Below are 288,358 nucleotides of genomic sequence, written 5' to 3'. Positions count from 1 at the left end.
CTTTTGGAAAGGGAAGCATTTTAATGGACGATAAGTGAGGAAATTTGTTATCCGTGGCTGATTTATTTTTTTAATACATTCTACAACACATTTGACATCATCATTATCAAAAATATATTGTTATTATTGGGTAATTATAGCAAAAGATCATTTAAGCCCACAAAATAGTAAATAAAACTACTCCAAGATCTTACAAATCGATATTATGACAGCTAACAATTTTAAATCAATCAACGACTGGATCAGCATCCTTAGTTTTCCGTTTATTTTTCTTTTTTTAATAGTGGCCAGGCATATTTTTTACATCTCTATAGATAGAAGTCTCCTATGCATACACTTAGGTAAATTTAATAAGTATACTTCTATAATTCAGAACATACATATTCCAATTCGATTTTCCCTTATATTTTAAATTTATATGGATAAAATATTCTCGATTTATTTGATACCATAAATAAGTTTTTATTTATTTTTTTATGTATTATAATATGCCTACTCGTACTTATATACCTACATTGTACATACTTACATATTACATCCCAAAAAAGAAAAAGAAATATATTGAAAGAAACTAACCCCATAAAGTCTATGAATTTTTGAGTATACACGAGCCTCCTTCATTCTATACATACAATATTCGTATGGTTATATTTTTTTCTTTCACCAATGAAAAATAGATCTGTTCACATACAAAATGGATATTATATTTATATGTACATAATTTATTCAATTTTAAACATGACTCTTTCAAAATAAGAGTATTTTATAAGAAAAAGATTATATTTATTATTTTACTTTGAGAATCAGAGCCATTTTATATACATGAAGACTCTGAACAATACTGACTCAAAAGGCATCAAGGACATATTATGTTGATTGTGAGAGGAAAATACATCCAGAGCCAGTTTTAGCGGGATTTTATCACAAAGTTTTGTGTTTGGTACGCTTTGGTATTGGATAATTGTGAAAGGTAGTGTTGTGTAGATTCTTGTTTAGAACAGAAGACTGCAGTTCCAAATATTTTTATTCATTAAATTTTTTTAACGTTCCTGTTAGTGGTCAGATGGAGTTCCACTACTGATTAAGTATAAGTAAACATTTCATGTACAAGAACAGCCACTAATGCACTTTCTATCCAATCAAAACTTGACCTAATCCCAAATTTTAAACACTAGGGGGAAGTTAAATTTCTATTGAAAAATTCAAACTACTCCGTGGCATCATTTTCTTGTAATATAAACTTTGCTTATTTAAAGTTTGGATTTATTACATTTCAAAAAAATTTCAGTCATAATAATCTTTTATAATCCTATGGAGTTCTGCTGTGATACTAGCGTCGTACTTCTGCAAACAAGTCGTGATTTAAAAATACATGATGAATAAATATAAATATACGAATTAAAATATTTTCCCTGCACAACTGCTATTTTAATTGTAGAATCTGATCATCTTTATAGCATAAATTAATTTTGTTTACCAAATCATATAACAAGCAGCTTATATCAACCATTTCCTTAATTCAATGGTACCATATATCTTGCTCCTGCCTTCTTCTCGCACTCTTACACAAATCATATCTCTATGTACGAGGGTCGTTTGAAATCCGAGAGATAGCCCAACTCGTATGTATTAAGGTTATGTTTAGTTAGTAGCATTGCTTGGAAGAACACACACCAACTTTCAGCCAGATCCGTTAATTTCTTTCTGTTTGGCATTTAGAACGAGGCCTACAGTAAAGACCAGGCCATGAAACAAGAGCCCTGTATTGTATTAAATCCATCCCTGGACTAAGGGGTGGGAGGATGCAATAAATAAGCAATATTATTATAGCAAGTCTGTTGTAGGGAGAGAGATGAATTTCCAAACCAATTTTGAGAATTTTTCACAATTGGTAAAAACTATTAAAAACTTCATCTACAATGTCGAGAACTTGCAGTAGCATTTAATTATGATTTTATCAGTGTGTGTGTTTGTTTGTTTTTTAATTAGACTACACATGATATGATTCTCATAAGAAAATAAAATATAGTAATGCATCAAAGCTAGGTACTTAAATGAATTAAAGAATGCACCTTTGTAAAAAAAAATTATGTCAACTTTCATAACTGAATAACATTCTAAATAACTCATTTTATGTTTATAACAATATTTATCTTAAAATGTAAGGGGAATGCTCTTTTAAATTCATACATAATTATCAATAAAATTAAATTATAATTAAGTTATTGTTAGCCATATTTGTAATATAACCTATCGGACGGAACTTTTTATAAGAAGTATTTTATTCACGCAACCTTTTATTTGTAATACTAAATGGACTGTCAAATTGTGGGCTCAGAGGAAAGGTTCAAGTTTCAACAAATTTTATTCCGACTAAAAAGAAATTTTTAGACCCCATTAATCAGATTTTAGAGCTAAATTATCCATAAATTATCTCATATCTTAAAGTTAAAACAAAAATAATATTAGACTTTTTGCTTTAAAGCAATGTGTTGATGAAAAGATATAAATAATTTTTATAATTGGCTAGCATTTAAGTCATACTTAGGCTAGAAGGAGTTATGAGACTTAGGATTGAGTGATATCTTATATCTCTTTTACTATTCAATGTTTACAATGATCTGTCGATGAGTTAAACCTCCAACAATATTTAAACACAATACAAGTTTGTTCAACTTATTATATATATAAAAAACTATTATTATGTAAGCTTTCCGATCGATTACTGACAAAGCCATGGGTTATTTTATTTCATAGTATATATATTTATCTATCAGTGTGTAGCGTTATAATTCTGAATTTATTATACCAGATTATAGTACATTGTACACACATGTATAACTGAAATAGTCGGAATAATACTCATTAATATTGAATTTTTATAATCTATTTTTATTTTAATAATGAATTATAAAATGAAGAACTCTGTATTTCAAATATAGGTCAGACAGAGACAAAGTATTGAAATTATTGTTCAAAATCCAATTATTTTTTCCTTAATTTCATTCTTATTTCTAATTTAATAAAGCTTTTCATCATGGAGTCATCAATTTTTGCGTCAATGTCATCAAGGATCTTTTCGTAACTCAACGTAAGCCCCAAATCATTATAATGCTTAATTACATCCTCAGCATAGTCCAGCCACACACAATTATGACATCCTGACATACAACAAGTTGTTGGCGCCTCAGGAAGAGAGTTTAGAGTCTTGGAAAGAGAGAAACATCGACTTACAATACAAGAATAAGTCCTCAGTATCATTTTAATATTACGGTGTAGGAAGAAAGACGTCGCTTCTTAGAGAGAAATAGAGGATTTTCATTATGATAAATTGTTCATGTGGACTTTTCTTTGGAAGTTATACGGCTACGACACTAAACATTAGAGGAAGAACAATGATTATCGAAATTTGAATGAAGAAAGTTATGTGAAATATTTCCTAAGCATATGTTTTAAGTAAATACTTTCATTATTTGTTTGCATAACTGTTGTGACGTCATTCCCTATTGATGAGCCAATCACAGTATGACATTAATATTAATATATATAATATACAAAATCCTTCCTTTTTCTATGGAGTATTTCACGTGACGTCAGTAATAACAAACAGCGCCACCAAACTGGAGAAGATGTCCTCACTTTATATGTTACATTTAGGATATAAGTTTTATAACATCCAGTTTATTCTTTTGTGAATAGAGAATTTATGAATGAGAATTAACATTTTTGGAAAATACTAGAGATATTTGTAGACGTATGTAGAAAATATTGAGGACGATTCAAATATTTGTTTCCTTTTGGAAAAGAAGGAAGTTCTTTTTATAAAGATCCAAGATTGAAATAATATTTGGTATATATTAATTAATATTTCTACGATTTTAGAAATAATTTTATCTTTTATAATGTTGTCCACAAACTAAAATGTTTCAACTATCATTTTACACAATTTCATGGATATACAACTGAATAATACTGGATATCCAACTGTGGTTGGATAGTTATGGATAAAAAATATGAATAATTAAGTTTCAAATTTTTTCAAAATATATTTCAAAAATCCAAAGCTATTCACCAAAAATTAAATTTTTTTGGAAAAAAAACGAATATTTAATTTTTTGCTCTGCTGTATAATTTACCTAATGACCATTTTTAGTTAAAAACTATGGGGGGGGGGGCTACAGGCTCTCTAGCCCACCCTCTGCTAACCATCTATGCGATATTGTGACCCGAATAATCATACTATAGAATTAAAGAAGTGGAAAAAAGGAAGCCCTTGTTTTTGTCGAAATATTCAAGTTACTTCGTACTTTTCGAGTACATTTAGAAAATATTGGTATCACTGAAATCAGGAGAAGGGGCACTATCAAATACCCTTAACTATAGCCTTCAAATCTGTAGGGGTTTTTTTTAATCGTTTGATATACTAAATATTGATATTTGTAATCAAAATCCTGGACCATAGAAAACACAACAAATTAATATTTGCTGTTATTATTTAGAAGATAACGTAATCATTAATAATTTCGAAAGAGTGAGAATTAAAAATAGAAAAACGAGAGTTAATGTTTTCAAAAGAAAATAAAAAAATTGTCTTTATTGGCAAATCAATAGTGGAGAACACAGAATAGTCATATGGTTAAAATTCTTCCTATTGTTATTCGTATGGTTTCATATCCCTTGCATCTGCAGTGCAGCATTAGGAATTTTCTCCAGTTGTCATATACATTTTTGTCTCGTATTTTAACGTATCTTCTACACTGGCTACAATAATAATAATGTTAATATAAATCAATATTTTCATACTGTTTACAGAGATTGGGGCTGAACATATTAAATGAAGACAGGCTTTTACTCAACTCTGAAAAAAACACATATTAAATTTAATATTAATATGTATGTAAATGTGTATTAAATTACAACGTTTATTAATATGTATGCAGTATATATATCAAAACTAGGCCGACTAATATAAAGGTGCATATATGAAAGGATTTGAAACGTTGATAAGGTTATATATGAAAGGATTTGAAACGTTGATAAGGTTATATATGAAAGGATTTGAAACGTTGATAAGGTTATATATGTATGTATAAATATACAGGGAAGGACTCAAAAATTAGAATCCACCCTCTAGTCTTGCCATCTTGGTTTAAAACTCCATTGCCAATGAACAACTATTTGTTTACCAAAGACGGTGCCCTGGCACACACTTCTAAGAAGGTGCAGCATTTCTGCAGCGAGAACATGGCTCCCTTCTGTCCACCAGACTGCAATCCTTAGTCCTCACCCCACGTGAACTCCCTGAACTTCGCTGTTTGGTGCGTCTTAAAGGAGAAGATTTCTCACCCGAATGTCGATGCCCTAAAGGCTGTGATCACAGAGGAGGGGAGCAAATTGTCCTGGGACTTCATTAATGCCAGTTGTGCTACTCTTTGCGCCCGTATTGAAGCCATCATTCAGAATAGAGGTGGATATTTAATAAAACGTTTAAAAAATTGTAGAATTACTAACTTTTGTTTCAAAAGTTTGTCAATTAAAATTGCACAAAATAAAAATATGTAGAAGTGAAAACGGCTTTTAAAATTTTCTAATTTTTGAGTCATCACCCTGTATATATATATATGAAGATTATACTAATGTGCAGCCAAAATGTATGTAAGACGCATGTATTTTTTTTACTTTTCATCACAAAGTGATTGATAAACTGGAAGAATCGACATCTTTCTCTCACACATGAATGACTAAAGTCCATACAATATTAATGATTATAATTTATAATAATATGTATTTTGATATATTCCAAGGAAGACGTAAAAGTCCATTCGAAGAAGAAAATAGATTAAACCGAAATGAAACAACAAATATAACCTTGATAAACTAATAGGGCATGGGTGCTGGTTACTATATTAGTTTGTAAGTAAGGTAACAGAGAGTGGCGCCGTATTGCGACAAAATAATACAATTCCCCGAATGATTATTATCATTCATACATAGATGAGACACCAGCGACCTCAATCAATCTATATTTATATTAGCCCAGGCTACAAAAAGTCACACCGCCTTGCAAAGAATATATATTTTTTAGTTTGTTCATGCCCTATTATTTTTTTATATACTTTATTCAGTAAAGCATTTGATGTTGTACTGAGTCATACGTACATATTCATTTGAGAAAAACAAAATTGTATAATACAATATTAACAAATAAAATAAGATATTATTTAAAAGTAAGTAATAGTTTATGCTGTAGTAAAGTCTAATAGTTATGTGTGGGAAATTATAATACTATAATAGTTTGCTCCTTATTTTTTGGGTATATTAAATTCAAAAATAACAATATCATTATTTCATAATAATTTTTGAGTATTACATTAATTTAAAAAGGAACTAAAATAATAGTATGACGTATGAAGATTTGAAGATGAAAAAAGGAGCTTATAGATTTCTTTAATAGACTGTATTACTATTAGACTTAAAAGAAAATGACTAGAAGGGAACTATTAATTCTAATTAAGGGCTAAATGAATAACTTCGGGATCGACTCCGCGAACGACTTCGAGATCGGCTTGGAGAACTACTTCTTGACCATGAGGAGCGTGACCTGGAGCTTGAAGAACTATAATCATAGTAACTGCTATCATCGTCATCATCAGAGGATGAGCTGTAATTGGGTCTTGTGTATGGAATAGGGCGTTTCCTCGCACTGAAAGACACAATTAAATTAATATATCAAATAGTTCATTATGAATAAGAGTCATTTTTCAGTAGAAATGTGAAAATTCTCTAAATCTCCGCGAGAATTAATATTTAAAAAAGTATAAGCTGGTAACCTATAAGGTGTTAGTGTTCTCGTTATTGGTTTTACACTCGCAGAGATTTCAATAATTTTAACATGCCTATCACATTTGACATCACATACAACATTAGATAGTATGTGTCAATATCGGAATGTCCCGATAGACAATGTATTTCTCAGGACTCTTCAAACTTCAACAATTCTCACTCACAAAATAAATAGGTTCTGTAACTTCAAACGTTTATTATTTGTAGGTACTGTTGGATCAGTCTACAAGGACTAAAAAGTCTGCAGTCCAATCAGTCAGGTCCTTATAATCAATTTCAGCCCTAAAACCGACCCTTATGGGTATTTTATGGAAACTAAAACAGCTGAAATTACGTTGATACTACTAACGACTTCATTTGAGTCTCAGAAGTTGCATCATAATTCATAACCTCTTCCAAAGAGACCAAATACCTTAAGTTAAAAGTAGGATGTGTGTGACTAGAACGTATTATTATACGTTCTGGCTATAATCCATTATTTTATTATTTCTTACATTCTTAAATCCTAGCAAGGAGTGAAGAAAATAAAAAAATAACTAGGACCAATAAAAAAAAAAGACTGATTAGGAAATCAATGTACAAGGACCCATTCAACACTATTGATCGTAGGCAATATTCCCCGAAAAATATTGCAAGAATTACAAATTCATTTTAGACTCCAAAATCGTTTATGATAATAACAGAGCCTCTTTGATACTTGGGGTTTGAAGATTTTATGTAAATAATAAAAGAATATTCTGTTCAAAATTGATTTGTTCTGAGTACTTTTGATGTAAGAATTTACATAACTATGAAGATTAAATATCAAATCACCTCGTAATGCGGCGTTTTTCTAGAAAAGAAGGTGATCCATTTCTTATGGGAATAGATCTTGAACGACTCCGACTTGAGGAAGATCGACTCCTACTTCGACTACGTGAATAAGAAAGACTTCGACTATAACTTCTGCTCTCTTTAGATCTATAGGAATATAAATATAAAATAATTATTACAAAACAATTAAATTTTCTTGGGAAAAGTACCGAGATCTTGTTCTTCGCATGGAAGTGTCTTCTTTCCCGCTGTTGCTACTACTTGCACCATTATTAATATTTATACTGTTAGTAGAAGCATTGTTGTTGGATTGAGGCAAGACCTTTGAAATTGATGATGTTTTTTTAGGGGATGAGGAAGAAGAGATAGGAGACATCTCATGTGTTGAGTTTAATTTGGGAAGAAATTTCGGAAATTTTAACTTCTTTTTTTCTTCAATCATCTCATCTTGGTTAAAAGCAGTTGATCTAATTTTCTTGTTGGAATTGATTTCAAAGGCTAATACTTTTGAATTGGATTTGAGAATGCTAGGATCACTATTTCGGGAGGAATTATATTCATCATCGTCATCGATGATGGTGGGCAAGTCCTCTATTTTAGAAATAACGATACTTTTATTCTCCTTGCTCTTAAACTCATTCGGGGGAGCTTCATTAGTTTTGGAGCAAGAGGAGGTGGAGCCTTTTGTCTTGGAACTATTCGAGTTCTTTCTCTTCTTTTTCTTTTTTGTTTTCCGTGTTCTGAAAGAAGAAAAAACATTGAATGACAATCAGCTATAATTAATATAAAGTATGCAGTAGTACCTGGATCTGCCTCTGGATCTGGAACGAGTTCGAGACCTTTTCCTTCCACTCCGCTTTTTTCTTTTTGGCATTTTTCTATCCTATAATAAAAGGAAATCAGACAGATTAGTATATATTCTTATTTGTTCAAGGGGTTGTTCAATCTTTCAAAATGTTTTATTTTCCTTTTTGGATTTTGGCTTTTCAAATTTAAGGTGAAAAATATATGCATATTGCGCCTAGCAACATACAACAGGTATGTAAATATCAAATCAACTCAAACATCTAAATATATGGTCTGTCATCACAAAAGCAAACCATTTTATGTATTAATCTTTTGAAGGCTTAAAGTAGCCTGGTTCAAGAACTACAAGAGGGAAGGACTGAATACATCATTGAGTCAGCTGTTCACTGCAAGCCATTAAATTCATTGCTCATTATTATTAGTGATGTTAAAAAAGGAAACAATGACAAACAAATGATTTAATTTGAAGGCTGCAGTCTACAGCTGTCTCTATTCCTTTCTTTTAGTTGACCTTTTCTAGTCACACTTAAAGAAAAAAAAAGATATACTATAGTTGCAAGACCATATAAGAGTAAAAATAAATCTCTTAAATCAAATAATGGCTCCAAACTACTCGTATATTTAATACCCTTTCATATAAAAATCCACCCCTTAAATTTGAGTTTAAATCCCCTAGTTAACCAAAATATGTCCATGAAGAATTGGTTTGTTTATAATTACAGAGGCATCCGCCGGGGGTGGGCTGGAGGGACTTCCCTACCTTCCCTCCAAATTAAGACTTTTTTGTTTTTTCCCAAAAATGTACTATTTCAATTTTTTCCCAAATAATTTAATTTTCTGTGAATACTTATGCATTTTTGACACTTTTTCAAAAATAAAAAAAGGTAATTTTTCGATTTAAAACAAAACAAAAACCTAAGACCAAGCCCCCCAAAAAAAAAATAAATATATATATATATAAAGCCCCTGATATATGAAGTAAAAAAAGTAATGTAATTTTTTTTAAAGATTGTTTTGTGTTGACGGGGTCCAAATATGTAATAAAAAACAAACATTGAAAATGTACCATCACCACCATACAAAAAAAAAATAATAACACTGTGCCGTTACCCAAATTATATTAAGAATCAAGCCAAACTTATATTTTTAACCTTAAAAATACTAATATCTCGAAAAATAAAAGCCACAATCCCAAATCCTTAATTCTATAATAATGTATTGATTGTATTATTTTTAATTTTTTTTCATGCAATTCGACTAAACTTATATAATACGTTGAATAATTATAAGGTATATATGTAATATATACTTTTTTTTTTTTTTGTTAATAAAAAAAATGTGAAGAAATATTCGTCTTGAGATTGAAGAATATCAAAAAAAAAATTTAAAAATCATATCAGAATGTTAAGACGAGGATTATAAAAATTTAATTTCGCCCATTTCTTTTGAATAAGTAAATAAATATTCAAGTCACTTGTATATAAAATAAATAGTTTATCTATTTATTTTTTCCCTTGGACCAACCACATACTAAGTGTTCCTCAATTTAAAGAATTTTAATACTTACGAACAAGCGATTTCAACAAGTCCTGTTTGCAGTGTAATGATTGTAAGATTGAAAAATATAAAAATATTTGCAAATCTTTTTCGGGAATAAAGAAATGTTTCAAAAAATAAGAAAAAAAAAATAGAAAAGAAATATAATGAGTAAGGATTACAATTTGGTGATTATTATGCATTAATTATATTATATATGCACAATTAATGTTTTAAGTTGTACAAAAATGGGGCCATTTTTTTTTTTTTAATTCGCAATGAATAAACAACAAAAACAATATTTATTCCTAACACCAAAGTATTTATTCGTAAGAAGGGTGATATTTATGATTATCTAGTTTGTGAGTCTGGATTGAGAAATGATACTTCAAAATATACATTCTAAAAATTTGCAATACCTAAAATCTTAGCATAAGTTACATTGGTTTTTTTTGGGGTTTTTTTTTTTTTTTGGGAGCGGAGCTCAATTGATGGATATTTTATATAAACAATTGTTGAGCTTTTTATTTAATTGGGTACTATGTATCAAAGCCAAAAAGGTTATAAAAATTATAATTAGAGAGTTATCCACTCTCAACAATCGAAGAGGACGTGTACATAGAGGAATAATTAATAGTCTTACAATTTATCTTCTTTTTAAAAAAAAAATAATAAAGTAAAATCGCCAAGAGAATAGAGTCTTGGTATATATTTACCTTGGATGATCCCTCAAGAGATGAATTATCATCATCGTTTTCACGATCTTCCTCCTCATTATCATATTTCCTCTTTTTACTGAAAGCAATTAGAATAAAGACTCGTTATAACAAAGGAAACATACAGAAGAGACAAGAATGAAACCTTTTTCCCCGATGACCATTGTCATTGGAATAGTCAGAGTACTCTGATGAGTAATGTTTCCTTGATGATTTACGTTTTTTCTTTTTACTGGAGCTTCGTTTCTTACGATCACGGCGACGTCTGGAAGAATCTCTTCTACTTTTTTTCTTCCCATAAATCCTTCTATAATAGGGATCAATGATTTCCTTACGAGGGAGTTTGTCAGCCAGTAGGGATTTCCTAAAAATATGACCAATATATTTATACAAGTATATTTATGTAAGCATATCTATTGATCGAAATCTTCAAAATCTCACAAGAAATTACGAACCGTTTATCAAGGATAAAAGGAAGTGTTTGAGTTTCTTTGTCCACTTTAGTGGATATAAGAATACCCGAGTTAAGGGCAACAGCAGATTGGAGCAAAGGATTTAAAAGGGATAAAAGTCCTTTTTGTGAATGATTTGGTGTTGAGTAGCTGTTGAAAAGGAATTTAAGTAAAGCTCCATTGCAGAGTCGATCAATCAAATCTCTCTCAAGGAGACTCATGATGGATTAATTTATAAGTATAAAAATATATATATGCTACAAATTGGAATGAAATCAAATGTTTGGAAGACATGGATTCTTAAACTTTGTGGAAGCACAAGGATGATGAGATCACATTTTGTGGATAGTGTTTTAAGGAGACAAGAGACTCATTTCTGAACTGGAGTTGTTCAGAAGTGAATGAGACTCACGACTACTCTATGACATAGAGCTTCTTTTGAAGCTTTTACACACTCGAAAAACACTGAAAAGTATGGTTCGTATTGATTTTTTTAACTATAAATATAGAAAGGCAAGAAGAAAGAAGTAGAGAAATACAAATATCCTTCTTTCTCTCTAGTTAACATTGGGGCTTTCACTATTCTGTCAGCTTTCTCCTACTTCAAAGTACCATTCTGGGTTGTAAACTCATTTTCTTAATATTATTATTAGTTATTATATTAAAGATAACTTGGAAATGGCAACATAAACACAGAAAATAACTCATGCTCAAAAAATCTTACCTCGTCTCTGCTTTCAATAGCTGAAGTGCAGCTTGGGTTGATAGTAGACTATTGGGTAAATGACGATGCAGTTGTGATTGGAGATTAGGGAGGGATGAGAAAAGATGATTTGCAGGAGTTGGAAGTGGTGCAGTTGTTAAAGGGGTTTGTCGTTGCAAAAGCATCCGAAAATTAGAGACTTTGGCCTCGATCTCATACGCAGACATCCTTAAATATATAAAATGTATGTTGCCTTAAGTAGACGAATAAAGGAACTGGAGGCTTTATCCCATCAATAAAAACAAAAAACAGGGATTTATATTCCATATATTTATTTATGTACATATATATGGGTTTATTTTAATTCACATGGATATGGCTTCCTACTCTCTCTACCTTCCCTCCTTACCCTTTAGTTTCGAGCATGTTTTCAAGTTCCAAACATTTTAAAGCTATTTTTTGTCTTCTTTCCCGATTAGAGAGTTGAATTTGTGTAGCAAGGGAGAGATGAGACGAAGAGAGCCCTTCAAGAACGGATGACGTTAAAGAATTCATGTTTTCCCAATCCCACGTGATGAATTGACAACAACAACAATCAATTCCCTTCTTTCAAGTCATGAAAGGCCCCATTATAGTATTAGTGAAGGAAGCAAAATGGCTGTTCTTCATTATGGTTCATTGTCGTATTTAACTAAATATTAACTATTAGTAGTGGTTTATCACTTGATCGAAAGTCCTTGAGGAACAACGGCCTAAAAACGACTACTACACCATCACATTAACGTCTTATATATTATTTTGATAACATTGAATTATCACTTGAGTTGTAGTAAATGGAATATTTCTCTCTAGTTCCAGGGAAAAGAAAAAGGGTACCAAAAGGAAGAGAGGGGAAAGAAGGGGAGAAGACAGAGAGAGGGAGAGAAAGTCTGTCATTGGAGGGGGAAAAGGACTTGAGTGGTAGTGTGCGCACGCGGAACGTTATGAAGGAACAAGGAACAATGTAAAAACAAATAACCCGAATGCTTTCCATACACCTTCTTGCCCTCTCAATTCCTTATATGTATTCATAACATAATAAACATCCACTAAATAGATGTTTAACCATTAGTAGTAGTAGTAGTAGTAGTCCATTGGTTTGACTTCTAATCTTATTCATACATGGAAGATTCAGGATGAACAAAAAAAACTTGCTGTTTTAGGTAAATAAAAACTCATAGAAAGAATTATGTAAAAAATAAATTAGTGAAATAATACGTAGCATTTGCTTTTCTTATTTTATATAAATAGATTGCGTGATTCTCACTGATTACGTCACTTTTTATTGTATAGCATAGGTATTCCCTCTCTTTAATTCAAGCCTTGATCTTAAATGTATCTTTTAATATTCTCTTCAAACAGAGAAAGGCTCAAAATTAACTGGTGGTTGGGAAATTACGTCACAGTTTTAATAACTGATATGTTCATAGCTCAACAAGAGATCCTTAAAGTTGAGTAGACCTGTGGCCGGTTATTTTGCCTCTTGGATATTTTGCTCCATGACATATTCGCCGTCTCTTTATGTTCGAACTTTACATTTTGTCTTTACTGTTGTATCAGCTCAGTTATAAATCCAAAGAAGAAGAAAAATGGAAAATGGGTGGGAAATAAAGAAAGAATATTGTTCATAGGGGCAAGAGAGTAACAAATCTATGAATATTAGTTGATATAATCTTAGAAATACAAGAACCTCCTTCCATAGAAAGAAAGGAATATTTCAACAAAGTAAATAAATGTTCCTGACAAAATTAAATATAACTGAGTAGATCAACGATCGAGACACTTACAAGAGTAGAGCAATCGACAGCTGAATAAAAATATAATTTGTTTTTTTATGTCAATGAGAGAATGGCATGTGCTTTGTATATTATTCATACAATACAAAACTCTGTAATGAAATTTCTGGATCCTTTGTTTTGAAGCAATCAATAAATGCTCTGTGCATCCAAACGATGATTATATTTGTATTTCCATTCATAACCTAACGACAGAAGGAAAGAGCATAACAAAAGATAAAAACTTTTTTATTAAAAAATGCCATGGAGAAAAAACTTTGTGGGAAATAATGGTAGGAAGAAAATCGATAAATTTTTCGTTCGTTTGAATGTCAATTGTTGCAACACATTCATACATAACAACATTCAAATAATCAGAGGCCGTCCGATTCATTATATTTTTTTTTTTTTTTTTGGCAGGTGGGCATGTTTTTTTTAACTATGAATTTTTTTAAATTGTCATCTAAAAATCCTGGTATTACAGTTCGGATCATTCAAATTTACTCATCGTTAAACACGATTAGAAGGAAAAAACCCCAAAACATTGCACCGAAAATAATTTTTTTTTATGAAGTGTTATGAAAATATTGTTTCACAAGTTTTATTTTTCAATCAACATTATTAATCCCTTTAAAGGGATTGTCATCTAAAAATCCTGGTATTACAGTTCGGATCAGTTTACTCGCTAAATGATTGAATTGCATCTAATTTTTTATGAAGGGAATGAACAAATTGTCTTTTTCCCTTTAAATTTTATTGGGTCTAAATATCTATGTAACATCTTTGATAATGAAAATTGTGTGCAGTTTTAGCTACCCATTTTTTTTTTTTTTTTTTTTTTGGGAAGGGGGGAGTTGGCAAACTGAAAAGTGAATTTTCTTTTCTACCATATATAATTATTTACCAAACCGAATTGAACATTTGGGTGTACTCATTAAAGACGGAGAGTAATCTTGAGGACTTGTTGAGGAGTTCTAATTATAAGTCCTCGTCTGATCTGCTTGTAGCTGATCTAATACAACGGCATGGCAACTAAACTGCTCTCTTCTGAAGTATTATTCCAATGGTCAGAGTTAATATGTTGAATTACAGTGTTTTTTGGTTTTTATATGTGCCCAAGATACACCCGATTAGTATTACTGAACATTAAATGACCAAATTTTATCAACTACGTGTTATTCATGTGCGATAAATCCTGAATATTCATAAATTAGTACATAATTCTATTGAGTGAGATGGTATCATTAAACATGAATAAGAATAACGAGTATAAATATATTTCAAATTTACCAATACATTTTTGAAACTGGATATTTTTTTCATAATGTACATATTTCCCAACCAATCACATACATACGAGATAATGTCTAATTAAATTGCTGTTTCTATCCAAGTACGAATGTTATAGCAAGGTGCAGATAGTTATAAGCGATTTATAGATTATTTTTATAATTAAATTAATAATTTATACTCCTTTATCCTTATCATGACAATGCAATCTATTTAATGTCAAATTAAAAAAAACAGGTTATTTCATTGTCTACGTATATTACTTTAATGTCCATTCAAATTCCATTTAAAGGTTAAATTAATGTATATTTTCTTGAAAGGTTATTTTGTTAGTTTCCAAAATTACAATGTACATATATGTGCAATGCATACATTATAGATATAAGATATAGACTGATATTTCACGCAAAATATTCAATATCTGCATGGTATTGGTATCGGAGAAAATTCTTAGTAATTTCTATATTTGCTCCGGGGAGGGAGGAGGGAATTTTTGAAGCCAGCGTACTCGCACTTAGCTGAAAGAATGAATGGATATGTTATGAATAAACGTATAATTTTTAGAAAAGGAAAAACAGTTAATGCGTGTGCTCTTTCTTTCTTCCTCATAATTTGATAGGTCGTCCTGGTTGTAAACAAGAAGGAAATAAACAAAGACATTGGCAATAATTACTCCGATGTCGATCTTCAATTATACTCAAAGTTCAACAAAGACTTACAACTATAACTCTAAAATAAATCAAGGTTTCTCTTCGTCTTTTATGAGTACACACAAATGTGTTCAATCCGGTTCTTTGAAAAAGAAAAGACACTTCAAAAACTCCCAAAAAAAGGGTCAAGCTAAAAAATCCTAATGATTAGCAGATTGGTTTTTTTTTAAAAGAGAAGGTGTCATTTTGACATCCCACACTTGTGCTCTCAAACTCCACCAATAGGAATCCCATGGATTACTTCTTTTAGGGTGAGTTAAAGAGGAAAGACTCTAGCAAATTCACACAACAGCATCGACTCCTTGAAGGCATCCATCATCAAGTACTGGAACAAAGTCTCCCCTGCGGAGGTCTGCAAATCCTTTAGGCCTCGTATCGAGCGAATGATTGTCAAAACTAGCAAACAGATTCAATGATTATTTTCTTTTATATTATAAGAACTGTTAAATAAAATTTCAGACTTCTAATTGCTTCCATAATTGATCAGGATGAAGTTAAGGTAGTCAGGATTTACGTGAACGACCCTGTAAACACGTATTTTGCGGTAGAAAGAAATATATTATATATTCATTCGTTAGAATCGATGGATTATAACGTGTGGTTATTATAAAGAAGCCAAGTAACATACATCAAGGTAACTAGAAATACAAGGTATGCCAATTACGCATATTTGGACTGATGTGTGTCTTCCACCACGCGTTTTCCTTTGTCGATGGAGTGTGACGTCATAGTCGATATATTATTAAATTCATTGATTGAATTCGCGCATAATTATGAATTATAATTAAAGCTAAAATGCTTTTCAGTTTTTAAAACTAAATATACGTTAAAAGTAAAATACTATACTGAGAAATTATCTATATTTCAAAAACTTGAAAAAATTCATAAATTACTTCAAAACTTGCAATAAAAATACATTAGAGTAGGACAAAAATTTGATAGTTGATTTTTAACAAGTTCACAGACAAAATGAGGTTTTTTTTATCCTAGGTAATTTATTTTTTTATAAGACCCTTTAATTTATTAATATATTTTAGTCGAATAAATCTTGGAGTACGTATAAATTTTTTGATAACTTCATGAGGTTCTTATGGGTATTTACTCTTAATAATTTTTATCAGTCTATCCAAACAAATGGCTTAGTATTATATAGTTGCCATGGAATTGATTAAATTTGTCTTCTATTTTCTTTGAAAATTTTATAAATTCTGTAGATGGTTGAATTATTGATCCTCTTGATAGAGTTTGTAGCCATGGACTAGGCGGAACTTTCAGATATGAATCACGGATTCCTTATGTTGGGAATTTGGGGAAGAGATTTTAGGCCACATACCCCACAACTCCTTTTTTTATGGACAATCATAGTCGAAGAAAATAGGTTGCTTCCAAGGTCTTTTCAATCTACGAATGAATATAACCTGAATTCGAGACATATAATGAGAGTATTATTATTTATCTGCGAAAAATAAAATATTGTATCGAAATAGTATCGATATAAATTTTCATGATAGCTGAAAAAATCATCAGACTTTTTTGAATGAATACACAATTGAATTTATAACTAATTATGGTAAAAATAATTTATTTTTAAATGGTCGTAGTACCAGCAAATATATTGTATTACTTGACTATAATTTTTATTGATTAATTGTTACTGAGCGTGATTGAAGCAAATGTTTAAAAAAACAAAAACTAGTACACAATTATGCATTGTAACTTATAGTTAAGTCATGGATTACTTCAGTAATTCATGGTTAAATATACACGACAGCAAAATGCATAAACACCCATTAATTCATCAACTTAGCTCTATTTGTGTCCCGATTTGAAGAGATCCACCTACAATTTGCCACGATATGAAATAATGTTTTAAGTAAACATATTAAAATAATGTTCAGACATACGACTTTATTAACTCGTTTTATCGAAGGCCTTCACTACTATACATAGATCTAACTGATTGAAATATCATATATATGCAAAGGGGTATACCAAATAAATCATTATAAATGTAAAAGCAAGAAACTGTTTCTTCGCGTTTCCAATATATTCGATGAAATGATAACTGTTTTGTTGGTTATGTAAATGTACAGGGGTTGATGATTGAATCACACTGATACACAATGAATCCCTGGAGTTATAAAATGAACTTCCTATTCGTTGGCATCCTCATGGATAAATAAGCTGAACGTAGCTCGCAGCATGATCACATATTAAAAAATTCATAAGGTAATCCTTATTATTTGAAGAATCTTACGGAGGAGAGCAGCTTAGATGTCATGGTGTTAATCTATATCCCCCACAAACAGATAAGCAGAAGGAGTAAATCCTACTCCGTATAAACAAAGTCATGCCCCAAAACTTGTAGACCCATTACTAAATTAGGAAAAACGTGATTTTTATCAAATCTTGAATAGACAACCCGAGACCAATTTGTGATATGTTTAAATACTATATTTCTTACTTAATATGTCCTTCTTCAGAAGATATAACACAGTCTCGGCACGCAGACTGACAGCTCTTGACAATGAAGGCAGTGTCCAAAGCGTAGCAAGCTTTCATGATGGCAGCTCGGAGCGAATCTAAATTTGGATGAGAGATGTGACAGACATTTTAAAGCAAGACAACTCAAACTGCAAAGTCATGGGTCGAGGTTAGGGCTGGAAGCAGGCCAGAAGTCAGCCATATTGTTACTGCAAAAGTTTTGGTTCTTTTGGGACGTTGGGGGGTATAATTGACTTGTTGGTGTTGTGGGCAGTCTGGATGGATATGCCTTCTAGGCACTGGCACTAATGAGATTGCACATGCATTGCTTATTTTGTCGTTGCTCCGACATTTCTACACTTAGAGACATAGAATAAAAACAAAACTTCTTTAATTTTGTTTTAGCTGTGGCTTAGTTGTGTAATGAAACCTCTCAATTAAAAATAACGGGGATAAAATTGTAATTAAATACTACTGCATGTTTTGAGTTCCCACTCTATGTATAGCAAGGAAAAATGCATCAACTCCAGATCTTAGATCCAATAAAGACTTACAATTATAACTCCAAAATAAATCCTCAGTGTTACTTTCCCTCTCTCACACGCCTAATTACTTTATAATTATCTCTTCCCTCCTGATGATAATGATAACAGCCTTGTAAAATAAAACAACACTGCTCTGTTTGTCAACTACAAAGAATATCCTGCACTAGAAAAAATGCTTTTTATTTACAATTATAATTCTATATACACAAATAAATTCATATGTTTGCTATTTGTTTAGACATACCGTTCTAAATCTTACAGAAGACGCAAAAGACGTCTTCTAAACACAAATTTTTCCACAATGACGTGATCATTAATCTATATCCACGCCTTAAAATATCAATACTTTAATCAAGCCTCAACAACTAATCTTAATTTGCATGAAAGATATTAAACTTTGATATTTGTGAAAATGATGTCTTTTAGAGGGTACTCTACTATTTTTGTTTGATGGGACGATTTTCACTCTCATATTAAGGATTCTATGCAACCCATACTATTTTTATGAAAACTTTTTATCATGTACCTATTAAAAAAATGACATTTAAATAATAGATACCTGATAATATGTATGAGTGTTGCATGACAGTGGACCTAAATTTGTTCGTTTTCGAATCGTGGACCGATTTTTTTGGGCTCAACCGCCCTATGGAACATACTTTCTCTCCTCAATCGTTATACGATTTGAACTTACATACTTATATGAAACGCTATCAATATATGAACGCATCAATAAAATGCAAGTTTATTATAACAAGGTTAGTCAGCAACGACTTACTAGTATAACGGATGACGTCAATAGAACCTCAAATACAGGAATATAGCGATAAAGAATAATTGAGAAACTAAATATAGCATTAATAAATAGGGAATCAATAGAAAAACACTAATTTAAACTGCTACATTTTGCTGCCTAACCTTGTTCTAATAATATTGATAAAATTGATCTCTGTACCAAATTTTTCTATGATGCTGGTTCAAAAATTATTTCTTTAAGGGAGTGAATTAGTTGTGTCCAACACAAATTATTAGGGCCTCAAGCCGAAATCCAACAATAATACGTATACATTTTAGAAATTATTATGATCATTGGATTCCAATTTTTTTTTCGAGGACCCATTTAAAATGAGAAAGAAGCATTTGAATTATTTTATAGTAGAAATGTGAATTACCGTGTGTCGAGTATGGAGGTCTCAAACGAAGAAATTCACCATATTTTACTTTTCTATACTATTTGGAAGGGAAAATTTGGTCGAAAGCGACCAAGAAAATTTGTGATGTTTAAGGGGCCAATACACTTACGGTTTGTGTTACACAACAGTGGTTAGAGCGATTTCGTTCTGGTGTAGGTGAGGTGAATGATGCCCAACACACTGACAAGCCTGTTGTCGAAAACGACGATAAAATTATGGAAAATATCGAGATAGGCCGTCATGTTAGCATTTTTAGCATCGCCTAGGAGGTGAACATCGATCATAAAACCGTTTTTAATCATTTGCAGAAGAAAGAATACAAAAAGAATTGGTGAATAGGAGAGGAATCGTGTTTTATGAAGACAGCGTCAGGCGGCAAACATCTTGGATGACGTGCCAGAAGCTCCGAGAGCTTGTATGGGAAGTTCTTATGCATTCAACCTACACTCCGAACCTAGCACCAAGTGACTACCACATGGCAGTCCTCTCTATGGCCAACACGCTTGGGGCTAAAAATTTGGCCAAAATAGAAGGCTGTGAAAATTGGTTGTCCATATATTTTGCCAGTATAGACAAGTACATTATGAAGTTGGATTCTCGTTGGCAACAAGTTACAAAACAGAATATGGCATACTTATTTTAAATCGGATGATTATAACTCTTCATATAAAGCTTTGAAAAAAAGCAAGAACTACAAATTACTTTTCCTCCAACCTAATATAATGTTGTGACTTTAAATAAGGCTTAGTAATGATTGTGTTTAGCTAAACCTCAGTCAGGTAGTGGAATAGAGGCTAAAGTACTCAAAGTACTCCTTAGCTCATCACACCATAATAATAATAAAAATTATAACTGTTCTTTCATTCTTGAGAGAAGAAGATATACATAAGTACTGAGTAACTAAGTCTGATTGTGCTCATAAAAACGGAGAGTAACACTAAGAAATTTTTCTAGAGGATTATCTATAAATCAAAGTTTGCCTTATCGCCGACACTTAATAATTCCGGATAATACTACCACTAGTATAATAAACAATAGGCCATGTATTATGTACATACAGTCATTGAACATAATGGTGATTGTTTAGTACATACAAAGGACTAAGTGATTTTGTACTTAATATGAAAGCAAGAATTAATAGAATAACTGCATCACCTGTCTGTATGACTACATATTTCATGAATATCTTTTTCATTAATCCATATATATTTTATGGGTTACTCCTCTGCACCGGAATAAATTTTATAGATACATACATCAAATTTATCTGCATCGTTTAACAATAGGGGGGAAAAACATACAGGTAATTAAATAGGATCAAAAATGGTTATGATCCCTTATTTTTGAACTGGAATAACTCTCCTTGAAGATTGGTAGCAAAAATATTGGAGGTTGTCGTCGTATTGAACACAACACCCGTTATTGGAGATGATGAGCTTCCACCCACGAGGCGACTACAAAAGCTACTCGTCATACGTAGATCGAAGACATACACTCCTGAAATATATGAAAAATTATGGAGTAATATATGTACATAAAATCCCTTCCAGACTTACCTCCATCTTCTCCTCCCACGATCAAGTATTTAGAACAAGGGCTCATATCGATACTTGAAGCTATTCTTCCACCTCTATCTGAACCAGGCCAATCACATCTTTGAACACATGATCTGTAAAAGAGACTTAATGTAATAGTCCATCCTACATACATTTAACTAGAGATGTGAAAAAGTCATTCCCTGCCTGTGTACAAACTACGTCTGAGATGACGTCATAAAAGTATGATAACTCTGAAAGGGCTCATATCAACTATTATGATGCAGAATCTTAAAAAATGAAGATAATAAACAAGCTGATAGTGCTTTAGCCTATTGGAGCACCTCGCTGCAATAATAAAGTAGGAAGTCATTCCACATACAGGGGTCGATCATGAAATCTGAAGCCTTTTTGGGTCACCCTGGAACCAAATGTTATGTGTCTAATTAATAAACAAGGACAAATCAGCAACTGTGACATCTGTAACACCAATGGGCAGATGCTGCGTTAAATCCAGGAAACCAAGAAAAAACTGGAGGATGAAGGCTGAGGGCAAATATGTCGAGTAACCCTATAGACACAAAACCTTCATTGTTTTTTATATGAAATAAAAATGTCAAACATTATGGATTTTATGCTAGTTTTTTTTTTTTAAATACAAGAGAGGGTGCTGATTTCATCTTCGAGCCCTGAAAATTGTCTAGTTCTTAGCAATCTTTTAAAACAAAAAAAAAATGATTCCGACATTTATTTAACTCATATATAATATTATGTACTCATATAAAACTATTTACCAGATGCCCTTTATTAAAATTAAGAAAGAATAGTAAAAAATATAGAGTACGTTTACCAACTGAGATTCTTTTGAAGAGACCGATACTTGCGAGTAATGCATGTTTTTCACATCTCTATTAATATGTGTTAAAAAGGTGATTCAGTTTTATATTTTAAGTACTCATAATTTTTGATACATGCGCACTTACTCCACACTTCGAATATCCCATATTTTAACCCCATCACCTAATGTGTAGGTTCCAAAGAGATTATGATCCTCATTCTCACCGATTTCTTCCTCCATTTTATAAAGGGCTCCTTCGGAACGTGCAATGGAAAGAATGGGTCGTGAGTGAGCTCTTGGAATATTCAGGCATACCTTTCCATAGTTTAAATCAAATACCTTTAAGGATTTGTCAGAGCAAGAAATGAGGGCTATATGAGAGAAACAGGAATTAGATGCGTAAAAATCCAGGACGTTTTTTGCGTTTGGAAAAACAAATGTATCTATTTGAGTGATTTTAATGTCTTCTTTATAATCAGAGTCAATACCCTCCAGCGAATGAACGTATAGAGCATTCCCTGCTCCAGATAGAATGAATTGGTCTAAATAATAAAATGAGCTTTTGTTCACTTCCTCCTTTCCGAATCGAAGTTTGTCATATTTGACTCGATGACCCGATAATTTATTCCTATATATACTAAGCTTAGAACTAAGACCGGAAGTATCATAGCCGTGATCTCCCCCGATAGTGACTTTATTTACTCTGGCTTTCCAATCCCAAAGCCTCACTGTTTTGTCAGTACCACAAGTTAAAACAGAATATCCTCTGGAATGGGAGAAATCAATGGAGTTGACAGGTCCAGTGTGTCCTACAAGATGAACACCTTCCTTTCCATTAACATTGAGGATTTGAGCAGATTTCTCTGAGCCATAGGATCCAATGTATTTTCCATTTGGAGAAAATTTGAGTCTAGAAAGGACACCATCACCAGTCCATATTTTATTAGACTGAGATAGAATCTCTGGGAGTTCAGAAGCTTCTTTATTTGCAAGTGAGGAGGAAGATCGACTCCCCGATGAAAGAAAGGTAATGACTGTTTTTTCATTCTTACAAAATTTGGATGATCCATTTAGAGCACTACTCCGCATGGACCATCGTGCTCGCTCCCTAAAGATTCATATGAATATATGCTATAAATCATACCTCTTGAACTTACATTAAATTGTCTTTTGGGCTGTTTCCAAGGGGTTCAGGTAATATGGAAGAGGGGAATGCAGGTGAAGAAGACGTTGAGGAGGGAAATATTTTGGCTAAACTCTTTTCGTATTGTCTATAACTATTTGTAAAGGGCTGGAACATTTTTCGCTTTTTGTTACTTTGATTTCCATAGCCTGAGGATCGGATTTTCTGTTTAGACATATCAAATACCCTACCTAAATTCGGAACAGACTTGCTCAACATTCCTGGAAAGTAAATAATTGAATGTATTTAACGGAATATTGGGACTCAATTACCCATTCGTTTCTTTCTGATTCGATTATACTTGTTAAAAAAACTTCCTTCTAGAATGGAGTCCTTTGCTACAAAGGAGAGCTCTCCACTCAAAATTCGAAGCGTTTCATCCTCGTCTTCCTCATATTCAGAATCTAGGGAATATTAAAATTACTTAAACTGTCATATTTCAGAATTGATATGACATTACTTTCACGTCTCCTTTTGAGTACTTCGAGCTCAATATTTAAACTCCATGTCTTTCCATCTGTCGCTGTTTGTACAACAATGCCCACTGTGTTACGAGCTTTGTAAAATGAGGAAGAATGACGATTGATACAGAGTCCATTGGCCATGGAGTCTAAAATATTCATATTTCCTTCATCAGGAGTAAATAGTTGATGAAAAGGAATGATAGAGATGAGTTCCCGTGTTCTTACATTCATGGAAACGATACCAACGCTTGTTCCAATGATAAGACATGGAGGTTTCTCATTATTATTTTGAGTCTCTTCATTCCTGAAATGAAAACAAAAGAAATTGAATATCAAGAGGCTGGAAAAATGAGTGTCAGCTCCATGGTATAGAATGAAAATAATCGTTATAATTTGGAAATTTTATGTAGCAGTTAGTTATTTGAAGGGTTCACTTAAAAATGATTTTATTAAGTCAGTGGAAGTGTTCTTACATTTTCCCTCCGTAAAACGTCATATCCAAGATTTCACATCCAACATCCACAAATGACGAAGAAAAGTAAGGAACATTATTTTTAAATCCAGTTGTTTGACAATTTCCATTCTAAAATAATGTAAAATTAGGAAATAAGCGCATATTTAGAACAAAATATATAATCAATTTTGTACTATATTATTGATCCAATTAAAAACATAATATGTATTAAATTCCAATAACTTAAAGATATAATTAAATTGTATCATTTCTTTCCTGATTCAAGTCACGATGAAAAAACTCTTGCTCCAATTGAAAGGTCTCAGCCAAATGTACAGTTCCGATGACGCGGGTGAAGAAATCCGATTTTGATGAAGAAAGTAAATGGTGAAAGAACAATGTTCCTTGAGAATTTCCGATGACGATTATATGGTTTTGAACAGTGAGGGAAGTTAAAGGATATCGACCTAACTGAGAGGATAGTTCGAAGTCGCAAATTAAGAGTGCATCACCGACTCTCCAGAGCTAATAAAAAATATAAGAATGTTTTTTGTTATAAAAATAATTTAGTAGCGAAGTATTGAACATTCTAAAAAAAATATATATACATGAATTTGATATTGAACAATCTTGAAATCATTTTAGTAGTAGATCAGATTTAAAATGAAAAATTAGCATGTTCTAAGTAAGGGATTCTCAAAATTCCAGGGCGTACCCGTAAAAAAAACTACAACATTGAGGAGACAAAGTGTGTGTAAGATTGAGGAATTGTCTTCGACTAATAATTTGTTTTTATCATGTTTAGTTATTGCACAAGTTGTTATTTTTATTATATCAAGCAATCTTTCCTCCGAAAATAAATAAAAAAATGCCCATAATAGTTGGTAAATAAAATGAGCACTTAGTAGAGTTCAAATTTCCACCTATCGTCATTTTATAAATAAAGTTTCACTTCTTCTTCGTTTTAAAGTCAAATTGTGCAATATTGAATTTAATGAAATTTAATATCTATTGCATTCATGCTTTAATATGTGTTATATAATTATATGTATTTTGTGCCATAAAGAGATTATTTCAAATCTGTATCTTAATTTTTTCAAAAGTGACTGTCGATTCTGCGTTTTTGTGTGACTTTGACCTTTAATTTTGATCCTGGATCTTTTTTGTTATATGAAGTATCTTTATTAAATCTACATAATGACACCAATTTGAGCTTTGTCCCTGAATATGTTCCAAAGTTAATGTTGATTATGAATTTTTAACATTATGTACTACCTTCCCTTCACATTACTCTCTCAAAATTTAGTAGCATCTTGCTGTGACTATGTATACTTTTCGTACGAAGATAAAAAGATTACCTGAAACTTTTGTCTTAATCCTGATGACCAACAGACAAGCAAACAGAGGAACCAAATGGACTGTCTCCAATGGTAGTTAGTTCAATGACCTGAAGAGCCATGGAGGAAGAATCATCTTCTTCTCCGAAGAGAAGAACTGGACTATCGACAGAAGCTACAACGTCCAGAATGACAGGTGGCTTGCCAAAGAGAGAGAAGAGGTCCTTGCGGTCTTCACCACAAAGTTACCAGCCTCCGTGATGACCCTGGGTGTCATCTTCAGCACCGGTGAGGTGATGCCTCCTTTCTTCTTCAATCCCAAGGAAAGGGTTAACGCGATAAGGTACTGCGAAGTCATGGAGGAGTTCGTCATCCCCTGGATGAAGGATACGGCCACTGGGAGGGAGTTCATATTCCAACAAGACTCAGCGCCCGCACACATCGCCATGAGGACCACTAACCTCTTCAACTCCCACGATATCACTTTCTGGGATCGCAACACCTGGCCCTCCAACTCACCCGACCTCAATCCATGTGATTACTACTGGTAGGGGAAGTTGGAGAGGGCAAGGTCAGCCACAAGAGCATCGCGGCCCTGAAGGGTTCCATTACAAGGGAGTGGAATGCTGTCGATTCCACGGAAGTCATCAGGGTATGCAAATCCTTTAGGGGCAGGATGGAGAAGATGGTGGCTGCTGAGGGAGGACATGTTGAATAAATTTATTGTTTAATATTATGTCTAACTTTTTCATATTAACAAATACACTCCAAATTCCATTTTTATCAAGCAGGTTGAATTTTAAGATAGTTCCAATTTATCGTGGACACCCTGTACACTGTATATTTTTATGCCAACCCGGTGTTCAATTTATAACCTTTGTATTTTTTAAGTTATTAATATTATTAGGTTTATTTTAATCATTCCTTATATATAATTCCATAATATATTATTAATCTCATTTCAACTCCCCAACACTATGGGGCAATACATACTTATAAAAAGTTAAAGTAGTGTTTTTTTAAGCTTATTGAGCTTTGATGAGCCCCCTCCACGGCGTTTCTTTGTTTACAAAGAAATATACAATGTATTTTTTTGTTAGCTATCGAGGTTTCTGCTTTTTTTTATCATTATCACAATTCGGAACGTTATTTGGTTGAATTATAATTAGTTCTTGTTAAGTTGTCAACAGTCATTGAATAATAATTTAATAGTTCGGAAGAATTAGTTAACTATCAACTGATATTGGGTATTTTTTCTGTTTCTTTTCAGACAAATAAATGTATGATACAAAAATTATATTTGTTAATTTTTCTCCTTTTTCAATCCACCTAAAAAGAACCTTTACTTTTCAGTCCGCCAACTCCAAAAAAATCGGACAAACTAAAAAATGCTGATGATTAGGACCACTGGATATGATGTTCAAAAGATGGCTGACGTCATATCTATGTTTTTAAACATATTTCAATTTGAATATAGAAAAAACTTCTAACTACCAATGGAAACCGCCTATTTGGTTCATTTGTTTGTCTTTCTCAATGATCGCAAACCAAATGGTACGTTTTATAAAATTATTCTAGTTTTTGAGGTAATGTATCGTCAAAATATGTAGCTTATTACAAAATATTGATCAGAGATTGTGTTTCTTCCTGTACCTATAAGTTATGGAAAGGATATTTTTTCTTTCTGTAGGGGATTGCGTGTTATAATATACCTATGTATGATTAAATATTTTTACGTTTCTTACAAAAAAAAATGGATATCATACACTTAATACCACTATAATGAGGGTCCTAATCGATTTTACAGAGTTTGATAGTTCTTAAATGTCAGTTGTCATCATTTTCCTTTTTTTCAAAAATAAAAAAGTTTTGAAAGTAAAATAATACATTTATGCTTAACAACAAGTCAACTAACAACAAATTTGAAGCTGAACCCCTGATTATAGTTGTGCTTCCATATTAAAAATCTGCATACATTTTAAAGGAACCTTTTAGAATTTCCAGGCATTTTTAATTATTTTGATTGTTTCTCCACATTCAGTACACAGTGTCTTTTACACTATACTGACTATGATTTTTGATTTTGATTTTTTTCTTTTTTAAATACTATCAGTAACATAAGTAAAAATACTTTATAGGGATTACATTGTTGTGAATATGTCTCGTACAAGTCTTTAACTCTATTTTTAAGATTTGTAGTGAGTTTCACATTAATAAAATGCTCTTCTTTTCATTTTTCAAACGAGATATTGTAAAGAAATTGTAATTGTGAGGCCATCACAAGAAATCAACTCCTAAAAAAATATGTGAAAAAGGGAAAAAGAGGTGTTTATATTTCCAGCTATTATTATTTAATAAGAAAAGAAAAGACTATTCTTGTGACATGAAATTTCACCACTTTTAGACAGAAATTCGAAAAACGGCAACCTTATAATCTTTAGTTTAATTTGAGTGCATTTTTTAAAAGTATAATGCTTCAGATGAGCCACAATGTCCTCTTAAAAATGGCACAGCATGAAATTATATTATAGGGAGGAATACAAATTGATGTTGGCAAGATTAGGTTCTTAACTGGTTCATCCAAAACGAAGTTACTGTCTGATTTGTTATGTCTTAAATCCTTCGACGCCATTATTATTATATTGATATAATTATAAATAATATATTTTCGTCATAAACTCTGCGATTTGTTCTTCATCTATTAACAATATCTCTGATATCCAAACTTTGGAGCATGGGGACGTCACATTTCGTGATGTGGATGTAGAAGAAGAATGTAGAATAGAAAAAATGGTTGTTCCTGTTCTTTAGGGACATGGGATCCATTAGGAAACAAAACTCCTTGTTTTAATTGCTTTGATTATTAATGTGTTTCTTTTCGGCGAGATCAATACCTAGAAATGTCTTCTATACCTCCATTGAGTCATGAAGCCTATGTATTTTTACATTTTGGTACCCTAAATAGGGAAGATGAAATGATCAAATTCCAAATTAGTGGACGGAGAGTTTGTCTGGCAACTTTTTCTTTCCTCATGGCTATGGGGAAATTTAGAGTTGGGGAACTTTACAGTCCTTATTTGAAAAATGGGTTCACATAACAACATCAAAAAAAAATTCTAATTTTTTTCACTTAAAATTCTTATCAATGTAAAAGAACAAAGATTGGGGGTTTTAATCGATCTTTATCGAAGATTTGATATTTTTTTTAATCAGGATTTTTGAATTTTTTGGCCTTAAATTACATGTATATTTAATTTAACACCTTGATAATTTAATAAAAACAAACATTATTCAAAAATTCAGTTTCAAATATTAATTCTTTTTTTTAAATATTTGAAATATAAAATCTTATTTCCATATCAAATGAAATTTTAGATAATCAATATAAAAGTGAACTATTACAGTGGAAAAAATAAGATATTTTTTTCTAATTACATAACATTCGCCTTGTAAAATATTAACACAGTCCTTCATATCTTAAACAAATAAGTAATATTGAACTCAATGATAGGTTTGCTTTCGATTCATCATATTTGTGTACATACGTACACATTAGGGTGGGTCTTTTTGTGTACTTTTTTTTCTCTCTCTTTTTTTTATTTGATTACTCTCTCAATCGGTCTAATAGAGATATATATTCATGTGCCTAAAATTGTAACATTTGTGCGACACTCAGTGGAGGCCCTTAGATCAAATTGTAAATTTATATTGATTTTAGACTAGCTGACATTTCATTCAGTATGTAAGTGATGTCATCTTTGCTCTGTCCAATGCAGGTATCGAGAAAGATCGTATTTTACCCGCATATTTTTTGTGTATTATGAAGTTATTGATGTTTATCAATACATGAACGTTGCCTACAAATGCTTAGTTTATGCATAATTTGCTTACCGAAATATTAAAAGGTTGTGCAAGTGATCTGTACCGCGAAAAAGATTTTTTTTTAAACGCAATTTTCTCTCCAACCAGTTATCAGATTTAAAAAAATAAAAGCACATTATAAAAACTTGATAGATTTTGATTAATTTTATTTAATAACTCACTTCCAGCCTCTATATAGCCTTACAGTCTCTATACGAGGCCCAAAGCTGGAGCAAGCCTCCATCATTTGGTCCTTGCAAACAAATGTCTCACTGAGTCCCATATTTTGCGCAATTGTTATGTTGTCGCAGCCGACGAGGATTCCAAGGAGGGCTCTATGCCTTTTCAAAATATTTGGGACAAAAAATTCGTTAAATGATTCCATTCTTTTTCAAATGGTTCAAGTTTGGATAAGCTATCTATCAAACAAAAATCATCTGCCTAAGTGCACACGATTAGCCCAAGAGATTGCACCAAAGTGGTGCCGTAGATCAGGGTTTCCCAAATTGGGGATTGCAAAACACAGATGTAGGGTCGTTTAAAAAATACAATAATTCATTTATTTTATTAAAAAAAATTTTTTTTTTTGTATAATAATCCGTCACTAGCTGATAAACTATCCGATTTTTTCAGCAAAAGAGTGAGAGGTAAGAGGCCAAAAACAAGTACTTACCGGTGGTCATACAAGAATCCCAGCCAAAGCTCAAAGTGTATCATATAAGGTGCTACATTTAATTGCCCAAGCTAAAAAGCCATACACAATTGGCGAAACATTAATTAAACCTGCTCCTATGGCTATGAGTCGGGCCATGCATGCACCTGCAAACGCATAGTGCGTGGCTTTGAACAACATTACAAACCACCTCCTGTGCCGTTGGGGGTCGCTGGTATCTGGTACTATTATATTGGGGGTTTGCAGGCTGAAAACTGTTGAAACCCCTGCCGTAGATAACTTGCACGCCCAGTATAAAAGTACTTTCAGAGTGTTTAAAAAACACAAAAGATGTTTTTATGCTCAGAGACAAGGTTGATACTGTAACTATATGTTCTAAGAAAAATAGGAAATATCTAATTTTACTGCTAATTCTTCACTATAGGACGAAACATTAAGAAGTGAGAGCCCCCAATTAAATACTGAATAGAGTTAAAAAGTAGGGTGCCTGTGAAGTTTTATTATGTAGGGAGCAAATTGGAGAGGTTTGACAAATAAAACATTGATTTCTGAAGACCACCCTAACACAAATATTGTCCAAAGAGAAATAAGCTAGTTCATGGTTATAACTTCAATTACTATCAAGGTCTTCTAAGTAATTATTCGTCAATTCATCATATCAGAATGATGATTTGTTAACTACTTAAGGCTAAACAAACACTATTATTAGCTCATTATATGAGCTAATAAATAAAATAAAACGATTGTAAAATCAACATATCTACTATGTAAATGTAAAACTCCCTAAATTTGAAAGGAAAAAAAAATGAAATAAATACTTGCTAAGAGTTATAGAAAAATATAATCATATATGAGCACAAAACTTTTTTTAGTTGTAACCTGAACAGTGTTTGCTTTATTTTGGAAGTCTTTTAACAGTAGTATATAATATTTGAGGAGAGAACATTTAATGATACTTACAGGGTTCGGAAGAAAACCTGGACTGAATGACTGATTTTAGAAAAATGTCAATAATTTTATTTTTTTACAAAATTTGAGACACGACCTTTTTGCACATGTTCACTCAATATGGCCCCCGAAGTAGCAATCACATCCTCCACACAGAGGCGAAAAGCCTTGCAGGAGTTGCTGATGAACTTCTTGGACAAGTTGTTCCACTCCTTCATAATGGCGGCCTTCAGGGAGTCCACGCTCAGGTGAGATGTCCGGTTAATCTCTCTTCCCAAGGTGCATCACACAACAAAGTCCAACGGGTTCAAATCCAACGAAGCACTTCTGGCATTCGGACGATGTGTTTGAGGGTGCACCATCTTGGGTCCACAAATATTTGACCTCTGGGCAGGTGGTATTGAGCCATGGTAGTATAGTGAACCTCAGCACCTTGTAGTAGGCGTCCTGCCCAATTTTCTCCCCAACCTAAATAAAGAGGGGAGGCATCTTCTTTCCGCCGGACGCCAAGAGCATTGTTTGGGCTGGATGTTCTGTATGGAACACACCGTAGACCTTCTCTGGTGATACATCAGGCCAACGGTCGTTCCGATGGTTGTAAAACTGGTCCACGGTGAAAATCTTCTCGTCAGAGAAATTTTTTATTGTGGCTCCATTTGCATTGATCCAAGCACTAACTTTCTTGCAGTAACCTTTCCTCCAGAGTGTGGAGTGGAGTCCTTGTGTAAGAGGATACCCCAACAGTTCTCCTGATTGTCCCTCGTACACAACAAACACGTTAGAGAGGCGACTCATTGATTTTGTGGGGTCTTCATTGATCTTCTTCTTCAGGTCCCTCAGAAACTCAGAATCCCTTTTTAAGCTTTTAATGTCCCCCACTTCCTTCTTTCCTTGAGAGGTATTTTCCATCTTTTTTCATCTAGGCCACCTTCAAAATGAGGCTCCTGGAACACTTCACATTGTCCATAATCTATGCCACCTCAATTTCGGCATCAGAAGGTCTGTGATCCTTTGGCTTTTTGCTTCTTGTTCACTCATGATGAAAGGTTTGAGAAATGTTTATTATTGTTAACTTATGCAGAATATGCAGAGGAAAATCAAAAAACCTCAGTATTTTAATTACATAATTAGCATTTCTTAACTGTCCGCGTTTTGCTTCCGAACCCTGTATATTAACCAAGAGTATGTGTGTGTGAATCACGGAGATTAAAACTGATGATTTGGGTTAGAGTTAAGCATAGATAAATATGATGTTATTATGGACGAGGGGCCGACCTTTTATAGTTGCTACCTATATATATAAAGGGGTTTTCAATAGGGACGCTCACAATTTACGTTGATAGGTTTCAAAAATGACGTCATATTTGTTATTGTTTCTTTGACAGGTGTGCTCAGAAATAATTGTAGTTTCATCATGGAGCAGTACACACTCGAACAACGCTTGCAAATTATTAAAATTAATTACAAAAATGGTGAGTCTTTGATCCAAACTTTAAGAGCGTTAACGCCAATTTATGGTCAACGTAATCGACCTGCAAAATCAACAATTCAACCTTCAGTGAAAAAATTTGAGTCCATCTACACGCTACATAATGTTCCTGTGCCGGTGAGACAAAGAAATGCACGAGGTGTAAAAAATATTGCTGCCACAAGCGCATCAATTCAAGATGACCCAAATTTGTCTCTTACGCGCCGTTCTCAATCGTTGGGCATCTCTGTGACATCGTTGCGAAAAGATCTTGGCCTACACCCGTATAAGATCAAGTTGACACAAGAACTGAAGCCGCTTGACCACTTCAAACGTCGGGAATTCGTAAAAAGGGCTGAAGGAAAATTCGAAAATGATCCTGATTTTCAACGTAAAATCATCTTCAGCGGTGAGGCACATTTTTGGCTCAATGGCTTTGTTAACAAGCAAAATATGCGCAATTGGGTCGGAAACACCCCACATGTGATTCATGAGGCGCCATTACATACCCAAAAAATTACTGTTTCGTGATGAATAGAGGCCTGTGATAATTGGTTGCTCTTGCTTTTTCTACCAAAAGTTTTATCTCTAGGCATATATAAAAAATAAAAACCATTGCCCTTTTTGCAATGTTTAACATTGAGTTGCTTTCAAAACTTATTTTTTGTTCCCCTTACTTGTAAGTGAATTAGCATAGCAGGGAATTAAAAGAGTTAAAAGATATAAAACTATTTTTATTTTTTTGAGAGGGGAGTAGCATATAATTTTGACCTTTGATCTTGAAAATAAGTCATATTTAAGTCATGGAAGAACCCCCCTGTACATTTATTCTAACAGACAGTCGTAATTGTCCATTGGATGATATATAGGGGCTTATAGAAGACCATCTTGGGTTTACAAAGAAAGAAAATAGAAATATAGAAATGTAAGAGGTTGAAAAAAGGATTGTTCGTGCCGAAATAGTAATCGAATTAACCTGTGGGTAAAAATATTTATTTTTTTAATTTACCAGCATTAGATATTAATATTATAAATACATTGGGAGTATGAGATAAGAAAACTCCTCCACATGTTATGAATAAATAAACTTAGTTATTTTTTCTAATTCAATTGTAATTATCTTTTACTTATTTATAAGTAAATTTTCTTTACTATATATTAAAACAGTTTCTGATCTTAATCTTTTCAATAGATCAAAACAAGTCACACAAAATGACGTGATTTTGAATGGAAAGTATTTTGTTACTTAAAACAGAGCTTTGATTCCTAATAGATATTTGAAAAATAATAATAATTTAAAAAGAAAATCAATCAAGTCATATCATGCAATCACTTTTAATGAAAAATAGTAATAGTTTTGTTCTTAATCAAAATAAATAAGTAAGCATAAATAGGGACTCAGGAGCTTAATAAGTTATTTGTGTCTCTAAACAACTGTTTAAGTCAGGCTTTTTCAAACTGTAGACAAAAAGACAACTCCAAGGAGAGGGATACAAAAATATTTTTACCACCTTATTTAGAAAAATAAATAGCTGAAGAATGATTTATTAAAAAGATAAACCCAAAAATGATCAAAAACTCTCTATTATTTTAATAAAAAAAAGATTTTGAGTTTCAGGAAAAGGTTGCAATTCAAAAAGTTTTAGGAATACTGATTTATACTTCATTTAATAACTAGAAATATAATAATTATGTGGCAAAAAATAAACTATTGCAATTTTATGTTAGAACAACAAAATATTTTGATAAAATGTCAAAAATGTAATTTCTGTATATTTTTGCAAACCTTTTATCTTCTCCATTTGGAATTATTTTTTTAAGCCTTGGTATGACAGAATTGACCTCTTTTTAGATTTGGGATATTTAAAAAAACTGTCTACATATATTGGAAAACATGTATCATTTCTATATATTTGCCACATAATTGCAAGGACACTTGAAATTGAAGTTTGCAATATTTGTTTATATTGTTTCTGGCCAATTTATTAGACGAACCTTATTTTCTTTCATATTTTGACTTATCAGGGGCGTCTTCAGGATTACATTTTTGTGGGAGCTTGTTTTTTTTTGTTTTTGTTTTAAATTAAAAAATCTATGGCTTTTCACAGAAAATAAAAACTTTTGGAAAAAAATCAAAAAATCCATAGCTATTAATATAAATTAATTTTTTTTTTGGAAAAAATTGAAAAACTATTATTAAATTAATTATATATTTAAATATAAAATATTTAATTTTTCTAGTAAAAAGCAAGATTCCTTCATTTAGCCCTCCTCCTGCGGACGCCCTTGCTTATTTGTTATTATTATTTCTCTTTATGCAGCATTTGTTTATTTTTTGCCAGACGGCCAAATTGTATGTTTAGGTTGACCCTGTTAACATAAAGACAATAGTTATCTATTCCCAACTCCCTGCCATGAGTAATATTTACCAGATAATAATTTAACAAAATATCTGAGTGTTAAAACAAGAACTGTACATAAAAAGAAAAATATAAAAACAGCTACTAATAAGTTCATTCAGATTTGAAATTCTTTCCCAAAACTCTGAAAGACATGTTAGGAATCTATAAATAGAAAACCAAGAGATATCAAAACAATTAACAGTGTTGGAACAACTTAATGTTGAAGCACTACCTTTAAGATTCTCCGAAAAATAAAATGGACAGATAACACTGTAATAAAATTCAGGTCTTGGGACGCCCACCGACGGAAACTCACATATTCTTATTTAAGTCGTTGACACGAAAGTGGTCATTAAAACCATAAACGGACATAGGTTTGACCTTTAAATCTTTTTTTTTTAATGACGTTTTTACAACATAATTATGTTTGATTTCGAAACATTGTCCAAAGAAATCTTACATTGCCTATTGAGCAAATATTCAAACAATCAAAATGGACCATTTTTACGGGAAATTATTTTCAATTCTAATTTAATGTTAATTCTTTAGTTTTAGCATTAATATAAATCAATAGATACAAATATTACCTTTCAAATTCGAGTAAGATTCATCATTTCTTAATTTTTGTATGATTTGACGCATAGTCTTAGGAATTTTAATTTAATAAATTATTCTATATGGTGTCATGTTTTTAACTGGGGTTTTTTTTTCATCAACATCTTTCGTATCGAAATATGGCTTTAAAACGAAATTGTACAGTAAAAACGTAATTTTTTAAAAGTTGTTCTAAAGGCCAAACGTATGTCAGGGAAAGTTTCAATGGTTCTTTTAGTTTTTCAAGGTTTAAAAATAATAGTAAGTAGATGTTTCAGTACACAAGCAAAAATGCTATTGCATATTTGAATTATTCATCAGGTCAATTCTTATCAATTCCGTGTATTTGCAGTTTTGCTAATACTTCGTGTTATTTGTAATAATTTCAAGTATTTTAAACCTTCCTGCAATTGTAATGAGTGATTTAAGATCTATATTCCCCTAGAATAGGCTAAACATCAAGTGTCCCTCTCAAAAAGTTTTATCCTAATCAGGTTTGAGGTTCTCAAATCGAGACTGAGACCAGATGACAACTTGAGGAATTACAATGCTTGAAATTGTGTCAAATCCTTAAATAAAATCACAAATCTATTTCCTCTCATTCTTTGGGTCCAAGGTCATATTTTCCATAATAATAAGTTAGTAGTGCACAAATTACTTGCTCAGTCTGTCTTATTCAAAAATGATCCAATATATTTAAGTAATTGATTGGAATTACGATTGTAATTTTAATTTATAGGTATGAAAAAAACAGGCCTGTCAAATTAAGTGACTACGCTCTGCTTAATTTGAAAAACTAACTGTATAGGCGCTTTATGCTCACAAATCATCTGATCACGAAGCAATTAGCTCATTATTACTGTGTGACTGAAAAATGTATACAATAAAAATTTTGTATTATTTATTCTAGAGTTTCATGTCATGAATACAAATTTTATGTTCTTAATACAATTTTTTTTAAGATTTTTGACCTTTTGATACATCCCCCCCTTTTTTTTTTAGAAAGACGATTAGTGACGGTTGAAAAATAAACTTGATCAAAGTCACTCATTCTTGAGAAAAATCTACCATTAGGCTAAAAATTTTGGGCACTATGCTAAGTAAATCTTCACTCAAATAAAAAAGGGAAATAGTATAAATTTATTTACAAAAAATAATTGTCAAATTTTATTTTAACTAATAATGGGATATATATTATTTATTTGGCCATATATTTCATTTTGAATCGTATCATATTTTGCTGAGATTTTTGTATGAAGTTTTGTTGTGAACATTTATTAATCTTATTATGTATAATAAATAAGTAACGAACCAAAATAACATAATAAAGTGAAAAATCTCCTTTTCATTGGAGAGTCATAAGTGATAGGAAATCATGAAATGGACGAACCTTTAAATTATTTTCAGAAGTCAAGAGGACCAATATACATTCAGAGGAGTCCTTGTTACTCCTATTTGGAACAAAGGATATGTGGGTCACGGAGTAGTCTTCTAGAGAACCCTTTTGATGCACACCCAGAATTTTAAAATTATTCCTAAACCACTCGAGTCGTAGTCTCAGGAGTAGAACCCCTCCTTTTGTCGTGCCCACAGCAATCCATTTTTTATTCAACCCAATGGAAAGAGCTGTAACGGGTCCCATATCCTCTCCTAAAAGAGTTGGTAGCCCTATATCCGCACTTCCATCCTGTGATCGACTCACAGGATATCCAATGATTCTATCATTGGACACGGTCACTAAAAGTCCGTTCTCTACCTCTGAGTAGGGAGACACATCCGCAAAATGAATGACTGCGTTTTCTTCTAGTACTTTAGTTCTTGAGGGAGAAGATGACTCATTGATAAAGGTTCCATCGGAGAAAAGAAACTCACCAGGACTGAGTGTGAGGATGGGGATCGTGTTTTTAGAGGCTAGAAGGCGTTTGTGTTTCTTTAAAATGCAGTCCATAGTTAAAGACACAGATTTGTATCAGAATCGTCTTGTGACTCTGGATTAACTAGCAAGCACATGCAAAGGAAGAGTTTCACGTCTGAGTTTTTCCCTCTACTTTTTAAAAATAATATCTAATGTGCTAATATGAAATATTTTTCCGTCAAATAACAACAACGTCAGGAGAAGGAGGAAGGAAAAGGAAGGAAGGAAAGAAGAAAAGAGAAAGGTCAGAGGAGTACATAACGCATTGGACCAAGAGTCCTGATATTTTACTTACATAACATAGACATGTTTTATCGATTTAATAGTTACCTTCCAAATATGGTAAATAACGAAAACAAAACAAAGATCCAATCATCCTTTACAACCACCATGATCAAACAGAGGGGGTAGAAATAAGAAGAGAAATAAAATATTATTTACTTTAAGTCGTCTAATAATTCACTTAGAATAATATTCTCTCAATTTTTATTTTTATTCCCTTCCCTTCGATACAAAAGTAAATGAATTTTGTTTTGTATTACCTTATATTTTTTCCAAGGGGAATTTCTCGTCTGATAAAGTATTCAGATCATACATAATTTCCCTTTTGTGCATATATGAATCCCCATGACGTCATATCAACGTTACACATTTAACAATTATGATGACATGCGCCTTGTACTAGTAAATACCGGGTAGGCGAGAGTACGCAGTATTGCTCATAAATATTAGGCCTCGCCGAATAGATCAACTTTGCTCTACCGATTCCCTTTATTAATGTAAAAGATAACTTCCCAACAAATCCCACCTATTTCATGAGTACACTCACATTATAGTTACTCAATAATTAGATGTTCTCTTCTCAAAACTGAAATAATAATGATAACTGCTCGATAAGAGGAAAAAACTATCATGACGTATTAAAAACATTACTCATTTAATAATTATATACAACTTTATACTAATATGTACTTGCGGGAGTACCCATGATTGATCATAAATCAGGGGCGTTTACGGGATTATATTTTGGGAGAGGCTAGGTTTTTGGATTTTTTAGCTTCACAGCTGTTTATGAAAAATTAAATTTTTTTGAAGAAAATTTTTCAAAGATTATATTTCAAATATTAAACTTTTAGAAAAAAAACTTCAAATATTAATTTTTTTGGAGAAAAATTTCAAAAATTTATAGCTATTCATAGAAAATAGAAATAATGATTTAATTGTTATTTAATAAAATATAGCTAAATTTTCATTTGTATTATATGTTACTTACCTAAATAAGAATCCTAATTTATTTTATTAATCAACAGAAAATATGTATATAATATAAAATACGAGTATAAATATAGAAGATATATTTAATAATGTGTATTTAATATCCAAGTAAGTAGCTTTGGCCTTATGTTGTATTCATATTAATTAACTATAGTTAGTGTAATTTCCCACAAGCTTGTAGCTTCTTAATCAGTTTTGTGTTGTCTTACTATTTCCTTAACACGTTTCTTCTTATGTAATGTACAATGTATATATATATATAGATAATTTTGAGTAGTACATAATATGTTTATAGAGATATAAACTTTTTATAAAACTATTACAACTTCCCAGGTAGTTTTCATGTTTTCATATATTCAAAAGGGGAACATATGTAGTTTTAATTAACCGGCAAAATACATATGGAATTAATTTTATATAGGATATTGAGTATTTCCTCTCTTAAAACCTCTGCAATCAAGTGCATTTTGCTGTTAAAATAAGCATAGATTCAAATAATATAAAACTCAGGTAGTCTCAAAATAAAATAAAAATAAACGTATTCATCCTGACAATTTGAGGAATGTTTGGGAAAAGAGCTGCTTAGCTGTCATGACGTTTCATTAAATTACGAGCAGCTATGAGCAAGGTACTACCTTCTTAACTCAAAAATTAACAATGATGTTTCTTCTTTTTCCTCATTACAGCTGATATATTAGAACGATGTCGATCCTCAATTCCACCTCGAGTCTAACAAGAACTTACTTTTATAACTCTGCTTTATAACACATTCTCAGAGTTACTTTTTGTCTTCCACATACTACTGATTACTTAATACTTATTGTTTGCTCTTCAACAATAATGATGACAATTTAAGTAAATAAAAAATTCATTTCGGGTAGTAATTACAACAAGAGTGCGATCTTCTAATTTCATATTTGTTTAACCTCTGAAAATAGGCCTCAAAAATCAGTTTTATATTTTGAAATCAAAGAATCCGGGTTTTTTTTTAATTAACATATCTGGATAGATAAGACACTCAAGGATTATATCTTCAGTAAAATTGATAAAAAAAATAGAAAATAACAGGAAAATGTTGAATTTCCTTTCCTTTATCCCCCAATATTCTGCACATATAATAAACAAACGTTTTTTAAGACCACTATTACTACAGGAAACTGAAGACAATGGTACTGATTTACTTCAAACTATAGTAGATCAATGGAATTTGTAGTGAGCATCCATAAAAATATTTATTCTACTTTAAGACTTGATTGATTTAATTTAAGAACTGATAAATATTAGTGGTCAGTTGTAATAACAAACATCACATTTTATATCTAGGACTACATAAAATAACATTTCTAATACAAACCACTCCTTTTTCGTTCCAGTATTTCTATAATAGATGGTGACTCCCTTTTTTTCCAATCCACAATGTAGATTCTGGTAATACACCTTTGCTTCAAAGTAGCTAGTACTAAAAGCTACAATAACAGTATCGTATCTGAAGTGAAATTTGTTTCTGAACGCCCCTACGGAATATGGAAGTAATAATCTCGAATTTCATATTATTCAATTGTTCTTCAAATTATTCATACTCTTGTTAATTTGGGTGATTTTTTATTTTTGTAATGAAACTAATGCAGAGTAGTCAGACCACAGGATGGTTGATCAAGACCTTGCATCAGATAACTTCTAGCAAGAACCAGGTGAATGTGTATATTCCCTCCCACCCCCAAGTAGGCGCATCTTCCATGACATACGTCCATGAAGACTCAATCGATACTGGACCGTGACATTTTCATCAACATCTAAATGAGGACCTTAGTTATGGTCCGGAGCTGTTGTTGTTATAGTTTTCTTGAAAGTTTGGGGGACATCTTAGCTTCTTGCCACACCATCTGTCGATTTTCATAGTGTGAGGCATCTTGGGCTTGTTTATTACTCACGGGACGGGGTCCACACGAACATCATACTGCCCCTTCCTTCACTACGTCATACAAAAGACACTGACGCAGGTTTTCACTGAGCTTCTCCTTCTTCTTGATTATGATGACCATAGATTGAGCATGACTTGAAGATTTTACTTCTATTTATGCAGATGATATTTTTATCGTTGCTTAAAATTTGGACCACAAAAAAGGTATGTATATGTATTGGGAGGTCATTAAATAACTTTAGGAATGGAATATAAATTTTGTTAAGCTATTTAATGACGTATTACACTTGCTTATAATTGCTTTGATTTACGATATATTGCATATCAAATATTCATCAAAAGGCTAATTTCTTCATCTTTAAGGGCTCAAAACTCAGAGTCACAGATCCAAAATTTTATTCATAAGCAGGTCTACTGTCAATAATACCGCATGTCCACTTATTAAACAATATTGACAATTTCCACAAAATTTCTAGGCTCTCTCTACAAGAATGGTGAGTACTTATGTATTTTAGAGTCAAATGAAAGGGTTTACTTATAATTTTTATATGCAATACATACCAGTAGATAGTCTTCTAAGTTTTTGAAATAAAATTTTGTATAGTGATTTTATGATCAATCAAAAAACATATATTTATAAACATACAATCATAATACAAATGGTTGATTCTTAAAACTAAAGACCCCTTGTCAAACATTTTTTAGAAGAAAATATATTTTCATTGTAATTAAGTTCAAACATTCAAATTACATACTATGCCTTTTTTTCAGTTGATTGACAGTTTTAAAAAATGAAGTTTTATTCATTTAAAGGAAAAAATTCCAATGGCTTTTTTTTCAAGGTCCATCACCATGCAAATACCTACTCACATATGTAAAAAATATTATATAAACATTTTTCTTTTAAAGTATTAATTGTATACTTTGCTTATAAAAGGAAAATTAGTTGTTTTATCAAAAGAGTAATCTACTGAAATTGTGTTATACTCTAAGAAGAAAAAGGCTTTTAAATAAACTAGAAACTATGTTCAAAGTGTTAACAAGGGTTAGGCTTAAAATACCCTCAAAGTACTTTAATTAAACAGTCATTTTCCCTCGTTATTGCCAGCTTTGATCAATAACAAGTCGATCAGCTAGCAAAAGATATAGCACCACCCCTTTATGGGGTTGAGACCTGAGCAACGCTCTTACCTCATTTTTCTGATAAGTAAATAGTCAAATAGTAACTCATTTTGGTATCAATCTTTAGCCCATGCATGTTTGACCAGGGACAAAGTCAATCAACATAAATTAACAAGGCAACCCAAATAGAATTCGGGAGAAAGTCCAACTATAAGATTCCATCCTTTATCAATCAGAAAATCCCGACCCAACATGCAAAGAAACTATCCAAGTATGGTTCAGGTCAGAGGCTAGAATATATTAATTAATTAACCTTTACTAACACATAGTTGTGGCCATAAATTGAATAAAAATTGAACGTAAGCAATTTAAAATAAGAAAAGTCAAGTTATACTTTAGTATAACTTGATATTCAGTGTAAACTAATATTTGGGTAAAAAGTCAGCTAGAATATTCAACAGAACTGATATGGTTGTAAAAACTTCCTTTGTAGAATCAACACTGAATAAACCAAACTTTGGCATTTTGGTATTTTTTTGTTTGTTTCTCTTTAAATAACTTTTATTGAGAGGTTTAAAGGAGATAGCTATATTGTACAAAAAGATTCAAAACTTAATTAAAAAGCAATTTAATGTTATAATTGGGGATGATTCATTTATTAAATAATTAGTTATTGGCGATTTTGCAAGGATATTAAAAATTATGATTATTCTAAAAATAAATCAGGTTATAACTGGAAGGCTGACTAATAATGAACCAGTTTGCAGGCAAGATCTGAGGGTAATGATTATATTTGTATGTGCGAGATATGCTGTTTTTTCTCGCAAAATTCCTAACATGGTAGGTAGCTCCTGGGACTATATAAAAATATTTCCACTGAAGTCAATATTTCCAAATTTTATAGTTATTTAAAAAGAAACTTTGAAGCATTCGTTCTAATAAACTCAATGGTAGAACTATTTCCAAAAAAAAGTGATCCTGGTTACTCGAGTTACTTTGTAAAAGGACAAACAGAATTATGGTCTCAATCTCGAACATAAAGGATATGAAAAAATTTACGGCCCAATTTCAAGTTTCATCAGGTTGCATTTATTTTAACACTCTCGGTGAGGATTGAGGTAAAATGTTTAATTCAACAGTTCACGCTTTTGCAAGTTGTCCGTCTCGTCTCTCAAAATTGTAAGAGAGTTTGTCTCCCCTTTATTGCTATTTGAACTCCCTTCGAAAAGCCGAAATGTAAAAAATCGAGTAATAGAACATGCTATTACAAGCTGCAAAAGCTTGATTGCAAAAAAAATAATAATAATAACCATTGAAGAGCCCATCAAAACAGAAAATCTTAGAGCAACAACGATTGCTGTTGCCGCAAGATATTCATCCTTTTTTATAAAAGTTCCTAATATTGGTTTAACTTCATGGACTTACGCTGGAGATCTAATAAGATATTATCCTTCTTGTTCAGATGTAAGTTTAAGGTTCCTTCGTCCATTGATTCGAAATTTTGGAAAGTTTAAAAATAAATAGATTTTAAATAATGAGTTTGTTGTTGCTTTATAAATTAGTTTTTAGTTGCTTAAATTAATTTTCACAATTTTATTCATTTAGTGCATTTGAAGCCATCTTTTTTAAATGATTTCAAAAAGTTTGGTACCGTTAGTATATTTTATTCAAATAGTTTTATTAATATGTCTCAAATATTACAAAAAAAATTATGGGGATAACTTTTTTTACTAGAGACCTAATTGTAAACTAAAATGTTTATTAATATCCGAAATGCATGTAATCTCTCTAGAATGAATAAAGTTTTTAAAAAAAATAAAAAAATCCTAGAACAAATAATTATATAAATTGCTGCCTTCTGATTGTTGAAGAAATCTGAGATCAACATTAGTAGTACGTACGTTGATGTATTCGATTCCCAAAATCTTCAGATATCATGTAGATTGAAAGAATGTTTTTTGAGCGTAGAAATCCAAAACTGATCTCATTTTCTCTCTCAGTCCTCTCAAATCTGGGATTATAGTAATTTGGAAATATTATCGCTCAGAGTCATTTTTATCCTTAAAACAATCTCCTAATTAAAAGTAAGATAAATAAAACTTATGTAAAAGGGTTTTTTAGGATTGTAAAAGTGTTTTTATTGATTTAGTATCTCGTTCGGAACTCGGCATATTTCCATTTTTAGACCAAAAAATGACACTTTTCCTTAGATCCTAATAACTTATTCATCATCCATAGTGATAAGGAACTTCATATCTCATATTATAGAAAAATATTGAATGTTCAATTTAAAAAAAGACTTATTTGAAAAATAAGCATCTCCAAGGATCTTTGTTCGGTTTTGTATTTTTTAAGCGATCCCATTTTTAATAAGTAGCAAATAAACATCTTTATCTTAATATTGTGTACAATTTCAAGGTCAGTGGCATGACTTCATGCTCCATTATTAATAATAAAAATTAACATCATAATACTGCGTTTTCGTACTTCCCATCGAAGAAGTTCACTCTACTCCCTTATGGAGCCTGTTAACTTTCTTCAATGAATTTTCATCCCGTCATCGCACGTGGAATATGGAATCCGAACATCACTTGAGATGGATGATCAAATTTGAAATATCTTTCTTCGATTCTTTCTATCTTCCTTCGGTCCTAACTCTTGGAGAACAAAGAAGTCCAATTTTTCAACTCTGAATTATTGAAGAATTATCTTTGCAACTGTCAAATTTAAGGCACATCTAAATATCAAATTTATCTCAGTTAGAATGTTTCAATGATTTAAATGCATTGTTTTTTATATATTTGACCTTATGTTAATAACTTCATATTGTTGTAGTACCTAATTGTAATTAACATATTTATATTTTATATTTCACATCCAGAGCCTTTTATCTTAATCTGAAAGTGAATGGATCCCGTCATAGTTTCAAACCTTGAATATATTCATAATTATTAGATATACAGGGTCCAAGGAAAGTTCTATTAAATGTTTAGTAAGTAAAAATGATATAAGTAATTACATAATTTGCTTATACTTATAGACATAGAACGACGCAAGTTCAAAAAACATGTGACATAAATTTCATTCGAAAAGGTCACCCTTATCCTTTATCAAACCCCGAAGTCTCTCTGGAAAGGACTTGCATGCTGAACACACCATGCCTAAGGCGATGGAATCCCAGGCAGCCACCAGTTTTGACTTCAGGTCGTCCAAAATTCTTGCTGGGGGGCACACAGGCTCTGCTCTCAAGAATGGACTGTCTTGTCCCAGAAGGCACTCAGTTTGGCCTCACACAACTGCTACATCTCTTTGGATGTGTGGGAGGGAGCACTATTCTATTGGAATGTATATGGCTCATTCTGGAAGTGATGTTGGTCGCAGGGAACAAGACCTTCCTCGAAGATGGTGCTAATGTACTTCTTGGTGTTGATCTTCATCCTGGGCGGCACAAACATTTATTGGGACTTCCCTGTCTCAGTCAAGGCTTCCCAAACCATCAAAGACTGGGGTTTCTGCACTCTGTTGACTCTATGGTCACCCAGTTCACCTTTTTTTTGGCCAGAATCCCATCATTTTGGGGATTAAAAGTCTGTTCTACAGTGAAAATCTTCTCATCACTCAACACAATGTTGGGAGCCGTGCCAGTCCTCAGCTTTTGAAGAATGGAATTGCTTCTCTGAAAACTTTTAGCCTTGACCATGCTTAGCAAGTGTTGTTTCCTCTTCAATTTGTAGGGATACATCCCAAGGTCATCTCGGATAAGGTTTCTCATTGTTGTTCCATCCATGTTGAAATCTTTGTAAGTTTCCTCCAGAATTTTCTTGCAATCCTTCCATTGACGACAACAAGCTTTTTGACGTTGGTCTCCCTTACCTAGGTCTGTCCTTGATAGATTGAGTCTCTTCGTAACTCTCAATGGTTCTCTTGATGAGCATGGGGTTGACCCACAGCCTCTTCAGGTTCTTCAAGGTGGTAGGTCGAAATTTGCCCTCCAGGCACTCTTTGATTATAGTCTCTCTCTCTTGACTTCCATTGTGATTAACAAAACTGTTATTTTATTCAAAAAAGGTTTTTTTAATCTAGTTTTGACGCAACTAGAGTTTAAACATAATAGCCTGCAACCTGACATATATCATATAAAGTTAATTTAACAGGACTTTCCCTGGACCTTGTATAGTAATTAAAAAAACTCAATATTCTGGATGACATATATAATTTCAGGGGGTCAAACTTTCTGTAACTTATGGGGTAAAATCTTCCATGGCAGGCTGTGGGCCTATAGTACCAGCATGAAAATAGGATCACTTAAAAATTACAAAAATTGAACAAAAATGTTCTTTCTGCAGTAAAATATATATTCGATTATTGCCTTCAATTCATTTGTACAACATTCGTGTTCTCCAGTGTTATCAACCTACAAACTGTTTTTGGAGCTTATTCGCTTTTCTTACGTAGAAAGGTTTGATTTATCCTGTCCAGCTTACTTTCTTCAAAAAAAGAGTTCATCCACCCAATTCTTGAAAATCATTCAAATAAGTTTCCAAACAGGTAACCCTTCGTTCATGGTGAAACTTTATGTCTTTCTGATCTTAATGTACGGATCTGAGATCTGGAATCCTTCCAAAAACTACTTGATTAAGTTTTTTAAATAGGTACAGATGAGGTTTGCGTCTATTCTTCCTTCATTGCAAGATAACGACAACTATCCATGCAAAAAAGACTTGGCCACGAAACAAGACTTTCTAATCACAATACCATCTACCTCCAAAATCAAATATATACATTTTCAAGCATAGTCTTTGGAATTATATACCTCTTTGCTTTTGACAAGGAAGCAAGGCTGACCTCAAGCAATTCTTAGTTAATTATTTTTTTCTGTGTGACCTATTTATATATATTATTTATATTTTATAAATACTAAATTTAAGTTGGCCGTTATAGGCTTTGAACATTGTTGCTGGTGGTAAAGACGTATATGTATATGCATACCACATTGTGTCCTGGAAAGTTTGAATTCCCATATTTCACAAATTTATCAATGATATGTATACCTATATAATATGATTCTTTTAGTTTCTTTAGTAAGAAAATATTTTCTTACAATATTTATTTCGACTCTCTTTGACAGGCATGAATTTTCAAGGTGACATGTTAAAAGAACATTATCGCAAAATATATGTGTACAAATTATTTTTATTATTTATGTCTTTTTCTGGATAGATTTTTGAAGGTTACACTTACAAATGTACCAAAGGTGTTGTTGATATATATGAAATGTATACAGAATAAAGGAAAAGAAAAAGAACCAAACTGAAGGTTTCTTTGAACAGTGCTAGCAAATATGCATTGCTATTATCAGTTCCAAGTTTGATTGGGTATAAATCAAAATTTATTATTAATAATAATAAGTACTATTCAATGAAAAGTAATAATTGGAAATTGTGAATTTAATGATGCCTTAAAATACCAATTCTTTATATATATATTTTTTAATTAAAATATTTAATTGTCAGATTATGTATAATAAATTTACGGTTGAAAAAGCTCCCAAGAAGTATTGAGATATATTTGTGACTTTTTTCCTCTGTCCAACTAGGAGAATTGTTGGTTGTCATACTCCAAAATTAATCTTCATTTTACAAACAAACAAGTAAGCAGCTCAAGAATACCTAAAGTATCCCAAAGGAAAAATACCAGGAAGGAGATCAATCCACTCTTTTCCAAAACTAATCAACTTCAGTCTGTTGAATCTACTCCAGGATCCTTCCGAAAAACAGAACACAATGCTAAAGAAATATGACAAAACACCCAGATATCCTTTGCTGAGAAAAGAGTCTTTCAACACCAATACTCTAGTAAAGAAAAGAACCAAAACAGAGTTAACGGAACAAGATAATTCCACCTACCTTTAGAGTGAGCTAGACCCATAATCAGAAGCTGAATCAAACAGTCTCCAGATCTTGGGACTCTGTATCCATTCAAGCATCTCTTTCTTATCTTAAAATAAATAGAATCTAGAGTCATTAGGATGAGATTGGCTTACATTGATCAAAAACTCATACTTGATTGTTATTTCTTAGATGCAGTTCTACGATATGAATTACACACTCAACAAATGAGTACTCTATAGAAGGATAGATAGACGTACAAACTTTGCATAATAAACATCGATTATCTTTGACTATGAATAGTTAATAGTTGATATTACTCTGAATCGAGTTCATTTCTTCAAATCTTTCAAGAAATGATAATCTTGATTAATAAATACTATAACCAGAAGACTCATATTGTTTGTTTGTTTTTTACATTATGTGAATTAATAAAATGATTGGTCAAAGTTGGAAAAGAATATAAAAATCAACTTCCGAAAATAGATTGTTGACTTTGAAATACGATGTATCCAAATTTCCACACTTCAGGATATGTATATCTCACGTTGTTATACTTATTGATTCCCACAACCTTTCATACAGAAAGAAACCTGGGCGGAAATGACCAAAATCAGTTGGTAGTTAGTAAACAGGGCGAATTCTTCCCAAGATATTCAACTTATTCACAAGTGTTTATAGCTTAACTAGAGCTAATTATAATTCAACCAATCAACATAATGGGGAAAAAAGTACAAACATTGACAGCTGACAACCAAATACACTTTATATTTTTGTGTTAGCGAGGTAACACCGTTCCCACAGCTGCTCACACATACTTTAATGAAATGGCATTACAGCTAAGCTCCTCACCCCTAAACCGTGATGTATGTATATTTAAGGGTGATAATTTTGGTAAGAATAGAAAAGCGTGCGAGGAGAAGAGAAGAAATACTTATGGCATCATTGATTAAATAATATACATCTTCTTCTATCAATCAAGAACGTTATCATTCCCGCCTTTATTATTCAATTTTAATATAATATTAGATGGTGATAGTCGATAGAGAACTGAATAAAATGCCTAAAATAACGTCTCCTTCTGTCTGGATTTCTGAAAATGGAAGCCCAGGAATTTGGAAAATACTTACTGGATGAGAAACAGATGGTTTGTCGGATTTGTCGACATAAATGTGCCTTCAGTCCCCTGTCTAGAATTTTACGCAACGCATTCTCCTCATCTCATAACAAGAGCATGGATATTCATCTATAAAATCAAGTTAACGATGAATACATCAAGTCAGACTTTAACTCTGATCTCACAAAGATGCTTATTGCATGTATATAACCTTATCCATTGCTAATCATCTACGTTCAAAAAATTTATAGAGAAATACACGGGTAAACCTATCCCTTGCCAAGGAACCATCATTAAATTAATGGAGGATTTTGGTAATGATGTCATTTATAGAAATACATATAAAAATGTTTTGAGTCATCCACACCAAATGACGATCAAGCTATGAGAAAAAAATATTTACTAATTAGTTACTTTTTAGTAAGTATTCAATTTTTTTAAATCTAACCATAAAATATGGTTCTATTTTAGCTAAACATATCAAGAATTATGATACACAACTCATTCAATGGCAAAAAAAAAGTGCTTAAATGGTCACAACAACGGGAGTAGTAGCTTTGGATGGTTCGCAACTAGTTTGTCTGAGACTAGTTTCTTCACTTAAAGACTTGGGTATGATAATTAGGTTTTCCAATATTACATAGTCAATAAATATTACTTTTTTTATCACTTAAGGCTTAGCTATGGTTAATAGGCTCCAAGAAATGGTGTTCAGAAAACTCATAAAAGGCAAAAACAACTACTTAAATGGTCACAACAACGGGGGTAGTTACATTGGGTGTAGCATTATAATTAGCAATTGTAAACATATATTCGGGTAGCATCTACAAACTACGAATAATATTATAATTAAAGAAGGGCCCTATTATAATATTATTTTCAACTATACAGTCATCGTATGAAGTATCACTTATCAATAAAGCAAATAAATTTGCTTAAATAAAGGATGGTAAGCAAAATAAATAAAAAATATTTATAACGCTAGATGACACAACCACCTAGGGCCTTGTTCAAATAAATGATATAAAGAAAAGATATAGTGTATAGCATTTACATAGGTAGTACTTACTTAAATGTACAACTTTAGTTATACTTGTTTAAACTAGAAATACGATTGTTTTTTCTTCAGATGCTCATAGCTCCAAGAAGAATAAATTCAGAAAGTGTAAAAGTATCTCATTTGATAGCTGAAAGTCTGAACTATAATTTTAAAAAGCTTTCATTTAAAAAGTCATCTATATCGTTGTAAGGTCATCAGAATATTTCAAGGATATAGCAGCTCCTTTTTGAATTGATCTTATAGGAACAATTTATTCAATTACACAAGTTAACTTAGAATTATTTTCATCAGATATAATTTTCAATGTATCTTAGTGTATTTTTGACGCTGATGCCAAATCTGTCTTTGTATTTAAGTTTTTAAGATGAAAGAAAATTTTGTTTTTTATAAGTTTACTTATATATTTCTGGTAAAAAAATAAATTTGATAAGACCTACTTATATTGAAATGATATTTATTTAAATAAACAAGCTATCTATGAGTCTCAAAATTTGTATACATCTCCCCCTTGTATTGTTCTAAAATATAGCATTGTAAAAAAAAAAAAAAAATGTTATTACGTTTCCAGGTTTGCCATTTATGAACATGCTATGATTAATATAGCTAACAAAATTTGTTTTAAATGTACTTCTTATTTAAAAAAGAATATTAAAAAAAAATTATGATCATCCTGAGCATCGTAAGAAAAAACAAACGTTCGAATGAGCTAATAGTTCATGGATATATTTAATATTTAAACTGGTTTCAATAGAAATTTAGAAAAATCTGGTATCCTAAGTCTATATAAGTCCCAGGGACAAGCAGTGTCCAATTTGTCCCTTTAGTGTATCCCCAAAAAACCAGTCGTCTGCGTATAAAGATAGAGTCTAGAACTGGCTTGATGCTTACAAAGACTTTGAGTCCTGAATGTCGTTGAAAATACATTTCCTGCATTCCAACTTAGATTTATTTCCCCAAAACCTTGGTGCAGTGAGTGACGAACAAGAAGGGCAATTTTCCCAAGATATTCGCAAAATGGAGAATTGTTATCAAGGATTTTATATTTAAGATATATATTTATCATAAAATTACTTGAACTTGTTTCATAGCTTTAAATTAATTTTGACAAGCTTCATTTTTCGAAAAATCATACAAATATGTTTAATATACAAGATATTCAAAATCTTCATTTAATTATAATTTGAAACAACAAATGAGTTTATGATAAATTGATGTTAATATTTGGATTCTTACGCTTAAAAATCACATTATTAAGAAGAATATTGATATGAAACTTCATGTTATCAATTAATTTTGTAACTATGCTAATATTTTTTTTGTGGAATTGAAACTTTGCAGAGCATGTTTTTATAAATTATAAGATTAAATATATAATAAAACTTCAAGCCCTTCTATTGTAAAGTAGTTATTAATTATACTCTTTCTTGATGAATATTTTATACTTATTGTATAATTATTAATATGTATTCAGTATTCTAGGGCCCAAGTATAGAGTGCCCTCTGATGGACTAGTTTGATTCACGTTGTTTACACCTCACACTCAAATAGGTGGAGGTTGGGTTACACTAAATATTTTATTCCGTTAATATTTTAATTCTTTAATATACCTTTGTATGTAGGACTAAAACAATGAAATAAATGTATTGTATTTTATATTAGAGGACTTATCCAGGTATATTTACATATGCGGTGTAATATTTGTATATTTGGTAATTATTAGTGTAGTACCTCAATGACTACAATTACTGGGATAATTGCTTCGCAACCAAACAACAGCGAGGTACTATAGTATAAAAGTCGATGGTTTTTTGGCATAAATACTATACATGTGATGACTAGTAGGGAAGCACGTTTTTTGATACTGATTACTTTTTACTGAGAGTATTTGTGTGTATATCATGTAAAGAAAATAGAAACATGGACATAATTGTACATTAATAGTAATGCTGTATATTATACCAAAACTAAATACACAAAACCAATCCAAAAATAATAGTCATATCACAATTTAATTCTAAAGATCTACATCTTCAACAATGAGTTAATGATTTACGATTTGTCAGTTCTGTAAAAAACACTTGAGGCATTCACTTTTTTGACATGTAGATTCACTTTCATTTTACTTGAATCTGAAAAGTCCCTAATAATATCCGTGGACACATCAGGCCCACCGATATTTGTTTGTTTTTCGATTAATTTGAAGTCTCCTTCCTTTTTGAATGTAAAACGAACAGTCTGACCATCCATTCTGGTGGTAGTGGACTCTTCATTCAGCTTAAACTCTGCTTCATGGCTGCGAAAAATAGTGTCTGTTCGTATTTTCCACAAGCAACCTTCATCCTAGAAGACAATGTATTAAAAATTTACAGTCTCGATAAGTCGAAATACATGTGATTTTTCAAGTAGCAGTATGCACAATTTCATATTTAATTAAACATTATTAAAAAACAACATTTTGGCAAAAAGATGCATGAAATTTGACAAAGGAACAAAGGGAGTCAATTGTATATATAACTTACAACAGAAGATTCAAAAGGACATTTCTTCGATATCGTGACTACAGGAGAGGCTAGAAGAGCTAGAGACCGTAGTAGGTAAGGCACTCCTAATTCCTTCAAATAAGCTTCAAAATTATTAGAATGTCCATAAGTAAAAGTTCCTGTGAGAAGAGAGTCAGAGGGGCTCAGGAGTACAGTCGAAGTAGTGTTTGTGGTGTTGTTCATTTCTTCTGAAGCAACAGTTGGTGTTCCAGAAATGATTCCCTTGCTCAGAGTGATAGAGAGGATGAACCGAGTGAAAAGAGTGGACAAGGGTTTGAAAGTCATAATAAATATGAGCCAGCTAAAGAGCATTTTCCTTTTTACAACTGATGCTCGCTTTTAATTTTTCAGTTGAGAAGGATACGCGATTCGTCGTCTTTGTAAAGGAATATTATGTTAAAAAGAACAATGATTTTAGAATAGTATGACGAAGGGTTGTAGAAAGTAGGACAAATATTGTAAGCGTTTTGCTTTCTCATTGACATATGTTGGTGCTTCCTTCCTTGTTCAGTGATTGTCAACAGCAAGTACTTTCTTTTGAATCTGAAAAACAAAGGATATTATATATTGGTATTACCGTAATTTATTAATATAGAGTGTGGGTATGTTAATTATTAGCATATAAAACAAAGATATCATAGTAACTTTTTAAATAGGTTGAAATAGCTTTTGTTAGATAAGTACAATGGGATGTACTTACATATTAACGAAATATCTTACTGTAACAAATTTACCTTGTGAATAACTTTTTAGAGAAGGGATGAACAATTATTGAAATAATCATCTGAGTGTCCAATTGTTCTTTAGTTTCCTTGTTTGGCTCAATTATAACTTTCAAGTTTTTAAAAGATTCTGATAAGTGAAAAAAAAATGAGTCATTCTCTTACGCATTAGAAACTAATGGGAAAATGACTCAGTTTAATATTTCCTTTAATCAATTATAATTATTTTTCCTTTTCAATATTTTGAATAGAAACACGTGTCTAATAAATTTGTAAGAAAATGCCTTATTCATTCTAAGTACTTACTTGACGTAACATATATGTAAATTAGGGTGTCCCGTTAATGTATTTTTTTGATCTATGCAAACACATGGGCATCAAAATTTTTGTAATTTTACAAAAATTATGAAAATAGTAAAAACTTTTTTAAATCGTTTGGAGGGCTCTAATACTCTTATAAGTTTTGTAAAATTTACGTCTTCACAAATTTAAACCGTATCTCTAAATAATACAAAAATGAATTTTCAGAGTTGTTTTATGATTAAAACAATAATGGATATTTGGTAGAGCACAAAACCTCCGCATATGGTCATTTTTTGGTGTTACCTTGACCTTGGAATTTGTTCTTGTCCTCTCAAAATGTAATGCCCTCTTACTGTGACCATATATAATCTTAGCAAAAAGTTTGATCAAAATAAATCTGTAACTTTTATTATTATATTTTATTTTATTATTAAAATCAATGATACTAAAATTTTACGTCAAAAGCACAATAATCTCGGTATAGTCTATTGTTTACTTTTGGTGGTTTAAATATTCTACTTTTAGTGATTATTTCAGATTCCCTAGCTTTTATTATTCTTCGCAATGCCAACTCCGGAATGTGGTCACGCATACTGACAAGTAGGTTTTCTTTGAAATATGTTTTTGCTTGATTAGGAATCACACTGTTTTTCGATGGATTATGATTACTTGTTTAAAGTCTGAGTAAACGATTAGCAATAGTAAGCCATCTTAAGTTTGCCAATTTTCCAGATTTACAGTTTGCGAGCTCAGGAGTATAGGAACCAGATGAAATCGCTTGACATATTTTATACAGATCTTTTTTATCTGTACTTGATGGATCGACCACATTCTTCGGCAAGTTGAACAAATTACCAGTCACCGTAGAAAAAGGAACGAATGCTTCATTTTCACAGCCAGCCAATTGTTTTCCAATTGGTCCGCAATATTCTTTAGGCCACAATGTGCCACTATCGAAACTCAAAAATAAATGTCGAACGGGTAACTCATTGGCATGAAGCATACAAATGCACCATTGTAATGGTCTTTCTAAATATTGAATCACACCACCTTTCCCACCGGTGTTAGTTTCAGTTTCTTCACGCCCAACGTAAATTACGCTATCTAAATTCCAACCTTGTCCCTCTAATAAATTTGTGATCGAAATAAAAACGACCCTACTTGTAATACAACTTGTCATTGTGTGTCCCTAATAAAATGATTCAGGTTCTGACGAAGCTGAGATGTGATCTTCTATAACTTCTTTGCGATGATAACGGTCCCCTATTTTCCTATTTATCTGATCTTTTTCTTTTCGTCCATCAAAGTAATTACTTCTAATGACAACTCCTTAAAAAAAGCTTTTGAAGCTTCTATACGAGCTTTAGATACAGTTCTATGAATTTTGTTTTGATCAATAACCAAAGGTGAATTTTCTACGGAAACTAAGCCAAAATCAACCAAAACTGTAGAAGCAACAGCAGCAGCAGATTGCAGATTATTATTTAATAAAATAAAATACAATAATAAAATTTAAAGATCGATTTTGATCAAACTTGGTACTAAGATTATATTTGGTCATAGTAAGAGCCCATTAAATTTTGAGAAGTCAAAATCACATTAAAAAATGACAATAGGCTGAGGTTTTGTGCTCTACCAAATGTTCATTCTTGTTTTAATCGTAAAAATACTCTGAAAATTCATTTTTTTATTATTTTAGATATAAGGTTTAAATCTGAGAAGACGAAAATTTTTACAAGACTTTGAAGAGTGGTATAGAAAACGATGCACAATATTATTATTTTTGCCATTTTCATAGTCTGTGCAAAATTACACAAATTTTGATACTCTTTGTGTTTACATAGCTCAAAAAAATACATTAACGGCACACCCTAATGTTCATATATAATATGCCACATCTCCTGATTTTCCACCTCAATTACAATGTTCATCTGTGGTCCATTGCTTCTTTGATCTTTTAGTAGAGCACTTCTATAATTCTATTTAACCAACAAAATATTTAATATCTTCCAGATTGACTAAATATTGTTATAAATAATCCTAATATAATCCTTAAGAACCTTGGAAGTAATCTTACAGTAAGCCGTAAAAAAATTGTCAATAAATCAGTACATTTCCTCTCCCAATTTTGCCCAATGTTGCGTAGTAATTTCTTCATAAAATTATTTTTTTTCAATCGTCAAAGAAAATACTTTTATGTAGTTATCATTGAAAGTATCTTTTTGCAATAATTATTGCAAATTCTCAAATTTTTGTAAAAGCTTATGTAATAATCCGGGAAAATTAATTTTCAGAGGAAAAAGTTTATGTCAATATCAATTAGGTCTGCTAAGATAAATAAATATGGTAGTAAAAAAATATCAATAAATATTTCATATACTATCAAATATAGACATTTTTGGTTCTTGTTCATTTTGTAGTTAAAATTGAGTAAGTTTACAAAATAAAAGTTATAAATAAAATACTAAATGATTTTGATCTAATCCCAAATCATCAAGATCCGAAATTTACTCATTATTGACAATTTATGGCTGTAAGGAAACTCTTCCATTTATAACAAAGTATAGATTTGAAAATAAATATTGATGCGGTTTCATATTGATTAGAAATGAAGAATACATATATGTTATCTATCAACACAAAAGCAAGTAAGAATATTTTTTCTCAAAATGAGCATGGATTACCTTTTCAAATAATCATCTTCTATTTCAATTAAACAATAAGGATGATTCATTTCCGGAGGCGCCGCAAATTGCATTTAAAATTCGTACAAATTACCGAACAAAATTAATAAAAATATAATGATAGATTAGATTTTCACAAAACAAGCAAACACTCAAAGTCTATGACGTCACTATTGCTAAAATTTTCAATTTGATGTATTGTACCGACTGCTGGCCAAGACAGACAGATTTTGCCAAAACACACAACCATTCATACACTATGTCATCAATATCAAAAAGCGTGGCGGAAGTCAAACATCAGTCGTACATGCGTTATGGTAAAATCTTGTATTTCTATTAACCTTGCGATATACCAAATTGATCCTCTATATCTAAACTATAGAACATACATCTATTTTCCTAATCCATTTGAATATTATGTATATTATCTATTATTATATACCTATTAAATATTAGGTATTAGCTGCTTAAAAAAATGGTTATTTATTATTTTCTTAATATGTGCTGATTTAGCACATATCACAATTTGGTAGTTGTTATTTTCCTAATCCTAAAGTTAAAGTAATATGTACTGACTTTACTGCGATACAACAAAAGATACTTTCATCATCCACACATTAAGTAAAAGTGATTTGACATACTCATAAATTGACAGTTCATGCCACACGCTTCTCTTTTGTAAAATATAGATGTACACATTGATTTAACATAGTTAAACTTATGATTCTAATATGAACTTCCTTTCTTCCAAATTAATTCATGTTACGCTTTTCACTAGGCGTGTAGATAAATGCATTTACATAATATGTACATATAAATTGTTTATATAAAATAAGTACGATCAATGATCATTGAACATATTCTATTTCGTATGTCAAATTTTGATACATGTATTAAAATCAAATCTCTAAATAGGTTACCATGCCCTTCATTCTTGTAATGAAAATTGAAAACTATGGAGAGGATCGACCTTCGTTTTGCTTTATTGCTAAGTAAGATCATCTTAGGCAAGGTTAATAGAAATAAAATTTTAGGTCATTATGTAATCGGGGTTGCAAGAATTTTAAAATTTGATGTATCGTACTGACTAGAGTGCTGGGTACGAAAGATAGATTTTGACAAAATACGCAAAACACTCATACAATATGACGTCAATACTAAGAAGAATGGTGGAAGTCAAACATCAATCGTACACGCGTTATGATATAACCTAAGATTAATATACAAGGTTATACCATAACGCGTGTACGACTCATGTTTGACTTCCACCACACTTTTTAATATTGACGTCATAGTAGATAATTGGTTGCGTGTTTGGTCAAAATATGTCTTTCTTGCCAAGCAGTTGGTACAATACATCAGATTGAAAATTGTAACAAAAGGGACGTCATAGACTAGGATTGGTTGCGTGTTTTTTCAAAATCTGTGTGTCTTTCCAGCAGTCGGTACGATACATAATTGAAAATTTTAGCAAGTCTAATTACACAATGGTCTAACATTGTATCTCTATTAGCCTTGGTATGACCTTGTATTTCTATTAACCTTGATCTTAGGGACAAAATCATTCATACTTTTACATGAGCTGAATCCAGTGCCGTTTTCAATATGTGCGGAATCCTGACCTTTGACTACAGGAAGGGGGAGTATGCAGTAACAGCCATGGTGGTAATAGACATCCATGGCATTTTCATTCGTACAATTAACTATTTATAACCTTCTAAATCTTTAGTATATCTAAGTGCGGACTGATGCACTTGTCTAATATGGTACTGCTCTGTTTCCACACAAATTATTGCCATGTTATGAAACAACGTGGCTCAATGGACAACGCACTGGAGAGAAAATATTCTCTTGAACTCAATGTGCGTAGCTTCGCGTCTCGGTTGTTCCTACAGAAGGAAATATACTTAATGTATATGGACTTCAAGGTCAATTCCTAGGTTAAATGGAGAATTTTAATACTATATTTTTACTTATACGTAATCAGTGCAACTCCATCTGACCAATTAAAGGAACTCTAAAAAAATGGGATTATCTTATAGCATAAGTACCTAAGTATCATTGAACTGTGACTTCAGATTTGAGACAGACTTTTAGTTTAAAACTCGAGCTCAAAAACTCGAAAAATGACTTGTGAAAAAAAAACACTTGTTCAAATCTACCAAAGTCAAAACAAATTCCATAAATAAATTTACATAACTTGAAACATTTGTAAGTTATTAAGGTATGGTTATTTGTAAATAACATGCCTAAAGAAGGAATATATAAAGAAGAAATTAAATTTTCCGATTGGAAAAGGAAACACGGTTGATACGTGTGATCTTTATTCTTTTTTGTTCATTATTTAAAAAGTCGTGATTGTGTTAATATCTAATATCTAAAAAAAGAGGGATGATTCATGCTCTATATTATGTTGTTTTGTAGCTATATGTGAGACATTGTTTCACATTCAAATGTGAGATTCCTTATGTCGAAGAAATTCATTAAAAAGGAATAAATCCGTCAAATTAAGTTCATGAAATAATAGAGAACACATTTCTACATAATGTATTAAGTAACTGGGAGGAGGGAGTATAATTCCTATTTGCTTATTGTATCAATGAATCCTCACTTATGAAACAAATTTTATGAAATATTAACAATGAATTTCGTGAAAAACGACTTGAAACAATTAACTCCTAATATTTCTTAAGGACACATTACAATTAGCCGATAAAGAATGAAGGTCTAATTATAAACCTTCAATTGTACAAAGTAAATCAAAACGAAGAATAAAAAATCTAGAAATTTGATACTTGATTTAATGTAACTTTGAGATATTGTATCCTTCACATTCTAATAAGCTTTTTTGAGGACCAACTAATGTAAATATGTCTTGACCCTTAATTACAAAAAGGTTTTCATCTATGTACCTAACTATGTGGAAATACATATAAATCCCTAATAGTCTTTGATATAATCCTCTTGATTATATTTTATGACTCATTAACTTATTCATGATGATAGTGCAGTTAAAAATATATGAAATTGGAAGATTGTGCTTCATTTTTTAATTGCTCCTGAACATATTTTTTTATTTACCCAAAGCTGACATCATTATTCTCCTATTCTTGAAGAGAGAACAATAGGTATAAAATAATCACTCGTGCGTGAAAGAGTAATTTTGAGGGTTTTTTGACAAGTTATAAGTGGAGTCGGAGAAGAATTGAATATGGACGTCAGATTAATTCCTGTCTATATCATTGCTATATAAAGAGTGGGGTTTGGATTTATTTCATTCATTTCATAACTTCTCGCAACTAATTTACTGAAACGTCATGACAGCTAAACTGCTCTCCTGCAAAAAAAATCTTATAATTGACCAAGTTGATTTTCGCTTTCTTTTTTTAATATACTGGCATTTAATATTATTTGAATCTCTGTTGATAGTTATAAATAAAGGACTCAAGAGAAACTTAGTGATAGAAAATGATGTTTCTCCCATAATAAGTTTGCTGATCGGCTTAAAATTATCAGCTGTCATAATGTCTCTTTTAAAGGTCTTGAAGGGAATTTATGCTCTACCTTGTGGGCTTGATTTAATTATTTATGATAATTAGCCAATAGTTATTAATTACAATATATTTTTCATAATGGAAACGTGTGGCACAGTGTTTCTTCCAATTATCAATATGATAACAGCGAATATCTAATCGATTTCTTGGATTATTTAATGGAGGAAATAAATAAATCAGACGAAACGGATAATGCATTTTTCTTCAAGAACTAACTCCTCAGCTAGAAGAAGATACTGTCTTGTCTGAATAGCAAACGGATATTTATATTATGTCACCTAATAATATTATTTAAGTTTATAGTGTAAAACATCCCATAAATATTTAATATTTAAAAAGTAAATTCGGTTCTTTTTTTAACAATTAAATTTTTCATTGAATTCTTTAATAAAGATAATAAAATAAAATATTAACACGTATTTTATAAAAAATAACAATTTTAAATCATGGATTTTTTTTCTGTCCGCTCTTTCCTTTTAGTTTAACTAGAGTCGAGTAGTTTGTAATGAAAAAAAGAGCGCGAGAATAAGGTGAGAGCGAGACATATGGTAAATAGCATTAGCGCATGGAAAATATTGAACTTATATTTGAATTCATATATATTTAATTAATTATGTATTTTTAAAACATTTACACCAAAGATAGGCAATAATGCATACTTGAGAGGGATGAGTTAACACCACTTCCACCGATTAAATAATGAACACAATAGAAGAAAGAGCAAACGCAATAACTGTTTTTCCATTTCTAATTTTTAAAGCGAGTACAAACTAATTAACTCTAGTCATAACTATATAGATCGTTTTCTCATGACGTCACAATTTTGGTCTATTTAGGGGGCCTAAACAATTTTATAACACAAAAACCCTTTTTTTTTTTCATTAATATTAAGGGGAATAGTGAACTATTGGACGTTAAAATGGGACAAGGAAATAAAAGGATTTAAACCTTACTGTCTGTCATAATTGTATACATTTATTATCTAGTTCTATTAATTATGTGACCTTAAAAGGTGTTCAAAATATGTTATTACATCGTTGTAGAATCCTATTTTTGTGTTTTAGATAAATATCAACTATTATAATGTAAAGAGTAATGTATTTTTCTTTAACTTTTGTTTAACTATTTCACTTTTCTCGATCAAAAAAAAAATCTACAGCTCTAGACATTTTCAGTACATATTATTTTGATTCAATTCAAATATCACTGTTTATCATTGGCATCAAGTAGTATTTAATGTAAGTGAAACGTCTTCTTTTTTTTTATGTTTAAAACCAATGTTTAATCAAGATTTATTAAAAATTTGTCTATTTTATCTATTAAAAATTTAAATTTTGATATTTATACTACATCAAAAGGACACAGTTAAATATTATTTTGGAAAAATGTTCTACAGCAAATTGTCTCTGAATTAACTATTACATAATACATGAATGATGTATTATAAAAACAGTAATTATATATAATTGATGTTTATATTTATATTATTACTATCTAAATAATATTTTACAGTTGAATATCTTTGATTTTATCTTCTCTTTGAAACGCAATATGGAATAGTATAATTTTGGATATAAAGGATCTGCATTAGCAAATATCAAAATAAAATTCCTACAATCATAAAAATTTATTTGTATTAAAAACTTACATAATTACAAGTGAGGATCCGTCCGACACTAAACAAGGAAAAACACTAACTAAACATAATAATAATTCTGAGAATTGCATACACGGAGACGGCCAAAATATTTTTCACAACTCATCAAAAGTACCGGGCGAGCGACTTTATGCATGTATGACATACCTTTGGTTTCGAAGTACACACATATACGAAGGAAGGCAGCAATATCTTTTGTAAATTATGAAATAATATGTACCTAAAGGTACATATTTGAAGTAGTATATCTCTTGAAATAAGATTTATACAAGTAATTTAATGCCCACGGCTAGATTGTTTTGATTATATAATTAGACTAATTAGACATAGTAGAATTTTGAGCGGAACGCAAACTTAAACACATGTTCCATGGAACAGAACGCTAAACGGAATTGATTTTTTTTTATGAATGCAAAACGTTCTTGGAAAAAATTCAGGAAATCAAATTATATATTTTTTATACTTTTTAAATATTATTTAAAGGACAGATAAAGCAAAGACGAGTACTTGAGAGAAACTATTTTGTGGCAGTGGAACAGGAGGTACTTTTTGAAGGCTCTTGTTAACATGAATGTTTCAAGTAGTCTACTTTAACGAGAACATATGAACTTGACCAGTTCAATAATTCTTAATTATAGGGACGAGACTGATCATTTGGAGATGAATGTAGGTAACTGTGCCAATAAATAAAATTAAAAAATTCTGCTCTTGTGGTTTGCGAGGGCCGCGAGTATATATTTATTCCTGCTAATTATTGTTTTTAATAGTAATGTCGTTGGAAGTTATTTTCATTGAAGAGAGTTGAATAACTTTAGTAATTGAGAAATATGATTACTTCTCTCCAATGAAAGAGAGCTGTTGCTCTTTCAAAGTTGCATATGGCTAAGATTATTATGTATCTTCCGATATTTACATAGTAGTTCTTGTTTTTGGTTCTCTCTTATATGTATACAGTATGCGATAGCAAAACGCCACCTTTTAGCGTAGGATACGAAAAATAGATACTTTAAGAACAACATAGTGTTGAAGGAGTTGCTATATATTATTCAAAGGAAAAATAATTACAAAGTAATTTCTCGAAATGGCTTCTCTCTGCCTGAAGGTTGTGCACACCTTGACGACGTGGCCCTCGTATACTGCTGCCCGCTGTTTCTTGGCGGTAATCTTTAGTACGTCAAAGCAGGGATGTGGGAGGGCAGAGGCCCTACTTTTGACATAGTCCCAGATACAATAGTTGAGATGATTCATGTCAGGCGAGGAGGGAGGCCACAAATCGTGTTACAGAAATCAGAAAAATGATCTTGTAGCCATTGCTGTGTAGTCCTGGTCTTGTGTCCTTAGGTGGAGTCCTGCTGGAACAAATAGTTTCCCTCTAGGTAGTTGGACTTCACCAAGGGGAAGACCGCCTCCTTGAGAACGTCCTAGAACTCTTTGGCCCCCATTCTCAGGCCTTACGGTAGCTTTCTCTTTCTGCCTGATGCCAGGATTCCCAGCATCATGGCTGAGGCTGGGATCTTAGTCTGGTTGATCGATGGAATCTCATCGACCGTGTAGGTGAGGTAGTCGTCGTTTTGTGATTTTTTCGACTAGTTCACTGTCCAGTTTTTCTTTTCTTGTTGCTGTGCTGGGCGTAAATCAAATCAGCTATACTTTGCCGCTTGGTCTCGATCTCGATAATGAATGAACAGATAGTAAGTTGACGAAATACCCCGCCCTAGCTCATTTGAACGCAAAAAAATTCATTGAATTATTGAGTTATAAAATCTTGAAACCTAGTTCTCAAAGTGGAAGTCGAGATTTGCTGTCGTAGAATGTATATGGTACTATATAATGATTGGAACTAGAAACGGAAATAATAGCTAAACACGAAACGCTGGACGAAAAAAAATGAACGGACAAAGGTATTATTTCAATTGTTCGTTGATTTATATTTAGAACAAAAACTAATTGTGAAGAGAATTAATTATATAGCAAAGTAAAAATATAATATATTCTTATAATATTGCATCATAATGGAAACATGACTATTTTGTGCGAGATATATGCAATGTTCTTAATACATCATATATCTTATTTGGCTAAATAAACCATCGACATTTATAGGAAACATTCCAAAGGACTGACAGCCCTAAGGACCTTTAGGATCGGTCTTAAGACTGGAGTCGATCAAATAAATATAACCGACATAGCAATACAATTCCTCAAACTCGAATTTCACTTAAGTCTCATTAAACTGCAACTCTTGATTTGGTGAAATTTTTGAGCGGAAAATGAACCCCGTTCATACTCTCAGGTCACTTTTGTCTCCTAGGGTGTCATAAATTACTCTTTAACTAGCTATGCAACCTTAATGAGATCATAAGTGGAACTCTGAGAAGGGAAGAAAAAGTTACGTACGTCACGAGGAAAAATAACACAATAATTATTATAATATTTTTGATAATGATGAAAAAGGATGTAAAATATGTAAAAAAAAAAAATCATTTGTCTTTGTTATGATTCAATATAATATAGGTATGTAATGATTCTTTTCAAAGTCTTGAGGGCTTTGAAGTGAAGATATATTGGATACCTAATTAATTACATTGATAGTAACTCTCAATTCTATGTACGTAGAGGAAATTTGCCAAGCAATTAAAGTAATGATTTGTCATAAAATGAAGAATGGAATTTACTGGATAGTCATATTTTTGGCCCTCTAATTTAATACAAAAATTTTAACGTCTGTTTCCGATTGTTTCTATTTATTAACAACAACAACAACAGGAAATGAATATAAACAAAGGAATAAAAAATTGGATGTTCAGGAAAGGTACGGAACATGTAACAATATATAACACACGCAAATATATTCTATATACCACATGTAGAATATATCAATTTATATTATGAAGTCTTTAAATAAACCAAGTAGCGAACGAAGACCACATGATCAATATTTGTACGGGTAGTAATTTTAGCGACACTATTTTTGTCGGCTAGATAGTAGTGATGTGTCGTTCACAAACGTAACGGCTCTATGAGAAGGCTCTTTGAAGTGAACGACGGGAGCTGGGTCCCCACCAATCAGGAGCCGGGTCATCCAAAATGATGGATTACTTTCCTTTTTATTAAAAAAATTTTCGTCAGGATAAAATTTGAAGCAAATTTTTTTTCTTGAGATTTTTTTTTCCAAAAAGGAGTTCATTTGGGCAAAAATGTTTGAAATTTTTTCTAAAAAAAACAAAAAAATGTGAAGAGCCATTTCTTTAAAGAGAGATGGAATTCCTATCACTACTACTTAGGAAACATCACTACATTTATTGTATCACCCAACCTTTCGTACGAAAATAAACTGGGGGTGGAAGGCCGTAAATATATTAGAATTGAGATTTGTTATATAGCTTGTTTTGGCGTCCTTAATTTTAAAGAAAGTGATGTTAATTAGATTAGTAAGTAGATAGAGAAAGTATGTTAGTTGAGTCGGAGATGGAATGGAAAGCTGGTAAATATTTTAGGAAATACATCTAAAGTAAACTCATATTATCAACATAGATGAAAATAATATAAAAAAGTAACAGAAAAAGAACGTGGTCGACCTGATAATTTGAAGAATGCTTGAGTGAAGAGCAGATTAGTTCTCATTTTTTTTCCCATTAAATTATCTGTGAGATGAAGGAAATAAATACAAGTCTCACTCCGTATCAAGCAAGGACATAGACAGGAATGACTCCGTTTTCGATCCCTCAATTCTAATCTTAGTCCAACTAAGAATTAAACTTATAACTCTAAAGAAAATCCTCGGCATTACTTTCTGTCTTTCATGGACACACACTTTACTTATATGTTCTCTCCTCACGAATGAAAGACTAATGCCAACAGCTAAATGGGTTGGACACAACAACTAAAATCGCTCCCTAAATACGTTTAGGATTTCCCAGCCTAACCATAAATCTACTCCACCTAACAGGAGCGTTTTACCACTTCCTGTTCAACTTTGAGTCATAGATAGAGCTGAGAACTAGTACTTCCGACTTGGACTCGAGTTGCACTTAATTCTAATAAGTCTACGACTTCTGAATTGAAATATTCAAACTTGAATAGGACTTGAGGACTAAGACTCACAATCATTCTTTATTTCAAATCATTGATGACTAAATTTAAGCATTACCGTATATTGGAACTGGAGTAGCTCTTATTAAACTGTAACTTTAGATTGGAATTGATCTTAAAGTGAAAATAAAGGCGACTTTACTTACCTTGGACACTTAAAAATGAATCGTAAACATATCTGGGCGTAGCTTTCATCCAGTACGATCAATCAAAACTAAGTGTGAATCTTCATAGCAACTCGTTGCAAATTCAAAATAGTTACAGATACTTTTTGTTTGTTTCTATATTATATCAAGGTATCAAATATTACATAATATGACTTCAATTTGGTGTGGTAATACGTCATATCCATATGAACTATATAGAGAAGGATATCTAAGCCAGAGATAAATTAATATTTACATCCAACTCTCTAAATTGCAGGAGCAATTATGAAACATCTGACATTTTTGTTGGATTTTTTTCCTGTTTCGCGACCAAACATCGTTTTAAGTGATCAAAAGACATAAATAAATTCAATTACCGACAATGTACAAGGATTCCTTGAACCAAACAAATTTTGGATTAAAATGTAGTTGAAAACTTTCATGGTATGTTTTGTTATGTAATGATTTCATTAAAGTCAAGCATCTTAAAAATAATACTTTATTAAAATAGAACCAACACCAAATTTAAGGTTCTGAATTTAATTTAGCAATTGGAACATGCGATAATGATCTTTCATGAGCCATTTGTATGATGCTGTTACCTTCATTAATTATTTTTTTCCACTCAAATTGATAAATTGAAATACAGCCTGGGCGGCGTAGTCTTTATAATTATCGATCTTTTGGGAGGTCATATAAGGAGGGCTTATGCTATACCCAAAACCAAAAAAACCGTTTTTGCAAATTTGTGCAGTTTTTTCAAAATTGCAATTTCGTTTGTTGCAATAGAAATTCTAATAGAATATGGGATTAGTAAAGGGAATAAAGTTTGTACAAATTTGCCAAATAAAAATTAACAGAAATATCTGTCATTTTCTGAATAATTCTTTTATTTTTTCTCTTTTTTTTTCCATTAATTCATCAAACGTCAATTTTCAGTTTTTTTAAGAAAAAATGCCACACCAGACGTTGCTTTTAACTTAAAAAAAACAAACAAAAACACTGCAACAGCTCTAGGGAAGTATTTTCAATTTCCGGAACTTTTAATAACATAATTTGTGCAATATTTGAAAAAATGAACCAGTTATCGAATGTTATTTTTTCGACGACATTATTCTTCATAACTTTTGTGTTTTTTGCAATTAAGGAAAAAAATATTGGTAGGTATGTGTTTCTTTTAGAATTCCAATAAATGCTATTAACTATTTTTTTGCAAGATTAGTCAAAAAAAAAGTTTTGTGCAATTTTCTTTGCGAATTTCGATTTGGGAATTTTTTGAAGTAAACAAAAAATGTACTTCTCTCATCTAGAACATTTTGTAGATGCATATATGTTATTTCAAGTATATAACGCATTGTTTATATATATATATTCAGAATAAAATAAGAAAGGTAAGAAGAGGCAATAATAGGAGTTTCTTCTTTTTTCTTTTTTGTAGGGTGGGGGAGGGATTGCGATGATGAGACCATAGAGATATAATTTATAAAATATAAAGCACTTACTCATTAAAATGACGATGACAATTTATTGAAGCGTTCACCTGATGAACGGTAAATAAATAGTAGGATCAAATTATTCAGTTATTATGTCAACATTAGCCTTTCAGTAATATTTCTTAAAATCTAAATGAATTAATAATTAGTGATAAAATAACCTTCTAATTTTTACAGAAAGAGTTTGGTATTAGGTAAGTTTATCGTAGTAAATATCATTGGAACTTGATACATTCTTATTTTTTTGTTCGTTTTTATTTTTATTTAATGCCTGCTTGCATTGCATTCAATTGTACTTCAAAAATACCGGCTTTTTCTAGATCCCTAGAGCATGATCTTGCACTTACATTGTGGATGAAATGTGAACTTAACCACAAATATGTGAAAATAAGATTTTTTCCATAAGTATTTTCATAACTTTATAAAGCAATCATATGTTTTGGCATCCTTGTTAGTTGTTACTTAATTTAATATTCCCTATATGTTATAACAATCTATTTTCAGATGTCCTAAATATCCAGTGCTTCTAAAGCGTTCGTCAAGATTGGAAACAAACCAAATGGTCAAGGATATGTCTTAAGCACTTCAAAGACTCTGACCCCCATTTTTGACTTTCCAATGCACTTTAAAAAAGTGGAGTCCCATTGACGAATCTTAAAGCGAAGAATTTATGAAGAAGAAAGTACTAAAAAATGAATTCTAATGATATGATTGAAAAAAGTTGACAAAATAGAGCAAAAATAGACATCCTGAAATCAAGATAGCAGTTATATTTGATTGTTGCCATATCTTATTCAGTTTAAGAATCAATCATTTGAAAAATATCAATAATAGGTTGAAAGACTTAATCGTATTATTATTTAATATTTTGTAGAATAAATGATACTTCATTGATTACATGTTTATTTGACTCAAATATTCTAAAGCCTTTTTTTATTAAATAAGTATTTACGAGAACAAACGAGAATATTAGGAATTTATAAGAAAAAATAAATTATGAAAATGTTTTTCATAATATGTTATAGGCTTCATGCAATTCTATGCGAATTTAAAAATCAATCGCGGAGATTCTTTTAACAGATCATACTCCTTCATAAGAATGAAAATTGAGATTGATGAATTATTATAACAATAACAATGAAATATTTTTCCTTTTCCCGATTTCATGTTTATACTTGCCATTTTGATTAGAGAAAAGAGGAAAATTTGAACTATATTGAGTAGCCTCATTATCCATTAGGCCCCTAGAATCACATTATTAAGTAAGACGAAACGACTATTTACTATATAATATATGAATGTTTTGATCCTTTTGTTGTTTGTATTCATCAGCTGTCTCTCCCTTCAATTTTTTCCTATATGGATGATACTTTGTAGATTATCTTACCTAACCGGATTGATATAGTGTGAAGAATCCAAGAGAAAAAAGAGTTATTCGGATCTTTTTCGACAACAATATATCAAATTATAATTATTAGTATGTAAAAGTATTTTCAGAATATATTTTTAATTTTTTCAATTAATTTAACCATTTTCAATGTGGTTTAAGCACTTGTTTTTGGCATTTTATGAGTTGTGTATCATAATTTTTGATAATTTTAGCTAAAGTAGACTCATATTTTGAATATTTTATGATTAGATTTTAAAAAAAAAGAATACTTACTGTTAGATGTTACAGTAAACAGGGTTCCATTTCTTAATTTGGTAAGGATGGCTCTAAACATCTTAACTTCACAATTTACAACGGGGGTATTTCTATAAATGACATCGTTACCAACATCCTCCATTAATTAATGATGATTCCTCGGGAAGGGAAGAATTTACCCGTGTATTTCTCCATAAATTTTTTGAACGTAGGATGATTAGCAATGGATAAGGTTATATTACATGCAATACGTATCTTTAGCAATGGATAAGGTTATATTACATGCAATAAGCATCTTTGTAAGATCAAAGTTAAAGTCTGACTTGATGTATTCATCGTTAACTAGATTTTATAGATGAATATCCATGCTCTTGTTATGAGATGAGGATAATGCATGGCGTGAAATTCTAGACAGGGGACTAAAGGCACATTTATGTCGACAAATCCGACAAGCCATCTGTTTCTCATCCGGTAAGTATTTCCAAATTCCTGGGCCTCCATTTTCAGAAATCCAGACAGAAGGAGACGTTATTTTAGGCATTCTATTCAGTTCTCCATCGACTATCAGCATCTAATATTATATTAATATTGAATAATAAAGGCGGGAATGATAACGTTCTTGATAGAAGAAGATGTATATTATTTAATCAATGACGCCATAAGTATTTCTTCCTTCTCCTTGCACGCTTTTGTATTCTTACCAAAATTATCAACCTTACTTATATATACAAAAAGAAACTTATCTATATACTTCCACCTACCTCTTCATCCGTTTTTTTCTGCTAGCAACAGTTTTGTTTCTTCATGGATGAACACTTATGAGAATTCAATCAGTTCAATAATAATAAAGGGAGTTTGCATTAACCAGCTAATTCGTCTTGGATTGCTGCAATTCAAATTAACACTTATGTAATTTAATCGGTTCAATAAAGTCAAATAGTGACATGTGACAGTTATAACTAATTTGACGTATTTCTTTGGTATTGTTTTGAAGTAGCCATAGCCCATAAGCATTGGGTATTACGCAGGATACTAATTTATTTGGAGGTAAAGTAATTTTAAAGTTGTTTTGTAGTTGGTGCATGTATTAAGCGATCTTCACTTTAGGCAAGTTAGAAGTAGGTTAGTTTATTGACATGGGGTTGAACAGGGTTTAATTTACAAAGGTTATTATAATAAACTTTTTATGAGTGATTAAGAAAAAACATCATCAAAAAATCAAAAACTGTGTTAATCATAAATTTGGTTTTAGCTAAATATTGAGATAATTGTTACTTAGAAATCTTTGATTATATAACGTTTACTGTTCTTGATTATTTGATTTACCGAACTTTAGCAATTTGTATCTTGGTATTTTCACATTTAATGTGGTTCACGTTTTAGTACAAATTAGTTGGGTCATCTTCAAAGCAGGCAATTTTTAAATCATTTTAGAGACAACCCCCTCCCCCATGAATCCATGGAGGGTAGGCTCATACTAAGTCTTATACATACAAAAAGAAACATATAGCTCTTCCTCCTCCGTTTTTGCTGCCTAGCAACAGTTTTTGTTTTCTTCTAGGTCTATCTACTATTAAAAATAAGAAGTGAAGGGAAGATTGTTTAGCCAGTTAATTCATCTTGGATAAACACTTATGACAGTTTAATCTGTTCAATATTTTTTAGGTAGTAACATGAAGGGAGAATGAATGAACCAGTTAATTCGTCTTGGATTGCTACAATTCAAATAAACACTTATTGCAGCAATTCAAATGAACACTTATGAGCATTCTATTGAAGCATTGGATGTTATGCAGGATACTAATTTATTTGGAGGTAAAGTTGTTTTGTAGTTGGTGCGTGTATCAAGTGAGCTTCAATTTAGGCAAGTTATGAATAAGTTGTAGGATTTGGGTGCCACATCTCCTAGGATGAAAATCCATTCGCCCCTAATTTGTTTTCAAATACTTTTCGGCGACCTTTGATGTGTAGCACAGTGCTCTGTCCTGTATCCCTACCCAATTTCCAATGTCGCAGGTGGCGTTGAGGTCGTGAAACACCTTCTTGCCAATCTTAATTTTATATCCATTGGCCTTCAAGGTCTCTTTTATCCACGCCGGCGGAAAACCGTACCGTCTGAACCAACGACACCGAGCATCATGTCATTGGCTGGGTGTTTCGAACACCCGGTCAACTATACCTCTGAAGGGCCTTTTTTTTGGGGGGGAGGGTCTTGGGGATGTACCGAAGGCTGCAGGAGTTGCTGACTGTGTCGACTGTGAAAAATGTATATTTCGAAAAAATTAGGAATATTGGGTTTCTTTAATTTATTAAGGAGGATCTTCGATCGTTCCAGCCTCTTTGGTCTTTGTAAAGCTGTCAACCCCTGAACTTTTGTCACACCCCTGGACTTGAGGCCCAAATCTTTCTTAACGACGTACCAGACAGCCGTTTCGTGAACCCTGAGGTCCCTGACCATTTGCCAAATGTTGTCACAAAAGTTCGTGTCTATTTTTGCCTTTACACTACTCCTTATTAGGCTTTCTGTACGGACCGATTTTGGTCTTCCCGATCTGTCACGATCGACAAAGGATTCGGTTTCGTTGTAGATTTTCTTGGTGTTGTATAGAGTGGTCCTATTGGTCCCAAAGTTACGTGCAATTACGGAGGGATTGTCACTGGTTTTTCCATTTCTGTATTTTGGAACTTCTTTAATGGACCTACATAAACCGGTTTTTGTTATTTCGTCCTTTTTATGAAATTTTTGTAAAATTTAAACGTTATTCTCTGTATAAAAAGAGTACAAGGACTTATGAATTTAAAACTCCAAGCGATTTTCTCAAGTATGAAATGCTTGCCATATAAAAACAACTATTATATACAATTCTTCTATATAGATGAGGACTACAGTTTTTCCACAGCATACACGTTACTAAAAACTGTATAGATTATCTTCTCTGTTTTGACTTTGATATATTGTTCAACTGTTCAGTCAAATAATTCATATTTCTTTGAAAATTATCTAATTCGTGTTCAATAGTATTAAGAATTGTTATACACTTCCAGCTTCATGGGACATTTTAAATGTATAACTTATAATTCGACCGTAGTTCGTTCTGTCATAAGAGTTTGCTGTATAGTAATATGTTTCCAATACAATCCCGAGGGCATAAAAACTAATACTTTAAAGACTTCTCCTTTTCAATTAGGAAATGTTGAATTTTCCTTGATGGAGCTTCTCTAATCGGGCGAAACTTTAATTGACCACTTCTCTGTTAAAGAAGTTTTCATATGAATTTTGGACATACTTCTTATTTTAGTCTTCAACATTTAAAAAACTTCATTTAAAATACTTTTATTGAGCATGAAAAGTTCAGGGTATTTTTAGAGTTCTTATAGAAGGAGGAGGTAAGTTTTCTCTTAATAGCTAATAACCCGATTTACCACAAGTCATTTGTAGTTTTAATGCGTTTTTTATAGATATTTTTTACTTATAGTTTCAATTGTTTTTTTCATTGAAAATATAACAACAGTATATATTATAAGATTTGGTAATAAAGAAAGAATGTAGTAGGTAGAATAGAACAAATGATAATTATCTTTGAATTACATTAATAAAAGGAATAGAATTGTGACGCAAGAAGGTTGATTCAAAAGCAACATAAAGAAAATAATAAAAGTAATAAAAAAATGCAACACCAATGCACTGAATTTTTACAGGCGAGGTACCTCGATCCACTAATTTTTTTTTATGGTTTAGTAAATATCATCTGCCTGTTATATAATTTTGGAGGGAGAAAATTAATTACTTCTACATCTAAAATAGCCATTAGTGCGGGGAAAATATTAAATTTGAATTCATTTATATTTATTTTATTAGGCATTTTTGGAACAATTTATACTAACAATAGGCGAGAATGCTTACTTCAGAGAGAGAAATTTACACCACCACAACCTATGAAGTAATGAACAAAAAAGAAGAAAGAGGACACACAACAACCATTTTTCTTTTGCTAATTTTGTAAGGTAGACTTTTATTACAAACTTGTTAACTCCAATTATGACACTTTATAGGTCTTTTCTGCAACTCTTAATCACAATAGATTTGTATAGCAAGTAGCATTAGAAGTTGTGGAAGTCAATCAGCTTAATAAAAAAAAAAAGAAGCTCACTCCAAAGAAGGGAAGAAATCTGCTTCGAAAACAGATGGAAATAATACTATCCATGTTTTAATTGAAATAATAAAGGAAACATTAAATCACACGAAAAAGCATGTACTTCAAAATCAGAAGGAAAGAGTATCCCTCTAGATTTGAGGAAAGAAAATAGTGATCTATTTGCTGTGAGAACGTACTTCTTGTCTTCCAATGATATTTGAATCTTCAAAATAGGGAATAACAATAAATGAAGCAGAAACATTTTGCAGGTAACCAAAATACTATTTTCTTTAAATATACGCTCTCCGGAATTGCACTAATTTGTTCATCTCTATCACCTACCTATAGTTAGGAAAGGGCATTTCGTGGAAGAAGAAAACGTGAACGTTAAATAAATGTGGTAACCCTGACAATATGAATAATGTTTTTGGGAGGAGAGCAGTATAGCAGCCATGACGTTTTATTAGATCAGCTGCAAGCATCTGTGAGAGAAAGGAAGTAATGAATTAAGATCCATACGGATTGGGCTTGTGTTTTATTTCCTTCATCTCATAGATACTCTCACCTAATTTAATGAAAAATCCTAAACGCTATGCTGCTCTTCTCCAAACCTTTCTTCAAATTGTCAGGGTTGCACATCTTAATTTTATTCATCTTTTGTAGCATACAAGTGGATAATTTATGTTGTTCCAGTCCTTATTTAAGACTGAAAACTACAGCTCCGTCCACTTCAGTATCCGTCCGGTCCAGTTCAGTCCTACATATCAGTCCTAAAACAGATAAAGCTCGTTCCTTGATGACGTCACTCAACTTTATTTCTTACTTTTTTAATCAGTTCTAATACTGACAGCCCCAAGGACCGACAGTATTTACAACTGGTCCCAGGACTGATGGTATGTGTCCTAAGACTGAACTGGATTGGACCGGATAAACAAGGACTCACACAACACTATGGAAGTATCATTATTCTTTCATCCTGAAGTTTGAATATCTAAGTATTAAGTGAACTACGAGTGTGTGTTCTCATGAATAACGGAAAGTAACGCAAAATATTTTTGGAGAGTTATAAGAGGAAGTTCCTGTTCGACTCGGAATAGAATTGAGGATCGAAAACGGTGTAAATCTTGCCTATGTCTTTGCTTGATATGGAGTTGGATTTGTTTTTATTTATTTCCTTTAATACCTAGCTAATTTATAACTAACTTCATGGCAGCTAAGCTGCTCTATTTTCTAACTGTCAGGGTTACCAAAATTAATTAACTCTTTTGACACCCCGAAATGCTTACAATTTACAACCCTAAATATAGTAAGTACTTCCTTTTTTTTAATATGACGTACTTAGCGGGGAAGTGGAAACCCGGCTAGCTTTTTGAAATATACAAAGGTGCAGTTTATTTTCCTTTCACCTTCCTTCATAAATTTTTATTAGTCCATACTCGTATGATTTGAAACAGCTAACTTTACTTACTATAAACTTAACCAAGATATAACAAAGGATTATACTTATTTATATCAATCAAAAGCCTTCGTTTCATACTCTGGCATTGATACTCATATTGATAAAATTATCAATGCAATATGTAAAATAAGAATTAAATTATATTCTCTAAAAAATAATTAACAGTTGTTCACTACAAAAGTGCAGAAACACTATACCATATGTTGTTGATTCATATCGAGATTTAAAAAAATATTTTTTTTACTTTCCCTTTTGACAGTCAAGGTCGATAGTTGATATTAATAATTATACTCAGTTTGATTGATATTTTATTATTTTAAATATTTACAATATTATTATATTAAACTTGAAAACTTGAACGATGTATTCATGATTATAAAGTGTCTCCTAATAAGAAGGCAAGGGGTATTTATTTCAAAAACAGAGACTTTAGACATCAATAAATGTTGTTCAAAATTTTAGGTTTATTCTGATCAGAGTAGATTGCTATGGGGACAATTTTTTGGGGTTTTTTTTTTTGTTAATAAATATATATTTTTTTTTATAAAACAAGACCGTGTCTCAAAGTTTTTTTAAGGAATGGGTTGTCGATTCGAAAAAGCACCAAAAAAGTTAAAAATCCAAAAACGAATTATTCTACAAACGAAAAAAGGTAGAACGTGTATGGAATAAGAAATTTAAAAAAGGAATTAGGTGAATCACTACAGCAAAGGAAGGAAGAGGATTAGCTAGTCAGTCTTAGTATGTTCATAATAATTAGAAAAGGAACATATTTATAATTATAATGACCAACATTTGAAGTTTTTCCATCCCGGAAGAACTTCAAATGTTGTCTAACGACAAGTTTTACTACATTCTGTAAAAAAAAGCATTTAAAGCATTAATAAGGTAATTCAAAAATTATAATATGGGTACGTCCTAGTATTTTATAATTTTATATTTTTAAATATTATAATTTTTTAAATATAATTTGTACACATTTTATTCTGTGTGGAGATCCTAATTAAAGTATCATTTTGATATGATGACAAGCAATTTAGATTAACCAACTCATTAAGTTTACATTAAGAATTACAATAACACTACGATTTTCAATAGAATATTAAAAAGTTGAGAGGTGACTCATAGTATTCCCAAAAACTATATCGCACAAGGGCTGAAAAGTCCGGGGCTTAACAAAGAAAACACATGTTTTTTTCTTTCAAAACTGCCTTCTTTTTCTTTTTTTTAATTTTATTATTTGCTATATGGAGTGGAGTCCCTATAACACTTTTCAAGTCATTACTTATCTTGAATGGTATTTTTACCATCAAGACGTAGTATAAAATTGAAACGCAAAATTGTTTTTGATCCCTTGTTTTGGAAATGTTATGTATTTTACGTCATGATTCCTTGTAACAGTATGTATTTCCTTTTCCTACCCACTTAAACGTTGTACCGTGATTTTGTTCAATAAACAATTATTCATTTTCCTTTTTTATACTGAGTTCCTAATACCTTGTATATTTATCCTATTAAGTATGATTGGTTTATAAACACAAGATCTGGCGAATGTGAAGAAGCTACTCCCAAACCTTACCCTAGCCGAACTCAAGACAAAGTGCCTCCGTATGGAGCTAGCTGCCAACGAGGAAGAGTTTGTTGGCAAGAGAAAAGCTGAATTGATTCAGATCCTAAAGGAACACCTATAACTGTGCAGGAGTGGGCAGAGTTATCAAAACTCTCCCACCTTAAAAGCTCTAAAAGAGCCTGTGTCAAACCAAAGCTCGATGATAAATGGGTCACCTTCCTACTCGATATGGGACAAAATGTCTACATCATCCCTACTCGACTCGTGCTGGACAAAGCCTACCCTGTTTTTGGTGACAGCAAAATCCCTACCTAGTTTATCTTCCACGTATCTGAAGAGTTCTTGCCTCAAAACTCTTGCTTTCCTCATTTCAGACTTCGAGAAGCCATTCTTGGATCGCAAGCCTGTCTAGATCTTGACCTTGTCTCCATTCATTAACCTTCCTTCCTCTGCAACCAAGTACAACCTGCGAGCCTGACCTCAAGGGACTCAACACTGAATTAAATCATATTTTCCTGGACTCTGGGACCCACACAGTCAATCATGCAAAAGCAACAATGCACATCAAAGACAAGACAAAAAATCGCTATCTACGTGCCCGTCCTGTCCCTTACGCTGGAGAAAATTGAATCATCTGAATGGGTAACTCATATAGTCACTGTGCTCAAACCTTACGAAAACGGTCGCATTTGTGCGGACTATAACGACACAATCTCCCCGGTTATCAACAAACACCTCCAGTCCTTGGCTCACCCGGAAGAACTATTCGGAGACCTTGCCGGATCGAAGTTCTTTACTCAGCTATATTTTCTCCACTGCTTTGAACAATACAAACTTGAGGATCGTTCCAAAGACCTCCTGACCATAAACACTCACTTGGGCCTCATGAGATATAGCGTTCTAACCTATGGGCTGTCCTCCGCCCCAGCAATCGTTCAAGCCGCCCAGAAGAAACTCTTTACATCGATGACCTCCTAATATATTCAAATTCAATACCTGAACACCTCTCTACTCTTCGATTTGTTTGCGATCAAATCAGTACCACTGGAGTGCACCTCAAGAAAAGCACAAGTGTGTCTTCACAAGCGATGGGCTTACCTACCTGGGATTCAAAGTGTCTGAGGGAGCAATTCGATTGATCCAGAACTGGTACGACCCGTCTTCGAGTTCCAACTCTGACGACCTTCTCTCTGGTCAAATCCTTCCTCGGAATCGTCCAGTTCTACGGCCAATTCATTAAAGATCTCTCATCAATTGCCGTTCCTCTACATGAACTTACAAGGCAAAGCATGGACTTTACGTGGAGGGGTTAGGCTAAGATGAATTTCAGTAAAAATCAAAAAAATATTTGTTTTTCTTGGACAATTAAAATCATGAGTAAAAAAAAACAGTAAGGAAAAACAAGATTATTATAAAACGTTTAAACAACAACAGTGAAGGACTAAAAATCAAGCTAATTTTGTTAAAACATTCTAATACAATTTTACAATGGGCATAATTCAAGAAATATTATTTTCTTTAACATTTGATAATGTATAGATAATATATTGCACCTTGGCTATAATTGCATCGATTGTTGTTTCACAGAAGAAATAATTAGATCAGCTGTCTTTAAAGTATTTGCCAGCAACTTCAAGAGTGCCGGGCAAAACTGTATATTTGAACCACTTCTCAGGCAGTGTCAGCAATATATTTTTAATTACTTTAATACTTTGTCTGGGAGTCCTTGCAATATTGCAGTGAATTAGATAAGAGATCAAATGAGTAAGAGTTGTGATGTAAAAATATTTTCATAGGTTTTTAGTAGTAAGCATGCTTATTTTAATTCTACAAAGAAGTACAGGGCATTGTACGTGAGTATATTTTCCTAAAACTGATTCATATAATTGAAAAGCCATTTTGCTTACCAAAGAATTCGACGTGACGACATCCCCTGTAATTTCCGAATCACAATCTGTAGTACAGTTGACATTAAATGTGTCTTTTATAGGCATTTCCCACTGCAAGGAAAGCTCAACTTTTTAAATGCATAGACTGATCCATCGCAAAAGCCTTTGATTCTGGGCGAGAATTGTCCAAGCTTTAAAAGTGTTTTTGAGAGGCTACGGTGTGGGCACATACAAAGATCAATATTATGCCTCTCAAGAAAGGCAAGCCAGAGGTCGGACGAGTATTGGTGGTTATCCCACAATTTCTTAATCCAGTAGGAGCTAAGACATTTCCACATGTCTTCAATAGGTACGATGTTCAAAGATCCAAGCTTCAAGGGATTGTGCACCCTTTGAAAGTATATGTTCCTCTTATTTATTAATTTCAAAAAAGACTCCTGAACGGCCCTTATTTCAGAAGACATTTTTGCACAGAAAGGAGTTAATTGCAGAAGATGAGTGACCTTTAGTACAATATACGTATTCCATGCACAAATTTTATCCAAAGTACGCAAATTAAGGAGTGAGAAGTTATACGTGGTTTTCTTAAATATTGACAGAATCTCTTTGTAATTCAATGTGGTAGAGTTGACGCCAATCCAAAATCCCAAGATTTGAATATTATAAGTAAATTTAAAAAGCAGCCATGCTTTGGCCATAAGGCTACTATATAGATACAACAATTCTATTTTTTCTCATTGATGAAAAGTCCAGACTCCTTAGAATAACTTGATATTAGATTTAAGAAGGTTCTAACTGATTTGATAGTTATAAAAGGATTCCCTGACACTATCATTGTCATGTCATCAGCGTAGCAGAGACGTTTTAAAGTCTTATTCGGTAAATAAACACCCTCTATCATATTTTTTTCTTGTATATTTGGAATTAATTTGTCCAAGCATATAATAAATACTGTGGCTGACAATGCATCCCCTTGTTGGTCACCTTTTTTATTCGAGATAAATGTATGATGTTGTCCGTAGTGTATCATTGTTTTTATCTTGACAAAGTTACTCCAACCATTCGAATGATGTAGCCTCCCAATCCCTTACAGTGTTACAGCGTCCTAACTATGAATTCGTGTGACAGTGTATCAAAAGCCTTAGCAAGGTCAACTACCATTATTGATAAGCTATTGTCTTCTTCTAAAAGAGATTACAATGTGAAAGGAAAATCAAGAAAATATTAAATAATGCACCTATCCTTGCCCACTATGATCCCGCTTCGCTCTTGTTCCTCTCAACTGACGCATCGCCTATTAGGCTCGGAGTCGTCTTGTCCCATCTGGTGAATGGAGAGAACCATTCTATTGCCTATGCATCCGGGAAGCTGAGTAGCGCCTAGAATAACTACTGGCAAATCGATAGAGAAGACACTGGAATCATATTTGGTCCAGTACACTTTGAGCGCGACCTCCTCACACGAACTTTCTCCATAATAACATACCAAAAGGCTTCTCCAGTTTATTCTTAACCCTTAGAAACACCTTCCTACTATGGTCACAGCCCGTCTCTCTGTTACGCCCTTCGCCTTGCTATGTTCGATTATAACATCATTCATGGATTGCTATTTAGAGAATCCATCTAACCATACTCTTATTCACATACCTTTCTACTCCTCTGTGGTACGGCAACTCAGCTGCAGAAACCCTATTTTCAAGGCCAATGTGCATCCGTCTGGATGGATACCTCCATACCAACAATTCAACACCTAAAGATCTTATTAAGGAACAATCTTATGTATGGTGCAAGAGTTATAACTGTCGTACGCCTAGGTGGTTCCCTGGAACTACGATCGAGAAAACGGGAATAACTATATGGAGTGTAATTATTAACGGCCATATTAAAATACGTCGCATCAATCAACTCCGACCTCGTCGGAGGATGGTTAATGGGGGGGGGTTAGGGTGGTGATGTTATGTATCTGAAGTCATGATTTCTTGTAACAACATGTAATTCCTTTTCCTACGCACTTACACGTTGTACCGTGATTTTGTTCAATAAACACTTATTCCTTTCTATAACGAGGTTGAGTTCCTAATTCCTTGTATTATATCCTATTAGGTATCATTGGTTTATAAACACAACAGAAAATAACTAGAGTAGTGTAACAATTAGAACAATAACTCACAAGATAAAGTCATTAAATTTTGAGAGCTGTAATTTGAAGAAGGGTACTAACTGAAAATGATGTGCATTTTAAAGAAATAGCGGCATCCATGGACTTTTCAGCCCATCTGTTATACATATAACAAGGAGAATATAATATGCATTGCAGATAAAAATATGAAGAGCAATAACTCCACCTTTTGAATGGAATTGAGATCAAAGCTATAAACTAAGTGGCACTACGCACTTGTTGACTTGAGTAGATTTATAATCTACCTATGTTAAGTATTTTTTCAAACGTAAGATGTCCCTTTGATTGTACCAAAGATTGTGTTACTTTATCATATTCTTTCATGAGGTATACAATCTTTCATTGCCCTTGCAGAGTTCACCTTTTTAATCCAGTTAAAAGGCTTACGTTCTTGGAAGTTACATAGTTAAATTTTAATATTCAAGTCAAAGGTGTATAAAATATGTCGTAGAAGGCGGAAGAGACTTTATCTACATAGTGACAATCTTAACGAGCTTTTTTATTTTCCGAAGCTGCCATCATTATTATTTCATACTTGAGAAGGGAATATCTGAGTATAGAGTATAACTAGTGCGTCTGCTCATAAAAGATGGAAAATAATAATGAGGATTTGCTTGGGAGTAATAAATGTATTCCTTCCTGGAGTAGAATGGAAGAATAACATAGGAGAAGTTTCTGTCTATATATCCTTGCTATATAAGAAGCGGGATTTTGCTCATTTTCTTCCTCTCATAACAGCTTGTAGCTGATATAGTAAACTTCATAACCAAAGTTGTGCCGGTTCAGTTCAAGTTCAGCGATTATATCGGTCTCGGTTCTTTTTTTGTATACAGGCTCAGAACGCAGGTACCTTATACGCAGAGTGCGTACTGTCCCAAATTTCCCTCAGGGGCACTGAAAACCAAGGTTGTTTTTCAAAGCGAGGACTTTTGGGGAGTCAATGGGGAGGGGGGGGAGTGCAGGAAGATGGAGAATTGAGGATTTCTTTCAGTACACATGTTACGTATAAAGGAGGCCTTATCTAATAATGTACTATTGAAGGGAGCCTTGGCATAGTAAAGTTTGGGAAACCCTTGCTTAATCATTTTTATGTCATTTTTAGGGTCCGACAAGCTTAGTAGAGGACCTGGATGCATAATCTACGACGCCCCTTCCCTCTTTCATTCACAGCCTCTGGTGTCTAAAACCACTTTTCTAGATACATAATAAGCCCTTAGCTATTTGGAACTCAGATACAACTGTATCCTACTAGCGACGTAAAAAATCATTGGAAAACGTTGAAATTGCACTTAAGAAACTCATAAAATTGACATGGAATCAACAAGTCAATAAATAAAAAAGTAATGAAAGCTAATTTATTTTTTATATAATATATATATATTGTAGTTTCTTTATATATTCTATACGGGAACAAAATCAAAATAAGCAAGACAGATAAGCAATATATTGCGGCCTCAGTTCCGGCCACAACCTTGTTCATGACAACTAGTTGCTCACCTCCCAAATATTCTTCAAATTGTCAGGATTACCACGTTCATCTTGGTTTTTTTTTATATAGTTGCATACAGACAGGACTTATTTTATGCATCACTGTGTATACTGGATGTAGCTAGTAGACAAAAAAGTTCTCATCCAAGAAATTATGTGGAAAATAAAATAAATGTCTGTTTGTTATTATTTTTAATCGGTTATCGAGAAGGAGAAAGATGATCACTATGTTATCAAAGTAGTTTTTATTGCATATTAAAAATTTGCAAAAATATTTGAACGCAAATAACTTCAAAATTAACTATGTTAAAGTGCTATAATTGATGTCATCTGATTTTCCGTTGTTTAATCATTCTAATTTGGTTCAATTGATTCAAAGCGGGTAATTGGAACCAACTCTGGAACCGTTAATGGAAGATTTTTTTTTCTTTTTGAAATAAAATGTTTACGATCGTTTTTACTTCATAAATTCATATAATTGCAAATATTGACATGCAAGAGTTGAAACAGCATAAAATGTCAAAAATACCAATGGTTTTAAATGTTAATCTACAGTTTAATACAGTATTGTAATTCTATTTATATATTTTTCTTGTTAAGCGGCTATTCTTTGAAATAGTGAAACACAGAGAAAAATAGAAAGCTAGACCAGATAATGCAAACCTTTTTTTATTCGAAACTGTGTATATTCAAAATATCTATTAATAAACCATAATTTAACTTTAAAATCGATATTACCAACTCCAGGACCGTTTATACAGGATAAATATTTTTGTTTATGAAGTAAAATGGTAATTCCGTGGGATAATTGAGGCCCATGGAGGTCATATTGAAAATTAATATGCCATCTATGAACAAAGAAAAAAAATCAAAGAAATTGTCTCAATGTATTTGTTCAGGATCTGGATGAGATCAAAGTTTGTTCCAATTGTAGTGTATTACCCTATATATTGTTGTCGATTTTAGATCAGACCAACCCTGAAAGACATAACCTAACCATTAACCAAAGTAATTGATTTTGATAATCATGATCATTTTCTACTTCACCAAAATTAAGGAGTTATTCGAAAATCCTTTTCGAGATATTTATTATAAAATAATGCATTATTCTTATTCAAAAAGGGATCCTTAAATTTATCAATTAAAATAATCAACTAAGAACTATTGTTTTGGCAATATTAGGTCATGAGATTTTACAAGGTGGCCCATAAGTCCTAGGACAGCAACTTTAACTTAATATTTATCCTAGATATTGGAAATGCTCAGAGAATATTCATTGACAAGGAGATTAGGTTGTTGATGAAGTTTTACCCTTTTACCTTTTCTCTATATAGGTATGTAAAGTGTTAACATTTTATTTTAACTCTTTATGTATGTGTAGTAATGAATTAACATTTGGTCAGTAAGATCTTATTTAATTTGTATAGATTTGAGGTATATCTGCAACAGGTTATGGGTCCAGTACTTAATTCATTTGTGCTTCAAGTTTAAATAAGTAAGATGGCATCCGAAAAAAACTCTTATAATACCACTGACTGGGTCAAATTATCCAACATGGAAGATTCAACGTCGAATGGCTTTGATGAAGGAAAATTTGATCGATTGTGAACGAAAATGAGCAGGGACTTACTGATGAGGAATACTTGACGAAGTATAATCTTAGAAAGGATAAGGCACTAGAAATTATTGTTTTGGCTATTGATCCCTTATTACTGTATATAATCGGTGATCCAGTAGATCTGAAAGAGGCTTGGAAAACCCCTGAGAAGCAATTTTTCTGGTAACAGCATTGGAAACCCCATGAAAGAGTTCCAGAATGGGATTTCGTAATTGAACGATTAAGAAATCTGCAGAGCTTGTACAATGAGGTCTTGTAAGTTGCAATGTCTCATAGAAAGAAGAAAAATGGTCTTAAATGCTTTGAATGTAAAACAATATGAAAGACTATTGGAAAAATTTGGCTTAAGTTGTCAAAGAGAAGGAATCGTTGAATTAATCTAGAGGTAGAGGAAACCAAGAATTTGGTAATAACTATGGAATGAATGTCTGACATAGTGTTAATTTAAGAGATGTGGGATCAAGTTGATGGAATCTGAGGAGATGTCGCTTAAAAACCCCGTTATATCTACCAGGGTTAGACTATAATTTATTGAGTATCTCTAAGGCAACCATAGGGGATACCACTTTAGGTTTCAAAGATAAAAAATGCACTGTCATAGACAATGAAAACGAACCACTAATTAGAGCAACCACTTTACTCAGGAGCAGGTTCTCAGAAAAACATTCATTATTTAATTTGTAAGCATAGATTTGAGGCATAACCTGTTACAGATATGCCTCAAATCAATGCTTACAAATTAAATAAAACCTTACTGCCCAAACGTTCATTTATTACTACACACACATAAAGAGTTAAAATAAAAGGTAGATACTTTACATATATAGAGAAAAGGTAAACAAGTCGAACTTTATCAACAACCTAATCTCCTTGTCAATGAATCTGTGAAACTTTCCAACACTCCTCCTCGCTGAGCATTCGATTGACAAACACCACTCAAGTCTCTAGTCAATATATCGACAATCATCCGTTCTGTTCTATAAAAATTATATAAAAATGTTTTTCCTCAGAGCCTACTCTTGAGTAAAGTGGTATCTGATATCTATATGCTTAGCTCCTCCATGAAATTGAGGGTTCTTTGCCCTAAGCAAATAGCTGATTGATTATCTTCCAAAATCTGTAGGACCTTCGAATTTGTTCCCCACACTCGCCAATAAATTCCTTAACCATATTGCATCCTGCTATGGTTAGAAAGAGCCAAATACTCCACTTTAGCAGTAGACAAAGTTAACAACTTTTTTTTTCTGGCTCCTCCATGAGATTACTCCTCCTCCAATCATAAATAGAAAACCTGAAGTAGATCTTTTATCACTGAGATCACCAGCCCAACCAGAATCCGAGTATACAATTAATTCACCTGTTTCTTGACCATAGTAACAAATTCCATAATCAAAAGTTTGCTTTAGATATCTTAAAATACTCTTCAAAGCAACCCAATGTTCTTGCAATCAACCCAACAGTATAGGCTATATCAGGCTTTGTTCTTGTCCCTAAATACAATAAACCTCCAACCAATGAACAAAATTCTTCTGTTTTCACTTAATTTTCATCCATATTTTGCACTAACTTGCATCCAGATCCTATACGATTGTCTACAAATTTGCATTCTTCAAATCCCTTTTTCATCAAAAAGACTTTAATAAAAGTTGATTTTCCGATCCATATCTTTCTATGAACTAAATCTTATATCACATTTATTTCAAGAAAATAATTTAATAATCCGGAGTCTACAATTTTGAATCTATCAGACAATTTTTTCTTGATATTAGCGATCGGGGCACTTCTTCCAGCAATCAAAATATTGACAACATAAACAGTAATTAATACAGGATCTTTACCTTTCAAATTATAAAGACAAAAATATTCAGTGATTTCAGAAAATCAATCTTCTCCAGATAACTTTCTAAAGTTGAATTCCAGCTCCTTGGAGATTGTTTTAGTCCATATAAACTTTTCTTGAGTTTGCAAAGGAGTTTATCTTCCTGGTTTAACGAATCCCTTTGGTTGTTCCACATAAATGTCTTTGGTGATTTCTCCATTGAAGAATGCAGTCGTAACATCCAATTTATGTACTTCAAAACCATTACCTGTTGCATTTGGTAACCGTGTTCTGATTTTGTCAAAATGTACTACAGGACTAAAAGTTACGTCATAATCTAGTCCAAACTCCAGAGTAAAGCCTTTCAATACTAATCTTTCTTTATATCACAGAAGTTGACCTTTCCTATCCTTTCAATTTTGAAAACCCATCTTGTTTTATTAATATTTCTTCTCAACAGTATTCCAAAATTTGTTTTCATTCAAGGAATCATCACTTCAGTCATAGTTTTGAGACAATCAGGACACTGTGGGCAATTGACGGCTGTATATTTTTTTAATTCTGTTTTTTTACATATGATTCAGGCAACGTCTATCCTTGTTTACAACAACGACTCTTTTTAAACAAACTTTCTTCTAAAACGTGTTCTTGAGCCTCTAACAGCGACATCAGGAACCCGAAGTGTGCCATTATATAGCTCTATTTGGAAGGGAAGAACTGTAGAGCCATTACCAAGGCTCTGAAACCCCCCTCAATGAGTCCAAGTCATCGGTTATCTACACGATCAAGGGATACAAGGAGGCCGAAAGTATCGATGATAGGCCCAGAAGTGGTTGACCGAGGGTCCATGAGGACACCCAGGTTGATCAAGGGAACGAGGTCGAAGATCAACTACAAAAAGAAGTGCTCTATGAGAAAGATGACTCATGAGGCTGGTGTGTCTAGCATGTAGACACTGAGGTAGTTTTAAGTTCAGTTTTAGTAACACTTCAAGCACAGATGGGTAATTGCTGAAAGGAAAGAGCTCAAATTGTTTAAAGCAAATGTATAAAATTTTGAAATCAGACGCATCTCCAAGAGTTCATTACGAAGGAATGGCAGAACTCACTATAGTTTCACTCGGAAGTACTTCTCCTCGACGTATTCACTGGAAGAAACCATGAATAATTCATCAAACAAGATGGATGTCCAGAAATATATACTCCCAAAATATTTTTTTATTCAGTGAGGAAATGAAATATGATAAAGATACAATGGAAATCTTGATAGGATAAACTTATTCCTTACTTTGTTTTATACAAAAATGTAGATAACTTTAGCATTTGTAGTGAATACTCCCATAAAGACATAAAAAATTTACCTAACCATTGTTTTCTTAAAAAAAAAAAAAGACAATGAATTAGCAGAGTTCGTTTTGAAGAAGCTTCATAATCACATGTGGTATTTGATCCAGAGTTGATTCCGCATCTATTTTTTTAGTCAACTGAATATAGGATCAGATTGGCTTCAAGAGCCTGTACCATCATTAACGTCAGTAAATGAAAACTATATTAAAACAAAAAAATATATAGATAATATTTGGCGGGTTAATGACATTGTAGAGAGAGGAATAAAAATGATGACTGACTATGCAAACATAATAACTAAAGATCCCAAGGAGAGGGAGTAGCTCTTCCAAGCTGTGGAATGTTGTGATAGGCTACGATTTTAAAGTTTTAAAAAGAATCTCTTCAATAAATAAATGGATAAATGAAATTATCACTTTTTTGTGATTTGTACGTTTTTATTCATGGAAGTCTAAGAAAATATATAAAATAATATAAAGGGTATATAATTCTGATTTTCAAATTGGTATTAAAAAATTATCATAAATAACAAACTCAGGTGAGTTTATAATTTTCCGATTTTATTATTACTTTTCCACAAAAAAATGAGTAAATATAAAAGAAAATAACATTGATAGATGGTACTATAAATTCTTAGTACTGAAATCCGCGCCCCTCCTTTTTCTCGTTGCCTTCAGTGTATTGGGCATTCTTGATACTTAGACAATAAAATATATAAAAAGTTTAACTCAAAAATGAATATATTTTATTTTTAATGTCTTTTTTGGCATTCACTCGTGTGTTTTATCCATACTTTTTTTTTACAAAAACTACCCAAAATCATCAAAAATGTCATTTTAGAAAACTAAGGCCGATGAGGCAGGGTAAACTTTGAGTTAAACATATTTAGATCTCTAAAAAAATGATTTTCTAGCATTTGGGAAAAATGGGGAAACATATAATTTTTTTTTTTTTTTTTTTTTTTTTTTTTGAATAGGTCTAATTGAGCATGTATCACTCCAATAAAGAGATTCCTTCTCTGGTTTTTTTATCCACTTAAGAAAAATGTCCAGGAACATACATTTCAAGAGAATCTTTGAAATTTGTCGCCATTTCCAAGGACCAATCCCTACGAAAGTAGCTTCCAGGAGATAAAATCCAATTAATAAATCCAAAAAAATGACGGATTAATTATTGCCCTTTTTCCTCCTCTCAATGAAATGTCACAGCCTGATGGAAAGTTCTAATATCGACATAGGAGAAGGAATAAATTTAATAAGACATAATTAATAAGGAATAACACTTAGAAACTTATTAAAAAGAGTGTCGAATAGTGTATGATTAATTATCGATTTATTTTTAAAGAATGTGGAAATAAATAATCGTACAAATAATAATATTGTTTCTCTGTAAATAATGCTATGCCGTATCAACTCGTTTTATTCTTATGACAACTCCGTTTTAATAAATATTTGAAGCTATGAATATAATTAATTAAAGTTATAAGGTCATTGCAGGACCAATTAGAGTTACATGAATCAAGTGAAGGTACTAAATTATGACTAATATTTTTGAATATCTCATCCCATACCACCAATTTGAACAAAGATCTCCTAATTAAGAAGAGGAAGTCTATAAATTGTTTGACCGTTAATACTCATTTTTTAATAAATAAATAAAATAGGAATTTTTCAATAAAGGTGGGTTACCACATCTATCGTGAGTCTATACTTCTAAGTGTATAATTTATACACTTAAACCTATAAACGTACGATAGATGTGGTAACCCGCCTTAACTTACTCAAGCGTACTTTTTAGTTGATGACCCATATGTGTTAAAGGTTTAGCACCACATATTACCTGATATTAAAAGACATAAAATGCTTACTGAAAGCATCACATCAGGTTTTGTCTGTTAAATAAGAAAATTAAAATGAAACTTGGAATTGCATTTAAAAATAAATGATGAATTAAATGAAAATCATCTTAGTTTGATAGTTTATTGCCTGATTATTCCATTTTTATTATTTAATAGGGACTTTTTATTGTTCAACATATAATGAAATTAGTATACTATTAGGGGAACCTAATTACCTAATACAGTAGGTAATAACAATTTTAAATTATAGTTAAAAATATATTTGTTATAGTTTGATATCAAACTTTTAATAAAATGTAAAATGGTTTTTTTTTTTTAAATACAAATTTTAAAAAGTCAATTTTGAATGTATTAGAGTTATTTAAAATTAAATTTTTCTTACACAAATTTGAAGATGACAAAACAATTTATTTGTAACCATAAACAAATGTATTATCTCTGTCTCGTAGCCAACTAATTCAATATGTTATTAAAAATCACATTTTTCCAAGTTTTATATGTCAGCTAAAATAATTTTATAAAATTTTTATAGTTTATAGACAAAAGCCTTAAGTTATCCGAATCATATCTGTAATTTACCGAAGATGTCTGAAAATTGACAAAAATTAATTTTTTTATACATAAAATTTTACAATGTCAATTTTGAATGTATTATAGCAATTTAAACAAAAAAGAATTATACAAAAAGTTGTCGCTGACACAAAAATGTATTCGTAGTTTTATATAAAAATCTGTTTTCTATGTCTTGTAGCCTACTAAATTTGTGATTACGAAACAACATTAAAAAAATTTTATGTCATCTGAAATTTTTTTATGAAATTTTGCTTATTGATAAAGAAAAGCCTCAAGTATTTCGGATCATACCTGTAGTTTACCTGAGATATCCACAAGTTTAAGAAAATTGACTTTAAAAAAAAATGAATCTTAAAAAGTCGATTTTGAATACGTTAGAGCTATTGAAACAAAAAATAATTTGCACAGAGTTGTAGCTCGGTTCATACAAAATAGTTAAATTTAAAAAAAAAAACAAGTAATATAATTAAATTATGCAGAGTAACTTGCGATAGAAAAAATGCATAAAATTATTTTTTTGAAAAAAACAAGAAAAACCTCTATTTAGTAAGTATGACAATTTGGTTGAGGCACCCATTAGGTTTGCAACCTACCCAAATATAGTCGTAATGGACAAGGTTAATGTATTTCTATTAACCTTGGTAATGGAGTAAAATTATTCTATCCAGTAATAAAAAAAACTTAATCACTCACCAATTTGTGCAATAAATAAGTTGTATCGATAAGAGATTTCTTTGCTTTTGTTAAAAATTGTACTAGCTATTTTGATGACGTCACAAAGGAGTCAATTGAGGAGGAATTCAAATTTATATAGCTAATTGTATTAATTTCATCATATTTTTTTAATTAGACAATTGTATTAGTGTAAATTTTTGCCCTCCGACGATTACGGCTCTAAAATTAATTTAATAAAATAGATTAAAAAGTAGTTTTGAATATATAAAAAAATAGTTCCAAACATACATTTTCAAATAAATATATATAACGAAAAAAACAATAATATATTAAGAATAAGTGGATATTATGAACTAAATATGAAATACTCATTTGAAAAACATAAACTAACAATGAGATCTTAATTTTTCATTTATCTTGAATATAATGAAATAGAATTCAATGTAATTATCTTAATAACCGAATGATACCTTGAATAAGCTTTTTTTTGCCCCGTGATTTTGACTCTCCTCTCTATACATATATTTTAATTTTAATAATACTAGGGAAATCAAGTTTTCTAAAGCATCCCCACTTTTATATAACTTGGAATAGTTAGTAATATAAACAAATAATAGTTATTTAAATAATAATAGGTATGCTTTTGAAGTCTCTACTCCTCTGAAAAGAATCTAAATAACAAAATAGAATTTGCAAGTCCAAAATAAAACCGAATGAATCAAATAATCGTTATATAATTTAGATAAATTTTAAATACTGTCTTCAATCAAACAACTTATAATTAGCTCGAATGGCACACACTTAGTAATTTATTTATTTTTATAAAGATTCCAGATTTTCGAGAGAGTAATATTCCAATATGCTAACAAGTAATTTAGCTGATTAGAAGAGGACTCCTGAGTCAGTAAGCTTAGAAATTGCAACGACATTCCTAAGGACTGGGTCTTTCAGTCCTAAGGCCCTAGCTATCTTTTTATTTTCATGACTAGGATTGAAGAATACAGGTGCGCGCGTTTAAAACTGAATACTCCTTTAAATTTTACGCCATGCACATATTCGTGATTTTATTGAGTTGAAACCGGTTTATACTTCGAGGCAAGGGTCTTGACTAGTTATAAACAAAACTCCAACAAAATCTAAATAGCAACAGTGAAACAACACCCGGCAATATGGAGATACGTCGAGTCGCAATTTTGGAACTTTCCGCGCGGGGAAAAACTCCCACTGAAATTGCCAAGGTTCTGAGCTGCAGCCGCACCACCGTTTACAGCGTGGTAGCCAAAGGGACTCCTGAGGCGACCACAAGATATAAGTCAAGGCCTCGAAGGTCGGACGAAATGGTTGCTGCCGAGGACAAGAGAGGCAACGTCTGCGGCCTCTCCAGGGAGTTCAACATCAGCAGAAGGACGATGGACCAACTAGTTAAGAAAGATCTTGCCCTTCAGATCTACAAGAGAACCCCTCGTCAAGTTCTCAACCCTGTAGACAAGGATAAATACCTCGCAAGGTCGAATATTCTTCTCAACAAGCTTAAGAAAAAGGCCTCACTCGCCTGATTGTTCGCCGCTTGACTTCGCAGTATTTGAGCGTTTAAAGGGGATGCTGTCGGGAGTCCAATAAAAATTCAAGGCCAGCTGTCTGCCCTCAAGAATGCCTGAGCCAATCTCGACCAGAGCTTCATCGCCAACTCATGCAGCAAGTTCCGGGCCAGGTTGGAGTTGGTAGTAGAGAACATGGGCGGCCATATTGAATAGACGTGTGTCTTAAGACTCTCTTCTTTCATGTTAAATAAATTAATTCGTCGACCACTTTAAAAATTACAGAATTATTTAACTATTTTTAAATATTTCAGAGTGTTCAGTTTTAGACGCGCACACATGTATAAAAACTAAAAAATAATGAATAATAGCTAGAACGTTCTAGTCATTAAGTTATCGTGTCTCTTTGAAAGGGGATATGATCATGATGTAATTTCATTTACTCAATTGACGTAGTTAGTAAATTCAACTGTTTTAGTTTCTACGAAAGACCGTTAGGACCGTTCCTAGGACTGAAAATTTTTATTAGGACCGGATTCATAGGACTGCAGTCTTTTTTAGTTTTTTAGACCAATCCAACACTAACCACAGATCACATACATCAAGGTGACTATATATAAGGTCGAGGCATTTCTATGCAAACAAAAATAAATTGTGATGTCATGGACGGGATAAAGCTATATTGTTTAAACCTACTAAGTATCTATATAAATTATTGTTTCATTTCTTTGACATTTTTCTACTTTTCAAGCAAGATCCTATTATGACAAAGATGCAATAAGTTAAAAAATATTAGGGATACGAAATAACAAATCTGGGGAAGGTTGCAAGATTCTCCTTGGGGAGGGGTTGCTAGCCATTTTAAGGATTTCAAATTTCCTGTGTCACCTTTATTGGCTTCTTAATAGTTACAAGTAATAAATATTACAATGAAACTTGGGAGGGCCTGAGCCCCCTCGGCTCCCCAGTTCCATGAACTGTAAACAATTTATCAGTATTTCACTAATATTAAATTTAGAGGCTTGTGTATTATTGTAACGATTACATAATGAACAGCAGATGTCACTTTTTATTGAAGGATAAATTTATAATGCAGAACATAGGAAATAATAAGAATTGGTTTTTGCCGTAGATAAGTTATATACTATACATATATAAAATAATATATTTGGTAATAATTAATATTATATTGAATATTTGATTAAATTATAATTAAACTTCAAATTGGCCAATTTGCTTTTTTTATCTTATTTTTTCACTCCCTCCAGTATTAAATTCTAATTGTGCATATAAGTATCTTATTCGTATCATTGTACTTGTCTTGGCGAAGAGATTCAGAACAGCCTTGTCATACTTGCCTCCAAAAGAATCTTCCAAAACTTGACAAAAACGTTCGATTAGTTTTGGATGACGATCTAATAGAGGTAAATGGAATTCCTTGAACTTCTGGTCGAAAAATTCAATATCTTTTAAAAAATAATCAGATTGCACCATCAGTCCTCCTCTAGACAAATGATATATCCATGTTGTCAGTCCATGATCATTCAAATATATGTCACTTGTCTTCTTCCCCAAATCCGGATATAAAAGTTTCATCTTATGGGCAATAAAACTAGATCCATAACTGAGCCCCTGAATGTTGAGATCCCATTTTTTGAACTGATCTAGTGGATGGTTTATTGCAAAATCCACATGAACTTCATGAGGGATATCAACCGTAAATTCAAATTCTGAACAGCTTTCTTCACCAATTGTGATATCTAAGATGTCTCCAGTGATCTGCCTTGTTACAGATTCTTTTTCCTCTTCATCCTCAATTCTATAAATGTCATATTCTTTTTCAATCTGAACAGCCGGATTGTTTACCAAAGTTTCACATTTTTTTCCCAATTTCCAGAATTATCATCCTTTTCATTGCTCCAACGGCTCCAAGGTGAGCATTATCACCACCAGCACTTCTCAAACGGGTAAAAAAAAATTTCAAGGCAATCTTGATTAGTTCTGGACATCAAAATGAAAGAAAGAGGACCATTAGAAATCAAATCATGGTACAAAGCTCGAGTTGATTTGATTGAAACTTGTATACCTCTATACCATCGCAATTCACTCTTATTTCCCCTTCCAATGAATCATGAAGAGTCCTTACAATTTTGGAGTGTTTATTTTCCTTCGCTTCAAGTCGCTCGAGTTTCTTTGTGAGAATGTTTACCTTGACTTTTTGTTTCCATAAATCTGCTTTCGTTTTCTTTAATTCTGCTTTGAGATTATCAGTATTTTCCAGAAAAAGGGAATGTTCTGTATGTATCCCAATATCCTTATTATTTTGCTCCGGTTCCTTTATTTGGTTACCATTTGTTTGTTCTGCCTCCTCATTTCCCTCCTGGAACGAGGTGAAACAAAATCTACTTGGTCTTCACCTTGATTATCGACACTGCTGGGGGGGAGTTTGAGAGAATGTTGATTCATGTAACTTTTTGGGAACTTTTTATCACATTGAACCTCAGGCTTAGGAACAGTGGGAGTAGGAAGTAGCAGACTTGGTACCGCATCTGTGTTTAGCCTCTTTCTGGGAGTCAAATTAAGAAGCTCATGTTCCAGGTCCCTCTTGTAGCTTCCATCATTAAAGTGCATACTACACACTTGTGCATTTTCTGCTTTAAATGTATCCTTCCTCTTGCAAAAATTCTTCCAAATCCTCTGTCAAACCATGTTCTTTGGGAAATTGTGGTATAAGACACCGACAGGACTTTTGCAACAGAAGATTGCACACATTTTATGACGATTTTTTTATGGGGTTGGACTCAGGAGGTTCCACCTAAATAATGAATTATTGATAGTAAAACTTTAACGAAATATCTTTCATATCGTTGGTTACCTTCTCTCCATGTAGATTCAAGTCCATTATTATTTAGATCCAAAGGATGTTTTATAATTATATTGGAAAGTAATTTATTTAATTCTCAGTCAAGTAAAGTATGAAGTATCACTGAGTTTATTTTGATTTTTATCCCGTTCGTGACGTCATCTACCAGGTTAGCAGTGTTGACAGAAATGCCACAACCTTATATATAGACATAGGGTTCTTGAAATACATCATGGACACCTCAAGCAAGAGATGTCCATGATATACATCAACATATAGTTCCAAAATTTATTTTTTGTGGCATTTTCTCTTCTCCAAACAAAGTTCATTTAAACTACAGAGCCGTTCAATTTTTATACTAAGAATTGTTGAGATTTAAAGATTAATTATCTTCGATCTTCTAAAATAATTAAGAGGTTCTGTGATTTAAAATGAACCTTATTTGGAGAAGAGAAAATAGCACGAAGTATATGAGTAAAGTGCTTCCAAAGTTTATTTTTTGTGGCATTTTCTCTTCTCCCTATAAAGTTGTTTTAAAACAACAGAACCTCATAATTTTGATATGAATAATTGTTGAGGTTGAAAGATACTAATATGGAAAGTCCTTAAAAATATATAGTCAATTGGTCTGTTCCAAACTTATATACGTATATTTAAAAAATTTCGATTGATGTGGTAACGCAAGGACTACTTTCTTCTAGCAGTCCTTGTGTAATGTTAAAGCTTTTAATCTTTAGGTAACGTTACCCGCTTTTTGCTAGCTTTTACTTTCAAAACATGAACTACAAATTGGACCAATGAAATTGCAGATGTTTTAATTACGTCATTCACTCACTATTGAATCATAATAAATAATAAATGAAAATAAGTAAAATTAGGGCTTCGCTAAAACAACTCATTTCAAGAATACTTGGAAACATCGTATACGGATTTGTTGGAGCAAATATTACAAAATGAAATGTATAGTGTCAGGGAATAATGTTAAGGGTATTATTAATTAATTTTGAATATCAAAGAAATCGTAATAATAGATCGGTTTTTGTTTTACAATTTACATTTTAGTGATAGGAAGGACTATGCATTGTTTGTCAAAGATTGGGGATGACATTTATCTGGATCCTGGAGGAGAGGGTCTTGCCCTTATTGCTTTCAATACCTCCAAATCTGCTTATTTAAGATATTTCTTTAGTGATAATTTCTTTGAGAGCTACAATTCCGGTGGAAAAATGTAATTTTGTCTATCGGAAGACTCAATTGAGTCATATCCTGATCTTTTCTACATTCCTTCCAGGTCCAAAGATTGCGTCTCCGTTAAAGGTATCCTCATGGCTTTTCGATCTCTATTTGTCTTAGAAAAAACTGTAGAGTCCTGTAGAATGGAAATGCTTCAAAATGATTTAAAAATAACTCTCTTTTGCAAACATTCTGTAAAGAAATCATATGTCTTACCTTTCATAGACTATGAACCACTTAATACACAGATTGAACTTTTTGGACAATCCAACCAGTTCCTTGTCAAGTCCAAAACTTTTTCTGAGGCAGTTATAAATTTCTTAACAAATCAAGAAGAAGTGACGATGTACGTAGATGAATCTCGATTTATGATGAAGAACTTTAATGATGTTAATGAGAAAATGATTAAAAAGCTGAAAAATAAAACCAAGATTGAATCCAATTCCGTTTATACGGAGTTGACACTAAAGCCGGACGAATTCGAGGAATACTCTATTGATAATGCCTCTGAATTGACGTTTTGTCTTAGAGAATTAAGGCCCTTCATTGGATTTGCTGAAAGTCTAGCCTGTCTAGTGAGTGTCAAATTTGAAAGTGGAGGAAGGTAAGTTTAGGGTGCGTATTTATTGAGTTCATCAGTCTTATTCCGGGTTTTTTGTTTTTCATAAAAAGTCCAATCATGTTTGAAATTGATGGAAATCCTTCCTTTAAGTCAAAAATGGTTCTATCAACTTCAAAACATAGTCTTAGGAGTGATTATGATGATCCTAGAGCATCTCAAAGGTCAATTGATACACTAACTGATCAACGATCTCAATTGGTTTCCAATGATTCTATCAGTATGAAACGGAAAACTAGCACACCTTTTATGAACACTCCCCTTGAAAATACTTCCAAGTGTACCCCTTTAAGTCATTTGAATATCTCAGGTATTAATAATGATGATCCTCCCATATCAGAATCGCCTCCCTCCAAGAAAATCAAGTATTTTTTCAAGAGATGTTTTAATAAAACATTTAATCCAAGTAATATAACTGGAGCTCAAGTCGTGCTCGCTCCAGATTCTGATGACGAAAATGAGCTGGATATTAATTCCTAATTATTTTAATTTTATTTATATACATACATACATTTTGCCGATTTACACTTTTTTTTTAAATTTCATTGTGTTCACATTCATAGGCCCTTTAAAAAAGACATATCCCTTAAAATAAACTATGCAAGTGTCTCAATAATTATGCACTTTGATTTCCCAAAAGATCAAGTATTAGGGTACTCACTAAAAATTATTCTCTTAAGATGTAGATAACCTGATTCTACGAATAAATGATTATACAACACATTTTTAAAATATATTGAACTTTGAATTATTATGTATTAACAAGAACATGTCTTGTTAATGTCTTGTGTCTTTATGAATGATAATCATATTCCGTTATTTAATTCTAATTTTACATCATTTGTATCTTGTAAACATCTGGATCATTGAGGGAAATGTAATGATAATGCTAAATAAATATAAGATACAAATTTTAAAGATTACTATTGCCCCTCCCCAATATTTAGGTGTGTACTCTTGAGGTTAGGAATGAAAATATTGATTTGTTCTGTACAGACAACAACAACAATAACACAACTAACCTTTCATCTCTACTATTGATTATATTATTAAAGTTTATTAAAGAAAGAACGTTTGAATAACTCAGGAATGAGATGGGGTTTCCATTTGTTCTCTAGCTTATTGATTGCTCAACCTACTCTAGAAATCTAATTATATTATACGAAAATATATCCGTTTATATTTATTTATATGACTAACAAAGAGGATGTTTTGAAGGAAAAAAGTTTGTTTTCTTGAGTGATCTATCATTATTATTATTATTATTTTGGGAGTGAAGGAATTGAGTAAAAAAAGTGAGATAGTTGATGATATAACGAAAATTACACCTGCAGCAATCAAAAATGAGAAAGACTCTTCTGGGCTCTCTTCTATCCTTTTCCTTCCACATAATATTGTACCTACGTAGGTTATTTGAAAGATTTTTTCAAGAGGGGCTTTCTTCAATAACTTTCTTCTCGGAAGACTCTCAGCTTGTATGTACTATAATGGGTAAAGTATATAACAACTAAATAAGATCATATATATATATATTTCTAATAGTAGTTATTTACCAGACACACATCTTTTGTTCTTATTTTTTGTATTATGTAGAAGAACGAATCTAAAAAAAATATTTCTCATTTTTAGAAAGCGGCAACTATCATCAGTACGGTGCTAGAGAGTCATTTTTATTTCTATTTAGGAGTAAGAGGAAGGAAGAGGCTGTTCTTTGGATTAAAAAAAAACGCTTTTTTGGAGGGAGAGAAGAGGAACCCTGGGCAAAATCGATTAAAGAGCTTTCTCTTATTGTGTATGATGTATTTTTATTATTTAAAAAACTCTTTCTTCCGTAAGCTTCTTCTTCCAATACGCACTCAATTCTCTGTTGTGAAAACGAAGAGTCCCTTTCTAAAGAAGAATAAAAGATACAGAGTATACTTTTGTTTCACTCTTACAAACTTACTCCAAAGACAAAGAAATTGTGTATCTCTTGAGTTATTCAAGTTTTAAAAAAACTCCTCAATCCAATAGAAGACGTGTTCAAATTGTGATATACTCTTCCGACTTCCTGTGTATAAGAAGATATCTGACGGTGGCAGTTGGTCCGGACCCGACTTTGCATCTCGTTTCATAGGTCAAACTTTTGTAATTTGTTCTTGAAGAACAATGCAAAATCGATGAAAGCCGGGAAAGGACATCCTGAGGCCGATTATTATTCTCCCATTTAAATCTGCATTAATTTTCTAATATATTTTTTTTAATTTGATCAATAATGAATTTGTTTTAATGTACGTATTCAAATAAATGCATGTTCTAATATTTATGTGTTAGTCTTATGGATCGACCATCAAAGAGGATTTCGGAAGGACAAAAGAGAAAATGAAACAACTTGGACAAATATTATGGATTTTTACTCTTCATTTTTAGGGGGTGCTTTCTTTCTTTCTTTTCCTTCTTTTCAAAAAGGTGGGAACGCCTTCATTTCATGCTATTAATTCAATCTTTCTTCTATTTTACCACAAAAATATATATAATCTTATTCAGGTTTCGAATCAAAGAAAACTTCGATCCTAAATTGGTTTAAAGTAAGTTCAAGGCATACATAAGTATACAACTACAACCACAGGACGTAAGAGAAATTGAAGTACTTCCATGATGTATTGAACACAATAAGGACATTCCATCTACAGGAGCAAATTTACCGATTCATTTATTGTTCTTTTTTTAATTTGTATCATTTTAGCTTATTTACTGAAATACATGTTTTTATAAAAGCGAAAGATCATTTTGTTCTCACCGTCAAATGCCGCTGTTACTATATGGAATTCTGAATTGCATACATATATAGATACATTTATTTATAAATTCATAAATAAATGTATATAATCACTATTTCAATATGATTTATATTCCAAAAGGGAAGGAGTGGGTGATAGAGTTTGTTTCTATTAAAAAAACTGTAGTCAAAGCATCAAATATAATAAAAATAGTTATACTTAAAATTCGTCAACATATTCCAACCAATACAAATTGATACATATTCTATACACTTGTGTTTTCTTCTTTTTAAAAAAAGAGACTATTATATAAGATATAAATATTTTTAAAATTGTAACTTTGATAAATTTTAAATTCTTTAAACAATAGAGCGCGTAAAAAAATGAAGATAAAATTATTGATGATTCATCCGAGAAGGGCTCGAATCTCTTTATGCATAAAGCAAAGGAAATCAACGTAGGAAAAGTTACCATCATGTCCAGTACGATCTTCACATAGAAAATGTTTAAAGAGTATATCTAATTTATCTTTCGGTCGAACAAAGAAAAGCCTCATGTATCTTGATCTTCTCATTCTAAGATCTCTTATAATTCCAGAGACTCTCTTATAACGAGGATTATCTCTAACTTGATCAAATCTTACTTTCTCAACATCAATTTGAGAAGCACTTTCCACCCCAAAAATGTCTTTAACCCAGGATGAATCTGTTCCTAATCCAATGTACATAAATATGTGTAAACCATTTTCCAAAAGATAAACACCATCTTCCCGTATCTTTTCGTAACTGCACCTTATTATTTTAGGGATGTGACTTTCTGTGGGATCAACATCATGAATTGGAATAAGGCTCGGATAAAAGAATGAAACTGAAGATTTGACATCCATACTACAAACAATACTCATTAAAAAGGCTCGCTCATCACATCCAACATCCTGACCTCCAACCAAAGCATCTGATTTAATGAGACAATTGGTGTAGAGAGGAAGTAATTTCATGCACTCTGGAAGAATTAATTGACCCACAGATGAATTGGATGCACAATTTTTACGATAACAAGCTAGTATTTGGGCACAATTGTTGATAAGTAACTCTTTCACTGTTTTTGGATTTGACTCCATCAGACGGCTGATTGATTGTTTCGCAGTGAAGTTTATTATCGTGTCCAAATCACCTAAAAACAATATAAAAAACCAAATAAAAATATACAAATAATTAATATTTCTTGAGAGTTTTTACTTACATGATCTATACATATCAGCTAAATTGGTACCAGTGTTAAGTGATAAATTAATTATTCGTAGCCTACGCTGTCCAGAACAAGATGTGAACAACAAAGCGATTTGTATATAAACACCATCCTCATCTGTCAATTTGTCATCGTGCTTAATCTCACAAGCTACAGACATATCAGAGTTTATTGAAGCAAGTTCTGTGTCTGTAGAATTGGCCATATAAAAACTTCCAAAGAAGTCAACTGGTCGAACACCAGTCGAAGTTCTTACTCTCATAATAGCATCGAACACAACGGATCGTTTGATATTATGTCTTAGATCACTTAGAAATCTTTCTCCATCTAACTCAGATTGAAAGTAGGTGTATTTGTAAAGTTGACCTCCTGTAAGTCTACAAATTTGACTCAAAGTGGCAACATCTATGTAGGCATTATTGAAAAGGAAAAGATCGACTGAACATCCCACCGAAACACACTCCTGTCCAAGTTCGTTATAGAACCTTGATTGTGGAGATAAAACCGCTTTTTCCTTCTCAGTATTAAGAAGCTTTCGATCATCTCGATTAATAAGTTTTCCTGGGGCATCACAAATAGGAAGATTGTGATGGAAAACAACTAATTTTCCGGAGCACTTTGCCGCTTTAAATGCTTCTTTTCCAGCTTGAATAACAGGACCTAACATGGTTTCAGTTTCACGAGTTTCTCCAAATAAAACAGGAATTTGTTCCATTAGACTGTTAATTACAGATTCAGCATCCTTGATATCCACCATAAAGCCATCAACCAGAGGAACAAACATATCATTAACATCACTGACAGTCATTTGTTGGGGTTGAGTCAGAACACCTTTGATATTGTAAAAATTGATCTTATTGTCATATGCCATAAAACCCACTTTCATTTTATCTTTGTCACAATGGATATCAGTGGGTAATGTTTTGAGTAACTCTTTCATATTTTGGCACACAAGGTTCACAATCCCTTCCTTGATCATTGGATAGGAAACATCAATAGCAAATATGATTCCAGGTGTAAGAGGCTCCACTGACTCTCGACAATATTCTTTTGTGGCCATAACCTCATATGTTCCCATACATAACTCAGGTCTTTGATAATGATCAAGTCTCATTCCATTATGGTCCAAATGTTGAAAATATTCTTGAGGAACATCGGAGGTAGCTTTACAAAATATACATTGAAATCTCCGACCACCATCAACAAATTGCATAAAAGGACACATATATGCTTTACAACGTACACAACGTACAGGACCTCCGGGTCCAAAATCAGTAACGGCGGGTTCTGATTCTCCTTCATTAGTTAAAGCCAATGGTGTTATAACTAAGCCAAAAGGTACTCCACATTGTTTCATAAGATCAGGAGTAGCAGGAATGTGATACATAGTTGATCTAACATATCTTGGAGAGGCATTTCCACAATCTCTCACAACAAACTTTGTTGTAACTAGGGGAGGAACTAATCCCTTCTCTCTTGTATCAAAAAAGCCAGAATTATTTTTTGAATCATCTTCCATTACTGCTATGGGACTAGGCATATTATCCGGATCTAGTCCTCTTTTTCCGCTCGAAGGAGCACCTCCAAACTGAGACTGAGATGGATATCCTGGTTGAGCGCCCATCATTGGTGGTTGCATTCCACCAGCATTTGATACAGGTTGTTGTATATTTGGATATCCACCAGGTCTAAGTCCACCATGGGAATTTGACATACCAGGCCCAGGGGGAGGAGGTAATGTACCTGATCTTGGAGGAAAACCTCCGGGTGTAGACATAGAAGGAGGTGCCCCAGGTGTAGACATAGGTGGCATTCCCATGGGGGATGCACCAGGCGTTAGCATAGGTGGCATTCCCATGTGAGATGTACCAGGCGTTAGCATAGGTGGCATTCCCATTGGGGGTGCCCCAGGTGTTTGCATAGGTGGCATTCCCATGGAGGGTGCACCGGGTGTTTGCATAGGTGGCATTCCCATGGGGTGTGCACCGGGTGTTTGCATAGGTGGCATTCCCATGGGGGTAGCACCGGGTGTTTGCATAGGTGGCATTCCCATGGGGGGTGCACCGGGTGTTTGCATAGATGGCATTCCCATGGGGGGTGCACAAGGTGTTTGCATAGGTGTCATTCCCATGGGGGGTGCTCCAGGAGTTGATATAGATGTCATTCCCATGGGGTGTGCACCAGGAGTTGACATAGGCGGCATTCCCATAGGGGATGCACCAGGAGTTGGCATTGGTTGCATACCTATGGATGACCCTCCAGGATTAAGGATGGGTGATACACCTATTTGAGTTCTACTAGATGTTGATGTGGGAGGAAAGCCTCCAGGAGTAGACATAGGTGGCATACCCATTAGGGGCCCTCCAGGAGAAGACATAGGAGGGAAACCTCCTGGAGTAGACATAGGGGGGAAACCTCCAGGGGTAGAAATAGCTGGCGCTTCAGAGGTTGGCATGGGAGGAAACCCTCCAGGAGTGGTTGTAGGTCGAGCACCAATTGAAGATGGACCACCTAATGGAGACTTTGCTGGCATCATCCCCATTGGAGAGGACACAGCTTGTGTAGACATGGGTGGCATCCCCATTGGAGAGGATAAACCATGTGTAGACATGGGTGGCATCCCCATTGATGAGGATGCACCTTGTGTAGATATGGGTGGCATCCCCATTGACGAAGATACACCTTGTCTAGACATGGGTGGCATCCCCATTGAAGAATGATTAGTCAATGATGATTTTAGGGATGCACCTCCTGGTACAGACATAGAAGACATGCCCGAAAAACTTTCTACAGGTGCTGATGTCACTGGAGTGGGTAATAATTCACTTGTCATAGACGTTTGAATCTTTTCACCTAGTCCAGGCATAGGTGATCCTTTAGAAGACATAAGAGACATTCCATCCGGTGATGACATTAGAGGTGGGCCACTGGCGGAAGATGCAGGAGGAATTCCATTTGAAGATAAAATATTAGAAGGCCCACCAGACGTAGACATTCCATTAAATGATGGCATTGGAGGTGGTCCACCAGTAGTAGACGCGGGAGGCATTCCACTGGATGATGGCATTGGAGGTGGTCCACTAGAAGTAGATGTAAGAGTTATTCCAGCCGATGATTGCATGGGATGTGGAGACATAGAATCAAATCCACCAGAAGATGACATTAGAGGAGGCCCACCTGTTGATGACTTGGGAGGCATATCACCTGAAGATGACATCGGTGTAGATCTACCTATCCCATACATTCCTCCCATAGGACTTTGTGAGGCTATTCCAGAAAGAGAAGCATTTGACATGGATGCATCAAATGCTGCTGAAGATGAGGGATTTGCATCAAGAGGAGCCCCACTTTGTTTGTTTGTTTGAATGGAGGTGGGGGAAGGTCCATGAGTGGATATGGAGGGAGGAAGCGGCGGCAGCATGCTCCCAGGAGTGCTTCTTCCGCCATTCCCTTGTGCTTGTATTAATGTGGATGCCCCAACAGGTGGAGGCATCAAGGGCTTCCCACTCCCCATGGATGGGGGTCCAATCTGCATTGGTGATGAGAGGGAAGAAGGGAAGGGACTCGAGACTGGCGGAGGCTGTCTGGGTGATGGCCCCCCGGATGAAAAAGGCATTGGAGTCCCAAAATGGGGAGTGGAAGGGGAAAACCCTTGTCCCGGGCCTTTGGGTCCAAGGACATTCTGCAAAGGGCTTCCGACTTCTCCAGCCTGAGACGTACCTACTTTTGGAGGATGAAGGCCATTTGTCAATCCATTGGAAGAAGGAATTGGAGGACCCAAGTTCATGCTTCCCATGGGACCAGCGAGTCCAGGACTATCAATTAATCATCATTAGTACATTCATTCACTTGTGCTGAGAAGAATACACTTACCTCACTGCAGGCCTTTGATGGGGGTGAGGAGGTCCCAAGGACATTACTTTACTCTTGTATAAAAACTTGAATGCGACTCAAATATGAAATAGTGCTGGATTAGAGGACTTCAAGATATTCACTTGTCAATGATTAGTTCCCGTTTTTTTGAACGTCTGAGTCCGAATATTTTTTTTCTTTTTCTTAATCATCTCTCTCTCTCTCTCTTTATTCTTCTCTCTCTCTATACCCGCACTCAGGCTTAAACCCGAGATATGAAACGCCACGTCACAACTTCACACAACTCACAACTCCTTTTCTCTTCTTCTTCGTTTTATTTCCTTTCTCTTTCTATCCAGGGATCCTCCTTCGCGGCCACCCTTCTTCTTTCACTAAAAATTCACTTCATTTTCTTTCTGTGTACGTCCTTTTGTAAGCAAAGACAGCAGCTGAAACGTCATACATTAATAAAATATTTCTCAAAGTTGTTACATACTATGTTATAAAATAATAACTTATATTATTTATAATAGCCTAATAGGTAGTAGTAGGTCTTCTTTTTAATCATGGATCTTACGTCACATGCAGAGAGGAAAAGGAGAGAAAATTTTGACATCATGATCATGCACGTCATCTATTACAACGTCATTCCATGCCTAGCTAGCCATGACTTGTTGGTGAGTCAGTTGTGCCTCAGGTTTGTATCAAGGTCTAAATTCTCTTTTCAGATGAATCCATCCTCGTAATTCATGATTCATGTTACGTTCATATTTTTAAATTGATGTCTTTTCAATTTGAGGAACTGCATTAATTGGATATAATCATGTTAATTTTCATGTATGTATGGGTGAAAAATACTAATGAGATTAGCTCATTGGATATATAATATGTAAAATATAATTAATTTTGCCATTAGTTTCATGATTTTTATTGTCTTCATTTCGAAAAAAGTACCCCACTATTAATCTTTTTTTTAAGGATCTAGCTCTTTGTCGTGCATAATTTAGCTTGCCAATGCTCTCCAAGAAAAATTTCTACCTATGTTGGATGGAAAGCATTAAACAAATGAGCAGAACTCAATAATCGAAAATCCCTTCACTCTAATTAATCATCATGCAATAGTATATCATAACTATTAACTAAATATTTATTTACGTTTTTTGAATGTTATTTATTTTGTGTTAAAAAATAATCATGATTATGATATTTCAGGGAAGTATAGGCAAACTCATTTATGTACCCATTACGATTCAGTTTTAACTATTATATGCACTATCTTTGGAATGAAGACTCAAGATGCAGGATTATATTTTTGTCAAAATGGAGATGACGATCATTAGGTCTTGATAGCTTATTGAATATTTTTTAAATTTGATATTCATTTTTAAGAAATTTATTGTACTTATGTATTGATCAAAAAAAAAAAAAATCAAGGAGTAAGTATGAATTAGCTAGGAAATAATTTGTGGATAATATTATGTCCAGTCTTTTCATTTCTTTTAGTAATAATGAGAAAAGAGTATGCAAGTCTAGCTTAAAATCTTATTTTACTATTTGTTGGATATAAATTTAAATTATTTTGTGTACTTTACTACTGATAGTGGAGAGTAAAAAATTAAACCTTTAGTAAAATTGTATTAAGCGTTTTCACTGACGTCATAAATTGCATCATAATTGAAGGAAAGCCTATCTTGGGGGCATAAAATTGATATTTTTACTATATAAAATTCACAAATTCCGAAAAGACCCTGATGTAACTTCATAAAATGGTTTTTAAGAATAAAAAAAGATTTCACACATACATTGTATACTACTTTATGTCAATGATAAACACTAATATTTGAATGAAAAGTAATATGTACTCAAAATCCCTAAAAATAGCTAGATTTGTTGAGATAATTTGTTTTATCTTTCGAGTAATAGAAAAGTAGAATGATGATGAAAAATATCTTATTTTTTCATTTTAATTGTTGACTTATTGTATAAAATATTGAAATAAGCTCGCACAACGATGTACTAACATATTTTAAATACATTTTAGTGTAAGATGTTTACTAAAACTAGCCAAATAAGGAACACATTTTAAATAGAGAATAATGTTGAAGTCCTTTTGATTGTTGATCCCATTTTGACATCCTATAGTTCACTATTTTCCCTTAATATTACAGAAAAGGGGCTTTCATTGTTATGAAACTTGATTGTTAAGGCTCCCAAAATGTCCGACGTCAATAATGAAGACTTCACGGGAAAACGCTTTTTACAAAGTTTCATTATTTATTGAAACTTCTTTGGTATTCAGATTTGAATTTTTAAACTTTTTAAATCCAGATTAGTTATAACATCTCGGATGATGATGCATTTTATGTCTGTTCAAAAAAGTATTATAAGTATTTATTCAAATCCTACGTTGGCAAAAAATGATACAAAAATAAATGTAATGAATTCTACATTACCAAAGAAAAAACACATAAACAAAAAAACGTAGGTGAGTGATTTTAAAATTTAAGAGATATTGTATATATACAATTATTACTAATTATTGTTAGTAAATATTAAGAGAACTCATGCTTTTTGAAAATGAGGATATCTTTTCGGTCAATTTTTTTGGTTGTTTGAGAGACGTGTTAGAGAACACTCGAGGTCGAGGATTAACTTTTTGGATATATTTGGGTTGCAAATGGACATCCTTTTCCAAATCAATTTGTAAATTATTTTTTTTATTTTCTTTCTCAAGTATTCTCAGGTTATCTGTTAAGTTTTGATTAGCAGATTTCAAGTCGTCAATAATGAGGGACAAACACTTTTTCTCAAACGTTATTTGCTTATTAACTTCTTTATCTTCTTCAGTAATTATACATTTTGGAGGAGGGGTTTTCTTCCTGTCACTTTGAACCTGACGTTTCCTAATTTCTGATAACTGTGCAGAAAGGTTATCATTTTTTATTAATAATTCACGCTCTCTTTCCAGATGAGCATGACGTTCAGAATTTAAAATATCATAATATCGAGATTTTGAATCCTTCTTCCTCTGTAGAGTATCACGAAATTGACTAATGAGACCACTCTTTAAACTTAGCGGATCCATCTTTTTTTTTAATTCGATAATTTCACTTTTAGCGTTGAATAGCTCAAGCCTTAATTCTTCATTGCATTTCTTAAGTTCACGATTACTTAATTCAGATTCTTCAAAAGAAATCTTAAGATTTTCATTCTCTGATTGAAAGGTTTCAAAATTTGGAGATAATTCATTAAAATAATTAAATGGACTAGAATTCCTGGCTATAGAACTTCTTTGATAGCGATCAAATTCATTTTTCTCAAGTTTAAGATCCTCAGAATCAGTAGATACACATATCCTTTGAAATCCTATGGCAATTTTGTCGTCTTCTAATCTGTCCTTGTCAAGCTGGATTTGTCTCCATTGTCGATTGATTTCAGAGTTTTCGCTAGAGTGAGAGTCTCTCAAATATTCTAACTTTTGTTCCAAAACGACATTAAATAATTTTAAAGATTCCACCTCAGATCGAAGAAGTTCTTTTTCTTTATTATGTTCTTCGGCAACCACACTAAATTGTCTTTTATAGTCTTGAATCTCGATAGCTTTTTCATTCAATTGTATACAGTAAAATTCCTTCTGCCTATTTAATTCAGCTACAAAGTGCTCACGCATTTTCTCCAACTCAGTTTCATGTTCTCGATCAATGCGTCGACGATTTATGTCTTTTTTGTCAATATGTGTAACAGACTCAAGAATCTGAGAAAGATCATGTTTAACATCGATTTGTGATTCTTTCATAATGGACAAGCTATCTTCCAGTTTTCGAAGAGTATATCTCATATCAGACACATCCAGATCGAAGTCTTCCTCTGCCCTCAAAGAGCTTCCTAAACCACTTGTATAATCTGATGGAGGACAACTCAAACATGAGTCTTGATCCTCAAGAGATGAACAATTTTGTATATTTTCAGATTCGTTTACGCGCCGAATGAATTCACAAAGTGTTAGACGATCCCCATCACGAAGTCGTAGGATATTTAAAATTGTACTCAATTCTGGTCCGTACTCGGCACCCACCTTAATGATGTCCTCCGATGTCACATAACCCTTAAGGCCCACATCACATAGCGAAAATATATAAGCCAACTCAATATCGTCCGACATCCTTCATTGAGTTCCAAACAATAATAATATTAATACTGATATGATACTAACATGTTCAGTTTTCTTCTTTTACTTATTTTTTCTTCCATTTGGCGCCACTGCCAACCAGCCAGTTCTAATTAAGCCGGTCAATCCAGCCACAAATAAAAATATAGTAGCGTGTTTAGTTACAAAATATGTTATTTGAAGTGTTAGCAGCATTTACTCTAAATTATAATTTATAATTAATTGTGGACAAAGAATAATGAAATAGTCCTTTTTTTTGTAAAAAGATGTCACCTTGGTTTCACTCATGAAACTTATTGTTGAAAAAAATTAAACTTAAAGGTTCTATATCCCTTCAATCCTTTTTTTATTTTGACCTGAAAATAATTTTATGAAAGAAAAAACCAATGAGTTCTTATAGTATAAGAGCTCATTTGATATGATACCAATGTCTATTCACACTTACTAGCAGGGTTATTGCAGATTTAAAAAAAGTCGAATTTGATATATTTTAATTGAGTATTATATAAAAAAAAACGTTTATGAGTATGTTGCATATTATGTGTAACAAAAAAACATTAAAGTGGTAATTTCGAAATAATTAATTTATTCTAGTAATGGACAGTGTAAATATAGCAGTAATAAAGATCCAATAATTATTTTTCATTAAATCCACATAATTAATATCTTATAACTTTTTTAATTTAACAACCATCATGACTTATGAATCATAAGTCGCAAGGACTTATCATAACTTTATATTTAATTATAAGTGTACCAGCGTTCAAATATTCCATTCTGAAAAAAATAAAAAAATATTAACCCTAAAATTAATTGAAATACGATTTTAATCTAATTTCAAACTACTTACAGCCTTGAAACATGAAATAATAAGTACATTATTAACAGGTACATACAATTATTTGTTGGTCACATCAACCATTGATAGAAAAATGGATATTTTTTCTAATATAACGGTTCAATTACTCATCATAAATGTATTATCACTTATCCGGAGCATTATCATAATTTTTGTTTGGGAAAAGAGTGTTAGTTCAGAAATCTTATCAGATTCTCATCCATAGGACCATAACTAAATCAGAGACCAAACTATAAGAAGCCAAATATCAGCAAAGTAGAAAAAAATATGTCATTGTGCTAAAAAAGAAATCGAAAATTAACATGGTTACCATGACAATTTAAAGAATGGTAAGGAAAATAGATCTTACCTGTCATAACATTTCTTTAAATTAGCTGCGAGTAATTATGAGATAAAGGAAATAAACTCAAACACCCCTCCGTATGTAGCAATGATACATATAGACAGGAATTTCTCCGATATCGATCCTCAATTGTACTCCGAGTCCAACAGGGTCTTACATTTAAAACTCCATAATAAATAGTCAGTGTTACTTTTTGGCTTTTTGGCTACTTAACTATGTTCTCTCTTCAAGAATAATGATAACATTAATGGAAAATAATAAAACTTCTATTCAGGCAGCAACTACAAAAATTATATTATTTCATTTATGAAACTCAGCCATAAAATAAGCTGAGAAACTACAGCTGCACTGTTATTATAGCAAATGCAAAAAAAATATGTGGGTGATATGTATTTTTTGTGTATTTATAAAATATTTATTTGAAGTATTTGAGATTGAATCAATCATTCCTTGCAGCAAATCAAATTTCTACTTAATTAATTGATTTGCCGTGAAATAATTAGTATCAAATTCAAACCTTTTAAAAGTACCTTTGTTGTTATAGTTGAATAAAAGTATTATTTCTTCCCAGAGGATTGAAATTAGTTTATCTAAATATGGTTGAAACTAGAGTCAGATTAAATAGGTGAACTACACTAAGCAACTATCATTTTTTTGGCCTACTCCATCGATGATATTTTTAATTCGAATTTTAAACCTAATTTTTAAAATATGAGAAACATGCTATATTGAAATATTTCTGATTATACCCATGAATATTTTTTCATCCTTACTATTGAGAGTACTTGGAAAAAATAAGTTGTTAAATCCCACTTATTTATTAAAATTAGCATCACCTCTGGTGCATACATCCATTTTTACCTGCTGCTTTTCTGGTTAAATTAATATTTTCCGCAGGTCATCCCAGACTACTGTCATAACTGCAGTTTCAAGGGTACCGTGACTGTTATTCATTAACACGCCTCAATTTGTACAGACCTCGCAACCTGTACACAACATGTGATTATGTATGTGATCTATCTGAGATTGACACATTCAAATTGAAATAAATTGTATAATTGATGTTTGCATGTTTTTTTATATTATCTACATTCTTTGTCAGGGCCCCTCCGAGTTAGGTCAAAGATATGTCCCTAGTTTGAAACTTTGAAAAAATAGAAGTGAATTAACCTATAGAAATTTATAGGTTTCAAATAATATTTGACTGGCTTAGATGAACACGTATCAATGAGGAAAGGATTACATATTTTATTCCTTAAAAAAGATACATATCTCGCTCTGTATTCAATAAAACCTTATTTTAAGATGAATAGGACTCACCTTATAATTGTATTCATATTTAAGTAATTATTTATTGAATTATCTGAATGTTTGCTGTTTGAGTATAATTTCATAATTGCGGTCTTGTTTTTTCATATTTTCATGCACGACCGTTTACAAACAAATGCGGCTAGCTCAAGTTACTTTAGAAATATATACATATATAATATATATGCACATAGTAGTTGAAATCATCATCATCTTATTTCACTGTCAAGGTTTATTATATTGTTTTTACTTTTGCTATGTCTTATGTTAACTTATAATATTATCAATCTATGTATTATATTTATAGAAGGAAGTTGAATATCCAATATCAATTTTTGTTTTTTCGAAATATTGATTACATATATTTTTATCTGAGTTATCATTTTAGCTTATTTATATCCTTCATTCGTCTCGGAGATATAATATTTTATATTAATTAAATACTTAAGATTGTTTTTTCTATTACATGAGGGACTATTATCCAAATAAATGCCTTTAGACTACTTAGTATAGTTTTAGAGATAATAAATCAAGTACATGTACACCTAACACCACCCTCTTTTAATAAATTGAAGAATGCACCCCGTACTTATAGATAGAGTATGTAATGTAAGGAATATAATATTATAATTGTATATTATTAGGATATATTTTATAATTGTTTGGATAACATCCAGTTTTGTATAGTACTATTTTTAGTTCACTTATGATTTTATTCATTGACTTATGTTGTCGTATGAGCAAATAATCCTTTCTTGATAGAACGTATACGAACAGTACTTTGAAGTTACACGAAACACAAACATCTTAATTCATTATATTAATAATTGCCAGTTTATTTCCAAGATTTCATCTTCTTTTTTTAGAAGAATGGAAAATAATAATAAACATATTATACCAATTTGTTGCTGTTTATTTCAAATATTATAATAACTAGGAGTAGAAACCCCTTCGTGGGAGATTCAGAATCTCATTAGTACATTTAATCATTTATTACAAAAGTATCTATTATTCATTGGGAAGTTTTAAATTCACTCACCCTCTCTATCCCCCTTCCCCCCGTTCGCGTCAACCCCCTTCAATTCTTTCCTCCAAATTCCTCCCTTTTCCTTCTCCCCCCCCCCCCCCGTCTCTCAGCTCCTCTTTCTTTTTATACAATAAAAAAACGAGGCATGTATGGCACAGCTAAATAGTTGTTTAAAAATCAGCTGATCCTCGCGCTCGGAAAGTAACATCTCGAGTTACAGTAAATTGTCCATGTAGCGGCATCTATGATAGAAATAAAAACTTGAAATAATAGGGTGTAGGAGGGGTAAGAAAGAGTCTATGGCGCTAGTAGTTGTATATGAAGAATCCACTTAAAGGAGAGAGTGAAATAAATAAATCAAAAAAAAAGAAGAAAAGGCCGGCCTGCAGATCTTTCTTTTATTAGAGGATTTAGTCTTAGCTTGTCTAAGGGTGTGTGTGGCTGTGTGGTTATCTTGACATTCTACATACTGAAAATATTTGTCATTTGTTTTTGGGAATATTTTTTTAAATGTGTTGTTAAATTCATACTTATAATAGGAGCTAAAAAAGTGCTGTGAGGGATGATTGATCATGCCATTGTCTCGAACACGTTCCTTACTGGCCAATATCAACGGGACTTCCTCTTCGGCTGCCAATTCCTCGGCCAACACGCCCAATAATAACTGCAATTATGTTTCAAATTATGAGGATGACTTAAAGGTTAAATATTAAAGATTTCTACTTCAATTTAGTTCACTTTTTGTTTTCCTATCCATCCTTGATCTTTGGGGAAAGGGAGGAAAAGGGCTTAAAAGGGTGAAATCGTCAATAATAAAAGTAACTTATTAGTAATAACTAATGAGTTTGATTGAATGTGAATGAGTAAATTGGAGTAGAAAGAGTGTTTGGAACTGAGTTGAGAGTTTTTTCTTGCTCCTAGAAGAAGAGTGATTATCATAGCAGCAGCAGCAGCGGTGTGTGCGCAATCATGTCAGGAGACGCAGAAAACAACAATATCTACAATAATAACCATAACACAACCAATGGTACTGTTAATGAGGAGTCTGTGGGTGCTCTGGACACTTCCATCACCTCCTCCTCCACCAACACCACTTCAAATACAACTAAAAACAAACCTAAAACCAATGTTGCCACTCCGGAACAAGTCCTTAATCTCTATATGAACAAACTCTCCGTCTATGAACACTATGAAATCAGCGGATACTCTCAAATCTATTTCATCGGAGCCAATGCCAAAAAACTCCCGGCCACACTCGGAGGACCCAATAATAGTGGCTATGATGATGATCAAGGATCTTACAACTATATCCCTCACGATCATCTTGCCTACCGCTATGAGGTGCTCAAAGTCATTGGTAAAGGCTCATTCGGACAGGTTGTCAAGGCCTATGATCATAAAAATCATTGTCATGTTGCTCTCAAAATGGTGAGGAATGAAAAAAGGTTTCATAGACAGGCTCAAGAAGAGATACGCATACTTGAGCACCTTCGTATTCAAGACAAAGAAGGCACTTACAATCTCATACACATGTATGATCATTTCATATTCCGTTGTCATACCTGCATCACCTTTGAGCTCTTGTCCATTAATCTATACGAATTAATTAGGAAAAATAAGTTTCAAGGCTTCTCTCTTCAACTCGTCAGAAAATTCGCTCATTCGTTATTACAATGCTTAGATCTACTTTATAGAAGCAGAATTATTCATTGCGATCTTAAACCTGAAAATGTTTTACTCAAACAACAGGGCAGAAGTGGAATTAAGGTAAAGACAAAAAATACATTCACCTAAATCTATCTATCTATTAGTCATTATTATTATATTTTTGTTTATTTCTTATGTTATTTATTCCATGATGTTGTTATTGAATGTCGGTGATGTGTGTATTGTTTTTATACTATTACCTATTACCATTGGTTAGGCACAGGTATTCCATAATTCATTTATTTATGTATATATATCCTTAATAACTGAAATTTTGATTGTGCACTGGTCATATTTTGGAAAGTGATATATATATATATCTATGATATTCTATAGTCATCATTTTCCTTTTAAATACTCTACCAATCGATCTATTGATTTGTATACAATTCCGTATTTCTTTTTAAAATATGAATTCTACATCATATGAATCTATAGTGAATGGTTTGTACAGCCTATTTAAATATATTTTTAGAAACGTGATTTAATCTTTGTTGGGAATAACATCATCGGTCCATATTATTACCGCTGTTTCTCCTGAACCTTGAACCCATTTTTTAAATTATAAATAGATGGGCAATCAGTTACATATATTATGAAAGTGTTGTACTGGACTTTTTCTAAAATAACATTTTGTAGTTTATAAATAACTGATATTTTCCCTTCTTTTTCATTCCGATATGAAGAGGAGTCATTATTTGATTCCTATTTTAAAACTAACTGATGGTGCTTTTATAAATAGTGAAAAACTATTTTGATCAATATTAAGTCTAATAAAAGGTCTCTTCTGTATAACTGAGGGTGTGTTGTCAACATTAATTTGTGTGGTGGAGACTCGGAAAATAATGTATTTGTTTCCATTTTATGATAAGGGGAGAGGGAATGTTAGATGTGCGTCAGGGTGTATAGATGTATAGAATTCTTTGTTTGCTAACCCTCTATTTTCTTCTTCTTCTCCTCTTCTTCCCCCTTCTTTTTTCTCCTCTCTCCTCCCTTGTGTTGTTATAGTAGTGTTGTTACTATTTGAAATGCTCTTCAAACTTGTATAAAGTTCCTATTCCTATTGCCTATTATTATTGCATAAAGGTATATTTTGATTTTAAATAAGAATATTATCATTCATATTTCATATGTAAATCAGAAGATGATTTTTTTTTAATTTGAAAATCTTGCCTATATAGTGTTTTACTCAAGAAGATATTTTTTTCTCAGCAGATTCTTTTTCGGGATATCAGCTGATTCTCCTCCCTCCTCTTTTCTTATTTAACATAATAATACATGTTATAACATACATACACACAAGAGAATTATTGATTTTTTTATATTATATATTTATTTCACTTTCCTCCGTTTGTTGGTCCTCTGATATTGGACTGACTTAAATAAAATATTCAATATAGGCTTCCGCAGATGACTCAACAAACAGTACCCTCAACCTTTCAAAGTCAAATGTACGTTTGACCATGGATTTCTCAACTTTAGAAATTCATGGTTTGACACAATGTTTATATCTTTGAATAAAGGAGTATCAAGAGTAAAGTGAGCTTGATGCTGATATCTCCCAAAGTTGAGTCTGGATTACATCTGAAATAAATATTTTTCATTCCTATTAATAAAGTATTGGGGTGAAGGTACCCCAAATTACACTTAAAGATCCCCAAAAATTCCTTGTCATAATGAATAATATGCAAGATTTTATTTGAAAGGTCATAATATTGGGGTCTAATAAATGTTTCAACTATGTATAGTAAACAGTATGGGTTATTTGTCCTTTAAATGTGAATGTAAAGGCCATAATTGACCCAGTTACCTATGCTCACGAAATATTAGGCATTTATGAGGTAACATTGAGAATGTTTCTTTTTCTTGATGTTAATTTAGGATTGTGTATGTGCTGATGAACTACTCAATATCTTAATTATATCACATAGTCTTCCTCTTTTTGTGTCGTTTTTCTTTATTTTGATTTAGAAGCTACTTGGTATTGGGTAAATAATAGATAAACTATTATGCATTTTTGTTTAAATGCAACATTCTAATGACATCTAGTATAATTAGATACGTTATACAATCATATAGTGTTTATCAACAATTAGAAAACAATAAAACTAAATTATTATTAGTCATAAATCCTAATTCAGAATCTACATTATTATTGATTCAAGAAAGTAGTTATTTAGCAAACTTGTTTAGGAAATTCAATATGGTGCCCTCGTTATTGAATAAAAGAAGATTATATACTCAAAACAATTTAAGAAGGATAAATGTTTGACTTACTTCAAATAATTATTTGAGTTTTACTCCTTTACTTCAAAGTTTACAAATTATTATTTAGTATCATATTCATGGAAGAGGTAAATTTCCGATTCACGATCTCTGTAATACTCGTAAAAAACAATAAAATATAAATCTTTAATCAGTAGATAAATATTATCATCAACAGATATAGTGATGATAATATTGTGTACTTGAAGATCAATCAATATAATGTATGATTGATCAAAGATATTCTTCACATGATATGATATATACATATGTAATTATTTTTTTACTACACTAAAAAAAAAAAAATCTGCTATGGAGTGTTTTTTTAAAGTTAATAACTGAAATGTGTTACAATATTATTTCTAATATTTCTAAATATCAAATTGTCATTTTGTTTTCTCTACCTTTAATGTTTTATTCAAATTTGCACAATTTCTGTTATACCTCATCTTTGAACACATTTAAGATATCTTCTACTTTAAAATAAATTGTGCAGTTTGATTTTTTATCTTAAATAGAGTTCATAGAACATTGAGTCACTTCTGACTGACTCATCAATGAGCCTTCATTTTCATTTTTAAATGACCACTAAATAGATACCTTTTCAAAAATGGTTTCACAGATTCAAAAATTGTTGGCAGGGCATAAGTATATATATATTTTTTTTATTCACAGTAGAAAATCTATAATTGTAGTCAAGAAAGAATGACCCAAAAACTCTAATATATAATACATCACATGGACACACATAAATTAATTGTACATTTTGTGTAAAAGTTGCAACTCAAAAATAAGAAACAGTGTACCATATCTAATTAGAACAATGCAATAATTTAAAGTTTCTTTATATATTCGATATAATATATTTAATATTAATAATTTAAATTATTTTTAATACAAATTATCAATGATAAGTATTCTGTGTCACATAATATACGTATGTAGATCAAATGCCCTAAATTATATCATTCGTTAATACATAATAATAGTTGTTTTCTATAGATTTAAATAAAATGGTAGCATCAATTAATAGTTGGTAATTAAAATTATAAGACATACATTTAAATTGTAACTTATACAAGTAGTAACTTGCACGCAACATATTAATAATAAATATATTTGTGTATTTTACATGATTTGTGAGTTGACTATTAGCTCGAGTGTTTTCAACCCAAAGTTCCAACAAAATCTACCCGCTCATCATTTAGTAAGAAAGCTATTTTTACACAATGTCAAATCTCGTACAAAACAAGTGTTCCCATTCCAGGGCTCTCATGTCACACTCAATAGGCTAGAAACTAAAGCAAATACACCCTTTTTTACGCTCACTTCACTACCACACTAAATACATTTTTTCAAACATGGAAAAGGTAACCTTGAATTTGATGTGAGGACTTTTTTTTAGGAAACTAACATTAATTGTAAGGGTTTGAGGGTAGGAGGCTCTGATATTTTTGTGACAAGATATTATTTAATTGTGTGAGTGAGGGGGGTAAAAATTATTTATATTTAAAAACGTTATTTCATACTTTAAAAAAAAGAATAGAGAGATTAATTTCATTATGAAACTTGTAAATTTTGATCCAATCCATTGACTTATTATAGGTTGTATTTGATTAGTGTGTAGAGTAATAAATAATTAAATATAATTTATTTTGTCAAATTTTCTATAATTGAAATTTGATAAATGTTAAGGGTTATAGAATTTAAAAAAATACAACAACTCGTGCATCACTAATGTACACAGAATAATCAATAAGTTTATAAGTAGATAATATACGCGTGTCTTGTAAAAACATCATAATATTAAATTAATTTCTTTGGTTGTGCGTGGAAAGTTCTTTGTAGGAAGCATCATTTTCATACTTCTAAATCTTTAAAGTTGAATGTATAATAGCTTATAATAGCTAATAGGATAATAGCTTTTTGTGTTGTTGACGTTACAACCACTGTTTTGGTTGAACTATTTTTTAAAGAAATATATTATTCGCGAGATTAAATTAAATTGTGTACTTATATAGTCCATGTTCCGTTGTCTTTGAGGATATTGATTATATTATATCATCTTTATACATTTTATGTATGTATATAGTAAGAAATGTTCATTGAAGCGTTCTGCATGTTGAATTTATCAGGAAGTGCTTTATAAACTTAGTGAGTGTACTCTATTCTCTATGAAATAACTGCGTGTGTAATTAAATCGATATTACTAGTATAATATATGTATGGTGTATGTTAGATACATTGACTATGGATTCTTTTGTATGTATGTAACTTTTATACAGCATGAAGACATCTGCTTTTAAAAAATAAATAAATTACACAAAGCAGTAAATAGTTCCCTGGTTTCTTTCTTCTTATATATATGTATGTGGCTCTAAGACATATATATATATATATATTATAGATGCTGCTGAGCTATTAAAGTAATAGAAGGAATAAATCTTGATAAATGATTTTTCTCTGTATTTTTTCTACTATTTATTTTGAAATAATCCTCATTTCTTATACCAAAGTCAGATTTTAACCAAGTATGCGTTTTGATATATAGAGTAAAAATTATTGTTGAGACCTTTCAACGTTTGGCCCGTAACGAGAGATGATTGGATGCTCTCAAGGGCGGAAGGGCACAAATAAAGTTTCATTTTGAGGATTCAATTAAACATCTTATAAAGGAGTTGGGAAGGTTAAGTTTTCCTAAACTACGGAATTGACTTAATTAGTATCCCTTAGAGATAACGTATAACTTGAAGAGTATCTTGAATCGTTTTGAATAGTAATTGGAATCTACCGTTTTCTAGACCCTAAAACGATATTCATTTCCTTAAAAAAAAGGTTGGCACATTTTTTTTTTACTTTATTATAACGGTCTCGGACCGGTCTATGATTTCCAGACCGAACCCCAACACAAGTAATTATATCGTGTTATCGTTGGCATAAAAAAATGAAATGATTAATTTTAGACAGGGATGTGCCGTCGCATCGGGATCGGCATAGCCAAAAAACGACGGTTTTTGAAGTATCGGAATCGGTACGAACCCGTTAGTGCCACGAATACAAAAATGTTGGGAAATATATATGTACATTAGTGACTTCCAACCTTTTTGTCACTTCAAAGCTCAATACCGTTTAATTATGCTCAATCAATTGTTTATTTAAATTTTATGCGGAGTACAAAGGCTCCAATGAGCCCCGGTTGAAAAAAAAACGCACTGATATTTGTATATAAGAAATTAAAACTAAACATTCCGTCAAATATTTTAATATAAACTATTTCAATGATAAATACTAATCATTTAACCAGTTAACATTCAACCCATTTTCACAGTACCGCTTCCACATTGAGTGTCCTTTTTGATTTGCGTTCTATAGAGGATTAATTATTGAACTGAAGTCATTGTCAGAAATAACATACTTTTTACTGAATGATGAAATGATCAACAATTTTTCTTAATTAAGTATCTTCAAATTCAATAATAGAACTTGATATATCCTGACTTAATTAGTTTATTATGTGGGATTATAAGGATCAATCGTCGTTGGTTGAATTTTTGGTATTTGTACATCCCTAATTTTAAATGGTGAATATAATGTATTTTTTATGAAAATGAAACCATAATAATGGAATATTTCAATATTATATGGTCAATATATTAATGATGTAATTTTTGACCTTTTCATGAAAATTAACAATTGATAAGACAAAGTCGGATTATGTGGCACACTTGATAATGATACTCGTAAATTTATAATAAATGCCTTATTTTAATTAATGAATATGTTATATTTATATTCAAGGTAATGGGACGTAGACATAGTAGTAACTTTAAGAATTCAATCAATATACACACTAATTTGGAAGTCCCTAAATATGTAGTTCTAACTCGATTTTTATTTATTTAAAATTACTATCCTGTTTTGAATCATTTAATGAATGTTGTGGGTTTAATTGATTTTTGATAGCTATACTTTTATATAACATATGGATTTAAAAAATTTGATCTTACATTAATATTTAAAGAAAATCACTTCTTTATCTAGATTTATCGCAGGGGGAAGTCAAATCATAAATATATTTTAAAATTACGTATATAAACGCTTTATAATATATGAAGCGTTTTCATGTGACGTCAGCATTGTTGAACTTGGGCATTTGGGGACCCTAAACAAACCATTTCTATAGTAATGATAATCCTTTTTTCATTAATATTAAGGAAGTAGTGAACAATTGGATATCAAAATGGTCAAATATATATCAGGACCTTACCGTCTATCAAAATTTTATCTATTTTTTGCCTACTTTTATAATATATATCTGATCCTAAAATGTATTAAAAATATCTTAATTCGTCGTTATAGAATCTTATTTCTATATTGTAGACAATAAATAAACTATTACAATGGAATGATTATCTAATTATCCTACTTGGCTCTTCACTGATCGATCAAGAAATAAATAGTACACATCTATCACTTTTTAAGGATTTTTAGTACTTTTTTTTAAATATTCAAATAGCATTTGCATCAACTAGTATTCAATGAAGTTATTATGTCTTTTTGAGAAAAAGTCATTTGAGGAAGTTTCATCAAGATTTATCGGAAAATTTTGTACACTTGTTAAAGTAGTAAAAATATCAACAAAGAGCCCCTTAAATGACATTTTGCTTTAGATATTATGCCATTTATGACGTCAGTGGACACGTTCTACAAAATTTTATCAATGAGTCCTACACTTTAAAAATAAAATTTGTAGGTATCCACAGCTGTATTTTCGTTATGAATTCTGTAGAAGTTCATTTTCCCTTTGTCCTGCGACTATTCCTCATTTTAATAATTTTTCTTGTCCCTCTTTTGATGGAAATCCTTTGGTTAAATACTATGTCAAATCTGTCAATTTAGTCTTAAATATATATATATATATTTTATGTAGAATGAAACACGTTCAGTCTGTGACACATTATTAAATGTATATAACTGTTGAGTCCTATAATAGGTCAAAGATTTTTTTCTTGTTGGTAGAAGAAGGATAAATAATATGATAATGGCGGATAGATTATTTAGGAATGATCACAAAGAGATAATTTTTCCACTGTAGGCACATTGAATGCGTTATATTTCGTCTTCATACAGAGTAGTACTAGCTATAGGAGGTTGACCTATGTACATACAATGAACATATTGAGGTTCCAACTTTTTAAGGCTAAAAAGGTGAAGGAGTATGGGTTTTCCCCCCTCCCTCCTCTATGGTAACAAAGGACTGAGCCTAACTTTTTCGAGAAGAGAGATAATACATTATTATAATTAAAGATTGAACTTATCGTAGCAGCGGAATTTGCTTTATTTTTGTACCTTACGTTAACTATCATGGATCGTGTCATTCAACTTGGCTATTTATAGTTTTGACGTCAAGAAATTGAGATAGTACATATATATATATATAAATATAAATAAACAATACAAAGTGCTTTCTGTTATTTTCATTCGTCCCCGCATAGGGTTTAATTTAGTCGACGTTCTTGTTTTTATTTTTTCCTTGATAGTAAGTTTGCGAAGTGCTTAGAGACTATTATGAGGGAAAAAACAACTTTCTTAGAAGATCGTAGATGATATTATACATGTCAAAGTGGATCCTCCATTAGAAGGTTATTTGCAGTTTTTGATATACATAAGTTAATGGCTTTCAAGTATTCATAAATTGTATGTGGTATATGTATTTGAGCTATATATTATATAGATTTAAGTACTCAAGGCCCTCTTATAATCACTCCGAATACATACATTTATTATTAAACCATGCATTCCATGATTATTTCAGAAACTTGACACTATAAAGGCCTTGAAGAAAGAGTGTCAGTTGTTTCAATTAGAAACGTATGTTATTATTATTTATATGAATGATGAGAGAGAGATGCTCTCTTTCTTAAGTTATATATATTATCATTGCCCCCCCCCCTATTTTGAATTATGTAATAATTAAAACTTGGATCCCTCATACCTTATGTATATATATATATGCCTATTATAGAGTCAGTCTTTGGATTACGCAATCTACTTTCAAACGACAACAATAAGCATTGTATTTTCTACCTCTTCGTCCTTTTGCGAAAAATGAAATGATTTATATGTATTATTATTATATTATAGATCCAATAAAGTAGATAGTGAAATGATACCACAGAGTCTTTCAAATTTCTAATCAAAAGGCCCTTGACATTATTTGGTTAGTTTATTTGTCATCATGATGATGATGCTATGGAAATGATTATATAAAACGTAGATGGATATTAGTAGATACATGCTATCATCATCGTTCTCTCTGATTTTATTTATAGAATGTTCTTACAATTAGTCACAACATATATATATATGTTGAGTACAAGTTGAAACTTTTATTAAAAAAATTGTTACTAGTTGCAATTTCTTCTTCTTAAAATGTATTATTTAATTAGAAAATTGATCATTGTAATTACCAACTATTGATGGATACTATCATTTCATTTGAATCTATTAAAACTAAAGGATTGTTACGTATTTATGAGTAATTTAATATTGATTATGTAGCAAGGATACATAGGCAAGAATTACTCAGATGTTGATCCTCAATTCTGCTCCGAGTCCAACAAGGACTTACAATTATAACTCCCTAACAAATCATTCGGGTTACTCTCCGTCTTTCATGAGCACACGCACTAGTGATTACAGTACATTTAGATGTGATAATGATAATAGCTTTGGATAATTAGAATCACTAGATTCAAATTGCTAACTAGAAAAGGTCATAATTTATACAACACTATCTAACATTATATATCAATACCTACATAAGTTTTTTATGTAGGTATTCCAAAAATAACTACGTACAATCTCTCTCCTAGCTGTACTCTAAAAAAAATACTTTTTTACATCATTACATTGTTCCCAAGTTCTTTGTTTGGTTGTCTGGTTACCAATGGGTTGTTTTGGTCAAAAACAGTATGAGTATTTCACGCTCTTTATTTTGAAAGGAATTTGATATCAATGACAGTAATAATTAGATAATGTATAAAAAAGGAGAGAGAGGGAAAATAAGATATTAGTTTTCAAAAACCTTGAAGAAATATATATACAGTCCTATTACGAAATTGTTACTTCATATAATAAAATAAAAATTAATGAAAACTATAATTAACGCCAGGTTGGCTTGCTTTTCCTACCACTAAAAATAAATTGTCCTACTTGTACAATGTATGATCGTTGTCATGAGTGAGAGACTACTACTCCTCCTTGTGTTCCTACCATCGTCATCAGCATCATAAAATCTGTCCCGTTGTTGGATATGGTTTTATGAATGTTCCCTCCCTGGGTACTTCTAATATGATGAAAGAGCAAACAGAGTCTGTTTTTGTGTGACTACTTAACAATTATATTTAGAGAGACTTGCCCTATTTATTTATTTATAGATATTGTATATCCTGTTCTGCAGAAAAAGTTGCGATTTCTACAAACATTAAATGGATGCTATCATTTCATTTTGATGTATAAAAATTAGTTATGGGACTAGAATGAACAATGATGTTCATATAATTTTGTATACATTTAATATCCAAAACAATTGTATTAATATAATTTATAATAATCATATTATGGATAATTAATCTTTAATATGACCACTATAGGCAGAAATAACGGCCTCCTACTGTAGGTACTTTAGACATGTCAGCCCACTACTGCTCATTAGGAGGCCTCAACATTTGGGTGTCAGATCATGTAAGCCTAGGACTCTTCTTGCCAACAGATACTATAATAAAGGGGAATCAGATCTAGTGATTGGTGAAGCCAAGAGTTCACACACACACAAAAAAGTCTACTGAACGGATGGTTCACTTTTTCACCATCTCTGTTATCAGGAGTGTTACTTTTTGGTTCTTTGAGATAAAACACCAGCCTATTTGATAGCCTTGACACGGTGGATCTTGAGGCATTGAACTTTATCTCCGTGTTTGAGAGATCTGGCTGTTCTTTAAAGGCTTTGACTACAGCTTCAGTAGTCAATTTTCTTGGATGCCCACTCGCTTCACAAAGATCCAAATCCTTATCTAGGCGCTCCTTGACATGGTAGATGATTGCTTTAGAGCCATATTTGGTCGCAATTAACTGCTTTAGGGAACATTCCAGCGGAATGCAATGTTCCAATCTTTCTCCTTTGTTGTTCTTGCAACAGAATAAATTAACTCTAATGTGTTGAATTTAACGTAAACTAAAAGAATAGACTCCAGGCTCTTTTTTATTGAGGGGAGGGGGGGTCAAATTGTTGTATTATACGCCGAATTACGAAGTTTTGAAAATGGTCTCAAAGTTTTTGCACGAGCCGGTATATATAATTGTGTGTATTTGAACTCTATAATGAGACATATGTCATTTTTGTCAAAAAGTTTAAAAGATACACTAGTATAATTTTTAAATTTTCCACATTACAGGTATTCTAAATTTTTCCTTTATGTTTGCAACTTGTAAAATCTCTTTATACAAGTTGTACATGACATAATATAATATTTTTTGAATCATTAACTATTGCTAAAACAAAGCCTCTTGTCCCTAACATACTGTTGTTTCTTTCTTTTTTTGTAATAGAAGAAAGAAAGACTACCTGACCTAATTTCTTCGCATAAAAGAAGAGGAGCCTCTCTGCCCCCCTCCTTCTCCCTTGCAGAAAGAAAGAACAGACACTGATAACCTTGAAATACATACATATGAATGATATAAGTAGTTAAAGGGAGGGAAGAAAAAAGAAGGATTATTTAGAACTGTGATAGGTTTTGCAAGTATTATTACATAATACTGCTACTACTACTTTAGTATAGATTAATGTAACATTTAGTGTTGCCCTGAAAATCCTTTAAATAAGCTCGGTCTGAACCAGGCAAGAAAAAATTATGTCTTCATCGATCCCACAAAACAAAAATCAGTCTCATTTAAAATTAGATCTACAACGATTTTATAAATTATTAGAGCATTGACACAGACATCATAATAAATGGTATCATAGTTCAAGAACACGCTATTTTGGAGGCTAAAATTTGATTTTTTTAACTCATACAATCTTTATTAAACTTCATCAAATGGCCTTAAGAATAAAATAAAAACTTAACACCTACATGGAATACTATTTGATATCATTGATAAATACTGATATTTGAATTAGATCAAAGTAATATGTACTCAAAATCCCTAAAAATGGCTAAATTTCTTTTTTGATTGATTAGAGAAGAGGATAATTAGAGAAAAATATCTTTTTCATTGTAATAGTTAATTGGATTCTACAATATTGAAATAAGATTTTTGTATGTACCAACATATTTTTCATACATTTTAGGCTCTGATATATAACAAAACTAGGCAATAAAAGGAATCATTTTGATGGACAGTAAGGTTTACATCCTTTTATACGTTGGACCCATTTTGATGGACAGTAAGGTTTACATCCTTTTATACGTTGGACCCATTTTGACATCCAATAGTTGACTATTTTCCTTCATAGTTATGGGAAAAAGTGTTATTATTATTATAAAACTTGATTGTTTAGGCCTCTAAAATGGTTGACGCCATGGGAAACGCTTTATTGTTGATGATGTACTCTGTGTTGTTTCAAAATTGTGAACATTGGAGCAATAACGTAATATTTTGAAGTTAAATGTGATGCATAAATCATATTTTTAGAATGCATAACTCATAGATTGAGACATAAAATATATGTCTACGATTTGAAAAGGATTAAATTTCGATCTAAAAATCCAGTTTGGACCAAAATATTCGTCCAAATTGCTCTTGAAAAAAATGAATTTTGACCGAAAGAGAAAAAAACCTATTCCATAATGGACTGAGTCTCAACACTAATAACAGTATTAGTAGATTAGATTTTCGTATTATTGTATAATATTGTGTTGTCGTAAGGATGTGAAATTGGTTTCAATCCTCGTGTTTGTAAATCAAAATATGTTGACATGGCTGCTCAACTATAGTACTCCTTGCTCACTGATAAAACTATAATTAATATGAGCATATATATCTATTTTGCAGGGTACCCACATACAGTTTTTTTTAATAAATGCATGGTCACGAGGATTTCGACAATTTTCACAAACCTAGGTAAAAGATCTTAGGTCACTTCATATTAAACACATCTCATTCTCTCAAACATCTTTTCGTCTGTTATCAGGATTGTTTTGACGCAACTTCTTCTCTGAGTATCTATACCAACATAATGGAACAACTTTTTTTTACTTTTTTCTTTGTCCCATCTTCGATTTCCTTTAAATAGAATCTATTATTATCATCCATAAAATGCTTAATGTGTTGATTAATGTAAAAATTCAAAATTTCTTCCTTAATGTAGTCATCTGCAGGACTATATATATTTTTTTTTAAACTTGCAGCCATTTCCCAAAAATTTAATTTTTTGGAAAGAAATTAAAATATTCTATTTTTTCGAGAAAATTTTTAAAAATCAATGGATGTTCACCAAAAATTAATTTTTTTTTCTTCCAAATATTAAATTTTTTGTTGGAAAATTACAAAAATCTATATCTATTCACAGAAAATTCAATTTCAAATATTTCAATTTTTTGAAAAATAAAAAATAAAAAATCACATATTACATTTTTTGAAGAAAAAAAATCACATATTACATTTTCTTTTTAAAAGGAAAAATGCATCAATTTGAGGCGAGGGGCAATCACGTTTAAAGTAGATCGATATCATTAAAAATACAAGAAAAATCACTATTTAAAAACATGGGTGCTGGCCTCTAGCCTCGAAATTAAGGACCCTCTAACTCCTGATATGGAGTTGAAAGAAGACTAAAACTTTAGATTTTTAAGTTTATATTCTATATTAAGTGATATGGAAAATTTCAAAAAAAAAAATAGGAGATGATGCCGTAAGATTTTTCTATTTTTTGATTGATTTGGTCTTGAATGGCCCACAAGCAGATTATAAAAGTTACAAGGAGATTGTTGAGTAGAATGAAGCCTTTTTGAGGACAATCACCACTTTAATTCAAATGGGGGACGACTTTAAACTTCAACTGGTCTTAGAATCAACTTAAGTGAAGTTTAAAAAGCCCAGATCTTAATCAAAATTGGCTTCTTTAATCTATAGGGAAGATGGGGTCTTCTTAAAGTCTTGCAATAACTTGTATCTTGATACTTCTATCAATAAGGCCCTCTGCATCCACGATTCAAAAAGTTAGCAAAATCTTTCAAGCCCCATTTAGTGCGGAGCATATAGCTGATTAGATTGACTTTCATATTTGTTATTAAAAATATTTTCGTACATCATTGACTACAATACAAAATATTTTGACCTTCATTTAGTCTGACTCAAAATTTGGAAGAGTTAGATAATGCAGTATTAAATAAAGAATTTATATTAGGTACCTTCTTCAAAAGGGCCATCATTTAATATTCTTTAATAGGGTGGAATTTTTGACTTTTTTGATGAAAATGTCTGATGGATTGATACATATTCCGTGGGAAATCCTCAATAAATACGAGGAAAATGTAAATGTATAATAAATAAGTCATTTTAATTAATCAAAATGAAATAAAATCATTAGATGATTGTTTATATAACTAAAATGATTGATGCTCTAATTAAATTAGGCATTATAAGAGAAATAAATTTCAACTTGCACCCATAATACGAATTTGTACATATTGTAATATACTTTGCTACTATCTTTTTTTTTTTGTGAGCTTGTGAATTAAGTGTATTCGCTACTCGAACGTTTTTTATGCATGTTTGTATGTACATATATTATTTACTATAAAAAAAAACACGTTCTTCTGTTAAATTAATACCGTCACGCAAAAGCAACTAATTTGTTTATTTTTTATAATGGTGTGCTTTCGCTGTGTGTATAATGTAAGTAATCGCTACTTGATCATTCTTTTTCTATTTCAAGATGTATATAAATACAACATATCATGTTATATTCTAATATTGAGTCCTGAGTATTGTGTTGGTCCTTATCTATAACTGTGGTCTAATCCAGTCCAATCCCACTTATCGCTCCTTTAAAAAAAGGTTAAAAATTATTGATATAAAAAACATACAACTGATGATGTGAAAAAGAATTGACACCGTCGTCGTAGTTGACCAAAACATTCAAATTGTAGTAGTGATAAATAATAACATAGAGGCAGCTTCAATTATTTTTATGTTTGATCCTCACTGTATTGTACATTTGATTATATTTTTCTTTAACTTTTCCGTTTTTATAGAAGTAATGGATGATTCCATACAAGATTTGGAGTGATTGATATATGAATAATTATATTTTCCATTGTTTTGATCAACTAACTTTCCGCTTCAAAAAGTTTCCCTTGCTTTTTCTCAGCATAAGTACTATCTGCGTTGTTCAAATGAATCCTTAAATTGGGACATTATTGAGGGTGTTTATTTACTTATTCATGATTCTGTTTCATTTAATATTTATGTACATATAATTAAGTATAAATTAAATCTATTTTTATTATGCATAATAATGAGAATGGTTATATTTTCAAGAGATATGAAATGTTCCTAAACCTTTTATCGGTTAAATGACTATTTTTAGTGACTTACAGATGCTCAATAAATTATTGTGTAAAATCTTGACAACGAACTCAATAATTATTTTGCGAATCAGAAGAAATTTTTGTGAGTCACTGAACCTTTGAATAGAATATTCTTCTAATCATAGTAGATTTAAAAATCGAAAGACATACAAAACGTGCTGGAGTTTGTCCAATTTCTTTCGATTAAATCACAACAAATGAAACTAAAATTACTACCTTTATAGCCATTGTTATACATATGGATATTGCAAATATCACTACTGTTGAAGATTGTTGGGCTACAGACATCAGAGTCCCCCAAATTGTGAACCTGACGTCTTCTAAAATATATATGCTTTCTAATTCACTTCAATGACAACAATCAAACTTCAATAAATAATACATTATTTTCTTCTGTTTCCTCAATTACGTTTTCAGGGATGAACTTTAAACTCATAAGCAATCAATGTATGAAGTGTTTGTCGGTTATAAAGGGTCTTATATAGAGGAAGTTACTGTTTTTGGTAACTTCATATTTGGCAATTTTAGCCAAAATTGCAAAAAGAATATTGTATTCAAATTGTATCCTATTATGACAAAGAACAACGCCCTTGCGTGATTATTTTAAAATTTGATCGAATTCTATGACTTTTTGGGCTTAACACGCTATTGGGATATACAAAAAAAAATTCAGGAACCGACAGTTCTCAAGTTGCTAACTTTATTGTATCATACAATCTTTTCTCAAAAAAGAAACCAAAAAATAAGTAGCTGGTGAATAAGTCAATCATACCAACGGCTATTTATCTCTTGAGTACTCTCATACTATCATTGTTCGATTATTTATCCAAAAAATTTAAAATGAATTATATATTTATATTTTTCATAATATTGAATGCCTATATAGTATTTTATTTTCGATACTGTATTATAATATTGTATTAAAAGCTTAGCTATAGATTTGTATTTGTATATGACAGCCGAAATTTCTTCATAAAAATAATAAGATGGACAATATATATATATACGACGACTAATGTTGGATTGGTCTAAAAAAGAGAACGACGAGGGATCGACAAGAAATTGTATTCTTTTCCTTTTGGAAACTGAGAATAAGTATAGACTCTATAACTGATTACTTCGTTTGTTTATCAAAAAGAAGAAATGATGAAAGAGCAAATACGTATCAAGTGAGACAAGGGAATTGCCTGCTGACAACAAAATATATAGGGTATTTTTGTGAGAGCGAGGTCTTAAGACTAGACTAAATAAATTTGGACCGGTACAACACACCGTAGTTAAAAAAAGATGGCTTTGTGGAGAAGTGTATTCATAAGGCTTTCTTTAACTCTATTTTTGCACATATCTACATTTTGCACGTTTGCAAAGTGAGAAAGAGAGAGAAAAAAATGCTTTTTCCCTAAGTAGATTTAGTGTGTCTGAAAGGAGTACTAAGTAGGAATACATTTGTACATATGATGTATATCCTGTGGCATAGCACCCAACGGAATGGTGCAATTCTAAGGACCGCCATTTTGTCTGGTGTATGATATTATTGACTTCAATTCCAATTCGTCTCGTTCCTTTGTTTACTATACATATAATAATAACATAGTGAAGATTGTAGTAGTATGGACATGATGTGTGTTCATTTGTTTTATAAATAAATGAAATGCTTGTTGGCCTTTCAGTACGTATTATTATTATATATACAATATACCTACATTATTTATTTATTTATAAAGCAGTTGAAGAGTAAATAATAATAAAGGTGTAGGAATGGAGTTACCGGATTTAAATGAACTAATTATATAATGATATTTCTTCTTTTGATTATGGACAGGTATAATAAAGAAGACTACTCAACCACTACTTGTTGTCGACGTTGTTTTGAGTTAGTACAGTTACTTATTTTCCTCTCTCATAGGCATAAACGTTCAATCACTCTTCTGGTTTTGGTTGTTTTCTTCTTCTTGTTATATACATACTACATAATAGTAATACTCATTATCCCTTTGTATATTTAAATAATGAATATGTTTTAACTTGAATTAGCTAATTGTACGATAGGAATCTTTTTAGATGAAGAAGGATTTAATGTACTTAGGATAAGCCTCATGCAATTACTGAATACAGGGTCGTACAGATCCCATATGAGTGCATCACGGCTGAGTTCCTCACCCCCTTTGCTCATATAAGGGGTTGGTGTACTAATAAATGTCAGTTGTAGACATGGAGAAACACGATGACACTCAGTAGTGTAATTTTAAAAGTTAATTCTTTGAATGCAAATAACTCCAGAATTAATTATGTTAGACTCCTATCATAGCTGTCATCTAATTTCTCTTTACTTAAAAAATTCAAATTGGTGAGTTGATCCAGATCAGGATATTGGAACCAACTCTGAGACCGTTAATGGAAAATATTTTTCATGAAGTAAAATGGTTTTGACCGTTTTTACTTCATAAATTCGAATAAATGGAAATATTGACGTGAGTTGAAATATCATAAAATATATGTAATAGCAACGGTTTCAAAAGGTACCATACGGCCTAATACATTATTGAAATTTTCCATTAGATGTATATTCTTTGAAAAAGTACATCTGAGAAAAATGGAAAGATAGAGGATAGAGGGCGCCCTAAGGGCTATTCTTGGACTTTGAACAGTCCCTATAGAGCGAAAAGATTGTTTTTTATACTTAATTTGACGTCAACTGTTGTTTGTTGGGGAACGCTGTCAAATTTATCAATTTGACATCAAGATTTTAGTTAATTATATTTTTATCCCTATAGGGACTGTTTAAAATACAAGAATATTCATTAGAGTGCGTCTATTCAATCAAAGCCTGGTAGGGAATTAAATTTTGAAGACTATGAGGAAGCCGAATTTCTTGTACAAATACAAATTACTCTGTAATATCATTATCTTGTGATTTATAGCTTGGATTTTTCATATTTCATTATGTTTTGAGTCATAATTATGGTTCAAAATCCTATTGAGTTTTGATTCAATGCCGTGTATCTGCAGACACGTCGTGTCGGACGTTGTTAAGCAGTGCCTATATATGTCAGTATATAAATATGGCTTCCCTTTAGAGAAAGGAAGGAACTTGGTTGTGATGATCTAATTGATGAAAATGAATGATTTCATTCATGTTCTTTTTATATTATAATAATTATTATTATTGAAGTAATTTATGTGGAGGGGATTAAATTCATGTCATTTAGTAGTTGTTCGTTCATTTCTTTCTTTCTATATTTTCTCTTCCTCCCTCTATTCCCGTCCTTTTCTTTCAATATAAAAATATCTGACTATATTTATTGTATACCTGGAAACTCCCATTACTTTATGTTTTGTAGTCGTTGGAGTTTGAGTCTATGTAAGTTTGTCGACCTTAGTAAGTAATACTACTCTTTTGTTGTACTCGCTGTTCTTCTTTTTCTTCTTGTTTCGCTTCCCCTTCATGTGAATAAGGGAAGAAAAGAGAGATGGGTGGTGGTGGTAGTCCAATGGACTTTATGCCCAAATATATTAAAATAATATTACATATTATGTCGTTGAATGTCTTTAAAATTTCTTCTTCACTGGGGGTAATATATATATATAAACGTTCTGAATCGTAGACGGGGGGTTCTACTAACTACTACATACTAGTCCATAAATATATGTTTATGTTTGTGCAAAAGTTTTGAGACTAGAATGAACGAATTAAAGCATGATGATATATTATTTTGTATACATTTTATATCCAAAATAACTCTATTAATATAGTCTACAATAATCATATTAAGGATAAATCGAATGGAGAGTCGGTAGAGTGCAAACTTCCTCTTGTACCTATCCTCATTTTTCCTAAATGAGGATAGCATTTCTTCTGTATGTTAAAGTCAAAAATGTTCGATGTTGAATTTAATGTCTATTGCATTCATACTTTAATATATAAATTCATTGTGTGTCACAAAGAGATGATTTCAGCTCTTTTTTCTATAAAATGATACTCGATTATGCGTTTTTGGTCTTATTTGTGACTTTGACCATGGATTTTTTGCTATATGAAACATCTTTATTAAGCCTACATTGAGCACTGTACTTCAATATGTTTCAAAGATATTGTTGGTTATATATTTTTCTTGACTCCTCAAAATTTAATGGACTCTTACTTTGACCGTATTTAATCTTACTTCCAAGTTAAATAAAAATCGATACGTAACTTTTGCCGTAATCCTAGTTACCAACAGACAAAAAAACAAGAGGCAAAAACATAACCTCCATTCAACTTTGTTAGCGGAGGTAATTAATCTTGAACATGACCACTGTAGGTAGCAATAATGACTTTCATGTGGTGGTGGAATATGTTGAGCGTGATTTTGACGTACCCCTTTGACGTGACAGTCCATTATTCATTGACAGATTCCTTTATGCCCTTACCATTTGTGTGTCGGATTCTACAGGCATGGGACTCTACCTGTCATCAGATACTATAATCCAGGGGAATTGAGATTTGGTAATTGGGATGGCCAATAGTTCACCAAATAAAAATGGGAATTTAACTGATTATTCACTTTTTTACCATCTCCGCTGTTAGGAGTAGTACTTTTTTTGGCTCGTAGAGTGACACAATCTGCCTCTTTGAAGAGACTTGACACGGTGGACCATAAAACATTGTCCTTTGTGGTCATTTGCGATCCACCTGCTCTTTAAAAGCTTTGACTACAGCTTCAGTACTCAATTTTCTGGGACAATCACTACTCTTGGGGGCTTCTCTGATATCTTTGACACGGTAGACGGTTGGATTTGAGCCATACTTGTCAACAATGACTTCATTTAGGAACATTTCAGCGGCAAGGATGGTTACAATCTCTCGCCCTAGTTGTTATTGCAACATGATAATAAACTCTTACGGTTTGAATTTAACGTAAACCAAAGGAAGATACACCAGGCTCTTTGTAAAAGGGGGGGGGATGAAATTGTGATTGTAAACACTGAGTTATTAACTTGTAAAAATGGTCTAAAACCTTTTCTCAAGCTGTTATGCCAAGAAAAAAGAGCCTGCGTTTGTTGCTGAAGTCTTTTTCTGCTACTTACTATCGATCATCTCGTGACGTTTTCTGTCAAGATAAGAGTTGAAAATGATTTTTCCCCACATCTTGCAGCGATTAAATTGTTATTTTAAAAAGTCTTCTCATAGTGTATTTTGTGTGAGATGGTTAGTGAATCATGGATGATGTACACAATAGATACACACATATTATTATTAGATAATATTAAATCTCAAAGTAACATTCTTTCTCCCTTTCTGCTATTTCCTCCTTCTTCACGTTCGTTCTGGACTTTTTGCATTTCCAAAAAATAAAATCGAAAAATAATAAACAAGAATGTTTATAAATGTAAGCAGTAGCATCATCCTATGTCTTGTGTTGTATTACTTTGCTTTTTTTTGGCATTCAGACAAAAATTAGAGTTAAAGCTACAAACTACTACTCTATTATGTACTAAGACCTACAAGTTATCACATATTTAGTATACCCATCATCATTATTGTTTGTTGTTGTTTAGGGCACAAAGAGTGCAGACTTTACTCTGATTAGGACATATGACCTTATATAGATAGGCCCTTTTCTATTTTTTTAAATTTGAATTTAGCTTCGAATCCTTGCTTTTAGTCTTTTTTTTTTAAAAATAATTTCCAATCCTCACTGCCTTTATTTTTTGTAAATAAATTAGGAATCTCTTTGTTGGATTTTTTTTTTTTTTTTTTTTTTTTAAATAAAATAAAATGTGGTGCTCTTTTTATTGTTGAGGTGAGATTTATTTTGGTAAAAAACGATAAAAAACAATTGCCAGAATGCTTTCTCCCTTCATATATCGCTGCTACCTTCCTAAAAATTATCACTCCCCTAGTGTTCATGCCTAGATTATATCCTAAACAGTATGAAAAAATATAATTTATTTCTTTTTTCAATACTCTTATTATTGTGGTTTCAATCAATTTATGATGATATTTTATTTACTATGTAGTTAGAACATATATATTTTATTTTGCCTCTTCTAAACAATATTGAAATGTCTGTCATCTAGGATATTTTTATTCTAAGGACGCGATCTTTTCATTTTTTTCAAATGATTCTTTAAGAAATGGTGCATATATTCTTTTATTTTATTTTTAGATCTACAATGTGCCTAGAAACTTAGCCATAATTGATTCTACCTCGTTAGAGCAGACTTGACCTAAGGAAGATTCATTTTTTAACTCGCCCGTTTTTTTGTAGTTGGCACATTAAAGAGATAATTATTTTTTCTCTAAGCTGTTTTCCTTTTCCAATACATAGAACATATTATTGATTTATACCAAATCACATCATCGAACAACGAAGTGAGTCTTCTTGAGGATTTGTTGCAGAGTTATAATTGTGAGTCCTTGTTGGACTCAGTAGAATTGAGATAAACTACGGAGTCATTCCTGTTTATGGCCTTGTTTATTTCCCTCCCCCCTCGTCACAGCTGTTTCTAGCTGATCTAATGAAACGTCATGATGGCTAAGCTGATCTCCAAAACATTCTTCACATTATCAGAGTTACCATGTTGATGGTGGGTTTCTTTTTTAACATTGCCAACATCACTACTGATTGCACATGTATCTTTGACATAAATATGAATGGCTGATATTGTTAGAAAAATTAAATAAAAAGGAACGTGCTCACCCTGAAAACTTGAAGCCGTTTGAGAGAACAACAGCTGAGCTGTCACGATATTTCGTTAGATTAGCTGCGAGCATCTATTAGGGAAATATACACAAACCCCACCACTCCATATCAAGCAATGATATAGACAGGAATTACTCCGATGTTGTCGATCCTCAATTCTACTCCGAGTCAAAATTGGACCTACACTCCACAAGAACTACTTTCATTCACTAGTGATTATTTCATACTTATTGTTCTCTCTTTAAGAATAAAAGAATAATGATGACAGCTTTGGTATACCAGTTAGCAATTGCAAAAAGAGCGATATTTTCAAACTTCATATTTAAAAAAAAAAAAACCCTGTTCATGGATCACATATAATTAATTATTAAAGGGGATTTTTCTCCTTTTTCCATTCATCTGTGGCTTTTACTCTTGCCCTATATATATATATATAATGGAGAAATCCCTATATTTCTCCATTATAGTCTCTCTAAAGGACATGCTTCCTCTTTTTGTGCTCTTGCCAAATAATAACCGTTTTCATTCCACATTCAACGAGATATTATGGGGTGTTAGGTACTACTCCAGAAAAAGATGGTACTTAAATAAAAACTATAAGAACTTATTTGCTATTATTCATCATCCCACGCATTATTTTACTCTCTTTCTCACACACATATACATATATTTGGTATTATGAACAAATAACGGCCATTTCTCTTTCTTTCTCTATCTCTCTCCCTATAAGCAATGAGAAGGAAAACCTTGAAACTCACACACAGATACACAAAACGTCTTTGTGCTTCTTTTCCTTGGTTCCTTTTTAACAATTCACGCCAAGTGTTTGGCAAGTAAAATATCCCTTACTCATACCTACATATTATAATTGTCGTCATTATCGATTTATTCAGTTTTATAACATAAATCCTAACAATAATGATTAATTAATCATTATTAGTATTGCTATAACAAATAGAGTATTTTGTGGCCCGATTATTGTTTTTTAATGGCGTTAATTACGAAAAAATTACTATGCACTTAATAATATGTAGAATCTAGCTATTGAATTATTCAAACAGAATCCACTCATCAATCCATCTTATATATCGACTTTTTGACTTGTTTATTCTTGTATATATATATCCCTTTTCTTCCTCTCATTCTCAAAGCATGATTATAACGATCTATTAAAGGAAAGGGGAATGCGCTCAATTATCCTTTTATCAGCAGCTCCTCTCTTTGGCCCTGTTTTTACTTTCAATTTTACATACATAAAATGATAATAGCTTTTGCAAGGGTTAGTAGAAGAGTCACTTTATCCGCATGTATTCACTAACAAATATATACCATGCAAAAATGTATAATTGAATATATATTTTGATTGTGTTGATGATAGGAAAGCTCAATAATAGAATGCCTTAGCAGGCCTTTGCTGTTCGGGAAGAGAGCAGAAGGAGTCCTTATCGTTCGTCCTTTCAATAGCAAGAGGATGAAAAGGGAGTTACATCGGAAAGAATAGAATAGACTTACTCGACCATCTACACAGGGTCGTTCAGGTAAATCTGGACCATTTTTACGTCGTCCTTAACAATAAGGAAAGCATTAAGCTCTATCATTTTAATTTTGAAGTGAACCTTGTCTTTAAGTTAGTTTTACAACTTTTAACTCAAAACAAGCATTTACGATCATATTTAAAAAAAAATCCTATACCTGCTACCATTACTATTTTATTCTTGAGGAGAGAACATTTTCCAAGTATTGAATTGCTATTTTGTGAGTTTTCTTGAGAAAAATGGAGATTAACGCCTAGGATTTGTGGAGAGCTTTCTTCTATATAAATATAGCAAAATATGTCTATTCGTCCACGCTTAGTAACTCCGGGAAATGTCGGGTACTACTCCTGGTTGATTTTTTATATTAACTTGTGTAAGTTCATTTCACGTATCTACCCTACATATCAGGGGTGTCCGCAGGGGTGGGCTGGAGGGTCTGTAGCCTTCTTCAATTTTTTTACAATTACAAAAATAAAATCTCCCCTCCAAGAAGAATGTAATCCTCCGTACATATGCACATATTATGAGAATGACCCACAACACTAATAATTATTATAAAAGAGTATATGTATGTAGTGTTAGTTATATCTTCTTTTTTTTTTTTTTGATAAAATGGATGATAAGAGAGGGTGAAACACGCTCACTTTATTATACGTCCTACAAACATATCATAATAATAACCTAACTATACCTTCTAAAGGTGAATGACACGTTTGTGAAATGAAATATTAATTTGGTAAATGTGTGTAGTACATTTATCAACTCTGGAAATAGTTGTAATAACTTAGTTATTGGTAGTAGTTGTAGTCCTCCCTGGTGCATATACATATTTGTCAATACTATCATCATGTGTGTGTAGAAATGGATAATATGTAGATAGATCGTGAGAGAGGATGATAACCTGTTTCTACATATTATGTACTACATCAAATACATATACACACATATGCACGTTGTGGTCAACATGATATGCCAGTCATTGAAAATGGGGGAAATTTGATGAATTTCTTATATTTTTACTGAAAGACAGGGGGGATTGTAGTTAAAAATTGAGAATATTTCATAATAGGGAAAAATTACAGGAGGATCCCGGATAACAGGGTTTAAAACACCGTGGACTTTGCACAACCCGGTGTTGGGAATTATTCTAGTATTCCCCCCCTAATATCACGTTTTTTTATACTATTCCTAAATAATTATAAAAAACTATATGTTGAGGCAAACACGAACATTTTTGTAGTTGTATAGAATCATATAATTTTGCTGTATGTATTTGATTTGATACCTGAAGATTAAAACTTTTGTGTTATTATACTAACTTGCAATTAAAAAGTTTGCTGAGTAAATATTTGTTTGGTTTCGATGATTTTAATTTTATAGTGTTGACATGACTGGATTTCAAATTAAGTAAATACCTGATTAGGATTGAATTGTACAATTATTTTAAAGTTATGTTGTCTGGCATATATTATTTTAAATAATTTATGATCAATAAAATATTTTGATTGTCCTACTAAATACTCATTTTTCCCATTTTATGGGTTTTAGTACATACAAAAAAGTCCCTGTAGAAGCCTAAAAAACACGACGATAAGTGGGAACCAAAATTCAGAATTATATCATGGCATTTCATTAGATGGGCTAACGTCAGCTGTGACAGTGGATAATTGATAATGATCTCAACTTAAAAAAACGTACAAGCTAAAAAATGCAACTGACTAGCATAATTACTCATGGGTTTGCGAGTCAGTAAAAAATGAGGGATCTCAGGGGTAAATTTGATGAATATATAATATTTTGACCAAAAAACAGGAGTTGTCGTTCAAAATCGAGAATTTTGAGTAGGAGAGGAAAAATTATATGAATGAAAGGATATTCAAAAATATGCCTTATATATAAATAAAAAAATGAAAATAAATTTTAAGAGTTTGAAATAAAAATCCTAGGGACGGGTGGCCCTGAGACCAATTACCATAAATATACATTCGGAGGAGGATCTTTCCCTCTCATCAATAGTAAAATAATAGCTACCCCCCCATGAGGAAACCACCAAAAATGCGTGTGTTTGTAGTTCTCTCAAATTACAGGTGATTTGCTGTTACAAAGAGTATTGTAATTGGCAATTATCCCATATATATATATGTACAACACATAAAAAAATATATTCAGTAGACAAAGAAGAAAACGGGGTTGGAGGGAGAAAGGCTCTAGTTGTAGAAAAAAGTGAAGGACCTCTCAGTTTTGCATATTAGACATGACGAGATATTAAGTAAATAATTGAGTTAACAAAAACATACATACAAACAAGAAGAGACGGATCGAAGAAAGAGCATGATTCATTTTTTTAAAAGGAGAATGACCTTGACTCACTTGTCTCCCATACCCCTTGATACTACAATATATATATTGTTCTTTTTATGTACGTCATGTGTGATATGTATTATTCATAACAATGTCCTTTCTTCTTATTGACTCGATCGATCCATCCCTATTTGGTTGATGAAATGAAGTAAGATGTTCTCCCTTTTTTCAAGGTCATACTAGCAAATCAAGGGCTTTGAGTTGGTGTTAGCATAAAGGGTTAGTATACTATGCAAGGAAATAGCATAATGTATTTTATGCTAGTAACATGCTGTGGTACGTCAACATAAAAATAATCTTGGATAAAAAAATCCCAAATTACTTTTTTTTACTTCATATATACATATGAGGCTGGTCTGATAAGTTTCTGATCTCAACCTGAGGATAGTAGTGCTTCTAAATAAAAGCTAGTCACATCACTCTAGCATCTGTCACCAGTTACTCACAAAAGTTTCATCCATTCTGTTCTTGCAGTTGTTACATAAGAGTCCTTTGAGTGAGTTGATGTGAGTGTTATTGTGAAAACGGAGAAAATTGTTTTTTTCGGCTGGAAAAGTGATTGCGACTGTTCTTTGTGTCATTTTAAATGATTATTTTCATAAAGGAAAAAATGTTACAGGAACATACTACGCATCATTACTCGACAAGCTAAAGGTAGATTTTCGTCAAATGAAGTGGTAATCCCCTTCCTCAACAATTATTTTGCAGAAAAAAACGGCGAGTACTTTTTGGGCGGATTACAGAGGTGGGAGAAGTGTGTAGAGATACAAAAAGCTTTCAGACCACCCTCTTATAACTTCATATTTGAGTCAATTTTAGGCTTACTATTCAAATTTGTGGGATAAGTTAAGATACCCAATAATTTTGGTATGGGCTTAGAACCTTTATTTGATTTAAATGACTTATAAAACCAAACCATAAAATATGTCCATTCTGTTATAGCGAAGATACACATTGATTACTTTAAGAGTGGAAACCCAAAGGGTTAATAAGAATAATTTGTTCATATAAATTGACGAATATTTGTAGAAGAATACAAATATACTCCATTTTGAGAAGAAAAAAAATATTATAGGTTACTCTATTGTAGACTGGCTAATATCATCATCTCTTTATTTGTTCAATAGCAATTTTTGTTAAATTAGTTTTCAATTGTAAATTATGCATCTACGTGTATAAAATTTCTAGAATTATTTTGATCTGATGAAAATGTATCCTTAGATATAATTTCATATTAAATTTTATTATGAAAAATGAAGCTTCATCAAATGGCTTCATGAATAAAAAAGACTTAATATATGAAAATAGTTAGATTTGTACACTTTTTTGATCAATTTGTGACCAGAAAAGTAGGATAACTAGAGAATAATATCTTATTCAGTCCGTTGTATTACTTCATTTGTATCTATACAATATGGAAATAAGATTGTATAACAATGTACTAACCATTTTTAATACATTTTAGGGCCAGATATATAATACTATGAGGCAAAAGAATAGGTATATTAAACAATTATAAAAAACAAAATCCACTTCAAATCCCTTAACGAACGCATTTTCTTCTAATTTCAATGTTGTCAATATTTCCTAGTATATTTATTCGACAGCTACTGAGTAATTTGAATTTCTTGACAAAAATTACTAGTTCATTTTCTCCGCTTCTTTAATTCTATAGTAGGATTTTTTGGACACCCAATATCACTTATGTGTTTCAGTTCAGCTGCATGAAACTTTGTCAAATGATAGTTGAAACATTAAGAATGTGAGAAAATTTAAAAAAATAAAGTACTTTAAAAGTTGATTGAAATTTATACCTAATATATTTTCAATCTTGTGACTTATAGAAAAAACTTCCCTCTCCTTCAACAGGGCTACATATTTGAAGCACCCTCTATGTTGTAAACGTACCTGCAATGGAGGGATAAAAATTTGATTGACGGTAAGGTTTTAGTCTTTTTATACGTTGGTCTCTTTTTGACATTCAATAGTTCACTATTTCCCTTAATATTTAAGAAAACAGGGGTTTCATTGCTTCATTTAGACGCCCAAAATCGACAACATCAACACTGCTCACTTCACGTGAAAACGCTCTATTCTGTATGGAAAAATGAGAAGACCCAGATTTTATTTTCCAAAAAAATAATTAATCCCATATTGTAATCGCAAAAAATGGGATATAAATCGGAAATGGATAAAAAAACCAAGACAAGTAGCTTCTCTTTCTATTGATTCAAGCGCCAGGTGATCCATTAGAATCTGAGCACTTTGAATTTCATACTTGAACAAGTATAATTTATTAATTATTAATAAAATTTCAACAAACTTAAGACCGAAAATAAATGTATGTGAGCTCTCTTAATCATTATGTAGCGACCCTAAGCGGGAATAATTTCTTCCAGGCTGTAGTGAAAGGTCTGGCACCCATTGCGGAGGTTGTGTCATGGCGTCCCATTACTTAGTGACAATGACTTTGAGGGCCTTGGAGTTTGGATAACGGACACTGCAGGCCTTCTCCTCTACTACACCTTTTAGGTGTAGTAGAGGGGTTTGCATAAGGCTGTAAGGTGGGCCAAAAGTGTTTGCGCTAGAAGGGATTGATGTTGGACAACAATTCCTGTGCCTTTTTTGAGGATTGTATAGGCGCACCATCCTGCTTGAAAACTATATTTCCATCAGGATAGTTTGCCTGCACCCACAGCAAAAGGTTCTCATACAAGGCAGTCACATAGTCGGACCCTGTACCCGACCAGGAACTACACTAGAGGGGCTTCCTTGTAGTCAGAGGCCACAAAGCCCAAGGACAAGGCGAGACAGGGTACTTTGTAGTACTAAGTGTCTTCCTTGATTCATGAATGTCTCCAAAGCTGTAGTACCTATCGTTCTGCCTGCTCCTTACGGTGTCGACCTTCCAGGATTTCTTGTCTATGAAGATTATGCCCCTTTGGTTTTGGCCTTTTGAGGTCATTCAAAAGCTCTCTGGACAGTCTGGTGTGAAACCTCGAGATCTTTTTCACTTGCCCTCATGGACTTGAGGGAATTGGGATGTTTTCTCTAACTCCTCTGGATCCAGTTCGTCCTTTTTGACAGAATCATTCGTCCTATCTTACATTTGGACTTGCTGATGGCGTAGACATGGTCCTGGAGATGCCCAACTTCCCTCGGGGTTTCTACGGGGTCAAGGAGTGCACGAATGGCATGTTCAAGTGTCATTTTCTCGAATTGAACCTAAGCTAGTAGCTTAGGTTTATTTTGTATTGTAAGTAATTATTTATGCTTAAATATATCGGAATATGAATTAATTTCAATCACTCAACCTTATTTAATTATTGAATGAGTAAGTGTTCAGATTTTAATGGGCCACCCGGTAGTACAGCAACCCACGTCATTTTAGAGAATTATTGAAGTCAAGGTAAGCTATAGTTTCTTTTACTATAAGTATATTATTACTATACCTAGCAACAACAGTTATTCATATTTAATCTTTCATATCATTAAAATGATTGAGATTGGTTAAAACGTCTGAAAATCGTTAATTATGATCCAAAATGCAACTTTTTCATCTATATACATATGTAGTATTAGTCCCATGCCAAAATCGGCGTGACATTTTGCAAATATATGTTCCTTAGCAATCCAAAAGAAAACTGTACCCTCCCCCAAAACGGAATACTCTCATAAATACATATATAAATTTTATTTTGTGAAATAGGTCAATGTATAGATATTTCACTTCAATTCTTTTTTAGGAGAAAAAAGATCGAGAAAGGGTATGTTCCTTTCTTTCCTTTTTCTTCTTCTTTCCTACCTCCCTCCCTCTTTGTTGAAGGAAACGTGAAAGCAGCCCTTTAAAGAGAGGGAAAAGAGAGGCATTTTCAGCCTCTTGATATATATATATATATAATAACATATTGTGAGAAACTTGTTCGTTTCTAGAAGATTTTTTTTTTTTTTTTTTTGGTTCTGTTCTTTTTTCATAATCTACAACATACATTGTAGAATGAAAAATAGATGAGTCGAATCTTTGTGCAAAAAAAAACCCTCCTCTCTTGCATCAATAATAATAATACGAATAATTGCTTTCTAATGCTCCAATAGATGATATAGTAATATAGGATTCATTGACTTGACAACTTATCCTACCCACCCCTTAGACATTCCATTTGCATTAGGGTTTCTCATTGTGAATATAGGATCTTCTAGAAAAATATATAACTTCGAGAGAGGGCCTCTAATATACATAGATCATGGATAGTTGGTAAATGTATGATGAATGGTTTTCTGAAAAGAAGAGGAATTGATGGGCTTTTCTTCTTCTTCGAATAATAATTCATTCAATTATTATCCTCCTCATCTTCTTGAAGGACATGCCTTCTTCCAAAGCATATAAACATAAAATCCTTACACAATATTATATATTGTATGCAATTACATACATGTTTCGACAGTATTATTTACTAGTTGGAAGACATACTACTACATACATACACGATCATATATTATTAATTCATTGAAATAAAATAAACTGCTGCTCTTCTCCTTAACAACCTTCATAAATATACATTTTACATATAAATAAATACATTTCAAATTACGAAATCTTCAATGATAATCATTATTATTATATATGTAAAGAGAGGGAGGAAGAAGGAATCAGATGTATGTACATTCTAAGTAAATAAAGATAAAGTGATTGTTTTAATCCTTTTTTGTTTGTTTGTTTTCTTTAAGCGTTGTTGTCGTTCATAGAGATTACTGTTTAACGTCCGGCATGACTTGTTTGCGGATGCAGGGCGCTAGTATCGCAGTAAATCGTAATAAGATATTAAACAATAATTATGACTATGAAAACATCATGAAATGTGAATAATCCAAGCTTCAACTAAAGTTTATACCACAAGAAAATGATGACCGGAGTCATTTAAATTATTTGACAGGAATTTCACTTCTTTTTAGTGTTGACTATCCGAGCTCTTGTCTGGTTTTGATTATATAGGATGCACTCTAGTGGCTATTCTTGTACATCAAATGCTCCGTATAGAGTGAGTTTGTTATAATACCACGCGATGCAATTGTTTATCTAGATGTGGCTCCAAGCATTTGTCAAGATCAATAGAAATGCTTTGTTCCATATAGATAATATTGTTTTTTATATACATAGGATTAAGTAAGACTATAGACTTTTTAAGATCTGAAAAATCCCTCTTATCTCTTTTAAGACATCCAAAGCCTGTTGTGATCCCAGTTGATACAAATTTACTTAGGTATACCATACCCGAGTACTTTGGATTTAAGATCAATTCTATCTTTATTAAACTTTAACAATACTATAAGTTTAAGATCATTGAAACTCGAACTCCTTCGTATCTCGGATCTTTTCGCTACTTATAGTGTACCAAGGTCTACGACCGTCCTATCTATTCCCTCCTCCGTAGTCACGGGCAATGATCTCACCTATAATATGTTTTTAAGAAAATTGAACTTAACATGAACTCAAACTCTAATAAAAATTCGAAGCATTCCAGTAATAATGATGAGTCAAATTTCTGAATAGTATCACTTAAAAGGACATATAGAAAGTTGATATTGTATTAAAAAGAAGACACCATATTACACATAGCCATAGTCTGTATAAATTGTCGGAAACTCCTCGAATTTGGAATGTCTAACCCGAATCCAACACTATTGCATAGTATTAGTTACTGCAATGAAGATGAGAGCATTTCTTTTTCATCTTCTTCAAGGACAATTTTAAATGATGATGACTATATATACAAGTATATTAAAGTTATACACAACACACGGATTACAATTGTTTGAAGGACAGAGTCTGTGTGTCGGTTCATATATTTTTTGCTCCTTGATATTTTGTATTCCATTTTTCATTCGCATATATATTAGATTAGTAAAAAAATTAATTTATTTGAATGCTTTATAAGAAGTGTTACAATCATCTAATTTAAGCCAAGTTTGACCCGTTCCGTCAGATAACTTGTTGCCAGCGAGAGTCCAACTTCATAATGTCCTTCTCGAGACAGCACTTATCCCTATTGGCAAAAAACTAAGACAACCAAGTTTTATTTGGCCTCTATTGAGGCCGAATTTGTTCACCCAAGTGCATTGGCAATAGACTGGAACAGGTAGAAGTTACTTGATTCCCAGTCCGGACTGTGGGGTAGATGCATAAGAACTTCCCATCCAAGCTTCTGGCGCGTGATCAAAGATGTGTGTGGCCTGTCGTTGTCTTGATGAAACACAATTTTTCACCTATTCATCAACTCTGTGTATCTAGCCTTCTGCAATTGGTACAAGGCAATTTTATGATCGATGTTGAGCTCCTGGGCGATACTAAAACTGCTAACATGGCGGTCTGTCTCGTTAACTTCCATGATTTATCGACATTTTCGAAAAATAAGCCTGCCGGTTCGTGGTGTAGCATTTACTTTCACAGCCCCTGAAAGAAAACGCTCGAACCACTGTGGTGCAACACGAACCGAAAAGTGTATTGGCCCCGTATAGATAGGAAATTTTCTTTTTCAGGTACTAAAAATGTAAAATATGCTGAATTTCTTCATTCGAGACCGGCATACTCGACGCACAATAATTCATGACTGAACCGACCAAGCACAAAACTGTTCAAAAAGCGTTTGTAGTATACACTCACACAATTTAATACAAATTACTAAATTATAAGTATTCTGTGGTATTATAAACTTTAAAATGCCAACTCATAAATAAATAATAACCATGTAATTTTAATAGATCAAATGAAATAATAGTATCAATGTATAGTTAGTTATTAGAATAACCAATTTTGTTAATTAAATAATGGATAAAAAATTGCAGCTTGTACACAGCATATATATATTACCTTCGATTTGATTATACATGATTATCATTGCTTGGATGCTATCAAATGATTACCACTACTACTTAGGAATGGGGGTCGTGACGTCATAGTTCAACTATGATGTCATTTAAACTCTTCTTCCTCATTTTAAATGGGTCCTCGAAAAGAAGTTTGGAATCCAATGATCATAATAATTCCTAAAATGCATACTTATTATTATTGAATTTCGGTTTGAGGCCCTAATAATTTGTGTTGGACCCAACTAATTCGCTCCCTTAAAGAAGTATGGTTATTATTAGAACAAGGTTAGGCAACAAGAAAATTGTAGGGGAAAATGTAGCGGTTTAAATTAGTTTCTTTTCTATTGATTCCCTATTTATTAACGCTATATTTAGTTTCTCAATTATATATAGGTAATATGAGAGTGAAAATCGTCCCATCAAACAAAAATGGTAGAGTACCCTCTAAAAGACATCATTTTCACAAATATCAAAGTTTAATATCTTTCATGCAAATTAAGATTAGTTGTTGAGGCTTGATTAAAGTATTGATATTTTAAGGCGTGGATATAGATTAATGATCACGTCATTGATAAAAATTTGTGTTTAGAAGACGTCTTTTGCGTCTTCTGTAAGATTTAGAACGGTATGTCTAAACAAATAGCAAACATATGAATTTATTTGTGTATATAGAATTATAATTGTAAATAAAAAGCATTTTTTCTAGTGCAGGATATTCTTTGTAGTTGACAAACAGAGCAGTGTTGTTTTATTTTACAAGGCTGTTATCATTATCATCAGGAGGGAAGAGATAATTATAAAGTAATTAGGCGTGTGTGAGAGAGGGAAAGTAACACTGAGGATTTATTTTGGAGTTATAATTGTAAGTCTTTATTGGACTAAGAGTGGAGTTGATGCATTTTTCCTTGCTATACATAGAGTGGGAACTCAAAACATGCAGTAGTATTTAATTACAATTTTATCCCCGTTATTTTTAATTGAGAGGTTTCATTACACAACTAAGCCACAGCTGAAACAAAATTAAAGAAGTTTTGTTTTTATTCTATGTCTCTAAGTGTAGAAATGTCGGAGCAACGACAAAATAAGCAATGCATGTGCAATCTCATTAGTGCCAGTGCCTAGAAGGCATATCCATCCAGACTGCCCACAACACCAACAAGTCAATTATACCCCCCAACGTCCAAGAAGAAGCAACACTTTTGCAGTAACAATATGGCTGACTTCTGGCCTGCTTCCAGCCCTAACCTCGACCCATGACTTTGCAGTTTGAGTTGTCTTGCTTTAAAATGTCTGTCACATCTCTCATCCAAATTTAGATTCGCTCCGAGCTGCCATCATGAAAGCTTGCTACGCTTTGGACACTGCCTTCATTGTCAAGAGCTGTCAGTCTGCGTGCCGAGACTGTGTTATATCTTCTGAAGAAGGACATATTAAGTAAGAAATATAGTATTTAAACATATCACAAATTGGTCTCGGGTTGTCTATTCAAGATTTGATAAAAATCACGTTTTTCCTAATTTAGTTATGGGTCTACAAGTTTTGGGGCATGACTTTGTTTATACGGAGTAGGATTTACTCCTTCTGCTTATCTGTTTGTGGGGGATATAGATTAACACCATGACATCTAAGCTGCTCTCCTCCGTAAGATTCTTCAAATAATAAGGATTACCTTATGAATTTTCTTTTTATTTTTGTTGCTTAGAATTTATAACTTGAGATATAATTATAAGTACATATGTATATTACTAAGTAAGCTGAGGTGTCTTCCTTATAATAACCACTCGTTATAATACACCGATTACAACGAGTGGTTATGTAATATATTTCTTTCTACCGCAAAATACATATTTAGTATTTATAAATATGGATGTATGTATCATTCATACTCACTCACTTAAGGACGTCCTTCTGTTCAATCATTATCATCATCACCACCCTACTACTGAGAGTCATTATTAGAGTCATTCAGAAGATTCCTTATGCTTTTCACCTAAGGGTACTTTCACTTTTATGTATGTACACAATTGTGTGTACATGCATAGGTACAAGGGAAAAGTATGCTTGTATGTTGTAGCCTTCTTGTAAATAATAGACCGATATATAGTACACATAAATAATTCCTTGTCTTAATCTCATTAGTCTTCCAAAATAAGTTTTATTTTCCCCCGTATATGTTGTTCACTTAAATAGGTGATATATCCAAGGTCAGCTCTCCTTTTTCTTTGCTGTTGTTTCTTGCATTTATTGTCATATAATATGAGCCGCAGTGTGCTGCTTTTATTATTTATCAAGTGTATATAAATGCAAAGTGATACCATTACACCATCAACTTATTGGATTTTGTTTGTATGAGCAAGAAGTTTTCTATAGCCAAATAATGATTGTTAAAGAGAAGAGATGGTTTTTCTTTCTTTCTTCGTTTACTCTGTGTACAGTCCAGATATGATACGTATACATCTATTTTTAGCTGTATTTTTTAAAAGTAAGGTCGTGACACTTGGATTGATCGTAAATATCATTAATTACTTATGGGGTTTGTTGTTGTTTTTTTGCATAGGGATCACCGGCGTCCGCAGGGGGTGGTCTGGAGGGGATGTAGTCCCCCCTCCTCCACCCAAAATGTTTTACTTTATACTAGAAAATGTAATTTTAAAAATTTTTTTTAGATTAACAATGAATTTTTGAAGAAAAAAATAATTTTTTATGAAGAGCTAGGCTTTTTGGATTTTTTTTTCCAAAAAAAATAATAATCCAAAAACCACGCATTCCCCACCTGGGAATAATCTTTTCTTTATTAATTCCTTTAAAATATTTTTTTTTATTTTTTCTTCGTTGGTTGTCCCTCAGTTAATCCTTTTTTCTGTCTAAACCAGGGGTAGGCAACCTTTGAGATATAGAGTGCCAACTTCAACATTTCTTATCTATAAGTGTGCCAATATCAGCAGTAATGGTAAAATAAATACACAAACTACAAGAATATGTTTTAATTTGCGCGTGCCGCTGAATATGCATCCGCGTACCGTAGGTTGCCGACCCCTAGTCTAAACCATCTATCTCTCTTTTCTTACTAACACATCAGTGATTCACTTATTTAAAAAAATACATATTTTAAAAGGTTGTTAATTACGTAATAACATCAATTAGTTATATATATATTGAATATACTACTTTTTGACATAAATATTATGCATTTCTTATTATATTCAAATAACATTGTCTTACATTGAAGTAAAACATCCTGGTCATAATAGTCATATTTGTATTGTTTTAGTTCGGTTTGGTCTTAAGTAATTTTTTTTCTAAGCAGATGTAGAACCATATTTCGGTACAGAGCAATTATTTTCCCCCTCAAATTTATTTTTGTTGATTAAAATTGACGTTTAATGCAATAGAACATTCCAGGTCATATTATTAGTGGTTTTTTTTTTTTTTTTTCGATTCGGTCTTAACGGATTAAAATGACGTTTAATGACGTATAGGTCGTATTATCATATTCAAATAACATTGGAATATAACATCCTTGCTCATTAGTGTTGTTTTTGTTCGGTTTAGTCTTTCGTAATTTTTTTTTTTTTTTTTTTTTTTTGAGTTGATCTGGGACGATATTTTTTTGTTCATTGAAAAATTTCGTTTTCTAAAAGAAAGTCATTTTTTCGTCCCTCAAATACATTTTTTTTTTTTTTTCTGAATGATTAAAATGACGTGTGAACGGATCAAGAGCGAATTTTACTATGAGACCTATCCAGACCTAAGTTGAACTACCGTACTAGTTATAAAATTATAACTGTCTCAGATCGGCTTATGATATACAAACACCAACTATATAACACTATATAAAAATTGAGTTAAACCTTATTGAGAAAAGATTGTTGTATCATTTTAGAAACTTTGCAGCTAGCAACAAGAAGAAAATAACCTAACCTGTGTTGGTATGATATTTCGTTTTTATCGGTTCTTGTTGTTTTGTGTTTATTCCTTTTCTTCTTCTACTAATATCATAATTATCATGTTGTAGAGAGAGAAAGAGAAATATAAAAGTACAATGACCTAAATTATAAATGCAAAAAAAAATATATATATCATCATAATTATTTTCTCCTGTGTATTAATTCTAAGGGCAGCTCTCCAGTATAGGACAATGTGTTGCTATCACATTTTGTTACCCTTGCGGGAAATTTTGTATTATGTCTCAGAGAGTTGCATACTTATTTGGTTCTAATTCAATACTCATACATTACTTACACTTGACATAATCTTATCCCTTATAGATAATTATAAATCAATTCTAATATTTATTCCTTATAGCCAATCCATTCTTTTATTTCATTATGGAGTTCCTTTATTTCTTCCAAATGTAAAAAGGCAGTTCTTATTGACTTAAAAATATATATCTCAAAAGCTGTACATATGGTATTTGCCATCTCAAATTTAAAACTTTGACACAACTTTGTTGTTTATAGTCTGAACATTCAATGAACCCTCATTGAACTACCACAGATAATTGCTTTTAGAATCTAATAATAGTATGTATATACAAGATAGCTCAGAAGTTAAATGGTGCCCGGTAATATTGTCTCAAGTATATTTGCCTTAAACCATTTCCCCTTAGGACATTTGGTTCAAGGACATTTTGCCTATGTAATATATAAATAAATGGGGTTTACACGTCGTTATCCTTATTCTTGGTTGAAATTGATATTCCCTTTCTATTTTTTTAATCAAATTATGTAAAAATTTATTACTTTAAAATGAATCAAATGTTTGTTTTCTCTTGAAATAATGATGGAATTATGCTCTTGCCTTTTATTATGGTTGTTTTTCAATCCATAAGTCTTCTCTAGTATGAGTAATCCATCATGTCTAATGATGGATTACTAACGGAGAAGTGATTATCAATTCTTATATTCGAATTGTTGCTGTGTTTATTTAATTTCTCTTATTATACTAATTTTATTACCTACTTTGTCTCTGGTTCAAATTCATTATATAATAAGATTTCGTTGGTATATGCATTGAAATTTTGGGGAATGAGTTCATCATTATTATTCCATCGGATAACAATCCTTTATTCCGTTTTATAGTAATACACATTACATATTTTGATTAAAAAATTTCAAAGGAACATCAACCAAAAATGACCTATAAATCTCATTTATTTATATATTAAGGAGGAATAACCTTGAGGCAAAATAGTTATAAGCAAAGTTACCTTGTGCCGAGTTAAATAGCGCTGATTTAATGAAACTACAAAATAGGAGATATAAACTCAAAATAGTCATTAGTAGCAGCATTTTGAGATTTCTAAAGAAAATGTTTCCAAATTATATGGTATGATGTAATAACAATTAAAACTTTCCATCAGCTCAGCTATTAGGCTCAAATATGGAGAAGTATTTGTTCCACATTGACCACTATATCTGTCAGAGTTGACTGGATTTGTGTGTGCTTGTTTTTTTGGGGAGGGGTCTCATTTAGAAAACTCATTTATAACTCAATTTTTTATTTGTATGTTTATTCATGGATTAATTATTCAGTTTTTGAGTAGCAGTCGTATCATGACATGTTTCTCAAAATGGATATATTTTGTATTAAATAGTTAACACACTATTATTTAAAGGAATTTTTTTTTATAAATATAATTAATTCTTAAAAATAATACAAAATTGCATCACAATACAAATAAGCTTTAATTTATTCCGATTAGAAATATCTATACCAGGGATGGGCAACTGAAGACCCCGACCTCACTCAGTGTGGCCCGCAAATAGATTAATAATAAATTTTTTTTAAAGTGGTTATGTGGCCCTTCATTGATGGAACTGAAAAAAATAGGCCCGCTTTATCTTGGAAGTTCTATACTAACAGTGTATTGTTACACCTTTTACAAAATTGCAACTTGTACACGACTAAAGCTAATGCAGTGATACCAGATAAAATAGCTAATAAAATGTTAAATTAGTAAATAATTATTAAAAAACCTCTTGTTTTTTATTGAGCGATATTATTTAGTTGTTTCTGTTTGAATGTTAATAAATTTAAAAATCTTTTTTTTTTTTTACTGTGATATACATTGTTATTAAAATCAATAGCATCGAAAGTCTGCTTGGTATTTTGTACAAATTAAGGTTTTTATTAAAAGTAGCTTACTTCCATTTTTGAAATTAAAATAAAATTCATTATTTTTTTAGTAATACTAGAAAAATAAGATATTTAATATTTCTCGACATCACATTTGATGATAATTATAGTTGATTCACATAAATTTCCTTCTTAAATCAATTTATAAAAAACTGAATTTGTAATACAAACATAAAGTAAAACAAGTTTTAAAATGAAAGAACATACTAAAAAAAATGTTGTCTTTAAAAACACAAGATCAAAAATATTCCATTTTTAAAACAAATATATAATTTTTATTTAATTTCTTATTGTGAAAATTTGATATCAATATACAGTCCTTGTCTCCATGTTATAAATATTTAAGTATTAATATTTGCTATTTGAGTCCAACTAAATGATATTTTGAGTGTAATTATGGCATTATTTCCCGTACCTAAATATCATTATGAAACTCGCGATGCCCTCAATATATGACCTTTTAGTATGGCAACGCTAGACCACATGCATTATCAATGGTTCTCCAGTCCCACAAAAATATTTTTGTGGGCAACTGTGAATTTTAGAATTATTTTTTTTTTGTAAATAGTTGTGTGTTTTTAAATTTTTTTCTGAACAAGTGTGGATTTTTGGAAAAAAAAAATCCAAAAATTAAACTTTCATAGTTAGAAATTGAATCCTCTTACCTTATTTATATTGCATTTAGATTAGTATATATATATTATATGTTATTCAGTCTTCTACCACTTAACAACCATCTACCTAACCTTTATACATAAATACACAATCAAATTTGAATAAGAGCAAAATTTGTAGAATATCAACATTTCTCACAACTTTGGAATTCACATAAGAGCAATACTGCATATTATCAATGAGCGTAAAATGGATTAAATCAAAAAGATTATATATGTCGGGAATTTTGAATGATAATATATCAAGTAAAAAATTTGACCCAATAAAGTATAGTGGTGTTTACATGCAATTACGTTTGAATTTTCAAGAGGTATAAATAATTAGTAAGAGCACTAATATCTTGCAGATTTCTTATAGATTCTTTTTTTTTTAAATGCATGTTCACAAGGGTTTGGGACAATTTTCCCATCCCTACATATTATATATAAGCTTTCTATTTTGCCACACATCAATTCACAAAAAATATATAAGTATATAGAAAAATTTATATCTTAATATTCTTTAAGAACATTATTTCATCGTTTGGGGAGATGTGATCTTAATTTGAACTTTATTGGGAGAAAGAAAAAAAAATGACTGATTTTTATAGACCAATATTCAACAATCTACGGATTTTTGATTTGTCTAAAATTTAGGGGGAATTTTAGTTTTATAGCAACATTTTTGTATTGGAATTTAATTGTACGGTATTCTATTAATTTAGGTCATTTAAAATTAAAACAAAAGAGTTATATAAGAGTACAAAGAAATGACTCACATTAAGAGAGTGATAATAAAGACAATATTAGGTCATGTTTTGTCCTTCTTTCTTTATTTTCCTTATCCTTTGTGGGCTTCAAGGTCAATCAAATACCCATTATAATTCAAGGACTATTCATGTTTATCATCATGAAGGCCAGATATACCTACACACACATTATTTTCACGGTCTTTAAAGAGTCTAACCTTGCTATACATTTATATACCTACGTCCTACATATTTCTTGAAAACATCCCTCTATTCCTTTAACTATTGCTAGTACTAATTAATCAACCCATTCTTCTTATACCATAATTCCATCAGTTAATTCTTAAAGTAACATACCTAGTTGTAAAAAAAAAGTGGGATGGGGCGTTGTTTTCTAAATATTTTATGTATCATACATATTTTGAAACTAAATAAATAAACTTATTTAGTCTGTGAATTAGTTGCCACTTAATCATTATTGTTTTATTAGTTCCAGCCCCCACAATTGTCTCTCTCTCTCTCCTCCTCCTCTTGGGTGGACTCACCCCACCTACACAGTTTTTATAGATATAGATATTGTACCTATCAATTTATATTGTAAGAATACTTTTAGAATAATTATATTAATATTAATTCTCTCATATATTTCAGGTCATAGACTTTGGTTCGAGTTGTTATGAACATCAACGAGTATATACGTATATCCAAAGTCGGTTTTATCGTGCACCTGAAGTGATTTTAGGAGCCAAGTATGGAACGCCAATAGACATGTGGTCTCTAGGTTGCATTCTTGCTGAGTTACTTACAGGTTATCCCCTGCTTCCAGGTGAGGATGAAGCGGACCAATTAAGCTGTATTATAGAACTCTTGGGCATGCCCCCACAAAAACTCTTAGACCAAAGTAAACGTTCCAAAAATTTCATTAGTTCCAAAGGATACCCCCGATATTGTTCAGCTACGGTTCTCTCTGGAGGAACAACGATTCTTAAGGGAGGGAGATCACGACGTGGTAAACATCGAGGCCCTCCAGGATCTCGAGAACTTCAAATAGCACTAAAGGGTTGTGACGACTCTTTATTCTTAGATTTTATTCGACGATGCTTAGAATGGGATCCCTCGGCCCGATTGACTCCTGCAAATGCACTTCGGCATTCTTGGCTACGTCGTAGATTACCTCGACCTCCTGAATGCAAAAATGAGACTACAGAGTCATCTCCTTCAGGGACTCTTAGAACCGCAAATTCATCCGAAGGTTCTGCGAGAAATTTAGCTTCAACTTTAGAGAAAAAAGCCAATGCTGCTAGTTCAGGTACTATACGAACCGCAAATTCCTCTGGTGGAGGCGGCTCGGCTAGGAACTTGGGTTCTACGCTTGAGAAAAAATCAACTACAGGAGCCTCAGTTGCAAGGACAAAGACAATTATAATTACACCTTCAGCTGTCGTCAATTCGTCCAATGACGATGGAGCATCATCCAATATGTATTCTCGACATTCCTTAGCCACGACAAAACTACCACAAATACCTAATACCATAACTTGAAGAAAGAGAAGAATAGAAAGCAGAAAATAGAAGAATGATAAGATAATTTAGAGAAAATGGGATTTCATCTACATGTATATGCATATATGTATATCAAACGAAATAAACACTTTTATATGAATCATTAATTATAATAAATCACATTATTTTACTGAGATCTTTAAGCCCAGTCCCACCCCCTCCCTCCCCCTTATTAATTCTTATCAAATTCTTTCTTTTTCTTTTTGCTCCTGCAACATCAGCAACTTTAAAATCACACACCTTCAAGACTCATTTTTTTATTATTATATAATTATGATCATCGTATTATTTTATTAGTAAAAAAAAACACTCAAAATTATCGAACGACTATATAACCCAAAAAAATTAAAATAATAATAATAATAATTAATCATTCGTGCGCGTATTTATCCATATTTATGTATGTATTTATTTACTTACTTACATTCGTGACCATTATTTTAAGAAAGTAAACGAAAATGAAAAAATATTAATAATATGAAGAAGCTCTCTAATTGTGCTGTGAGAAATCCTATTATTAAAGAACCTTTCTTCATCATCCCTAACTCTTCTTTTACTCCTCCTTTATTCGTTCATTATGTCTTTATTATATCTATCATTACTCATTAGTATTCTTACAATTATAATTTGTGACGTCAGGGATTTTTTTTTTTTTTTTTTTTTTTTTCAGTTTAGATGGAAGAAGGGGGAAGGATGATGAGTCAATAATCCAATTATTTTTGCCCTTTTTATTTACAATACAAGATAAAGCAAATATTGTGATTTTTTTAAAATATTATATAAAAATATTAATATTAGTTACAGAAGAACATGAAAGAAATAATGAAGCCTTATTATTGTTAGAGTTTGGAGCCTTTTCTTCAAATCAAATCATTTTAATAAAAAGCATTTTTTAATAACCACACAATGTCCCAAACCCAATTTGCCCTCCCTTAAAATTTAGATTCTTCTGACACTACTATTAATATATAGATATATATATATAAACCATGAACCTTTTTTACGAAAAAAATTACATACAAATGATGAATTTATGAATAACTATTAGTACTCCTTATTTTATAGAAGCTGTTAGAGAATTTGTTTCCTTCGTTTTCATTATATTATCCTTTGTTTCTGTTAGCCTTTCTGTCGTCCCTTTTGTTCAGTTTATCCAATGAATGATAAACTATTTTTTTACTGCCAATTCTTACTATTATAATAATAATAATAATAATATTTTTTTAATAAAAAAAACACATCACGATTGACTTGATTATTCCGAAAATACTATCCAGAAAGATAAAAATTATGTGCAATAGTTTTTTACATACTTTGTATTATTATTATTCATACTCTTAAATATTATTATTATTACATATATTTGATGGATTTGTTCATAACTCTGCTATTTAATGCTGCATGAATGAATGAGAAAGAAAGAGCGAAAAGGGGATTCATATATTAGGTATAATACCACTGCATATAATATATATAAATGAATACTATATTGTGTCTTGTAAAAATAATAATAATAATAATAAAGTCCCCATAAAATAAAAATTAGGTTTTTTTAGTACATAGTCGTTCGTTCGGTCAACTTAAAAGAAAGAAAAAACAAAAACAAATTCATTCTCGATTACTTATTATTTTTAACTATTATTATATTATTATTAATTCTGATAATGAAATATTTCAAACAGATATTGTGATTACTCATCTAAGTCAAAAAATAACAAAAACATACAAAAAATGAATTAGAATATTGCTATTATATATGTATATTAAACCAGAGAAATAAGAAGAAAAATGATCCACTCCAATAGATAGTGAATGGTAGTGTTGGGTGCGGCGGCGAGGACAACTACTACTATTAACAACTTTGCCCCTTATATATACCACTTATATTGTATCAAGCCCAATCAGAACTGAATTGTTGTTGAATATGTGGCAGTGGTCGTAAACGGAAGGCTTTGCTACCATTTTATACGTCATTTCATTTTGTATACGTCGATTCCCAACCCCACACCCTCACGCTGTCCCATTTGCCGTTTACTGCCACTATACTCTCATCGCTGATTCAGCTCCTCTCCTACATATAAATATACTTACATACAATCAAGGCTGTCTTTCCTTTCATTAATCACTCTTATATGTATTTGGTTGAATCTCCGAAATCATGGAGCTATCTCATCATCTCAAAAAATATTATATACTCATATCAACACATATTCTATTGAATATAAGTGAGGAGCTAGTTGTTATTTATTCTGAACAGACTTTGTTCATTTTTCTATATAATGATCATAGTAATACATATTATCATTTCCTTTCATATATAGATATGATTGATAAATTAATTCGTTCATTTTTCTTTTTACATAAAACGAAATAAAGAATTAATGTTGAAAACAATATTATTTTATATGAAAATAATAATTCACTCATTTCTTGTCCTACATATACTTTTGTTTTACTCTTTTAATTCGATTCCTATCCCACCGTTCAATCCCAAGTCCCAATCCCCTGCGTATCTGTATTAAGTAATATATATGTATGTACATCTTTATAAGTACTATTAAATTTCAATGTCAAATTTTTTTGACAACATTATTATTATTATTATTATTGTATATTCTCATGTTTCGAAATAAAAACAACGTAATGAAATTGATATATCCTATGATTAATTCCTTTACATTTCTAAATTGTCCATAGCTAAATTAGCTGCCTCCTCAAATTCTTGACTTTCCTGTCTGGGCTCTCTATTACTACTTATTTCTTGCTCAAACGAAAGCTTGGAACGTCGTCTCTTGGGCACCTTGTATAACTTTGCATAAGAATTAGACTTGCTTGTTCCTCCATTTGGAAGAGGTATTATAGGTAGGAGCGGAGATGCATCCGCATAATTCATACTCTTCAACTTAAGTAATTTCGATTGATTTCTAGAAGATTGTAGTGCCGCTGGAGAATTGGAAACAATTTCAATCGTAGAAGAAGGTGAGAAAAGATGAGGATCCGCAATTTGAGCTCTTTCATTCGAAGTTGGAGTTATCCCGATTGACATTTTATCTTTATTATAACCACAAGGAGACTTTATTTCGGTACCTAAAAGTGTAGCTAAAAGGCGGGCAGAGTCATCCACAAAGTTTGGAGTTGCACTCTCCATAAACTCAGTAATTATAGAAGAAACGATAGAATCATTTGAAGAGCTAAATGCTTCAGTTTGTTCCTTCATAAATAAAGAAGGAATTTCTTTGAGAGATAAGTCTTTAGTTCTGAAACTAAGATTACGAAAATATATTACTTGAGCTGGAACAATTAAAGTCTCCATACCCAAGTCCTTCAAAGAATTAAAAAATCTTATTCTTACAAAATTACCCATAAGATCTGAAAGGTATATACTTCCATATGCACTATTAACAACTTTTTCATTTGACCTTCCAGGATCGTTGACTTGAATAACAAGGCCTACCAAATCTACTTCGTTAAAATTACTTTTAAAATCGTATTCGTCCATCACAATATCAAGTATCGATGCCAATGATCGACTTTTTCCAAAGTAATCATTCATTTTAAAGTCTTCAGAAACTTCTCTAAAAACCGTCGACTTTAATGAGGAAAGATTTACTTCATCAAAAAAAACTTTGTTGGCACTAATACAGTGAATAAAAAAAGGTCGATCTTCATGTAAGAGTGAAAGTAACTCATGTGAGGGCTTCCACAAAGACAGGGTTCCAAACACATTCGGGCTTTGATCTGATATTTTCAATCTAAGAACTGGAACGTACTCAACTCTTGATGTTTCTTCATATGACTTAAGTCGAGCTTCTACTTCGTGTCGCATTTCATTGCGAAAAGTTTCAGATTCTTTATTCTTGAATTCTTTAAGTTCTAATCAAGTAAAAAGACCATATATATACGTTAATTATAAAAGGACGGATTGAGTGATATTTAAAATTATTAATCCTAAATGATTACCATCAACTTGACTTGAAGAGAGGGATTCCAATATAGACGGGTCTGCATAGGTCTCAATTAAATTATACAATTCTTCAACATTAGACGTACGATTTATTATTTTTAATCCATGTCGAAATTGAGCTTTGTTCTTTTCTGAAAAAAATGATAATAACATAATTATCAATACATATATGAAAAATTTAATGAATAAATTGCTTACGTGACACTATTCTCTTATCTTCCAACTCTTTTTGAACTTGCGAATAAATCTTTTCCGCAATTTCTTCCTTCGAATTTTTTAATGCATGCATTTTCTTGTTATATACTCTTTCATTAATATAAGTGATTTTCGATTCTTTCTTTTCCATATAAACAAGAGGATATCGTCTACGAATAATTACTTTGACTCTTGCAACAAGTCCTCCGTCTTCTTTAATAGATTTTAATTTAATAATAAGTCTTGGGCCCCAGTGAAACCCTAGTTTGGCCCACCATCTTGCTCGTCGACATGAATTAATAGAAAAATTAAGTCTTGTTCTACCTTCATCCTCCAATGGCTTACAATTCCCATGACTACTATCTCTTTCAATTTCAGCCCCTTCGATGTATAACTTAGTACCAGACTTGATCTTTTTCATACTAATGAGTTTAGAGATAGAAGGCTTCAAAACAGAATGAATTGAGTACCATCCATCCGAGAGCTCTATAGTATCTGAGTGTATCGCAGCAATAAATAAAATAATGGGCTTCGAAGGAGAATCATCTCCTTCATATATTTTTTTCAGAGCCGATCGACAACTACCAGCAATTTCACGATCATAACGATATTTTAATCTCCATAGAATAGACAAAGGACTAAGTTCGTCATACAATTCAGTTCGTAATGATAGAGAATGTAAATATAAAAAGATCCATTTATAGTGATTCGCGATCCAATCGTCATTTACTTTTGAGTTATCAACAGAAGAGAGCGATAATAATAAATCTCTAATCTCTTTTAATCTAATTTGGTGATCTGAAATACAAAATAAATTATTATTTTTAATATACGTACGTGATTTCATTACTATTTGAAGTACTAATCTGTCCCAAAAAACCCGGAGTGCGAGGAATTGATTTTAACGCTATTTTTTTCAAACAAACTCTGGATGGCAATTTTTGGCGAAGATGATATAAATCTGTTTGAAAATTAGAAAGTAATTTATCATTGGTAAGCTTAAGAATTGAAACATTGCACTTTTTATTGGATGAACATTCGAAAGTAATAGGACTCTTCCTCTTAAGATTAAAATAAGAGTTTTCAGTTTTTTCTACTTCTTCCAAAAACTGAGTATCAAACACATCCTGATCAAAAGTATCATCTTCGCTACTAAATGATTCATTTTGACAGACGGAAATTGTTTTAGAAGAGTCAACACTATCAATCTCTCGATTGAAAAATTTAGATAAATCATCCCTGTTTTTAGAAGTTTTTAATTGAATATGACTTTCATTTTGTCCATTGGGCTTTGTAGGCACTTTAAAGGAGTGAACTGAAGATATATAGGGGTCATTCGAATCTTTTTGAAATAGCTCATTGAAATCTTCCCCTTGAAAAATGTTTTTGGCTTTATCCATTGCCGACTTGCTGATACCAACACTTTCCTTTGAGCCACATTTGATAAATCCAATGTTTTTAGAAGATTTTAACTGAATATGGCTTTCATTTTGTCCATTGGGCTTTGTAGGCCCTTTAAAGGAGTGAACTGAAGATATATTGGGGTCATTCGAATCTTTTTGAAATAGCTCATTGAAATCTTCCCCTTGAAAAATGTTTTTGGCTTTATCCATTGCCGACTTGCTGATACCAACACTTTCCTTTGAGCCACATTTGATAAATCCGATGTTTTTAGAAGATTTTAATTGAATATGACTTTCATTTTGTCCATTGGGCTTTGTAGGGACTTTAAAGGAGTGAACTGAAGATATATTGGGGTCATTCGAATCTTTTTGAAATAGCTCATTGAAATCTTCCCCTTGAAAAATGTTTTTGGCTTTATCCATTGCCGACTTGCTGATACCAACACTTTCCTTTGAGCCACATTTGATAAATCCAATGTTTTTAGAAGATTTTAACTGAATATGGCTTTCATTTTGTCCATTGGTCTTTGTAGGCACTTTAAAGGAGTGAACTGAAGATATATTGGGGTCATTCGAATCTTTTTGAAATAGCTCATTGAAATCTTCCCCTTGAAAAATGTTTTTAGCTTTATCCATTGCCGACTTGCTGATACCAACACTTTCCTTTGAGCCACATTTGATAAATCCGATGTTTTCAGAAGATTTTAATTGAATATGACTTTCATTTTGTCCATTGGGCTTTGTAGGCACTTTAAAGGAGTGAACTGAAGATATATTGGGGTCATTCGAATCTTTTTGAAATAGCTCATTGAAATCTTCCCCTTGAAAAATGTTTTTGGCTTTATCCATTGCCGACTTGCTGATACCAACACTTTCCTTTGAGCCACATTTGATAAATCCAATGTTTTTAGAAGATTTTAATTGAATATGACTTTCATTTTGTCCATTGGGCTTTGTAGGGACTTTAAAGGAGTGAACTGAAGATATATTGGGGTCATTCGAATCTTTTTGAAATAGCTCATTGAAATCTTCCCCTTGAAAAATGTTTTTGGCTTTATCCATTGCCGACTTGCTGATACCAACACTTTCCTTTGAGCCACATTTGATAAAGCCAATGTTTTTAGAAGATTTTAACTGAATATGACTTTCATTTTGTCCATTGGGCTTTGTAGGCACTTTAAAGGAGTGAACTGAAGATATATTGGGGTCATTAGAATCTTTTTGATATAGCTCATTGAAATCTTCCCCTTGAAAAATGTTTTTGGCTTTATCCATTGCAGATTTACTGATGCCGACACCACATTGAATAAATCCGCTATTGTTATTTTTAAAGTGAATTTCACTTATATTTGATCTGTTGGTCTTAATTGGTTCTACAGCTTTAGAAACATACTTATTATTAGTATCATGTTTATCATCACAAGTATTTATACAACTTCTTTGTTTTTCCATTTTTGAAGAAACAATTCCAATTTCAGAAAGAGATTTACATGGGCTAAAGTTGAATATGTTATTTTGACAAAATGGATTACTTTCTTTATCAATATGTTCATGAGATTCAATACTTTGACAGAGCGTAACTTTTTCACTTAAATTAACATTTTTTTCTGCTGATTTTAAACTGTTCAATGTCTCAGAATCATGAGAAAATAATTGATGAACATTGTCCTGAAGTTTTTCTGATTCTTCCAGCTCACTATTTAATTGTCCATAATTAGATGGCACTTGTTTAGTTGATTTCATGTTATGAATAGAAATAGAATCTATAATTTTCCGTTCCTGGAGTTCTTTAAAAGTATGACTAGATATTTTTAATTGTTCATTAGTTATTAGATTTTGATTTTTCTGGATTAATTGAGCGCTCAATTGATCGCTTCCAGTATTAAATGTATCATAAAAAATGTCTTCCTTTTTACCCTTGAGCTGGTCTTCATATTTTATTGGAGAAGGCAAAGGAGTTAATGATGGTACGTATTCATTAATGGATTTTCCGCGTTTGTTGTACTTTTCAATGCATAAATTCATCGGAAACATCTCATTATCCACTCCATTAAAGGGATTTTCTGACGGAGTGTTGGATTTGACATGTTTATTGACATTGATTGATTCGATGCAATGCGTTGTCTCGAAGTGTTTCTCGTTTTTTAATGATACATAATGCTCTGGACTCTACTTTATGGAACAAAAATCCAACTTAAATTATGGAATGTGGTCATAATTATCAATAAATAATGTATATCAAGACAATTATCATTAATACACTTGAATAGTTGAATGGTATAAATTGATATTACAATGATTAACTGCTAGATTTGCTGTAAAAAAATTAAAAATCCTCCCCACAATGAAAGTTGGATTCTACACGCCTGAAAGTGAACTTTGAGTGGAATAATGTTAGGCCCCAGGATATAATCCACATCAGGCTCTTCATCTTTCTCGACTTCTTCGTCACGTTCTATGTTGAAGAAACGTAGAAACTCCCGCTTTTCATCTTCGTTTTCCATGGCCAAATGAAATAGAATATTTTTAATATAATTATTTCATATTTAATAATCTATTTTAAAAGCTCCATTCAACTTAATTCAAAATCAAAAAGGCCGCTCAATTTCGTAACCTGTCGTCTGCTCAGCTGAATATACATTGACCAATTGTTATTTCTTTGTTGTGCAACTATTACACATAAATATTGAATAGTTACAAGGCTGACATCTAGTGTTATTCATTATATCTAGCTATATTAAAATTTGAAAGTCATCAGTTGCGCGTATATTTATTCATAGTCGCCCGAGGCCATGACAATGAGTTCTAATTACACAAGCTCAAATCACGCAACCTATTAAGGGGTAGACATGAAACTAATATGAACTTTGTACAATTATAAAGCTATCATATTTGACGTAATTGTAATTTTATCTAACCATCACGTGGTATTTTAATCAACTATCCCACTTTAGGAGAATATTTGAAATACCTAAAATTTGTTCTGGAGCAAAAAGTTATAGTTGAATTAAAGGACTTGAGTCCTTTAGCTTTATTCTACCTATAGAATTCAAAATCAAAGTAGATTTATGTTAAAGGGTTTTACTGACTTCCGGCTCAACTAAATGTAATTACTTAAAATTAAATTATTTTGAACTCATTAAATTGGGAATATGAGTAATTGATACAGTTTGTATGAAGTTTTATATCCCTTTCTGTTCAGGCATTGGCATAAATACATAATCATCGTTATGAACTAATTATATTATTATTCATTGATCAATGGAAGATATTATTTGAATGAAACTTACTACATAATCTGGTACAAACCCGATCTGAAGTTGCTACCTTTTTTTTTGAAGGACCAATTCATCAGTTTTACTGATTATTTTCATAATTTGAAGTTCATAATGGAGGAAGTGATAATGGCGGCGAATAAATTTAACTTGCCTCGAGGTTACACTCGATCCTTTTCGTCCAATTAGTGCTACATCTCAATCCCAATAGCCTTAGCAAATTAGGACAGAATCCCTCATTCACGTGGAACTTTGACATTCATCCATGTATTGATGAAACAGCAGGTAGTTTGAACTTTGCCAAAAGAAAACTGTAGTACGATGAACTTTTGTAGTAGGCACTGACAGCAAAAGTCTTGAATTTATTGTACAGGAGCATTCGATCTTTTCGACTGCATCACGTAGCTGAATAGATATGAGGAAATGTTGCAGTTTAAAAAGGTATGCTGTATTGAAAAGATTATGTGTGGGTTTCAGATTTGTCAGAGGTGTGAGTTTAGACTTTTTCTCATGCTGCGATTTTTATCGCCCCATTTTTGAGGTAGATATACATATTGTAAGAGTTTTAGCATTAGAGAAAGTTCTTCGGATTTGTAGAGACATCCACCCAAATGTTATCTGCAAAAAATGTTTTTGAAAGTCCTATATCTTCTTATAAGTATATTTACAATTATTTTACCGGACACCAGCTCAGACATTTCCAGTGACGCCAGTATAACTTATAAATGACAAATTATGCATTTTTTGAGGCATTAAAATACGTCCCCCGGTATTTAAAAAAACCCCAAAAATTAACATGGTAACACTGATAACTTTAAGTGAGAGCTGAAAACATAGAGATAAAATACATTTTGTCTCTATGACTGAATATCGATGCTGACTAACTTCTTTATAAGTTATAACAACATTGGAACAGCTTAGCTGTCATGACCTTTTATTAGATCAGCTGCATGTAGCTGTAAGAAGAAGGAAACACACAAATACCACTCCGTCTATAACAAGGACATAAAAACTATAATTACTCCTATTTCGATTGTCAATCCAACAAGTACTTACCCGATCAAGCCCCAATTGTTACTCTCCATCTTTCATGAACACAAACTCTAGTTCTTTCTTCTATAGGATAGAGATACTTATATACTTAGATGTTTCCCTCAAAAAATGTAATGTTAGAGTATAAAATTTTATGTCTAAAATGCATTGTTTTGTAGCATTTCTTCTTAAAAATTATCGTTTGATGAAGAAATGAAAAACAAAGAGATTATTCAGAAAATGACAAATATTTAAGTTCAATACAATTTTTATGTGTCATATTTATATATGCAAACGAATCTCTAGACAAATTTCAAACTATATTTTATGTACGAATCCCATATTTGATTAAAAATCCATTTTTTTGTACATGAACAAAACGAAACAGCAATTTTCAAGAACTTCTTTTTTTTTTGCCCATAACTTGTTTGATTTTGAATAAATTTAGAAAACGTCCTTATTCGTTTAGTTGTTTTTTGAAGCGCGAGTCACTTTTAGATTTATAACTCAACCTACCTCGTCTCCTTGAGCTCCAAATAACTGTTTGAGGTATAGAATAAGCCCCCTTTATACGACCCCCCAAAAAAAAAAAAAAAAAAAAAAAACCACGCTCAGAAGAAGCGTCCATGCAAAATTTCAGCTTCCTAGATTCAATATCGTGGACACCCATAATTGACACACACAAACTCTATTTTATATATATACAGGTAAGGAATGTTGTAAAATTTAGAAATGCAAACTTTTTTGATGGGTTTATAGTCATTAAAACTAATTAAATTATACCTCATTAGAGTTAAACATTGAACAATGTAGTCTTGAATGTACATACATATGAGTGACCCACCCTCAACTTTTAGGTACAAGAGTGACTCATAGTCTCATATTTAACAACATTGATTGAGAGAATATATTTGTCTGTTAGGATTTGAAACAACTTTTTTCTGTTAAAGAAGACAAATGACATCTTTGTAGCGTTTTTTATTAGGAATAGGGGAAGAGATTTGAGCTAGAAGGGAGAATACTACTCAGATTAGAAAGTTTATTGAAGGAGGAGAAGCAAGCTACAGACAATTCAACATTCGCTATTATTTATATTATTTTAAGACTTATAAGTTATAATAGATGAGTGAATGTCAGATGAACTTGCGTCAGAAGCTAATAAGAAGATGTGCAGAGAATTGAAGAGAGAAAGAAGGAAAGAAAGAAAAAGGAGTAATCGTTGTTGAGCTAGCTACAGACGAGAGGGGCAGAGGAGTGGCAGTGTTAGGGATGGAGGAGTGAATGTACGATTTGCTGTGTGATTGGATAAAAGAGAAGGGAGCAAAGGGAGGTAGTGAGGAGAGAGGGAAAGAGAGTGTGTGGCTGGCAGTAGTTTGTGAATGGTGAGGAAAGTGAACGCCATTTTGTTTGCGAACGTCGTTGTGGGTGGAATGTGCGAGTGTCTAGTTATTATGACGACTGTGAATCATAATGAGTTTATGTAAATGTTGCTTATGCTAAATTGGTGAAATAATAGATACTAAAAGAGTGTAAGTGTTGTTTTAATTCCTTGAATCTTGTTTGTAATTAGTAATTACTAAAGGCTAAAGAGTTAAAGCCTACCATGGGTTGAGTTGTATTAATAACGTAAGGCTATTAGAAGTAGTAGTAGTAGTAGTAGTGAGTGAGTGAGTGAGTCAGTAGAGTGACTACTTCTTACTCGTTGGCACTGAGCATCAACAGCTTAAGCCTTTAAGTTTAAGAAAAGCAGTGAAAAAGAGTTAAGTTTGTTTCAATTTGTTGTTTGTTATTACTTGTTAGTGTGTTGTTTGAAGTGGAAGTGGAAAGTGGAAGTGGAAATCTATCTATAGTGGTATAGTGGTATAGTGGTAAAGTGGTGAAGTGGTGAAAAGTGTGAGAATCCCTCAGGCAATGAGTAGTTCAGGCGGTCGAAGTGGTGGGAGTGGGTCGCGGGGTGGGTACAAGGTGCTCTGCGTGTCTTGCCTGCACCCCAAGGCCAGTGACGACGTGATCCGCGAGTCTCTCTACCGAGAGTACAACAAGAAGTATGGGGACGTGTCCGTGCGAGTGATGCATGAGCCAGACGAGCGCGTGGCCTACGTCTACTTCCGCAACTTTGACGATGCCCGGGACGCCAAACACGCAAAGTCCAGGATTATTTTGTTTGACAAGGCTGCAGTGGTGGAGCCGGTGTATGAGAACCGTCGTCGGAGCCCGAGTCCTCCTCCGTCGAGCATGTTGGGTCCCCCTCCTCCTTATTACAGATATCGTTCTCGTAGCCCCATGATGGAGGGCGGTCCGCACGGGGCTCCTCCTTCGCGGCGTGAGTATAGGGATGACTATGCCCCTCCCCCGAGACCACTATGACCGCCATCCCCCGCCTCCTCCCCTTCTCCTCATCATCAAGTGCAAAGGCAGCCTCGCTATCCTTATAGTGAGGCTCATCACCGACGCTACACCAAGGATAATCGTCCAGGAGCGGACCCTCATACCCCGCCTCATCACCACCACCACCATCATCATCACCATGTCCCACCTCCTCCAGTTCCCAACAAAAAGGACAAGTTTCCAAACTACTTGAATCACATTCCTCCAGAAGAGGATCCTCTGGCCACGCGGACGCTTTTTACTGGCAATTTGGAGTTGAATATCACGGAAGAGGAAATGCGACGCATCTTTGGACGCTACGGAAAATTGGTTGATATTGATATTAAACGCCCACCTCCTGGTACGGGTAATGCGTATGCCTTTATTCGATACGAAAATTTGGATCAAGCTCATCGCGCTAAAATTGAACTCTCTGGACAATATATAGGAAAGTTTCAATGTAAAATTGGTTATGGAAAAGTGAATCCAACGCCTAAAGTGTGGATTGGAGGTCTGGGCTCTTGGGCTTCTACACTTTTACTCGAAAGTGAATTTGATCGTTTTGGTGCTATCCAAAAAGTGGATTTCCGTAAAGGTGACCCACATGCATATATTTTTTTTGAAAGTATTGAGGCAGCGCAAGCTGCTGTTCAAGAAATGAGAGGATATCCACTGGGAGGGCAAGACAAACGATTGAGAATGGACTTTGCTGATATTGAAGAATCTTCCGGGGGGAGTAGTAGTGCACCACCCATAGCTACTACACCTGTCCAAGATCGTTATCGAGACTATCATTCTTTTCGAGACAGAAATTATACTCCTCGAAGAGCACCTCCTCCATACTCTTCGCCCTCAGATTGGCCGTCTGGAGGAACAAAACGTTCTATTGATGATTTGGATTCAGATCATCATCGTCCATCTAGGATACGTAGAGTGGGATCTTCTCCTGAACCTGGAGAGGATAGGAGAATTAGTGGAGATGAAGAAGATAATCCTAGAAGATCCTGCTACGATGGTAATGATGATTCTGGTGGCGTCAGATCTCTTGTTGAAATTACAAAGAAAACACCTAATGTCTGGGATGGAGGACTAATATTGAAAAACTCTCTTTTTCCCACCAAGTTCTATCTAATTGAAGGAAATGAGGATGTTGTAGACTGTTTAAAAGATGAATCTGATAAACCTCATTTAAAAATTACTCAAAGATTACGTTTGGATCAGGGTAAACTCGACGATGTGGCCAAAAGGATGAAGACATCGAGTTCTCACGCGATCTTCCTTGGTGTATCGGATTCAACTGAACTTACGCATGAGAATCCAGATATTCAATCGAGGCCCCTTAGAAATCTTGTTACGTACTTGAAACAAAAAGAAGCAGCCGGTGTTATTTCTCTTAATAACAAAGATGAAGGAAGTTCTGGAGTACTGTATTGTTTTCCACCTTGCCCGTTCTCTTTAGACTTACTCAGAAGTGAATTTAACAATATCGACGAAGGTGATATTAAAGAAGATCATTTGGTTATTGTCGTAGTCTGTGGAAATTAAGCATATATTTCCATTTATTACTCAGGTTATATAAGGTATATTTCTAAGTAATACGTTTAATGTAACTTTTTTTTAAAACAAACCAATAATATTTTAATATTTATTTTTTCTTCCATTTGACCCTTAGAAGTGATAAGAAATAATATTGAGTTATCTTTTTGGTAACCGCTTTTCTATTTTATTGCTATTTATTTGTTAAGGAAAACATAGGAGGAAAATTGTTCCAACATGTAAAAAAAGTATTCTCAGTGCTTCACCAACGTTATAGTTTTCCCCCCACCCGTGTTAATTATAACTTTTTATTATTGTGCGTCTCAATGAAGACATTAATTTTTTCAACGAAAATAGTGTAAAATATATATTGTTAAGTGTCATACTTTGTGTGTGTGAAGTTTTAAGAAAAATATCATATGATCTGCGAGAAGAGTCATTTGTTAGTGTTAAAACAATAGTGTGAGATTGTCACCTCCCACGACTTTACTTTCTGCTGAGAAAAGCATCAGATGTTCAACATTACGAAATACATATTAATAATCTGTTAAAATAAAACAAAACTATATTGAATTGTCTACATTTATTTGAACTAACCAGTGTTAGTAACATACTAATTATTTACATAACAATTTACATGTACAATTTGATGAATAGATTGAAGTTTATTTCGGCTTCTTGCGTTCTTTAGCTTGTTTTAAATATTCCTTAAGCTTGTCACGGAGACCACCAGTTGATTTCGTGCTATTCTTCTTAGAATCTTCTTTAGAGCGACGAACCGGTATTTTTGTTAATTGAGATTTCTTTCGGGTATAAGATTCTTCCGTTCTACTCGTCGTTCCTTTAGACTTTGAGTACGATTTGTTAACATAACCATCTTCAGAACCAGAGGAGGACGAGGAATATGAGGATGAACTGCTTGAGCTTGAATCAGACGAGTCTGACTCTGATGAAGAATCTGATGAGGAAGAGTCCGATTCAGAGGAAGAACTGGATTCAGAAGACGTGCTTTCCCTTCTACGTCCTTTTGGTATTTGTTTCCTTTGAACTTTTTTAGTTGACCTAATGTCTCGCTCACGTAAATGTTTGGATAAATTTTTCTCCCTCTCGCTAGCATTAGCTACTTTTTTGTCGATAGAGTTGGAAAGATGAGAACGTTTTTCATGTACATTTAATAACGATTTTTTTCTATTATCAATTTTTTGTCTCGCTTCTTCTTGTTCTCTCTTCACTTTCACAACAGTCGAAGAAACATCTCGTTGAATGGTTGTGACGTCACTGTCAGAGAGTTTCCTTCGTGATACAGTTCTTTTGTTATACTTCGAGTCTCTATCTATAAGGTTGGGATGACTATCATTGTCGGAACTATCATTTATATCAGAATAGCTCGCTTTCCTTTCACCTAAACGATCACGTAAGGAAGAACCAAGATTGGAAGACGTAAATCCAGAATGAAACCTATTTGTAAGGGTCTTATTGTGGGGACTAAGACTTTTATCGTCTTTGTATCGATTAAAATCTGAAGTATCTACACTTAGAGTAATTCTCTCACGAAGATCTTTTGGATTGATCCTAGGGGGTGAGAAATCTTCTATTTCAAGGATACGGATGTCAGTTCTTTCATCATTCTTGAATTTTCTTTTTATGCCCTTGTAAAGGCGAGTCTTGGCAGAAACCTTGGACTCTACTTGATCCGCTATCATTGTCATACGTGGTCTCTTCAACTTAGATTTCCATTCATCATCAGACAACCCTTCATTGCTTTCATAAGTTATGAATTCAGGTTCACATATATCCTCACTTATCCTTTTTCTAGGTGAATAAATATCTGCATCTTCATAATTTCTTTTTTTGCTAGAACGCAGGTTCGAATCAGTCCCAAAGTGCTCAACGTTGTCTTCTTTATCGGGATCATCCCAATCTCGGACACGAGACGGTAAAATGACATCACGAGGCACAGGAATAGTACGCTTACTATTTGAATCGGACCAAGATTCGGCAATAGAACCCCATGGGTTTTTACCAACGGGGCCCAAGTACTTTTTTCTTTGTTCTTGTTCAAGTAAAATCTCTTGCTCTTGTATCATGGCCTCACGCATTTTTCTCTTCAAAGAAGATGAAATAATACCTTCTTGTTTGACTAGAGAAAAAAAAAGCGTCAATTTTGTTTTAAACGAAAATATTTTGGAAAAAATACTTAATGAATAATTTGGTCTACGATTATCATTTTTCGACGCAAATTGCATAAAAATAAATGAACTAAAATCAGATGGCTTTCCAAATCTCCATACTCCTTCAGGTATTACAATGGATCCACCAATCTCATTCGTGTAAATGGGAGAATCGTATGGCTCATCAAACTGTAACAAGGAAAAAAAAGGATATGATTCATATATATATATATATATATAAAAGACTACTTTATGATTGATGGCAGATAAATTTATTCCATCACTGATGAGCTCTAAGTCACTTTTTACGTTAATTTCCATGGCATCCATTGGCTCTTTTAATGGTCGACTCATTTGAAGCATAGCTTTAGATGCTGAAGTGGGAAGAGCCCAGATTACATTGATAGAATGAGAAGTGACCCATTCAAATGATACAGGATTGAATTCCTTAAAATACTCATAAATATCCTTGCTCTGAACATTTCGATTTGACTTTTGAATATAAACATGGATCGTTTCCAGGCGAAAGTTTCGATCATTCCTGTTTTTAGTCACTTCATCTGCATCTATCTCCAGGCTTGTGTAGAGATTTTCAATTTCCTCAAAATTGGCAGCATTGGATTTTAGGTTGAAGCGACGGGCACGCGCCTCCATCCGTTCGGACGACTCTCGATCAATCACATCCACTCCCGAATTCCCGATTTCTTTGAGAAGGTCCTGAAAAGTAGAAGAGAGGATCATACATTATAATCCCATTCCACACTCCCCACAAATCTCCACATCCCGTCTTACCGGCAGTTCACTCTTGTTGGAAATGGTGATTTCCAAGCCTAATTCCCCTTTGGCTTTAGGCCGCCTTGCAAAATCAGAAGGCAGTTCTCTCAAGTTTGCATCATCGCCATCAGAAGAAATCTCACCTTCTTCCATCTCTTCTTCTCCCTCCTCTACACTAACATCTCTTCCCTCTACATCACCGTCCACCTCCATCGTACTCAGAGTTGATCAACCTATTCTACTCTTCAATCCGAATAACTAATAACAATGAGTTAGGACTTGAGCTGTGCTGTGCAACCAAATAGACAGTTAAAAAGTAAAGGGACGAGTTTTTAGGGTCTGGTTCGAACTTTTTCCATGATATCGCTCTTTCAAATAAACTAAGAGACGCGCATGAATGTATGATTTAAATGACCTGATTATTAGGAACTCAAAAAGGCCATTACATAGGATTTGGATTATTATATAATGTATATCTATCAAGGACTTCAATTTAATTTATATTATCCATAGAGAAAGATTGTTTCTCTATGATTGATAATATCTAAATAATAAATCCACTCATTATATTCGACAGTTGGTAACATAGAGAAATTTATTTGTCTATTTTTGGTAATAAGAAAAATACAAAAGGCAAGCTATCGTATATTTTATTACATTTTTCTTTTCACTTTTCCAATTTGAGGTTGCGAGTAGATAACAAAAGCTCAACTTCATCATGAACAAATATTATCTACATAAAATGATACTCACAGCTTTAAACCAAGTAGCGAAACGAGGACCCACGTGATCCATAGCTGAAAAATGTATTGGTGCACAGAAACTTTTTTAATTCCCTAGAGGTACTGTTTAGTTATTATTTGGAGATATAAGTAGGAGCAATTGAATTCATTGGTAGGAGTTATGGACTATGGTGTTATCTAATATCATATTAGTAATATGTCTATCCTGCGTTATTTTTTTCATATATAATTAATGTAAAAATATATATTTTATAGTTAACTATGGAGTCCAAATCAAGTCGAGTTCAAGTTCCCACCTCTGACAATAATTGGCCATTGTGTCTAAAATAATACATTTTTTATTATAATAACAATGAATAAATCATAAATGTATAATCAAAGATGCCTCTACTATAGCGTACTTGGTATAAATGAAAACTTCACCCTTTTCTGTTCTGTAGGAAATCCAAATAAGGAAATATCTAAGAATAAAATAATTTTTTCTTTCCCCACAGCAAATTTTAGAGTGTGAGCTAGACGTGCTCGATTCTAAATATTAAATAATTTTCATTTTGTTTCCTTTAATAAAGGATTTACTCTAAAAAAAGTGTTTTATTCAGATCTTAAAATAATAATACATTTTCATAGTATATATATATAGAGAGAGGAATAAATCAAAGAAAAGCAGGATAAAATATAAATAGTTAGTTTTTAATTTTGAACGTCTGTATCTATGCTATTAATGAGTATTTTTAAAATAACTAATAATAAAATATAAGAACTGTTATGAGAAACATTTATGAATAATCCTTATTTGTGTGGAGATTCTAAATCTTCTTGGGGGTAATATTCAAATATGGTGATAAGCAAATAAGTTTTTTAGAAGATGATTAAGACTAACTAAGTTTCGACATTGCAATCATATTAAGGTTTTCCACTATAAGTCTACATAAGTTAAGAGGTCACTTATAATTTGTTACCACTTAGCACTCAACAATTCACCAAAAACTATTTATGCAGATAACAGCAAAATATAATATGCATTGCTGACAAAAGTATGGAGAAAAAAGGCAGCATATTTATTAAGAGTATAAGATTGAGTTCTACTTTTTTACAGGGGATTTCTGCCTTATATACATTAAGGAAACTGGAGGATTCCTACAAATGAAATATTTTTCTCTGAATAACAAACGAAAAAAAGTCGGCTTTGGAAGGAACAGGTTTCAAGAGTTTTAACAAAGAAGCTGTGGGTGAGAAATGACAAGAATTCTTTTTTCCTCACTAGGTAATTCATTCGAGAATTATTCCTTTTTGTAGAACTTTCCAGTTCCAAATAACTATTTCTATGTAATATCAGAATATGATATACTTTGTAGACCAAAACATCGAGAAAAGAGAAGCACATTATCTTTACTGTCGTTTTATGGAGCTCCTTAGTTCTTATTTATAGAAGTATGACGATGATGATTCCACAAAAATCTGAAGGAATTTATGTATAGACACAATGACTAACGAGATCAAAAGTCACAATCAACGATCCTTCCATTAAAGGACACGAGATCCAACGAGTGAAGAGTCGACATCCCTTGAAAAGAGTATCAGAAGACGTGCGAATTGGATGTTTCTAGGAATGGGAAGGATACAGATCTATAAATCCGATTTCTATGTAGATCCATCCAAATGACTATGAATGGAATGTCTTTCTAAATCCACACTTCTCTCACCTCCCTCCTTCTGCTGTCTACTGAGTAATGGAATTCAAAGTCGTACCTACTCGGGTTTATAGGTTTTGTGAGTCAAAAAGAAGTTCCCCCTTTATATAGTCCCACAATTAGACAAGGATTATGAGTCTACCAAGAGAAACTTTAATTCCTGTACGATGGTTTGGTCTCAATTCTTCTATAAATATTTCATATTAATATTTGAGTGACAACAACTTTTAACTGCTTTTTAACTAGCAACTGTTATTTCAATAATTTTTCATTAGCGAACCTCCGATAAAAAGGACTTATTTATCAAAAGCTTAAAAAACTTTTATTGTTAAATAAATTAGGTTGTCCTCAATGCTCTAGGTACAATATTCATTGGAATATATATCTCCAACAGCGCCAGTAGTCAATCTTTCGGGGAAATATTAAAAATGACGTCATATTTGTTGTCATAAAAAGCGACACCTTATGTTGCAAAAAGATATTTCTACGACTTCAAAAATATATAAAGTTCTGTATTTTCTTTACTTCAAGCTAACAAGCGTGTTTCGCTACTTTTTTAAAAGCTTTATAAAAATCAGGTGCGAGAAAAAGAAGACAAGTTAGAGAGAGAAAAGAAAAAAAGAATGAAATATAAACTAGACTTGTGATTTGTGGCTCCATCTCTTGTGAGTTCTGTGAGACTCATATTGATATTATCATATTTATTGTTCCCAAACGTCGTCCTGCTTCAACTTCTTCATACTTAAGATTAATTATTGGATTCACGTTTCACCCTTCCGACCTTATTGAGTAATTTCTGACACCTCTTAACTCCATTGACTCCCTTCAACTTTTGCTTCTCATCTCCGCAAGTCCAACTCTCGAGGAAGGCGTCATTATCCGTGTCTTAGCCGTGGATCATCCATTTCGAGATAATTTTGCTCTGGTCATCATTCAATTTGTAATTATTATACATATTTATTATTGAAATATTCACATTTATTTACTATTTCAGCTTCATTCAAGATGGAATCAGGTAAGCCTCATTTTTGCAATTGCCAATTTCTATGACTATGAGTGTCATTAGTTATTAATTTTAATGATTTATCAATGATAACTTCATCTCCGGCATGAATGTTTAGAACGAAGTGTTCAATAAATTATTATTTAGTTCCTTTGAGAGCTTCTTCTTATTTTCATTTTGAGTGGATTGATTGAGAAAGAGTGACCCCATTTTATTATAGCTCAAGGATTTAATTGTTAATTCATAATAATGACTGATTCATTGTTAATTTATTACAATGCACCATTATAAGAAAAATACGAGAGGACACAATATTATGTGGACACATTGACAAATTTGTGATTATATTTGAGTCACTATGTTCAAAATGAAAGCCACTATATATTTAATAATTAGATAAAGTTCAATATTTATCAAAAAGTATAGCTTACTTGACCTTTTCATGCTGATGCATGTGTCTTAATGATTAAAATTGTTTACAAAATCTGTCTATTTAATTGATAAGTAATTAAAATTAGTTAAAATATGTCATTTTCAAAGAAAGATAATAATTCATTGAGCTGATAAATTAATTAATCAGCCAAGTGTAAATCGACGTTTTTAGGCGATGATAGTTATTTTTCATCATCCCTTATCAATATAATTAACTAGTTTAAGTTTTTATAACTAATTGAAGCTTATATGTATTATTATTATTAATTAACTGTATATCCATCACGATATCACGATAGAGCCATTTACCATTGTTGAAATTATTTGGATTTTAAAACTATTAATTTATATTTCAGAGTCATAAAGAATTTTCTACGCTAAAAGTAGTTTAAATTATTCAAAAATTGAAGATACATCCTTTAACAATATCAATGAAATCCTTTAATTTAACTTTTTTATGTTATTGTTTAAATAGTACGTTGTTATTAATAAGCGTAGGATTCTTATTTTTGGAAAATCTTTTGAATATTAAGATATTATAACCCTAAAAATACCATTAAAAATTTTGATAACATAAATACACATTTGCTATACTAGGAAAATTGCCCTTATTTTGCCATGGTGGGAAAATACCCTTATTTTGCCATGGGGGGAAAATACCCTTATTTTGCCATGGGGGGAAAATGCCCTTATTTTGCCATGGGGGGAAAAATGCCCGTATTTTGTTCAAACTTCTTGATGAATACTAACACATAATAAATTAATATTATTTATCACCAATATCTAAACATATTTATTTGTTCCGTCCTTCAAAGGAGTATCTTCAAGTGTATGTAATTTTATTTTTATACAATTTCCTTGCAATTTTTTAAAATCAATCCTATCTTCTAAGAAATGGACCGAGAGGATTGGTAAGGAGTGGGAGTAATAAATAAAATGACATGTACTGAGGTAATGCCAGAGTCATCTTTTGGATTGTAAAAAAATATAGAATACTGTCCTCACTCCACGAAAAGGCCCAACTCTTATTATTGCAATAATAATACTCACACTTGAAGGTACTCCCTCGGGGGATGGAACAAACAAATATGTTTAGATATTTGTCATAAATAATATTAAGCAACTTTAAAATGAAGTTTGAATAAAATACGGACAATTTTCCGCGCACGATTTGCTATATTTTCAACTTTTTAAAATAACAATGACTGAGTCAGGAAACTATGTCATAAATTAATCCAAGTCTTCGGGAGTTTTCAAAGAATAATGCATATTTGTGTTTATACATATATATAATGGCCCAATGGGACATTTATGTAGCAATATGTATGTACAGTATAGTATACCGCACAGTGCCTGAGAGAAAGAAAGACTTATTCAGGCATGCTTTACTTACAACTGCAGACTTTCTCATCCTCCATTTTCTTTATTGCTTTACCAAAATAGGCGCATCATGGGCCATGGCAGAATATAGCTATTCCTCGTAGTTATTTGTTAACAACCATGAGTCTGTTTAGTGTTTTGCCCTTAATGTATTAGTTTATATTCAAACGTGAGCCCGGGAGTATACAAACACCATATATTATACTATACAATAGTGTCTATTATTAACTATGTGTACGGAAAAAGGGTTGCAGCATATCAATAATTTACTCCTTTCTGTGGTAGGCCAACCTCGGTCAACACTAGTGATGAAGACAACACCTTTATCAAATGACTATTCCATCTCAAACAATGTTCTTGGACTTGGTATTAATGGTAAAGTAGTGGAATGCTTCGACAAGAACGATGGATGTAAAAAATACGCTCTTAAAGTTCTCAAAGACAATATTAAATCTCGTAGAGAAATAGATCTTCATTGGAAATCCAGTTATTGCAAACACATTGTTAACATTAAGGACGTGTACGAAAATAAATATGATGATACTAAATGCCTTCTCGTCGTTATGGAATGGTAAGTTATCATTTCATTACCTAATATATATGCAAATTAAAAGGATCATTTTATATACTATACATAATTAATTACAACAGATAAGGTTATTTGATGTATAATTGCATGTTATAATCTACATTTATTAATATGTAAGATTTCTTACTCACAATACATTTAGCAAAAGAAAGAAAAAACTAGAATGATCATTTAAATTTAAGGATCATACAATTATCCGCTTGATTTATATTTTAATTGGTTCGAAAAAATCATTTAATCCCGTTTTTACTTTGTCAAAAAAAATATAGAATGCATGAGTCGGACGCTATATGCAAAATAATTGTTTCCTTCCGTTTTTGTCTCGTAATCGTCATGCAAAATATAGTCACAGCTGATGAAATGAACACAAATTTATAGTAATATCGAAGGGAGTCTTATCCGATTTTTAAATCAGTAATGGAATAACTATTAGTTTTATTTATCTAGATGTTTAAAAGTGATGAGAAAAAGTAGAGTTAGTTTTCAAAAAAATTTAGGATTAGAATGTGAAAAATGCTCAGATTATATTTAAACAGTTACATAAGTTCCTTGTTGAATCTGTCAATGCGTTTAACTATATGATTTCTTAAGGGAAATCTCCTTATGTTTCTTGTCCATTCTTATTTTTATGAATCTCAGGAATTCTACTTTTCACTTAAAATCATTCACACTTTTAATTCAATAGGCTCATTAAATGGATATTTTTTAAAGTTTAAACCTATATAACATTTTTATGTAAATGTTTATTTAGAGATATAAGTTAATTTAAATCACATTAGAGTGATAGATTGATTGGTAGACAACCTTGTGTTATTGTGTTCTATTTCTTTCTCACTAAGTATTTAATATTTCAAAATTAACGTAATTTCAACTGTGAGATATATACAAAATTTTGCATTACGAGAGGCCGTGACAAAAATAAGAAAGGATATATTTTCATCAAAAGTAAATTGATTATGCCTACGATATACTTTTTTATGAAAGTGATAACAATTTTATTCAAAGTACTTAATATTTCTGATTTTTTTTTTTTTACGAAGCAACAGAAACTCAATTTTTGAGCAAAATATCTATGTTTCAGAATGCGTTATAACGCTATCACATGAACAGCAGCTACTTGACATTGACTAAATCAAGGTCCAATTTGTCACAAAGCAACTATATATTTTCAAAACTACAGGTGTTTGACTAATTGATTGAGCTTGAAAATGCTGAAGAATTATTTCCGTCAGATTAGACATACCTTTACAGAAATGAGTATATCTAAAAAATCATTACATATTTGTATTTGTAACTTCAAATTTGAATTTTGCATTAAATTTTAATTTAGAAAACAGTATACTTATGAGAATTCGAAAATTGATATTTTTCCAATTTTGGTAGTTAAACCCGGGATCGAATCTCAAACCAAATTATATTTATATTATTACATAAAAAAGTAAATTAATCGACAATATATAAATAATGTGACTAAAAAGTTGAATCGTTGAATATGTGTAAATATTATATCGGGTTGATATGATTGAAGAGGTTAATTAAATCGAGATTACTTCGTAAAATCAATCAAGTAAACTCATAAATGAGCTATAAAATAAATATTTTTTAAGAAAATAAATCCACCATTAATAAAAAAGTAGTCTCCTTAAGTTGTGGGCCTGAAACATTATCAACACTGTCCCCTGATAATCCGCTACTATCTACGTATTTAAATGAAGAAAGTTAAGATCCTTCTTACCCTCTTCCGTGGTCCCTAACGTGTTAGATCAGAGGCAACACACACATAAAAAGATTTATTGGGTTGAAGTTATAATTAAAATAACTAAAGTAAAGAAATTAATCTTTTTCTATAATTATATTTAAGATGTATTTGTGATGGTGGAGGGGGAAGTCGAAAGAGAAGGAATCTTCAGTGTACTCAGAATATAATCTATGTCTAATGATTAGAGTATGAGCTAAAGTATTCTTCTTTAAATGTATACAGAACACTTCAGAGTCGAATAACCTACTGATTTGAAAATTTCCGGAAACATTCCACCCATTTGCAACTATATTCAGCATTATGATATACAGGGGGTAATCGCAATTGTCAACGGTTTTTAATATTTCAAAAACTATACATCTAGTAGGACTTGTATCGGATGTTCTTCTTTACCATCTTCCTTACCAAGAAGTCCAAGGCCCTAATTTCCTGAGATATCGCCCTTATGAACAGTCCAGGATTATCGTTGATGATATTCTGAATTTTATTGGCAATATCGTCGCCATGTGCGTCACTACGGCATTTTCTCATCGCCTTCTTCAAATCAAATTCATCAAGGTCACCAACATCCTCCTAAGTACATCGTCCAAACTCGATGTAGTTCTTAACGGTGTCTTAAGGAATATTGTTAAGCTCCGTGATCTCAATGTCATATCAGTTGAAATCAAAGTCGAATTTGTATATAATAACACAGCATTATTTTATAGAAATTTAAATTATTTGAATCTTAAATCAAAGTTAAAGAAAAAATTTATCCGTTCATCTATTTGCAATTAATGAATACACATAACTAAGGGTGGTTTTTTTACATCCTTGTTCATTCATATTATTATTATTTTGTTGTATAATTTGAATGGGAGCTGTTGCTCATTTTTATTCATATCACTTATAATGTTAGGTTAGGGAAAAAGTAAATTCGTGTTTCCCCGACCTGTGACTGTATACTACAAACGCTTTTTGGACAGCATTGCACTTGGCCGGTTCAGTCAAAGAAAGAAATTCGCATCGAAAGCGACCAAGAAAATTTGAGATGTATACATGAGCGATACTCTCTCGGTTCGTGTTGCACAATTGGTTCAAGCGATTTTTTCCTCACTCAATTCTTCCCTCTACTGTGAACAAATCGACCGTTTAAAGCTGGCGATCGAATAGAGGCGGCTAACATTGGTGAATAGGAGGCATAAAGAAAACGCTAGGCCGTGCACATCTTTGATGACGTGTAAAAAGCTCCGGATTGGAAGTTTTTATGCATATTTCTAAAGTATGAACATAGCACCAAGTGGCTACTACCTGCTCTTGTCTTGTTGTACGCACTTGGGGTACAAGTGTGGCCTCAATAGTGGCTTTGAAAATAGGTTGTCCGAGTTTTTTTTCTAATAGGGACAAGGGATTTTACGAAAAGGGCATTATGAAGTTGGATTCTCGTTGGCAACAAGTTATCAAACAGAACAAGGTATATTTGGCTGAAATCAGATGATTTTAACACTTTTTATAAAGCATTGAATTAAAGCGAAATATTAGGAAAATTACTTTTCTCCAACCTATTATTAGGAAACTTTTTAAAGCCTTTGCGAATATTCTGTGATATTTGATGGAATAATGATATATAATTATGTTATAATTACTCTTAATACATTTTAGAATGATAATTTAAATGTAAAAATCAGCAAATTCATGATATGGACATTGGGTATGTAACTTTTTTTAAACAAAACATTAAGTATTGTCACGTATATTTATATAACCAAATTTATATTTTCTAAATGAAAGTAGGTATATTTGAATGTTTAAAATCGATTTTGTACCTTTTTTTTTTTTTTTTAAAGAAAAATATTTATTTAAAAGTGTTTGTATGTATACGGACATACATTTTTAGTTTTTAAGTCAACATAATAAAATGTCACTCCAAAATATTTCATCTAAAGTTACATCTACATTCTATATCGTATATAATGAATTAGTTTTTTATAGCTGTGGTTAATTTACTCAGGGCATTCAATATTAAATTCGAAAACAATTTTATATTTTTGTGTTGGTTATTTAATGACTAAGAAAATATGTTAAAACTTAACAAAGGGTAGCAAAAGGGCCACAAATAAGGCTAGACCTTTAAAATAAAAAAATTAAGCGGAATGTGCTCTGTAGTCTCATTTGGCCCGGCGTTTGATTGAAAAAGTATTTAAAATGTTTTTTCCATAGAAAAAGAAAATTTGATACAAAACTCCCACAGGGTCTTACATTTTATTTTTTAAACAAATATAAAATTTATCTTAGGCCCTGCTCACGATAAAACCGAATGAAATATTTAACGTCCAACACGAATTGTCTGTAGATACAAGGTGCTAGTATCCCACCGAAACTCAATAAGATTTTAAACGATAATTAATAAGGGAGACCGGTGAGGGTTGGGCCAGTGGGAGAGTTGGGTCAGGGGCTGTTTACAGTAATTGGTTAATCACATTGTTTTTGTTTACAGTCAATTATGTTAGGTATGATGTCACTTCCTTTCCTTCTTGTTAGCCAAACATGAGAGACAAAGGTAGGCTGTGCAATCTACAAAATTCTAAAATTCTTGATGAAAAGTAAATTCTGTAATGTGTAACAGAGCAAAAAAAATTGACATACAGTTGAGTTGGTATGCTGGAGACTTTATTAGCTGTAAATGGTTGAAACAAAACTAGATGTCTTAAGATTAAAATCTAAGCCATGCATTGTTTTTGGTGATCTGTATTTCATGTTATACTTTCGAACAAGAAATAGTGAGAGTTGGGTCAGTGGCCCAACTCTGACTTGTCCCATATAAATAATCTCCTCTATATATTTTCTATGTATATAAAGGAACCACACAATATAATTTCTGACTAGAGACTAAATATATTTCCCATATCAGAAGTACATAGTATATCTATAATAAAACCTGTTCATTCACATAAACTCATCCGAAGATTCGGGTTGCTACAATGCTACCACCAGACTCTGCGTGTAATAAAACAATAAATTTAAGTAAAATTTAGGATAAAATAAAAGGACACAGAGTCTAAAATAATGTTTAAAATTAAAGTACATCCATGCTGAAGTTCGGAAGAATATCCCTAATACCATAGGTCAGTTAAAGTCTGTCAATGGAAAAATAATCGCCACGATGTCCCAAATCTAGTTGGAAACAGCGAAAGTACCTGGATAGCACCCTAAAGGGTCTGATGTACGTAGGAGAAAGTGCTGGACGGATAGGAATATTTTTTACAAACACATATATGGCGCTTTTGAGTCTATTGATAGTTGATCGGATTCTAAGAGGAAGTTCCGGAATTACTCTTGGTGGGGCGTGTTTAATCTCCCAAACCCTCTGAAACAGTTTTTTATCGTTAAAAGTATCAGACTCCTCTGTCAGGGACAGTGGAAGCCTAGGGGCTTCTCCCAACAAGTGGTGATGGGGGGGAATTGTAAGTTGTAAAAAGTTTTTTAGATCTAAAGAGTTGCCCCAACCGTGTCCACAGAGATCCAGTAAATTGGGCCCCTCGATCCGAATGGATTGAAGTAGGTACTCCAAATCTAGCGATCCATCCGGAGAAGAATGCCTTGACGACAGTCTTTTTTTTTTTTTTTTTTTTTTTTTTTTCCTGAAGAAAAAGTACTTCAGTCCATCGAGTTTACCTATCCAAGACCGTCAGCAAGTACCTAAACCCATTGGAGGTTGGAAGTGGTCCAACCAAGTCGACATGTATGGGGCAAAATCTCTTCGGTTCTTGTTGGAAAGGAGTTGGGCCGGTAGCTCTGGGATGTATTACTAGCTTGTTCTTCTGACAAGCTAACCAAGCTTGTGTGCATGCTTTTATATTTGCTCCAAGGTTCGGTCAAGCGAAAGATTTGGCTATATCTCTCAGAGTCGCTTTAAATTCAGGGTGAGACAGGCCATTGATGATCCATTGAGAAAATCTTCTTACGTGGCACCTCAGACGAAATAATTGGTCTGAAATTATTTTCACGTCTAAAACCCACAAGCGTATGTATTGCAAATGTTTTAGTTGTAAAATGTCTCGACTTGAATTGAAATTTCCGTGGATCGATTGTCTCTTGATCTTGAACAACATCTTTAAACAGGGCAAAGTCTCTGCTCTCTGCGGAGCTAGGAGTCTAGACAATGTGTCAGCAACGAAGTTTCACCTTCCTGACTTGTGCACAATTCTGCGATGAAACTTGGCCCTGTGTTGTCTTGCAGTCCAAGATGGGTTCCTCGATTCCAGTGCAGTCGTTAACATCTTATGATAAGAGAAAATCCTGAAATTAACACCTTCTAGTGACCATCTAAAGTGTGATATTGCCTACTTAATTATGAGGAGATCACGATCGAACGCAGAATATTTTTGTTGAGCTCAGTTGAGGGCTCTCATCCACAACGCCAATGGTGTCCATGAACTTCCATTTCATTGCTCAAGAGAAGTGCCCATTCCGTGTAGTGAAGCATCGGTTGTAGTTTGCTTGTGTGTTCCGCTAATTTGGGTACAAATCTAGTATAATATTGAAGCATGTCCAATAAAGTGTGAAGTTTTTTACTAGATCTTGGAGGGTCATGGGTCTGGATGCCTTCGACTCCATTTGTTAATGGGCGTATTCCTTGGGGACTAACGTGGTGTTCTAAGAAATCAAGGGAGGGGTTGACCCACACACATTTATCTTTGGAGAGGCGAATGCAGGCTTCTTGCAATCTGAAAAGAACGAGAAATCGCTTATTGCGTTGTTCATCAAGTGATATAGACGTCACTAGCAGGTCGTCCAAATATATGAATAATCCTTCCATGTTGCGAAACAACGCATCCATAAAACACTGGAACGTTTGTGCAGCATTTTTGAGCCCAAATGGCATCCGCACATATTCGAGCAGGCCGATGGGTGTGATGATGGCCGTCTTTTGGATGTCTTTGCCCTAGACTGGGATCTGATGATAGGCTTGGCAAGGGTTCAGCTTTGAAAATACCGTGGTGTCACAAGGTTTTGAGAAAAGTCTCACATATTGGGGAGTGGGTACCGATCGAGCTCTGACATATAGTTGAGTCGACGAAAATCCCCACAGAATCGAAACCCTCCGTTTGACTTCTCTACTGTGTGCACTGCAGAGGAATAGGGAGAAGAAAAAGGACGTAGTACTCCTGTGTCGATTAAGAGCTGGACTTCGGACTTGAGGAAGGCTAGCTTTGGTCCACTGAGCCTTGGCAAAACATGGAACACCGGTTGTTATAATAGAATGCGTCACTGAGTGTTTGAGTGGAAGGCGATAATCTATTTTTGAAAAAAGGAGGGAAAGTCACGTGCATTATCAGCTGCCTCAACATCGTGCCTTGCTGAATTTACTCAAGAGGATGTATTTGACTGCTGGAGTGCGGTCGTTTCAAGGTCAGGATTTTCGGGATCCTGGGAACGGATGGTAGGCGGCATTATACTCGTTGTCGGGTTCACCAATAAAGGAACTACGCAATATGATTTATGACTAGAGACAGAATGTATTTCCTATATCAAAAGTACATAGTTAGTATATCAATAATAAAACCTGTTCATTCATATGAACTCATCCGAAGATTTGGGTTGCTACTTATACGCTCTATTTCTATACATATATAGGCCTACTATAGTCAGTGAAGGATGTTGTCTTTATTAAGAGCTCATGCTATACTATAAAAACATTTACATACAAGGCTCTTTATATATCGAATACATAATACGTGAAACAGTACTTTACTACACATAATATTCTAGTTTATATTATGTATAGTAAAGTACTGTTTCACGTATTATGTATCGAATACTTAATATAAACTAGAATATTAAGATGGTAAGGGAAATAACATAAAATAAGAATACACAACAGTTATTTTTACAGTTGAATATGGCTCGAGTGTATAAAAGAAAGACTACTAGGGCTATTGACAAAGAGGTTTAACAAAGGCAGCAGAACAGGTGAAAGATGGAAAGATGTCATTTAGAGAAGCAGCGACGAACTCTGGTTTGTCAAGGACTACTTTGCAACGTTACATAAGCATTACCCCTGAAGAACGTCTGGCCAGTGGCTATGAACAGTGCGGAAATCTAAATCTTACCATTCTTCGCTTAATCGAGAAACTGTTGGCTGACCACATCAAATATTTGGACAATCGATAACATGGACTAACTCCTGGTAAATGTATGGAGTGAGAATATGACTTTGGAAAGGGTAATGAAATTAGTATACCAGACACTTGGACCACCAAATTCAGCAGCTGCTAAAGAAAATCGCATTGTTCCTACAATTAAAAACATTTTCAAATGTTATTCTTCCGATTGACTTTGCTTACTACATTCTCTCGTACAAACCAAATACGATGAATGAAACTAAACTGTCATTTAAATGGATCTAGTTTTCAAATTTAATGGGTTCTTAAATTAAATTTTGCAGGGAAAAATTAGTTTTGAGGGCTTCGGGAGCGACATGGGCTTTCATGTTGCAAACCGGAAGCTACTTCAATGACCAGATCTACAGCATTTAACAGAGTAATAGTTGCTGAGTTCTTTTCTAATGTCTCGGATGTGTACAACAGGTAGTAATATAATATTTATTAATTAAAATTCAACACAACTTATCTGTAAGTTAAGAACTTACTACATTTCTACAACATAAACAAGTCTGTTATTGTTTTATAATAATTATTGATATAAAACTGGTAAGCTTATAATTTTTCTAATCACTTGTGGCTTGTATTGTTTTAGATACAAGTTTTCTCCACAAAATGTATATAATATAGACGAAACAGGCTTTACAACTGTCCAGGCTCCATCTAAAGTGGTTAGTCAGGTTGGTGAAGAAATAAGTTGGGGCTGTCACTTCTGGAGAGAGAGGACAACTGGCCACTGTTCTATGCGCCATCAATGCTAGGGGTTCAGCTGTTCCTCCGTTCTATGTGTTTCTGCGGGTAAAAGTCAACCCAGCCTTCCTCAATGGAGCCTTACCCGGAACAGAGGCTGCACCGACCAAATCTAGTTGGATGAACAGCGATATTATTTTCTGACCAATACCTGCGTTTCTACATACGTCAGAGACGATGCTCTTAAGACCGCCAAGTCCTTATTATGGACAATCACGAGTCCCATGTGTCGTTGAAATCCATAACCACAGCTAAAGACAATGGCATTGGTATACTAACATTGCGTCCACATACATCTCACCGTCTGCAGCCATTAGATAGAACGGTATCTGTACCTATGAAAGGGTGTTAACACAACGCGTGTGATGATTGGCTGCAAAACCATCCAGGGCGTCAAATCACCATTTAGGAAATTGCGGAGTTGACAGCGAGAGTGTACACTGTTGCTGTTACTCCATCAAATGTAATTTCTGGGTTTCAAGCGACTGGGATTTCCTCCCTCAACAGAGACATCTTTCCAGATGATGCTTACCTACCTTAGGTTGTCACAGACCGCCCTCTTTGTCAACCCATAGAGCCTCCTGAGCAGTTGGAAACAGCTGTTGAGGAAGAACCACTCACATCAATCCAACCATATCAAAGTCACACTGCAGAGATTATTGCCGATTCCAGAGGCACTTGCACGGAAGAAAAATATCAGGAGAAAACGTCGAAAAATCTTGACCGACACTCCCGAGAAGAGATTGATTGAGATCGAAACAAAACAAAGAGAAGATAAAAAAAACTTGGTAAAAGAAAAAGAAAAACACGCTTGTTACACACTAATAATATCTGTCGTCACCTGTTAGCTGACAATATGTACATAGTTATGTAAAGTAATTTCTTTATAGTTCAAAAATAAATTAATAAACCTTATCATTTTGCTAGTATTTAACATTGTGGCCCAACTTGCAAGATGTTGATGTTCTCAGAAAATGTAACTTTGCTACAAATTTAATTGTTTAAATCATGTGCAGAACATATCAATATATCTTGAGTATAAATATGGATGCTGTAAGATAATTTGTTTACATATTATCCCCAAAAGACAGTAAAGTTGCCCAACCCTCACCGATTTCTCCTACTCAAGACATTATGAAATGTGAAAGTCTCAAATCAAAGTAAAATTTATAAAATCACAAGAAAATGATCCCATGGAGTTATTGATTTTTTTTTTTTTTTGACTGAAATTATACTTCCTCTTAGTGTTTAAAATTTAAGATCTTGTCAGGTTTTGATTGGATAGAAGGCGCCCTTTTGGCTATTCTTGTCTTTAAAGAGAATAGATAGGGCAACAGAGTTTTTCTGGTGAAAGTTGTTATCGAATTGAGATGGCATTAGCTAAATGTTGGGATATTTATGTTATTATAATAATAATATATATTTCACCTTCATACATTTTTTTCATGATCTACAAAAAAATATATACAGGTATATCATTCATTTGACGTGATCTTACGCGACACTCGCGTTCACAAGCAATCTATACTAATCCATTGATAAAACTTACTCTGGCTTCAGTTAGTATTCTTATAAGATTGAGATTTGGGGCTCGGTCAATCGGTTTTTGCAATAATTAAGCCCAGTCACATTCAAAATAGTATAACTGAGAAACATTAAAGAATGTGTGCGGCATCGCAGTTGGGTTAGGGTAGTTATTTATTAAGTAAGGACTCTTAAATATATATTTTTTTAATTCGGAAGAATGTAGATGTCAGTCCCAAAAAAAATTGAAATCATTAGAAAGATTTGCAATGACAAACTACTCTGGAACAGCAACAACAACAACAACAAAAACCTATCACCGGCCCTCAATGTATGTACTCTGTAACCAATTACATTTTCTACCTTAACATCTACCTCAGAGGAATAAGTATTGATGATAACTCTGACAAATCTTTTGAATTTTGAAGTATGTATAAAAGTACCTACCACAGGGGAAGGAATTATATATTTGCATACATGCATGATAATAATATTAAGCATTACCTATGGGTTCAGATAATATTTGATTTTTGGTTAAAACACTATAAAATATGGGTTAATGATTTCTCTATTATCGTTTTTTTCATCAATATCTTTGACCTTAAATATGAGAGGGGTGAGGACATGTTAGATAATTCATTAATTTTATGTACCTTTATATTTATATTTGAGTTCTTTTATTTATTTCTATATTTTTTATAGTATGCAGGGTGGAGAACTCTTTCAACGGATTCAAGAAAAACAAGCTTTCAACGAGCGAGGTGAGAAGTAATAACTTATCTTATATGTAGAAAATGTTGTTTGTACAAGGATTATTTCCATTTTTAGTGGGGGAAAAAATCAATAGTTGTATAATCATTTTTAATTAATACCCATGAATAAGAACAAGTGTCATAAATTCTATATCTAGTCTTGAGTTAGTCTGACTCTTTTTCTCACACGAAAAGAAAAGGTGAAAGCTCAAATAAAGAAGAAGGCTTCCTCGGTTATATTTTATATAGAACACTTGTATGGAGGTATATTTCTAAATTTACGATGGAAGTCATGACAACAATGAGGGAAATTATATAACTTATTCATAAAGATGGGATATGTGTAAAGAAATAATTAAGTATAGTGATTAGAAAGGGAAAAACTTTTTTTGTTCATTATTTAATGAGTCGTGGGTGTGTTAACATCTCCCTCTAAAAAGAGAAGAATTCTTGCCTATCTTTGGTGTAAATTATTTTTGAGATCCATAATAAATAAAATATATGAATTTAAATATAATTACAGCATTTTTCCTTTAAAATGTAGAAGGTTCTCCTCTTTATAGCAGTAATTCATTTTATTCCCCAAAAATCAATTAGATGCAGCTGATATTAACAATGGTCTTAATTCAGTAATACCATTTGTCTCGCTCCAGCCTCTTCCTTGCGCTCTTACACAAATCCCATCTCTACTTGTACACATAAATGCTTGTTTTTTTATAAGAGCGCGAAGAGAAGGCGGGAGCAAGACTTATGGTCTTTACAACAGGACTTGAATACTAAAAACGAGTGTGTATTTTACAGGAACTACATGCTATTCATTTTCTTATTAGTAGTAGTTACTAATATAATGTATACAGTTGTGTGCGTCTAAAACTGAACACTCCTTTTAAATTTTACGTCATGCCCATATTCGTGATTTTTTTGAGTTGAAACCGGTTAATTCTTTGAGGCAAGTGTCTTGACTAGTTATAAACAAAATTCCAGCAAAATCTAAATAGCAACAGTGAAACAACAGCCGATAATATGGGGAGACGTCGAGTCGCAATTTTGGAACTTTCCGCGCGGGGAAAAACTCCCACTGAAATTGCCAAGGTTCTGAGCTGCAGCCGCACCACCGTTTACAGCGTGGTAGCCAAAGGGACTCCTGAGGCGACCACAAGATCTAAGTCAAAGCCAAAATGGTTGCATCCGTGAAAAAGTCTGTCGAGGACAAGAGAGGCAAGGTTCCGAAGTCCATTTCCTACTTAGGGTTTGTGATTTTACCTCTACCACGGTCCCAAATGATCTTCTAGCGAGAATTTTTTTTGGCTTGAAGGAGCATGAAGAACTCAGGCGGTGAAAAATCGGGAGAGTAAGGTGTGTGAGATATGGTCTTGATCCCACGGGGATCCAAGAAACTTATAAGTTTGCTTAGAAGTTTGAGGACAGGCATTGTCCATGTGAACGGTCCAATTAACAGTCTTCAGTTCCGGTCTTTTTACCCCAAAATGATATAAAAACATCTTCATAAGATTGGTAATTAATCGGAAACAACAGTTTGACCTTTTGGGACATAATGAATGTATATCAAGCCATAGTCATGAAAGAATGAAATAATCATTACCTTTTTGGCTGAATTAATGACCTTGGCTTTAATGGGAACATGACCTAATTGTTTTGATTGTTCTTTGGTATAGGGTATGGTGAAGGATACCCAAGACTTATCAGTTGTCACAATTGATTTTATATAACCCGGATGGGTCCGAAAAGCTCTTGAAAATGCCTTTACAAAAACCACCCTTCTTATTTTGTGCTCCTCTTTGAGAATTCGAGGTACATATCTTGCACAACGTTTTGAGAGTTTGGTGATGATTTGGTTGACGGTCCACGATGAAAGATCATACTCCAAGGAAAGTTCATTAATTGTGACACGTCCATCCATCTCCACAGCTAGACGCATTGACTCAATCATTTCCGGTGTCCTTTTCTTTTTTTCGGATCCACCATGGTTATCTAATGGTACCTACTCGAACTTTGGCAATAATCCGATACGTGGTAACGTGACAACAGGACAAGTATGGACAGTGGGTTGTTCCGTATGCCAAGATCCAAGTATCGACCGTGGAAAAATAGATCCCCACTACGTCTTGGCTGTTATGATCCATGTAGCAAAAAACAGATATTATTGTTTAGGGACAAAAAAATGATGTCTTAACCCAGCTCAATGTAAGAAAGCAGTTTGAGTCTTGCAAGGAGTAATTCCTCAGTGATGATGGAAGTTCCCAGAGAGAAGGAAATTACATTGCGACTCACTGCATCAATTCTGTTGGATAGAAATGAACAAGGCTTTAAGTAGTGCAATTGCACCGACTCAAAACAACATAAGTTCATCTGCAAAAAAAAAAAAGGACACCTTTTGTAATAGGAAATGCCATAATAGCTCCATATGCAGCAAAAGTAGTTTATTTGGTGAATGTGTTTATGTTTAGGATATATTTAGGTAACATTACTTATGTTAGGCATGTTTAAAAAGATGATTTTTGGAAACTATTACATTTTATGTTGAAAAGTATATTTAAATATTTTTTTTTGTTTATGTCTATTTTGAACAAACTAATAATATTTATATGAAGTATATAACTGGGTAGTTCGAATATTATGAAATAGGATATAATGTAAATTATTTATTAGATCTTTACTTGTTGCTGTGGTCATCATGATATTCCCAAATTTTATCACATCTATTCAAATTGCTCACCTTTTTGTCTTAATTTTTAGTATTAAAAAACACCTGAGCCCTCTAGTTACGGAGGAGCTCCATGGCGGTCATAAACCACGACCAAAATTACACATACCTTTAAAGAGACCACTAAGTATAATAACAAAAAAAAGTTCAAGAATTTTTCGAATAACGACCCACCTTTTCGATCAGTGTTTACTTGCACAACCCATGACCTGGGGGGTAATATAGGATATTGAAAGGGTTCTTTCATGGTCAGGGAAGCAATGGCAGGGGTAATGATCCACTTTTCGAAACTGTGGATATTTTGCACAGCCCGTGGGTGGGTTGTATTATAGGATATCAAAAGGGGTCCTTGATGCTCGGGGAAGTGGTGGGTAATGAACCACTTTTTGGACCAGTGGTTCACTTGTACAACCGGGGTAATATATTAGAAGGGGTTCTTGATACTAAGGATAGTGATGGAGATAGGTATTGCTCCCTCTTAGGGACCAGCTGTCCAATACATGTTGGCCTAGGTATATTTTGCAAAATAGAGTTGAGTCTTTCGTGACAATTTCTTATCATTCCAATAGTTTGATTATGTGAACACTATATCTATTTCAAAAAAATATATACCCAAGTATCAAATTAATAGCAACCAAATTGTATCATAATCATCAAATCGTTAACGACCAAATTATTTAGCATTGAATTGTTTAATAATCAAATTACCCACAATCATTTCACCTGACAATGTAAATGAAGTTAAAATAACCATTGACCACTCACTCTATTGGAAATTTGATAATTTGATCGGGTATTTTGCACAATGTCCGCTTTGATGGGAATTTTGCACATTACCGGTAAGATATACATTAGGGGGCATTTTGACCCCTCAAAAGTTGCGAATGGTAAATATAAATCTGTTTTACAAACAAAAAAAAAACTTATATAGAATTGAAAAAATAAGATATTGGCAGAATTTTCTCCTTTTCATAAGTCATTTGTATCTTTTTCGCACTAAATCGGGGGCGTGCAACGTTCATCTCGCTGTAGAAGTAAATGACTTAACTTTAGCAATAAATTACATTTCAACAATATCCTTCTTTTAAGCACATAAAGCTTTTTTATATATAACAAAACAAAAGTTTATTTAATAAATTTTTTTTTACTTTATAAAGAAACCTTTCCGAAGAAAAGGGGGGGAGTAATTTTTTTTCTCCGGTTTTTTTTTAATAAAACAGATTTTACTTCTTTAGAGGGGTCAAAATACGTCATAACTCAATTTTGGGTTCCTTTGATACCCCCTAATATACATTAACAGACACTTGATTATTAATTAAATTAAGTAGTACACTTTAAGAAAAGTTTTGTGTCATGAGTTTGTTGTAAGACCATTGAGGAATGTTGCACGAACCATCAGTAATTGCATTGATACTTTTTGTGTTCGTAATCGTAAGTCATGAGTTTTTGTCAGAGTTTCGTCAGTGTCATGATATAATCTTCGTTGGAAGACATCGTCATTGTTTCGTCGTAGTTATCTCTTATTTCATCTTGGTCTCGTCTTCGTCAGAGTTTCGTCTTTGTCAGAATTTTGTCAGATTTTTGTTTAGATTTTCGTCAACGAAGTCAAAACTGCTCCTCAGCATGACTATTTTTTTTAACAACAAGTTACATAATTGCAGAGACCATATATATGTTTTAGTTTGTTTATACCCTATTGTTGAATCATCAAGATAATAATAAAAATGCGGAGGCCCTAAAAATAAAATGTTTATTCTCCAACACGGCATTTCGAGTACACGTCCAATAGATTTGGAAATTCTCATTTAGTTTCTATAATTATTAATCGTTTATGATTCGTTCAATTTTTTATCTTTTGATTCATTTATTTATTTTTTCAGAGGCATCTGGATTGATGAAAGACATTTGTATAGCCATCAAGTACCTTCATGATATGAACATTGCACATCGAGATTTGAAACCAGAAAATTTACTCTACACTGATAAAGGTATGATCACAACTTTTTCACTATTAATATTATTTTTTAATAAATAATTGTTCACTACGTTATAGTGCACGGATTTATTATTGAGTGGGGGGGGGGTATAAATAGAGAGAATAAGAATGACTTACCTACGTTGAAAAAATCATTGGAAAAAAATTAATGAGAACAGCTTTGGAAATAAACAATTATATTCAATTTTAATTACAAAAAGAGCACGACTTTCAACTCTCGTACTTTTTTAGCCTATACTAATCCATATCCATTCAGGCTTTAGTATGGTCATGAGGGCACTTGCCAGGACTCTGCGCTTTAACGTGAAAAATCGTAAAAATGGTGAATGAAAGGGTCTCGATTTTTGTGTTTGCCCAGGACTTGCTCTCGATAAAATCTCGTTTTGAAAAGACTATTTTCATTCAAATTATTATAATGATAAATTAAATATGTCATTAGGGGGATCTTACATAATTGTTGGACGCCACCTAGCTTAGATTTAATCCAAATTTGGATAAAATGTTTGTTTATATAAGATGTGCAGAATTTCAGCTTGAAATTTTATTACTTCCAAAGTTACAATGGTTTGAAGATTTGTCTAATTTACTCTGTCTTTATTACATAGCAAATACAAAAAATAGCTGTATCTTTTGAACCAAATTTGAAAGAAATCCCATGTTGGAATATTAAATTCAAAATTGCATTGAAACCAGTTGGCTCTTTAAAAAAAAATACTTTTATTTAAAATTTTAATGTCAAGCCATGAAAATCATTATAATATGGGGCGTGGAGAATGACTTGAAACATAATTACTAGTGTTGAAATTCTCTTAGACATTTAAAAAAAAATCCGTGTTTGGTCTTATGAATCTTCATAGGTGTATAAAATGTCCTAAAAAGTGGGAACGGCTTTTTTTTGTCGACAATCTGATCAGGATTTTTATTTTCTAAAGTTGTTACCATATTTTTTTTAAATTCTTGAATATACAGTAATAACTAGTGTATGAAAGACGTATAGTAATAATAAGTGTTTGCTCTGGAGTTGTTTGTGTTAAGTGCTCCCAAGCATTCTTCAAATTGTCAAGATTACGACGTTCATTTTTGGTTTATTCTATTATTATTATTCTATCGGCAAGTCATACTTTATGTATCACTGACTAATTATCTTCTATTAAGGATGCATACTAAGGATGCATAAAATATGACCTTCCGGTAAACCAAAATTAAGTGGGTAATTCTGTCGATTTGAAGAATATTTAGCTCTCATACTGTTTCATTAGATCAGATGCAAGCAGCCGTACAAGGTAGGAAAACAACACAAATCCTACTCCCTATAGGGCAAGGACATATAGACTGGAATTAGCACATACAATTATTTACTTTATACTTAAATATTCCCTACTTCAGACTGAAATATTGATGATAACAGCTGAAGAAAAATCATGTTCAGGTTGATACTAAAAAAAAAGTCGCTCCCGCTTTTTATGGCATATTTTATACAGCACTTTAAAAACAGCATGATTAAATCAAGCTTTGTCTGTTCCTTGACGCGGATACTACAGCTAGTATATAAATAAAATATGGAATTGCGATTCTATTCTTTTTTTACTCCCAAACATTACATAGTTCACTTGACAATATGAAGCATGTGTTTTTTTTTTGTTGTGTTTTTGTATATGCCCTTTTTTTCGATTAATTTTTTGATCACGTTCTTTTTTGTCTTAAAAAATCTTGAAAATAATTTGCAAAATATGTGCATCCAATAAGAAATGCATATATCTATGTACATCTTAGAAAGGGAAATTACATTCTTTATTAATCCACCGTTGTGTATGAAATTTAAAAGGATATATTTTTTACTATTTTGTGCACATACTTCAGAGATAGAAGACTATATACTTTAGTGAGGAAAATCGTTAGCTTTTTGGGTGTGTTAAAAAGAAAGCGTATATCAACATGGTGCCCATGACAATTTGTAAAATGTTATGGAGGAGAGCAGCTCAGCTGTTATGAAGTGTCATTAGATCAACTGTGATGAAAAGGAGGGGGAAACAAATAAGAATTACGACGATTTTGATCCTCAATGAGTCTCTGGTTCCAACAAGGACTTACAATTATAACTCCTCAAGGTTGCTCTTCGTCTTTATGAGTACACGCGAATGTTCAATCAAATTTTGAATAAAGTAGAGTATAGTAGAAAATGAAGTTAACTCCTCAGGAATTAAATAATAATGAATACAATTGAGGAAAAGAAAATACACTCTTTAGTTTGCCAGCTCCAAAAGAACGGGCGAGCTAAAAAATGCACCCGATTAACGTCACTGATCTACATAATTACATACTCAAATATAAGATTGCAAAATTAACGTACATACATTTATTCGCTAGTTATTAAACGATAACTGGAGATGTGAAAAAGAGGGAATCTCAGTTTGGACAAAAGAAATAGGGAAACGTTTTGTTAGTAGGGTGGATTTTTTTTGGAAAAGTTGGGGTCTAAACTAATACTGCTCTCTCAAAGAAAACTGCCTTTCGTGACAAAAGCTCAAAACTTGAGATATTTAAGTTTTGAAGTTATTTAATTGACTTAGCAAAAAAATATGTACTTATATTATGTTTTCTAATTTTAAAGGTGAACATTCTATATTTAAAATAGCATTAGTACTGGGAAAATATTATAGTGATATTTAAATATACAGGTTGATGACTCAAAAATTAGAATCCTCTTCGAGGTCGTTTAGCCTCCGTTCTAAAAGTTTTAACAGTTATATACTGGGGCCTAACAAAAGCTACAATTTGATGTTGGTTTTGTTTCTGTGCGATTAAAAATGTTTGAGCAATAAGAAAAACGGCAGAGGGTGTGCGATCTCCTCCGCGGAAAATTCGATCTCCGACATGAATATCTTCACAAGATCGTTTCTTGGCTGAATCACGAGATCTGGTCAAGGGAACCTTCAGAACCAAACATCCAGCTCAGGTCATAGCCCTTGGTGTCCTGGCGTCTAAGAAGGTGCAGCATATCTGGAGGGAGAACATGGCTGCCGTCGTCCTCACCCGACGTGAACCCCCTGGACTTTGCTGTTAAGAACGTCTTGGAGAGCAAGACGAACAAGATTTCTCGCCCGAATGTCGATGCCCTGAAGGCCGTGATCACGGAGGAGTGGGACAACTTGTCGTCGGTCTTCATCAAGGTCAGTTGCGCTTCTATTCGTCCCCGTATTGAAGCCATAATTCAGAATGGATGGGGACATTGAATAAAACCTGTAGAAAATTGTTGAATTACCAACTTTTGTAAACAAAAGTTGGCCGTAAAAATGACACAAAATATAAATATGTAGAAGTTATAACGGCTTTTAAAATTGTCTAATTTTTGAGTCCTGTCCCTGTTTAGAAATTATTGTTGCGTTATACCTTCTTTTTTTTAAACGAATATATTAACAACCCTCAAGATTTTGGAGTGATTGGTACTCGCTGAGACTTTGAACTGTATGTAAAGTTAAGGATATTACGCCCAGGAATTTCAATTTTTCCCTTATAAGTGAAAATAATTAAATGGCTTGGCAAAAACGTAGAGAAAATAACCGCTTTTTTATTTAAAAAAAAGAAAAAACGGTTGGTAGACCTGCTATTTTTTCATTTTTGTTCCTTATTTAATAGATCGTCGTGGTGATACATATCTATCGGAGTGATCAATTTCCGCCTACTTTTTATGAATTATTATAAAAAATCATATACTCGAATATGTTTATATATAATTTTACAATATTTTCACTGGACTAATGCTATTATAAATCAATCTTAAAGGTTTCCCTTTCTATAGTAGTATTACATTTTCTACTTCAAAATTATAGAACGATCAGCTGGTGTTAACATACGAATTAATTCAGGTGTACCATATGTCTCACTCCTTCCTTTTCCTCACGCTCTTAGAAATGTCCACCTCTAAAAATAAAGAAAACGAATGCTTCTATGTAAATTCGCCGTAAGAAATTTCATAGAAGGGATCGTTTTCAGTACAGGAAATTCATGGAATTATTACCTTTTTTTGTAATATAAGCTATAAATTTTAAAGGAAAGGCCATTTGTCCATTTTACCGCCTCTACGTTACAGATATAAGAGGGAAAAATATCTTCTTTTTTTGAAAAGGAATTTTGGATCTGGTATTTTTTTCATAAAATTAATTTCAGATTTTCTTTCAATTACGCATTAATGTTGGGTGTCTGTCTCAAAATCGTAGACCGTTATAATTTTTACTGGAGCAGGTCTATTTTTGTATTTTAGTAAAATTTGGACTACAAAAAAAAGTCGGTTTTAATTTGATCCCAGGAGGTTTATTGAAAAGGTATCTAAGAAAAAATCACTCAAGAACGAAGCGAGTTTCATCACTATATATTTTATCTCTCCTGGACGACTGATTTTTTGACAGAAGAAATCTGCAAAATTTCATTAGTATAGAAATGAATTTTCATATTTTCTCACTAATTCCTTAAACTTGTTTTGATAATTTTAATCTTTTAAAATTGAGACCAGTTCTTTAGAAAACTTTACTTTCCTTTACTTCAAGATCATCAAATGTACATATTTTCTTCCGATAATAACCTTATTTAATCGCATTCATTTTATCTACAAGTACTTAAATATGGTCCCTAAAACTTTTTAGGAGCTTTGTATTTGTACAAAATATGATTTTGACCATTTCTAACCTTTTAAGAGTTACGTAATATATGAATGATGCTTATAAAAATATTTTTGATAATAATTTCAGAATCTAACTCAATACTGAAATTAACGGACTTTGGATTTGCCAAAGAAACTCTAACCCGAGATACTCTTGAAACCCCTTGTTATACTCCTTATTACGTTGGTAAGTAGTTAAAAAATATTTCCTTTCTCATATTTAAATTTTCCCTGCTACAATTAAGCACCTGAGGTCCTTGGTCCTGAAAAATATGACAAATCATGTGATATTTGGTCTCTCGGAGTTATCATGTATATATTGTGAGTAAATCCATAAATATATTATTTAACACAAGTTGTTAAGACATTGTATAATAATTGTTAGGCTTTGCGGATTTCCTCCTTTCTACAGCAATCATGGACATGCAATTTCTCCAGGTATGAAAAAAAGAATTAGGTCTGGACAATACGAGTATCCAGAGCCAGAATGGAAAAATGTTTCTCAGGATGCGAAGGATCTAATACGTCAAATGTTAAACACGGATCCCGAAAAACGGTTAACCATTGATCAAGTTATAAAAAATACATGGATTGCGGTAAGAACAAAACTCGATTATTCTCACTTTTTATCTAACTATTTGTATTCTCCTTTCAGCAATACAACACTGTTCCTCAAACCCCTCTTCTTACTTGTGATGTTTTAAAGGAAGAAACAGCGCAGTGGCCAGATGTTCAGCAAGAGATGTCGTCTGTTCTGCGTGAAATGAGATTCGATCATGATACTAACTTTACAGTAAAAAATCCATCGAACTCTGACTCTGCACTCGTTAAAAAACGACGCAACAAGACCACAGGAACAGTGCCTTCCACCATTGCGGAACAAATTTCTACTGAATAATTGTATCTTATCCACATATGCATCTCCTCATAAAAAACAACAACTACAAAAAACAGAGTTCCTCTTGGAAAGATTTAGTTCTTTTGTCTTCCAGAGACCCACATATTTTGTTCTTAGAATACTTGTATAGGCATACCTATATTATGTCTTGCGTTGATGCAAACATAACTTTAATCGTCGTAACTAAATGTCTTTTCATCTCTAGGACTTTAAAAGTTATAGGAATTCATTCTGAGTTGACTTATATTGATTAAAACATGTCGAAATATTGGCCATGAGATTTTACATATAATTAGTACTTAGTTGCATAGGTGTTCTTTTTCTATCTGTATTTTATTATTGGAAATACAATGATATTAATATTACAAATTATGTGAACACAAAAACTTTAACATAAAAAACATCCCAATATTATGAAAATTCATTTTATTGTTCAATAAATATTCATTAAGTTATGTGCAGTCAATGTTATTCAAGAAAGAAATACTTTTCTGAGCCCATTCTAGTTCGAAAATATTTAATAAAAAAAGTTTTATTCGCTTTACGTCAACAAGTATAATAATATATTAAAACTAACTGAAGTGATGATTGTCCCTGCATTTTGTTGCAACAATAACAAAAACGATAATTACTACTATTATAGTAGTAATCTTTGAATCAAATAAAATTGTATTATTTTACTGTATCTTTAGATATTGTAGGCTTCTATTGTTAAGCATTTCATGTATTGAATGAAGCTGGTTGAATTTAAAACTATTCCACTCATAATGTTACGAGCTTTTTATGAACAATACACTTATCAAGTATAACTATACATCTATGTTCGTCTGTTATTATTGCGCATTTTTAACGTCATGATCATCCCCAGTTTAATTAAACGCCACAAATGAAGAGAGATGAGGTTTACCACTTGGACTTTCGTCGTCTAAAATTCTATAAATAAATTTAAAAGTTGAATAAAAAGTAAAAATCTATTATATACAGATCTAACCTCGATCTCAAAAGGCTTGGGTTGTATATTGAATTGGCCTAATCGATAAGACAGTTGATTCAAGGTATTTTCATCAATTGAATCTGAGTGTTTAATGGATGTGACTGGACACTTGGAATTGATTTGATCCGATAGGTCCTGAGCGTATTGGATTTGTTTATCCCTCTTTTTGCTCTCTTCTTCAGTAATGCAAATTTCCATAGACTCAATTTCTCTCTGCAATGTGATTTTCTCCATTTGAACCTCGTTTTTCTTCGCCTCGAAATCTAGAGTTGTAAATCTTTTATCATTCAAAATCGAAAATCAAAGTTACCTTTTATTTTGGACTCTATTTGCTCTTGAACATTGCTCATTATATCCTTCATTAGAGACTCTCTGGCAGATTTTTCTTTAGACCATATCTGCTCTTGGCGATACCATAATTTGGATGCTTCTTCACTGAAGAGGTTATCTAGCTCCTTTTCCCGCCGCATCTCTTCTACCTTTTGATCACTTAAGACTTGATTCATCCAAATAATATCATCCATAATCCTTTGCTTAGAAGCTTCCTTTTCTTGACTCTCCTTTACTTCGAGTAGCTTGAGTTTCTCAAGAAATCGTTTGTCTTCTTCTAATTCATCTTGAATTTGTTGAGCACGGGCCCTAAGCTTAAGTCGAGACTGTCTTCTCAAATAATTCCTGATTGATTAAGTACAGAATTAATCATTTTTTGTTTCTTTCTAAAGAAAGTTTAAGATGATTAAGTTAAATTACCCTAACTCCTTCTTTTGTCTAATTTCTTCTACTTTTTTCATTTGATCATGTAGATCATTCAATTCATTCTTTTTTATCAGTTCTAGAGAAATATTAAAATCCAACTCCTCTTCCCGTTTCTTCTTTTCTCGTAGACTCTGAGTTTGGTCAAGCAAAATATTTTTCCACTCATAGAGTCGATTTTCTTTTTCTCGCTCTATTTTGAGGATATGCTCCTCTTCTTGCCGTCTTCGAACCTCTTCTAGCTGCTTTTCAGCTTCTTGTTTCTTTTTTTCTTCTTCAGCAAGCAATTTTTTATCCTCACATTGCTTACTCCAGGCCTCAACAACCATAGAGCGATGTTTCTTAGTTGTCAGCTAAAAGATAGTCAAAAAATGACATTTTCCAAAATAATTTTTTATAAAAAATCTACTTCTCTAAACTCTGGATTATTTAGCTTCCAATGTTGTTCCATTTTTAATCGAGCATTTTCCCGTGACTCTTGTTCCTTCAGAGCTCGAAGGAATTGTCTTTCATCTCTAAGACCTTCCATGACCCCTGTGCGTGGTAATGATAAAAGTTCTTCCTCAAAGGATTTGGCTTCATTTGTTAGGAGTTTTTTTAGTCTTTCTCGTCGCACAAGGAGCTGTGCTTTTTGAATTTCTCTCCTAAGCACAAAAAAAAGGTTATTAATTTAGTATTTATGCTCATACAATACAAATAAATATCTATGATATATAATAGATTAATTATTCTATGTAACGATAATAACCTTTGCGACTCTCGATGCGTCTTCTCAGAAACTACGGAGCACATTTCGAGACGATCCCATTTTTTGGACTCTCTCTCTGCTTTATTGAAGTAATTAGAGGTATGAGACCAAAACTCATGCTCACGTGCCTTGTTCTCACGCCGACGAATGTAAAATTCCTCAAGGAATTCCTTTTCTGATTTTGGCAAGATCTGTCGTCGTCGTAAATGAACGTTTGATGATCCGCTTGAGCGCCAACTACCTATACTCATCCTTTTATTAACAATACTTATTTCACTTCATTAAATAATAATTATAGTTTATTAATATATAAACTTCTTCCCCCCTTTTCTTCGTATTTATTTCCAGCTATTTGTTATTATCATGAGTCATGACTAATACTATCTGAATTATCAATAAATAAACGTCAATAAGCGAGAAACTCACTCATCTTTTTTATACGTCATTGCCTTATTATATCACGCAACCTTTTCTAGAAATCCGTGGGTAGCAAGCCAAATCTTCCCAACAATATAATTATTATTCAATCTTTGTCATTTGGGATTAATATTAAATATACATTGTATAGAGGGACATAATATACCTTAATTATGCAATAATCAATATATTTTTGACTATTATTTTTATTAAGTCGAGGAATAGTTTTAACCACTAATGTATTGATCTTTGATTATTTTATCAGTACGTACATAAATAATTAATATCCTTTATCCACTTAGAAATTCATAAATATATACAATATAATTTATATTTAGTTAGTGGATGACTATACCCCCCATGCCATAAAGGAGTCATTAATGAAAGCTCTTTCTCTAGTTTATTTCTCTTCGTATTTGTAGCATTTTTTAAACAGAAAATATTTATGTGTGTAATTCACTAATATCTCTTTCTCTATCTATTATGAAAATCACAATTCATCGATATAATGAAACAAATACCGTTAATAGGAAATATTTGTATTGATTTTGATAAAATATCTGTTTAGCTACGTTTTATTAATTGACGTGAGCATTCTTGCTCTCGCTATTTTGGGGCTCTAAACAACCAAGTTTTAAAACAATAAAACCCCTTTTTCTTTCATATTAAGGAAAATAATGAGCAATTGTATGTAAAAATGGGACCAACAAGTAAAAGGACTAAGACTTTACTGTCTATTAAAAATATATCCCTCTTTTGCATAGTTTTATTTTATATTATCTAACCCTCAAATGTATTAAAAGTATGTTATTACATGGTTATGCAACCTTATTTCCATACTGTAGATTAAAAGTAACTATTACAATGGAAGGAATACTTTTCCGTTCCTAATCGATCAAAAATAATGTACATTTCATAGGGATTTTCAGATATATACAAATATCATTATTTATCATTCTCATCAAGTAGAATTCAATGCCTCTATTAAGTCTTTTTTTTTTTATCCATAAAGCCATTTGATGAAGTTTGATCAAGATTTTTAGGGAATTTGTCCATTTTATATAACAAAAATATCAAATCTAAGCGCTAAGGGGGCGTGTCCTTGAACTATGAAGCAATTTATGACGTCGATTAAAACGATCTATAGTTTTTTTAATTTATTTTTTGAGTGTAGATTTATCTCCGAACCAAAATGATTGCCTTGGTCTTGCAGATTTGAACGTTTGACACCCTTGTTCCTCATAATTATTTTTACATTTAAGTTAGGATGATGTATTGAATATTAAAGGAACCGAGTTATGTGTATACTAAGATATATATTATATAGAAAATAATAACATGAATCATGATGCATCATGCTATTATTTAATATTGTCAATATTGATGTTACATTAATTTGCCCAGTCTTTTGGCTTCTCAATGGAAGAATGCTATCGATTAATTATTACTATTCATTTTTCGATTAAAGAAACGTTGGAATATATTTGTATAGGTAATTATTGCGTACAGATAAATTTTATTCAATTTAATTCTTGATATAAATATATGTATATAATGTAAGTTGTCTACAAGTTGCAACCAAAAAATGATATAAATAATTTTAAATGTAGGATTTACAACACTTGGGATAAAGATAATGCAATAATTGAATATTCCATGGAGGATCTATATATTAATAGTGTAATTTTTGACTATTTTAATATAAAAAAACACTAAAATATAAGTATTATGTACCACATAATAATGTTAAAATCCCTACAGGCTATAATACTACTCATAAATACATAACTTTAGATGAAAATAATTTTATCCTCGGGTACGTTAAAAAAAGAAACCAAAAATTAACATGGACTATGAGCTGATTAAGCAGAAAGATTTATCCGTCGGAGTTAATTTGGGTTAAAAAAATGCAAATGGATCTTGTCTTTTTTAAGGAGATATTTATTGATAACAATTTCCGGTTTCGACCGACTAACGATTAATTTATAATTGTTAAATTGGTCGATGATCACCGCCCTGATAATTTGAGGAATGCTTGGGAAAGGAGTAGCACAGTTGTCATGACGTTTCATTAAATGAACAGCTATGAGACGAAGGAAATAAACACAAACCCCACTCCATATCTACTATCTAGCAATCATATAGGCAGAAATTACTCCGATGTCGATCCTCAATTATTCTCCGAGTCCAATAAGGACTTATGCTTATAACTCCCGATCAAACTCTCATCGTTACTCTCCGTCTTTTACGTACTTATGATTGATTTATACTTATTGACTCTTCTATTTCTCTTCAAGAATAATGCTTTGCTAAATAAAAGACCTATATTCAGGTAGCAACTATAAAAAAAAAAACCTCCATTCGTCTATTATAATATTATTTTCATCTATGATCATAATAATTAATAACCATGTAGTTTTAATAGTAAATTGTACAAGTTGCAATTTCTTCGTCTTAAAACGTTTTATTTAATTACAACATTGGCCATCCTAATTATCCGTGAGTGGTCAATCAGACGAAACATAATATTTAATAAATACTATATTGATATATGGGATTGCATATTTCAATTTAATTAAAAAAGATTGTATGATAGATTCTCCTATTGGTACATGTTATATAAGTAAATTAATTACTGTTCTTTCCCAGAAAATATATTTTTATTAATTAGGTATATTCATTATTGATCATTATATATATGAACACAAATGTTGCAGTACGTATGTTTGGGACCAACTCTATGGGAAGGTTTCATGCTTTCAATGATTTCAGGTGTCTTATTTTCTCTTAAATGTATTATACATTAAATGCTAGTTTTCCTTGATCCTGCATTTATTAAACTGTTCTGTAAAATCTATCTAACTTACCAATTTTAACATAAAACAATAAAACATTTGATTAAAAGGAGAGACAAATTTTAAACTAAAACCCACACATGATGAAAATAAAATATCGTATTTCTCTTTCATCGAAAGGTAAATCCATCATGTCGAACGATAATTGATTAAGGACATTACTTATTAGAACTTCGTCCATTCGATTCACTGTCGTGTTTTTTTTAATAACTAGAACGGTAAAAGATTCAAAGTGTTGTGTTCATATATATAGTATTTATTAAATATTATGTTTCGGCCAAATGTCCAAAATATGCCTTCGGCAAATTGCCCGTTCATCAAAATGTTCTTCGGCAAAAATGTTTTCGGCCAATTGTCCCCTCACGGGTAATTAGAATGGCTAATGTTATAATTAAATGAAACATTTTAAGACGAAGAGCTTGCAACTTGTACAATTTACTTATTTGATCCTGGATGTGTCAATTGTTCTTACAAATATTAATAAACTCATTGTTATTGTATTAAAAACCTATATAAATAAAATTAAGAAAACAGAAGAAAAAATAACAACCTCTTGTTAAATAGAGGAAATTATTTTTTTCCTTTTTTCCCGCGCGAGAGTCTTCCGTAGTTTATAAATGTTCACTTCAGGGGCATTTTATATAATATTTCATTTATATTAGGACTCGACCTATATTTTGGTGAGCCGATTAAATCGACCCATTAAAAAATTAATCAGTAGTATATTTGGCAATTATTATCAATCTCTCTAAAAAAAAAACGAGATCCATTTGCATTTTTTTAACCCAAATTAACTCGGGCCCATGAATCCAACTGTTTAATCAGCTCATGAATATATCGATCACGCCCTAGTTAAGTATGTATGCTATAAAAACATGATCGATAAACTTAAAAAAACTTGTTGATTCACCCTTAGTAGTAATAGAAAGTGAACGGGGGAAATATGAATTAATTGTGTACGCATGAGTGTTCAATGTAGAAAAAGACAAGTCAATATGGTACAACTACCCTGAATATTATTTTAAAAGGGAGGAAATATTTATGAAACCCTTCCATTCCATAAATATAGGGCTTGGCGACTTTGCAAGTCTTACTATGAAGCTAATGAATTATAATATAACATAAACATTCATGGAACCATCGGATTACCATCACTCATTACTCAAAGAATGTTTTTTTTTATTTTAAAACTTTCCCTCCACTGATATGAAGTAAAGAACATTTAGCAAATAGAATTAATGGCCCCTAGAGATTGAAACACATGTCTGAAACACACTTAAAGTACTCCAATTCACTTTGAATATATCATTAATATTACAAGACATCATTTCCCGCCAATATCACTTCAAATCAAATCACTTTTCTTGGCAGAGATATAGAGGCAACATCATGACAACGATTATGGATGAAACTGCAACTCCTCGATGCTCCAAAGGTCTAATATTTTTTCGGGATATGCTATGGAAGGAAATGAACACACATTTAACAATGGATCCTTATGTACTCCGCTACAAAGTTGATATGGCTTGGTTTCTTCTACCTCCCGACAAGAGACGGATATATGAGGTTGAGGCTACTCTCATATCGGATCCAAGTTCTCCTGTTTTAAATCCGTTATATTATCAACAAGAGGACGAACAATACTTGAAATATATTAAAGGTGGAATTGCAGTTAAAATTAATCCAGAAAAAAATGTATTTTTCCCTATTTTACAGAACAATGTCTGTTTATTAAAAATCCCTATGAAGTGTTCAGAGAACTAGACTATGATCCTCTCCAGGGTTTTGAGTATGAAAGAAAGAAAAGGACGCCCGCCAATGAAAACTTATATTTGGGATATAATGAAGAGCCGATTAATTTAGTCAAGGAGAAAAAGGATACTATTACTCACAATATTAATAATACAAAGGTTAAATTTGATGGATTTCCTCCATTTTATTAATTATTATTTTCTCACACCTAGGTTCAAACAAGTGACTCTTTAATTGGTCAAGAATCAATTAGCCTCCGACAGAGTGGGTTTCTTTATTTTGTTGAAACATGTCGATTAAACTTTAATTATCTGGGAGGAAACGTTTTAAAATTCAATAATAACTGTTGTCAGGCATGGTCTGTCCTCTCTGAAGAAATCAAGGAACAATTTCAAGCCTTTGCAGAACGAGAGTTGCATCGTTTACGATATAACAATAGTGATTCTAATACGACATTGTTTCCGCATAGCATCCGTGACCTTTATTTAATTGATTTAAAATTTACGATTGATAAGTACGAGTCACTTATCTTGGATTCATTTAGGAATAAAGTCGATAATATATTCCCTCATGCAAGATCCACAACTACGGATTCAGTTAAATTAAATATGTAATTCATCATTGGTTATTTTTTGTATGATTACACTTTAAAAACATTTTTTTAGAGTCAAAGAGCACGCAAGACGGCGAAAAAGAGTCCATCCCCAGGGCTTAGCAGCAAAAGTTGATGTCATGACATCAAAAGAAAAAAAGTTAAACCAGACAAAGGTCGACTCCTCGATGCTGGATTATCAACGTTCATTAAATGAATCTGTCAAGGTCCGGGGTAGTGGTAGATTCAGAAAAGATCCAAATGCACCAAAAAAGCCAATGTAAACATTATATGACTTTTTTATTAATTCATGGGTTGAGGTATATATTAAACTGCAAATTTACCTACGTTTTAAAACTTAATGTTATTAATCAATTATTACTTAAAATTACATAAGATCCGTCAATTCGATTCTATCCTCAATATATTATTTTTGGCTCGTTTTTCTAGGACGTCTTATTTATATTTTGTGTGTGAACAACGGAAAATAATAAGAAAAATGAATCCAAGTTTCTCATTTTCCAAAGTCTCGAAGCTTCTGGGAATAGAATGGAAAAAGATGTCCGAAAAAGATAAGCATGTTTTTCATGTTAAATCTATTCATGATAAGCATAGGTATGATCGTGAAATGCTTGATTACACTCAGAAAAAAGTAAATGGACTTCATTCCGCTCTTATTAATGAAAGAAATAAGAACCTTCTCAACTCAGTCAATTTGTAACTCTCATTATGTTATCTTTAGAAAATGTATAATTATGTTTATAAAAGTATATCTATGTTATATTCTATTAATTAAAAAGACGTTCATATTTAAATCCTCCTTAAATGTTATAATTTTTAAATTCTAAGCTATCTTGAATGGAATGCTTATTTTGCATGCCAACACAGAGCTAAAGTACAGTGTTTGTTGTGGTTGTTGGTTGTTATGAGGAAGTATAAAATTTATTTTGTCTGAACGCCCACTTCTCACGACCACGTGCCAGATTCCCAAAGTTTTATTACTTATGCAGGGTTCGATTTAAGCTACGTGTTTATTTCTTTGATTAATTGATTTTGAATGTTCATCCTCCTCTCGGTTCGTTGAGACGTTTTCTGGGTCCTACGAGGAGTCAAACCATGATCATGAACGCTTCGGATGACGAGAATATATCGACGCTGTAAGTTAAATGTTGATAAGAAGTGATTTTACCTTTTTGAATGAATTAACCTATTGATTGGATAATTAAGGCTGTCCATGGGATTCCCAGACATTGATGAGATCAAGAAAGCACTTTCTGTGGCGAAGAATGATTTGAATGAGGCGGTGAATTTATTGACAAGCTACGAGGACATCGACATGAAGGACATGTCTCCTCCCAACAATGATGAGAATTCCGACGAGAATGGAAAGGGATTTCCTCTGAGGAGTCTCAACGAATTGGAAACACGTGTCTTTCAGGACAATTGGACCATTCCCTACAAGAAAGAGGAGAGTTTTGCCAAATGTCTTTCCGCGTGTCTTCGTGTCCCCGCTGATGATCCACATGCAAAAAAGTTTTTAGAGCGGGTTTTGCCTGAGGCTTTTAATAAACTTCTAACATCACCTGCTGTGGCTCGTTGGGATCCAGAAGTTCAAGCAGGGATTTACGATATGACTAAACTCTTTATGAACATTCTTATCTCCCACTTGTCATTCGAGGACCCACCCATCAATCTCTTGGACATACTTAATGTTGTTTTTGATTTAGAAAATGATTGGAATAACAAAAATAAGGATCAGGATGTTATACTTCCCTCATCTCCATATATCAGACCACTCCCAGACTATGGCTGGATCCGTGATCTTCTACACTTGTTTGGAAAAGAAAAAGGCTTTTTATATGTTTCCAATTATTTTACGCGTAAAGATATTAATGCTAGAACGATGACGGCTCTTTTAGCTCCACTTGCAGGTTGTTGCACTCTTATATCCGATGATGTTGCTAATAAACATCTTAAAATCTGTACTGAACGAGCCTTCGAATATATTAGGAACATCTCAGATTTTAGATCGAAGGATGTCTCATCTGTGTCGGATCTCTTAATAAGCCTCAAAAGACTATCCTTAAGGTTCTGGCATTTTCAGTCAGATTTGTGTGATACTCTTCGTCTCTCTACAGTTGTGAGCATGCTTAAAACACCTTTTTACAACTCTAGAATGAACGCTCTGAAGGAAGTATCCCGGCTCATTGATGAGTCTAGAAATGAAAAACTTAAAAATGTGCGTATTGAGGCTTTTACTTTAACTGATTGGATGTCGCAAAATTGTGTTTTAAGTGCCGCATTTGAAGGTAACATTGATCAAGTTCAATATACAGATCGTATACGTGCCATCGTGGAGTTTCTTGGATCCGAACTTTCAACGGATGAACTTAGTAAGATATGGACAATTCAAGAAACGTCTCCTACTGTACTTGAGAATGTATATGCCATACTAGCGAGTGCTGCCAACAAATTTTCTCTTAGTCAATTTGAACATTTAACTAGTTTGATAAAGCACAAATGGGAGCATGATTCTTATAATGATCGTGTGAGGGAAAAGCTTTTGGCATTTATTGGACAAATTGGCAAAGATGCCAAACAAATGAAGTCCACTTCTGCGATTTTACTTCTTTTATGGAATGTATCTCACTCCGAGGATATATCTAAACACCTAGTTGAAAAAGCCATGACTGAACATTTGAATATAATTAATGATATTTCCTTTCATCGCGAGGCTACACGTCGGAAATATATTTTCCATTGTGTGGACGATATAAAAAACCATTCTCACTGTCTCCTATCTTCCATTAAACAATTACATGAACTTTGTAAATCCTCCTTCAAAGTTGGTGCCTACCATAGTCAAAAAGCTGAAAAAAGCACACTTGTCGAATTGAACAAACAACATGAAATAGTGCGACTCCTAACCGAATCTATTCGTTACTCTCACAATCTCTCCGTGAAAAGTTGTTCGCCTCTTAAAGTGGACAGTATCATTGATGGAAAGTATACTCATCATGAATACATTCATGGACACTTGGAGCTTATGGCATTTTTTCTTAAGGAAGGGGATTTGTATTTGTCATGGAATCATTGTGAAGACTTGTGGAACACACTCGTAATGAATCCACATGCTATTAAGTCAGACAAAGATACATTTTTTAACTGGATACAAATGTGCCTTCCAGATTTAGAGAGGGAGACCCAAACGAATTTTTTCACAAAGAATCTCCTTCGTATGGATCCAGCAAATGTAGACGACAACTTCTTTAATTGTTTTAAAGAGTTTTTTCAAGTAGTCAATATGATTGAAGGCGGCTTACTAAGTAAAAAGTCTTTGTCTTCTATTTTTGTAAGTTATCTATTAAGAAGTTAATAATATTTGATTCATGCTTAAAATGTAAATATTTTTCAGATTGTTGAAAACTTAGAACTTGTTGGTTTGGACTATTTTTGGCAAATAGTAATGCACTGCGAATTGGAGGAAATTGCTGGTTTAGCAATTCAATATCTTTTAAACATGTCATATCATCATGTTGCCACGAATTTAAAAAGAGATCCAATCCATCTTCATGATACATTCATCAACAAATGCTATGAAATGCTCGAGAAAATATTTTCAGTTCCTGAGGGAAATCAAGATGCTGTACTTGAGGGATGTGAGCTCGAGGTTTGTACATGATTTTATTACCTTTAAAAAGATAAGCATTTGTATCCCTTAATTTAGACAAGTGTTCAAAGTGAGGGCGTTAAAGAAAATGATGAAACTGCCACACGTATTCTAACATCCATATCTGTTTCTAAAGTATCATCCTTAGCTATACATGCAAAGTAAGTTCTAGAAAAGTATCCCTCTATTTACATATATTTATGTAACTTTACTTCATTTACTTTATGCAGAGGGTTGAAATTACAAAAGATTCGTAGAATCATAAATTTGGCCGAAAGATATATTTCTTCAATCGAAGAAACCTACAATATCAACCGTTCAATTTTGCCTCATGCTGCTTCCTTTCATGGACGTCGCATAAAAATCAAAGTGATGAATGATATTGCCAAGGAAGAGCTTGTTGTTAAGGTACTAGATCAAACTGTTCGAATTAATGTATATATATCTATATTATTACTTATATTTTTCAAAGAGCCATACGAACGAAACTGTTGGATCACTCAAACGAAGAATTGCCATGACATTGAAAAAGTCGGTTGATTCCTATACGTATCACTGTGGAGATGTCCATTTAACATCATCCAAAGATCGTTGCTTCATTGGAATGATGGACTTTGTAGATCCGAGTTCTGATAAGTTTGATGATAGTGATGATTTAGAGGTTATCATTTGGACTCTTAAACCTGCTATAAGAGAAGTACTCTTTTCTTGCCCAGAGGAGCCCGAAGTTATCATTGAAGATGGCAAAGAAGTTGAAAAAACTATTCCGGGAGTTGTTATGGCTTCTGGAGGTCAAATTTTCCCAATGCTCTATAAATTAGCTACTCTTAGAGTTGGAGATTCAGACAAAAGGATGATGAATGGTCTTAGAAGATTAATTCATTTAATTCCAACAGATCCAGATGTTTCGAATTTAATTGACTCTTTTGTAACAGAGAACTATGTCGCTGCTGCTAGTCCTAAATTTTCGATGCGTAAATTTGATCCCTACACAAAAAGCTTGTCAGACTTATTTGATGCATCTGTTGAGGGAATGTCTGCTTTTCGAGTTCTATATAATCTAGAAATTCTTTCTAGCAAACTCATGCCAACTAAGGTTGGTCAAGGGCCTCAGTCTCGTTTATTTGCCAAAGATTTTCTTAAAATTGATGGAGTCAAACTTATACTCAATGTATTGGATACTTTACCCTCAGATATTGAATATGATATTCGCCAGTCAGTTTTTTCAATCGTGTTACAGCTAAGTGCCTTTTTGCTGTGTGGCCAAACAGTGGTATCCATGGAATCTTCTGTTATTCCAACACCACCAAAAAAATCAGCAATAGAAGTTGAGAAAAGTCCTCCTCCTCCAATAATCTCGTCTAATCAGCATAGTTTCATGTTAAGAACAATGTCAGAACATTCTTTTAAAAATACAATATCCCGTTTAATGAAAATTATTTGGGCTGCCTCTGCAGGTAAATTGAATTTGGCTTCCTCAAGTATAACCACTATGAATAGAGCAACTATCTCCGAAAATGTATTGTACTCTGATAAAAGACGTAGTCGGGAGTCGTCTACTGGTAGCTCGAGCTCAGAAGACAATGCCTCTTCTTCATCTTCGTCTTCTTTTGGAATTGTTGTAGTATCAACTTCCAAATTTGTTAGTGTTTTAGATGCTCAAATTGCAAGTGATGCTTTTGAGCTCCTAGTTACTTCGCTTTCTCTTCGTATTCACGAAATAACACTATTTTATGACCTACCCTTAGTGGATGAGTTTATAGTAGATACTGTTCTGGGATCACCTTCAAGAAGTGTACGACAGAAGGCAAGAGATCAATTAATACGGTTTTCTAAGATTCCATATGTTCGGCGGAAAATTTTTTCATCAGATAATTCAAATGGACCCATACCCTCCCCAAAAAGTTTTTTGACTCAAGTTCTACTGAAGACACCTGTCCCTTTATGGATGCCTTCATGCAAAGCTCGTGGAACTAGTCATATAATCTTATCTCAATGCTCAGAATACTTTGAACTGAGATGCTCATTAATGAGAGATTTAACTTTGGAAGATCAAAAGACACTTTTATCTGAACCGGCTTCTCAAATGCTTGATGATGAACTGTCATTTCTTTACAATTACACTCCATGTCATCGTCTTAGTGATTGTAACCTATTGGCAGGGCATTTAAAGTTAGTGGAAGCTCTTCTCACATGTGATGGAGTGAACAAAGCTCGAATTGGTGAAGAGATTATCAAGGAAGTTCTTAATTCATTTCTGTTTCCAGCTTCTCGAATAATCGTTGATGATAGTAACTCTTCTCGACCTATAAATCCAAAATGTGATACAAGAGACTCAAGGATAGCTGCTTATCAGCTCCTCATTGAATTAACGAAAGGATGTCCTTCAAACATGAAAATCATATCAGATGAACTCATTGTTCTTCATCATCAAAGTCATCATCATCGAGATGATATAGGAAAGGATTTCGAGTATGAGCCAGACGTAGAACGTCGAAAGGAATTTGTGGGTCTCAAGAATGCTGGTGCAACTTGTTACATGAACTCAGTTTTACAACAACTCTATTCTATCCCTGGAATTGCCGATGCCATACTTAGTGAAAACAAAGACGAAGATTCTGATAAGGAAGAGGAATCGATATTTCATCAACTTCAAGTAGTGTTTGGTTATTTACTTGAGTCTAAACTTAAATTCTACTCACCAGAAACCTTTTGGAAATGTTTCAAATTATTCGGTCGTCCTGTGAATGTCAGAGAACAACAAGATGCATTTGAATTTTTTACTCAAATTGTGAGTCAAGTAGATGACTATCTCTCACTTAACAAACGAAATAAGGTATTTGCTCCTCGACTCGAAGGAATCTTTTCGGACCAAAAGATTTGTCAGGGTTGTCCTCATCGCTATGAGAGAGAGCAAATGTTCACTGCACTAAACCTTCCTGTTACAACTAATAATTTAGTCGAATCCCTTGATCAATTTGTCAAAGGTGAACTTTTAGAAGGTGACAATGCGTATTATTGTGAAAAATGTGGTACTAAAAGAAATGCTATCAAGCGCATGTGCATCCGTTCATGTCCTTCTACATTAGTTATTCAGTTAAAGAGATTTCACTATGATTGGGAGTCAAATAGAGCTTTAAAGTTTGATGACTACTTTCAATTTCCCATGAAACTAGATATGGGACCATATACCTCTGACGGAATTCGACAGAAAAATAAAAATGATAAAAAGAAAAAAGCAACATCACCTTGTTCTATATTATATGATTTATGCGGTGTTGTGGTACATAGTGGTCAAGCTAGTGCAGGACACTATTATTCCTTTGTACGGAAAAGAAAATCAAATGGAAAGTGGTACAAATTCAATGATACAACGGTTGAAGAATTTGAATTAAATGAAGAATCTCTTGTGGCTGAATGCTTTGGTGGTAATTATACTGAAAAGAAATCGAGCCATCTTCCAGAAGAACGTTTACGCTACTGGAATGCATATATGCTATTCTATGAAGCTCGTAAGCCCTTAAAACGAATGTCCAAGAAAAAATCATCTAGTTTTCGAAACACGTCAGTCCGTTTTTCTTCTCTCTCGGCATCTCAATCTCCAGGAACCAATGCTCCTCTCTCCGCTCCTCCTTTATCACGAGAAAGTTTTTCACATCTAAATGATTTGTTAGAGCATGGCGAACGTTCTGGTTTATTTTCTCAGTCTCTGAAAATGCCCAACTCAATTGAGCGTAGTATTCGAGAAAAAAATTTAAAATTTCTTAGAGATAGGGATTTGTTTTGCCCAGAGTATTTTAAATTTGTTCAAGATCTCATCAAAATAAACTCCTGCGAAGTTCAATCTGTTAAACTGGCAGTTCACTTTCTATTTAATGGATATCTTCATCTTAAGCGTAGGGATTCAGATCTGATCCAAGGTTTTATAAGGACAATACTAAGTCAATCATCAGACTCAAATTCCTCCCTTTGGCTCTTACAATACCTTGCAAATCATCAACAATTATTTCGATTATATCTATTAGAATGTCCTTGCAAGTCCATCAGAACTCATTTTAGCAATATAGTTTATCATGTGATTTCGTCTAGAAATGATCAAGTGAACTATCACAAAGAAATACTCTCTACATGTTCTTCATTGGTAGACCAAGATGCTTCTAATCATTCGAAAGACTCAAAAAATTTATTTTGGTTACTCTGGAAATATTCTCAATTGGTAAATATTACGTCATTTTGACAGATGAGGTATAAATATGTTTTCTGTAATCATTTTTATAGGGATTGGAACACTGTCAAGATCTTTTCGAATCAGGGACTTTCCGATATACTGTCAAATTTCTTCTTGGAATGGATCCTTTAGAAAGGAATTTAAGTGTTATAACTCGGAAATGGTCTTCTTCTCAGATTCGAGAGTTTTCAGAACTTCATTCGCTAATTGCGCTTTTGATTCATATTTGTGATACCTCTCCTTTCATTAGTTTTGCTTGTTAGTATCATGAAAAGTAATCCTGAAATTATTAACTAAATAATTTTTTCTCTATTTATTTTCAATCAGCATCTCCACAGTTAAGAGAACAATCTTTTAAGTTTCGAATGCCCGAATCAGTGCAGTCTGTATTATATGGAGATTTAGCACCAATGTACGTCAGGGAGGTCGTAACAGCCGTTCGAGAAAATATTGGAGATCCAGAGCATCTTAGCAAGATGTTGTTGGGTTCTTCTTATTGTTGTGAGAGATTCTCATTTATTCTTCTTGAGGAGCTTTTGAAGCAATATAGTAATGTGAACTCTTCTGAACTGAAACATTTATCTAACCTGATAATTGATCTTCTGGTAAGCTTCTGAATTCTTTATAAAATACAATATACAATTAACCTATTGTATGTACACATTCATTTATTGTTATACTGGTTTTTTTTTAGGACATTGAGGATTTTTTACAATTCAAACGTATCAAATATGTAATAGAAGGAGATTCATCTTCCGATGGTTTTCTTTCCCTGATCCCTATTTATAGAGACTCCGATTCTAGACGTGCATATCAATGCATTAAGACTCTAGTTAATTCAGCTAACAAGTCTTCTCACGTAAAAAATTTCTTACTTATTGAAGAAACTGCCGAGAAGTGGGAGGAAGCTGTTCGATGGCTTCAAAGTCGAATGGTTGACTTTAATGGGAATGGGGGTGCCAGTGGCGGAGAGTCCTCTAATATTTCTACTTCATCTTACCCAGTATCAACTGTTCTTCCAAGTTCTTCCTCCACAATTGTTTCATCTACTTCAGAACCTGTATCAGATATATTTTCTAATGAGGATTCATCTACAAGAACATTTCGTCGTACAACTTCCGCTCAAGTTACCTTAGAAGAAGCTAATGCACTCATGGCCCATTACGGGTCAACCTCAAATATGGAAATAGAAGAAGAACATATGAAAACTGACGAAGAATGTTAAAAAAATGTTGTTCCTATAAATTGATATTTTTTAGAAGAAAAAAAAATTTAACTTAAAATTTTATCACATATTTTGATGCAAACAACCTCATTTACCTCCAAGAGCTCACTTATTATCTGTTTTATATAAAGGATTACTAAACTATCAACCAATTAAAAGTTTATTCTTTATTACAATTGTTAATCAGTGACTATTATAAATTGTAATTTTAAAGATGTTGTGTAGTATGTTTATAAAAATGGGTTTATAAAATCCTATCGTGGCTGTTCTAACTTAAGAACGTATTATTCATATTTCTATCCATCTATAATATATATATATATATATATAATTATTTTAAAAACCGAATTTGCAAAAACTTGCCGTAATTTGATTTATTACTATAATTTGTAATTTATATTCCATTCTGAAGTGAAAAGAAATACATTCAGATATAATTAAGGGTATACTCGTCTTCTAATCTTTATTTCATTATGTATATATTGTACATATTTACCGCTCACTAGCTACATTCAAGCTTGATGTATTTTTCCACGATACATTTTATAACTTATGTGATATGAAGTTATGTGTCATCCAGACTGTAGTTTGATCAATAAATCTTATTCTCAAAATCTCTCTTGAAGTTAACTTATGATTTGGAATTATAAAACTATCAGCTAACATCAAATTCATTAACCATGAATTATACTCACGTTATTCTAAAAATAAATTGGAGGTCAGAGTCATCTACAGTCGAGTCTGCCTTAACTGTGACGGTTCCACTCGATTTTGATGGAAAAAGAATAAAAAAGTACTTGGAGAACTATTTTCAGTTGAAAGAAGATGAGATGATTTTGAGCGTATTTGAGGTAGTATTTATAAAGTATGTGTAGTTGTAGTTTTAATTGAAACAATAAATAAACAGACTAAGGAGAAATTGGAAGATACTGTCTCTTTGGATAGTTTAGGTGTCTTAGCCAATGGAGTTTTAGAGCTTAATCTCAATTGTATTGACGGTTCATATCCATCTTCTTTGGCCCATACACCATATTCTTTAAAAACCGAATCTGACGTTCTTACTATTAAAGGAGCAAAGGGGCAATCTTTAAATGTTGAAATAGTTCAAGCATCTAATAAAAAAGCTTTCCTTGGAGGCTTTGTCAATACAAAGACAAAGCTCGAATATCATCATGCAGAGGCTCAAACACGAAGAAAATCAAATATTCGAATTGACATCAATCATGAAGGTAAATTCACAATAGATATTTATACACAGTTATAGTTTTAATTTGTTTTCAAACGTATGATTGACTAGACTATGTTTCTCAAATACTTCAAACTAAACCTGAAAGTAACAAATATCAGCAAGCAGGATATGAAAAATCTGTCCAGACTTCAAGAAATCCTCCTCGAGATGACTATCCATTGAATAAAATCATTATTCCATCAGGTCATTATGTAACCGCAGGTGAAATATCTGAACTTTTTGTGAAGAATGTATGCTGAATAATTTTATGAGAAATACAATACTAACTCATCACAAAATTGTAGGTTATAGTCATACAAAGAAGTGTACGGAAATGGAGAGCACGAAAAAAGATATTGAGAGCTCAACAATATAAAAAGGACCAAATGATTTCCGATGAGGATAAGTAATAATTTCTAATTAATAAAAATTGGTCAACTGCTACAGGGTTTTTCAAACTCTTCAGATCTGTACCCCTAGCTAAACCATCTTAATATATTCATTTTAAATTTCGCCGTTCTACAGGCCAAAGCGATAAAATATTAATTAAGTAACTCTCCAACACAATATTTCTCAAACTTTTTTATTCAGTAGAGCATTTATGAAATAACCAAGCCTTGGAACAGATTTTTTGGTCCTATTTTTTTATTCATAAAAGAAACATAAATTTTTGGGTTCATTTGGATATTTTTATAGGCGTACAGTTTGAAAAGCTGAGACTTCCGTTACAGATCGTACAATTAATAATAAATTATGTCCTTGGAGCATGTATAAGGAAAAATGGAAGTGAGGAAGTAAAAAAAAAAAAAAACGGCATAATTCTTTTAAGCTGACATAGGTTATTATAAAAAACAATGTATCATATCGACATCTTAAGATAATCCTGTGCTCTAACAATGAGGGATATGGTTGACTTAATTTTTTCTTCTGTATCCCTAGCTTTATTATTAAGTAACCCGCCACAATTCTAATCTCTTCTATTATCTTTGTTATCTTTTGAATAGTCTGTAACAAGGGATAAAAGTGAGTCAGAACAGTATAAATTCATTTTGACAATTTTTGTATGATAAATTAAAAAAATATTGAATCCGGCGAGAAATAATCATGTGGGCCTTATTTGATGATAAGATAACTGATGCGTTGACGACAAGAAACCCATATTACAGGATAACTGATATAGATTTAAAAAAAAAATCTCCATATACCTGTTTATATTTATGGTTAAAAAGATAAAAATGTATATACATACAAGGTTATTATAAAATATTACTTCTATTAACCTTGGTATACATACATATTGGATTTTTATAAAGATGTCAATAAATAGTGTTTCCTTTGATTCCGTACTTACTTATTATTTATCAATAAGACTTTAATGTAATGACAAAAATGTTCAGAATTTGGTATTGCAGGATATTTTTTATTTTGCATTTTATTCATCGTAACAAGAAATCCAGAATTTGGGGTGAGCCGGCTCTTGATCACTTCAAAGAACCAGTTCATAGAGTCATTACCTTTGGGACGACTCATCACTAGTATGAAGTAAAGCATCTTTTAATGCTTTAGTGTGAAGTAACGAAATAATTATATTAAGTTAATTTGTAAGAAATTATAATCTCTACTAATGAAAGAAAGAAGCAAGACAAAAAAGAAAAAGCTACGCTTTTAATAAAATATGACATTAATACAGTAGATTTACTTAATGTCTACTATTATTCCTCCGTAACTATTTTTGCAACATTGAAAAATATTGTAATTGTGTCTCTTATTTGGAATAATGGAGCTTTAAAAGTATCTTTGATAATAAAAATATATTAGATACTTGGTATAAAAAAAGAAATTTGAGTAGTAAAAATGAAGATATAAATCAAAATATATAAGCGTAAGACGCAGTACAAAAGAGTACATTTATTTACTTATGACGTGTTTAGGACTAAAATACTCATAATGTGAGGCAAATGAAAGCAATAATGTTTAAATATTGTTAAAAGATATACTTATAATCTACAATACATAATTAAAAATCCTATATCTCGATTCAACTCAATAATTTTAAGGGAACAACATGAAAAAAATCATTTTTTTATTTTCTACAGATTTTCAAATCAAAATACATTATTGAAACCTTTTTTGGACAATTAAAGGTTATTTTCTTGTTAAAGAGTCTGTGGTACCAGATTCTTAAATTTTAACATTCTAATATATTTATCAGATTAAAATAATTCTGACAATTTTTCAACTTTGTCAATTTTCCTTCTTCTTATCCTTGCCATTTTTTCCTGCAATCATCATACATTTAAAAGCTAGTGAATCCAATTTTTCTCTACTAAATCTCTTCTCACTTAACAAAATATTGTCTCAGTATATATTCATGCCATAGAAATTGGCAAATAATTTAACATTCTTGACCTTTAAAAGAATCACGTCCCTTAGTTTGAAAACTTGTCAAAATTGGACACTTTTTGACTTTAGGATTTGCAAAATTATTTGTCGTTTAAAATAAATATAATCAATTAATCTTTTATTCTAAAAGTGAAATGTATATCTTTAATTTCACTTTTACGTGATTTATTTATAAAAAAAATTTATCTGTTAACCACTAATATACAATGTGCGGGCCTCTACTTTTTACTTTAAAAGTGCGCGCCTACGGAAAGTGTACCAAATACTCCCCTCTTCCCCTAAAAATTTCATTTTGGGTGGCGTACATTAAAATGGACAACTTTTTAATTGCCCCCGCCTATTTGGAACCCGAGTTCAAATGTAAATATTGGCAAACATTCTTAATTTCAAAATTATTTAGTGTTGGTGTTGCTCCTAAAAGTAGAGAGGACTTTCAACGGCTCTACGCAGACATTGAAAAATGGAGAAATTCTAAAGATAATGAATTAAAAAACAATTATTCAAAAGATCCAAAATCCTTATCTAAAGAAAGAGCAAAATTAATATTGGAAGAGGCAAAACAACTTATAGTGATTGATCAATCCAAGGGAAAAATACGAAAAGATGTTCACAAAGAGTCTTTGGTTAATTCAATCATAAAGGTTGTAAAGTCCATGGCTAATTTATGCGAAAACCGTTTTATATTTTTATCTAAGGCTGGTAAACCCAAATTATGGATTAATGGAAAAGGTCGATTAGTGAAGGTAGAAACACAAGACACCCTCAGGGCAAAAGAGTTGAGTGATATATATATAAAATTGAGTAAGACTGCACATGAAGGAGAAAATGACCAGCGTCGAGAAGCACTTATTTGTCTTGCAGATATAGTATGGATAAATAATTATATATTATTTTATTAATTGACATATTTTTATATAGATTGGGCAATTGGAGCAATGCTCATTGACATCTGAAATAATTCAACTAGCTGAGAGAGAAGAAGACCTTCGAATAAGAGGTTTCAAGTCTCATCAAATATTTGGATTAATGACTAGAATAGGGAACCTATTTTTGAAACTAATTAAATCTCCGTTACATAACCCAGCCATTCATCAATCATTAAATAATAAATTACAATTACATCTTCAACCTTCAGACCTTTCCCTCATTTCAAGGGAACTTCCGATTGAATACTGTAAAGGTTGTAGAAAATATTTATCTAAAACTAGCTTTGGTCAGGCTAAAGAAAAAAAATCAAGTAATAAAAATGGAAAGCAAAAATTAGAGAGTAAATGTCTAAGATGTGGAAGACTTGATAATGATGCTCGAACACGGCAAGATCTTTCAATATACAAAGTAAGCACTCTTATACTAGGAAGTTAAGATTTTCATTTTTTGCATCTATATTTTCATGAAAGGACATGCTCAATTATATTAAAAAGGACGAAGAACATTTAAATGGTTTCGATTCTCCAGTATTTAAGCTTAAGGATTCTGATATTCGCCAAATTGTTGTAAATTTTTGGGGCTCTAAATCTATATTGAGTGGATTGAATGATCCATATGATCTCTGTCTTGTGCGATGGGATAAAACAACCCATTGGAGTCCATGGAACTGCGTTTTGCTTTCATTTGAAGAAGGTGCTATTCATTCTCAATTATCAAACATTAAAAAGGTTCGAATCATATAGACTTAATGTCCTTTTTTAAGTAACTTTTTTCTAGGTTTATAAATATTTTCTGATAGAAAGAGTTAATTATCGTCATACATTAGCTCGTATACACTTTGCAAAAGATCCATATTTATACTCATATGTAAAAAATGAATCAAAGGAAAATAAAGTCGAAAGTTTGTCAATCAAAGGAGACACCATAAAACCTAATAATCCAAATGTTTTCAAGTTATAAAAGTTAAAACTTAAAATAATATGAAGTTTATGGTTCATTTCATGATCAATTTTAACAAAAAAAAATAATATAAACAATGTTGAATATAATTCAAATTTGTTTTAGAACTCATTATCTTATGGAATAATCAATTTTTATTATGTAAATATTTAATTCTAGATCTAACAAACTATGGATAATATTTTTTTTCATCACGTAAAGGAAAACAAAAAGTAATAAAAATAGTAAGTTTAGCACCTCAATAACTTTACAACAGAATAACTATGTGCTATGGTTTACAAAGTATCACAACGGAAAATATAATCAAAATGTTAAACATGTAACTATTTCGTATAAAAATACATAAGTGTTAAATAAGATGTAAAAATTGCTATTTAGATATTAAATTTATTTATTTTTATTTAATAAGATTTTAAAAGAAGCTATCAAATTCGTCTTCTTCATTGTTATCATATTCGTCATAATTGTCTTCAAATGGACTATCATTGTCTCCAAAAGGATCATCTTCTTTTTCATCATCTCCAAATATATCATTATTATCACTATCATCAGCTCTTTCTCCTCCCCCTGAATTTTTCTTTTCACCATCAAAAATGCCTCCTCCTCCAAATGAATCTTCACTTTCTTCTTCAAAAATTCCTCCTCCTCCAAATGAATCTTCACTTTCCCCATCAAAATTTCCCCCTCCACCAAATGAATCTTCACTTTCCCCATCAAATATTCCCCCTCCACCAAATGAATCCTCACTTTCACCATCAAATATACCCCCTCCTCCGAATGAATCACTACTTTCCCCGTTCAATTCTTCATTCCCTCCAAAAGAATCAGTATCTTCATTGAAACTATCGGAAAAGGAATCTTCTTCTTCAGCATTTGAAATATTTCCATCAACACCGTTATATATCCCAGAGTCTCCTCCAGTAGATACACTAGAATCCCCATCATATATTCCACCCCCTCCTGTAGTTACTCCATTTCCATTGTTATAAATTCCGCCATTATCATACATTCCTCCTCCTCCAACAGATCCTCCATCATATATTCCGTCTCCTCCAACAGATTCACCATTATCATACATTCCTCCTCCTCCAAAAGATCCACCATCGTATATACCTCCTCCTCCAATAGATACATCATTATCATACATTCCACTTTCTCCAAAGGATCCGCCATTATCATACATTCCTCCTCCTCCAACAGATCCACCATTATCATACATTCCTCCTCCTCCAACAGATCCATCATTATCATACATTCCACTTTCTCCAAAGGATCCGCCATTATCATACATTCCACTTTCTCCAAAGGATCCGCCATCGTACATACCCCCTCCTCCAATGGATCCACCGTTACCATACATTCCTCCTCCACCAAAAGATCCCCCGTTACCATACATTCCATTTCCACCAATAGACCCACCGTTACCATATATTCCATTTCCTCCAAAGGATCCTTCATCATAAATTCCGCCTCCTCCAAAAGAATCACCATCATATATTCCACCTCCTCCAATAGGGCCTCCATTGTATATCCCACCTCCTCCAGCAGATCCCCCATCGTATATCCCACCTCCTCCAGAAGATCCACCATTGTATATTCCGCTTCCTCCAGGAGATCCACCATTATATATTCCGCTTCCTCCAGGAGATCCACCATTGTATATTCCACTTCCTCCAGAAGATCCACCATTGTATATTCCGCTTCCTCCAGGAGATCCACCATTGTATATTCCGTTTCCTCCAGCAGATCCCCCATTGTATATTCCACTTCCTCCAGCAGATCCACCATTGTATATTCCACTTCCTCCAGCAGATCCACCATTGTATATTCCGCTTCCTCCAGCATATCCACCATCATAAATACCTCCACCTCCAAAAGAACCACTACTTCCACCGTCATATATTCCTCCGCCACCAAAAGAACCACCTGGATAAATTCCACTTCCTCCAATAGAACCAGTATTTCCATCCCCCTTTCCTAATTCATTATCGGATTCCCCTTGGTTATTATGATTATCAGGATAGGGATTTAAGAGAATGGGATTATTTTGAAGTGCACTTGCGATTGAGTCTTTTTCCCTTCCTGAAAGCTCATACCAAATGTGATCAGATTCCCTAGTAAACATGATAGGCTCTCCAGTATAATGATTAATTTGGCTGTTATAGCACATACATCCACCTATTGTACATTCACCTCCCCCTAAAAGCTCAAGTCGGCATTTTAAATAGCAATTTTTGCCTTGGCATTCAGGATGCACCGGTATCATTTCTATGGGTCGAAAGAGCCACCATTTGTATTTTAAGTAATGATGACGTCCAGGATCCTGTGTATCAGGATCATGATAAGCTGGGTTGATAAATTGATTTTGTTCATAGGGATGTGTTGAAGGTGGTAAATACGGGTAAGGTTGATAAGGAGTCGACGGATTTTTGTTAATAGTTTGCGGAGGAATTGAATAAGGATGAACATCAGGCATCGGCTTCATTGGACCCCTACGGGTAATTCGATCATACCATTCAGATCCTTGAACTTGGTATAAACCTAAAAATTAACATAAACGCATATATGTTGCAAACTTTCCTTAAATTTAAAAATATACATTTACAAGCACCCTTTTAACTTTGAAAAAATCCTTACCTAACACTACAGAGAATAGAAGCAAAAATTCTTTTTCCTTCATAATTGGACATGTACAAATGATCTCCTATATAGTTTAAAACTGAGTAAAACATTTTTTTCTTCCAAAATCTGCTATTGTATAGATAAAAATATAAAACAAGTTTATTAATCAATTATAGTAAATCAGTGTCCTCAAATTTTTTGAATAATTATTATTAAGACTTTGATCTCTGTTCAAAATTTTTTTTTGTACTAATATATATATAAAACTAATGAGCTTTAACTTTTCAATTGTTACAACTTCTTTAATTGTGTTTTCTCCTATTATGACTCTAGATAAGACATTTCTTATTCAATATAATAACCAGAATTTGTGCTGGAACAAAGAAGTATTTCTTGGATTTCAATTCACTTTGCCGAATTATCTAGAGTATATGGTAAGTTTTTATATTGTGTAAAAAATTTAGAATAATATATTTTTACAATTTTATTTAAACCACTTATAAAATTAAGCTACAAATTTCAAGGTAAAATGGGAATCTTAATATCCAGTATTAGAAAGTAAAATAATATATCTAACAATATTTTACTCATATTAGAAGACGTAAGTTAAGAATTTTGTCATGAAGCAAAATTGGTATTATTAAACCTTACAAATTACCTTCGGGAATTAATCCTACATATAATTAATTAAATATTTTGAGAATCACTAAATACATTTTCATAAAATGTCCCTCGGATATGATATCGTATCTGCGTTTATTTCTTTACATTTTGTCTATCAAATAGTTTAACATTAAATTGTTTATTTAAATTAAATACAATTTAATGAGATTGGCAATAAAACGAGTTCATAATGATGAGTTTCAAGGAAATTCTACATTCATGAATCATCAGAAGCTCACATATGCCAAAGTTTTGTAAATAACTGAAGATTAACTTTTAATTCATTCTAACAATAGATTTTTGATGAAAAACAAATTTGATCTTTTTTTTATAAAGAATTTTCTTGCTTTTAATTTACCGTGCCAACTCGTAATGTAATAAAAAGACTCTATGGTATTGTGGATCTTCTGGTGAAAGATTTTGTGGGAAAATTTGTCGTGAAACATGAAAGAGTCCTCCAAAAGGAATGATCAAGTATAATTCAATTCTGTCGAAGAAAGAGCTAATTTTTATACAAGATTTCCTTTTATTCCTTTCAGATCTAACTTCTAATTGCAGATCCCTTTACTAGCGAGTATTGAGGAAGGACTTCTCATAAAATCACATCACGGAATACATTTTTGAAGGAATATCCAAAAGTTATGAAATTGTTAGTTCCTTCGTAGTAAATCATATTTCTCTTGTATTGTAGAAGAGCGTCTCATCATGAACCTGTTTTTATCTATAGATGACTTCACATTAAGTAATTCTTGTCTCACCTCGTGTTTGGATTTGATCTCCCTTTTCTAATTCATTAAAAGTGTTGAAAATAGTGTTTCTGATTTGATTTCCTAGATGAGTATATAGACAATATCTGTTTAAATATGTACCTTTAATCATAGGAATTTTAAACTCATATTATGAATATAATATGTATTACTGCTCTCGAACACCATTTGCATTGTAGCGTCGACTTCGTTATTTCATTGATTTTTATGAAAAATATTATGCAGAGGATACACCAGATGACTGAAATCTTATAAATGGAGGAAATCATTGATTCAACTATTTTAATAAAATAAACAGTCAAAAACTTGTTAATAATAAGAGAAGACACCAACACTATGAATGAGGATATTGTGGCATGTATAATGTTTTGAAGAAAATCGGTTTTGATGATCCTGAAGCTGGATTTAACTAAAGGACTTTTGGCCCTGGAGTCCTTTAAATTTAAAAAGAAACATCGATGCTGAAAACAACCTTCAGGAGTTGATAAAAACGATGATACCACATTAAAATTATCAATGAAACAATTTTACAGGAAATAATTTATTGAATTTTTGAATGCCCTTATTGTGGAATACTGCGACAATTTAAAGAAAAGTATTTATGTGTTGAAACCATTTTTATCAATTCTTGCAGTAACATCAGTTGAAGATATGGACAACCATCTTAAATTCTTTCCAAAGGTGGTTGATATTGATTCATATTCTCTTCAATCAGAATTTCACAACTTTGTTTCCCATGTTGCTTTTTTGAGGAGGAACATGCGGGTTTGAAAGATGTGGCCAACTTTTTTCACAAGAGGAAATTTATATTTCCATTAATTAGATTGTGTTATCATCTCGTCTTGACAGTAACAGCAACAGTTGCAAATGACGAAAGATTGAAGTTTATAAAAACTTATCTAAGAACTACAATAACTGATAGCCGTCTTCAATCCCTAATATTGGTTATTAATAATTTGCAATATTCGTGAATTTTTGTCCTATCCTTATTTTCTCTAATATGTATAATGCTAATTAATGTGTTTTTTGTTCAATAAATTTCATAAATTAAATAAAATTTTCGATGCGTAAAATTTCATTACAATCTGAGAAAACAAAATGAGATATCGTAGAAAGGAATTTAGTTTTATCATTTTTGTAATATTAGTGTCTTCAAATTTTATATCTTGAGAAAAAATGTATCTGAAAGTTAAACCAAGTATAATTGAAGTTAAGAACAGTGAAAAAGGAGCAAAAAACCACACGAACAGAATGATTATTGATAGCCATGGGACCACATCTGTAGTTGAAAAAAATAAGTTAGTTCTCTATCTCTTTAGTACTCCGCGGACAAACTAAATGACTCAGCTAGTTCAAAATTGGAAGGGTGTCCGCAGGGTGTGGGCTGGAACTCCCTTCTTAAAGCGAGAAATATTTTTCATTAGTATAAAAATTGGCAATACGTGTAAAAAAAGTCTTCGTTAAAATGCTGATCCGAACCCAAAAAATTTAACTTTAAAATGTTCATAAAAGTTTTTTTGTCTCTTCTAATAAATTAAGCCCCCACACCAAATAGAATACTGTGGATGTCCCTGAAGGATTAGCAACTCCTTGGGATTTACACGAAGATCTTGCTATATTGACGTTACTTTTGGAAAGATTCATATCAATATGTCGAAATCTTGGGATTTTATACATGCAACAATAATTAATTACTTTCGTTTGATTATATTAATTACATCAAACTTTGTCTATCTAATGCATTAAGGGCTTAATTCTCGTTTAGAACTCGTTTTCGTTTGTTTTGATCTTAACTGCAGGTAAATAATATATTAGAAAGAACGACGGAACAAGTTAAGTTCGAACTGGCAGCCTCCTATAGGCTTAATAACGAAACTTGAATAGGGGAAGGTTCATAAAAGATGGGCTTAAAACGCATAAATAAAATGATTCTATACACTTATAAGCAGATATTATCGAAAGGTGAAGAATAATATGAAATATAATTGATTCAAAGTGAAAATTGTATTGATATTTTGTAAACTATAATTATTTTCTTGGGATTTCCGAGTTAATTCTTGGGATTTTTAGGAGGGAATCTAGGGATAATATAAAATTTTGAATGGTATCCCAGATTAGCAGCGTTGCCGTTCTACTTAAGAGGCGGTAAATTCAAAAAGTCACGGAATTATTAATCCACCCTCTTATATAGAGCATTGTTATCTATAGGTTCAAAGTTGATATTTTACTACATAAAATTGTAAAATTTCTAATAAATCTTGCTTAAACTTCATCAAATGGCTTTAAAAAAAATAAATAAGTACTTGTATTGAATCATATATTGCATGATACATATGATGAATAGTGATATTTAAATTAAATCAAAGTAATATGTACTAAAAATCCCTTAAAATGGTTGGATTAACACAATTTTTTTTTGATCGATTAGGAACAAGAAATGTAGGATAAAAATATCTTATTCTTTTCATTATAATAATTGATTTTTAATACATTTTAGGGTCAGATAAATAATTAAAAATTTGAAATAAGTGATAAAATTTTTGTAGACAGTAAGGCTTACGTCCTTTTATTTGTTGGTCCTTTTTTGACATCCAATAGTTTACTAATTTTATTAGTATGAACGAAAAGGAGTCTTTCATTGTTATAAAACTTGGTTGTTTAGACTAGCAAATGCCTCTGACATCAACAATGCCCACGTCACGTAAAAAATGAACAAGTAAAAGTGGGTTCATAACTTGACGCGTCGCAATTTTTTAGAGGTTTTTCCATACTCTTTGTCATAAGAAACACTAAAAGTAAAGAAAAATCTCAACTAAAGTACGAAGTGTCAAGTTATTAGCCCACAGTATTAGCCCCTACAAAAATGCAACAGGACTAAACACAATATGTGCGACTAAATTAATAGAACCTCCGAGCAAGATATCAATTTCCCTTTATCAATAAAAGTAAACCAAATAGGATAGATTTGCAAATATTATAACTGAACGAATCATTTAAGTTATAAATAAACAACTTTAAAGACTGGTTTCTTAAATATGAATATAAGAATAAATGCACATCGAAGCTTAGAAAAACCAAAAGGATATATATATATATAGATAATAATCACACATTTTGTTATTTATTATTTTAATTTTAAACCTATGAAAAGATTAACAACAGCATTTAAAAAATAAAAGTTATTCGTAGATTTATGTAGATATATAAAAAATTATATCAATTATTTACTGCAAATAAAATACAAAAATAAAACAGTATTTTTTTTAAATATAAGGAGGCATCAAATCAATATCAAATGTCTAGTTTCTTGTTTTTTAAAACCTTTCATTACATCTTTTCATTCAATATCACACTATTATGTCATCACCTTTTCAGCTTATGACTTCTTTCGTTCTATTTCTTTCTACCCATCATCATACAAAAACAAAAATTGGGGAAAGTTTTAATTCGATTTCCTCACTCGAACAAGTTTTTCGTCAAGAGAAATTAAATGCAACTATTTTCAAATTCTGTCCATGCATCATTCAGCTCAATGAAAATCATTTTTGACAGATTTTCTTTATCCGTTCCAGTATGTTTGTCGGGATGAATTGCAAGGCAAGCCTTTCGGTAACTCTTTTTAACATCGCTTTTGGAAACGAGCTGATGCATACCACATGCTGTCCATTTTGATCCTGGCCACAAGACTGTATGAAGGGACACAAGCAAAGCTCGAATATTTCTTTCTTTTCCATTGACCCAAACATGAACTTTTCCTTCTTCAGGTGACATGTCTGCGACGACTTTCTTTTGTCTCATTGCTCCAATTGTTTGAGGCCCATTTGCATTTGATGAAGAAGAGGACGAAGTAAAATCTCCTAACAAATCACTAAAATCATCTTGAACTTTACTATTGGTATTTCCATTGGTTTCAGTTGTCGTTTGGTTGAAATAACTACTGTCAAAATAGTTGGGACCAGCTGATGACACCTTGGCCTTAGTTGTCTTTTCCTTCCCTGGGTCTATTTTGACATCATTGAGTAAGTCATTGAAGTCATCTTCAAAATTGTTTTTCTGGTCAGAAAATGTATTCGATGGAGTCATAAATACATTAAAGGGATCATTTAGATTGTTGGATGAAGGGAGATGAGGTTTAAAATAATTTTGTTCAGGAGGTTGAGTATCGCCAAAACCAAAATCCAACAAGAGATCTTGTTTAGATTCTGTGGGAAAGTTAGAAGGTTCTGGCGGTTGAGTGTCTTTTTGAGTATTTATATCAAGAAAGTTGTCCGCCAGTCCATTTAAGTCATTACTAGAAGCAGCTTTTGGATTGTCACTTAAATCTGTTGAATGATCTGCAGTCGATGACAAAGGTTCACTATTGCCAAATATATCTATCAAAAGATTATTATCGCTATTTGACGTTGGAATCTTATTATTTTTTGAAGTAGCCTCAGGAGTTTGGTGTTGTTCAACCGAGGCAATAGGTTCATCCGGAAGTTCATCAAATTTATTTGTGTCAGAAAACCCAAATATACTATCCTGATAAAGTTCGTTTCTTATGTTACTACGAATAAATTTGTCTGTTTCCTCTTCATGTACATAGTCAGTAAAGAGAATATCTTTGGATTTTTTAAGAGGCTTAGGTATTTTTACTGGTTTCTTTTTGCTCGATCGCTTAAAATTGATGGAAATTCGGAAGTTATCAGGAATAACTCCACAGGTGGAGGATGGAACATCCAAGTCCTCAAGGGATAGTCTAACATAAGAATGACTTGATGTCAAAAATGCAGAATGGAAATAAAACTTACAAATTGGAATGAGTGTTGGAGATGACAAAATTTTCCCAAGTCCAACAGTTCTCGAATGATAAACAATACCATGCACATCTCCCTCTGGAATCTCAATTTTATGCCTAAAGGAAAGGACAACTTCGTCGTCATACAGATTATACACTTTATCATGATTATGTTCTTGATCCATATTTGAGGAATAAATAAGCCCAGAGCCAGAATAAATTTCAATATATGGTCTCACCCCATCTTTAGAGCGGTTGAATAAAGGTACAGGTTCCATAATAATTTTCGTAATTTCAATAGGTTCCACATTTATAAAGTTTAAGTCTTGTTGTAGAAGAAGAGTTTGAAAGTTCTGAAGGAGTGAGCACTTGGAAGCACTTAGCTCTGGTTCCGCGTGACGAAGGGAAAAGTATTTGATATAATCCTTGACAGAACTTAAAAGGGTGGTTTGAAGTAGGATAGCTCCAGCCAAGAGAGCTGAATTAGATTTACCATTGTGACATGAAATAACAACAACGTTCCTTCTATCTTTTTCCAAATATTCAAGTGCTTTTCGTGTTACCTCAATAAGCTCCACCAGGGTTGGGGGACAGTCACCCTTTTTCCAATGGTGCTGAATAACAGTTCCGGTAGGAAATTTTGATAAAGACATTTCACTAAGAGAAAAAATCATATAGTGACCTGGATATCTCGTCTCCATCATAGCCTTAATGTCTTCAACATAATTTCTATCAACAGGGGATTCTCCGGGTTCTGACATAACAGCAACTCTTTCAGTTAAACAATTAAAATCCATGTTTCTAACAGAAGCACCAACTTGTTGCTGCAATGTTTCAAACACTGCTTTACTAGACTCTTTAATATTTTTCATTAAGTTTCCTGCACCTCCCTTCAACGAAGACATCCATGCATGGGTTTGCTGAGGGGGAGATGATTCTTTTTTATCACGAAGGGAATTTTTTTTTTTTTCTGCCTCATCCAGTTGTTTTTGTAGTTCTGGTTCTATCATATCTAAAGAAATTGCATAAGTTTGCGCCAGATCTTTTAGAGCTACCATGATGTCTTTAGCATCGATCCGATTCCTTGGATCAATCGTCAGGGCACTAGATATTAGATCATAGAAAAGACCATAAGTTAGTTCTTCTTTTCCTCCACGAGGAAGTGTGTAATTTCCATTCACAATGCGTAGCTTTGCAGAGTCTTCAAATGGATGCTTCCCAAAACATAAAACATATAAAATACACCCCAGTGCCCAAACATCCATTGGTCTACCAACAGGATAATTACTCCAAGTATCAAGTACTTCAGGTGCTCTGTACATGGGTGTAGTGACAGATGCAATTTGATCTTCCAGTGTGGAACGCTGGTTTGCAGTCCAGTTTTCATCTGGAAGATATTCAATTGTGGTTGCAGAACCAAAGTCACAGAGCTTAAGGGTTCCTGAGGAGGAAATGAGGAAATTTTGAAGTTTAATGTCACGATGAATGATGGGGGACGGAGCAAAGGCGTGAAGGATGGAAACAGAGATGGCCATTTGCTGGAAAATACGGAGCACGGAGTCGGAGGAAAAGGAAGAATTGTCTGAAATCTTTAATTCTCCACCAGGACACAATTCCATGAGGACAAGGAATTCATCAGGCCCAGAGCCAGCAGATAAAAGAGAGACGACATGATCAGAATGCTTCCGAAGTTTTTTCATGAAGGAGATCTCTTTGAGAACAGACTTCCTCCTATCCTGATTCGGAGCTGGAAGTCGTTTCAGAGCAAATTTATCCACTGGATTAGAAATAGATTCCACAGAATAGACAAAGGCGTAGCCACCTTCTCCGATCACATCTTCAACACGCACTTGAATCTCTTCATCAATTGATACGATCGACCCAGGTGCGAAATCACGACGCCCGGCTTTGGATGACATCATGCTCACCTCTAGGAGGAGGATACTAAGCTGGGCGATCTAGAATCAATGGTCACCCCGATAGTCCTACACCTTCTATGGTGATATGGAAATTGACAGGCACAGGGGCTTGCTTGTATGAAGAGAATTTCCAGTAGCAAGCAATAGTAGGCTCAAGAGATGTGACTTCCAAAAGGGAGGGAGATACAGAGAGGGAGAGAGAGAGACAGAAAGAGGGAGAGCTACAACATCAAATACACACAGCTAGCTAGAGTTACAACTGTACGTCTACAACGTTACTGTAGTGTATGCAGTATATATACTCTATACAGTAACTGTTACAGTAAAGCTAAGAGAGAGAAAGAGAAGACTGAAAAGGGCTTAACCCTTTTAATACTGAATACATATTATTTTATATCAATATCGATCATGCATATTAAAAATGTATAAAAACTAAGCATAACTATTTATGCTTAGTTATATAGTTCATAGTATATCTACAGATATGATAACGATGGAAACAAAGAATCAATGCGAGCAGACTTTGTGCTTACAATTACAACACGACTCACTGGCTCTGAGAGGAATAACAGATTAAGATACCCAAACCTATAAAACAAATGGGCGAGACAAGCCTTGTTAGCAGACTGAGGACTTTTCCGTGGCTGGATTAAAAAAATTCCATGCAAGATGTCGCTTTTGATAAACCATAGAGTGGGCTGCTAAATTCTGGGGATATTCAAGCAGGAAAATTGAAAACTTTTCATGGGGATTTTTGGGGATTTACGGGAATTCTCATCGTTGAAGGCCAGAGACAGATATATTCTAGGTGATTAATATATTTTTTACATAATAGTGCCTGGGGTGTCTGCAGGATTATATTTGGAGGGGGGATACAGCCCCTCCAGCCCGCCCCTTACCGACACCCCTGAGTACATAAAACGAACAAATTAATCTACAATGTATAAAAAATGTGACTAAAAAGTTCCAGCAGCATTGAATTGGTGTTTAAATTTTTCGTTATTTAGAATGATATAATTTTTATAAAGAGTCTAAATTTGAACAAATAACCTTTTTTAGTAAAACTTGATTTTTTTTGAAGACAAAACTATAATTTTGTAAAGATAACAATTTATATTTCTACGTTAGGGGTGGGGCTACAGCTTCCCCACCTTACACGCCCCTGGTTATTCTTAGTCTCAAATTCGAGCAGACATACATATTTAGAATTTTGTTACAAATGAAATTTTTTGATATTGAAATAAATTTGGTAGAGGGAAATTCCCAAATGACCTATAAAACAGATTTTGTTAAAGAAATAAATCCAACGTTTATAATAAAAGTGTTCCCTTAAGTTGTGTGTATGGAGTATTAGTCCCATTGTCCCCTGATAGCCTGCTACTATCTATATATTTAATGGAAAAAAATTAAGAACCTTCATACCCTCTTTCACGCTCACTAACGTGTTTGATAAGGGGCAGCACCAAAAAACAATTTTTTTGAGGGCTCAAGTTATAATTAAAATAACTGTAGTAAGGATATTAATCTTTTTCTTGAATGTCAAAGGGGAGTCAAAGGAGAAGGGGCTGTCACTTGTCAGTGTACTAAAAAGCTCAATATATAATGATTATTGATTAAAACAAACAAAAATCCAAAATTGGTATACGGAACAATTCAGAACTACATAACCTACTCATTTGAAAATTCTCCTACCAAAGTTTCCGAAACTTTCCATACCTTTGCAACTAACCACAGAAGACGTTATTTTATAATTTTTCTAGTGACGTATGCAATTTTTTCTTCCCTTTGCAAAATTTACCTTGTTTATTCAATTAAAAGGGTGAAGGATATGTAACATTTGCAAGTAATATTCATGTGGACAAAGAGCATTCTCACAACCAACTTAATTTCGAAAAAAATGATTTCGTGGTCATCTATTCCTATACTTGATTTATAACATTGCAGATAGCGTTCAAAGTAATAGTAAAATGCGAAGTGTATGCCATAGTCCCATATCATATCTACTGCTTGATATTTTTATTTTAATACAATGTTGTAAAAGAACTAGTTTTATTTATGTAGGTAAAAAATAATTATTTTCATTTTTTGATGACAAACAATATGATATTGTATCCTAACTTAATTTCTTTATAAGTAACATATACATGCTGTTCGAGTACATACATTTATTCATAATAGTTAAACTCATTGTTATTAGTGTAACATATGTAATAACTAATATGTAGTTAAACCATTACCTGAAATGATTCATTCACTTAATCTCATCCCCATATATTTTTTGTCTCTCCTTGAATAACATAACTAGTCATTTATGAAACATAAAAAGGATTCATTGTTCTTTTTGGCTAGTAAATCTAAATTCCTTATTATTATTGCAAATAAATGAATTTCGCTAAGCAAATAGCTTTTTATTTAAAAAACAAAACATACTATTAATTATTTTCAATTCTACGTTTTGTTATGCATCAATAAATTTCTTTCATATTTGTAGGATTAAATAACCATTAGGTGACAATGTAAAATCCCTTATGAAATTACCTCTTTTTTAACATCATGTTACAAATGTAAATAGGTAAAAAATCATATTGATTTTTCCATGTTTAAAATAATGGAAAATGATATTCCATGGAATGAATAATTTTAATCTTTGCATTTGCTGTGTCTTTGTCCCTAATGGAATGTTATGATTTGTCTCCCTTTAAATAATAAATTATGTTTTAATGACATCATGCAAAATGAGGTCCTTTGAATGATTGCACATTCAACCCTAAGATAAGACGTATAATACGTAATCCTAGGAATAATAAATTACCAAAAAAAAAAAAAAATCTAACTGAGATTTCTACGTGAATATGATCATTATTACTTGGTCTACATGTAATATAAAGTTTGTCATATGTAGCTAAGAACATCAAGTGTAACATGATGATGGTCAGTTGAATCAGTCCCTCGAGCAAGTGTTTTAATTCTTCGATCCTGATTTGTATGTCAGCTCTAACATAAAATTTTACTATTAAGGTTTATTGATTCATCAAGAGTTGATTAAATAATAACTCGAATAATTAATTTATTTTTGATCGATCTGTGAATATCCCTACTACTTTTACACAGCGAATAGAGTGACGTAATTGGCCAACTACGACAAAAATTTCGAGTCCTTTTTTTCTTTTCTTTTCAGAAGAAAGGTTGGGTTGAACATTCCGACTGTGAGTACCTGATAACTGATGATATTATGTACTGTCATATGTATATTATAAACGTACAACAATAGTCAATAGTAATAATATTGTATGTAATCCATTTGAAAAGGAGAAAGATGTGCGCACGCTTTTTCAGTACCGGCTCAGAACATTAAAAAGCTTTTATAGATATATTCCTTCGAGGGAAAGCAACTCATATTGTATGCTTCCTTTTTTTAAAGGGAAGGCGCAGGGAACGATGACAAGAGATTCCATTTCCAACCGGCAGAATATTATGTTATGACTAGTGTACTAACTTTCTATTTTATTTATTCCTCATCCGTCCATATAAAAACGAGGATTTATCAATTGAATAAATATACATACATACTATATCAAAATCCAGCTGTGTAGATTGTGAAAGGATTGAAGTCCATGTTAAAAATGTATCTTGCTCTCTTATTCCTCCTTACAACAGAGGTAAAAGCCCTGGGAGAGATCGTTTATGCTGTTAATTGCGGAGGAGATGCGCATGTTGATATCTATGGCATCAAATATGGAAAGGATCCAAATAAGATTGGAACGAACTCCGATTACGGGAAACAGCTAGTGATTGGACGTGTTCATCCTCATGATCAAACACTCTATCAAACAGAGCGCTATCACACTGCTACCTTTGGCTATGACATCGACGTTACTTCTGATGGATGGTATCTCCTTGTTCTTAAATTTAGTGAAGTCTACTTCTCTGCTCCAAATATGAAGGTACTAATCAAAGCTTTAGTTATCTATTTGCATCATTACGCTTTGTCGTTGCTTTGCAGGTATTTGATGTAGTGCTTAATGGAGATTGGACCATTTCCTCAGACTTGGATGTCTTTGAAAATGTGGGGCGAGGGGTAGCTCACGATGAATATATTGAGTTCATGGTGAAAGATGGAAAAATTCACTATGAGGGAGATGAGTCGGAGATCACTCGTGGGAAAATCCGTGTTGAATTCATTAAGGTTCCTATTATATATTTAATTTTATAAAATTTAATATTGCTTTTTACAACACGTCATTCTTAACTTTATATATATATATATATGTTATTTTATATAATATTGATTGACAAATTAAAAAAGACGTTCAATAATTCTATGTTCAATTTTTATTTAAATATCCTAACATATTCTTTTTTCCCTATTATTTAGAGTTATCGTGATAATCCAAAAATTAATGCCATCGTTTTAATGAAGGGACGCTTAACAGGTAATTAAACATCTTTTGATCGCATATTATACATTTTGTTTTGATAGCATAAAAGAGTTTACTTATTCGAATTATTCGTTATTTTTGATAAAGTTTTATACATAATATTAAACTTATATTACAAGCGTTGATATTATATTTCAAACACAGCTACGGATATATATATAGGTTCTGTAAAAATAGCGATTACATACAAGTTGTAACTTGTATGAGCAAACTGTACAAGTTGCAACCTAAATTTGAGATGATTAGCTTTAAATGAAGGATTTACAGTAATTGGTATGAGGATTATGCATTAATTGAATATTAAAGGGATGATCGATATATTAGTGTTATAATTTTCTACTATTTTAATACAATTGACTAATATATAAATATTCTGTGGCACATAAAGTTCAAATGTTAGAGTTTTATTACTCATAAACACATAATACCATGTAATTTTAACAGATCAAAATGGAATTATAATATCAATTAATAGTTTAACATACATATATGTTGTGTACAAGTTGCAATGTCTGTAAAAGTTGCAATTTGTAGAAACAAATTGTACAAGTTGCAATTTCTTCGTCTTAAAATGCATTATTTAATTAGGCAACATTGGTCATTCGAATTACTAACTATTAATTGATACTATAATTTTATTTTGACCTATTTAAATTACGTGGTTATTATGTATTGATGAGTAATATACCCTTGGGTATTTTAACTTTATAATGTACAACGGAATACGAATGTTTGAGTAATTTGTATTAAAATAGTCAGAAATGACACCATCAATATATCAATCATCCATGGAGTATTAAATTATCGCAGGATCCTCATCCCAAGTACTTCACAATGTACACCCTTCATTTAAAATTATAGATCTCATATTCTACTTGTAAAAATCGCAACTTGTACACAATATATATAAGACTAATGCACAGTGAACATGACGTATTTCTATCATTAATAATATTTGCAATCTTTCTAAAGAATATTTTATTATTTATTTGCATAGATTGGCCTCAATTGCCTGCTTTGGTGGTAGAAAATGAAGAAGATGAAGTGGGCTATGAAAAAAGTGAATCCTCTTCTCGACACAGTAATCCTTCCGGACCCAAAGCTCGTGATCCCTATGAAACAGATGATACATCGGTCATGCTACCTATATTTGTTGCGATTGGCGCTTTTATACCCCTGGTTTTCTGCATGTGCAAACTATAGCAAGCCACTTCCTACTATCACTCCTTTTTCGTATTCATTCCTGATAATTTTAAGTGAAAATCGGCATATACCTTAACAAGAAACAAAATATCATATAGACTTTTTTTCTTTTAAGATTTATAATTGAATTCCACACACTTTCTCCATTACTCCACAACCTCTACTTATGTTAAACCTCACCGTTATTTTTGCTTTGCTATTTTTTGGATCTTTTTACCGATTTGTTTTTCTCATTATATTTTAAATTTGTTGTTGTTTTTTCTGTATAGTGACTTTCCTTTCGATTTGAAATAATGAAATAATATTCATTCTTTTAAAATTCATTATGATTTGTACTTTTTTTATTTATGTATCTATTAAATCAATTTATTCAGAGTAAAGTACACGACATTGTTACCTTTATTGTATCATGGAGAAAAGGGGCTAAACTCAGTTTGCAGTTAGCCAACTCCGTGCCGATTCTTCTTAACAATAGAATTAATATTTAATAATTATTGAGAAGTGTTCAGCTTTAAAAATCAGTAATTATAATTCAACCAATAAATGTTCTGGAGGTTGTTACTTTTATTTATTATGCAATCTTCTATCTGGAAAAAAAACAGAAAATAACCCAAAATCAGTTATTAATTAGCCAAATCTTTATTGATTAAATATTAAATATCTAAGCCCAATTTATCTCAACTTAAGGGATATGAAAATTCAATTTAAAATCTAATTATATAGTATTGTTAAAACTTCAGAAGTATCTTGTTATCCGTTATTAGAGTTGTATAAAATAGGATCTACCGATATGTATTGATAAAAGAAACCAAAAATGAACGGCGTGAATTTGAACAATATTTAGGAGGAGAGCAGCTTAGCTGTCATGACGTTTTATTCGATCAGTTGCAAGTAGCTGCGAGAGGAAGTAAACACAAATCCCACTCGGTATATAGCAAGGACATATAGACTTGAATGACTCCATTGTGGATCCTCAATTGTAATACATGGATTACTTAACATTAATTAATGTTAAGTAATCCATGTCTGTTATCTGAGCCCTATGATGACTTACTTTTATAACTCTCCAGCAAACCCTGATTGCTATTCTCTGTTTTCATAAAGACACGCACTATTTATTACACAATACTTGGATATTCCTTTTCGAGAAATAAATAATTATAGATAACAGCTTTGGAAAATAAAATTCTCTTTCAGGTTACAACTACAAAAAATCTCGTATGCGTAATAGGTAATATTTTATACAATTTTAATCATTACGGCTCTTGTATGGATAAGAAATAAATAGCCTACATAGTTTCTTGGAATCATGAAAATCAGGGAATACCTACTACATAAATACATGACTTTATCACGTCGTACCTTTATTGTAGGGTGACCACATTTGAGTTTGTAAAAAAATTATGTATTATTGTTTTTATGTCTAGTAGATCATCTACGTCCCAGATTTACTTGTGATTTTATGAGTATACTTTGTAGTAATCTTTTATGTGTACCTCAGTTTTTATATTCAGTGGGTATACGGGGTGCGTGGACAAAATCTGCCGATTCCAAAAACAACAACTACAAGCTTATTTTATAGTTTTTCTTGATAAAATAAAAACAAATATCTTTATTCGGATATAGAGTAGCTATCTATTCAATGTAACCGCCATCTGCGGCCAAAACCCACTCAATACCGCTACGAAACCGAGAATAGGCATTTTGGATCTGCACTGCTTCTATCTCACTGAATTTCTCATTGATGCAGGTGATGAGAGACTGCTTGGTGTTATGGGAGGAGCGGTTGGTCATGTTCTCAACGTAGGACCAGACAAAGTAGTCCAACGGGTTCAAATCCGATGATGAAGGAGGCCAAGAGGAGAAGGGTACGAGCGCAAAAGCATTGCTTTTCAGCCATTCTTGCGTCCGCTTAGCTTTGTGGGCCGGAGCCGAGTCCTGCTGCCACATCCACGGCCTTTCGCTGACAAAATACTTGATCCATGGTCACACAACGTCCTGCAGGACCTGCATGTAGATATCCGTGTTCACCCTGAGGCCTGTATTGAAGATGTGGGGCGGCATGGCATTACCCTCACTTGACACACCTTCCAAAGACCATGAAAATGCCCAGAAACTTGGTCTTCATGACCGTGGGGACGTCTCTGTTGTTCACGGCAATCTAGCAATGGTTCTGGGAGTTGTGGATTTGGTCCTGAACAAAATTCTTCTCATCAGAGAGCCTGAAGCTTTTGAGCAGCTGCAACCCTTGAGTCTTTTCAGTCAGAAGGTCCACTTGTCCACGCCCAGGTCCCTCGCCACGGCTTTCATGGAACGCTGGGGTTCTCGTCGATGATGTCCCTTACCTTGTTGATGAAGGTGACGTCCCGGACAATCCTGGTGCTCTTCTTTTCCCTGTCTACAACGTACATCGGATCTGATGACTCCTCCAGCCACTTCCTGAGACTTCTGACCGTTCTAACTGGCATTGATAGAAGGCCAGAGACGTCAGCATTGCTTAGTTTCATGTGATAACTAAGCATAATCTGAATAGCAGCGCACTTACAATATCTCTCATTGAACATAATGACTTTTCTTGTGCACTTAAAAAATGCTAACGCAACAAGTGGTATACAATAACTGAAGCTTATGATTCGGAAAAAATTTTAACACCAAAAACAGACGGATCAGACATCAGCTGATGGAGTTTTGTCGTCTTTAAAATGCGGCAGTAGTAAAATCTTTTAAGATAGTCCTTGATTCACCTTCAAAACCTTGGTACTTCATCATTTCAATACTCCGTAGTGTGTTCCCTAAATCAAGTAGTTAAACACTACACGTGGTGACGAAGATGGTCCAACTCCTACCTAGCTTGAGGCTCGCTGAGCTCCGTGATGCAAGCGTGAGAATGGAACATGTGGAGAACGTGGAGGAAATAATGGGGAAGAAAAAGAGAGAACTGATAGCGTTAATTCGTGACCATCTTTCTGAATGTGTGTGTGACCCTAAGGACTTTGATTTTGCGACCTCTGGGCCTACTGTACGTTTTGCCAAAGATAAGGAGCTGTCCCCGGCGGCTGAGAGAAAGAAAGCTTATTGCTGCATCGTGCTGGAGCGGAAGTGGAACAATGGTTCAAGAACCTCAGCGTTTCTCTGGAGCTGGAGGAAGATGAATTTGAAGGAGCAACTAGAATAAGGTCTAAGGTATTTTCTTTGAGGGAATCTCTGGCATTAAAATTTACATCAATGACGTGCTCGTCTTTTCAAAATCAAGGAAGGAACATGTGAAGACGTTGGAAGAAGTTGATTGTCGTATTGCCAAGGTTGGTGCTCGTCTTCAGACGAAGAATTGCAAGATAATGAAGCACGAATTGACGTATTTTGGTTTCAAGGTGTCAAAGCAAGACAGGTCCTTGGATCCGGAACTTATTTTACCCATCTTGAACTTCCCGATACCCTCTTCGTGCATAAGAGTAAAATATTTTCTGGGTTTCGTCCAATATTATTGTAACTTTGTTCCCGAATCTCTCTGCAGAGGCGGGCCCCACTTCATGAAGTAACAAAAAAAAAAAAAAAAAAAAAAACCGGATATGCTAGATCCTTCTCGTCCATTGTTCTTTTCGACGGATATTTCCCCTGTTGGTTGGGAGCCGTCCTCTTGCTGAGTGTGACACTTTTGTGTCGAGAAAATTAGCATCAGCTAAATCCAACTACTCACAAATATCAGATATGGTCTCACAAAGTTTGTACGTTACCTGCTGGGACGAAAATTTATCATAAGAACCGACCATACAACTTTATAGTTTATCCTTGATCTTAAGAAGGAACTTCCCAGCATGGCGTCTGCCTGACTGTCTCGTTATGCTACGATCATGTCGTCATTTACGTATATGATTGAATATGTAAAATTTACAACTAACAAGCAGATGCTTTGCCTTGCCTTCCGTTGGATGAGTTAGTCAGTGTACAGATCCTACTGACCTACTTATGGTAAGAGTATTGTCTACGGTGGTCTGGGGGTCTGAAACAGTTACGCAGTTATGGTGAGTTCCCCAGAGTCGACAATAACAGCTGGTGTAGAACTGGATAATGAACTGTCTAAAGCCATTGAAGCGTCAAAAACTGGAAATTGGTCTGCAGTGTCTGAAATGGCATTTTTTCGGAAGCAGGTTTGTCTATTCCTAAGAAATGGCCTATTGTTTTGGGGCATCTGACTCGTGGTACCGACTTATCTCCGTAGAATGTACCTAGATGAGCTCCACCTGAATCACAAAGGAATAGTTGAAATGAAAATGGTAGCATGCAATTCTATATGGTGGCCAGGATTGGACCAAGATATTGAAGACGTTTTCCAGTCATGCAAAGTCTACCAATAGCTCAGCTAAAATCCTCCATTCGAGTTTACACTGTTTCCTCCGGCCTCGGAGTGGAAGAGAGCACATATTGATTATGCTAAATTTAAGGGTGTCATGTTAATAATGATGGATGCAGGATCCAAATGGATAGAAGCCGAATATATGATAGATACTTCAACGCTAGCAAAATTGAATCGACTTTTTAAATGCCTCAAACGATATGGTTTCCCTCAAGTCATCCACTCAGACAACGGTCCACAATTTACAAACTCTGCATTCAGATCAAAATTGTCTGAATGACGGTGACTCTCTCATTGTCTCTGCCTTATCACCGTCAATCTAAGTAGAAATAGTAAAAGGTCTTCTTACATCAACAATGGGAAAAAGAGTTTGGATAGTGAAAGCAGGGGACGACAAAATAACTCGGCACGTAAATCAACTTCGCCCTCCTTGGTTTCCTTGATTGGGTGGGGGGGTGGATGATGCTATGTATTACTTATGTTTATGTCTAGTAGATCTAGACGGGATCTGTGTCCCTGTTTACTTGTCATTTTATGTGTATACTTTGTAGTTTTATGTGTAACTCGTTTTTATATTGAGTGTGTACAGTAAGCTCTTTTAATATAGTCCTTGATTCACCTTTAAAACTTTCGTACTTTATCATTTCACTACTCCGTTGTGTGTTATCTAAATCAAGTAGTTAAACACTACAAAAAAAAAAAAAAAAAAAAGAGGACACTTTGTCGCAGGGAAGTCATGGCTTGTCGCATCATGATCATGTTAATTCACACAAATGTCAAAAATGACTATATTGAACTTAAATTTTTTTGTAAAAGTGCAAATGTAAAACAAATCTTTTTTTGTGGCATTTAAATGTGTCAATAATGATAACAAATAAACATACTATATAATAAATTATTCATATGTCCACATTTTTTCAGTCTTCCTCATGTGGTATGCCATATTTCTTTGAAGACTGAATCTTACCGAGGAGTTGGTGATTGCCTATCAAATAGGTATGAAAGTCCTTGTAGGTCATGTTTTTGAAATTGTACTGGGTCTTCAGAACCCCCTTCAGTGTGCTTGCATAATTTCTAGGAGGACTTTTTTAGGTTGCCAAAAGCATTCATTCCTTCCTCAGGACCCTGGATATCCCCAAAGTTAGTATCGCTGTTGTCTCCTGTAAATGCAGTACATATTGAAAATATCCCTTTTTTCTCCAGTGTTTCTTGGATCTATTCTGCAATGATGTCAGCCAATTCATTTGGGGTGCTTTTAATTTCAATTAATTTACTTTGCAGACAATTATTCCGCCAATCAAAATATTAAATGAGCAGAGGGAATATTTTCTCAGCTCTGTGATTGCACCCATCAGTAGACACGCCACAGTACGGGATTTCTTCGAGTGCATTCAGAGCAATTCTACCACCTACCAGTGCCAGTCTTAAATGTTTATTGGTTGAACTAAAAATGAGATCGTGTTAAGCTGTGAGCAATTTTCTATTAATGAGTGAAAAGTAATTCTACAAATGGGGAAGAATTGGATATCATTTTGAGCCATTTCTCTTTCTTCCTCTATGGGGAGAAACATCTTTACTAAACTCCAAACCGAAGAGAGATCAAATTTTGATAAGAAGGTTGTGAATATCTAAAAATAGTTATAGTCGTATTATAAATACCGAATTTACATTGATAACTTAAAAAAAAAGGAGTCTAAATTTTCATCAAATTCACCAACAGCCGAGATAATAATACCATTGTATTACATTGATAACAGCTTTTAAAAGAACTCTGTTCATATTGCCAACTAGAAAAAATATATAAACTTTAAGGTCACATTTTATACTACTCTAACTAAAATTATATTAAATATACATGACCTAGAATTAAAGCTTTAAACCAATTTGCGAATCGAGCACAAAAGTGATCAACAGCTAAAAAATGTTTTTGTAAAAGTTTACTTTTTTTTGACCGCTAGAGGCAGTATTTTGTTATTAGTTCTACCTTCAAGAGAATAACAAATGTAAATACTAGCTAGAAACTAGAATAGATTCGTGTATTAATACATATATTGCTAGAGTTTAATTTTTTTAGAGTAATTTTAGAATTTAGAGAAAAGGAAAGTTTGTGCAACTTTGCCAGTCAACTCACCACTGTAAGGACTGTATGACTTTGTTGCCCACTGTCACATTAGACCTACTGGAACATTCCCGTCTCATGTTTTAGAGGATTTTTATTCTAAAATTCACTAGGAAGCTCTTGCAGAGCATTAATTGAGTTTAGAGAATCAAGTTGAGGAAAGCGAAAGAAAACCCCTCTCATCAGGCTTCAAACTTCAAGGCTCCATCATCAGCTGAAATCATTCATGTAATAATTTGTTGGGTCTCTACGGAGGCAGAGAAATGGATGGAAATTCCTGATGTTAAATCGGAAGTTGGGACAGCTCAATACTGGTCTGCAAACAAAAAATATATTTTTTTAGGTGAAAAAGTGGGCCAAGGGTGGGCCCGGACTACAGATAATAGAGACTGATGGGACTCCGCTACATTGAAACATAAGTATGAATTTCTAAATTTCTAAGCTGCTCTCCTCCCAAACATCCTTCAATTGGTAAGGATTACCACTTTTCTTTTCTTTTTTTAGTATACCCACAGGTCACCACTCTACAGATAACATATAGAAAAACTCGAAACCTAAGACCTGATTTGCACTCAACTCCCTTTTCAGCGATTGTGGATCCCTCACAAGTTATGTTCGGGTCAAATGGACAACTGGATTTTTTAAAAGTTTCTAAGAAAAAGCTTATTTATTCATTTTTTATTACTTAAGGCTCGAACATAATTATGCGTAAATGCAGTCTCTTAGGATTATCATATTCTTATGACGTCACCTCAGTAGCCATTTTTACGCATAACGCTAATTGCCATTTCTAATATCTATAAATATCTACCTTTCCTAGGTATTTGACCTGTGTATATGCTACAATATTCTGATAATGATCAAATAAAGGCAAAATATTATCTTATTCATCTTCTAGAGCAGCAGTTTTTAATCTTTTTACTTTCATTACCCAATTTATGCAGAAAAATGATCCATTCAACTAACTTCTAGTATGCTAATTCGTCACGTCATGTTTCCACTTTTATTATTCGTATGCCAATGAAATCATGCGTCACTTATGATACATTTATAAGTAACATTAAATTAAACCCCTTCCCAAAGATATAAAAATATAAAGTGCTTACACTGAGAAAAAATAAGATACATTTTTTGAAGCTAAAAATAAATCAACCAAAAAAACAAATGAAAATATAGTTATAATCCTATACTTTTATCAAGAACTGAAGAGTTCCATAAAGAAAAATATAATCAAATGTAAAATTCAGTAAGAATTCCAAATAAAATATTTAAAGGGCAATCTATCCTATTAACATATCTATTTATCACTCCTACAATTTGAATGTTTCGGTCAACTACGACGGCGTCAATTTCTTCTTTGTTGTATACTTATCTTGATCCAATGGATTTCTTTCCTACATCATCATTCGTATGTTTTGTAACTGTATCTAAATGCCACATAGTTTAGAAAATGAACGTATGACATCATGGAATGAAAATAGAAACATTATGTCACAATTTTTTTTGTTAAACTACAATTTTCTAACCAATGACATACTTTTATCATACGATATATAAATATATATTCAGGTGCAGTAAGGCAGTAATATTTACCAATTAAGTGACTTGAAGGAACCTCTTCTCTACAGCAAGCTTAGTATAAATACAAGGTTATACTATGACGCGTGTATGACTGATGTTTAACCCCCACCACGCTTTTTAATATTGACGTCATAGTGCATGAGTGGTTGCGTGTTTAGTCAAAATCTGGCTATCTTTCCCTGCAGTCGGTACGATACATCAAATTGAGAATTTCAGCAAGCTCAATTACATGATGGTATAACCTTGTATTTCTATACACGTTCTACAGTATGATTTATTTAATTTAGTTATTTATTTTGAACAAAATTTGTAATATAGGTTAGATAGAATTTTTTAATTCTTCCTTTTGACCCGAATCTCAACTATCTATCTATCTATATATATATAACAATAGAATCAACCTTTTTTCATTTTCAAATTGTTATTTTATCTATTAAGTTAATATCTAGGGATATCTAAGCATGGGCAAAAAATAGAAAAATTAACAGTTTTAAGATTCAAAATGGAAAAACGGTTAGTGAGTACACTCTTTTTTGTTCATGTTTTAATAGTTTGCCGTGGTGTTTACATATTTATCTATGTTGTGCCTATGACGAAATTGAGAAAGACGTACTATTTATAAAAGGAATCCTGGACGTCCGATAGAAATGAGGAAGAGACGAGGAGGAATAATGCAAGAATTGGCTTATAAGAAACACAGGTCTATTCTTATTAAAGATATATTAAAGACTACTCTGATAATTATAATCCATATAGGCTATTGATACTGATAAATAATCACACTGTACTTTATATACATCTTAAATAATCACAGTCATAATAGGAACATAAGGTAAATAATAAGAGGGGAGGAGAAGAAAGGAAAGAAGAGATATAACATAACAATCTGAATGATGAATTCTCGCCTACTTTTGGTGTATAAAAAATAATATGCATATTTGGTAATTACAAATGAGCTAAAATCAGGCCTAAATCATATACTATGCAGTAAAAAAAAACACCAACAAACACTCATTTTTCTTAATTATCGTATCAATATGAACTAAATATAAGTTGTTTTGAGATGAAACAACAAAAGAATATAAGTTTCTTCATTCCTTCCCTTATTTAAGACTTAACTATTTTATGACATTTTTTCAAGAGTGTTGTTTAAGCTCACCAGGAATGTATCTTTTTCCATTTCTACTAATAGGCTATGAATAGAATTGAGTAGTTTGTAATTTAAAAAAAGTACGTATAAAAACTATAAAGGGAAAACAGTCGACGTGGTGTTCACTGCTCCCTCTGTAATATGCATTATTGCCTATCTTTGTTGTAAATTGATTTAAAAATGCTTAATAATTTCAATATATGTGAATTTTCAATATAATTGCAATATTTCACCTCCACTAATGCCACTATAAATGTAAAAGGTTGTGCTCTTTATAGCGGTCATTCATTTTCTCCCCCATCAGGCAGTTGATTTTAACAATGTTCTTAATTCAGGTGTACCAAATGTCTCGCTCTCGCCTTCTCCTTGCACTCTTTTTTTCATTCCAAACTGCTCAACTCTAATAATACTTACACGAAAAGATTTTAAAAGGTAGGTGCAACAAAAAAAGCTGTTTCTTCTGACTGAGTTTTGAGATAGTTTTGGGATTTATAGTGATGAAAATTTAGTGTATTTTGGTTATATTAAAGTGCTTGCAGGTCATGTTTTGAAATTCTACTGGTCTACAGAATCTCCTTCAATGATTAAGTCCAATTCCTCTACTTGATCGATTGGGCTTGCATCAGTGAAAAAAATCACTCGACATATGCATTGTGAGCAGGTATTGCGAAAAAAAAAAAAATGTGCAATCTTGAGCAGATTTTAATAAAAATCTGTACATTTGGATATTTCCATAATTTTTAAGATTAGTGACCTGATCAAAGCACTTTGAATCATCAATTTCCAGCTCCTTTTCAGCTAGGTACCTGAAACAATACAGCCCCCAACAAAAAGAGGAAGTCTGTTCATATATTATACATAAATTGAAATAACAAATTTTCAGCCGATTACGGTTCTGATATCATCTTTATGGACGATTCTGATACAGATTCCTCTTTAAATATAAAGGAGTTTAATAAACAAAATTGTTAACTTTTTACGGATAGGGGAAAAAACACATAAATATATAGTTATGTATAATTAGTTTTTAATAAATCTAAATTTTTAAAAGTTAATTACTCTCCCTGGTCAGGAGTCTATTAATTACTAGCTTTCTCATTTTAGTGAGATATTTAAAGTTAGCCTCCTTACCCCTGGGCCTCTGATCAAATTTCAACTGACTGATTTCTTAAAAAAAAAAAAAAAAAAAAAAAAAAAAAAAAAAAATACTTGTGATACTAACGAAAGGCTATTTTTTATTATTTTACTGGTTCGACCGCATGAGGTAAAAAGGTCTTGAAATGTATCAAGTTCCTAATTGAGTTTTATATCCTTGCCCTAGAAATTGAAATATGTATAAACCAGTGCTTGAGTCGGGTCTTTTTTAATCAACCAGGACACTCAAACTTAGAGAAAATAATGTATGGGGTACTAAAAATGGGGTTATTTCTAAATTTTTAATTTCAAGTAAATTTCATTTACAAACCTGCAAATTTATATAATCTTTCTATGAACTTTCCCTTTCTTTCCATTTTTTGAATTTGTCTGAACAATGTCGTCAAGTCTAGCTATGTTATTGATTTGCCACCATAATTTTGCCTCCAAAAATGAGCTCAAATAAGTCAAATTATCCATTTAAATAATTATATATAGGTCTTGGTAGAATCGGCATTATTGACCCGATTCCAAGGCCAATTCTTGTCAATTCAGATGCATCAGTACACCTCGAATAAATTGATAATTTCTATATTATGTCGTTAAGTCTCCTTGTCGGAAACACGGAATAATATTAATTTATGTATTTTTTAACAGATATAATATTAAAAAAATGACTTGTCAAAAGTTTGCATTATATTGCATACTTATGACGTAACTTCGTTGTATCATGTTATTTAAAAAAAAAAGACGAATGAAGTTGGTTGTCAAGTGTAAGTCATATTAAGAAAGCGGAGGGGAGATTTGGTCCTTGAGAAAAGAAAACCTTTGGATAACAATAAAAATGGAACAAAGAAATGAAATCGTAAATTGACACTTTCCAAAGATTTTTTTTCCATTAATCATTTATAAATCCATTTGCGTTAAGGTACTCAAAAATGAATGTAAAGTGGCCGTGGTATTTTATTTGATGACAAACCCCATATAATTGATCTTTACGCCGACGATGTGTCATAGTTTATAGAAGTAAACTCATTAAGAGGATTGAGGCTATTTTGTTATTTTTCAAAAAAATTAAAAAGAAGTCTGGGTTAGAAATTAATCAAAGAAAAACTAGTATTCTTCCATTAGGTGAATTGATTCCAGTTATAGGATTAAAGCTTGTGGGTTGCACTATCAAAGGAAAAACTTATGTATTGCGCATTGAGTATGAAAGTAAAGGAGAATCTGATTCAAATTGTGTTACGCTTACGGTTTTAATATATAAAACAATCTTTTTTGTCAAAATTTGAATCTCCAGGCTCGTATTGACTTTTATAACACATTTACAATTACTTTAGTGCTGTTTTAGGCATCAGCTCTACCATTATTGGCAGGTTTTGCAAATAAAGAGTAGAGAAAATGGATTTTGAGTATCTCTTACAAGACTTATATTCCGGCCCTTAAAAGACTCAAAAACATCTTGGTGGTGGATTGTTACTCTTGACCAGAATTTTACCCAAAAGATGTATGAAATTTTTAATTGATATGTCCAATGAACCTGAGCTTGAATGGAGATTCTATTATATATTCCTGGATCGTGCTCAGTTCTGACCTATCATACAGTTTTTTGGAGTCCATCTCTCAAACTTGGGCAGTTGTACAAAGAATTATATAGCACGGGGATCCTGTCTTTGATTCTACATCAACAGTGTATATCGTGAGACAAAATGAATCCAAAAAAAATATTTTTAATGTTATAGCGAATCCTAGGGATTTAGAAATGGAAGCCATAAATGGTGATATAATTAATATTCATGACTTGAGCCCCAAAACAAACTCCATATTTAATAAGATAAAATATTGGTTTCCCCTCACAAAATGTGCGTGACATCATTTACATCAAGTGCCCTGACACTTAAAGATGAGGATTTCGCCTTCACGTGCTTTTGAATCGAACAAGATATCTCAAAATTTTGTAAGAAAATTGAAACTCCTGAAGTCTTGGACTAACCCCATAGGGAATTCTTTGTGTGGAGTTGTCGAAGGAAAAAAAAATTATAACTCAATTCCAGATTTCGAGTGACTGTATTATTTACTACGATCTCTATAAAGATTGTGGAGAGTGTTTTTAATAATATTTAGCATGCTTTTGTGGAAGTGCCCTTTTTAGTTAAGTTTGTTTCTCTGAATGTGCATTAACACCTTAAAGGATTTTCTTTTTGTTCGGCTTGCCTACAAGGCAAAGACGAAAAAGCTCTGAAATTCGGGCAATACATTTCGTTTTTTTTTAGTTTCAAAGCTCTTATTGGCAATCAATTGGTATATAGAGAACCACTTCTTAGAGAAAACTTAAGGACAAAAAGTATTGCTACTTTTTGTCCTATAAGACTAGATATGGTACTTTTTCTTTGAAAATACCAAAGATGGGTGGTGTTTCCTAGGATGATACTATTAACAATAAAATTGTCAGATTCAACTAGATATATGACTACTTTATAAACAATTGTTTTGGGGTATGAATGCTTTCATCGAGGGAGACAAATGGATTGATTATTATATTTAGAATTATTTAGTGTGGGATTTTTTTCATGAATATTTGATTGATGGAATGTTTAATTGTTTTAAGGTGTAGGTCTTGGCTAGGATGTCTAATTTTAAGCTTAAATCCTTATTTATGTTAACACAACGAAATTCTTCCTAGCCATTTCAAATTATATTATTTTATGTTTTGTATATATCTACATGTATGATATGATGAATAAAAAAATGCCTCTAAAGAACTATATCCAGCATGTACAGGAGAAAGCTTGAAAGTTATGATCGAAGGCTACTATGTGCAATTTACTCTTGATTTAGTCTGAAGTTAAATAATTTTTGAGGTTTTGTAAGTAAAGACAACGTCAGCTCTTTAGTAAATAAATTTGAAGATCCTTAAGGAACACCCATCAATGTATCAATAAGGGTAAAGTCCCAAAAGGGACATCTAATTTAACAAAACAAAATTTACCTGTCTGTATGTATGTAATTATGAAAACAATTCACGGGGTGCACTGAGGATAGCGATCCATGATGTAAACCATAAAAATATTTTAATCCAAGAAATAACAATGTAGTCGTATTAATGAAATATTACAGGCGTGTGCATTTAGCACGTGTATAGAGCGTGCACTGTGGATACTGCTCCCTGACGTAAATCCTATTAATATTTTTGATAAAAGAACTAATAATGTAGTCATATTAATGAAATATTGCAGGCGTGTGCAAGAGCATTGTTTCTGTTGTTTTTGTTATTGGTCTCTTTTGTTTCCTAATGCATTTGCCTATATGTTAAGATTTGAATTAGATATTTGGGCTGGTACGTTAAAATTAATTTTGTTTGTTTTTGTTAGTGAGTGTTAGAAAAAAGAAAACGATTGATTTTTAAAGTCATAAATAGGTTTATTTTCACATATATTTGAGATACATATTTAAATATAATAAAACTAAATAATTGTAACATATGTATTAGGGTTAACGATATGATGAAGATCATCTTACATAAAAAAGGGTGTCAGGGGGAATAACTAATTTTCATAATAGCTATTTTTATATAGTTATATAATAGCAATATCTATTTTTTTTCTTTTTTAGATTATAAGTTTTTATTTTTCGTGATACAAATATTTATATAAATTAAATATAACCCTGTAACCAAAACATCTCTTTCATTTTTTTGAAAAAATATATATGTAGCTAATATTGTATTTCTCCCTAATTATATTTCTTACGATATAGCTAAGTTATTTTTGGTGTTGTTTATTTTTTTTTGGCAAAAAATGCAATTAAATTATAATTATATCAATAACTGTAAAATAAACTTTATGCAATAATAATTTACAAAGAAAATTATGTGGGAATATCTATCCGTATTTGTACAAAAATCAATGGGGGAATCTACTTATATGGAAATACATTTAATATTGTTATACAAAAGATTATTATTAATAATAATTGCATAATCAAAGAATATATTTAGATATACGTACATACAATAAAGTTTGAGTAAACTTTACAAGTTGTCCTCCGTCAAAAATTGAGCTAAAGACTAGTTGAACAAAACTGTATTTTCTGATTGTATTGACAATAAATGAATAATGATAAGGTCTTTCTGATGTATATAATAAATTAGCTCCATCCATACGTATAAATTTTTTTAAACATACCTACATTGGGATATGGATCTAAGCGAAATATGACGATGATTAGTACACGGGGATGTGTTTCCCAGTTGTTGCCTGCGTTTTGGTCCACATGGGTCTGGGTGTATCTATGTGCTTACAAAACTCCTGAAAGTCAAGGATATCTAGGTCAGCAGCAGTCTTGATCAAATCTATGAGTGTGTTCCGTAAGGGCTCATCATTGTACAGATCAACAAACTCGGGTGGGATGGATGTTTCTTCAACCGGTGACCCAGGGTGTGAATGACACAATGCACTTTCTTCGGAAATAGACATCATTTGCATGAGATGTCGAACTGTATTCTTGCGATCCACAGAAGAGCCTCTTCGTTTCTCTATTCTCCATTCGCCTGGACCGCAATATATCACTGAAAAAAAATGAAGCAATATAAAAAAAACCCATTCAAATTCATTTTTCTATAACATAAAAAATACATAAAGAAAAAAAGATTACGTTGAAGACATTCATATTCTTTATAAACTGACGTTATAATGCTTAATACAAATCCAAAATATATTCGATATTGGATGCATATTGCATATCCTGTGAAAATATCTTTTTTTTAAACTTTTGAACATAATTCCTTCATTCAATGCATACTTAAATACAGTTATACTCCAACAACACGCATGTTCAGTCCGTAACTAGACTTACATCCAAGGAGGTCCCAGGACCGTGAATATAATCTTGTTTGCGGTTTTTAAATTAAAACAATCTGAAAACCTAATTATTTGAAGTCCAAGTTCGGCCTCGATTGATCTTGTAATAAAATTTCAGTCTTGATACGGTCCCAGATAATTTTTTTAGATGATAAGGAAATAAAGGTCTAGAAAAAATCAAAAATGCCAAAACAGAAAAATACTTTCGATCTCGGAACAACTATCAACAATATCGCAGGTCATTGGGCACATTTAAAACTAAAGGATTGTTAAACATTTAGAACGTGGTCATAATTTTGCAGTCTGAGTTGAATAAAAAAACTGCAGATTTCGTTTATCCTTTGAAATTTAAGCTAGGTACAAATTGGTTATGACACTCCACACGTCGTACTATGATTAAGGATGCCATTTTTGTAATAAAAAAATACAGTTTGGAAATTAAAAAATGGAAGTTTTTCTTCTTTTTGTTCATTATTTAATAGGATGTTGTGGTGTTAACTTCTAGCTCTGAAGTAAGCATTCTCGCATATCGCCTATTCTCGTACATTGTTATAAAAATAAATATTCCAATATGAATTTAATTATAATTATGATATTTTCCTTCGTTAATGTCCTTTGAAATGTAGTCAATTCTCCTATTTATAAGTAGAAGTAAATCGGTTTCTTCCTCCAAAATCATATAACTTCGTCTTTCATAACCACACGAACTAGTTATTACTTTATACTTGGATGTTTTGTCTTCAAGAATTAAATACTAATGATAGAAGCATTGGAAAATAAAAACCCTGTTCAAATTGCCCATACAAAAAAGCCGCTCCCACTTTCTAGGACACATTTTATACACCTCTGCTTATCAGTATGGATGACTTACAAAACATTTATCATGTACATTTGTATTTGTAATATTTTGAACAATGTAAACTATTACGTATAATAAAAAAATCGTTATTCATATTCAAATGTAATGAGTGAAACTACGAAAATACGAGGATTTCCAAGTCATTAATAACATTCCTATGAGCATGCATAAATTAATGCACAAAATCTTGAAGGTGTTGCCTTACCTTTTGAACACAACAATATATTGTGTATTTTGTAGTCAGCTGTCTATGTTTCTGTTTCCTTTCTCATTATCAGTGTTCTGAACGTTATTTAGAATTAGCTCTTGTCAGGCTGTTAAATAGTACCAACATTTAACTATTATTGAGGAATAATTCCATAGTTGAAAGAATAGGGCAAAAGCGTTGTTTACTTATATTAGTTTGTAAACAAAGTAATAGACGACTGAGTGGTGTCGTTATGAGGGAAAATAATACAACTCCCTAAATAGGTATTCCTCGTACATATAGATGGTGCTGTGATTTTTTATTTAATTGAAAATAAATAGTTTATTTATGGTGGCACCCAAACTACAGACTGTGACACCACCTTACGGATAATTTTCAAGACATGGAAAAAATTCTACTCGAGCATTGCTGCGGGGGTTGGATCTTGAACGGAACGGAACGTGGAACGGAAAGCGACAATTGAGAAACGATTACAACCCTGCTTTAGATCATACAAGACTCAACTTATGAAAAATATGAAAACAGCTTAAATGAAAATACACTGGATTTTGGTTTATTTCAAAAAGCAAGTTATTTAAATCACGTGGTTACTTTTATTGACTCTCAGATCTTTTTTTTTCTCGAAAAAGAAACAGAAAACAGGCTCCAAATCAGTTGGTTTACTATTCCTTACTATGAAGCTATTATTCAATAATGGTAGGGAATTGTTTACAGCTTAACATCATGGCCTAATTCAAATTCAACAAATCAGCGTTAGGAGAAAAAAAACAAAAAACTTACGACCAAACAACATTAAAAAAAGACGAAATACTAGTGTGAGACTCAGTCCGAGATCGAGCTTTTTTGGGTTCGGTCTTACCTGAGTTTTTATTTATTTTATACATCTCTCTCAAAAAGTGGACAGAAGTTGTTGCTCTTACACAGTCATAAGAAGAAGATGGGAATATGCAACCCCTTTCTAAAAATATAAGTTATATATTTCTCTAAAAAAATGGTATTTTAGTGTTTATTTCATAAAATATGTACACAACTTTTTGGCTTCCCCCCTTCACCATTGGTACACATTTCCTTATAAAGTACGCAATTGAAAAAAAAAAGAACCTCTTAACTGGGTGCCTACTCTGTACATAGCCCCTTACCAAATATATTTTTTATGTCATATTTTTGTGTACCATTCTATACCGAATTTTATGACAAGACTATATGAAACTTTGACCTCATTAGTTCAATCTTACAAAAATTATAACGACTTCAGATCGGTATAGAATTTTCAGTCTGATGATTAACCCTAATAAATATCTTTATAACTTTCTACATATTAACACTATACATTGATTGATGTATAATGGAGATTATGCCTAGCAAATAAGAGCTTATATTTAAGACAGCAGCCTAACTAAATGATTTGCAAATATATGAAGCATTTGCTATTGAATAATTAGAGCGTTTCACTCAGTGTTTACGTGTCTTAGAAAAAGACATGAATAAAGTAAGTAAATACGATTTTGTATCAATATCATTCCTCAGAAATTTAGAGCCTGTCTTTTTTGCTTTTTATGGAGTTCAAACTTTATAATATGTACACTAAAATTGAAGAAAAAGTCTGATTATATACCATATAATACAGTTTTTGTCAGTGTGTGTGTGTCCTTTATAGGTGCCCACACCTTTGGCCCTAAGAGGCGAAAACTTTGCATGGGTGCACTATGGGTGCCTGATCAGGATGAGACAAGGGTGCCGATTTTCGAGGTGGGGTGTCATATAAGTGGGCCTATTGTATAACCGAAATACAAAAATGGTTACCGGTTAGTATGACTATTTAGGAAATTAAAACACTTATCAATGAAGCAATTTCTTTTTACAAAATATAATGATCAAAAGTTTTGGAACGACATATCTCAATAGACAACATGCTCGGCAGAAATGATTCTCTTGAATTGAATGTACATAGGTTCGCGCCCGGTTCGTTTCTAGATAAATAAATGTACTTAATGTATATGGACTCCAAAGAAGATTCTTAGGTCAGCCGAAGTAACTGTAATATTTAATGGTTATTTATACTCAATCAGTGCAACTCTTCCATCTGACCAATTAAAGGAACATTAAAAAAAAGATAGGATATTTTCTATTAATATACATAGAAAATACGTAGTAGCAGGGTCATTTCTAGCTTGATAATTTGAAGTTGGGGTGGGGCTTAGTTCTAAAAATTATCAACAACATTATATAATTACTTATATAAATAAGTTTATTGTATATATATACAAACTGAGTTTGCCCGTGTTGAAGGGCTGAATAGAGGGGGATAGAAACAGAGAATGAAGGTAGAATAAAATAGACAGAGAGAGAGAGAGATGTAGAAAGATACAGAGGGAGGATAGAAGAGGGGAAAGACCGGGAGATATACAAAGAGAGAAGGAAGTGAGGTTTCATTTTGGCCAAAAAGAGGCTCTTAATGACCTCAGAGTCCCAAAAAATATCAAAGGAACATGCTTGGTTATTTTATACGTCTATTTGCTAAATTTTAAACTGATCTATTGGACTGTTTTGGATTACATGGGTACTAAAACCGAAAACAGACATATAAATGTGCATAATAAAACTTTTGGAGGGGCTTGAGAAACTTTCAGGAGGGTTTAAGGTACCCTCTCCCTTGCAAAAAGGAGTGCTATAAACGCCACTGCATAGTAGTATATATGAAAGTAGTCGAAAATATGGTTTTTATTAAAATACAACATTTATTCATACTATTATTAAATTCAATAAATATTTTTTTTCTCCACTATTCGCTCATGAAGGATTTCAAAACGCTCTTGAGATTGTGCAATTAATGACATTTTGATAGTATTAAATGAATTAATTTAATACAGGCAAAATCTAATGTTGCATCTTTTAGATATTTTTCAGGCGCAGCTATTTATACCTTTTTGCATCTATAGTTAATAGTTAGGCTCCGAATAGTTTCATAAAACAGAGCGTAAAAATATTATACTGAGATCATTAAAAGTAATTCATTTTTCACTTTCGTTCGCCTATTTAAGTTCTGAACGAAATTTTGATGGAAAGGAAGTACAGTCAAATCCGGATATAATAAAAATAGTCAACGTTATCTAGGATACCAAATTTTTACTAGATAAATTACTTCGTATAGAAGAAACATGAACTAAGAAATCTGTATAAAGTAAACTTTTTCTTGAATTATTTTGTATCTACTTCATAGGAATTCATGAGAATGAAGAATTTACAAAAGGATTTTTCCTTTTGTAAAAATACAAATCATATCCTAGCGCCAAATTTTATACTTTTTTAAAATTAATTTCTCATTGTTTTTTAATCAATACGGATACATATCATTTCCTTAAAAGATAAACTTAAAATCTGTCAAAAACTGGATTGAATCAAACACGAGTTGCTTCAAAATATGGAGTAACAATTTTACTTATATACACAAGATTCCAAAAATTGGGTTTTTTTTAAAGATATATTTCGGATATTGTCAACTTTTCACAAGAAAAATAGCAGTTTCCTTTATCTGGATTTGACTGTATTACTGCAATTTTATTAAAATGACGTAATGGAAAGAAAAGTCAACACATTTCAGCTTTTTTAAGAAAGAAAGACAGGGATTAGACTTAAATACTTTTCTTTATAAAAAAAGTTAAATAAATCAATGGAAACTAATTTTGTAGTTACTATTTTGTCAATATTTTTTAGGGCTTTTATCTATGTATGTATGTGTGTATTTAGACATTAAATTTTGACATATTTGCATGATTTACCCTTACAAAAACATTGAGGTTTGAACTATTTTATGACTTAAAATTATAATCAGATTTATTCTATTAATATTTGGATAAAATCCAAAAGGAAAACAATCTACTCGAAAACAATTTATTAAATTCAATGAGAACGTATTTTTAGTTTGAAAAATAAACATATATTTAAAATTATATGTACTTAAATCCTAAAAATTTGTTTTGTTTGAAAAGCTCAGCAATGAGGCTGACATGATTTCAATTTGTCTATCATGACTGCAATATTTTTGGGTCTTAAATGTATGTAGAATGTGATTATTTTAAAAAGATTTAGATCTCACTATGTTTGACCTACATTCTACAAAATAACATTGTTTAGAATGATTACAAATTAAATAAATCCCTTTAGAATTGTATATTGAAAATAGAAAGCATGATAACTGTAGTAATAAAAATAAAAGAAGGTTCTTACCAATAGGAATAATAAACGCAACACAAAGGAATTGCCCCCGTAGCGCCCTTTTCACTTCGTACAGAAAGTCATTGTAAGAAGTGCCGAGATGTCTCAAAATAAGTCCGAATTCAGCAAGAGTGCGATTAAATGTATCATAGTAGTATTGTATGATTTCGTTCCAATACTTTTTCCGATAGGTTCTGTCCGTGGATGTGAGGAGAAGATGAGCCAAATCTGTAGCTGGACTCAAATATTGGCAAGAATGGAAATCAACTAACATACATTCGTTATCATTGTACATGAGGTTTCCCATCCACATGTCTCCATGACACACTGTGTTAAATACTTTGCCTAGTGGATCTGAAGGCCTTCGAAGTTTTACAAGGAGGGAAAATACATCAGCAGATATTTTCCGAAGTTTTAACACATGTTCCTGTATACCAGGTAAAACACTCAAGAAATGAAAGTAAGAGTCTAAATATTTCGCTAAAAGCTCCTTAGCCATGTTGGATGTATACAAATCATCATCTAAATATGTGTACTTTTCTTCAATTTCTTCGTTGAGGGACATGCGATACGCTAAACCACAAGCGTGAAATTTAGCAAGTTCATAAACAGCAGACTTCACTTCATCATGGGTTAATCTATGCTTAAACCAGTCACGGGAGGCATAACCCTTTTTAGATAAATCCTGAATAATGAGCACATCTCCTTCCGGCTCATCCACGGAGCCATAGTATATCTGAGGGATGTTTAAACTAATTATGTTCCCCACACGGGACTTGACAAATTTTTGCAAGTCTTTAATGAAGCCGGAGTATACTTGAACCTCATGACTGAGAGTTCGATTCCTCTTGACAATACGTTCAAACTTAGCTTTTTTGGCTAAGGGGACTTTGACAAAGAGATTATGCATCTTTGCTGCCATAAGGGCAGGCGGTGAGCGCTCTCCAGTACATATTGCATCTCCAACTCCAGCTACTCCTCCTCCTCCTCCTTTAAGAGACTCCAAATCCATCTCCACAACCAACCGAAAAGATTGACTTAATGTACTGTAGATACCTCTATAATTTATAAAAAGAATATATATAAATTATTGTGTTTAATTCAACTTTATAGGTATATCATATTACTATCTTTAATATCCACTTTTCTTACAACTACTGAACTGCATAATACTTAGTGTGATGAAAAAAAAAAATAATAATAATAAGTATACTTTTCTTTTCTTTTTCTTAGTATGTATCTAAATGAATTTGAAATACTCATTTTGAGCGCTTACAGCGTCGCAAAAATTTATCACATAAATTTATTTATCGTGAAGAAAAAAAATATATATATATATATGTATAAATGAGGATAACACTATCACATAGTAGATGAATTTAGAAATATGACTTATTCCACAAAGAAGAAAATAAAAGAAAGCTTTTTAAGAGAGGAAATAATGCTCAAAGCAATAACAATTGGCGTCCTAGAAATGATAGAGAAACTAGATCCAAGAATTATACTATCCACTATGAGGGATATAGGTATGTAATTAGCATTTAGAGATAGGTAGTTGTCATATTTGTTTTTGATATATTCATGTTTTGTATTAAAGGAATAATATTTTTTCCCCAATAACAATAAGTAAACAAAATATAATACTATTTTATATAGGGGAAACGTGGATTAGTTGAGCGAGCAACTATCTTTACTCCATACCTTGACAATTTTAATAAGGTTCTAAGACACTTTGGCGAAGTTTTATTTCCTTTGACCTCCTCTTTCTGTCTTTCTGTTTACAAATTATTTAAAAGTAACTGAACGCATCAGTAGTTAGAAGTGACATCAGTAAACTTTAGTCAAGTTACTTCTTTTTTTTTTCTTTCTATGTTTGTGTTTAAATGAATTAAAATAAATTTTAGAGTGCCATATTCATTTTCTCATGCATTTATCACATTTATTTTCTTGTAAAATGTGGAACTTTAGAAAAACAAAAGTAGAATTTAAGCATGTTCTTGGGTGGCTTAAATTGATCACCTTAAGTGAAGCCGGATAAAAGACAAATCATATTTTATCTTTGACCATAATAATGAGGCTACGTTCCAGAAACACAAAATTTCCCACCCCTGATTTTGTTGGTGGATCAGCAAGATGTGAAAACCAGCTCACTTATTAATGTAACTTAGAAGAATAAAACACTAACTGATAAATACAGTTTATATTTATATATATATACCTTTCAATAGTCACGGGGGAAGTGAGCATTTTTACATCAGTTCGGAGATATTATATAGTGCGCTAAAATGTTTATGCTGAAATCGATTTTAATAGTCATCAATTGATGTTGTAATGACTTTGTGAAAATATATCTATATTCGCGAACGAGCTTGTGAAAATTTGCTCAACTTACACCTGTCGCCCCTACTAATAAAAAAGGACAAAGGTGTGGAATATTCATACTCAATGTAAGAATATTCAACAGTCCTAATGCAACATTTTACAAATGTTATGCACAATAATTTATGAGGTGAAATAATGTTTGAATGCAGTTTTTGTTGTTTTTGAGGGGAGGGCTATTTGCATTATTTAGCTACATAGAATTAAAAAAAAACAACACAATTTTAATCAGACTTGATACAAAATAGTTGGTCACTAAACTGCGAAGCAGAAAAAAAAATCAATTCCTTAAATATGCAGAAGGAAAATATTCAAAGCATCTTATACCAAAGTGACAGGGATTATAATTAATAGAAGTAAATAAAATACCTAAAAGTTGATATTTTGTTCATTCTATAAAATGAACAAATTTCCAATAAACCTTCATAAAACTCCATGAAATGGAGTTTTATGAATAATAAAGAAAAATACAACACATGTATTGCATACTACTTGATGTCCTTGATAAGCAGTGATATATTTGAATTAAATCTAATTGATAGATATCAAAAATCCCTCTGAAATGGCTTGTTTATAACATTCAATTTTGTTTTGGATCGACTAGGGACAAGAAATATAGGATTGTTGGGGGGAAAATATCCTATTCATTCAGATATAATAGTTATTTTTTATTTACAACAGGAAAATGAGATTCAATAACGATGTATTCACATATTTTTAATACATCTAAGGGTCAGATATATAACAACTAAGACATAAAGGTATTTTTTTTATAGACAGTCAGGTTTAAAGTCCTTCTATTTGTTGGTCCTATTTTCTTACATCCAATAGTTTACTATTGGCATTAATATTGATTAAAAAAGGTTTTTATTGTTAAAAAACTTATTTTTCATATTGTTTCGGCCTCCAAAATGGACAACATCAAAATTGTGACGTTACTTTAGGATTATAATTATACAATAATTAGTTCATGATATACTCTTATGTTCACGGCCAAACAAGGACTAGTTAAAATTCAATCAATCAGCGTTCAAAAGAATGAATAGCGGGGAAAAAAAAGAAGTAACATCGACAGCTGACTACAAAATACGCTGTATATTTTTGTGAAAAAGAAGTGACGAGTTTTTAGTTATGTATAGTAGATGTGCGTCAGGAAGCTTCCATGACTTTCTCTCATTAAGTTTCAATCCAACATGGAGAATCGATTTAAATAAATACATATAGCATTATTCATCAAAGTATAATAATAATAAATAAACTATAGTTATATATAGTGTACCTATATATTACCTACTTAGTATCACGCCACCTTTCAAAGGAAAAGAAACCGAAAAAAGGGCCGAAATCAGTTAGTAGTTAGGTAATTCAGAAAGGATTCTTCTCAACTATGGAATTATTATTCTATAGCTGTTGAGAAGTGTTCAGAGTTTAACAAGTACATATTCTAATTCAACACATCAACGTTCAGAATACTTTTTAGGAGCAAAATAGCAGAAACAAAGACAGTTGATAATATAATAGAAAAAAAATATCATTAATTTACTATGTATTGCTAAATAATTACTAACTTCATAATATTTTATTAATTATTGCTCATATTGGTAGTTGGTAGTAAGGGCACTTTTAGGGGAGCACTTGGCACATGCCTCACTCTTGATTAGGGGGCTCCGAGCTGGAAATAATTTGTAAATATTGAAATGTATATGCTAAGGAGAAATATATTGTTATAAAAAAAGTCATTAAAAGAAATATGGACAACATATATCAAAAAAGGAAAATAGAAGGCCTACCCTTCTCTAAAAATGGTCATCTAAAATTAAATACAAATTCATTAGTATCATTAAGATTTATACTTAAAATACCACTTTTTATAGGTATTCTTTCTTCTAAAAAAAGAAGAAGGTCATTTGAAAATATAGAATAGATTTATTTTTAACCTAGGCCCCGCTCACGCTAAAACCAGCCTTTAGTTCATAGTCTTCTAATATGTTGGTCCACTGACTCTTCACAGCAGCTTTGAGGTCCTCCACATTCATGTGAAGAGTAGGACAGGCCTTGACCTCCACGAAGCCCATATTCCATAATCCAATAATGAATAATCTGGTGAGGATAGAGGCTACAATTATACCAGCATAATTGGCATCCACCCAGGCCTTCACTATGTTTCTCTTTTTGCTCACTTGGGAATGGGAAAAGGCCACCATTCTTTGCCTCTTCCATTCTTGCTCTCTGGCCAATTGTCAATAATTTTGTTTTGAGGGGGTTTGAAGAGTTTTTGCATAAAACATCTAGCTTGTCAGATAACATATACTTTTTGTATGTAACTTGTGCCCTCATAATCGGGACCAAAAAAGAAAAAAAGGTTAAACTCCCCTGGTCTTCCCTACTAATACAAATTTTAAATCATAACCACATTATTGCCATAACAAAAGCTTTTACCTTGAATATGATATGTTATAAAAGTATGTACATAATACGTCTACAAAATGGGTAGATTACAAATGTAAAAATGAGATCAGTTTAAAGATTCGAAACTACAAAAATACAAAACATGGAAACATTATCCTTAGTCTATGTAGTTTTATTTAAAAAAATAAATAATTTCATGGATTATTTTACACACATATGTAAATATGTGTGTAAAAACTACGCAAAATATAAAAAACTAACAATATATTTATTACTAAGCTCTCTTTATACCTATCTACATATAAATAAAAAACGTATTTTGTTCATAAAATTATATACAATATACTCGTATATATATATGTCTACTTAATAGACTTCTTATATTTATATTACGGGATTTTTTAAACTTTAATTTTAATTGTGTATCATTATGAAAGAAAAATAAGGCTTTTTGATTTATAAAACTAGTTTGATAGCTTTTTGGAAAAGTACTCTGAAGTACTCTAGGAGTTATACTTAGATTTTGAAACGGAAGAGGGACTGGCCCTTCAAGGATAAAATAAATAATTGAATTCTTCTTTTAAAATTTGTGATCTTCCATTTTTTTGAAATATTTTTTTTATTTCTTATTTTTTAGGCACCAATATAATTTTAATATCCAAAATAGACAATAAATTTGTATACTACACCATCAAGCGGATAAGAATATTTGATAGAAGTATTCTAAGAAAAAAGTAATAGTTTATTAAAGAATCATACGAAAAAACTATGATTTTTAGTAATGCATATTTTATTCAATGCATGTACTATATTGACTTGTATTCTTTCCAAATTTACTTGAATTTGTTTCATAATGTTATGAAAAATAAATAAATCACATAGAAACTAACATACATCTATATTAATCATCTTAATTTAAATTCGTGCCAAACAAGATATAGAATAATGCACACATTGAAACACAAAGAAATGTTACAGAAATATCTAAATAACATAAAAGCAAGCTAGAATGATTTTCTCAAAATTGAGAGGATTACATTTGCAGGGGCTTTTTGATTTTCAAAACATTCAATTTTTTTCAAAAAATCAAATTTTTTTAAAAAAAATCAAAGAACCAACTTCCTCTCCCCCCCAAAAAAAAAAAAAAAAAAAAAATATATATATATATATTCCTGTAGACATCCCAGATTTGTATTCTTCAAATACGAATATTCATCTATTTCTATTATCAAAATATATTCACAATTGGATAAGTATCAAATGCCTCTTAAAGTAGTCAAAAAAGATTGCCACAATAAAAAACTACAATTGGCACTTTGTAAAGCAGAAAAACTCAGCCTAAAATCAAATTGAGTTTGTATCTTAATTTGTGGTAGATTATACATTTTTACCTCACCCAACAAAGTTGAACAGAGGTTATGCTTTTGGCTCTGTTTGTCTGGTTGTTACCTCCGCAACAAAGTTGAAAGGAGGTTATGTTTTACCCTAACTTGGTCTGAAAATTATATATGATAACAGTAATAGGTCATTAAATTTTGATAGGTAAAGGTAAAAAAGAAGGTAAACAATGTATAATTGACCAAAACTTTGGAACAAATTGAGATGCATAACTAAATTTGATTTTAGTTGGAGGGTTTGCGTTCTACAGAGTGCCCATTTTAATTTAGGTTTTGTGTTACCTTGACCTCTCAAAATTTAGTGGCCACTTACTGTGACCGTATATAATCTTCGCACCAAGTTTGATCTAAATCGATCAGTAACTTTTGCAGTCATTCTGGTGACTGAGAAACCAACAGACGCTAAAACTAAACCAAACTTCGTTGGAAAGGTAAAAATCAAAAATTGATGGATGTTATGTTTAAGAGGGGCCATGAAGGGGCCCATATGGCTCTCTATAATCAATTAAAGATTCTAAACTAAAACTAAAATTCTGAGGTATCTTAACTCATCTTACAAATTTGAATAGTAAGCCTATAATTGAGTGAAACAACCTTATGGAATATTGTGAGGTAGCCTTGTATATATATATATATACATACAATTTTTACATGAAGTGTTATAATCTTCCGATTTAAGCCAAGGTTGCCCTGTTCTATTTGATAACTTGTTGCCAACGAAAATCCAACTTCATAATGCCCTTCTACAAGAAGCTCTTATCCTTAATGACAAAAAACTCAGATAAATAATTTTGACATGCTTCTATTGAGGCTAAATTTGTAACCCCAAGTGCGTTGGCCATAGACAGTAATAGGCGGTAGTCCAGGTTGTAGGGTGGATGCATAAGAACTTCCCATCCAAGCTCCCAGCGCGTCATGAAAGATGTATGCAGCCAGGCGTATCTTGTCGTTGTCTCCTATTCACCAATGCTGACTGCTTCTGTTCGATCGCCTGTTGCTCACAGTAGAGGGCATAATTGAGCGTATGGTCATAGGGGAGCAGCTCATAGTAGATTATTCCCTGCTTATCCTACCAAACACACATCAACAACTTCTTAGCACTAAATCCTGGCCTGGCCACCGTCTTGGCTACTTTGTTGGCATTCGACCACAATCTTTGTTGCTTGACATTGACGTAAGTGATCTTTTTATATCACCAGTGTCACAATCCGCTTCAAAATGACGCTTATGGCCCTTTCAGGTAGTCAAAAGGTAAAATGTGGTCACGCGCAATACTGCCCATAAGCGTTTGTAGTATACACGCTTAACTTTAGAACCGTTAATTGTATGACCCGATGTGAACAATAATGAACAAGATATACTTAGTTTAACAGAAAGGCGTAAAAAAGGAAAATAATTTTTCCCTCACCCAATATGTAGTATATTGTAAGTAAAAAAAATAATTCGACATTGTTTTTATCTAATGCACAATATTGCCTAAAGTTGTAAAATATCAATAAAATAATTGGGAAAGTTGTGAATGACTAAATAAATTATCACCAATCATATTAATACTATGCCATGGTTTGACTTATGCTTTATAAAAACATTATCCCACTAACTCTTCGATAGATAAATGTTATCATTAAATGGTGTACAATGTACATGAGTCTACGCCTGAAACAATAAATAAAAATATGACGATTTGCCAACTTTAAGAAATGTATTGATTAATTATACAGCTTCAGACACTATTAAAACAAAACAAAAAAATGCAACAGGAGACTCGTATTTATTATATTATATTATGTATGTATAAATTATATATACATAATTATAATATACAAAATTAGAAAAATATGCTTTTTAAAATTTTTAGGAGTTCTAACAAATTATGGATCCATTCATATAATTGATGTTTGAGCTCTATTTAATAAAGTCAAATCAACATTTTGAAAGTGTATCATAAAGAATTATTAAATTTACTTGTATCTATAAAGTAAATCATATTTTCTGTACCAAATATCAATTGAATCATGCAAAAACATAGTATGTGAATGAAAAAAGAGCACAAATTGACATATAACTAACTCTACGACTCTAAAAAACCCCTCATCTTCATTGATACAGTAAAGAATCTTACTACGCAGCAATGTGCTCTTTCTTTGTCCTCGGCTTTCTTCTGAAAAAGTTGAAATCTTCGACTTAAAGGAGGGAAAAAATGAAATTGAGGCTTTTATTTAGTTCTTCATTTATCAAATTTTGTATCAGGTATCCATCTCTCTAATTCTTTTCAAAAAAATAATTATGTAGCCTCGTGATGAGCGTATCTATGGTATATACAATACATTTATATAAATCTTAACAAACTATGCATTTATACAAACAAACTTTAATTCATTTCAAATACAAAGAAAACAATTAAGGTGCTGAATGACAAGATCTTTTTACTTTCTCAAAAAGCTACCATCAAAGACACTTTTGGTCCGATAAAACACTTTGTGTTATTCAGGGGAAATATACTTCTTCAAAACAATATATCTATTTTTATACCTACATTATTTTATGAACAAAAACATCAATTCTTAAGAGAACTCAATGATAACAATTTAAGAAGTTAAAGTCGATCCCTCATTAGGCCATTCAATGTGTTTTTCTTATTTAATTATTCCGTTATATAATAAAATAATTTATATATGTTAAGTAAAGATATGATATGTACGAATTATATATGAAAAGATGAATATTTTTTTACAAGATAATTGCAATATTCCTAATACAATTCACATATATCTTATCTAGCTTCAAAAACCAACGAACATTTTGGAGAAAAATTCAAGGACCGACGGTTATAAGGATCGGTCCTACGAACTTACAGTCCTAAGAAATGGTCAACATGACCTTTAAGATGGGAATACACCGAATAAATAAGGAAAAACACAACACTGGTCGATTCCCTACGTCTGGTGTAGTGTCCATCCTTTTTTAGGACTGAAGACATTAGTAGCAGTAGCAATTCAGTCTCAGTCCTAAAACTTATAAATTTCGATCCTGACGTCACTCAACTCTTTTTCTTCCTTATTTAATCAGTTCTAGTACTGACAGTATTAAGGATTGCTAGCTACCATGGACTGATAGGACCGATTGTAAGACTGGACTGGACCGAATAAGTAAGGACTCACACAACACTAACTACGTTTGCCAACAATGACTGAAAATTGAGCTTGTTATATGATATGTAGTCATGCAGGGTCATGTATATATGACTTACTATTTTTGATAGCGAATCTCATAACTTTGTATAATTTATCTTTTTCTCTCTCTCGGTCTTTTCATATCATGACTTCATTTAATAATATCCTTAGACTTTGTTGAGGATAACAGTAATAGATTAGACTAACAAAAAAAAGTATATCGCATTGGAAGATGTAATTGTTCTTTTTCCATTGCAATTCTGAGCAGAGATTAAAAATGGAATTCCTGTATGATTATTCTCACTAAACTAAGAAAGCTATTGCGCATATAAATGTTTTAAAGAAGGAATACACATAAAGAACAGAAAATATGTACATTCCCACAAGAAATAACCTTGTTTGTGACAGCGAGATGCTCAGATAATATATGTGAGTAGGGCTCAAAGATACAGTTGGAGGTTATTAAGAGTTTAAATATACGTATATACTGTAAATACATGAATATTCCTGTACAACTTGTGAAAGTTAAAAACTTATAGTTATATACCTATGGTTGTCAACATTATACTTTTCATTCATTAAATATCGGTATTAAATAAAAACAGAGTTTCTAAACCTTTCTTTCTTCCTTCCTAATAAATACCAGAGCACTACCTGGATTTAAAAAAATCCAATAATTCTAGTAAGACATATATAAAATGCACTTAGTTTTATTTATAATTGCAAGTAGCTGATTATCTCTGCTGATTATGTTATTAAATCCTTATTGCGAACTAATTAAAGTTAATATATGACAATAGATATAAATATTAATAATGATAGCTTATCCAAGATTTTACCTAATCTATTGACTTATATAGGTATGTATTATATTATAAGATAGTATGAATATGATAAAAGATATTTTTTTTTGATAAAGTGTAAAAGATCAACATTCTTAGGAAAGTTATGCAAATTTAATTTAAGTAATAAAAAATATATGGAAAATGTGAAATAACTATTTTTTTATATATAAAGTGTTGAAGCCGTTAACAAGACAGCAACAATTGAAGAGAGATTCAATGCATTATTGGAGACAAGTGATGAGTACATATTGATCTAAAGTGACTATTTAATTGCTCGCTTGCTCTCAAATAAATTGATGTGCCATGAATATGCAACAATAAATGCATGTAGCACAAAATCACAATGGGATCATTTGCAAAGAATTAATAAAATCGATAAAGCAGGGTCGAAAAGTCAATTATCTGAATAAATATTAGTGTTGGGTTCGGTGCAGAAATACTAGACCGGCCTGAAGCCTTTATCATTTTGTTCAACAAGTTCTGTGTGGACCAGAGATGCCATACTTCGGATTTATCCAAAAATCTTGGGATATCGATGTTAAGTTAGGGATTATTTCAATCAAAATTTTGAAATCTATTTATTTTAATTATACATGCAACGATAATTGATTTCGTTCGTTTGATTATATTAATTATATCTTCAAAATTTGTTGATCTAAAGCGTTAATAATTTACTGCTCGTTTATTCGTTTTCAACTCGTTCGTTTTTCGTCTGATTTTAAGTACTGTTATACAATATAAAGTATTAAGAACAGTCGAACATATTCGAATTGCCAGCCTCCTATAGCCTTAATAACGAAACAGGGGAATTCCATCAACAATACAAAGTTAGGCTTTCAACGCATAAATCAAATGATTTCATACAATTATCGGCAGATATTATCGAAGGTGAAGAAGAATATGAAATACATATATGACTGATCCAAAGTGAAAAAATTGTATTGATATTCTGTACGCTATTATTATTTTCTTGGGATTTCAATGTTGATTCTTGGGGTTTTTAGATGGAAATCTAGGTAAATTATAAAATTCTTAGTATCACCTATGGTGTGGGCCAACCTCATAATAAAAACTTGGCCTTTAGAAATCGGTATTGGTCGGTCTTAGTAAGAATTCACTCCTTTTTAATTATAAAAGAGAGAAAATTTGTTGCGCATGACCTTTTTCATAAAAAGATAAGGGTCCATAATTTGAGACCGCGCATTGGACCAAATTATCGGCACAGATAAAGGGGCCTCCACAGTATTACAACTAGAGTTGACATTTTTGTAAGGAAAATAAGAGCACGGTAGGCTGGAGTGGCTAAAATCTCCCTCAAATTGAGGATTTTTTTTATATATTAGGAAAAAATGATCGCTTTTCTTTGGTCCATTCAGGTACAGAGGAAAAGTTTTACAAAAAAATCAAGCCCCCCCGCCCCCTTTAAAGTAACATCCTAAGGACGTGTTGAGATAGTTTTAGAGGCTCTATAGAGCCCACACAATGAAAAAAATTGTTTAATACACCATGAAATAACAAAAACAAAAATGGACTAAGTATATCCCAACTTTACCAATATTGGCTTATTTTTCTATATTTAAACTTTTTTTAATTTGGGAAATATTTTTTTTTTTAAACAAATTTCAACTGATACTGATTCATACATAGAATTCATAAAAGTATAGAAAGAACGAATATACAGTAATACCTTGACATACGAGCAAAATTCGTTCCTGGACGGAATTTGTAAGGGAAAACAATTTATTCCGAAAGAAATTCCTATAAAATCGCCTTTCAAGTAACTCTCACTCATATGTCAATGTAAGTTTTTGCTCAGAGTCCAACTTATATCTAAAAAAAAACAAAAAAAAAAACTCACATTTTGTGCCACTCGTATCTCAAAGTATTAATGTAGTAGTATAAAGACTATGTCCGAGATCGATTTCCTCCCGGTTCGGTCTTAAATGACTTTTTTTAGACAGATATTTCTGTCTAGAGCGCCTTTTTGGCTTGTAGCACCAAAAAAATCAACTTTTTTTTTACATAAAAAAAGTATTTTTATTCTTTTCCTTTTTCTAATTTATTTTCTAAAAAAACTGTCATTTCTTTTATTTTTGTAAGACTGATCCAGACCAAATTTTACTACAAGAGGGGTCTAAATAAAAACTGGGTCTAAATAATTTAGTATTACAAAAATAATAACGGCCAAGGATTTTCCAACTGGAACTCAACACTAGTTTATATTAAATACATAAATATATATATATAGATAAAGCAACATTGAGGAATGTTCTAGATGATTTCAAACTATGTATGTTACAAATAAAATGAGTATAATTGGATGTAAGGGTATTGTGTTCATTGATACATTCAGGGCCGTTACTAGGATTTTTTTAGGGAGGGGTTGTGTAGGGCTTTTTGTCAAAACTATGACAATTTTGAAAATACAGCAACAATGAATGTTGTTAATTTCAAATTGTTACAAAAAAAAAAACACCAAATTTTGACAATATGCTTGATTTTTTGGACAAAAACGTTGTTTTATCGTTAAATTTGGCAACAAAATTTTAGTCAAGGGATGTAGTACCCCTTATACCCCCCTAACCGAAATCTCAGGCCAGGATTCCTGTTTCAAAAGTTTATAATTGCCTGATATTTCCTCATAGAGAACCAAAAGATATATGTAATTCCTATCAATTTGATACGCATGAGCGCCTCAACCTTGACTGTCAAAAGAGAAAGGAAAAAATTTAAAAACAAAACGAACAAATAACAAAAATAAAACTTATCTTAGCTAGTCTTCCGTATTTTTCTTGTTGCCCATTGTTCATTATTATTTAAAAATAATTATAGGTATTTTCTACATTGAATTGATAATTTTATCACAATTAGGATTAATGAGAAAGTATGAAATGACAAGAATTCTTAATGTAGGACCTAGACTGATATAAAGTAATCTAAAATCCAATCCTATATAATACCTTTTTTGAGCTCATAATACGTACTGCTTTAAATCATACAAGAATCAACTTATGAAAACAGCTGAAAGGATGAAGTGCTGCTTGATATTTGAGGGCACTCTATTGTCTGCCCTCAATCTAATCGCAAAATATTTGTTGATTTCAAAAAGCGAGACGTGGTTGTTTACTTACATTAGTTTTTAAACTAAACGCCATTGACTGACACCACCTTGCAGCAAAATAATACAACTCCCGGAATGATAATATTATTTAATTTTCTATCTATATTAATTAAGCAAAGTCTATCTGTATATCTCCATGTATCCATGTATTGTATCTATGCAGAAAGTAAGTCATTTTTGAGTGGAGATCTAAGAAATAACAATACAATCGAGGGTGCACGTCATATTAACAAAAACAAGTGTACATGTTCAAGTTGTATAACGACGGTATCTGAAATCTTGCAGGAGTTTAGATCAACTCATATTTTAAAAATCAGGAAATACTTTATACGTATAAAAGAATGTGACTTAATATGAGGGTTAGCAACGAGGTAGTGCACTAAATGGCTCATCACGTCATATTTTTTTTTTTTTCAAAACATTATTCTTTTATTTGTGAGAAGATAACATCTATCATTACTGGTGTAAATCCTGTGTAATTTTTAGCTGGCCCGTTTTTTTTTATTTTTTAAATTGGTAATCGGGAGAATGAATTTTCTTTTCCTCAGCTGTTGTCGTTATTATTCAACTCCAGAGTAGTGAACTTCCTTTCCAACTACATTCAATTATGTTCAAAACTTGATTGAACATAAGTGCGTGCTCATAAAATACGGAGAGTTATCTTGAGGATTCGTTGCAGAGTCAAAATTGTAAGTCCTTGTTAGACTCATAGTAGAATTGAGTATCGACATCGGAGTAACTCTTATCTATGTCTTGGAATATATCTTTCTCCCCTCCACCCTAGACACAGATGATCTAATGAAATGTTAAGAACTAAGTTGCTCTCCAAGCAATTTTTTTTTGTTCATTTTCACTTTTTTTTGAAAACATTCCCAAGGACCACATTATTTTTCATCACAATCTATCATCTATGTATTGAATAGTTAGGTATGAGTGTGCTCATGAAAAGCAGAGAGTAACATTGAGGATCTGTTCGTCGACACCTATAAACTCCAGGCAAATTCGGGTACTACTACTAGTATAAAATATACTTATGTCATTCGCATGGAGGGCGCTATCTAAAAATTATATGAAACCCCAAGCTACAGAATGTCACACCACCTTGCAAATATTATGTATATTTCTTTCAGTTTGATCAGGGCACATTGATTTTTATCTCATGACAACTTTTGTTCATATCAATCCTTTATCTACATATATAAGAGTTCATAAGACAATTATGAATGATAAGGTATGAAGAGAAATACACAAATATTGAGCTAAGATGGAGACTTTATGCATTCCTACACAATAGATTTACAAGGCGGTTTTTTTTAATAACTTCATAATAACAATGAACTCATTTTAAGTCAATTTGTCCTTCACTACTGCAAATCATGAATAAGGAATGCACGAAATAATATAAAAGGAATGTTGAAAAATAGAGTTTCATTAGGGACAACAAACACACTTTTCACTTCATGCATATGACAGTCCCTGAATGTCAATGGTAAAAAAAAAAAATAAAAAAAAATAAAAAATAGGTCAATCATTCAAGGAACTCTACTGAACATTGAATTATATTTTAACAATTTGGAGTCATTCATAGATACGCTATACAACTTATAAGTAGAGTTATAAAAAAATATGAGCTGCCGGTATGTTAAAAAAACAAAACAACCTATAATGCAGGAGAAATAAAATAATGATTGGAGCTGTGAAAATTGTCTAAATCCTCGTGAGTGTTAAAAGAAAAAGAATATAGGTTGTCAAGGTTGGTAGACGACATATCTATCTACTCACAAAGATCAATATAAAAACTAAAGTGATCATTGCTCACTAATACTTTTGAGTTTTCAAAATGGCTATAAATAATTAATTAAGAACTCAAATATCTTGCAGGTTACCAACTCTATTTTTTGTAAAGGTATTCTCACGAAGATTTCGACAATTTTCACATCACAAGAAATAATTCAAATGAAATCATTTGAGTGTTCCCTATATACAGACACGGTATTCTAACCGGTTTGAATAATGTTTGGGAGAAGAGAAACGGTAACGTAATAACGCTTCATTACGTTACCAACAAGAATCACCTTATACCGAGAGGGCAAGGAAGGAAATGCACACAAATCCCTCCCCAGGTCTAGGAAAGACATAGGCAGGAATTACTCGGATGTAGATCCTCAATACTATTCTGAGTCCAAACAAGATACTTAGAGGCAAGGTATATCAGTCATCCCTTTTTCTATCACGCACTGCAGACTTATATCATATTTCTTAGTATCCCGAGTTCAAAAGGACTTACACTTATACTATAACATGGGATGTGAATATTGCCTAAATTGCAGTAAGTGTGATTTAAAAACAAGTATATGTTGGTACAGCAGAATATGAATGCTCTTATTATTGATTAATTATTAACCCCCATTTTGACAATCATAACATATCAGCACAATAGTTTATGTGATCTCTGTCAGCAAATATGTTACCTCTCAATGTTATCATATTTTGACGCTCATCACAATTCATTCAATATTCATATCCCAACTTATAACTAAGTTATAACAATAGAACAAAATAATATGATGCTCTTTGTAGTTGCTGTCTGTCTGAATGACTTTTATTTCCCAAAGCTCTTATAACTATTCTTGAAGAGAGAAAAATAAGTATAAATGCAATCATTGATTCGTGAAAGACGAACCGTAACACTGATGATTTGTTACGGAATTACAAGTGAAAGTCCTTGTTGGACTAGGAATAGAATTGAGGATCTATATCGGAGTCATTACTAGATACTAGGAGAATAAACAAAAAAACGCGGATCCGGCTGTAACAAAAAAGTCTCACACTTGTTTTAGGTCATATTTTTACAACTCTACTTACATAAGTGTGATGGGGGGGGGAGGGCGGAGGGAATGACAGTATATTGAATATTATATGTTTACAAGAGATGCACAATTGTAAATTCAAATTCCCAGTATGATCAAGAAATATTTTGTGGAACAAAACATATTGTTAATAATAGTCGGAATATATACATACTGATTCAATATCAGCGCAAGCACATAATAATTGTATATCTATGTCTAAAATGTAGTGACTATAACATAAATCAAATTCTCTTGAATTTCATGACTAATCATAGATGATAATAAGTGTTAAGTATAGATAGACAAGTGTGCTATAAAGATAACACAATGAGACTAAATGCAAATAATGTAAATCGTCACCATAATTTCCAGACTACATAAAGAATATTTTCATGTGACGTCATCCCTGTTAATGTGGGTCATTTTTGGGGCTTAAACAACCAAGTTTTATAACAATGAACACCCTTTTTTCATCAATACTAAGGAAAATAGTCAAAATATCAAAAAGGGACCAATAAAAGTAAGGGCTTAAACTTTACTGTCTATCAAAAATTTTATCTCTCTATTGCATAGTTTTATTTTATATTATCTGACCCTCAAAGGTATTAAAAATATGTTAATACATCGTTAGACAATCTTATTTCCATAGTGTAGATAAAAATTAACGATTATTATGGAAATAGTAGGACATCTTTCTTTCCAGGAAATGTCTCACTTTTTCTGTCCTTAAGCCAACACAAATAGGGATTTTCAGTAGATATTACTTAGATTATTATTAAAATATCAGTGTTGATCACTAACATCAAGTGGTCTTCCATACAGATGTAAAGTCTTTTTTTTTTAATACTTAAAGCCATTTGATGAAGTTTCATCAATATCTTTTGGAAATTACTTTTTTTTATGCAGTAAAAGCCCCTAAGATTTGAGCCCCCAAGACGGCGTTTCCTTTAATTATGATGCAATTTATGACGTCAGTGAAAACGCCTTATGCTATGTTATGTAAAAGTAGTAACTTATCCAAGTAGCACCCAAAAAAAGGAGAATAATAATTATTATAAATGAAAAGTTTAAAGTAGGCTTTGATATATTAATGATGTAATTTTTTGACTAATTTGATGGAAATTACAAATGGATTATTTTAATATATTGTGGCTCACTTTCAAATTCAAATGCTCACAGTTAACTTACGTACAAATACACATTGATTGTAATGAAATGAAAACATCAATGAATAGTTGGTAAGGTAATTACATTGACTAAATATGTGTTGTAATTAAATAAGGTGTTGTGTAATATAATGTAATCTAATGACTACTAAAGAAATTTAAGTCAAACATACCCAGGCTCATCCTCCTGTTGCAAATCCTCATTCGTCTCTGTGGAATTACTCTCGTTACTTTCAGACCGAGAGAACTCTAACCCATCAGCAAGTAATTCCACATGATAATTCTTAATTGGCGGTGGATCCGAGACTCCGTTGTTCTCATAAAAAGAACGAATGACTTTATTTACCCATCCTGGAGAGAAATCTTCCACACTGCTGAGTCTCACATGACGAAATCGTGTAGTTTTTTTAATAATATCTTTGCTCTCAAGGGTTTCTATTTTCGAGTCAACGGCCATTCTTTCAATTTCTATAAATATATGGGATGCTGCAATGACGGACCGAGTGACAGTACTCTAAATAGTACAACAAACTATATTAGGAGCAGTAGACGAATGGAGGAGCGCTTTGAAGAAGAAAATTATAGTACGTCACGGTCAATTGTAGTTGTGTGTGAAATTTGAGTCCTTCTTCAGTACAAAAAAAAAGAGTACAATAAGTAACTTAATAAATGTTAAAATATCTCAGCACAGCGTTTTAATAATAATATTGTTCCTTCGTAAACTGGGCATGAGTTAGGAAAATGTTATGTACTATTAAATTGAACATTCAATCATGTACATACTAAATATGTGACTGTTGGTTTATTTCTCTCTCTCTTTTTCCTCCTTTAGTTCTTCGAGTGTGATGAAGAAAGAGAAGGGGAAAGAAGCTTTGAGCTGCTGAGGAGGGAGCTGAGAGAAGGAACGGAAAAAAAGAAGGAAAGCTCCCTTTTCGAAGTTTTTATTAATATATAAACATCTATACGCTATACACGAATAGAAAAATATTATTTGACTGGCTGGACTTAATAATATTATGTTATATTGGGCGTGCTTAAATACGCTTTTTAGTTGATGCATGAGAATGACGTTACATGAGATATAAAAAAACGTAATTTAAAGCATTATTCCCTACAAAGGAGGGATATATTTCGGAGGGACGTTCAATTAAGTTGTTATTCCAGACTTGTTTTGGTTTTCTTTATCCTTCTTATTCTTGCACATCCCTGTGTGTTGTTCCATTGGTTACTGTACAAATTGTTGTTGTATTTTAATTGGGTTTATGCCAATCATGTTTATGTTCTCTAATTCAAATGCAGATAAGTTTCTAAAGTTGTTATTTTAACCTATTTTTGCAAAAAACAAAAAAAAGTATTCATTCCCTTCGGTCATTAGTTAGATGGGGGGTGTCCGCAAGATTTTTATTAAGGGCTGAGGGATATACATATATATATATATATATATATATTATACAATTATATAGAAAATAGTTTATCCGGCCTTGTCATGATATTGTATTATTGTATTGTAATATTAATAAAATCATTTAAAAAACATTGGACTGAAAATGTCAAGGGCTGTGAGGCCTCTCTTTCGAGACAGAAATAAAGTTAAATTTGACTATGAGTAATGACTAGGGAACAAACATATGTGATATGATTTGTAAGTAGTATAACTAGTCATTTGTAAGATGAAATTCTCAAAGTTTTGAGGAAGCTACACGTCGGCTTTTATCACGTTGTAGATTTTACGAGTGCCCGCACGCACGCAAACACAATTCAATTTGAATACCTCTCATTGCCATTTTCTGATGCAATAGTCTTCTTTCATGAAAAACTCGTACTTATTTAATACAATTTCTTTTTAATATCTTAGATAATAGTTGTCTATTATATTCCATGGTAAAATATCGGTGTTATTTAATGCTTAGAGTTATTTATGGAATAATCTGTTACTCAAATTAATATATTATTAGTATCAGAGACCGAGAACATGCTGCAAGTCAGAATTAGGATTGTGTTAGCCCTTATTTATTCAGTCTAGTCAGTCTTAATAACTGCCCTGTCAGTACTTGAGCCACTCCTTAAGACCCTCAGTCCTTCGGACTGTCAGTACTAGAACGGATACAAAAAGAAGAAATCAAGGACAGAAACTTGATAATTTTTAGGATTGATATGGAGGACTGAACTGGACGGGACTCCAGTCTTCAGTCCTAAATAAGGATCGACACAAAACTGGTCTGATTTTAAATAATTGTATATTTATAATAATATGCTTGTACGAGTTTTTCGTGTAGTACTGTTTGTATTTAGAATAAGGAAAAATGAATATTCATTCAGCATAGCCAAGGAAACGTACTGATAATGGGCTTAGTTGGCAACATGTTATCAAATAGACTATAAGTAGCTTAGAAACAGACTTATTTCTAAATATAAGATCGCTAAAAAATGACTTTATTACATGGAACATAAATATTATTTGTTTATGTTGTCTATTATATTTCTACACCCTTGCTAGATAAACATTTACACAATAGAATTTAACGAAAGAAAATAAATATATAATAATACTGATAATCAATTATTTATGAAGTAAATAAATCTAATAAAATACTTCCAAAATCTATAGCTCAATTTGACACTTTACCTTCGACTCCCTATAAAGTATTTAAGGAACATAGTTTACTGAATTAAATATTTACTATTATTTTACAAAATACTGAATAAGTTTTTACCAGTAAAATGACATTTTTAAAAATTGGTCTATAAGTTGCTAAATCATGAAAAACTTTACTTAATTATTTCGACTATAAGCTAGATCCAAATACAAAACAATAAAGACGGTTTAACATCTGGCAAGACCTGTCTGCAGAGGCCTGACACTAGTTTCGCGGCAAAACTGAAAAGGATTTCGAACGATCATTTTTATGACTGAAAACATTATGAAATGTTAAAAATCCAAGCTTAAAGCAAGTTTTATATCATAAGATGCCAAGGAGTAATTTGAATTGTTCTTAGTCTTTAAAATTTGGGATCCTGTCAGTTGTTATCATAGTGGCTATTTTTATATATCAAACAGTCCTTATATACATAACAAGACGCGATTTATGCATAAAATAAGTGAAAAACGTCGGCTAGAAAAAAAATGAAAAATAAAATTATGATATTTATTTGGATACGAATTAGAGTAGAAAAAAATGTTTAATGAAAATGTCAGGATATTATAATCAAATTATTTGATGCGTGGCTCTTTGATAACGTTTTCTATCAATTTTCTCTTGTTTATGAGTCGTATCACCTAGTTTCTGGGCAGTATCACACAACAGATTTAGTGTTTTACTAAACATAATTGATTATGTGGAGTAGGGAGTTTAGACAAAGCTGTCGTAATTTTGGAAAAGTCCGATATGTATTATTTTATAATGGCTTGATGGTAAACTTTAAGGTCGAACACGATAAAATTCCAATCTAGCTGGAAATCGGCGAATCTGGGATTACCCCTTTAGATTTTCTATAACCCCAACTTTTCCCCTTTGTTTATTCATTCATATTCATTCTCTTCCAAAAAATTTACCCAAAAAAAAAAAAATGTTTAGTGTTTCTTCTCTACATTAAGCTCGTTGTCAAATTTGACATTAATGAATAAATAAAAAAACAGAAATATTCTATCAAAAAGGTCCAACAGCCCTCCCCAAAAAATCATATATATAAATTCACACACCCCTAATGACGACACCATTCAGGGGGGTCTGCAAATACTTTAAGATTTTGGGAACAGGATTGAATTTGACCAAATTACTTCTTTTTAGAAAATGCAACTTTTTCCTCTGCAAATGCCCCTGCCATATTTTATAATTACCCCGCTTTCCCAACTTGCAAATAAATTCTGGCATCATTGTCCTGACCTATATATTAGCTTAGCAACAGTTGCCAAGGTCTATGATAAAATGTAGAACTTACAACTCACTATTTTTTAAATAGATAAAATAGCAAATTCTTCTACTTCGAGCATTTATAATGTTTATGACTAATTAAGATTAATATTATATTAGTCACAACTACTTTATTAAATCACTAATCCAGTGTTATATGTTGGATTATATTATCAATGTATGAATTATTGACATCACTTTCAGTTGTATAATAGTAATACAAGCCCGGGCAGCCTGGACGCTATAGTAATATTTTATTTATGAGTAAGTAAATTTCAAATGTTTTACGTAGCATTTCTTCATACTAATTTTCCTTACCTACCAATTCAAATATATAAATATATCTTCTGATGTAAATTCTAATAATGTAGCACCCTATTGCAGTGGTTCCCAAAGTGGGGGGTTGCAAAATGATTTCCAAAAAGGAGAATATAATCTAAATCGACTCTATTTTGAGTGGCATAAAAAATTAAACAATGATGAATGTAAATATTTTTTATGAGGGATTACATAAGTATCAATAAAAAAAAATTATGTTTTAAGTCGTACATTGATACCAGCATCATAAGTGTGTCGTGTGTTCCAAATTCCTTGCATAAGAGAGTCTGAAGCCTCTAAAAATCCTTTGACTCCTTAATAGTAAACACCCCCATTTCGGTAATAAACCAATAGAGTTTTTTTCTAAGAAAGGATGGAGTGATACGAGGCCAAAGAAAACTCTTAGTTCAACACATAATTAGCCAAAGAGCTTTATATGAGGTAGCATATTTAATTGCACATTTTATGCATGGAGGCAAAATGGCTTAACAACTTCAACTAGAACTACTCTCAGATGAAAATGTGTCTCGATGCATCTGTGAAATTGCAAATGATATTAAGTGTCAATTAATTGACGCTCTAAAAGGAGAAAGTATTAATTGTAACTAGATCTTGTCTTTCAAAGAGAAAATACGTGATTTTTTCCCCGTAAATTGGAGTGCTGGATCAACAGAATTAAAATACGACATATATTTTATTTTTCTGGAACTGACAAATTTGTTAAAGACAACGCAATAAATGAAGAAAATGTCAAATTTTATATTTCTTATCACCTCCAGTCTTTTCTAAATCATTTAAAAAGTATTTACAAGAAGATAGAGCTCCACAATAACATAATTGGATACGTTCCTTTTACCGCCACAGCTAATTATCTGTTGCCTGAATTGGAAGATGCGCTTATCGAACTTTCAAATGACCAAACAATAAAAACGGATTTCCATTCTAAAAGACTTGACGATTTCTGGATCTCTAGGATGAATGAGTACTCACTTCTGGATAAAGCACCTTTAGATTTATTTATACCATTTGGCTCAACTTATTTATGAGAGGTGACATTTTTTAATACTGATCGCGGCTTAACATAGAGGATGATCTTCGAGCTGCTATATCCATAATTAAACCTAGAAAATACCTGCCTTGCTCAATGCACAGTACACATCCGTCACACTGTGACGTTGATTCGTTTATAAAGCTATCTGCGAATCCGTATATCGCGGATTTTATATTTGAAATATATTCCATTACTTTTTTGTTATATTTCTTATTTTTGTCTTAGATTTTTTCAATTAAAATCTCTATTTTTGATCAACCCAGAGGCAAATAACTTATATTATTTGCCTCTGGGTTGAACTTTATAATGTTGAAAAGTCATCTACTTGTATAAAATACATTTCAAATTTTATATTCATCACTCAGTGAGAGGTGAAGGGGTTGCAAATTGTCAAGCCACATATTTTTAGAGTCGAATTCAATTTTTTTTTTGGGGAAGCATTGCCCTATTGAATCATTCATTTAGTATGGTTCTCTAAATTCAAGTTATGGAATGATTTGTAAGGGTGTGCCCATATCGGTCGAGCTGCCCCCCTACACTAATACATTTTTGGCTCAGGCCACCTTTATACGAAAAATTTACACTCAAGCATTTCTCAATTCTTCATCTTCCTACGCCCCCCACCCTAGCCTCCCCTCATGACCGCCACTTTGAAGAATGAAAACCCTTGTATTCAGCAACCTTAGTTTTAGAAAGTCCTGCTAGAACTTGGAACACTATGTAAGCGGTGTATTAGGTAGCTGCATCCCACTTTGTATCTAATATCATTTTCTGGGCCTGAGTTTTGTGGTGACACCCCCTGTTTTAAGTGCATGTTACAAAACTGAGCCTGTATTAAAAAGAACCAGGAACCGATACCGATAAAGCTGAAGCGAGACCGAACCCGTAGAAATGAAAGAACCAATAGAACCCATGAACTTGAACCATGTACAATCTTGATGATTTGTCATTTACATAATAATAAAAAATAGTTTTAGTTTAAGAAAATGATCGAAAAAATTATATTTAAATTGTAATAAACACGTGGGCACTTGTGATTATTTTTTAAATAACAGGTCAGTTGAAAAGTTCATAGGCTTAAATAGTTAGACACATTTATTTGGGAAAATTCGATTTATTTGTTTAATGAAAAAATCTTCGAGGGCAATACAACGATTATAGCCGTAATTCAATTTTCAAAATTCCATTTTTATAGAACGATTTCTCTTTAGTCTCAAAATGGGCCTAAGTTTTGGCGATTACCTCTGAATTTTTTTACCGAGCATTTTTTGAGGCTTTCAAACAGGAAAAAGTTACTGGGAGCCACATCTGGAAAAAACAGTGAAAAGTGAAGCACTTTTTAGCCTAATTCATGTAATTTTGCCATCATTTTTAGTGCTTTGTGATGCAGTCTTGATGAAATTGCGTTTTTTTTTCTGGATTCCGTTCATTGGATGTAGTCCACTCGACTGACTGTCAATTGGACTAGAAAGTGTTTAATATGGTTACTTTAATTAATAGTCACATATCATTTATAAAATTGGCATTTATTTTTGTAAAATTTCGCTAAAAATTGCTCTATATTATGAAGATGTTGTTGCTTTTGGTCGATTGTGAGCTCACGAGCCATGTACGTTCCATACAGATTTCACATGCTCAAATATTCATTCACGATATGTCCAACACGTTTCTAAAAATATCCCTAAAGACTAAACTGTGTCGATCAATGTCATTTTACAATCATTGAATAATAATCTTGTTGGCTTTTTTATGTATACCTCGGCTAAGGGCCAACTTCGGACGCCCCATATGTGTATCGTCTTCCAAAATTATTTCAGGTCGTTTAAAATTAGAAAAACATTTTAAACAGTTTATTTCGCTAGTAGAGAGTCTGAAAAATGTTTTTCAACACAAGTATTTTCTTTAACAGTATTTTTTTTTAAACACTAACAAAAGTTTCTTCACTCACATAGCTATATCTCACGAACCCATTTTCTGACAGTGGACAAACTTGTACACGTATTGTTTGAATGTTAATACTAACTAAAAATTATATGATGTAAAAATAGTGGCGTCATACATGTGTTAGATTGCGAACTTTTCCGTAGACCTATTAGAAGATATATCTTTTTTTTACAGCTTTAAAAAAATAAAAATAAAATATTTGCGTAGTAACTTCAAAGCCATATTAGTTGCACCTATGATGATAAGCCGAAAAATGACTGCTCAAATCTTATTCGTTCTCATTTATTTCTAGGAAATAAGTAGTAGGCATTGTTTGTTATGAGATCCAAAAGCAAATAATGAAATGTAAATATCTACTCACTATGTATGCACATACATTATAAGGTATCCCCTTTGTTGTGCATATGGAGTCTATGAAGATAGAGGAAGTGAATGGATGATGCCTGAGGACCAGGAAATATGTAGGTTCATTTCACTTCAATGTAATGAAATTTTGGAAAAAGATGTACTAGAATTCTTAGAATTTATTAGAGTGCAAATGTAATTTAAACTTAAAAATAATTGAATTGAATTGTAGAAGTAACTATATATATGTTTTTCTGTTTAAAAACATGTCATCTTAATACATTTGAAATAAGTTTTAATTGCTAATATATATATTTCAAGAAAACAATTAAATTATTTTGAGTTTTACTTTAAATATAGGGTGCGGCAACATAACTTTATTTCCCAATTGGCAATAAAGCTAGTTTTATAAATAATAAAAGTTTTTTTTTGTGTTTCATTTTGTTAATGCACATTAAAAGTTTTTTTTTACAGTGTTTTAAAAATCATATTGTTGAATAAAGCGAACTTCGGTATTTACGGTATTACAAAAAGTGAAAAAATCACTTTTTGTTTCTATTTAATTCACTTTTCATTGAGAGTTTTAAAAGGAGTATCTATTTATCCTATACAAAAGATCCGAAATTTAATTTACATCATGTCTTATTTCCTTTCGACAAAAAAGACACATTCCTCGCTACTCTAACTAATAATAGAAACTGACTGTACTACTTTACCGTCTGTTTATCATGCATTATAAAAAAAAGGAATTAATTTTACTGCACAGTGTATAAACTATAATGTGAACATTTTCTCATTTATTGAATACTGTTTAGGATAACGACAAATCATATTTTTATTATCAAAAGAGAGAGTTGTTGTTTTTATTTTTGAAATCAATTATTTTTAGAATAAAATTTTAGTAATTTTGTAGGAAACAAGCTTTGGAAAATATTTAGAATTTTTCGACTACTTATTTAATTTTAATAAACAAATGTCCACGGAGTAAACCAAATATCTAAAAATTAGATAATTTTTTGTCATTAGATATAACAAATACTTTGGTAAAAACAAATTATGGAAATTGGAGATAATTTCATTTATTAAACTCAGAAATATGAGCGTTGAAGATAAGTAAGAAAATACTGCTGAAATTAAACAGCACTTCCACTTAAGACATAATAATTAACTATTATAAGGTAATGAAATATGAAAAATTGAAGTATAAAGTTATCAACACTGATCACTGTGTATCTGTGTATTTTTTTAGCCTCCCAACTTTTTATTTTATTTTTTTTTCTTATCAATTTTGGAGGAGTTAACTTTCTTTTTTAATACAAACCATGCTATCATTGATTTATAAAACAGTGGATTAAACATTTGCGCCTGCTCATAAAAGACGAGAGTACCCCTGAGGATTTGCTGTTGAGCTATAATTGTAAGCCTTTGTTGGGATCGAAGTAGAATCAAAGAATACATCGGGGTAATTCTGGTCTATGTCTTTTATTTTTTACTTCTCTCCTCTCCTCTCGTCACAGCTGCTTGTGGCTGTTCTAATGAAACATCATGACAGCTATGTTGTTCTCCTATAAAACATACTTGATTGATATTCGGGTTTTTTTTACATCTCGAAAATGCTACCGATTACCAGTGATGGTAATCGGTAGCGCCTGAAAGACGAATAACAACTATGAGGATTTGTTGTAAGGTTATAAGTGTGAGTCCTTGTTGGACACGGAGTAGAATTGATGATCGACATTGGAGTAATTCTTGCCTATATCATAGCTACGGAGTGAGATCTTTGTTTATTTCTCTCATCTCATAGCTAGTCACAGCTAATCTAATGAAACGTCATAACAACACTAATCTCCTCTCCCCCCGCAGATTCTTCAAATTGACAGGGTGACCACCTCCATTTTCGGTTTCTTTTTTATTTAAAAAATTATTTTAATAATTCACTCAATTAAAAAAAAAATGTTCAAAATACAATTTATAGGTTATTGTTATGTTAGGTCATGTCAATACAAAAAAATGTACATAAAATTATTAGGTCTGTTAAAGGAAGTACCTGATAGAGATATATAACCCCTCAAAAAGAAGCTTCAAGTAATTTGCAACATGAACATTCAAAGCTAATTTTAAGTATATAACAGTTTTATTTAGCCTGGAATTGGTTGGTCCCAGTTGGTTGGAGTTCCAAAAATATTTTTTTTTTAGATTAAAATTGGTATGAAATAATGAATCTATTTGTAAAGTAGAATACATCTTTTTTTTCTAATGAATAGAAACCTTTGCATATTATAGATATTATCCAAGTAATGAGTGCATCTATGACAGTAATTTTTCTTTCAAAATTTTCATTTTTTTAAATCTAGCATCCATCTCTAAATATTTGCACACATTTGGAAAATACTCTATCCTTGGCAGCTGAAAACATCAGTTTTGTATTATTTTCTTCAATTTCTAGGGGCAGTTTTATTTAATTTGTATTTTTCCTTTATTGGAAAAAAGCTTGATGTTGATTCAATTGTAACTAATTTCTCAGGATTGTCAAAAACAATCTCTGTTTGTATTTTAAATCTCTCAATAATGTATGATTAGCAACAAATCGATCTTATTGATAAAGAGGTGCCTAAATCATTTTTCTATTCTAACTTATAAAGCCGCTACTACAGCTTTGCAAACTTTAAGTCTGGCCACCCCAAAGTTTTGAGTTTTTTCTTTCTCACTAACAGTGAAGGGAAAAGTTAGAGCTTGAACCTTTAGCTAAAAAAAAGTTTGGATGGAAGGTTGAGATTTTTAATTTACTTTGAACTTTTTATCGGATTGAATAATTTTTCGAATTGTTCAAGGACTTTTGTACCATGGTAGGCTCTAACTGGCCTTGTAAATTGAATTGCGATCTTTAAGTCACCTTTACCTTTTCCCCATATTTTCTAACTCCACATCGAAATATTTTCAAATAATAAGAAACAAAACGGCTCCAAGTTCCAATCACATTTAAAAAATTATTTTTCAACTATAATTTTCAATAGATTTTATAAATGTCCTCGAATTATTTCAATTAATACCAAAATTAAACCCTATCTATCTAGAAGAGTGAACTTTCAGAAGTATGTCATAAAAATTAGTTTTTTCGATGAGAGTGTATTATTAATATTAAAATCGATCACATCCTGGTTCAATTTTGTTTTCTAGATTGATCTATTACATGAATGAAGTACTTTGTAACAGGGAAAATAATTATCCATACTTTCTGTTTTTTACTTTACCACTTAAGTTAAATTTGAGCATATTTATTGGTAATTATTCTTCATTATACAAAGTACTTCATAGGGACAATAAAACAGTCTAGACAATTTTGGTAGCATCCATGTGAAGTGCATATTCTTTTATGAAGCATTTTCCTTCCTGAGTTTATAATCATCAAAATAAAACCTAAACGGTTATATAAAGATGCTCCAAGGAAAAATGATTACACAAGTTTATCTAGTTTTTGAACATATGATTGCGTGAAATTTGTGAGATCTTATGTCAATGAGAGAATACGCTCATATGTATCAAGGTGACTTTATATAAGACTTGTCGATTTATTTGCTTTTTGTTTACAATTGTACTGACTATTTTGATGACGTCACAGTAGAATCAATTAAGGAGGGAATTCAAATTTATAAAACTAATTGTATTAATACATCATATAATAGTATTTTTATTTTCCTATGAGACTATTAGTGTAAGTTTATACCCTTCCACATTCATGCTACTAAAATTAATCTTAAAAAAAAAGATTAAAAGTTGTTTTGAATTACAAAAAAAAAAAGATAGTTCAGAACATAAATTCTGAAATAAATATAACCATCAGTATAGCAAAGAAATCAATAATATATTAAGAAAAAGTGCACTAAATGTACTAAATATGAAATGCTCATTTGAAAAACATAAACTAACAATATTGTCTTAATTTTTCATTTATCTTGAATATAACTAATATAGAGTTCAATGTAATTATTTTGCTAAAATAAGGAGTATGCCTTGATTAAGACAATTTTGTGTTGTGATTCCTGAGTCAATATCTTTGGAAATTGCAATGATATTCAAATAAAATCTACAGAATTTGAGACGTCACTTATATTTTTTAACAAATACTCACTTAATAGTAAGCAATAATTATTTATATGCAATAGCAGAATAAAATATACTTTGTAAACAAAACTATCGAGAAAGAGGGCACAATATCTTTAAAGTCTAGAATAATAGGCCCTTCTTCCTCTTTGCCGTGAGGCAATGGCTACAACTCTGGATATAAAATACTTCTTACCCAGGTGCGAGCAATATTTGTAGTCTACAATAGAGTCTTCTTAGAGTGACCAGTTACATAAGATGCAAACTTGTCAACCGAAAAAGGCAGAGAGATACAGCATGAAAAAAAAAAGGACTCTAGCTTATCTTGAGACATCACCTCAACCGTCTTTTCTCGTATTCTTTAAAATTATTCTTTAATTTAAATTTTTGGATGTTATCTCAGAAGAGGTAAAAACAGAAAAAGTCATACAAACTAATGTAAAATGGGCGAATTTAAAGATTTTTGAAGAATGCACCAATTTGATCTTAACACTCTGTATTTATTAAATCTTGAGGGTCAGGACACTCCTCATGTGACTTTAATTTATTAGTTTAATTTTGTTAAGAGATTTGGCTTTCAATTTATTTACGCATCTGATTTGTTGTTATTTAAGTTGAGAAAGAAGCCATACATGTTGAATGCGTAAAAGAACTGTAATTACGAACCTATACAATGCGTAAAAGACAATAATTATGAAGCTTACTATTTGTAATTTATTTATGAAGCCTTCAATGTCATTTTGATAAAAAATGGCTATTATATTTTTTAGAGCAAATTTCGTAATATTCGTCGATTAATTATAATTATTGTAAATATAATGATAGTCAAAATTCCCAAATGACTTATAATTATCATCAAATACTTTCAATTGAGAACTCTTAAATTTTCATTAATCTGACAAAGTACATTGAATGAGTTACTGTGAAAGGAATAATGAATGCTCCTGTTTGTAAACAAAACTAATTAATTATTATTTATAATTAATTAAATTTGAGTATTTGCCCTTTAATATTAATGAAATAGATTAATTATGTTAAAAATTATGAAAAAAATACTTCAATATTGTTAACAAACTTGTTTTTGGAGACGTTGCTAACCTTCATCAATTGTTAGGCTGAGTCCCAAAAATTTTCAACATATATTTTTTTGGACAGTTTAGTTTTTAATATTTATCAAGAAATTTAAATATAATAAGCTGGTAACGTTGCGTGAATATAGATTATAATAAAATTCCGGGGAAAAAAATAAATCCTTAATGAGTTTATAACTACCAATTCATTAATTATTTTGAATATGAAGCATCTATAAACATGTTTTAATCCCTTTACATATAAATTATAAATTATTTTAGTATACATTATACTAAACTCCTTAAAATATTATTGTATTCCATATTTACGTAATCTAACAAGCTAATATTTAAATTTCTTTATAAATATGTTTGGACAATTATATATAGAAGCGAGAGAAGACCCGTCAATTTTGTCTCTCTGTTTCAAAATTAATTAAACCCCTTTCCGTCTAATTAATACAACAAATTCAAACACGGTCCTCCCATATCCGAGGATGTCACCAACAGCCTGCCTAATTCCCAGTTTCCACAAAGTCGGGATCTTCGGGTC

At 32.2% G+C, this 288,358-nt stretch overlaps 18 protein-coding genes and 1 long non-coding RNA gene across 29 annotated transcripts; 8 read left to right on the top strand and 11 right to left on the bottom strand.

Moving 5' to 3' along the window:
• Positions 1 to 5,864: 5,864 nt before the first annotated feature.
• LOC121127968 (uncharacterized) lies at positions 5,865 to 12,748 on the bottom strand. 2 transcript variants are annotated; one of them, XM_040723549.2, is made up of 8 exons: positions 12,280 to 12,748; positions 11,892 to 12,098; positions 10,861 to 11,079; positions 10,716 to 10,794; positions 8,460 to 8,539; positions 7,866 to 8,396; positions 7,657 to 7,803; positions 5,865 to 6,703 (listed from the first exon to the last, which is right to left on the bottom strand). In XM_040723549.2, exons 1-8 carry the CDS (start codon positions 12,423 to 12,425, stop codon positions 6,511 to 6,513), a joined length of 1,602 nt encoding a protein of 533 aa, XP_040579483.1. In that variant the 5' UTR covers positions 12,426 to 12,748; the 3' UTR covers positions 5,865 to 6,510. The 2 variants fall into 2 exon arrangements, with proteins under 2 accessions (XP_040579483.1, XP_040579484.1); XM_040723550.2 differs by lacking the exons at positions 11,892 to 12,098; positions 12,280 to 12,748 and adding an exon at positions 11,171 to 11,643.
• An 8,345-nt stretch (positions 12,749 to 21,093) lies between these two features.
• On the bottom strand, positions 21,094 to 37,695 carry LOC121128530 (uncharacterized). Its single transcript, XM_040724114.2, has 8 exons — positions 37,054 to 37,695; positions 24,400 to 24,905; positions 23,923 to 24,230; positions 23,735 to 23,866; positions 23,437 to 23,683; positions 22,425 to 23,387; positions 21,463 to 21,575; positions 21,094 to 21,403 (listed from the first exon to the last, which is right to left on the bottom strand). The coding sequence occupies exons 2-8, from the start codon at positions 24,420 to 24,422 to the stop codon at positions 21,234 to 21,236; spliced, it is 1,956 nt and encodes a 651-aa protein (XP_040580048.1). The 5' UTR covers positions 24,423 to 24,905; positions 37,054 to 37,695; the 3' UTR covers positions 21,094 to 21,233.
• Positions 37,696 to 51,885: 14,190 nt separating this feature from the next.
• On the bottom strand, positions 51,886 to 61,550 carry LOC121128027 (fatty acid-binding protein). 2 transcript variants are annotated; one of them, XM_040723603.2, is made up of 3 exons: positions 61,413 to 61,550; positions 52,481 to 53,044; positions 51,886 to 52,301 (listed from the first exon to the last, which is right to left on the bottom strand). In XM_040723603.2, exons 2-3 carry the CDS (start codon positions 52,811 to 52,813, stop codon positions 52,011 to 52,013), a joined length of 624 nt encoding a protein of 207 aa, XP_040579537.1. In that variant the 5' UTR covers positions 52,814 to 53,044; positions 61,413 to 61,550; the 3' UTR covers positions 51,886 to 52,010. The 2 variants fall into 2 exon arrangements, with proteins under 2 accessions (XP_040579537.1, XP_071748937.1); XM_071892836.1 differs by lacking the exon at positions 61,413 to 61,550 and adding an exon at positions 53,236 to 53,395.
• A 28,249-nt stretch (positions 61,551 to 89,799) lies between these two features.
• LOC121127632 (uncharacterized) lies at positions 89,800 to 94,034 on the bottom strand. The gene is made up of 2 exons (XR_005867881.2): positions 93,820 to 94,034; positions 89,800 to 93,759 (listed from the first exon to the last, which is right to left on the bottom strand). It is a non-coding gene; the product is annotated as an uncharacterized lncRNA (long non-coding RNA).
• Positions 94,035 to 94,652: 618 nt separating this feature from the next.
• Positions 94,653 to 96,382, top strand: Rad9 (cell cycle checkpoint control protein Rad9). Its single transcript, XM_040723051.2, has 4 exons — positions 94,653 to 94,794; positions 94,870 to 95,035; positions 95,099 to 95,644; positions 95,713 to 96,382. The coding sequence occupies exons 1-4, from the start codon at positions 94,761 to 94,763 to the stop codon at positions 96,137 to 96,139; spliced, it is 1,173 nt and encodes a 390-aa protein (XP_040578985.1). The 5' UTR covers positions 94,653 to 94,760; the 3' UTR covers positions 96,140 to 96,382.
• Positions 96,383 to 98,326: 1,944 nt separating this feature from the next.
• On the bottom strand, positions 98,327 to 105,145 carry Sec24CD (Secretory 24CD). Its single transcript, XM_040723050.2, has 3 exons — positions 103,540 to 105,145; positions 99,661 to 103,481; positions 98,327 to 99,591 (listed from the first exon to the last, which is right to left on the bottom strand). Exons 1-3 carry the CDS (start codon positions 103,581 to 103,583, stop codon positions 98,825 to 98,827), a joined length of 4,632 nt encoding a protein of 1,543 aa, XP_040578984.1. The 5' UTR covers positions 103,584 to 105,145; the 3' UTR covers positions 98,327 to 98,824.
• Positions 105,146 to 111,457: 6,312 nt separating this feature from the next.
• LOC121128302 (dual specificity tyrosine-phosphorylation-regulated kinase 2) lies at positions 111,458 to 155,566 on the top strand. 2 transcript variants are annotated; one of them, XM_040723892.2, is made up of 3 exons: positions 111,458 to 111,924; positions 112,148 to 112,990; positions 153,432 to 155,566. In XM_040723892.2, exons 1-3 carry the CDS (start codon positions 111,796 to 111,798, stop codon positions 154,320 to 154,322), a joined length of 1,863 nt encoding a protein of 620 aa, XP_040579826.1. In that variant the 5' UTR covers positions 111,458 to 111,795; the 3' UTR covers positions 154,323 to 155,566. The 2 variants fall into 2 exon arrangements, with proteins under 2 accessions (XP_040579826.1, XP_040579825.1); XM_040723891.2 differs by having other exon boundaries at positions 111,627 to 111,924; positions 112,145 to 112,990.
• Positions 155,567 to 156,932: 1,366 nt separating this feature from the next.
• On the bottom strand, positions 156,933 to 162,561 carry LOC121128301 (uncharacterized). Of its 3 annotated transcripts, none has more exons than XM_071893021.1 (5): positions 162,270 to 162,561; positions 159,353 to 162,072; positions 158,506 to 159,300; positions 158,304 to 158,438; positions 156,933 to 158,216 (listed from the first exon to the last, which is right to left on the bottom strand). In XM_071893021.1, the coding sequence occupies exons 1-5, from the start codon at positions 162,407 to 162,409 to the stop codon at positions 157,018 to 157,020; spliced, it is 4,989 nt and encodes a 1,662-aa protein (XP_071749122.1). In that variant the 5' UTR covers positions 162,410 to 162,561; the 3' UTR covers positions 156,933 to 157,017. The 3 variants fall into 3 exon arrangements, with proteins under 3 accessions (XP_071749122.1, XP_071749123.1, XP_071749124.1); XM_071893022.1 differs by having other exon boundaries at positions 159,365 to 162,072; XM_071893023.1 differs by having other exon boundaries at positions 159,353 to 162,077; positions 162,272 to 162,542.
• Positions 162,562 to 165,471: 2,910 nt separating this feature from the next.
• Positions 165,472 to 168,688, top strand: nito (RNA-binding protein spenito). Its single transcript, XM_040724068.2, has 2 exons — positions 165,472 to 165,741; positions 166,013 to 168,688. The coding sequence occupies exon 2, from the start codon at positions 166,877 to 166,879 to the stop codon at positions 168,122 to 168,124; it is 1,248 nt and encodes a 415-aa protein (XP_040580002.2). The 5' UTR covers positions 165,472 to 165,741; positions 166,013 to 166,876; the 3' UTR covers positions 168,125 to 168,688.
• Positions 168,684 to 171,437, bottom strand: LOC121128481 (uncharacterized). Its single transcript, XM_040724067.2, has 4 exons — positions 171,079 to 171,437; positions 170,536 to 171,003; positions 170,313 to 170,475; positions 168,684 to 170,255 (listed from the first exon to the last, which is right to left on the bottom strand). The coding sequence occupies exons 1-4, from the start codon at positions 171,271 to 171,273 to the stop codon at positions 168,781 to 168,783; spliced, it is 2,301 nt and encodes a 766-aa protein (XP_040580001.1). The 5' UTR covers positions 171,274 to 171,437; the 3' UTR covers positions 168,684 to 168,780.
• A 1,494-nt stretch (positions 171,438 to 172,931) lies between these two features.
• Positions 172,932 to 198,916, top strand: MAPk-Ak2 (MAP kinase-activated protein kinase 2). 2 transcript variants are annotated; one of them, XM_040722714.2, is made up of 9 exons: positions 172,932 to 174,434; positions 174,489 to 174,509; positions 176,595 to 176,880; positions 187,777 to 187,835; positions 192,432 to 192,539; positions 197,293 to 197,391; positions 197,450 to 197,525; positions 197,590 to 197,800; positions 197,860 to 198,916. In XM_040722714.2, exons 2-9 carry the CDS (start codon positions 174,500 to 174,502, stop codon positions 198,100 to 198,102), a joined length of 1,092 nt encoding a protein of 363 aa, XP_040578648.1. In that variant the 5' UTR covers positions 172,932 to 174,434; positions 174,489 to 174,499; the 3' UTR covers positions 198,103 to 198,916. The 2 variants fall into 2 exon arrangements, with proteins under 2 accessions (XP_040578648.1, XP_040578647.1); XM_040722713.2 differs by lacking the exons at positions 172,932 to 174,434; positions 174,489 to 174,509 and having other exon boundaries at positions 176,460 to 176,880.
• LOC121127373 (trichoplein keratin filament-binding protein) lies at positions 198,420 to 201,034 on the bottom strand. The gene is made up of 6 exons (XM_040722712.2): positions 200,598 to 201,034; positions 200,259 to 200,493; positions 199,847 to 200,202; positions 199,407 to 199,771; positions 199,094 to 199,359; positions 198,420 to 199,035 (listed from the first exon to the last, which is right to left on the bottom strand). The coding sequence occupies exons 1-6, from the start codon at positions 200,846 to 200,848 to the stop codon at positions 199,006 to 199,008; spliced, it is 1,503 nt and encodes a 500-aa protein (XP_040578646.1). The 5' UTR covers positions 200,849 to 201,034; the 3' UTR covers positions 198,420 to 199,005.
• A 3,752-nt stretch (positions 201,035 to 204,786) lies between these two features.
• On the top strand, positions 204,787 to 207,028 carry LOC121128726 (uncharacterized). Of its 3 annotated transcripts, none has more exons than XM_040724319.2 (5): positions 204,787 to 205,529; positions 205,619 to 205,779; positions 205,834 to 206,231; positions 206,287 to 206,493; positions 206,664 to 207,028. In XM_040724319.2, the coding sequence occupies exons 1-5, from the start codon at positions 205,259 to 205,261 to the stop codon at positions 206,932 to 206,934; spliced, it is 1,308 nt and encodes a 435-aa protein (XP_040580253.1). In that variant the 5' UTR covers positions 204,787 to 205,258; the 3' UTR covers positions 206,935 to 207,028. The 3 variants fall into 3 exon arrangements, with proteins under 3 accessions (XP_040580253.1, XP_040580252.1, XP_071748839.1); XM_040724318.2 differs by having other exon boundaries at positions 204,922 to 205,529; positions 205,586 to 205,779; XM_071892738.1 differs by having other exon boundaries at positions 205,147 to 205,529; positions 205,586 to 205,779; positions 206,287 to 206,533.
• On the top strand, positions 206,989 to 215,782 carry LOC121128725 (ubiquitin carboxyl-terminal hydrolase 24). Its single transcript, XM_040724316.2, has 9 exons — positions 206,989 to 207,370; positions 207,441 to 209,565; positions 209,629 to 209,883; positions 209,941 to 210,044; positions 210,114 to 210,291; positions 210,356 to 214,099; positions 214,162 to 214,369; positions 214,439 to 214,716; positions 214,806 to 215,782. The coding sequence occupies exons 1-9, from the start codon at positions 207,330 to 207,332 to the stop codon at positions 215,334 to 215,336; spliced, it is 7,464 nt and encodes a 2,487-aa protein (XP_040580250.1). The 5' UTR covers positions 206,989 to 207,329; the 3' UTR covers positions 215,337 to 215,782.
• A 113-nt stretch (positions 215,783 to 215,895) lies between these two features.
• On the top strand, positions 215,896 to 221,275 carry LOC121127791 (IQ motif and ubiquitin-like domain-containing protein). The gene is made up of 9 exons (XM_040723281.2): positions 215,896 to 216,187; positions 216,244 to 216,565; positions 216,634 to 216,815; positions 216,870 to 216,970; positions 219,368 to 219,608; positions 219,663 to 219,833; positions 219,886 to 220,302; positions 220,365 to 220,622; positions 220,672 to 221,275. Exons 1-9 carry the CDS (start codon positions 216,017 to 216,019, stop codon positions 220,852 to 220,854), a joined length of 2,046 nt encoding a protein of 681 aa, XP_040579215.2. The 5' UTR covers positions 215,896 to 216,016; the 3' UTR covers positions 220,855 to 221,275.
• LOC121127790 (uncharacterized) lies at positions 221,222 to 223,605 on the bottom strand. Its single transcript, XM_040723280.2, has 2 exons — positions 223,492 to 223,605; positions 221,222 to 223,395 (listed from the first exon to the last, which is right to left on the bottom strand). The coding sequence occupies exons 1-2, from the start codon at positions 223,532 to 223,534 to the stop codon at positions 221,267 to 221,269; spliced, it is 2,172 nt and encodes a 723-aa protein (XP_040579214.1). The 5' UTR covers positions 223,535 to 223,605; the 3' UTR covers positions 221,222 to 221,266.
• Positions 223,606 to 223,762: 157 nt separating this feature from the next.
• On the top strand, positions 223,763 to 237,567 carry LOC121127792 (malectin-B). 2 transcript variants are annotated; one of them, XM_071892739.1, is made up of 5 exons: positions 223,763 to 223,910; positions 234,781 to 235,546; positions 235,606 to 235,788; positions 235,978 to 236,035; positions 237,039 to 237,567. In XM_071892739.1, the coding sequence occupies exons 2-5, from the start codon at positions 235,217 to 235,219 to the stop codon at positions 237,242 to 237,244; spliced, it is 777 nt and encodes a 258-aa protein (XP_071748840.1). In that variant the 5' UTR covers positions 223,763 to 223,910; positions 234,781 to 235,216; the 3' UTR covers positions 237,245 to 237,567. The 2 variants fall into 2 exon arrangements, with proteins under 2 accessions (XP_071748840.1, XP_040579216.1); XM_040723282.2 differs by lacking the exon at positions 223,763 to 223,910 and adding an exon at positions 232,112 to 232,410.
• Positions 228,019 to 231,958, bottom strand: aux (cyclin-G-associated kinase). The gene has a single exon (XM_040723279.2). It carries the CDS (start codon positions 231,603 to 231,605, stop codon positions 228,393 to 228,395), a length of 3,213 nt encoding a protein of 1,070 aa, XP_040579213.1. The 5' UTR covers positions 231,606 to 231,958; the 3' UTR covers positions 228,019 to 228,392.
• Positions 237,568 to 250,981: 13,414 nt separating the features above from the next.
• Positions 250,982 to 276,062, bottom strand: LOC121127569 (uncharacterized oxidoreductase dhs-27). Of its 2 annotated transcripts, XM_040722984.2 has the most exons (4): positions 275,849 to 276,062; positions 275,239 to 275,693; positions 257,736 to 258,781; positions 250,982 to 252,149 (listed from the first exon to the last, which is right to left on the bottom strand). In XM_040722984.2, the coding sequence occupies exons 2-4, from the start codon at positions 275,520 to 275,522 to the stop codon at positions 251,806 to 251,808; spliced, it is 1,674 nt and encodes a 557-aa protein (XP_040578918.1). In that variant the 5' UTR covers positions 275,523 to 275,693; positions 275,849 to 276,062; the 3' UTR covers positions 250,982 to 251,805. The 2 variants fall into 2 exon arrangements, with proteins under 2 accessions (XP_040578918.1, XP_040578919.1); XM_040722985.2 differs by lacking the exons at positions 275,239 to 275,693; positions 275,849 to 276,062 and adding an exon at positions 258,851 to 258,953.
• Positions 276,063 to 288,358: the final 12,296 nt, after the last annotated feature.

Source organism: Lepeophtheirus salmonis, chromosome 13 (genome assembly GCF_016086655.4).
Source record: "Lepeophtheirus salmonis chromosome 13, UVic_Lsal_1.4, whole genome shotgun sequence".
NCBI lineage: Eukaryota > Metazoa > Arthropoda > Copepoda > Siphonostomatoida > Caligidae > Lepeophtheirus > Lepeophtheirus salmonis.
This window is presented reverse-complemented; position numbering and strand designations above follow the sequence as displayed.

Coding starts and splice junctions, on each gene's coding strand:
- LOC121127968 (XM_040723549.2), bottom strand. CDS start 12,425: ATGAATTCTTTAACGTCATCCGTTCTTGAAGGGCTCTCTTCGTCTCAT. Junction 12,099..12,279: donor AACATGCTCGAAACTAAAGG/GTAAGGAGGGAA, acceptor TATATATTTAAG/GATGTCTGCGTATGAGATCG. Junction 10,795..10,860: donor AATGGTCATCGGGGAAAAAG/GTTTCATTCTTG, acceptor AATTGCTTTCAG/TAAAAAGAGGAAATATGATA.
- LOC121128530 (XM_040724114.2), bottom strand. CDS start 24,422: ATGACGTTTTACGGAGGGAAAAT. Junction 23,684..23,734: donor AATCAGAAAGAAACGAATGG/GTAATTGAGTCC, acceptor TTTACTTTCCAG/GAATGTTGAGCAAGTCTGTT. Junction 21,576..22,424: donor TGGGATATTCGAAGTGTGGA/GTAAGTGCGCAT, acceptor TCTCTTTTACAG/ATCATGTGTTCAAAGATGTG.
- LOC121128027 (XM_040723603.2), bottom strand. CDS start 52,813: ATGCTCTTTAGCTGGCTCATATTTATTATGACTTTCAAACCCTTGTCC. Junction 52,302..52,480: donor GTCCTTTTGAATCTTCTGTT/GTAAGTTATATA, acceptor ATTGTCTTCTAG/GATGAAGGTTGCTTGTGGAA.
- Rad9 (XM_040723051.2), top strand. CDS start 94,761: ATGAAATGTATAGTGTCAGGGAATAATGTTAAGG. Junction 94,795..94,869: donor GTCAGGGAATAATGTTAAGG/GTATTATTAATT, acceptor TTTACATTTTAG/TGATAGGAAGGACTATGCAT. Junction 95,036..95,098: donor TACAATTCCGGTGGAAAAAT/GTAATTTTGTCT, acceptor CATTCCTTCCAG/GTCCAAAGATTGCGTCTCCG.
- Sec24CD (XM_040723050.2), bottom strand. CDS start 103,583: ATGTCCTTGGGACCTCCTCACCCCCATCAAAGGCCTGCAGTGAG. Junction 103,482..103,539: donor CATCAAAGGCCTGCAGTGAG/GTAAGTGTATTC, acceptor ATTAATTGATAG/TCCTGGACTCGCTGGTCCCA. Junction 99,592..99,660: donor AGCTGATATGTATAGATCAT/GTAAGTAAAAAC, acceptor TATTGTTTTTAG/GTGATTTGGACACGATAATA.
- LOC121128302 (XM_040723891.2), top strand. CDS start 111,796: ATGCCATTGTCTCGAACACGTTCCTTACTGGCCAATATCAACGGGACT. Junction 111,925..112,144: donor ATTATGAGGATGACTTAAAG/GTTAAATATTAA, acceptor TCTTGCTCCTAG/AAGAAGAGTGATTATCATAG. Junction 112,991..153,431: donor AGGGCAGAAGTGGAATTAAG/GTAAAGACAAAA, acceptor CATATATTTCAG/GTCATAGACTTTGGTTCGAG.
- LOC121128301 (XM_071893021.1), bottom strand. CDS start 162,409: ATGGAAAACGAAGATGAAAAGCGGGAGTTTCTACGTTTCTTCAACATA. Junction 159,301..159,352: donor ACAGATTAGTACTTCAAATA/GTAATGAAATCA, acceptor TTTGTATTTCAG/ATCACCAAATTAGATTAAAA. Junction 158,439..158,505: donor AGATAAGAGAATAGTGTCAC/GTAAGCAATTTA, acceptor CATTTTTTTCAG/AAAAGAACAAAGCTCAATTT.
- nito (XM_040724068.2), top strand. CDS start 166,877: ATGCGACGCATCTTTGGACGCTACGGAAAATTGGTTGATATTGATATT.
- LOC121128481 (XM_040724067.2), bottom strand. CDS start 171,273: ATGGAGGTGGACGGTGATGTAGAGGGAAGAGATGTTAGTGTAGAGGAG. Junction 171,004..171,078: donor CCAACAAGAGTGAACTGCCG/GTAAGACGGGAT, acceptor TCTACTTTTCAG/GACCTTCTCAAAGAAATCGG. Junction 170,476..170,535: donor TATCTGCCATCAATCATAAA/GTAGTCTTTTAT, acceptor TCCTTGTTACAG/TTTGATGAGCCATACGATTC.
- MAPk-Ak2 (XM_040722713.2), top strand. CDS start 176,540: ATGTGTACGGAAAAAGGGTTGCAGCATATCAATAATTTACTCCTTTCT. Junction 187,836..192,431: donor ACAAGCTTTCAACGAGCGAG/GTGAGAAGTAAT, acceptor TTATTTTTTCAG/AGGCATCTGGATTGATGAAA. Junction 197,526..197,589: donor GGAGTTATCATGTATATATT/GTGAGTAAATCC, acceptor AATAATTGTTAG/GCTTTGCGGATTTCCTCCTT.
- LOC121127373 (XM_040722712.2), bottom strand. CDS start 200,848: ATGAGTATAGGTAGTTGGCGCTCAAGCGGATCATCAAACGTTCATTTA. Junction 200,494..200,597: donor ACGCATCGAGAGTCGCAAAG/GTTATTATCGTT, acceptor TTTTGTGCTTAG/GAGAGAAATTCAAAAAGCAC. Junction 199,772..199,846: donor AGACAAAAGAAGGAGTTAGG/GTAATTTAACTT, acceptor TTAATCAATCAG/GAATTATTTGAGAAGACAGT.
- LOC121128726 (XM_040724318.2), top strand. CDS start 205,259: ATGACAACGATTATGGATGAAACTGCAACTCCTCGATGCTCCAAAGGT. Junction 205,530..205,585: donor ATACTTGAAATATATTAAAG/GTGGAATTGCAG, acceptor CCTATTTTACAG/AACAATGTCTGTTTATTAAA. Junction 206,232..206,286: donor GATTCAGTTAAATTAAATAT/GTAATTCATCAT, acceptor ACATTTTTTTAG/AGTCAAAGAGCACGCAAGAC.
- LOC121128725 (XM_040724316.2), top strand. CDS start 207,330: ATGATCATGAACGCTTCGGATGACGAGAATATATCGACGCT. Junction 209,566..209,628: donor AGTCTTTGTCTTCTATTTTT/GTAAGTTATCTA, acceptor AATATTTTTCAG/ATTGTTGAAAACTTAGAACT. Junction 214,370..214,438: donor TCCTTTCATTAGTTTTGCTT/GTTAGTATCATG, acceptor ATTTTCAATCAG/CATCTCCACAGTTAAGAGAA.
- LOC121127791 (XM_040723281.2), top strand. CDS start 216,017: ATGAATTATACTCACGTTATTCTAAAAATAAATTGGAGGTCAGAGTCA. Junction 216,188..216,243: donor TGATTTTGAGCGTATTTGAG/GTAGTATTTATA, acceptor ATAAATAAACAG/ACTAAGGAGAAATTGGAAGA. Junction 219,834..219,885: donor TTATTTGTCTTGCAGATATA/GTATGGATAAAT, acceptor ATTTTTATATAG/ATTGGGCAATTGGAGCAATG.
- LOC121127790 (XM_040723280.2), bottom strand. CDS start 223,534: ATGAAGGAAAAAGAATTTTTGCTTCTATTCTCTGTAGTGTTAG. Junction 223,396..223,491: donor TCTATTCTCTGTAGTGTTAG/GTAAGGATTTTT, acceptor GTTAATTTTTAG/GTTTATACCAAGTTCAAGGA.
- aux (XM_040723279.2), bottom strand. CDS start 231,605: ATGATGTCATCCAAAGCCGGGCGTCGTGATTTCGCACCTGGGTCGATC.
- LOC121127792 (XM_071892739.1), top strand. CDS start 235,217: ATGTTAAAAATGTATCTTGCTCTCTTATTCCTCCTTACAACAGAGGTA. Junction 235,547..235,605: donor TCTCTGCTCCAAATATGAAG/GTACTAATCAAA, acceptor GTTGCTTTGCAG/GTATTTGATGTAGTGCTTAA. Junction 236,036..237,038: donor AATGAAGGGACGCTTAACAG/GTAATTAAACAT, acceptor TTATTTGCATAG/ATTGGCCTCAATTGCCTGCT.
- LOC121127569 (XM_040722984.2), bottom strand. CDS start 275,522: ATGGCCGTTGACTCGAAAATAGAAACCCTTGAGAGCAAAGATATTATT. Junction 258,782..275,238: donor CAACAGGAGGATGAGCCTGG/GTATGTTTGACT, acceptor TATAAATTATAG/AGGTATCTACAGTACATTAA. Junction 252,150..257,735: donor TGCGTTTATTATTCCTATTG/GTAAGAACCTTC, acceptor ATTTTTTTTCAG/TGATATATTGCGGTCCAGGC.